This window comes from Rutilus rutilus (genome assembly GCF_951802725.1).
Source record: "Rutilus rutilus genome assembly, chromosome: 20".
Lineage (NCBI taxonomy): Eukaryota > Metazoa > Chordata > Actinopteri > Cypriniformes > Leuciscidae > Rutilus > Rutilus rutilus.
Genome location: NC_140225.1, coordinates 16,728,103 through 16,967,866, shown reverse-complemented (window position 1 = coordinate 16,967,866; position 239,764 = coordinate 16,728,103). Strand labels below are relative to the sequence as shown.

Here is a 239,764-nt window from a genome sequence, read left to right as displayed (position 1 = left end):
TTGTACCAACTTTCTCCTTGATGCGCTGGTTTCACCTTCCGAGCTTTTATTTGAGCTTTTTGGCGACCTATTCTATTACAATACAATCCCATGGGGCCAGTTGTTCAAAGGTAAACTGATCGGATATTGGTTATCGGATTGGATCAGATCTTGAAAATGGGTTGTTCAAAAGGGAAAGAAGGAATCTGAAATCAGATTAGATCACAGAATCCAATCCTAGTTTTAATCTGGATCAAACCTTCAGTTTGTGTCGTTCAAAACTTGTCTGTAGGATCTGGATAACTTTGATCCAAAAAAACAGGATTATCCTGATCCCAACTAGGATTTCAAGGTGGATTCTAGGAAGAAAATGTAGTAAAACTTCAGAATTGGTCAAAAATACAACATTTGTATATCACGTAATATACACACACACTCATATTTTTATTTTGCTTTTGAGTAGCGTAACTGTTAAAGTAATACATTAGAATGCTTTGAAAAACCGGCACAAAAGTAAGATGGATTACCTGATCCTGGATAGCAAAACATGGGATTTCCAAATCCAGATCATTCTGATCCAGATTAAACTTTTTGAACAACTGGCCCATGGCGTTTCATTTGATTACCTCACATCATTGTTTTATTGCTTGAGAAAAATGTTTTGCGGTTTCCTTCACATTCACAATGAGCGTTTCTTATTGTTCTTTGACCCTTGCACCAAGCCAGTTCCCACAAGCTATAAAAAGCTTATTCTATTGAGACTAACACATGAAGTCAGCGGCTTCTGGCTGGAGTGCCCATGTTACACAGTGGAACAAGGAACTTTACATTACTTAAGGTGGTTCCGATTTCCTGAACAAGTAGCACAAAGAGAAAAAAAATAAACTCTGCGTTTGTGTACACGTGTAGAGTCACATAGCATCATTTTATAGTATGATATTTTAGTTATGATTTGTAGATAATGATTTGAAATGTATTTGTATTTAAGAATGTGGTTTGTATTGACAACAGAAATGTAATGAAATGTAATTTTATATTCTTTATTTTTGAGTTCAGCATAGGAATATTTCTGGCTTTAGGAGTAGTAGCTATATAATGTCAAGTACACTTGACATTTGTTGTACATTGAATATTAATGCGCCTGCTGCCTATAGGTGCATGACACAGTCAATTCTACCAAAGAATTTGTTTTGCAAGCCCCTAAATATACACAGTAGTCTATATTAAATACACATTAACATCTGTGTGCATCAGTAATGCATTACAGTTATAATGTGTAGCAGCATGTATGTACATTTTAACCCTCTATGGGACATTGTCTAAATACATGATGCTTAGAAAACTGCATTTAAAATACAATAATAATGTAAAAAAAAACACTCTAGTATTATCATATAACATCCCCTTCAGCCAATAAAATTGTATTATATTTTCTATGTGCTTGACATGTTTGGCAACAATGAAGTCAAGTGAAGAAAACATTAGCATAGAGTTCATTTTAGACTAGAATATAGTATTCTTTATTTTTTATTATTATTTTTTTAATATCATTGTACATCCAAATGTGCTTTCTAAAGTTTTTGGTCATTTTTAATGCACATTTTGTGAAAACAATAACTCAAAGACCAAACAAATCTGAGTGTCATGCATAAATGACAAAGTCCGTTTAGGGGATACATATTTTCCGTGTAGCTTGCACTATTGTTCAGTACTGGCAGGCAGTATAATAGTCTTTTTGCCTGTGATGGAGGTTGATGTTAGTAAGTTTTATAGAAGACAGAGGAAAAGCTGTACCTTTTCCAGAAGTTTTGATAGTGATGGCAGTGCATCAGATAAAAAGGTTGTAGTAAGAAAGGAAGAAGATGAAGATCAAGGAGGATATTAGCAGTGAGGATGAGGGTATGAAGAATATAAGTCATAGATTGTTGTGGAACAATTTGGGTACATTATCCTATGCCAATTTAGAAGAAGTGATCCATACTAAACCAGAGGTCAGATGCTATTGTCTAGGCCTCGCTGCTAATATACACTGACAACTGACACGCAGGAATGCTCCACAAATGATGACTAAGTTCAAAATCGAGTTACGTTTGGAAAGTGTGGGGTACACAGAAAAAGAAGAGTCTTGTAAATTTTCACTTCACTTCAAGTTTATGACATTTTCACATGTGAGTTTCAAATGAAATGTAGCACAAGATGAAATGAAATGCTTAAAGCTTTTTAATAATTTTTGAAACACTAAGACCTTATACTAATTTTGAGAGAGTGAAAATTCATTTGAATGGGTTTCTAAAAAAATAAAAATAAAAAATTATATATATATATATATATATATATATATATATATATATATAGAAATCATAGCATAGCTAGAAAAAAAAGACTTATTATAATAAAAGTATTTTTCCTAGCTATATGCTATGATTTCATAATTAGTCTCAACTTTAACTATTAACTTCTTGCCTATTGTAATTTGTACTACACTAAGGAAATCTAGGACTATAGCCTTTTGTACGCCTTGTATAGATTAAACAACAATATTTTGTCTGTTGTTTATCCTTTGTAACTAGCTGGTTAGCTAACGAACTGTTGCCAACATTTCACATACGACAAACGTTTAGCGGCGTAAAATTAAGATTTTACTGCCCCCTCCTGGCCAAAAAATAAAAATAAACACTATTCATGAACGTTCTTCAAAAGAGAAAAGTAGAAATAGGGCTAAGGTTGTGCTCTAGTGGGACATAAGCACGCTCTCAAGAGATTTTGTTTTCATTAAAATATATATACATTTAAGTTTAAGACCTTTATTGACATTTAAATTTCTGTAAATATAAAAGTTGTAAGTAAATGAACACTTAAGCAACAAATCCTAATTAATAAAGCCCTAACAATCAATATTATTATTATAATCGAGAATATAAACTGTATAAACTAACCTTATTTAACAATAATTATGATTTTCCAAAGCATGATTTTTTTTTTTCTTATGTGGCGGAAATGCCCTTTCAAAATAATGTGTTTCTTTTTTATAGTTACAGAAACACACAGCGTTAGCATTCACCATGGTGAAATTAATGAATGAGTAAAAACAATAAATATGCATATTGTACAATACCGGTAATGCTTTTTAAGGGAAAATATGGAGACTTTAAAAATAACAAAAAAAGAAATTAACAATTTCTTTACCAATAATATATAACATATAAGTTATATATATATATATATATATATATATATATATATATATATATATATTTTTTTTTTTTTTTTTTTTTTTACAAAGTATCAAGTGTTTCACGGAAATGAATCACTTCCGGTCTATCGTATATCATTTTTGTTCTGTGCAAAAAAGGCGGCATTAAATTAGATTTGTTTGTAATAAAGTATCTAAAAGTAACTCTTGAACTATTCAGGGCCCTCAGATTTCTTTGAGATTCTGAGACAAGCGTAGGTGACGTTGTACTTGACGTGGGTCAAGTAGGGTTCACGTGAGTGGGGAGGGGCGTTGAGCAGTCAGAGGAGCACAACACAACACACTTCCTTGCAGTCGTCGAATAGTTAGTTCACTTTAAGCCCTACATCCATCAAGGTGTCGTCGTGCACAAACAGATTCAATGGCACTACGTTCAGCTCGTGATTCTCAAATATTTATAATTGGATGCGGCATCTCGGGAATTGGTGCTGCTCAGAAACTACTAAAACACGGTTTTCATAATGTTCACATCATAGAAGCAACTGCAAGAAGCGGTGGGAGAATACGAACGGGAAGACTGGGTATGTGCAGTAGTTATGCTTTCAAATTTGAGAAAATTATTTTTCTGCAATCACTGTTGAGGACATTTTGCTTTTTGTAATTTGTCATCATCCTTTATAGGATGACTCTCTTATCTACCGTCTCTTATTATTTCTTGACACAGGTACAGGAAACTGGGTTAGCATATTTTATTTATTAAACTTTGAATCTAATGATGTATAATTATTACGATATTTTGTCTTCACTATTCTGCAATTATGTACTTTGCAACTAACATGGAGCCACTGGATTCGTGGGAGGAGTTTAAAAAAAATATTTGTGTACTGTATGTACAGTGAAGCAGTTATTGGCAAAATCTCACCTGTTGTAAGTCAATGTCTTCGCTTTCGCTTCGTTGGCTAGTTGAGTAAAGTGAGAAATATATTCACAAGAATACCTGCTTCACTGTAAATTACACAAATATTTATAGAATCAAATTACATTAATTCACCAAAGGGATTATTTTACTATCCCAAGTAAATTTTTTGACAACTCCCTACTGTAGCCTACGTACAATTATCAAATATGTCTATGAAACGCTTACTGTAATTCACCTAAAGTGTTTTTCATGTTCCAAAGGTTGTAGTACTTTCCTAGTGAACAGACTGACTTACTACAGGTTAAATATTGCCAATGCCTGCCTTACTGTATACAGTACATACATTTTTATGAAAAAATTACTTTAATTCACCTTAAGTGTTTTTTTCATGTTCCAAATGTTATAGCATGTTCCTAGTGATCACTCTACTCAATTAATTTTGATAACTGTATTAGGTAAAAGTAGGTATTAGAACTGCTGTTCCTAGTACTACAAAACATTTTGTTCATTGATTAAAAAACTGTAAAAGATTTTAGCTCAATCATATTTTCAACGTTATAAATAAGCAACACCCTTATTGTAATATTCAAGTTAAGTTTTTGTCATGAAGTCCTGAAGGAGTGGATTCTGGAATCCACAGCTGCTTCAATGTATAGCCTATCTAATGAGTGATTATAATCAAGGTATTAATCAGTATTTTTCCTTCTAAATATCAAATGAGTTGAATGACTTCTCTTGGCTAATGAGATTTTACTTTGTTATAGAAATTACCAGTGTGATTAATATCGAAAATGTTATTTCATGTATTCTCTAATGTCTGTATTTGCTATCTGAGAGGTGACTGAAGGGTCTGGCCCATGCCAGGAATGCAGTAAGTTAACAGTGCTTGCTCATTTAGCCCGGCTTCCAGAAATTAAGTATGGACTTTTTAAACGTGTCACTACATCCATCTGCTTCTCTAGGGTCCCCTGACAGCTATGGTCACAGTGGTCTTTGAAATCTATAGTTTGAGTGACCATTTCTTTGTTAAAGTAAAGTCTTTACAGTTAGATTTAAAGTGTCCTCTCCTTGAGAGAAAGAACATCTTGATGTTTTGAGAAGACTCTCCTGTTTAGCGTTAAAGCCTGGCCAAATCCAACCTTGAAGAAGCTGTGTGTCTGTGTGTGTGTTAGTAATCTTGGTTACAGGTTGAAGAGTTGTTGTTCTGGACATGCTGGTGCCCAGCAACCCAGATCTGCGACCTGGAAGGTCACGGCGTGCCTAAATTCAAGGTCGGAGTGTCAGCTGCATAATCGATGAAGATATGATTCAGTCTATCTGTTTATGTGTGGAAAATGTGTGTTTATCTATTTATTAGCCAATCAGAATCATTGAACCTGAAGCAAGGACGTAGCTTAGACCTTGGTGAAGGGTAGAACTGCTGTGATCTTTGTAAGCGGGGCGGCCTATGAACTCCTTCTGAGTCTTGAAGCTGACTTCTGCCTGATTAAACTGCAAACTATCTTCAGTAAAATTTTCTTTCATTTATTATAATTCTGACTCTTCTCTTCAATTGACTGCACTTTTAACTCCTGGTCTTAATTAATCATATCTGGTCCTTGGGTCTTTAACTGTATTTTGTATTAGTCCCAAAATACAGATATACAGTGGTAATCTATATTGCAACAAGGACAATAAAGCAGAAGTTTCTGCAGATATTCTTTAATGACACAAAGTTTAGCCAACTTATCAAGTATTCTAATGTAAGACATTACAATTTTAAAAGTGGCGTTTGGTTCCACTGGTTTACACAGTGAGCACAACCATTGGGCTTCTTTTCCAGGTAGCTTGTCTGGTGATAGTCCAATGCTGGTATGGTACCATCTTTTGCATTGTTCACATTGGTAAACATGACAAGGACTAATTATGTAATAAACCATTAACAGTTATGTGTGTTAACCAAATACATTATGCAATGAATAAATATTAAATAATTTTAAATATGTTTGTTTACACAAAGTAGTCCTGACTGAAAACACTTGAAAAAAAACTGAAAAATATATTTTCATTCAAACACACACATTTGTTTTACTTTAATTTTTATTTTATCGCCACTTCAATAAAATAAAATAATATTGTTATATAACCAGCAGGACAGCAGTGATGTGTGATCTGAATTTGGCAACAATACAGATAATTACAGTGAAGTTTTTGAATATTTTGTAGTAACACTTTTCGGGTTTTGCAGACGGTCCCTTCGGATCTGTCTCTCAGCCGTCTGCGCATAGATATCAATGTATTTTGTCCACTGCGAAGGAAAGCTCGTTTTGAGGAAAATTAGGTTGTAGCTGCTTGTGTATGTTACTACGATTTGAAAAGACGTGTTATTTGTGTAGTAACAACGTTTAGTTCTCAAGTTATTGAACGCGTAAGTCTGAATAGGTTGAATTGTGTTCTTAACTTTTTTTTTTTTTCTCTAAATGTCAGTTTGGGGCAAGTTGTTACACGTGTTGTAAATGTTACAAATTTACACTATTTAATAACTACAATATTTCTTGGCCACAAATTAAAAAAAACTTTACCTTTAATGTTTTTGCTTGTTTCATGTGTTGTGTTGTTTCATATTATAATTGTTTTAATGTTTACATTATGCTGAAAAGACGGGCAGGTTTCATTGTGACAACTTTTGCTATATAATGTGACAAAATGTTTCTCTATTGAGGCACAAGAGGTGTATTCAATTCAGTCGATTTTTTGTTGCCAAGACTTGAATGTACCCTGAGAAAAATCTCCATTATGCAGATCACATTTATTTGTATCACATTTATTTCTTTTGTTCAAGGTGATAACGTTGTAGAGATTGGCGCCAACTGGATCCATGGCCCATCGAAGGAAAACCCAGTGTTTCGTTTGGCATGTGACTACCAGCTCCTTGACAAAGAATCAATGTCTGAAGAAAACCAGGCCATTGACATTGGTGGTCATCCATTGTTTGTTCCCAACTGGTTTACCAGTTCAGGTCGGAAACTGGGGCCTGAGACGATGATGCCAGTGGTGGAGTTTTTCATGAACTTGCTGGAAAGGAGCCAGCAGTTCCATGACAGTGGTGGAGAACCTCTGCCGAGTGTTGGGGAGTTTGTGAAGGCAGAGGCTGAACGGCTGGCCCCAGAGGAGTGGAAGGAGGACTCTGCGATAAGAATGGCCATGATAAGCACACTGCTCAAGCTGGAGTGCGGTGTCAGTGGAACACACACAATGGATGATGTTGGCTTGGGAGCCTTTGGCATGTATAAGACTCTTCCAGGACTGGATTGCACTTTCCCAGAGTGAGTGATCAGAGTCTCAGAGCCTTGTACATTGAATCAAGTGTCTCAATTTATCCAATTGCAACAATTATTTCCTAAATAATGTTCATGCACTCTTTTTCCACCTAGAGGTTATGAAGGTTTAACTGATCACATGATGAAGGAACTTCCCAATGACATAGTCTTGTACAACAAGCCAGTGAAGTGCATTCACTGGAACTACACCAAGAATGGACCAGACACTAAAGGAGCGTTCCCCATTATGATTGAATGTGTTAATGGAGAGACATTTGCAGCAGACCATGTAATTGTCACCATCCCACTGGGTACGTACAGTACATTCAGCTTCAGCATGACTTTTTGGTATAGTATTGTTATGTATGGTAAGTGTTAGTTAACCCAAAAATGAAAATGATCCCATAATTGATTCACCCTCAAACCATCCTAGGTGTATATGAATTTCTTCTTTCAGCCAAACACAATTGAAATACAATTTTTTTTTATATATATCCTGGCTCTTCCAATGGTGTGATTATATTTTATTAAGCTATACATATGGATGTTTTTCTTACAAAAATGAATCGCTTCACTTCAGAAGGCCTTAACACTGTTTTATTAACCCCTTGGAGCTGTATGGATTAATTTTATGATGGATGGATGCACTTTTTTGGGCTCCCAAATCTAAGTTACCATTCACTCCTATTATAAAGCTAGGAAGAGCCAGGATATTTTGGGTCATACACACCTAGGATGGCTTGAGGGTGAGTAAATTATGGGATTTCTGGGTGAACTAACCCTTTAACAATTTGCATCTAACACTCATTTGTATTCTACTAAAATAGCATAATCTATTTGTCTTAATCTAAACTGCTTTTGAAAGTAATCCTCTGAGAACAATTAAAAAATACTGCCCTTATTTCTGTGTGATTTACAAAGTCAGATTCTCACTGTCACTTGAAAACCTTGTTTTAATATAGGTTAATATAAATAATTGTCTTTTTATTATAAAGTTTTATTCTTTATATTATATGATTTTCATTTTATTATGAATAAAAATAAATAATTTTCATAATGTTTATAAATACTTTTAACTTATGGCAAGGCCTATAACAAATCTGATGTGCTGTTCCATTACAGGATACCTGAAGAAGCACCAGAACACTTTTTTAAGCCCTTCTCTTCCACTGCACAAATTGCATTCCATCCAGAGAATGGGCTTTGGGACCAACAACAAGATCTTTCTTGAGTTTGAGCAGCCTTTCTGGGATGAAGACTGTGAGTGGATCCATCTCGTATGGGAGGACGAGACCCATCTTACTGATGTTGTTTCAGATGTAAAGATGTCCTGGATTAGAAAATTGAGTGGGTTCACTGTGCTGAAGCCCAGAGAGAGGTAAACATAATCTTGGAATTTGCTTCTATACTGCCATTTAAACCATTATGAATATGGTTTTCTGATGTTGCGTTGTGCAGATATGGACACGTGCTCTGTGGATGGATTGCAGGGCTGGAATCTGAGTACATGGAAACTCTGTCTGAATTTGAAGTGCTGCACAGTGTCACACAGCTCCTTCGCTTATTTACTGGTAAGCAACTTTTTTTTTTTTTTTTACAGGTTGATAGGATATCGTTTGATGGAGTCCAAAAGTCTGAGACCACATGCAAAATGTTGAATTAAAAATTAAATGTAATTCTTGTAAATTTACTGATTTAAAAAAAAAAGAAAATAAGTACATTTGTGACATTTAACTGCATTAAAATAACTATAAATACAAAAACCAGCTTGTTAAGTCTTTTATAACACTTTTCAGGAAATCCAACTATTACACCAAGGAAGCTTTTAAGATCTCAGTGGTTCCATGACCCCTATTCCTGTGGATCTTACAGCTATGCGGCCAAAGGTTGCTCAGAATATGACATAGATAACCTTGCTGAACCCTTGCCGCTGAAAGGCTCAAATTCTAAGGTTTGTCAATGTTTAGCCAAGCAGCTATACTTCATTCTTCTGAGTTATATGCTGTAGGCAGATTTTTTTCCTTTACTCTTAAACTTGCTTTAAATTAGCCTACTTAATTGATAATATCTTATAACATGAATGACACTTTGTTTTTGCAGCCTTTGCAGGTGTTATTTGCAGGAGAAGCCACACACAGGTCTTTCTTCTCTACGGTGCATGGAGCGCTGCTAAGTGGCTGGAGAGAAGCAGAACGTCTTATATCTCACTACACTCCTGCCTCTGAGTCATTCTCATCTAAACTGTGAAAACTCCTCGAGTTCTGAATAGCTGGAGGGATTGACACAAGTCATTTTCATTAAAACCGAGGGATTATGTGCCTTAAATAGGGAATTGATTTAACTGAATTATTTAAAGCATCGTGAATGCACTGCATGACACATGTTAAGATTTTGTCAGCTCGTTCAACAAATGATGATTTGTGTGTGTCAAAATTACAAATAATTTCTATCTGAATTCCTTTACTTTGCACAAATGTTAATTGTTTTTTGTGATCTGAAAATATTTTTTATATTAAACAAATTTTCTAATACTTCACGAAGCGTGTGTTTGTTTTGTGTTTCATATTTAAAAAAATAACGAGGTTAAAAACAAACTAAGCTTACCTGGTTAAATTTCCCAAATGGTGCTATGGTCATGTTTATACTAATGTAAAATCATCAAAATTGTTCAGATCATATCTGGATTATTTCAGGGTTTATATTTTTCAAAACGGTCTCAAATGTTTTGTAAAATGTTAGATTTTATTCTGATTTCATCATGCCATTTGTAGTTTACTGTAATGTATTGAAGCATTCAAATACAGCCAGTATAGGTAAGTAAATCTAATCATTACAGTATAGTTGCCTGAACCCTGGACCACGGTAGAAGCTGTCCCTGAAATCATGATTATCATTGCTCAGATGAAAATTATTTTCCAGTGTTAAAGTTAAGCATAGACAGCATCGACACATTTTAGAGACGGCTGCTTTGCATTGTGAGGTACCCAAGCAATTATATTTAGTATATAAGTGTATCTCCAATCACGGTCAAAAACCTTCTTGAGATGGGCCTAGATAAAGTAAGAAAACTTCTTAACTAGTAGCCCTACTATTCAGTTAAAATATTTGGACATTACAAATATCACCATGTATTCATATATCTGTATTTCCATGAAATACAAACCACTGTAAGGCAAAGTAGAATCAAATCAAAATCAGCAGTAGCTGTGGAACTCTTGTGCACGAACAGGGGAGAATCCAGAGTGAACTACAGGCTTTGGGATGTGCTGATTTCATTTTTTTTTTTTTTGTTAAAGTTAAATGTCATACCAGGAGCCTGTAAAACAAAAAAAAATGTATTTTAAAACTGATCTTGTTTACCTAGAATGTATGTAATGTTCTTCTCAGACCCGTGCTGTAGGTGGCGGTATGCACATATGTAGTTGCTTCTCAACTCGTTACTAAAGCCACCGAAGAAAAAGATTCAGCGATGGAAATATGGTTTATCTTTCAGCAAGACAACAATAAAAGTAACTTTCCTTGAATGCCAGTAACTGGTGAGTGGACTGCCATACGCCTGCAACTGCAACATTTCTTTTTATTTGTTAACTTACCTAAACAAAACAGAACTAAATAGAAAAAAAAATGTCTGTTTTTGCGGTGATGTCACAAAATGTTTATTTACCACGGGTGCATTTTCTGGTTATTTTAGTTTAGAAAAGTATGAAATTGCTTGGTGATGTTAAGATTGCATTGTCATTCGAGTAGTCTTAATAAAAAAAACACAGCAAGTTCATCGTTCGACAGCGCACTTAATATCTGCCTTTTTTGTTTGTTTGTTATAGTTCTGGTTCAGCCATCGGAAGAATTCATGTCCAGTTTCAAGAACAATCACTACAGCTGAATGAGAGCTTTAAATCTGTTCATTAAAAGAATAAGACTTTATTGAAATGGAGCAAAGTTTGCCATCTGCAGAGGCAATCTCACAGCACTTCATGAGTGGATGCTTAAAAAGTGAAAATGGATTGCAAACAGACTTCATTCAGTCAGAAATAGAAGTTAAAGTGGAACCTGATCAATATGACTCCTCGTCGCTTGATGTGAATGAACTAGAAACATTTCCTCGTTCTCCTGGACATGTTAAGGAGGAGATTTTGGACCATGGCCTGCAAGTCTTACCAGATGGCCTAATGCCTCCAGTTGAGATGGATGAAGAGCTTGAAATCGCAACAAACTCACACGCTTCTCCAGATAAACCAAACAGAAGAACTGGTTCATCAAGGAAAAGAAAAAAACATACAGACAAGCAAGGGAAAAGAAAAGCAACTAATGCACCAAGCCATACAATACGATGTCCGACTAAGCAGAGTAAGAAAATGAATTCTGATGTGTCAAGTGAAGGAATCAAATGTTTTATAATGCAGGGAAATGCCACACAACATCCAGAGAAATCAGGTAAAGCCAGAACATCCATTAAACAGCACAAAGAAGACCGATTTATTTGTGAAACCTGTGGGAAAGAATTCCAGCGGTCAGATCTTCTCACGGATCACATGAAAATTCACAGGCGACAGAAGCCGTACACTTGTGATCAGTGCGAAATGAAGTTTGCCAAGCCCTCTTATTTGAAAATACACTTGCGTAGACATGCCGGTGACAGGCCTTTTCCATGTGACCAGTGTGAGAAGAGGTTTTTTGACATCTATGACTTAAGGGTGCACCAGAGAGATCACACTGGAGAGAGACCTTATATGTGCTCCGAGTGTGGGAAAGGTTTTAAACGCATTTACATACTTAACAAACATAAACGGACCCACTCAAAGGAGAAACCTTTCCAGTGCTCTGTGTGTGGTAAAGCATACAAATATGGGTACAGTTACAGGTTGCATATGAAAGACCATCTTGACTAGGATCCATAATGTGTGTCGTCGGCATATGTTAACAACAAAAGGGTCCACATTTTTTATTCCTTCCTCAAAGGAAGATTATTTCCCTATGTAAAGTGTAAAATGTACTTAAAATTTTATTGGATTTGAGCAGGTTTTTTTAATGTTCTTTTTTTTTTATGTGGATTGAATCATTGATGAGTTTGTTCCACTCTTGAATCCGGCTAATGAAGTTGTCCAGTGATTTATAGTAGATCATATTCTTGCTTATTACATATCTTTAATGTTTTAAAAGCAGGTTTCTGTGACCTTTCTGTTGCAAGCTTGCATTAAAAATTAGGGGATTACAGCCTAAGTCTCAATTCTCTTTCTGACAATTTGTGTTTGAAGAAATGTTTCAGCTAGTTCAAAAGAATCAAATGTGGCAAATCAGTATAGAATTAACTCCTTATTTGTCAATTATATAAAGAATCAACACTGTAAAAACAAACCTTCATTGAATGACGTATTGATAGAATGGTAATGGTTTGGAAATAAATGTAATTTCGCAATTTTCTGTATTTCTATGTACATTCAAGATTTTGGGGTCAGTAAAACCTTTTTTTAATGCTTTTCTTTGCATTTCTTATTCTCAATAAGGCTGTATTTATTTGATCAAAAATAGTAAAAACTGATTTTGTGATATATAATACATAAAAAAAACCTGTTTTCCAATTTTTAAATATCATATATCATGTCTTCAGTGTCACATGATTCTTCAGAAATCATTCTAATTATTATTATTATTATTATTATTATTAATATTAAATCAATGTTCAACTCTTGTTCTGCTTAGAATTTATGGGCAAAGAGTGTTACTTTGTTTTCAGGATTCTTTAAGGAATAGAAAGTTCAAAAGAACAGCATTTATTTCAATTCATTTAACAAACAATTTGTTTACAGACCTCAAACTTCCGAACAGTAGTGTGTATATATAAATTTTTTTTCTTCTTTTACTGGACATAATTTTATTTCAAACCTGTATGACTTCTGTGAAATTAAAAGAAGACTCCTCCCCCCCCATACAATGAAAGTCAATTCTGGACCCCACTGGCTTTCATTGTATGAAAAAAAGCAGTTGAAATATTCTTCAAATTGTCTCATGTCGTGTTCTGCAGAAGAAAGAAAATCATACTGGTTTGAAATGACATGAATTTGAGTAAATGAAAGAATCTTCATGTTGGAGTGAGCTATTATTTTAACATTTCTCCACCAGAGGGAGGCCAATGCTGCACATTATGACCTGAAGTTTTAAGTAAGCAAAGGCCCAATATGCAGCCAGTTACAATAGAACTGTTCATATCTAAATGTTGACTACAAAACGGTTATGTCTTTTTATATTAAAAGTTGCATCTTCTGAAAACAATTTTAAGTGTGAAGTAATATGTATAGTGTATTGGATCAGATTGGTTTATACTGTGCAAAAGGAAAGAGAAAGTTGTGAGTGTGTGTGTGTGTTTAAGGTGGAATCATGTAAGTTAAATACTGTTTGTGCTAAAAGCTTAATTCAAATCAATAATTACCATTGATACGTTGAATTTGCTTGTAAATGTAATGATTTCAATATAACTGTTTTTGCTTCTTGTGTTTATATTTTTACAGTTTTGTCCATGGTGCATCGAAAAGCTGAGGTTACAGCTTCACTAACAGAAGAATATGAATCCATTGCTGCCCCTGATTTAGAATCGGAGGTCTCTGATAGTGATGGCCCAGAAAGCAGCAGTGTCCCAGATGTGGCAGAGGGTCAGAAAACTGTCCTCACAGACTTCGAGTTCTCATCTGAGGAATCCTGTGATGAGGAGAGTGAAGATCACTCGAGTCGATGGAGCAAAGGAGACTCTTATTGGAGCAAATATCCTCCTCAAAGTGACACTAGGACCTTCTCACAGAGCTGTCAAGGGCCCGCACAAGGGTCTTTACTGGTGACACCTAAAGATGCCTGGGAACTTTTCATAAGCGAAAACATCATTGATGAAATCCTGCAATGCACCAACTTGGGTGGACTGAAAGCAACGTCAACAAAAGGCAAAGTGTGGCAAAAGGTCACTAAAGAAGAGCTAAATGCCTTTATTGGTCTAAGCCTTCTCATCGGTTTGGAGAGAAACAGTGATGTCCCAGTACGGGAACTGTTTATGGATCCGTTACAGAACCCACTTTATAGAGCGACCATGTCTGTTGGAAGATATCAAGACCTTCACGGATGCCTGCAATTTGATGATAAGAAAACCAGAGTGCAAAGAGAGGCATCAGACCACATGGCAGCCTTCCGAAATGTGTGGGACATGTTCCTGATCAACTGTAGGAAAAGGTTCATCCCCAGGGATTGTGTCACTGTGGGTGAACAGCTCATGCCATTCAGGGGAAGATGCAAGTTTCTGCAACACTTGCCAAGACTCCCCGCCAGGTATGGCATAAAAATCTTTTGGATTTGCGATGCCGAGGTTCCCTACGCCATTGATGCTGTGATCTACACAGGCAAGCAGCCAGGAGAAGAGAATGAAGAGAACCTTGCAGAGAACACCGTTCTGAGGTTGTCCAGTGGACTTCAGAAAAAAGGTACTGTTTTTTTCTCCACAGCTTTTTGTGATTTGTAAGCAATAATGTGTTTCCTGTTTCCAGTATTAAGGCTCAGTGAATGTGTTTTTTTAATTGATACATTTTATTCAGGAAAGGATGTATTAAATTGATCAAAAGTGACTGAAATCATAATATTGAAAAAATATATATATTTTAAATAAATGCGGTTCTTTTGGAATTTCGAATCATCTAAATCAGCGGTCCCCAACCTTTTTTGCGCCACGGACCGGTTTAATATCAGACAATATTTTCACGGACCGGCCTTTAAGGTGCGGCGGATAAATACAACAAAATATAAAAAAAATATAAAAAATATAATAATAAACGTGAATCCAATGTGTAGGCTTACTTGCAATTTTTTTAGCAGGGTACTCGTAATATTGCGTCAAAAGACAACTGAGAAAGCCTGAACACAAACAAAAAGCCCCCCAAAAGAAAAAAATCTCCATGTTTACGGTGCTGATGCGATGTAAGGGTGGCGCTGCCAATAAAGCACCTAAAAGCTGTCACAAAGAACCGATTTTAAGAACCAAAATTAATGATTATGAATATGTAAAATATAGCAGGAGAGATTTTAATTGTTTAATAATAAACAAGTGTTTTCTGTGCAAAGATGAAGTTGACAATGCTGACTCGATCTTCGCAGTATGCCTAGTGAACGCGCCAGAGAGAAATGCACATTTACGAATTACATAAGCAGAGAACAGTCAGTTTTCTTTTGTTTTGAATTGTTCTGTTTAAAATTAGACATTTCAAGCTTTCTATGTCTCAGGTCAGTGAGGCAAGTAGGCTACCTTATACGCTGAATTTCGGTTAATTTATGAGATCAGCTCCAGTTCACGCGCCCGCGCCTCCGTGTCCTGATTAAATATTTTCTATTATATTTACTTCTTATTAAATCCAGGCAATTGGGTGATGAAACATTGATTAAAATTAAGATACAATTAATACAAAACGAAATACAATTTAAAGACAGGCTTTTTGCTTTCTGTCTGAGGTCTCTGTGAAAGTTTTAAAGCAGTCTTTTTGTGCCGCTTTCAGAGCGCTCACGTCCGTAAGGGTGAACTGTCCCATCCGAACAATTATTATTATTATTATTTTTTTATTTTTTTTTGTGAAATAGGCTACATTTCTAAATTAATGCGACTTATAGTCCAGTGCGACTTAGGCTATATTATGTTTTTTCTTCTTCATGACGCATTTTTTTACTGATGCGACATATACTCCGGAGCGATTTATAGTCCGGAAAATACGTTAAGTTATATATTCTTTCTGTGAGGCCCGGTACCAAATGTCCCACGGACCGGTACCGGTCCGCGGCCCGGGGGTTGGGGACCTCTGATCTAAATCACAGTTTTCACTAAAATATTTTTTAAAGAAATGTTTCTGGAAATGTACTGGAGAAATGGCTAAAAATTCAGCTTTGCCGTGACATGGATAAATTGCCGTCACCTTTTTTATATAGCGCTTTTTACAATACAGATTGTTTCAAAGCAGCTTTACAGTGATAACAGGAAAATAATGCAACAAAGTTTGTTTCTAGAACAAAATAGTCATAGTTCAGCTTAAGTCAGTCAGTGATGGTTCATTTTTGTTGTAAAAAAGTTATTAATTTAGTTCATTTATATATACAGTGAGGAAAATAAGTATTTGAACACCCTGCTATTTTGCAAGTTCTCCCACTTAGAAATCATGGAGGGGTCTGAAATTGTCATCGTAGGTGCATGTCCACTGTGAGAGACATAATTTAAAAAAAAAAAAATTCAGAAATCACAATGTATGATTTTTTAATTATTTATTTGTATGATACAGCTGCAAATAAGTATTTGAACACCTGAGAAAATCAGTGTTAATATTTGGTACAGTAGCCTTTGTTTGCAATTACAGAGGTCAAACGTTTCCTGTAGTTTTTCACCAGGTTTGCACACACTGGGATTTTGGCCCACTCCTCCACACAGATCTTCTCTAGATCAGTCAGGTTTCTGGGCTGTCGCTGAGAAACACGGAGTTTGAGCTCCCTCCAAAGATTCTCTATTGGGTTTAGGTCTGGAGACTGGCTAGGCCACGCCAGAACCTTGATATGCTTCTTACAGAGCCACTCCTTGGTTATCCTGGCTGTGTGCTTCGGGTCGTTGTCATGTTGGAAGACCCAGCCTCGACCCATCTTCAATGCTCTAACTGAGGGAAGGAGGTTGTTCCCCAAAATCTCGCAATACATGGCCCCAGTCATCCTCTCCTTAATGCAGTGCAGTCGCCCTGTCCCATGTGCAGAAAAACACCCCCAAAGCATGATGCTACCACCCCCAGGCTTCACAGTAGGGATGGTGTTCTTGGGATGGTACTCATCATTCTTCTTCCTCCAAACACGTTTAGTGGAATTATGACCAAAAAGTTCTATTTTGGTCTCATCTGACCACATGACTTTCTCCCATGACTCCTCTGGATCATCCAAATGGTCACTGGCAAACTTAAGACCGGTCTTGACATGTGCTGGTTTAAGCAGGGGAACCTTCCGTGCCATGCATGATTTCAAACCATGACGTCTTAGTGTATTACCAACAGTAACCTTGGAAACGGTGGTCTCAGCTCTTTTCAGGTCATTGACCAGCTCCTCCCGTGTAGTTCTGGGCTGATTTCTCACCTTTCTTAGGATCATTGAGACCCCACGAGGTGAGATCTTGCATGGAGCCCCAGTCCCAGTTTAGCTTCTTCCATTTTCTAATGATTGCTCCAACAGTGGACCTTTTTTTACCAAGCTGCTTGGCAATTTCCCCGTAGCCCTTTCCAGCCTTGTGGAGGTGTACAATTTTGTCTCTAGTGTCTTTGGACAGCTCTTTGGTCTTGGCCATGTTAGTAGTTGGATTCTTACTGATTGTATGGGGTGGACAGGTGTCTTTATGCAGCTAACGACCTCAAACAGGTGCATCTAATTTAGGATAATAAATGGAGTGGAGGTGGACATTTTAAAGGCAGACTAACAGGTCTTTGAGGGTCAGAATTCTAGCTGATAGACAGGTGTTCAAATACTTATTTGCAGCTGTATCATACAAATAAATAGTTAAAAAATCATATATTGTGATTTCTGGATTTTATTTTTTTTGATTATGTCTCTCACAGTGGACATGCACCTACGATGACAATTTCAAACCCCTCCATGATTTCCAAGTGGGAGAACTTGCAAAATAGCAGGGAGTTCAAATACTTATTTTCCTCACTGTATAGCCACTCTGGAGAAAACAGTGATGTCATCATCCAGCTCAGTTCAGTTCTCATATAATGGTGTCAATGCAGGCAGATCAGTAATATTTTTAAATATATAAATGTCCCAAACTAAGCAAGCCAAAAGCCAAAGGCGACAAAGGTGACAGTGGCAAGGAACCAAAACTCCATCAGGTGACAGAATATAGAACAAAAAAAACCTTGGGAGAAACCAGTTCTCCTCTGGCCAACGAACGAACAGTGCATATTTAGAAAATTGTAATAGTTTTTCTAAATATTATATACTGTATGTGCACTTAAGATTCAGCAGTGGGGGAAACAATGGTACAAGAAGTAGCCATTTAGCAGGAGGTTTGATCCAAAGCCACTATCTTTGAAACACATTGGATTAACTGCCTTTCTCAAAAGCACATAGTTCATACTAGTTTACTTCTTGTCAGGATCAAACCAGCATCCTTCTAGATACCAGCCCTGAGCCTCAAATGCTGTGCCAGACCATCATTGTTTTTGTGTTACCTAACTATGTTGCTTTTTTATGTTTGTTTCTCATAATAGGTCTTAATATTACAATGGACAGCTACTTCACCAGTATCCCTCTGGCAGAGAATCTTTTTGAGAAAAACTTGACCATGGTTGGGACCATTCACCATAAGAATCCACACGTGCCACCGATTATGAAGCCATCCAAGTTACGAGCGCGACATACCTCTGAGTTTGGTTTTTGTGGCAATGTGTCCATGGCGAGCTATGTACCAAAAAGAAAAAAGGCAGAGATTATTTTAAGTACGTTGCATACCAGCGAAGCACTGAATGAAACAGGTGCTAAAAACAAGCCAGAGGTCTTTCAGTATTACAATCGCACCAAAGGAGGAGTCAGCAATGTTCAGCAAATGGCCAACAATTATGCCTGCAAGCGCCGTACGAAGAGATGGACCATGCTGCTGTGGTATAACATGTTGAATATTGCCATTGTAAACTCCTACTCCATTTTCAATGCTCAGCACCCTGGCTTCATGGGAGGTGGTCACAGCACCCAGCGGATGTTCATAAAAGAGCTGGTGAAAGAGCTTGTAGCGCCTCAGATTCATAGGCGCAGAGAAGAAAGCCATGGATTATCCAAGAACATCCTTGAGGCCATGGGGAGGTGTGGGGTACCCACATCACTGTCACCTGTCACTTCTGAAATCCAACAACAGAGCTGTCAGAACAGAAGAAGAAAGAGATGTTATTACTGTCGATCTGCAAGAGACAGAAAAGTGAGCAGCTTCTGTTGTGAATGCAGTAATCCTGTCTGCAGAGACCACAGTCACATAGTAGTGATTTGCTACCAGTGCATGCGTTAGCAGTTTCAATATGTCTATCTGTATTGATAATGAGTGGGTTTTTGACAAGTTATATTTCTAAAAGACTTTTGAAGTAATATTGTTTAAAAGATTCAATGTGTATCCTATGTAAATATGGGTTCTTTAACTATTTGAGTTTTAAATTAATTAATCTTTAATTGATTATCTTTAATTGCACAATGTAAATTTGACATTTGTCTTTTTATATACAATGTTGTATTAATTGATATTTAACAGTTTTATGGATTAAACTCCATTGAACATTGAATTATTTACCTAACATCTATTAGGCTACTGTTTGATGAATGCTATGCATGCTCTCTAAGGGGAATAAGAAATATATATTCTTATCTATATATAAATAGCTGTTCATTTTAGATCAGCTATGTGAATGAAGTGCTCTAAAGTGTGCAAAAGGACAAGTCGAGTGTATTAACAAACGCCACAAGGTGGAGCAAAAATCAGTTAGCGACTGTAACCAAGAGATACCTCAGGTGAGTTAATCAAATGTTGAAATAATCAGCCTGTTGTGTGAAAACACTCTAGTCCAGCAAAAAATACAACCTTTATGTTCTGGATTTCTTTCTTTCTTATTATATTAATTATATAATACTTCTGTCTGTGCTTCAATATGGTTGATTAAATTCGATACAACTGTTCATTGTTAAACTAATATTTGATTTATCTTTTTTTTTCTCCAGATGTTTTTAAGGCACATTTTCTCTTAGGTCTGTTTGTGGGTCATCATCACTTAAGAATCTCACCCCTGTTGTTAAATAAACAAAACCATTTGCTTACAGCAGCCTATTGGCTTCCTTAAGGTGTTTAGTTTCACATATACCACTAACCTGTTCCATGTGAACTGGTGTCAAATTGATTGTTTTGTGAAGGGGGATTTTCTAAAGTGTTTTAGTGGTTTTATTTACCTTAATATTAAGTATAGGAGTAAAACACTTACATATCATTAAACGGCCCTATTTAAATGCTTATGAAATAGTGCTTTGCCAAAACTGTAGGAATTGTATATATTTACAAATCCTCACGTTTAAAACAATATTAGGCTATATAAAACCACGAACTAAGCAATTTTTTGTAAGAAGTTGCATTTTTAAATACGTTCCGTGATCAATATGAATATTCTGTTCAAATTAGCAAGTAGCCAGTAGGCAACAGGTTGTCCCTATATACAAGCCCATATGTTAAACACCGGGTGTTGATTGGCTGTTTAAGACAATGACGCGCGCAGACTCCATATGCATATTCAATGAGTTCCTTGCTGGTACAGTGCAAATAAAGCGAGATAACGGGCCGTGGACAGCGGACTAAAACTTTTTATTCTGACATGTCAGAGCGATGACTTTAGTATAAAGATAAACCTGGGACACGGATCCCAGCGAAGGAATAGGGTCTGAGCTGGAAGAAGAGAGAGAAGCCCTGATTTTTTTTTTGGGTGTGGAAAACCGGACGCCGCATTCACTGTAGACTCTGAACAAGTTTGCCTTTTCCAAAAGCAACATTGGAAGAGTAAAAGTTATAGTAACAACATGAGCTTGTTGTCTGCTATAGACACCAGTACCTCAGTGTACCAGCCTGCACAGCTTCTTAACTGGGTTTACCTTTCTTTACAAGACACGCATCAGACGAGTGCTTTCGATGCCTTCCGACCCGAGCCCAACTCTTCCCATCCGGACCTGAACTACAGCAAAACTCCTGCCAATGACCTGAGCTCCTCTCTCAACTCCAACTATCTCAACAACTTCTTTCAGCTGCAGAGAAATGAGGTAACTTGTTATATGTCCTCCTACATTTCATTTATTTTGGAAATAAGTTCATGGAAATAACGGTCGACTGAAATAGGATTTATTATGTAAAGCGCAGTTGATGCATGTCTAATATAGCGCGCGACTAGTGTTGGTACCAACTTGGGTTACATTTGTACAATACACTGATGATGCTTTGGGTGATTTACCTTTTTTGTGAATTTTTTTTAACGTAATCTCGGTTTTGTCATGGGTAACTTGTAACAATTATATTGTAGGCTAATATAATTAGGCTATAATAGATGTAATTATTTAGCAAAACTATGCGAAAAGCGTCCTTGAATATTTGAAAGCACACTAAAACCGTGCCAGTTTGCAGCTTTGCACACTTAGTTGATTGTTTTGTAACAGCACGTGGACAGCCAAATGTGGCAGCCTTCCATGAAAGTATATTTTGATCATAAGACTACTTGCATTTAATTTGTTGCTTAATTTTGAACAAGTAGACTCAGAAAAATAAGAAGTCTCTGTTTAATTAATGCTTACTGATCTCTATAGGCCTAAAAATGTGGCCTGCCATAATTGAGGTCATTAATATGAAAGATGATGCTCGTTTTGATGTTGCTATAGTTGCTGAAGACATGACACTCGATCTGTATTATATTTTATAACGTAAAGGAAGTTGTTAATAAAATCAGTGATCCTCTCTGAATGACTAGATCTGATTGTATTATCAAAAGTGCCAGATTATGAGAAGAACATTTTAAGGAAAATTATGAACTAGGAAGTGTTTACATTTATAATAATAATAAAAAAAATATATATAAAGATTCGACTGAGATTAATGTAGGCTACGTTTGAAAAAAAAAAAAAGTATACATAAAAAACATTAAAAAAAATTCAGTGTATATATAAAGTCAGGAATATGGGTGTGGTTTTCAATTATCATTAAAATTAGGTTATGCTTTTCAAATTAAATATAACGGTTATGACAAGTCTGTTGAATCTTTTTGTTCTCTTCAGGTTATTTTTCTAAATAAGACAATTACTTCCAGAAGCTTGACCATGTAAACGCATTTTCTTTTTAATGATGTAATGACAGTGTTGTGGCTGAGGGAAACAAGGGAAAGTGTTGATGTTTAGTGGAAAGTTTGAGGAAGGGCAACACTTTCATTCGTAATCAGAGTTAATAAAAACAGTTCTTTCTCTCCCTTCCCCCTCTTTTTTCCCTCTCTTTTCTTTTTCTCACTTGTGGAGGGCATAGAATGCTTTCAAAATCCCCTTATTACACAAATTTCAATTTTATCCGAGTTATTTTTTCCATGTGAGGCCGAAAATCAATCTGTCTATTAAAATATTTTAAACTAAGGGAGAAGGTTGGAACTAGATTTTTGCATTATTTTTATTTGCATAACTTTTCAGAGAAAGTGTTAACTAGTATTGTGTGTGTGTGTGTGTGTGTGTGTGTGTGTGAATGGCAGCAGTACAGGCTAGTAGTAACCCCCTGACTGTCTCTCCAGCTGTGTGAAGGGGTAAGAAAGATGTCCTCCACTGGTGTAAATGTGTGTGAGTGAGGGCCATATCCTTCAGGAGAGACATAGCCAAATTCCTTTCTGACAGCTACAATCAGTATTGCGGATTCATTATTGTATAAAAGTCGATAATAATCCTATGAATGCATTCAGACGTAACTGCTGACCATCGTAATTATTGTATTTCCATGACGTTTAAAATCAGTTGTTGACATTTAAAACATGGCTGTGCAGTTTAGTTTAATGTTTACAGAGAACTCCATACATTTCATTTGCATTTTCAGAATTTCTTGTTGATGTTTACTGTCTGTTGGTCATAACTGGATGCTTATTTGTCATGACACAGCTTTTTATTGGCCAATTTATTTTGAACATAAACACGTCTAAATATTTCCAATTTCTTGTAACTCCTAATCTTTTGCAAGACACGCTCAGAATAAAGTTTAAAATTTAGGAGGAATTGGCCTGCATGTTTCTCATGGATTTCTCACAAAAAATTTATATGCAGTGGATTTGACCGGCCACAATGGAAAATTATTGCCACATGTACAGCTATATAAAAAAAAAAAATCTAATAAGGCATATTTGTTGTATCCAGAGTTGCTCTACCTGATGAAAAGAGACTAGGCTGAGAGATATATGCAAAAATTGTTTATTGTCCTGGCTTGCTGAGAACTAGATGACAGTTATCTGGATCTGCCACGTAAAGTTTCAGGACTGTCCAACATGAGACTTCAACAATAACATAACCTTCCAAACCGTAACCAGAGGAAGACATCACTCAAGCAACATCTTCCCATCCAAACATTTGTTTCAGTAGCGTGTGTTTGACTATCTCTCAGTGGTTATATAGCAATCTGATTTGCAAATCTTAGACTGATGTACTTATCACTGACTTCAGTGGATTATGCCGCCTCAATTTAGGAACTGATTCTGAATTAGGAATCTCATTAATTAGTTAATATGCCTAATAGAGTTCCACATCACTGAGGACATTGTTTTTGATTATATAATCATATTTAAATTTTTGCTTTAGCCTATAGGATGGATTTAATTGAGAGCAGCATATTATTAAAGGGTTAGTTCACCCAAAAATTACCCGTTCCATACCCGTAAGGCCTTTGTTCGTCTTCTGAACACAAATTAATATTTTTGTAATGAAATCAGAGAGCTTTCTGTCCCTCCACTGACGGTCTACGCAACTACCACTTTCAAGCTCCAGAAAGGTAGTAAAGACATCATTAAAGTAATCCATGTGACTCCAGTGGTTTAACCTCAATTTTATTAAGCGACACGAGTGCTTTGTTTGAGCAATAAAACACGTGCATTCACGACAGCACCACGACACATTCGTGTTGTGTTGACATGAGAGCTGACGTTGTTGCGTGAATGCACATTGGAGATTAATGTTTTTTAAATAATAAATTAATAGCCTAATAAATTATGTGTTTTTTTTGCACAAACAAAGTACTCGAGTTACATGGATTACTTTGATGATGTCTTTACTACCTTTCTGGGGCTTGAAAGTGGTAGTTGTGTTGCTGATAAGGAACAGAAAGCTCTCAGATTTCATTAATAAGATTTTCATTTGTGTTCCGAAGATGTACGGGTTTGGAACGATATGAGGGTGAGTAATTAATGACCGAATATCAATTTTGGGGTGAATTTACCCTTTAATTAAGTATATAGTTTCTTTCATTTTTTGCTTCTGTGTTCATATTGGGATAACTAATTTGTGGATTGTGGATGTCCTGTTATGTTCTGCAGGCCCTGAATAATGGTTTATACAAAAGCGTGTCCCCGTACGGCTCTCTTAACAACATAGTGGATGGGCTGAACTCTCTAACGGACCACTTCTCCGACCTCTCCCTGTCCTCTGAGCCACGCAAGCCCAGCAAGAGACCTCCACCAAACTACCTGTGCCATCTCTGCTTCAACAAGGGACACTATATCAAAGACTGCCCTCAGGTAAGCAGCCAGAGACACATGTTGCCTCATTGGCCTACTTGTCAAACAGGCATCTCTCTGTCTTTTTAGTCATGCGTATCTAGTTAATTCAGAGAGCTAGTGTGCTGAGCGTTGAGAGGTAACACAAGGCCACTGAGAAATGTTTTTTTCAAATATGGAAATCATCTGATTTTCTTTCTCGCATCCAACAGTGACATCAGTCGATAATAACAAAAAATGATAATCAGGGATATCACACATAAAATGTGTTCGGCAAGAAATGATGCGTGCAATCATTTTCAGATACGTTTCTTAGCCCCTTTTTGCAGGTGATATTAGCCGTTGTTGTTCTTGGAAATGTAACTTAAAGCTTCATAAAGCAGTGGTTATGTATAGATTCATGATGATATGTTTACAAGGCAACACATTTGTGTTCAAGTTAATGTGGTATGAATGTGAGACTAGAAATACTGCAAAATTTGAAAAGAATGTTTTGCCCTCAAGATAAACTGGGGACAAGTTTATGATTTAAATGTGCTTAAATCCACAGTTTTACTAGGAAATCTATGGGAAATCATGAGAAACCACTCCCTGACCTTTAATTGTCTTGTTTCGACTATTGCAAGAGCATTCTCAGAGCGATGTTTACCCTCAGGACAAGGGAGAAAAACAAAATATCCATGCTCCTTAAAAAAACTATTTTAGTTTCACTTTTTAAACACGAATGAGTAGTTTTAAATGTAGAGCACTGTTTGAAGGCATATCAGAGAACTGGAGTTTTTTCCTTGTCTTATCTTTCCTTTTCTTCATTCCAACACTGATTTCATGAATAAAAAATTGTTAAACTTGCAAACGTTCCAGAAACAAAGATAAAATGCAAGTGTTTGTAAAGGAGACAGTGTCATCTTTAATTTCAAGCCATTAGTGTTTTATAGTCTTTGGACACAGAGACAGGGTGAGGTTCTTGTTCAGGCCCTGAGCCCCAGACTCAAGTCAGAGCTGCATGGAATGGTAATGCAGACCAGATGTGGGATTAAAGTGGCAAACCTCCCTTTATGAAAGATGATGAGAGTTCCCTGCAGACTGCTAAAAGTCCTATCATGATAAAATATCTCCACTTCTTTGAGCTCGGCTCAGGTAATTTACAGACTTTTCCTCTGACGTTGTCAACATTGCGCACTGAAATACACTGATGTTTGTTTTTATAAGGGTGTTTGCTGTCCCTGACTGGTGATGGAAAATGTTGCTCATGTGCAATTAGGTTTATAACAGATTGAACCGTAGTTGTGTCAGTGTTATGATGTAATCGTGGATTCATTTACGAAAACATAGCAGTCATGGTCATGTTACGTTGACTGTAATATAATTGTTATTGCCAATAAGTTAGCTATTTCAAACATCTAATGCTAAGGACCCCAAAATATGAGGATTCCACTCCCTAAAATATACAAACTGTGCACATATAATGCACTTTATACATGAAATACAAATATTTTCATGTATAACAGACTTATTTATACTGTGTGTAAAAAAATAAGATGTTGATTACCAACATGATGTTTGCTAAATTAAATAATTGCCTTTATATTGTTACTGTACTGAAGCCGAAGCAAATTATTAAAATATTATCTTGACAATTATTATGTGGATATGTTTTCTATACACTATTAGAGTAATGCTAGATGTTTAAACCTGCAAATAGATATTTTCAATTCAATTCATTTTATATTGCGTGGTGTTCCAGAGCAGGATTACACTTTGACAGCCCTAAAATACATAATAAAAAGTATGAAATATATTTTTTTCCCTCTCACATTTTCTACAACCCCACTTTTAAAGTTTAAAAATCCCTGTTCTAAAGCAATGTACACAATGGTTAAGCTAAACAGCCTAGGAAAACAAATACTAAAAGAACAAATGTTAAGTTTTATTAGAACAAAACACAGCAGGCTATAAAACTAGCCTGAGACGGGTCTGTAAATCACCTTCAGAACTGTCGTGTTTTAAATTTCAGTTGCTTGTGTGAATGTCAGTGGAAACACTAGAAAAGTCCAGTCCCACGATAGTGTCCACACCTACTCAAGTCAACACTAATGCATTTTACCTCCCCCTGGAGTCTCACTTTCTGTGATTTACTTTCCATTTGTCATACGGCGCATCCACGTATTTACCCATCCAGATGCAATGATTCTCCCTCGATTCACGCCAGAAAGGACAGTTGAAAAATGATGAACATGGTGAATTTGATCTTTTCTCAAAGGAAATGAATTCCAGGGTAAGCTGGTCCCCACTAAGGGTTTGTCCTGTCCAGAGGACTACATACTCCCTGCCAACACAAACACTGAGGATTTGACTTCACAGGGCACAGCGGGACCTGTGATCTAAAGCCAGCGCTGAGAATCACATTCTCGTGCGTTCTCCCAGTGCACTGTCTAGGTCTCCATTTGTTTCCCAGCAGATGAGATATAGTGGGCCAAGCTCCCCAGTCAGAGCAGGGCCAGAGTATCAAAACACAGCCATCCCGGCCAGATAGGAATTAGGGAATGTCATGGCTCGGTTGGAGCAGAGCGTGGGGGCAGGAAGCGTGTTGGTTATGTCTTCTGGTGTGTGCGGTTCAGACTCACATGTGTCACCTAAGGGAAGTGGTTCTGGCCCTAGCAGAGCTCTACAGGGAGCACTAGTTAGAAAAGAACACCATTGAGCAGGCGGCTGTTTGACCAACTATGCTCTACCGAGGGCCAGCTAGTGAGAGTTATGTAAACAAGTTCGACTAATTGGGAACGTTTTTGCTCCGTCATTCGTTACCCAGTATTCATGTGACCTCAAAAAGCCGTGGCCCAACTCTTGTTTATGCTATGCCAGTCGAATATCTGATTGTTTCAGTCGATGAGGGTCAATCTACCCTGCATACAGAGGTGCAGTGGGATTTCCTCATGGAAAATGTGTGCGCTGGAATGCGGCTTGCAAAACCGTAAGAGTCCCTGCATGTAAGCTCAGCTCGTGAGTCATGTCCTCTGTAATGCATCCCTATTGCCAATGCCCTTTTTTGTGTCACAGTCTCATAGTGACAGTGGATGTCATTCACAGTAAGTATTCTGACTCCCACCCTGAAACGATCAATGTGAGTCTTGTTAGGAAATCGCCGAAACATGGTACAGGGTGCAGAAAAGAATGCCTTTTGTTGTATGAGAAATTACTACAGGGTAACAATCATGTTTCTGTCTTCTACTTACATTTTCCCTGCTTGATGTGTTGTGTTAGTGTGCAACACACGAGATGCTGGATGTTTTGTTTTGTTTACTCAATCCATGCTGGAAAACATTTTATAATCATACAGAACCAACTATTATAGTTTTTTTCAATAAGTATATTCTAAATGTAATCAATATTCATTTTCATCCAGTTTTACACAAAATGAACATCTTTAGTCGATGAAAATAACATTTTAGTTGCTGAAAAATGCTAAATTAAAGCATATTAAAACATTTGAAATATTGACTTGAACGTATCACACATTTAACAAAAACAGCTTAACCTGAACTGCTAAAATAACAAAAAGTACTCTAATATTGTGAATTCTTTGTTTTAATTGTTCATTGTCCATTTTAAGTGCCTTGTTGTGGAAAGGGTGTAATCACAACGTGACTTACACATTCTGACTAGCGTGTAAGCTTGTCTAGTTCACATTGACTGCGTTTGCTGTAACATGTTTTGATGTAATACATTTGATATAATATAATATTTAGTTTATGTTGTGTATGTATGTGATTAATCTCATTAGTATAGGGTGCAAACACTTTCCCGGTGTTCATTTACTTATCAGCTTCAGCTTACGCAGCCTTATCAGGGCAATCATTATTTACTATTACTGTAGTAGATTATTTGAAACAATCGGATTCTTTCTAGATTTTTCGTGTTAAAAAATAGTGGGGCTCTTTCACACAGAACGCATTTTTGCTTTGAAAAACGCAAGGTCTCGAGATGCGTTTTTTAAAAGTTGAACTAATTTTAACTTGAGCGTTTTTAGAACAGCGTGTCAACTTAAAACAATTTAAGTTGTTCAGGATGTGCACTTTTCATCTTCATTATCTTTTATAAAATAAAAAGCACAGTTTGTTAATGAAAATTATTGTCAGTAATTTTGTTGACAATATTTACACTGCATAGTATATTTGTAAGAATTTCAGCGAGGAGCCAGATACAGTAGATTATACTGAGCTAGGGTCTGATGTCTTCATATCCTTTGATGGAAAAATTGTAGATTCTTTTATGTTAATCAAAAACACATGAATGCCATTGGTTTCATACAGCACTCTCATTATTCTTTTGACATAATACATCTCTTGTTCAAATCGTAATCATGGCACTGGAATGTGTGTGTATATATATAGCCTGTTTCGTCTTTCTCCAGGGGCCGGTTTCACAAAGATAGACTTCGACTGTGGCTTAGATATAATAGATAGTCAGACTTCAGATAGACATCAAAATCAGACCGTTGCACAAAGCACTTAAGACTCTGACTATCTTAAGTAGGACTACACTGCAATGCATTCTGGGTAAAATAAGACACTTTTCAAAACAAAAAACACGGCGGATCGAGGAAGCGCATTCAACCGCTCAGTGCAGTTTACCCCAGCGGAAAATACGTGTTTGTTGGAGGAGTATAACAGTTACAAGGACATTTTACTTGGGAAATTTAGCGGAGAATGTTAGCCTGGCTAACTGGGAACCACATGTTCGTTTTCTCGTATTTGAGGCGTGGTTTACGAATACCCAGAGCCGTTTATTGGGCGCTACGAATGTCTATCAAATGCGCCTGTACGTAGCTCATAGCCAATCGTTTCAATTATACCAGATGACGTATGTAGAGCGACAGAAATTCGACGAGGAAGACGAAGACGAAATAAACTTGCGTTCTAAACTTAGAACACTATCTAAGGCTGCATCGAAAGGTAACTTCGCGTCTGATGCCATGTTGGATCCATAGATATAAACAAACTGCTTCGGTGTGACGCATAGACGTCGTCATCGTCTTGCTGCTCCCTCCCCGTTCTGTGATTGGTTCCCTTTTTGAGGGGAAAATCTGGTCCATGGTGTCCAGGCTGCCTAGCAGCGTGAATAAAATCGCGCTGCGCGCAAGGCAGCATAGGGAAACCCAGGCTAGGAGAATGTAGTAACAAGAAGAAAATGTTTAAATTATGAGCCATTTTCCCTTTTCTTTTGGCTGTTTGTAATGTAACTGATTGTTACTGCTGGTTGCCAAGGTAACAGAGTCTTAGACCTAAGTTAGCCTGGGGGTAAGGTGTCTAATTTTTTTGGTCTAAATTAAGTCTGTGAAACAGTCTAACTTGCATTAGACTAGTCTATGAGCAAATTATAGACTCGTCTAACACTATAGACCGGTCTAAAATAGCTTTGTGAAACTGGCCCACTGTGTCCTGATGTGCTGTTTTTGAGCAGCTTTTTACAGTCTGAAGCCAGTTTCAGTGTAAAAAGTGATCAGTTACTTAAAAAAAGTGAGTTAAATTATTAAGTAAATAAACTTCATGTGTAATTGAAATTTTTTTGTTATGTGAACTTAATTTTTTCAGTTACATATGAAGTTTATTTACTTCATAATTTTAAGGCAACGGGTTTCCTTGCTTTTTTAAGTTCAGTCAACTGATCACTTTTTACATATTTAATTTTATTGTAATACTGGAGGTCAGTATAGTTAGTTACAGTATAGTTCTTTTTTACTATATGGTTCCAGTCATTTTTTTAAACGAATCAGGGAATTTGCTGTTTGTGATGCAACTTTCATTCTTTTTTGTTTTCAACATAACACATATGTTGTCCTTATTTTGCATTGTTTAGTTCCTCCAGGATGTTTCGGGTGTCACTTAAGTCCATTGATTAAAGGTGGCAGATTCAACACTTTAGAGGCTATTTTGAACAAATGGGGCCCCATTATCATCAGCATGAGTGAAATCTACCTTAGCACTTCACAGTTTGACAACTTTCATTACTACCAAAGCGAACACCTTTTTGAACTTGCATGTTTATTTCACAGAGCAGTTTGTCTGCCGTTGGTCAGAGCGATAAAGCTTTTATGATTTGTTGTTGCTGTTATCATTATGTAAGATAGTGAAATCGTAAACATTAGACTGGGGTTGTGTAATTTCGTTTGACAAGAAACCTTTGTTTGAGACAAACTTCCATTACAACTGCTCCCGCCTGTGAAAGGAAAACACTCTGATGTAAGAGGCAATCACTGAGCTCTTAGGAGACAGTCACCTTCTCCTCAGTCTCTTGCTGAGATAATTACATAAACTTGCTTCTAATAGGGAGCCAAAATGACAATGCATTTCCTGCTTCTTGATAGAAACAAATAACCACGTACATAAGCAAGTTCATTTTCAATCAGAAACTATGTCAGGCCCAAGTAATGAGGTGTGAATATGTAGGCCTATAGTTAAAACGCTTTGTAATATATAGTGCGTACTTGGTCATTTGACAGTTCTGTTGCCCTGAGAGTGCTAGAAAATCTTTAATGATTGTTTCAAAAGCCACATATATTCTTTGGCATGGCATAAATCACAGGACTCTTGGTCAGATATATGGCCTCCGCTGACTCAAAGTGTGCATTTTGTTGTACACTATATATTAACTTTATCTGTTTTCAGGATAAATTTCAGGCAGTTGTTTAAATCAAGAGAGAATTATGATCTGAGTTAGAGTCAATTCCCTTCTGAACAAAAACATGCCGTCAAACATTGCTGGAAATGTTGTATTATGATGTGAAACTGCTTAAAAAATGTTTGTCTTTAAAGTCTTTTCAGTTTTGAAATCCAACTTAAACTGACTGTCAGTAATAAGTATTTAGATTTATTGAAACCTTTAACTTTCGACTTGTAAGAGTTTTATTTGGAATTTAGTGCCTTTCATAAAAAAAAAAAATCTCTTTACTGCACTGTTGAAAAACAGTTTGTCCCAATAGCGTGTGAATTTCCTACATGTGTTATTTAGATTCTGTGTTTGCATCAGACAGGGATCATATATTTCTGCCGAAAAAAGAAAGTATAGTTGACATTAACTGAGTTTACTGGCATTTATTATAAATAAACCCAGCTCCAAAGTTGTTCTACAGAAATTTATGTTATTGTACACAAACTGCACTAAGTAAATGAATTTGAGTGTGATGTTGCTTCATAACTCTGTTTGCATCCATGTTTGTCCAGACCAGCTGCTCAGTGTTTCTCACAGCCTGTCAATCTGCTGTCCTGGGAAACAACCAGTCTGATGTTGCAATGCTCGCATGCATGGTCCAAAACATGTGTTTTTATGTACGACATAATTATTTACAATATTAAAAAAGCCATTTTGAACTGCAATGATTCATCTGATTTGATACTGACTATTAATATAATTACTTTTAAAGTAGGTCAATTTAATTACTGTTCAAAAATGTGGGGTCAGAAAAAGTTTATTTTAAAGTAACACTATTGGACGGTAAAGGCATTTATAATGCTATTCTTTTGGACTTTCTTTTTGTATCATGGCTTCCACAATTAGGCACCACAACTGTTTTCAACATTGACAATAATAATAATAATTAATTTAACAAAAATCTTGAGCATTAAATCAGCATATTAGAAAGATTTTTGAAGGATCATGTAACACTTAAGGCTAGAGTAATGATGCTGAAAATACAGCTTTGCCATCACAAGAATTTTACATTTTAAATTAGATTTTAAAATATATGAACATAGAAAATAGTAATATTGCAATATTGTTATTTTTTTATATTTGTTTATGTATTTTTGATGTAATAAATGCTGAGTATAAGAGACTTCTAAAAAATCTTACTGACCCCAAACTTTTGGACAGCAGGGTATATTTATAAATTATAAATTATAAATGTAAGTGCACTTATAAGAAGTGCAATAGGCTGTGATTGGGTGTGGAACACCTTATATATATATATTTATCTATATCTTAATAAAGCAACAGTTTCACTGCTGGTACGATTAGAGAAGTCCTTGTCAGGAATTGGAAACAGTCAGCTGATGAAGGCCAGCACCAGGGAGAGCACACTTAGCACACTTCCTCAAAACGGAAATCAAAGTTAAAAGAATATGAAAAACGGGTTTCCTGCCAGCTGCTTTGTGTTCTGTACACAGAGAATTGCACTCTTCCTCTGACTTTTGCTGATACGACATTAAAAGCGCCTCCCTCTTTCTGCCCTGTAGATGTCCCTTTGCATGAGACTTCTATGTCAACAATCAGAGGCGGATAATGATAACATCTCTTCAAGTGAGAGTTGTGATCTGTTGTCATATTTAGAAATGAGAAAGCCACAAATGTGACTGCTGTTCTGCTTCAGAGTTGTTCTGTTTTTGTTTTTTTTTAAACATGCTTTTGTTGGAGAGATTGATGAGGACAAATTAAAGGGCACAATGGCGACAGTCTTAAAAAGACCCTCAAAACAATCACAGCGATTCCTGCTTTGTGCAGACGGGGTATATTGCTTGGATAAAGAGACTAAGACGTTCAGCCTTGTTTTGAGTGTAATTATTTAATAAATCCATCGTAATTATCTTTTCATTAACTTTAATTTGTCCAGAATCCTTCATAAATTTAAATCCTTCAATAATTTCTCAGTGAGAGGTTGTGGTCATGTCTGGTCTTGTGAGACCAAAAGTTAATGAAAGAAAACAAATATAAGCAGAGGATGTCAATGCTAATGTTATACAATCTACTGGTAAAAAAGGACATGATAAACTTTGATTTGTGGGCTTTTGGTTATGATTTGGAGACTGTTTTTAGTTGTGTTTGGTTCTCTGGGCTTTTTCTCTTTGAGACCAGCCTGATTTCTTAAAGGCATAGTTCACCCAAAAATGAATAACAAAAATGTACTCACCCTGATGTCATTCCAAACCTGTAAATCTTTTTTTATTTTTTATTCTGTGGAACATAAAATAATATATTTTGAGAAATACCTCTTTTTTCCCTATACAATGAAAGTCAAAGGTAACCAAAACTGTTTTAACGGCATTCTTCAAAATATATTCTTGTGTGTTCTGCAGAAGAAAGAAAGTCATTTTGGGTGAGCTATCCCTTTAACTTGATGTGAGCATTTAGGATTTCTCCAATGGTTAGTCACAGGAAGTCACCTTCTGAATTATTGTTCAAAGTCACTCTTGTGTGCCACCAGCTTTTAACCCATAGACAATGCCACCATAAACCTGCACAAGGTCATTAGTATTGTTACCAAGAGGTTGTTTGTTGTTACAAGACTATGAACGATCTACAAGTTCCTTTGATTACATTGTACCAACCTAATAACTTCAGTGAAATGGCCAGTTGTTTGTCCTTATCTAACATGGAAACACATCCTGCCCAGCTTAGGAGAACAGATAATGTACAACCATGTGCTCATCTGGTATCATAAACAGATAGCCCTGACTGATCCATCCCTCTCACCAGTGTCACTAGATTCCAGACTGAATGCCATCGCTCATATTTTGACCTCAGGATGTGAAAGGGTCGATGGCTCTCTCTCTCTCTCTTCTGTTTAAAATGAATATTACTGAGGCCTAACTGTCATACTGCAGTTCATACTGAGAAGCAGGGCTCACGAGCACAGTAGATGGTGTCAGAGGAATAACACAGCAAGCTTTGTGTTCAGGTCTGAATCGGGACCATCAGGAAGGGCCTAGTGCTGGGAATGGCCGATGTTAATTAAGGGTCCCATTGTTTGTTTTTAGGATCCCCAGACGAAGGGGTCAGGAAGTCAGCTCGTATTGTTCACCCAGTGGGATGCTGACTACAGCACAAGTGGGGACCACAGATCTTTTTTTCCTTTTTAATCACAGTACAGGCAATCTCCTGTTGGACAGATCTTCTACTAGCAGAAGAGTCTGTTTGTTATTATGGAGGATCAGGGAAAACAGCTGTGTTTGGGGTGGGAATATTTAGGCACCTCACAATCCGATCTGATTCAGATTCTTGATCTACTACTTTACTAACTCAGAATTATATATACACATTTACAAGCAATAAACAAAAAGTATCTGCTTTCGTTGTCTTTATATAATTTAAGCCTATAACATGGAAAGATATCATTCGTCACCCTGACAATTCATTGGACAGAACTGATTTGACTCTGAAGTGTTCATGCAAGGTACCCAAAAGCTGTTTTAAGTCTTTAGAGCCAAATAATCCTTACTTGAAACTGTTGTTTTTTATTACAGTGCTTGCAAGACCACCACTGTAATAATATTACTCCTTCTTCTTCCTCTTCTTCCTCTTTCTTCTTCTTCTTTTGCTTCTTCTTCACAACACATTTCTTGGAGGATTATAAATTGTATTTATTAATTTAGATTAAAGTTTTAAAAATCTCCTATTATCTTACATTAAAATGGTCAGCATTGATGATCATAATGATGATGTTATGATGTCATTGTAATGATTGATTTTTGAATTGGTCTTTTTTCTTGCATTTATTTGCATACTAAATTCTGAGTGGACTTTTCTTCCTTCCATCTATTTATTCAGCTGTAGGTGCAAAGACACTGCAAAGATGGTGTCCTGTTATATGTTAATTCCTGTATAGAGTCAACAGACCACAGGATGCATGCTTAGTGTCATGACAACGGGAACATTTAATACAGCATTTAATTAACAAAAAATTTGTTTTTTGGGGGGGGGGGGGGGGGGGTGACGTCATAATATCATAATCATTGGTCATTCAAGTGGCTGACCGTTTCTTGACGCATTACAAACATCATCTATGGTCAATGATCATCATCATCAATGAAGGCTATTGAAATTGATCTTTTATTTTCAGATATGTGGTAGAACAGATATGTTTGAATGTTTATTTTTATTTTGTTTAAATGCAGGAAATGACTTCTTGATGTTGTAAGAATGAGTTAAACCCATTCTGTGGTGGACTGGTTCTTGAGCCCGGCACAAAAGAGGCTCTTGTAGCGAGCGGGAAGGCCTGTGTTGAGTCACTGTGGCGGCTGGAAGGGCTCAGGGAAGTAGTGGGGGTGTGAGAGGGAGAAAGACTGAGGGGGGGAAGGGCAGTATGGGAATGTTTTTACAGTCTGACCTGTGATCTTCCTTCTATTCTGCTCCAGTCCTTCTCTGAAACGCTTTATCTGTCTGGTTCCTGGTCCTCCAGTGGCCCCCTAAAAATGTTTGCATACTTCAATTATAAATGTATTTGCATTGTCTGACAAAATATCACACCAAATGGAATATTTGTTAATGTGATGAACTATATCTATTCTGGGACCCCTCACACAAAAAAAAGAAGTTTATTCAAGTGTGCTATTATTATACTTCTTTTAAAAGTTCTATACTTTGTCTACTTTTCATGTACTTCTCAGAAATATAATGACACAAAAGTCTAAGTATATTTGGCCTATACTTGTTCTCAATCTTTTGATTGAGATATTGTTAAAAGTATAATTATTCTAAGTGTACTTGGCTTGTAGTTGTGTTAACACTTTTGATTGGTAGCCTATTAAATACTTACTCACATAGTTTTACATACTGTCTTATAAAATTACATTGTTTGAAAATATTGATTTATAAAGAAAACAGATATGTTCCTAGTTCTGAGTATGTGAATTTTTGTGTAGGCCACTGGTAGTGTACTTAGAAAAGTACTTCAATATATATATTATATATATAAAAGTATATTTATTGTAAAAAAAAAAAAAAAAGTGGTATACTTAAAGTGCAAAGTATGATTTTAAGTTCCCTTAAAGAAATTTACAAGTAAACTTGCAGTATAAACTATTAAACTAGTAGTTTACTGAGAGTATACTTCAAAGTGTACTTTCATAAACTAAAAAATGTGTAAATGTAATGCAAATGTAAACTATACTGTAAGAGCACTTGTAGTATAGTTGCAGTACAATGAAAAACGTAGTTGTAAACTAGTTGTGTACTCAAAGTTGATTACTGTTACACTTAAAGTATACATAAAAGTATTTTAGGGTCCAATTCTCACTATTAACTAGTTTCTTATTAGCATTCATATTACTAGGATTTTGGCTGTTTATTAGTACTTATAAAACACATATTAATGCCTTAATCTGCATGACCATATTCTACATCCCTTAATCCCACCCAATTAGGGTGACCACCATCAAACAAACCAAATGTTGGACGATTACTAAGTTTGTGTGGGGCAATGTGGGACATGTTACCAACATTAAAACATAACCTGAAACTGTTATATAATGTCTATCTAACTTAATAAAAGCAAATGTATTCTGCCTTTCAGCTGATAAAAAATACTTGGTTCTTTAGTCTCTTCCAGAAAACACCATTACATCACAATGTAACATAACATGTCTTTATTTTACATGTCATTGAAATTCAACATCACTGAGCCCAAAGGCAGCAGGCATCATGCAGATAACTATAGTATTTTTGAAACAGTTTTGACCAAGTCCAACTAAAATCCAACAAAATAAATAATGAACAAATAAAATATAAAACAACATGAAATTAGTTCATTGACAGTCTTATATATTAAGACTATATTAAACCAAAAACTTATTTTTTAGAAAGGATGTGAATTAAAACAACCACGGCAGTTGGTAAATTCTGTTAAATTAAAATGTTAATTTACCGAATTATCCATTTGTTTTCTGACAGTGAACACATGGAACGAATCACCGTTCCACATTTTGATTGACAGCCGTCACAACCTACTAGTGACTGTATTTACTCCTTTCTTTTCAACCATTGGATAGGATTTTAAAAAACAGCTGTTGTATTTGTAGCCTACTTCACACAAAGCACTGTTAAATGTGAAAAATGACGCTGCAAAAAGAATAAATAAAATGCTTTCTTAAAAAGGACGCATGCACGTTTTCTTAATATGATAATTAAAAACCAACAGACTGATGAAAATGCGGGACATTTTCTCAATATGCAACGTGCGCGACAGGGGGTGAAAATGCTGTGCGGTACAACGCAAAGCGGGACGGGTGGTCACCCTATACCCAATACCTAAACTGAACAACTACCTTACTAACTATTAATAAGCAGTAATTAGGAGTTTATTGAGGTAAAAGTCATAGTTAATAGTGAGAATCCAACCCTAAACTAAAGTGTGACCCTTTTGTAAACTAAAAATTGTGCCAATTTGGTCCCTAGTAGTATTGAAATAGTACACTCACAAGTATACTACTAGTACATTGATATTAGTATACTTACTATATAAAGTATAAAATATACTTGAACTTTACTTGTAAAGTTCACTTAATAAAATAAACTTGAAGTATACTTATTTTTTTGTAAGGACACCTGTGTGAACTTGACTTCACACATCCACTAAAAATCACTGCAACCGATTAGAATTTATTGCAAAAAATAGCTAGAAGGTTCTTCTCTAGAGTCATTTGTTTGCAGATGCCATTTGGTTTGATATAATATTTAATGCAGTGCAAGTAATACATGCCTAGGTGTCTAAAAGCGTCCAAATACTGCACTTGTACTGTACACCCCACTGTACATCTTTCTAGAGATTGTATATATAGTTTTTATGCTCGTGTGTGTGTGTGTGTGTGTGTGTGTGTGTGAGAGAGAGAGAAATTGGCAAGGCTATCTGAGAGAAGACAGTGAAACAGGCTGAAATGTAAACAGATAGAGCTTATCTCTGTGGCAGGAGACATAACAGACAGCCCTCTCCTCTGGACACGGCCGAGAGGAGCTCAGCCGAGGGATGACATGCATTTACATGGATATTTACTACACAATAAATCCCTCGCCGTTATCGTAGCCTAGTCAGATAAACAGATAGTATGATGATACAGCAACAAACCACACTGTAAAATGGCTCACATGTGCACAGCCACATCCAAAGTGCTCGAAAACAAACATTCTTTTCAGCTGAAGAGAAAATGTGTCTCGTATGAAAAAACAGTGGTGCAATATGTCCTCTTCACTATGTCAACCATGTGCTCTGAAATAAGATGGAAACATTTAGATACATTACCTCGATCTTTTTACACACAAGCCAATCAACCTGCTCATGTCATTCATTGCCACGGTAACTTAATCCCATTTTGCAGCTGTACAAGTCTTTAGGGTTAGCCAGGCTGGCACTGAGATCCTTGGGAATGGGGTTTTTCGACCGATGCAGATACCAAGGATCTTTTGCATGTGAAAGTTTTGAGAAATATTGTATGGTACGGACATTTTTAAGACACGATCACTATCGGGAATACGTTCAGGGTCTTGTGTCATTGGCTGTGGAAACAGATTTAGTTTGTGTAAAACTGTTGCTATGACACCATCAGATACAGTCCACAATTCCCATCTCATGTGTCATCCGTTTTCAAGGACCACACGCTGTATTAAGTTGATGAGTTTACATATGGCGAGAGACACAGAGAGAGGATTCCGCACCAGATCAGAACTGATTCATTGAAACGTCAGCATTATCTGCGAGAGATATTTTGCAAATGCCAGCGAGTGTTAATGTGAACCCATAGCATTTTTCCAGTGAAACCAAATACATAGAAAACATTTATCTACACATCGTGCCAAGAGAAAACCTCCTCCTGAGAAACCGAAGAACACAATGTGCTCATTCATAAATAAGACCCCCACCCATACACTTTTCAAGTACAACACCAATTTGAACCTGTTAGCCCCGATTCAGTTTTTATTAATAACACAGTTAAAATAATGTTTTGAAAGGTATTAAAGGGTAATCCAGGCAAAGCGATTTCAGACATGATTCATATTAGTTTGCTAAGATAAGTAAACATGCTCTGGTTTGTTTTAGGGGATGAGGGCTTACTGTACCTGTATTACAGCCATTCGGTTTCATCTTGAGAATGATGTTTTTGAAATGTATTCTGCTAGGACACTGTTTTCAGAACTGAATGAGACGCTGTAACACATAGCAATCATTATCCTTATTGGGAAATCGTTATCAGATATTTCATTAGTTGTTTGGCAGGGTGACCAACACCATTTCCTCTGGCTAAACCGCCTTAGTTCTGTGTGGACAGTATTTCATCACAATATCTTGTCAAAAAAAAGTACAGCAAAGTTTGGCGAGATGTCTTTTTTTTTTACTCCTTATCATCAAACAAAAGAGTCCTTGACAGCAAAAGCAGTTCCCATAACCTCTGGTTCATAAAATGTCAATTATAATTTGATTACACTCTTGACTGACAAGCCTCTGCGATAAGGAAGCGCATCATTTAAAACACTAGATCATCAGCAGCAGCACACAGCCAACAACACATTTATTTTCCTGTAAAACTAGAAAGAAATGATGTGGAATGAAGCTCACGATCCTTGAGAAGAGACTAAACAACTCTTACTGCGCAGGCCCTCTCAGAACAGTGTTTTCATCTCTCTTGATCTCTTCTCGATTACCAATAGCAGGTCGGTTTGAAGCAGCAATACGTGAGAAATGATGCTGTTGTAGGTGCAGCCAACATGAATGTTTTCTAGATAAATTGGATTATTTACATCGTATCCAGTTCCAGGAAATAGCAGAAATATGGTTCTGACCCAAACTGGTTCTTGTGGTCATTAATTTGATTATTAATCTTAGGTAAAACAATGCAAATATTTCTGCAGCAGAGGAATTATAGATGCAGAAAAGATAAAAGAGCAAAATTGAATTTTGTAAATATTGATGATTCTTCTAAAATATTTATATAATGTGAAAACGGTTTTGAGTTTATTGCCAGATTATTTAATCTAAAAAAAGATTTTAAAAAATATATACTTTTATTCAGTATGGATGCACTAAGTTGTAAAATCTTTTACATTGTTACAAAAAAATAATATTTCAAATAAATCGGAAAAAAAAAGGATCATGTGACATTGAAGACTGGAGTAATAGCTGCTGAAAATTACATTTTAAAATATTAAAATAACAGTTCATTTAAGGGTATACGTGTACATGACAACGATATGCTTAAAATGGAGAAGCTTTTCCTTTGAGTTTTCCGAGTACAGACTTTGAAACATTGTCGAATGTAACAAAGTACATTGTCGAAACGATCCCCATTCAGCATCTGAATGGGGATCGTTTCGACAACGTACTTTGTTACATTCGACAATGTTTCAAAGTCCGCGAAACCGACTAAAAACGCTGTATTCTGCTGCCAGGCCATTAGATGTCGATGAAACACTATAAAATTAACATGTAATACGCATGTGCATGACGTCATTGTCATTTTTTGTTGTTTACACGGAGACAGTTTTCAAAAACGTGCAATTTGAAACCCGTTTTCAAAAGTTTGCGTTTTCAGGCACCCAAAACACCGTTGTCGTGTAAATGAAAGGCCAAAACAGATAAAAAGTTGTACGTTTTAGTTGAAAGCGGTGTCTTGTAAACAGTCCCTAAATAGTAATATTTTTTCCACATTATTACTGTTTTAACTGTATTTTTGATCAAATAAATGCAGCCTTGGTAAGCATTAGAGACTTTTTTAAGAAACATTTGAAAAATGTTAACAACTACCTTTTGAATGCTGGACCTAGTGTAGATACATTCCTAGCTAGTTTGTCTATTTCTATATTATAAGGAGGATATACCAGTGTAGAGGTTGACAATAAAGATCCCAGAATGTTAAATCATGTCTGATTTAACACATAAACCTAGTTTGAGAGCAACAGAGGGTAGTGGCCTCACTGACACTCCTAATTAGAGGAGGAATGCCAAAACTGCCTGTCTAACAGGCACAGCGAACATCTTGCCTGATAGTAGAGCAGACACAGAGAGAAGGCCTTCATTAAAGCCCACATTTGTTCTGACTAAATTTAAATGGGAAATTTAGTGTTATTTCAAGATTAGGCTCCCTTGGGTTTTGGATTCAGGGTATGATCTACAGAACAGGCCCACTTAAGAGTGTTTACCCACATGATGGCTAACGCTTGTGTTTGATAAGCCCTCTTGAAAAATATCAGTGGTTTGCCAGCTATTTGCCTGTCACCAGTTGTAATAGAGTGCTGAGATGATTGCCTAACACTGGTTCGTAGATATGTTTGCGCCTTCAGCTTTGCCATCAGACTATTTGAACTTATTTAATCCTCCTTTATAGCTTTTTAACATTTACTTCCACTTGATCAGCATCAGTTAACAAGTTAGATGGCATAACTGCTCCTTTACTGATTCAGTGATGGTATTTCAGAAGTGGCTGTGTATTCGGATTAAATATTTTATACTGTATTAAATTGTAATTATTTCATTGTTGGTTCTATTTATTGTGATTTTGTAAGAAGTTGAACCTTGACAAAGTCTGCCGAAATGTCAGAAATAATAAAAATACTTAGCTGTTATACTCTATCTTTATAAAGTTCTCTTCTTTAACTTGCACCTAAAAAGTGTGCGTTTGCTTTATTGCTCAATTATTTCATTGTAGTCAGTGTTTTACCAGTGGAAGTTCTTTTTTTTTAGGGCTCTTAAAGAATGAAAAAAAGTATATTCTTCTTCAGGACTTGATTACTCATGAGCGAAGAAGTTAGATTTCAAATTGCCTACTTATCGGCGTCAGCCAAGAATCTGCCATTAAGATGAATGGAAATTCATAATGGATAGCTTTTTCCAGGTATTATAGACCTCCTTGAGTTTGACACAGAATTGTCAATGATACATTTCCACCTTGAATAAAGTGTCTGTCTGAGTAATGTTGTAGGAAAGCAAAGATTTCCAGCATCGTGTCCATTCGATTGTGCTTGTTGACCCAGTATTGTCGTAATTCATGTTGCTATGTTACATATCACTTCATGACATGCATGTGCAATTTTGGCTGGCCAGGTCTCTTGGAAATCCTCTTTGTTTTTGTTCTGAAATTGGGGCAGGGATGAACATAGCAAACACAGCGGTATGTTAATAGCTAGTTCATTTATTTGTGTGACTGAATGCAATTTTATTGCCTATAAATAAGAAATGATTTATTGAGTGTTATGTTTTTCAGCCTCCAGTGGAGGTTGCGATATTGAACTGTTTTTGCTATAAAATCCTTTGTTTTGAGGTTTTGGAGAAGTTTATAATATCATTATTTGTTCATGACTGTAAAGCTATTTGGAAATGTTGCACACTTTCTGAGGATGTTGCCCCATGAAGTATTTTCAGAAACCCTGGATAGTCCATTAACTTAGGCGGGTGTCACGTTCAGAGGCTGACTGATCCTCATTGACCTCTGGATGTCTGGTAAAACACCTACTTAATGAATCATTGTAGCAAAGCAGCTTTGATGGCCACAGCAGCTTATTTGCAATGGTTATTTAAACCATATTTATATATGTAAATGATAGTTCAAGACTATAAATTCTCACTTAATTGAGCTGCATTTAAAACAATCCTGTCAATATTAATATGCCAATTTGCTATGGTGCTTGGTAATGTTGTAGTACTCATTCATACCACATTCGTCCTCGGTCTTGCCTCTGTCTCAGACTAAGAGGACTCGGGATTTTATCTCATTGCCGCGGTCAAATGCAATCAATAACTTATTTCTAAAAGTTTTTTTTTTTTTTTTGTCACTGTTGTGGCGGGCTATAAATGAATGGCAAAAAAATGTTACCAAAAGGAATACAAATGGCCAAAAAATTCAAGAAATTCAAGCAAAAAAGTACTCGTATGAGAGCAGGAGAGCTGTTTTTGTAAATATGAGCACGATTGCACATGCGATATTGATTTTATACAAACGTAAGTGACTTTTTAGACATTTTTGCTAGTTTTGATAGTTCCAAACACATCCAGAGCAGATCTGTTGTAGAGTTTACGAGCAACACGCAACGGTTCAGTTTCGTTACTGACTGAATCAGCTGTTTGAACGAATCAGTTAAATGATTCTGTGACTCACTCATTAATACAGTGAGTTGTCTCCATCTACTGACGGTTTTACTTTCATATTAAAACGTTTAATAATAATAATTAAGTTTAATTTATTTTTAAAACATTAATCTAAACAGTATTTATGCGGTTGTAATTGTACCAATTCACCAATTCGCCTTTTATCACCCAATATAAACAATTTCATGTTTAAAGAGATTGAACACTAGTCTCTTTCTCTTTTTTTTTTAAATCACCAATGCAAAATATTTGAAATGCAGTGATTGTGTATGGCTACAGTAGCTTTTATATTTAGCACTGTAGAAGATAAGAATGCTTATCTCAGCAGTCATTGCTTGGAAGGAGCAGCTGCTAGTGGACAAATTCAGGGCCCAAGCAATGCCTGTCTTTGTGCAACTAACTCCTATTCATCTATATATAATGTTTGTACATAAGCATATATAATATTAGTGTCAAGCTAGATCTGTACATCTTTCACTGACCGAATGCCAGTGGTACTTAACTTACTGGAGTTTATAAATACATCTGTATAAATAAATAAGTGTATGTTCTGCGGCTCAATTTAGAATAAAGAGACTCTCTCACACTTAGTTTAGTGTTTAGAGGCCAAGTATGAGTGTTGCCTACCTCTGCATCCTCTGTTTCTTTCACACTAGTCAGTATATATGGGTTTGGTCAAGCTATATTAGTCTGGAATCTATGAAATGCCAACTCCCACTGCCAGCCATCTCAACATGTTCAAGCAAGTTAGCAGACTGTACCTAATGCAGGGGTGTAAAGCTCATTTTAGGTCACGGGCCTGATTGGACTAAGTGTCAGTTTATGCGGGCGGATTTTTTTTATGTTCAACCTTGCTGAACCCATGTATGTGCTTGCACAATACATACTCACAATTCCAAGATTAATTAATCAGTGGTGCAACACAATGTGGAATTTGTTAATTTCATAAACCAGAGGCCTTTAGATAACATGTATTGTACATAAACAAATCATAAATAACGGATATGAATGAAACAACTATATTGACAATAAGAAAACCACTTATTCTCTTTGCTAGGTATCTTAAGTTGTAATAATTCACCTGAAACTGAATGTTAACAGAATTGAAGTACTCGAGTGAAAATACAGCGATACCCTAATAAAATATTACTCCAGTAAAAGTTCAAGTACTTATTTTCAATTTTACTTGAGGGAAAGTACAAAAGTACTTGAATTTCGAATGTATTAATGTATTATTACCCAAGTGTTAAAAGTAGACCATAAAACGATGAACCATGTTTTTATTTATTCTAGCCAGCACTAATCAGACAAGTCAGTAGTCAGCACTAATAAGAAAGATTAGTGCAGACATTTAATTGTATTGATCTACAAATAAGCAAACTTTTTATTTTACTACCAAAATCTATTATACATTATCAAACATTAAAATTCAATACACTAAAATATAAATTTAAGTTTAATATAATTTGAAACTGCTGCAGCGGAGAAGATGCATGGACATTAATTCTGTTATTTTACCTAAAATTGTGGTGACACACAATGCGGGACATGTCCACATTCATGAGCATAAACAGCTCACCCTTTTACAGCAGATTTACTTCCAAAATAACTTACAGTCATGAACTAAATATGATTTCATTTACAATAATCAAAACAAAATTTCGCCATTAGTAACTTACTTTTCACTCCATCAGTTGCACGCACATTCAAGCTCTGACGATATCCCGGATCTTGCCTCATTTTGACCGGATCATTGAAAATCAGTGAGTTGTTGATTCAAGAACAGCTGCAATCGGATCAGTCAGATTTACAAATGAATCGTTCAGTGTGATTTCTGATCCAATTCAGCAGGTTCATTGGAATCGGATAAATCTGACATTGTTATCGTGTCTCAGGTGCTGGTTTCTTCAGTTTGGATTAACGAGGAACAGTATGTTTTTATGGAATTTTGTGGTGTAAAAGTACGATATTATGCTTTGGAAGGTCTGTTGCTGTAATGCAAATGAACAAATTCATCCATCCTGCTGTAAAATGTGAAATATTATAAATCTCTCATACAAATATAATAAATGTTTGGGAATGTTTTCAGCATAATTTAATTTTAAAAATTAGATTACTCTTTTCCACGGGCTGTATGTTCAGACCGTAGGCCATATGTTTGACACCCCTGCCCGAAAGGATTCTGTAAACCCATATATTTCAGAGCAAGTGTTAGATTGCTGTTCACTTTGGCCAAATGTCTGTTGTTTAGTGTAATCTATACCATATGTGTCTGTTCTACAAAATTGAGGTCAAGGGACACTGAGCACTACGATTGCATCACTGAACGCTTGGCAGAGGAATTGTCGTGTTTGTGTGAACAGTTTGAATCGTGCATGACTCATTTACAATGAACTGAACAATAGGAATCTTAATCAAAAGATTTGCAGCTAATTATCAGAGTAAACAGAGCAGTGAAGAGAATGTCCCTTCAGGAATGGCCAAGTTTGGTTTGTGTGCGTTTGGGTATCTATCAGCGAATCAATCTCTTCTGTATCCTGGCCAAACTAAACACAGATTAGTAGAAAGTTGAGTTTTCTTCCCCTCTTCTTCGATGTGGGGCAATTGAGCACGTTGTATCTGGTGGGACTGGTGTTCCTGTGCTATGCGGAGTGCAGTCCCATGGGAGCCGGGCAAGAGGCTCCAGCTCCGGGGCCTCCATTGTTTATACTGATGGATTCCAGATGCTGGCAGAGGGAGCAGCCAAACTCCAGGGGCCTACGCCAAAAAACCAGGAAGCAGTCCAGCGCTATCTGGAATACTTGGAAAACATTGCTTAGCTTCGTAATAACCTAGAAATAAGTGAAAGGTCCAAAACCTGCACTGAATTTTCAAACTGATTATTAGTGACCACTGGACATGTGTTGGTTTCACAATTCAAAATAGTTGCTTCAAGGAATATGTAAGGTCCAGGGGTATTTACCTCAGAGAATAGTGTTAGCGTCTAGTTGTTCTGCTAAATGTGTTTGAATTTCAGTATTGCTCTAGGTCTGATGTTGTGTTTTGGTGACATGATAATGCTTTACATGTCCAATTTGTTAAAGTTGCGATTAAATGGAAGTAGCTACAGATCTTTTCTTCCTTATTATACATGCGTGTGAAACCATTATTTAAAAAATTTAGGACAGGGACTTGGTTCTATGCATCGATTGAATGAAGGCAGATTTAAATGCAAGATTGGAGTTGATTGTAAGAATTGAAAGGGTTAGGCTTTAAGCGGACTGTCTCCTGTTTAGGTAAAAATTAAAAAAATGAAACATGCACAGATGAATCATTCACAGTAAGATCATTAACATGCAATCAAAAAAGAGATGTGGAGATTAGGTGGATTTTCATTTCATAGCTACTTTAATGTTACTACATTAGGTATCATGCACAAAAAATGCTACACAAGATTGATAAATTAGGTTAAAAATATTGTTCATTGTTTGTTCATGACATCTAATGCGTGAACTATTTGTAACAAATTGAACCTTATTGTAAAGTGTTACAGAGGTGTTAATGACTATTCTTGGTGGTTAGCAGCTTCCTTCCTTTTCACATTATGAACACAGATCCAGTGTCAGCTACTCTAGACTCTCCAACACTAATCATCAATAAAAAAAAACATCAAGGCTGACCCCAGGTCAGCAACTAAAGCTATAAAGTGTCAACATCAACTTTTCTTGCTTTCTAATTTCTCCCCAAATCCAGTCACTCTACGTGATTGGATTGTTTTTCCTAACACTGAGGCATTGTGAGCTGACAGATTTATCATTTAACAGCACACCTGTTCCCACTTGTCAGTCTCTGCGATGCTGTTCTTGCATTTCGGCTGTAAAAAGAGACAGCTGCACCCGCAAGAAAAGGACTCAGAGAGACCCAAGAAAACACTAGCTTCATTTAGCTGCCCTAGTGGGGATTAATAAATAACACCAGCGTGCACCTGACTGGAATGCTGCTCAATGCTGCTCAAGTCCGTCGTTTGCAGAGCACTCCGGAAATCGCGCACAGACGCAGCTGATGAGCTCGACACTATCATTCTTGTGTGTGGGTCTCTGGGAAAGGCCATCTGCAGGCTCTGTCTTGGCCTTGGCTGAATTTCCTCATCCAGGCCAGACAGAGCTCCACTTGATCCGTTCATACATTGTGATGCTAATGGCTTAGAGCTCTGTAACACGCGTTGGTACGTTCATGTCTGTTTACATGTACTTAGCGCTGAGATGACAGCTATTTATGTGCATAGGCATTTAAGTCACATTTAAAAATCGACATACAATTTTTTTATAAAATGATGCTAGACCTAAAGCTAACTTTTAACCATATGATGTTGTGGATATTTTTTTAGTGAATGTATGAAGTCAGGTCAAGTTCACACAGGTGGCCTCGCAGAATAACCACAGGTGTACAATAACCACAGTTCACATTAACTAATTATAGACATGGTCCACTAATGTTTGACAACCACAAAGTTTCAAATTACTTGTCTTAATTTTATATAATATTGGCCAGCTTCACAGACAAGATTTACACCTAGTCCCAGACTAAAATGCATGTTTGAGCTGTTTTAACTGAAAGCAACTTGCACTGACATATCTTAAAATATGTCAGTGCCGTTGTTTTGTCTCGAGATGCACACCAGTAATGTTATTTTTCTCTCAGGAATGTTAGTAAAAGCTAGGCTACTTAAATGTTCTAAATAAACTAAGGCCTAATCCTGGCTTAATCTAAGCCCTGTCTGTGCAACCAGGCCTTCATGTATATATATATAAAATCTATGTAAAAAAAAAAAGTATATTTATATTTCTAAACAGTTTTTATTATTATTTGAGGGGCACTTTACATGTGTTTGTGTGAATATAGGAAAATATTGTGTGTTAATGTTTAGTTCAATGAGTCCCTGTTTACTTAAATCAGACAGATTTTTGGATGATATTTGCAAGAAGGAAGCAGAATTGTAATGTTTGTGTGTTCGTGGAAGGCCAGCTATACAAGACATTGCGGTTTTCATGAATAGCCAAAAACATTATACACAACCTTTCTGTCCCGCATTTGTGAAGACTAAAAAATGTGTTTGGATTTTTGTAGTCTCCTGTTGATTTTCTGCCCCAAGAGTTGACATGCATTTCCTTGCAAAACCAAACTTCAGCAGCCTGGGCCAAAGATGTGGGTTTTTTCGATTACCTCCAAGAATTCTCTTAAACTGCAGTCACCCTTCCAAAAATTCCTCCATTTTGCACACAGAAAAATAACATATAAACAAGTTTAAAATGTGGTAAAAAGTTTGCTTAAATTTGTGGCTACTAGATCATCTGTTCTTTCTTGAATATATGGCAAGACTTTGTTTCAAAGAAATTTTTGTATTATTATTCTAACATGCACTAACCCTAAAAGCACTATTATGCCAATGATTTTATACAGAAAATTCTTCAGAGAATGTTTAGACGACTTTTATAATTGTAATACTTGAATTTTTAAAAGACAACTGAATTACAACATTTATAGAGATATGTAAATGTTCTGTAGGAAGGTTATTTGTTTGATTTATTCTGTTATTAATTTTAACCATATTTTTTGTTTGTTTATCGATTGATTTGCGCTGTAGCAGGCACTATACTGTGCTATTATTGTTGGAGCAAGCAGACCCAGTTGACAAAAAAGAACATTTTGCTTACATTCCCATTAAAATGTTATTTCACAATGTTCTCTGAATGTTCAAAACGTCCAGTTTTAAAAATGTTTTAAAGACATTTTTTCTTGATTATGGTAAGGGAACAATCCATTTTGCAAACATTATGGGAAGGAAAGTTACTTTTAAATGCATTACTGGAAGAACGTTTGTTCTTAACTTTGAAAGAACCTTGCCATAATGTTAGCCAGAGTTCTGAGAACATTTCCTGTTAGATGGGGAGGAGCAGCTTTATGTCTATTCTCTTGCTTAAAAACTGCATTTAAATGCATTTGATTGATTTTCAAATGTAGCCTACTGTTCTTATTTTGAACTCGCCCTGAACAGATCCATCATAACATTTCCCGCTCCTTTAAGTCTGATCTCACTCTGAGCACTGAATCGCTATTTCTCACTTTTCTCCTCTGGCACCCTTTTGTTAATCTATATAGTCTTAATTGAAAACAGAGGGCTGATCTGAAAGGGACTTTGCAAGTTTTTTCATGTTATACCAGTGTGGAACTCATCTGCTTCTGATTTCCATCCCCCTTCAGTCCTGTAGGGCCTGATTGGAGGAACGTCTCCAGCTGTGAGCGATGACTGCCGTGCTGTGGTATTTGTCCTGTTGCGGGGAGGTTGGCTCTGCTGCTAGGACAGCCAGAGTAAGCCCCCCCTTCCAACCCCCCCTTTCAGTCTCCATTGGGAACACAGCTGGAGGGATGGTGAGAGGAGACGCTCGATCTGATCTCCCTCTTCCCTGAACGTTTACAGTTTACTTCGATCTCTTCAATGTTCCAAATTTTCTGCTTAGGCCTCAGATGGTGACCCCACAGTTATTTAAGGTCACTAGGATTAACAATGTAAGGGTTTTGGGGTTTTACTCAATGTTGACAGGCAGTGTTGCGTGTATATTGCGAGTGAGTGTTTTTGTCCACTTTTGCTCTAAAAAATAACTTTATAACTCCCTCGAACAGCTGGATAGTGAGGGCTCTTCCTTCAAAACCCCTTTAAGGCTAATGCATAATGCCTCTGAAGTAAACATTGACTTACGGCAGGATGGGAGAGAAATATCAAACATCAGCTATTCATTCGGGTGTTGCTCTTATCGATTCCCTTTCCTGTCTTTAAGCTCTGTTTTCATTGGACAAATAGCCAGATTGATTTACACAAACCTGCTGTGTCCATTAAGCTCGGGTTGGGTTAAAATGGTCAAATTACTTCTAGAGCAATGCACTGGGTAGAACTGTGTAAACACAAATCTGCAACACACAGGCTTTGGTCAGGATTTGTTTAGACTGTGCTGTTACTGTCAGCAGCATTAGTTTGTCATTTCCTTGGTGGTGGCTGTAAGTGGAGCGTACTCTCCATTGCCTTGTTTCCTCGGAGATTGTTGCATTTGGAAAATAAAGAGTGTTTTTATTTTGCGCAATTGCTTATTTTACGAGAGCAATATTCTCAGAGCTAAAACAATAGGATAATAAATTTTGGCTTCTTGGGTTTGTGGATTTCAGATCCGGTGGTTAGAGCGAAACTGATGTGTTTCAAATAAGCAACAAATAGTTTATTTTCTCTGATTTATTTAAAGAAAAAAAAGTTCTTTCAATCATATTTAACAATACATCATTTATTTGTTTGTTTGTTCTTATTTTATTCCCTTTGCATGAGCTCCAGAATGTCTAAATGTCAAATTCGCCAGGTTTCCTTCACAATGCCAGTGTACCTCTAAAATCTTTTGGTCTAACATCTATTAAAAACACAGCCAAAATAGGTCAGACTGCTGTAAACAGAATATCATGTGTGTTTTCTGGCACTTGTCCAGGACCTCTGCAGTGCTGGATATATAGAGCCTTTTTCACAGAGTTGTGAATTCTTCAAGACTGCTGATCAAATCTGTCTCATAGAGATGCTGTAACTTGCAAATGCCTGTCCGGTCGTTTCCAGTTGCGACTCGAGGCGAACCATCCACTGTTTGCTTGATTGGTGGTATAATTTTGGTTTAGCGTGACCCAGGCTTATATTCTAGCCCTATACACTCTATATATATTTTTTTAAATGTATATTTAATAATGCATATTATTTGCATGGACTAGAGGCATAGGTCCCTTTTGATGTACAGAGATATGATATGAAGCTTTACTCCACTATTCATGAACTAATACTGTTCTCAAAAACAGGTCATCTGGCACACACCTGAGTTTCAGGCCATGGGGCAACCCTTGACACCAAGATCATACTCCATGCTGAGTTAATTACTAAATGTTTGACGGAAACCAGTGGTTCTGACATCAGATATCACTGATTGTTTTGCCTGTTCTCCGATTTAGGACCTCACCCATATACCAGACCACCAGCCTTATGATAGCATAGGGATTGGCACCATCATATGGGTGGCCTTGCGTCAGACTTTCTGTGAAGTTTGAAAGTATGGCCAAAACAACAGCCACAACCGTCATGGTTTCCAGCTGTTGTCGACAGTTCTGTTGACAGTGGTTGACTCATGGTGTTTAAGGTTGGGGAGGAGAGCCTTTTGCATGCAGTGTGTCAGTTGGCCAGTTGGCTCTGTGTGGATGGGAGCAGATGCTAATGAATGATATCACCTCTTTTTTTTTTTACTCATATGGGACCTGGAACTTAATTTCCAAATCCTATCACCAGTAAAGCAGCTTTAGGTCCGCCTATCCCTTTCACAGTGTGGAATAAACACTCCTGAAGCCATTGATTTGTTATGCGAGATTACAGATGGTTGGATGCATGGATGCACATCCTAAATCCTGTTTAGTGTCACAGCAATTTAGCAAAAAATCTCATAATGCACTGACTATACCATAGCCAGTTTTCTGTTCTCTTTTGGGAGAGTTGATTAAAAAAGGAAGCAGAGAGTATGTAACAATGACCAGAAAGTATATTGAGACCGCACCGCAATTATCTGTTGAGGTTTGAATTCACTTACATAATTAAAATCATTAGAATTCCCCATATACAGAGTTCTCAAATTTGTGTAGTGGTTTGGAGTCTGAACTCTCCAGCAGAAGTCTGCCATACCACACATAGCATGTACTTCAGTTTAGGAAGATGTAAAAAACTGGTGTCATATTTCAAGTCAGCAGCTCTCTGTAAAAGTTTTGTTTAGATGCTTTTTTCTGTGTTTTTGCAGCACAGCATTGGATGAGTTGTGACAGGGTTTGACCGACTTGAGTTTAAGCATTTTAAGTGTGCTTGGTTTGGACAAACTTTGACCAAAAAGATGTTTGTGATGCTCAAGGGAAAAACTTTTCTTTTTCTTTTACAGTTGTAGAGGCCTAGATATTGATGTCAGCATTGACTCACTTGTTGAAACTACTCCCATAATAAAGTCCTTATGAGAATATTTTCTCCTGTATAAGAATGAAAAGCAGCCCATTTCTCTTGCTTACCACCATAATTGTTACAGGATTTCACGTTTTATTATTTGAAAAATACTGCATGTTAAGACAGTGGAAATATGGACTGAGTGTATAGTGGAAGTGAACATGCAGTTCTGCTACAATATTTTGTTGTTTATTTTGTGCTAATATTGGTAATGTTTGCCATACAGTTTAGAATATTTTGATTGTATACCCCCCCCCCCCCCGCCAACATTATTTATTTTATATTTGACAATTGAGTTGCATGATTATTGTTGTCTCACCATTAATATCCAATTTCTCATACTGCACATTATAATGCTGTGATGTCCAAATTCGCTGTTATGTCTAATTTCAACAAAATTGTACAGAATTTTTTTTAGCAATTATTGTCCATAACATGAAAATATTTATTAGTTAACTGGTATCAACCAGAATTTAATCAAAATATCAGAGCTGCTTATTTCCATACAACAAAAATGCACAATGATCACCAGCTACCATTTCTGTTTTAAGAAGAACAGAAGAATATTCTCTAGTCCTCCAATAACATCATAGATCATGCACTGCGCAGTGCTTTACTTATTTGCATACATTTTGGTCTCACAAATTTATACAAATTTTCCACAATCCACAAAGCTTCAAATTGTTCACAAGCTACACTAAAATCGATCTACACTCGTTAATCAAACTTTGTCTCTGAAATGTCCTCTCAGGCAAGACCCAAAGGAGAAGGACTGACTCCATACCAAGGCAAGAAGAGGTGCTTTGGTGAATACAAGTGCCCTAAATGCAAGAGGAAGTGGATGAGTGGGAACTCCTGGGCCAACATGGGACAGGAATGCATCAAATGCCATATCAATGTTTATCCTCATAAACAGGTACAGTATCAGTCTTTTAACAGCTCATAAGTGATACTATATTACTAAAATACTGTGAGCGCAATCTTCTAAGAAGTTCTTATGGATGGGGCCCAGCAGGTACCCTTGAAACCTGAGACACAAACCCAAGACATCTGTCTAACCCAAATACCCCCTGAATTCAAGAAGGGGTCCTTTTTCAGGAAGTTACAAACTTATCTAAGGAGCTGCATTTAGATTGATTTGTTGAAGCTGATAATGTTTTTGACCTGAATAAAGTCAATTCATTTGGATATTTCCACATGAAGTATATCTTTAGGTAATTATTTAGCAGCATACATAATAAGGCAAGAAAAGAAAGCATAATTCGGCAGCCTCACTGGTTAACCTTGCTTTTAAAGAGTCACTACACAGTTCTAGGCAAGTAAGCATGCAAATGGATATGTTTTAGCAGCTCTCGGTAGGGAAGCATTCATTGAAATTACCTTCCCTGCAAGTAGTTTTGCATCCAAATGCATTTGCGGTCGTTGTGCCGAAGGAACCAGCTGTTGAGATGGCCAGCTCTTCCACAGGACAGAGTATTATGGCTAATTCCCTTCTGACAAGCAAATTCTTTAGCTTTTCAATCTCACCCACTTAACATGTTTCCTGCAGTAAGCGTGTGAGAAGTGCAGCTCGCTGCAATATATATCAAAATGCCTTTAAGGGTTTGCAGCTGGCCCTCTTTCCCAGTAACCCAAGCAAACATATGAAAAATCAGTTTTTATTGTTCTCTCACAATGGAAATCATTCTTCCATGTCGTGCTGTATGGAAATCGCTCAATACTTCAGAAGTATTTTATATCTCCAGTCATTCCCGATGGATGATTAAGTGAAAGTATCTTAGTAGTGCCAATGCCACACTGCTGTATAAAAAAGCCAGACCTGTGCCAGAATGTGCTCAAGAAGCAGGCGTCCGGAGATCCCTGCTTTTATCATTCTCATACTTAACGACATGCACAGGGAACACGGCTGACATCTTTACAGTATGAGAGCAGACATGGAACAGAGGTATTATATAAAGTCCTCCCAAGCTTCCTGCGCCTTTTCGGTTTTGGCAGGAATTCCTTCTGCTTATTAGGAGCATCAGGCCACTGTTGCCAAATTATTAATTCACAGAGGTATTAGACATTTCCTCTCATTATCATTCACTAAAGCCTTTGGCTCTCGAGCAAACACTCCCTCGGGTCACAGCGCTGTCTCCTCCCAATGGCCCGTCGCAACCTGGTTTTCCGTAATTCACGGAGCGCAACTGAGACGAACAGGAAAGAATAACAAAATTGTAAAACGATCTTCCAAAAGCAATGGGTGGGAAAACAAATAATTGCAGAAGTATTATTTGTGATCAACAGCCAAAAAGATTTGGCTCGCACACGTTCTCAGTGTCTTTTGCATCGCGTCCAAGACAAAGATTCACTATAGAGTCTTCTCTCCCTGGTTGTCGTCCTGAGCGATGGAATCCTGTAGGCATCTAAAATTACTTGGAATCTTCTTGTATAATAATCTACGCAAAATAATTGAGGGGAAAAAAATTCAATGAAGTATTAATAACAAAACATGTACTGCTGGCAAACATTAAAAACACAACAAGGACGAATTGGCTCTTGATAACGGTCCTAAACAAATTTCTGACACACCCCTGTGGTTGGTCCATTGTGGTTTTAGACTTGGACCTTCGAGATCCTGATACTTTCGTCTCCAAAACCATATCTCCAAAGAGTCTAGCCAAATGCTAAAAGAAATCTCCAGTTTCAACCTGACTGATGTTGTGGACAGAAATACACATGCGCTCAAAGTGTGATTCAAATGTTCTGCTCCTCTCAGCGTCCTTTAGAGAAACCCGATGGCCTGGATGTTTCCGACCAGAGTAAGGAGCACCCGCAGCATCTGTGCGAGAAGTGCAAAGTCCTGGGCTACTACTGCCGCCGTGTGCAATAAGGAGGATCCCGATATCGTCTCCCCCCTTTCCCAACACTTCTCCTACCAAGCGCTCCAGAAAAAGTGAAAAGTGCCAAAATATTAATGTAAATATCTCTAACGCTAGTAACGGCTTTGTGTATCAGCAGCATGCGACGCATTTATTGTGTATAATGGACAATTGAATATGTTTGGAACAGTATTTCTATCCGTACGGGATGCAGTGGATTACCTCACCATTGCGTCCCCTGATTGTGTGTTTACAGACTCCCTTCATTCTCCCTACCAAGTGAACTTTGAGGATGTGCCGAGCACTAAAGGGTTTGCGTTAGTCGAACAAGGGCCCAGAGTGCCTTTGCAGAGTTTTTGGGTCAATAGCACATCATGTTAACTGTGAATTAACAGAGGGATAATGGATTTTCCATCCCTAGCTTTTGTGTCACATATTTATTTATGTTTGTATATCGTATCGTAGTGCAATTGAATTAACTAAACTGGGATAATTTCATCTGTGTTTATATCTGGACAGGTATTGTTTAACCCCACCTCTTGCCATTAGAAACTACTGTAGAATAGAACTAATGCTTCGGTTTAGCGCATCAGGTAGTTTATATCTTTCACGTACATTTATGAATTGCCAAATGCGAGATATTTTTTATCAGGTTGGCTAAAAGCAGCCCTGGTGGCACCCAGAACATTTGAATCGAGTTTTTGGCAACTATGCAAAACCATTGCAGCTTATGCAGTCATCAGTTCCTTTACATTGTCGCAAAATCGAACGAAGTGTGTGGATGATCGACTTGCTGATCATCACGGTCCTTTGAAATGTGATCATGTATGTTGTCAGTTGTTGCCAGAGAACTGCTTCAAACGTCTTATAAAGTGTTTTGGTACAGGGGTCAAAATGTGAGCTTTTCAGTCCATGTGCAAGCATTCAAAAACATAACGCCTGTTCTTTCGCTGAGATATTTGCCTCAGGATAAAGAGTGTGTTTGGATGACACATCTCAGATGAAATAGATGTGTCTTATATGAACACTGCTCATGCATTTTTAAATTCCAAATTATTCATTGTTTCACTCTTAAAAATAAAGGTTCCAAAAGGGGGTTTGCATAGCAATGCCATAGAACAGTTCTTGAACAGTTCCTTTCATTGAACAGTTCTAAAAAGAACCTTTTATTTTTTCTTACTGTTTGTGCAGTAGAAAGGTTCAATGGATGTTAAAGGTTCTTCATGGAACCATCGGCACAAAAATAACCTTTATTTTTGAGAATGTTGAATTTGACCCTTGCACTAAAATGTTTCTTTAAAAAAACAATTCCGCTGTTTACACAATCATTCTGATCATATTTCAGAATGAAAACCTTAATTTTAAATGTCTTTTTTTGCGTAACCCCATATGTTTATGTTTATACATTAGCTGCAAACATAACTGATGAATTACACCCTGTTTAAACTGTGATTTTTGGGAAGCATTTTCTATCTGAGTGGACATATATAGTAGTTGTAAAGGGAAAAGAAGGACAAAGTAAGTAATGCTGAAGAGTTTTTTTGAGATGTAATGAGACTAAATTTTGGGTACATTGAGAAGACGTTTTGGACTGAGACGTATTACTGAGAGAATTATGAAGGGCTTGTTAATATTTGTATGGAAGTAAGTGTGTACAAGATCTCATCTATGTGCCGTTACCTCTTATTATGGCTCACACAATGTACTAATCAATCATATTTGAGTGTGACCCAGGATTATTGAACAATAAATGTAGCTTTACGTGTTCCGGTGGGAAGTTGCAGATGGATATTGTGAGAATTGACGTTGCGTTGTTGATCCTAGATGTACATATGAAGTTAAAACGCATTTACATGGTAAATACAATGTGTATAATTGTTTACTTATCTTTGGAGTCCACATATTTTGTGTTGAATATTAGTTCATGTTTCATTTATTAGAATAAACTCAGATCGATATGAATCTTCTCTGAAGGGAACGTCTAGTGCCTTGACGCAGTTTGGTTTTGAAAAAAATCTGGATTTATGCTAGAGGATGTCATGAATGTTGCTGAGGAATTAAAGAGCCGATTAGATGTCTGAAAATATAAACCAGCTAATTCTAGGAGCATTATACATTTAAGGAGTAAAAACTGCCTGGCAGTCAATCATTAGATCACTGTTAGATAAAAAGCAAGGCTGTTTGTTCAAGTCGCTACTTTCTTCTTTGTACGTCATCATTGTTTCTGAGACCCTTTATTTCTTGGTTACTGTGTTTTTGCCGGTGTTGCTAATGGCTTCACTGTGCGTACATTCTTACACGCCAAGGTTTACTCCAGGCCTCATTTAGGCTGGAATGAGTTACTCTGCTTTTTGATAAACACCGTAATGAAAAATAACCAGTGAAATAAACTATTAATGTGGATTCATCATAATCATTGCTGATCACCCATAGCTGGTAGTCTACACACAATGATTTCCTTGCAGTTTTGGGATCAATTCAATTTATTGTCAGTTCTGTATGCCTGAACAGATGACTGAATGCACCACTAGATCAAGGCCTAATTATTAAATTTGCTTTACTATTGCAAAATAGTTGCATTGCACTATATACATGACTAAAAAGAGAAAAGCCCTGAGTTTTGCGGATTTGTGTAAATGAGCTTCCCCTGTTGACTTCTGTTATATTGAATGAAAGACAGAGCTTGTGGTATTGATGGTGTCCACGCGTTTAAAACTATACAAAGTGCTTTTTTGCGCATGTGTTTTTGTCTTGAAATACATATACTTGACTTTTATAGCTCACTTTCAGTATAAACGTGTTATTTTCTATTAAAGGTATGTGTATTTTGGAAACAATATAGATAATGAAGATTTTGGAGCAATTTGATAGATCTTTTTTGTTCGGTTTCCCTTACAAAGATACTAGTATGTGTTTTATGTATATATTCGATTGCCATCATTATCAAGTTACCTGTTTCAAAATGTTATGATGCAATATTAAAACTTTGTATGTGAAAAAGGGCAAATTGCTGAGATGCAAAAGATCTGGGAGTTTTTTTTTTTTTGGATGTTTTACAATAATCTTTGGTTATATCCTACAGAAATATTTATGGAAGGATTTTGTTCTTTTTTAACAATTCAATTATTTTTTGTATAAAATATGCAACAGAAGCTACTCTATGAAGAAAATATTGATGACTACATAGAATATTATTCAAAGGTTGGTACATAATTATTATGCCCTTACAAGCCATTTTATTTGTTTTGTTATTCTAGATGTTATTGGTATATAGTAACCTTACCTGTTACGAGCATACATGTGCTTCAACGTTGTTTCGAATTGTTGTGTCTGCTATATAGCATGAATGGTTTGATTTGCATTTATAGGAAACCTATAACACTCGCTTTAACATCACCACAAACAGCTGTTTTTAACATAACTGAGACTGACTCACACACTGTAGGTCGTAGAGCCTTTTTACTGAGGGGTTTTATAGATGCAAAACAGTGGCAAAAAGACGTGACTAACCGAGTCATTGTTCGTAACACTGAATTGCACGTACAAACCTTTTACATGGTCGAAATGTGTTAGTGAATCAGGTCCATACTGTATGAAACTGAGCTCTAGTTAGCCGTCTCCAGTTACTGCCAAGTCCAGGAATGATGTCGAAATGCTTTTCTTCACATGGGAAAAAAAAATAAAAAATAGTGTGGGGCTGAAGTTTGCATGTGCATGTTTTTAAATGATTCAAGAAATATAATTTGTGCAATGTATTCTTATTTAATATTAATACATGTTTAATTCTTGCCAAGAAATCTTTTGTAGAATACACCTCTAATTGTTAGTCATTAATAAATGCCTCTATTCACTCCTAGGATTTCCAGTACCATTAATAGATTTACTGAATGTACTGATTTAACACTCATGTTTGTAATGTCTGTAATATATTTGTCATCATATTGGAGTGGACCGAGCTACAGAAAGCATTGATGATGGAATGTACTAGAATGTGAGACAAGATGAAATCTGTAGCTCAGCGTCCATGAAACGGCATTCCGATATGTGCCTTATTTGTTAGTTAGGAAAACTGAAGACTGTGCTTTTAGAAGTTTATTCAATTAAAACATTGACTAAATGAATCATGACTCTGTTTCATCTCTTGTAATAAATGCAAAAAGCAGTGATATATGCCCAAACATACATACAGCCTGTTTTTGTTTTTAACCTATTCTTTGGCCCGTCTCTGCGTGTTGGGAAATTGTGTCCATTTTGAATCAGGCAAAGGCAGTATGGACTGATTAATTATTTAGATACGGTCCTTGGGAATGGCGCTTGTGTAATGGAAAACCAAAGTCTGAAGCCGTGGGGGAACAGCTGTCATTCTGACATCACAATAATTTATCGAGGGGCGTTTCTTTAAGTTTAGCGTTCGCCTGGTCTCTGCAACAGCACAGGTTTGAAGACACAGATGTGTATTTTTTTCACTCAGCCTAATTACTTGTGATGATTGTAAACACATGAGCGCTGTATGTGAAGGTTAGGACTTGGCGATGGCGCTGGCTTTTACTCTTGAAGCCAACTTTAAGTAATTGGTCTACACATTCCAAATCCCTTAAACTTCACTAGAGGGTGGAGACCCAAATTATATCAAGTTTGTTACAACAATGCAGACTAAAACAGAGCGGGAATGAGAATGTCTCTATAGCAACAGTGCAATCGGAGAAGTCAAACAAATCAGTTGCGAGTTCAGACCCCATATGGTTTCATTTAGGAGAGAGCACTGGTCTCCACAAAGGTTCATAATTTACTTTCATAAGACATTACTGTGATAAGCTACACCTACACACCGTCTAAAACAAACTGCTCATTTTCATTTCAGGCTATGTGGATGTCAGCTGGCTGCAGTTATAATGGAATACATCTGACAGACTCAGTATTCCCAAGTGTCTCCACAACTATTGTATTAACATGTTCAGAAGATTCTTGCTGAAAGTTTAACGTTGAAGGTGGAGATGTTTCGTAGCCAAACAGGATGTCATATCCTGCTTTAGGGGGACAGGAAATCTTGTCGCTGGATAGAGTCTAAAAAAAGGTTTGAAGCATGCCACGCAACTAGATATACTGCTACAGTTGTAGTCGGCCCTCATCTGGAAAACAGCCTTGAGTCATTAAAAAAAAAAAAAAATGGGCACAGGATGCAAATATCCTGGAAGAAATTCCATATGTCAAAACCAGTTTCATGTGCATTTATTTACTTAAAATACCTCTTGGGGTTTCTCTGGCATAGCTTTTAGAAGATAAACAATCTCCATATAGCCTTTATAAAATGGCTTTAACAGTATAAATTTGCTCATGGCCCATGGTATTTGACCCATAAGCAAGATTTCTTGTCTAGGGGTAAGTAATAACCATACTTACTGAGTCTTTTGCTTACTTAGCAAGCATAAAACACCTTAATGAATCCACAGACTGACAAATAAAAATGGCAATAAGTAGGTAGGTAACATAAATGTAGAAAAAAAATATATAATTTCTTTTCAAAACACATGCATTAAGCAGTTTCAGTCATGAAAAAGTTTGATCATATTAAAATGAACAGATGTTTCCCGGGTTACTTGAGTTCTCCACAGTCTGTAATGACAATCTTTTTTACAGTTCCTCCATCATGTAAGCCATAGGACTCCATAAGAGAGACTGTGTCCATACCACCTTTGACCTGCCCGAACACAACATGCTTGCCATCGAGCCTAAAAGAGAACGTCAGGAACATCAATCCCCCAAAAAAATTAAAACACTTGGGATGGGAAATAATTAAATCACCCCTCCGCCGGCGTACCATTCTGTTTTTGCAGTGCAGATGAAAAACTGGGATCCATTTGTGTTGGGCCCAGAGTTTGCCATAGACAGAACACCTACACGAGAAAGAGAGAATCAGACCACCTACTGCATGCTTTATATAAGCAAATTTGTCACTTTAAATAATTTAATGATATAGAGATTGAGGGAAAATCTAACAATCAACAGTTCCACAATAAAAACCAAGGAATAAGAAAAAAAAGAGTTTGAAAAGCAGCAGGGGGTTCTGGATGAAAGACAACATCTGGGTTGGGTAAGTTACGGCTCTCTACTACAATTACATCCAGTCATGTATTACACAACCCAACACTATTTGCCCATATTAATCCCTCAAGATGGTGGTGCTGGTGTAGGATCCCCCTGGCACCAAAAATGCACTACAATATGCTGGCTTTGACCTGCTTAGAAAGTAGGTCATTTGTTTGAAGATTACAAAATCTGTTTCTGCAACTGAGGGATCCTTACCACCACCTCGTGGCTTTAAACAGATGTGCACATGCAGGTTTTTTTTTTTTGCACATTCTGACAGGCTCATAATGATGAAATTGTGCTGAATCAGATCCCAGAGGAACGAGATGCCATGTCTAGCGGAATAGACGTTGGATCCCCATAGATTTGGACTGTCCTCCATTCATAAAGTTTTCATTGCATTATCAAATATTCTGGGATCAGCTACCAATGTGACTATAGTAACCTCAGACCTGTTACCGCAAACACATTTTACATTTGATTATTTTTTTTTACAAATTCTTCAGCATCCCAATTATTATTTGAATGAATAATGCAAAATTATTAGATGCATGGGTATGATTGCATGTGTAGTCTAAACCTTGTCATATAAGCTTTAACCCTTTATTTTTGTGACAGTACAGTATAGTGACATCACCTGGTCCAGTGTGCTTCAGCTTGAAATTCTCATCGCTAAATTTCTTTCCATAAATAGACTTTCCACCAGTGCCATTATGATTTGTGAAATCTCCACCCTGTCAGCAAAACATCAATAATTAGATAGACTTATGATCAAAACATATAACTCATAACCAATAAAAAACACGTAGAGAGATATGACATTTTAAGATGATATAGGCCTATAAAATTAAAAAAAAATCAGACAAAGCAATGCTAAATGATCAGTAGCACTAATAGTTACCTGACACATGAACTCAGGGATGATTCTGTGGAAATCTGAACCCTTGTATCCAAAGCCATACTCTCCTGTACAGAGGGCCCGGAAGTTTGCTGAAAGACAAGAACCATGAGACCTGATCTATTATATAACATTGTGGAATTTTGCTTTTGATTAATCATCAACTATTGTACATTATATACTGTATATAGTTTACATTGTACATTTTCATTTGTATTTTGTGATGGGCCCTATACATTCTATATGATTTAGTTAAAATCATTCTTTTTATGAAACCCACGTTTGCTTACCAGCCGTTTTGGGTACAGCGTCAGCATATAGCTGCAAATACACATGAAAACCGGCATTTAGAATATTTAACAGCAACAATTATTATTATTGATGTTATGTTTAATAATAAGATCATTGTAACACTTTATTTTACAGTGTCCCTCTTACACGTTACATGTAGTTTATCTATTTGTAAATTGTGCATAATTACATGCAACTAACCCTAAACCGTAGTTAATTCTACACTGTAACACGGACATCTTCAAATAAAGTGTGCACGATTATAATGTGCCATATTAAAGACAGAAACAACTGCTGATAAAAACATATTCATTTAATTTTCCCTCACTCTTTTCATTGCACCATAAACTTTTATATTAATTTCGACTTCTCAGTCTCTGTTTCACGCATTTATGTTACATGACAAATAATCTTTATACGTACTATTCAGCTTCAATAAATCATGACTTGCCTCAATAATAATTCTTCCAATGGACTCGCCGTCAGCTGCAATGTCCATAAACACGATAGGGTTCTTCATCGGCCCTGAAACCAGTCGGTTTGCAGCGATTGCGACAGAGCAATATTTCAAACGATTTTTCAGTTGTAACATTCTTGCTGTGGTGTTGTAAACCCATCAACGAATAGATGCAATAATCAGCGTTCAAGGTTTAGCCACAGTCATGTGACAGTAACATGTTCTTCTATGGTCAAAGCAAAGGGAGCCATTATATTGTCAAGTTAAAATCAACAGCGACACCATGTGGTCTGACGAGTCGACAGAATCATTTTGATTCGATTAGCCTACTTTTTACGCTCTTTGGGGTCATCAATATTCAGATGTAAACTGTTCACATTGTTGTTACTATTTCGAGAAAAGCCATAGGCCTATTTAATCACGTTGGCACAGTGTTCTTTGTAGCCTATGTCTACCACTTGTCTTTTTAGTTTACTTAACGCTTAATGCATGATTCGACTTTGAGATCGCACTGCTCGTTAACGAATCATTGTTTTTGAATGAATCTTTTCAGTGAACGAATCGTTCTCGCTGATTTCCAAGCTCTCTAAACTCTCCTGTTAAATGTTTACCTGCCTTGCCTTAAGTGAATTGAATGAATTGAGCGGTTTAGTCCCATTTTTCTGAAGAGACACGATCGCTTTATAAGATGAACAGATTGAATTTAGGCTTTTATTCACATATAAACATTCATCAACTCACACATCAGTTGTGGTAAACAGAAGCTCAAGCATGCTTGCTTGACATGCGAGAACCAATGAGGTTCATTCGTGTTATGCAGCTCCGCAAGAGGTTTGTTCTTGGCAAGCAGTTTGGTTGAGCTTCTACTGTATGTTCACTGATCAATATTTATATTTGAATAAAAGCCTAAATTAAATCTGTTCATCATATAAAGAGATTGAGTCTCTTCAGAAAATACGGACTAAACCGCTCAACTTATGAATTAGTTTTACAACCTCTTTATTAACTTTCTGAAGTGTCAATGTGTCAGTTGTAGCTGTCAATGGAGGGACAGAAAGCTCTCAGATTTCATCAAAAAGATCTTCATTAGTGTTCCGATGATGAACGACATCTTGGAACGACACGAGGGTGAGTAATGACAGCATTTTCATTTTAATCCATTACACATGTATCATTTTATTTGATCAATTATTATATAAACACACTTTTAATAAATATATGAAGGTAATATGCTTTAGAATCAATAGATAAAGCTATAAAGGATCTCAGGATCAAAGCCTGAGTTGACAGAGAAAGTTGATGATCTTGGTACCAACATAGCCTGATTGGATTGGTTTGGTTTTGCAACTCGAAACTAATCCTGTACCCCTCAGTTTGTTCAACTACTATGATACGGGTATATTTTTTTATTTTATTATTATTATTATTATAAAGGGAACTATTCGGTTATCCGGACCACACCTATTTGGGTAGGGTTAGGGTTAGGTTAACCGTATAGTACATTTACGTGTGGTCCGGATAATCGTATAGTACCTTATAAATAATTGATTTAGTGAATGATTCAAAGAATAACTCCCCTGTAGCTATCTACTGGGATAACTGAGTGTAATCTGCATAACCGTCTCTGAACAGAACCTTTCTGGTGAACCTGCTTTAAAAGACTGAAGTCACTGAAGAAGCCTTTTAATCCATAGGAAACATTTGCCTCCCTGTGGTTACAAACTCTGCTTGCTTTGTTCTTTGTGGTTGTTTTCTTGCAGTAACTGTAAAGCCTGTGGTTTTCACAGCTATGAACGCACACCAAATGAAACCTCAGAAACACTGCAAGGTTGTTTCATCTGAATACATATTTATTAGATAAATATTAGGATGTCACAGCATCTAACTACATACAGTTTTGCAAGACTAAAAATCACAATTAGTTTTTTGTTGTTTTTTTTCCTCTGACCAGTTTAGAATATGAAATGATTGTACAACAGAATGTACAAGCAAAGACAACTGCAACATTTGGTGCCAATCACTTTAGATTGTACCTCATTTTTGTTTTGAATTTTCCTGATCATGATATCAAAATTTTACAAACTCTGGATTTTGGTTACAATCTTTTGGAACCGCTCCTGGACCCATGTTCCCTGTTGTCCAAATGATTTCCCCAGGACTTTCTTCATTATCTTCTCTAGCACCTTATTAAGTACACAAGAAATGGAGCAATACACATAAGCTAAATATTACACAAATGTAAAACAAATGTGTCTCTTTTTATCCCTTCCCCAAATTCCTCAGTCATGTGGGATGAATATTTTACAAAAAGTGAACAAATGCTTAGAGGTTCCACAGACGCTAACAAACACAGATTCATTTTACCCAATTTAGATTCTGATGGGAGGATGCAAGCTTTACAAATTCTAAATACACAATGCACATTCCCCTGGGGAAAATGAATACATTTCTGTTAACGTGTCTCTATTTATCATTTACATATGTACATGCATCCCTAATGTGCCCCTTCCCCCTTTTTTTTCCTTCGACTCTCTCTGAACCCTCACCTGTGGCCAAGTAGTGAACACAGTCTAATTCGTTCAACCCCTTCCGTTCGTGCCTCAGCGCCCATTGTCTCTCCGACGACTGTACATCGATAGCATGTGACAGCTCAGAGCCGACAACTTTAGGAGTCTTAAAGTTCAGTTTATGCCTATTTGTGTCTACAAAGTGGGAACGAATATGTGGCAGTGCATCTTTGAAAAAGGATATACAAGTGAACTACAGACAAACGCTATAGAACTTGAACCCACTTTTCCTGTTGGAGTTCAAAGTATTGTCAACGACAAACAGCTTCTTTTTTTTTTCTTCTTTTTTTTTTCTTTTTTACATAATTCTACACCAAGAAGAACAGAAACAAAACAAAAAAACCTAAAAACTAATATTGCAATTCATAAAAAAATAACTTAAAATGGAAACATGTTTCAAATGGTGATGTTTCAACAACAAAACACATCCCAAACAGTATTCAGATGCCAGCCTTCTTCAACAGTCTTTGAGTGACATCAGTATCATGGAAATGTCATTATTACAAATATCATAAATACTGACAATTATTTGAGTGGGCTGTTTTAATTTAAAAACAAACAAACAAAAAATTCATTTAAAAAAATCCATCTTGTATACATGGACATTGTTAGCCTTCACTGAGCTGCTGTTACAAAAGTTTTACTGAAATGTACAGTTGCTGTAATAATTGTATGCACTGGCTGATGCATTTATGGGTATTGAGATAATGTATAGCTTAATTATATAATTGAATTTAAAAAGTAAAATCTATAAATATAGAACATATTCTAAAAACACTTTCTTCATTGTTTGTTGTATAATAACTATGATTTTACATGTAAACAAAATGATAAAAGTGGGACAAATTACACATTAGATCAAATTCTATGGGTAACAATTTGAAAATGGGCAGGTCAAAAATAGGTTTGGGCCACCTTTTCAAATCAGGGTGCATAACTTTGGTATTCCATGGACATCTTGTGATAAATGTACATATTTTTGTACAGTTGTAACAACAGAAACAAATTATATGAACAATATATTGTGCATTATAAAATAAAACTTTAACATGACAGTTCATGAATAAAAGGCTAAGTAAAAACAAAACAGAACAGAAAAAAAAAAAAAAAAAAAATTCACTAAAATAAGGGGCGATTGGCAACAGTGAATGTTTCAACATTGTATGAGGTTTGTCAGAAAAGGTGTACAAACATCAAGGGCCTACGACGACCAAGCCTCATGCATGAAGAGAACTCACAGAGAAGACAGATGACACGAAACTGACTACCCTTTGAAATGTGAATTGCTTTCTTCTTGCACTGTGACCGCTAGAGTGGAAAATCCACAGGACGTTGCGGGAGGAGGAACAGTCTGTCGGAAGATGCACAATGATATGGTACAGTGCTGAAATGTTTGCTATTCTGTCTCGAGCAGGAAAAGAATGCATGCCGTGATGCCCTCAAGCATTTGTTTAGAACATGATGCATATGTCTGAAGGTGCTGGACATATGAATCACATTACAAAATGAGGTGCAAAGCTGCGCGGTGTACCAGAACAGGACACATTCTCGTGTCCCGTGGCGTGAGAGTTTGGGAGTGTTCGGAGGACTTTTGCAAAACTCCCATCGTTAGTCTCTGGGATGGGAGGGTTAGATCATTCTGGTGATTGCGAGATAAGCTTTCTTCCCTTTTGTTGTCTCCTTTACAGGCTTCCAGGTGCAGTTTGACGCATTCTCTTGTGCTTTTTCAAGGGAGATGGACAAAAAAAAAAAAAAACAGTGTGGACATCCAGCTGATGAGGATTTGGGAAGCCGTGGTGGTATAGCTTGGAAGAACAAACCTTCAAGAGATTGCGGACACACAGAGGCCGGTACAGGAAGAAATATATATATATATATATATATATTTTCTATTCAGGTCTTCTTTTCACAAAAGGAAAAAAATCTGAATTAAAAATGCTACAATACTTTCCTAGTGAGCACACACATAGTTCTGTGTGACGTATTCATATGAACTGATTATAGCTGCACATGTATTTCCATTAGTATTGAAAGATATCACTTTAGTGCCAACCAACATGGCTGCCTTATATGTGTGGAAAAGGTTGCTTGTAAAAGAGTGAGATATTTACACGAGGAAGAGGCAAAAGGATGGCTGTTTCCTGTTTGTAAAGTACAGAGTCAGTCTTCAGGTGCCTCTCGATTCCTGACAGCCAAACAAATTAGGCCCTCTCCAAAAGGCCGACTGAAAGAAGTCAGTTGTTCTCAAAGAGGGAAAGCAGATCGTCATTGCTGCTGCTTGGGAGGTCCGGAGGGTCTAGGTATGACAGCAGCTCGTCTGGGTTTGCCAGTTCTGGCAGGAGCTGCGAAGGGAGACGGACAGACACACATTTACGTTACAATCTTGCAAAAAGAACCTTAATGGAAATATACTGGGTTCAATACAAGTTAAGCTCAATCGACAGCACTGGTGGTATAACAAAAAAACACAAAAAATCTCATCCCTTGAAAAAAGTTCAAACCAAGGTTACAGTGAGGCATTGTAGAATGGTGAGGATTTACAAGCTGACAATTAGCAGATAATTTTAAGACAAATTATATCTGTTAAAAGTTGTGTATTATTTGAACTGTAAAGCTGTTTAAACCATTTATTATACAAAAAAGTTGGAAATTATATATATAACTGCAAAGAAAAAGGTTAACATTTTTAATCTATGGGTGTTTCACTGTAACCCAGATTTTTGAAAGAAAAGGAAAGACAAGTGGAAATTTATTTTTGCGGTTATCAACATTATGCCTCAAAATGCTGTAGTTTGAGCTTAAAGGCAGGGTAGGTGATTTGTTCCAGAAACATTTTTTTGTTATGCTGGTTGAAAGTCTCTTCACATCCTGATAACAATCGCTAAGTGGTCTAAATGTATATATGAAGAGTTCAGATGCAAAAGCCTCTAAGTGCCATCTGAAATTTACTTCTAGATTGATAATTTTCATCAAGCTCGTATATTTAAGTTGAATAATTTCACTTAAATGGCAATGCAAATTACCTATTGTCATTTAAGTGAAATTACTTAACTTAAATAAACAAGCTTTATAAAAAGATCATTCTAGAAGAAAATTTCAGATGGCACTTAGAGGCTTTTGCATCTGAACTCTTCATATATTGTCTGTGGAAGGCATAAGACCATCAAATGTTTGTCCAATCATTGCATTCAGTCCGCGCAGACATCACACGTCGTCAGCGCGTTTAATGCTTTGCACCGAGCACCACAACCGAAACAGCAGCCACCTTTTAAAGTTTAACTAGAACCAAAATAAAGTGCTTATGCTGCGTTCACGCCGTAACTACTGTCATTTGGAAGAGATGGAAACCTGTGACGTTACACTCGAAGCAGTTCGTCACTCGAATTTATGCGTTTCAATGACAGCACTGTCAACGCCGAAATGAATCTGCTGCAGTCAGGTGATACAGGCCAGTGCTCTTTAAGTTGTTTATGTTTATTATTATATTGTAACATTATGTGCTTTGAGACACGAGGTAGTTTAACGGCATCTCTCATGACGCTTTTGTTTGCTCTCTGCTGTACGTGTTTATTTGTTTTGGAGGAGGCGTGGCTTTGGAGATGCTCTGAAGGGAGGGTGGGATCTTATGCTTTCAAAGCTAGCTCGCTATTTCTAGCCTCTCTGAAAATTGCCTACGCTACCTTTAACTTATAATCTGAATCTGAATATTCCTTCAATCAGATCTTATTGGAAACGCGTGATGATAACATGATTGTGCGAGTAATGTTAGCAGCAGAAATGAAAGAAGCGTAAAATAAACAACCATTGGTGTGTATACTCACATCCAGAGAAGGCTCGGGCATGTCTGCAGGTCCCTGGCCACCTGGCTGCCCATCAGAGGCAGGGTTGAAGGTCATGTCGGCATGTGGGTGACTGTTTTGGCCTGGCTGCTGTGGGGGCGGGGGCTGGCGTGGGGGCTGGGAGGATGGGGGGCCGCTGTGATGCAATGGCTGAGCTGATTGGCTGTTGGGGTGGGGGGACGCATGCATGCCTGGCTGCATGGAAGCATGGGATTGATCAGCGCTCACAGGATGGGGCATCTGCAGAGGGAGGAAAGAGGAGCGATGAGACTGAGGGAGCTTGAGTGGCGGCCATAGACAGATCGAGAGCAAGACAAGTGCCATGCAGATGATTCCAGAGCGCATACACCTTCAATTAAACTCAGATGATTTGCAAAATGACATTTTCAGATGTTGGGTAAAAGTTAAACTATTTAAAGACATTTTATCACTCATAAGTTTTGGGGAGAAATAGCGTAGACACTAGATGAAACTTTCTACTGTGCATGTGCTGTTTGCGGTTCACACACTATCAAATGATGGTGCAGACTTTGAAATACTGTGTTTGACTGTGCAAAACCAAATTATATATATAGTTTAATACTAAGAGGAAATGGTTAATTTAAGTATTTTGGGGGGCTTTTTTTTCTTCGAGTTTGAAATCAACACAAAAAACAGAGACCTGCAGATTTATTAATCACAAGAACATTGCTCACAGTGTAACAAGACTGTTGTGATTAATCCCAAAATTAGTGTCATGCACAGTTTTGTATGTTTTCAGCTAAAGAAGGTTTGCACTATTTATGTTACGAATGTGGGACTTGCCTCATGTTAAAGGGACAGTTCACTCCAAAATAAAAATTCTGTCATCATTTACTCACCCTCAAGTTGTTCCAAACCTGTATACATTTTTTTGTTCTGCTGAACACAAAAGAAGATATTTTGAAGAACATGGGTAACCAAACAGTTGTGGGACAACACTGACTTTCATAGCATGGAAAAAAATATATATTATGGAAGTCAATGGTGCCCCACATCTGTCTGGTTACAAACATTCTTCAAAATAAATAGATGCCCATTCCTGATCCTTCTACTCCTTTTAATTAAGGCATCAGCCACTGTCATTTTTACTCTAGTATTGTTGGATGTGTGACTAATATCAAACTTTAAAAGAGACTGTGTGGGAGTCTTTAACTTTTGTCCCCAGGTTTAAATACCATGTCTCAAACATCAGTGCTTGTTGCTTGAAGTGATTTACCGAGTCGGGCATGCCGTGGGCGAGAGGCTTGTCAGGGGCCATGAGGCTGCTGGGCACGTCTGGTGGATGTGAGAGCTGGGGTCCATGCATGAAGTCATTCATGGGAGCTCCGCCACCAGAGTTACTGTGGGAGAAGTCAAAGTTTCCATGGCCCTGGTAACTATTGCCTGATGCACAAAACAGAGAAACAGCAATAAGGAGCGATGACCTCAGAAGCACAAAGAGTTAGAGAGATTTAGACAGCTTGGACAGCAAATCAGCCTGTTAAAAGTTTGCAGGCGTAAGTTCTTCTGACTGTTACGACTGAAGGAAAAAAATGAAGCGTACCTAAACAATGAAGCTTGTAAAACACTAAGGACTAGTTTATGAGATGGATAGAGTGGAAAGAGCAGAGAGTCTGATCGGATGCTGACCTCTACCTTGCCCCCCATATTCGCCATTGTTTCCTCCATGCTGAGGGTGTAGGGGGGTGTAGGGTGAAGGGCCGGGACCCAGCTGGGCGATCATATCCATCACATTAGGCATGATCATTTGACTGGGACTCATGGTTTTAAAACGCTTGGCCAGAGGCCCATCTGGGTCCTCCTTTATATGAATGTCTGACTTAATGGCCACCGGCCTCCAACTACACGTAGGGTCGATGGTGACCTCTTCAAACTCCGAACTGCAAGAATGGAACAACATTCATGACTGCAAGAATCAGGATGTTTATAATTTAACAATCATATCTCAAGTGCATTTAATAGGACTTATCTGAAAAATTGTGGGACCCAATGTGTAACTAATAAACTTACTTTTGAATCGCATTGAGAATTCCCCACATGTACTGATCCACTTCTAGCCCTTCCAATAATGCTGTTTTACTGGGGACAGACAGAAACATATAAAAAAATGCAGCCAAGAAGAACAGCGTATCACATTTATTTGGCTGCCTAAAACAATTACTGTAGTGATTTGCCACGTACTTGCATACAGGACATCTCCACGTTCCTCTCTCACAGTTCAGCTGCAGATAGGACTCTAAGTCAAAGCACTGCAACAGAAAATGACCTCAAATGTAAATTCAATCAATGCAAAAAAACAGTTATACATATATAAAGCTAGAATTTTATTCAGGGCCTGAATTGTAGTGGCATGGGATTGTGGGTATTTCATTTGATTTCACACAATTTCCACAAGTTTTGGATTGATAATGTGAGAAATCCCAACACACATTTATTTACACAAATATGGAAGGAAGAATTTGTAAAAATTATTGTCAGTATTTTTATCAGTTTATAGTAAAAATGCCTAAACATCCTTAAAACAAGAAAAATGTAGGCTACCTGAGAAGGAAAACATAAGATATTAATATATATTAAAAATATTCCTTTTGTATATTCCTATTGTAATACTTGCAATTATAAATTTCATTCAATATGAGGGAACTATAGGGGGTTTGTGAGTTAATGACAATCTATTAATCAATTCATAATAAAAAAAAACATACATATTGTAAATGAAAGCAAATCAAAATATTACTAAAAAAAATAATATTTTATTTGTTTAACTGCATGTCATGTGACCATTAACTGACATCAGAGAACCGTGTGAATGTGTTAAATTATTCAACTTAAAAAACATTAACTTAAAGTGCCCCTATTATGCTATTTTAAAGGTTTCTAATTCTCAGTCTAGGTCTCATACAATAGGTCTGCATGCATCATTAATGTAAAAATACATTTTAATATCACTAATTTCAGTATCGATTCCAGTGTGAGACTTCATCGTTTTTATGTGCATGCAAAGTGGATTTGCAGAAAACAGCTCTCGACATGACAACCAAACTCTTCCAGGCCTCGGCTACAACAACAGCGTTTGAGGACGGGTCAAAGTAGACGTCGTTCGCGGGCAACCAATGAAGACCATAGGCTGGCGTTATGCAAATTTGTTACATTAGCCCTATTCGGATGGGACGTTTTCATGGTGGATGTTGGAGAAATGTGTGTTTCACAGGTGTACTTTATGATTTTAATCCTGTCCGAATCTGCCGTGTCTGTGTTTTTCTCACACAACCTTAGTAAAAGTTATCTACTGTGTTTCAGCAAACTCAGCAGCCCTCTGACAAATCTAATTTAATTTCAATATGGATGGTATTCGACAAAAAAAATTAAATAATAAAAGTGTTGCCAGATCTTGCTATAAAAACAGCGAATACGAACAAGCAAGCAATAAACCTAAATACATCCAAATGCTTTATGCTGACAATAATACCAAAATATCACGACCTGCACCTGCTCACTTTAATAACTCCGTAAACTTGATCGGTTTATGAGCCAAACTTAAACTCAAAGCCCAAAAACGCTTAAGATGTAATGGCAACACTGCAAGAGCACGCTCTGTGAAGCAGCCTTTCCAATCATAAGCAAAACACTATTTCGTCTGAATAGCGGATACCAAACACGCGAGATGCCAGAACGTTGCTATGTTGTCAATCATTGCAGTTTTGGGAGTGAGTCATGTTCCGTACACACACGGAACAATAATTTAGGGGACTTACTCCTGCATTTAAATGTGGTTGTCACTCCTGAAACTTTACAGTGTGTACGTGGCTAAAAAGTAAATCTTTAATGTCAAAGGAGCTTGGCTGACAGAAATTTTTTGGAGTCTTATATCATTTGAATACAGGAAATGTATCTTTAAATTTCCCGATGTTGTTTTATTGAAAAAACAAGACAAAAAAAGAAGACTTAGGACATGATTAAGAACATGAAGAGAAACACTACCTGCACATGTTTACAGTCATGTCCCCTAGCAGGGAGCTGGATCCGTCGGAATGTGATTGGACACTTGAGGGACACTTTGATGGCTGTCTGCTCTACTCCATCTTCTCCATTTAGTGTGGCGTTCCCAGAGGACGCTGCTACACTACTGAAGTTTCTTTTAACTGCAGGAAAACAGACAAGAGACATTGCAAAGATTAGGGATTGATGAAGATGATAATACAGAGTGACAGACATCAGCGGATTCCAAAGAACGAAGCATCTACTCACTTTTGGTAATGCAGTGTTCGGCAGGAAGGAGCCTCTTCTTCAGGAGGCCCTGCAGGACCGATCTCACCGACGGCCTGTGGACCAGCTGCAGCACGAACAAGTGCGACTGCAACAAGACCCCGAACATGTAACAACCCGATAGCAAGCATCTTCACCTCACAATATCCTTCACGTGATACACTATCTGAACCGTTCAGCTTACAGACAGGGAAGCATAAAACTGATACCAGCAAATGTAGTGGGAGAACGAAGAGAACAGAAGCTGCTTCAAATCAGTGTTATCTGATTTCGTATCACATGCTGTATAACAGCTCTCCGACATGGCTGTTAAATGACAGACTATACATTACTGAAGGGCAGCGGAGGAATACTCACACAACAGCAGGCTGTGACCGTAATCTGTATGGTGTTTCTTCCTGGTTGACACACATGCTTTAGGTGCAGGGGTTTGTGGGATGTCTTATTGTCGCCCCTCTCAATAGTGAGGGGGGTGGCATTGACGCTGACTTGGACGGATGCGGGCCAATTGGTGTTCATTTGTCGGTCCTCGTGATGATAGCACTTAAACTGCAGCTCCAGATCAGATCTGAAGGACATGCAGAGAAGGTTCTACTGTTAATGGAATAGTTCTCCCAAAATGTCCTCATGGCGTTCCAATGCTATTATATTCCATTTAATGAAAGTGAATAGCGACCAGAAGCTGTCAAACTCTTAAACATGACAAAAAAACACCCAAAAAAGAACTTCACCAGTCGACCATGACTCAAATGCAATATTATATCTATATATATCAAAAATCATAGTTTAATATCATAGTTTCCACAAAAATATTAAAGGTATAGTGGAGGATTTTGCCGAATTTTAGAAAAGAGCCGCCCTCTCCACTTTTTGAAAAAATGCACATGCGCAACACTCTACCTGCTCTCGAGAGGGAACTACTATTAAACGTGTGCACGAGAGAGCATGCACGAGCCTAGTTCTCCTCGTGCACGCTATGTTTACAAGTTGCTGTCGGCATGGCTCATACAAGCCTACTTTTCCAAAAGAAGATTTGCACTTTTTCCACTATGTCAGACTTGCCACCGGACAAATTGAGATGTTTACCGTGTCTGTGCGGTGCGTGACTTGATTTTAAATGGATTTCTCCAAATAGCATGCCAAACTTTACCTGTCGAGTAGAAACTTCGCGACTGAGGCATCAGTGGGAAGCCCAACCTGTGCTTTTAGCGCACGCCAGCGTGTGAAATATTCTCCCAAAAACACTCTGGTCTTGTTTCTTTCTTCAGAGGCCTTTCTCTTCTTGTCATACAATTCATAGACACTTTTTCTCTTGCGACCCTCAGACATTTTGAAAAAACCCGGTGAGAACGGCGAGCTTCAATGAATGGCTGAAACCGTAGCTCACCACACACATACACCCGAAAGTGCGCATGCGCAGAAAGCGAAAACTACCTAGGGACGAGCACGTACGACGGCCTTACGTAAACATATCACCAGAATGATTGACAACTAGGAGGACCAATAGTCTTGATGATCCACCCGGAAAAAGAAAATCCTCCACTATACCTTTAAGCAGCACAAGAGCTTGCAACATTGATAAGAAATGTTTCTCGAGCATCACATCAGCATATTTGAATTATTTCTGAAGGAGCAGAAGTAATGACTGCTGAAAATTCAGCTTTGCATCACATGAATAAAAACATTTCAAAATATATTTAAATTGTAATGATATTTTAAGTTTTTACTGTATTTGTGATCAAATAAATGCAACTTTGGTAAGCATGAGACTTTTCAAAAACATACAAAAAAAATCTTTCCAACCCCAAACTTTTAATCAGCATTGGATGTTCTGAAGTTATACGATAGATTCGAGTAAACCAACATTTAAGTCTGTATTGTATCGAAAATATCTGATAAACTACTTTTGTGTTCCACGCAGAAAGAAAAATCATATGGGTTTGGAACAACATGAGGGTGTAATGAGAGACAGAAATATAAGAGCCTGCACGGTTTATGGTAGTAACATGCACCCATCACGTACCTCCACATGAGCGTCTGGTGGACGGAGGGGCGCAGATGGAAGACGTGGTTACTGACGGCCAGGTTGTGCTCTAACCTGAAGGGCTCCAGGACCACTCCGTCCCTCACGGGGAACGTTAGGCGAAGTTCCTCGTTGGGGTTGGCTATGGGAACAAATATTGAGATTAGATGGATTCATAGTCTTCCCATGTAGACTAGAGTATCAATGCTTTCAAGTTTGGCTTTCTCTTCACCTAGTTTCACCCTTTCCCACCAAAGCATATTTATTATGAATGAGCTCTGAGTGGATGTGAAAAATGCATGAATCTCAGACAAATGTGCAATGGGACTTTTTTCTCTACTCAGCTGCAGGTGGCGGATCAAAGGGTTCTCAGGGGTTTATTCTGATAGACTGTGACCGAGCTTGTAATACAGACAGAGCGGAGATCAATGCAATATAACGGTTGTGTGTGTGGTTTCTTTGCGAGACTCACTAGGAGGCGGAGGAAGAGACGTCAAGCTTGGCTTCATGTCTGGAGGAAACGGGGGCTTGACATCCTGATTAGGCGACAAGTATGGAGGGATACTACTTCCTGGAGTCATGGGTGGCGTGGGGTTCCCAGGAACCGGTGAGTGTGGATAGTTCACCACCTGCCGAGGAGGCTTTAGCCAAAGAGACATATGATTACTGAATACAATCGCTAAATATAGAGCAGATCTGTACATATTATATAGTACAAATGGAAGATGATTACACATATTTGTGTATGTAAACACAGACAATAGTTTCACCACCTACCCCATTTCCTTGATTATACCCATAACCACCTGCAGAGAAATTGGTGTTCTGACCATTGAACGGTTCTTGCTGAAATAGGAAAGAGCATAGAGTATTAAAAGCAAGAAAGCAAGACAACTGCTATTAATATAATATTTCTTTTCTCTTAACTAGCAAAAATAAATATGAACAGTGAGGTAAACAACAGTACTAAAACTGTTTTCCATGACTGTTTTAATGAAAATTTTCAGCTCAAAAACCAGACAAAATCTAATCAAAGATATTAACATTTAATCCTAGATAACATTTTTAAAGTATACCTTCGATAAAAACTCTGAAAGTCAGGATGAAATAAAAAATTCACCCTTATCTATTTTGTAAAGGCATGTTATAGATATTATTGTGAAAATTTGTAAAAAAAAATTGACCTCGTAATTTTTAACCAAAACAACAGACTCCTCTCTGAAGACGTATGCTGGACTTCTTCAATCATTTACCCCAGTTAAACTCTGCCCTTTCTTACAATCGAATGCAAACTCATAATCACTTGAGTGCAATGCCCACATCTGAAAATCGAATCAACAACTGGATGCACAGAACCAATTTCCCACACTACATTCTTTCTTTTTCAATAATCCATTACACTCAGATGTACATCACAATATGGAAGAAAGGTCTGTCGCTACTTTCTTTCACCACAAATTTGAATTGAATGTGGCTTTTTTTTTTTTTTTTAATCAGCTGAATTAAACAATTTCCTCAAGAAACTAAGTCCAAAAGTCTACTAAGACTGTAAAATCCAACCAATATGAATTCACCTTATAGTATTGGCCCATGGCTACCCCTGTTGGGGGGTACTGGCCAGAGCTCTGTTGTCCTGGCATCCTCTGCCCAGGGTAATTGGGTGACGCAAGAGGTCTAGAAGCGTTTGGGTTAGGGTACTGCCCTTGCTGGTTGGGAAACTGGCCATTGGGTCCAAACTGCTGGCCTCCATAAGTAGGCTGTGAAAAAATAAATAAATTAGTTCACCAACAGAAATAGTAAATACAGTATGTCTGCTGAAAGTAATAATGTCTTGCCTCTCCTGGATAGGGCCTCTTAGTGCCCTGCATGGGCATAGACTGTGGTCTGGGTCCAGGGTAACCCTGTTGGGGCATCCTTTGCCCGTGGCCACCGAAGGGTACCATCCCTGGGCCTCTGGGCTGGTTCATTCCCATAGGTGGGCCGCTCATGTTGGAGCTATTCATGCCACCTCCCATACCAGCTGGGTTCATGCCTCCTGCCATGGACGGGGGGCCGCGGGGCCCTGGCTGGTTCATGAACTGGCTGTTGTACCCTTGCGTTGGCCCCATCTGAAAAGAGGAGCAGACCTGTGGAGAAGGTCAGCGGAATTTCAGATGAGTAAGTGGACTCGTTAAAAATCCAGGGTAGGGTAAGGAGCCAAAACCAGAAAGAGACCAACCTGGTTGTACTGGTTCATGTCTTTGTTGGTCTCTTGCAGGGCAGCTACGGTTGCTGTGGCAGTGGCTGTTGCTGTGGCGGCAGCAGCAGCGACGGCAGCAGCGGCGGCGGCAGCAGCAGGTTGGGTGAAATCAGAAGGTGGTCGTGTATGAGGGGGCATGCCTATACCACCAGCAGCATTCGGCCCGCCCGGGTAACTGAGTAGAAGGAATACACATCACATAAACGTCTATAATCACAACTGACAGAGACAGAAATGTCAATTTATTGGAATAAAACTGTTGGAACGCCACATGTATCTTTCCTGGATTTGCACTTGGCACAGCAAGAAGGTGATATCATCTCTTTTCGAGAAAAACATCCTTGAACTGAATGTTGGCTTAAAAACCGTGTGTCAAGTATCACTAATGGGAGACTTCTATAGCTTATTGAATCTCCCAGAGTGATGCAAAGCAACTCTGTCAAACAGCTTCCCATCATCCTGTCTGGAACTCTCTAATGCTTGAAACGTCTTGAAACATTACCTTGCACCAAAGCCGCCTCCTCCCGGGTGCCCTGGACGACCATACATGCTTTGCTGCATGTAGGCCTGGTTGGATCCCGCTTTGGCTGAAAACTGTTGTTGTTGGCCAGGGAACTGAGGTGAGTTGATCCCTGGGTTGTTGGCTGACATACCCGACCCTAGTGCATTGCCTCCAGGGTTCATGGGATTGTTGGTATTGGCCATGGGGTTACCCAATACCTAGATCAAAAGCAACATTGGTTAAAAGATCAATGTTATCGCTATCAATGTTACTGTTTTCATACAGTGAGACTATATGTGTGAGTGTGACTCACCTGACTTTGTGAGGTATTGGTAACTCCCCACACCGTTGTAACCACTGACAGCGAGCCCGGGGCCTGGTTAGTGTTCTGTTGCCAGGGAACGCTGTCATATGGAAAGGACCCATCACTACAAAACAGTGTTCAAACAGTAATGTGAGATCAGTGGCATCAAAGACGCATTGAGAAAGAGTTGACTCCGACACAGCCTGATAGAGAAAACGCTCCCTCCTGACTACAGAACATTTGTCAAGAATCAAGCTGTAATGTTTGCGAGAGAGGCCAATCACCAGCCCTAGAGCACAAAATGTTCTATAAAACATCACTTAGCTAGTGAATTTCCTCAGCCTCACACCCTCTCCAGCACGGTAACGTTTTCTCTGGCAATCGATCAAACTCTAGCTGACGTACCTAGAGAGTAAAGTTACGTTATCATGTTTTATCTGTCGTTGTTTGGAATGTTACGATAACAAATTTCAACAGCACAGCTTTGTGGTGATGTCATCATGTTTACATGGCTGTTATTGAAAGCTTGGTCAATGGCTTCTTGGAAAAGCCTAGTCTTCAAGATCACATGCCACATAAAAACAAATAATTCTTTGCTGGATGAGTGCACTAGGACTTCATTTCAAGAGGAAATTCTGGGAAAGCAGAAGGGGTGAGACTACTGAGAGTTTTTAACAGTGCTTATAAAAGCATCAGTGAGCATCGGGTTATCTGTAGAGCAGAGTTTTGTCTGGGTACTGACCCATGTGAGAGCGAGGGCTTCATAGAGTTCATGGGCGGCTGCAAGGGTACTTTGCCCTGTGGTTCACTCTGACGATTCTTCTGATGTCGTAACAAAAGCAGCCGTCCCAGCTCCTCGCACCAGGACGACAGGAGTGCTGGAGAAAAAGAGACAAACAAAGAGAAAGAGAGATCAGGAAAGATCTTTGGCAGAGAGACAAATCACCTTTTAGCTTAACAGCAATCTTCCTTATTTTATCTTCAGATTGCTATTTAGCAGGAGCAAAACTCATCGCCATGATGCTAGATTGGATGCCATGGTGTTGCTATGTAGTTTCTGGCCACGTACACACTGCAGCAAAGTTCGGTACTTGGCCTCTGAATAGTTCTGACTGGCTTTTCAGTGTGTTGCATTGAAGTAGCTTGAGTGTTCTTGGTGATCCAAGTCGAACAAGCTCATTAATCCAAGTCTATGGAATTTTACACCAGTTTTAATGTAAATTATAATACTTTTCTAAGTGATCAGCCTTATCACATGCACATCTGTACTTAACGAGTAGCACAATTTGAAGTATCGTTAATGTTCAAATTTCCATATTTTTAAGGTTAGGGGGATTGTTCAAATGTCTAACCCCCAGTATAAGCAATGGTTATAATGGTGCCAAAAGTGTCTTAATCAGTTCATGTCTTTACCACTAGAGGACACTACAATCACAGTACAGGTACAAGCATGCTTGGGATCCTCTATAATAGCTTGTCAGTGTGCTTCTCATAGGATCATATGCTTTTCATCTGCAGTGCACATTAAGCAGTGATCCTACTACAGAAGACCTGTCTTCCACTCGCGTGAAGGTAGGATGATGAAGGCGGGGAGAGAAAGAGCGAGAAATGGGAGATGAGAATCAGTGCTGAGGTTGGTGAATCATGCCTGTGATGTGTCCTGGCAGCACTTTACTCCTGAGAGGGCTAACAAAACAAGCCTCTCACCATGGTGATGGAGTCGGTTTCGGGATGGCAGCAGCTGGCACGTAGCCAGATTCTAGTCTAACCGATTCTACATGCCGCATACGGCTGAAACACACTGCATTTAAGTGCTCTTCATACAAACGGTCCTCATACTTTCCAACTGACACTATTTAGATAGATATTCACTACTAGCTGAGTCATTCCATGACAAGAGTACCATTTGTGTCCACAACATCTGATCCAAGTGCACTAAACACAAACAACTGCAATGAAGTGTTTTATAAATGTAAGCATATTTGTTAAAAAAAAATATTTACAAATGTATTGTATTAAAATATATTTCATGTGATTATTTTGTATATTTTTGTAAATATTATAAGGAGGATATGCAGGGAGAAGTTTTTTCATTTGAAATGTTCCACCTCATCACATTCCCAATGTCACAACTCACAAGTTCAGAATATCTCAAAATAATATTTTAACTTGAGATGGTACAATGCAATTATCATCACTTGAAGACGTATTTTTTTGTCTGAAAGAATATTTAAAATCATACAATGTACTTAAAAAAAAAAAAAAAAAGGTGCCTGTTTCATAGAATGACTCAGAGCTGCACATAGAGAACAAGTAGGAAAAAAAATATTCTCTAAAAAACTGAATCACACGCCGAGAGAACAAGAACAAAAGCCAGGAACTGTTTCAGTGGTGCTGCACCTCTAGTCTTCCTTTGCCATCAAACAGATTCTACAAGGGACCTTATAAAATATTCTCTTCCCCCTAAGACGAGTTCATACATGGAACAATACCCCTCTTTCTTCTCTAAATCTACTTCACAGACAGTAGATGAGTAAAAAAAAAAACCTGCTACGGCTATTTGAACAGAGAGGGTGGTGTCAAGAGTCCAGAATGTCTCTCTCTCTCTCTCTCTCTCTCTCTCTCTCTCTCTCTCTGAGTCTGGTGCAGAGAGACAGACGTCTGTCTTGGCTCTTTCCTCTCTAAATCGATCAGCCAGTAATGACTATGAAGACTGCTCAGCTGTCTCCAGCGCCTTTATTGCTGGGGGAATGTAAACGGGCACACAAGCTCATGAAGAACACTACAACACACACTCAACACACAGTCTTATTTACCACAGATTGCACTTTAGGGATAGTTCAACTAAAAATCATTTATTTGCCCTCATGTCATTCCAAACCTGTATGATTTTATTTATTATGTGACACAAAAACAAAAAAGGAGTTGTTTAGTGCAGTGCTTCTCAACTGGTTTGGCCATGGGACCCAAAATTTCCCATGGTCATTAAGCTGCGACCCAATTTTTTTTTAAATTTGAACCACACTAATATATTTAAAAAAAATGGTTAACACACACACACACACACAATTTGCACACGCAATTGAAGAGCGCACACACTACAAACACACTATAAAGTCTAACAGTACTGTGAAGGTGGTGAGAGAGAGTTTATTTAGTAATAAGTTAGTAACGAAAATAATGTTGGAATAATGACACTAACACACAGACTGACAACATCTCATCTGACAGAAGATACTGAATCAGGCAATGCAGTTTTCTCAGGGACATTTTACTGTGTCTGACAGAGGAGTCAACAGCTTTCACGCACGTCTTTCAAAATGAAAGTATCACATCAGAAAAATATTTAGAAACCCACTCAAAAAAGGCGTTGCGACCAACTTTTGGGTCGTGCCTCACCAGTTGAGAAACACTGGTTTAGTAGAATGTACATATTTAAAACAAATGAGAAATGGGAGTTAAGGTGGAGGGAAATATTGACTGTAATGTAATGTCATTTTTTATGCTTTATGGTGATTTTGTTTGGTTGCTATTCACTTTTATTGTTTGGAAATGAAAAGTGTGAATATCCAGCCTAACATTTCCCTTTGTGGTCTAAGAAAGACAAAGTCAAGCAGGTTTAAAGCAGGTTTCAAAGTAATTGAGTAAATAACAGTTTTCGTTTGCATTAGTGTGACACAAGTCATTTAATGCATGCATTAATAACCATTTTAGAATAAAATTCAAGGACCCTTAATGCATTACTGAATCCTAACTGGAGTACTTCCAAGAAACTGCTTTAAGATGAGTCCAAGTTTCCCTTCCAAGTTCAAACACACAATTACAGTGAGAAAAACGCATTTGTGTAAATATATCAAAGGGGTCTGTTTCAAAGAGAACGCTTCTCACCTCTCTGCGACAGGCGTGAAAGCCGTCCCAGCAGGATTGGAGCAGGAGGCTGGAATCACCCACCTACTTCAATGAGAATTATTCTACCCTGCCATTACAGAGAGCTTATCGGCCAGCTAAATCACTACCTCTGCATGCTGGCAACTGCTATTTTCTCACAAAAGACCAACTTAGAGCTCATATGACAGGTTACAGCCAGACGCCGCCTGCCAATTTTCAACTGATGTTCCCCGCCTAGCATGCCTCCCACACGTAACAAAGACTAGAGCTCTCCTGCCTGCAATTCATCCAGTAAACTCATGGAAAAACAACCTAATCAACACGGCACCTTCCGGCAGCGTTACAATATCTCTCTCACCTAGCTGAATACAGCTACACGGTTTCTGCCGCAAACATCATCACCTCCACTGCTACCCACAGGGCTGTGCTGTCATATTAATGCTGTCATATCGGGATCTCTCTCATAAGAAGGGATGCACTGATTGTGATCCAATATTGAGCTCATATACTCATTAAAATGCTCCAGTAAGAAAAAAACCACAACAATATTGAGCATACACGCTATATACTCTGTATATTGAAACACTGGCAGCACAACAAATGTCTCAAGACTGGACAAATTCAGAGACTAACGGCAATTAATTTGCATCCGCGTGAAGTTCCTGTTGTGCAAGTAGAAAACTGCGCAAGCGCACATGCAGAAAAACGGAGGAGCTTTAGTCAAATTTTTACCGTTAAAGTGGTCATAATCATACATTTTATTATTTACATATTTTTTATTTATACTTTTATTTTTTCATTTTTCAATTATTCAATTATTTATATTTGTATGAAGTTTTTTTGTGAAACAGTCATGCTGTCCTTAAATCATACATCCCACTGTACATTACAACAATAACAAACAATAGCAGTGAGTACCAAAAAGTTTCTCTAACAAATGATATCATGCATCCCTACTCACCAGTAAATCAGCATTAATCACATTTCTCTCATTCCCTGTATTAAAACGCCTCTCTGTCTCCATTTTCCTTTCATCTGTCTACCTTCCCTCATTTAGATCTGCTCGCATTGCCAGACACCTGCTCCAGAAAGGGTTGTGTTGAGTGTTAAGTTGGCAGTATGCTACTGTAGCTCTTTGCTGGGTCTGTGGCAATGGCCATTTCGGTGGCATGGCTGTGTGTTGGGTCTATGTCAGCGGGCATTATGGTGGCAGGGCTGGCTCACGGCGGTGTGCACCAGGCAGTGATCCCGGCAGGAAGAGATGAGTACCGACAGAGCACAGCTCTCAGAAAGCCATGCCAGACACTAAAACTGAGGTTTGCTTACACCAGCCAGAATCTAATACAGTCTGAGACTTTGCATACTTTGTGTGCCATTTATCACCACAACACGGCAGCTGCAACAACTGTTGTTAAACACTGTGTAAAAAGTCATTTCAGAGTGAGAACAAAGACATTAACAGTGTTTACAAATTAATGGGTTACAGTGTCATATTGTGTCATCATAAAACACTTAAAAATGTTAATATAAATACATTTTCTGAAGAAAAGGTGGGCGGTTCTATATATATATATATACACACACACACACACACACGTACATATATATAGAATATATATACATAGAGAGAGCGAGAGAGAGAGATTATTAAAAAAAAGAAAAAAAAATTCACAAATATAACCTCTCTTTAAAATCCCAACATCCTAAGTACAACCAATAATAATTGTAATAGCTAGATAATTGTGTCACTCTTTTAAAAAGGCAGCACTCCAAGTGAGCAGACAGCCACATTTGCTAGAAATGTAAGATCTGTGACTCATACTAGCCATGTTATGCCGTTCATAAAGGTGCCAGACTGCAGCAGAAACCATCTTACTGAGGGGACAACAGCCTGTGGCTCTACAGACTTCTGGCAAAACAGAGGAGAGAGACAGACACTACACAAACCCACCCTCCTCCCTGTCTGCTCATTGTCTAGAGAAGAGGCTCTTCAAGCAGGTTTAGTGGGCTTTGAATAACTGACCAGGGTAAATCCCCAAATGATCCGGTGTGTAGGGAAGCCAGGTCACCCCCGGTAACACAAATCACCTCTGAGGCTGCCCCAAGAATGTTTGTCCATCGTTCCTTCTAAGGTTGGCTGCTTCATCTCTGCCAGAATCCAAACTCGACCAAACTCTCATTTCTCGCCCAGTTTTGAGGCTTAAATTATGAGCTTTTTTATTCAGATGTTGGATGTCAGTAAATGGAGGTTAGAACAAGGGAGTTGGGTCAAAATGGACAAAATCAAGCAGAAACTTTCCTGTTTAATCAAAGAGTCTGTTCCAAAAACCTAGTGAGCTGCCATGCTGTCCTACTACCTACACAGACAGCATCCTAATGGAAATGGAACCTCATAAGTGACTGATTTGGGCACTCTACATAGGCAGCACATCTATACAAATAGCACTCTGCACAAAGTCTTAGCTTGTTGTTTTGCGTTAGCATGTTGCTAAGCTAAAATCTAATGTGCAAAATCATGCACTGTACACACAATACTGTCTAATAATGTATTTTACATACTATTTTATCGATAAACTTCTGTTCTGAATGGAATATAAGCATATTTCATATTACTCTCATTCACCTTGTTGGAGTTTTTCCACTGAGCTTGTGGCAATTCATTTAATGATCATTTTTCCCATTAAGGATGCATACTTGAATTAATTTTGGGCAAAATTAGGTATCTTAGAAGGCTGAATAAGATGCTTTAAACCCATTATGCTCCAAAATGCTAGGTAGGACATGGAACTGAGCTAATGTTTGGTGACGTTAAATATCTGATATCCTGCCAAAGGCCAAACCTCACTAAAAGAATTACACAATCTATATCTTGCCCACTTCTTATTCACAGAATGCATTGGATATTAAACTAGTGCAGCTTTGGAAAGTGGGAAGATTTCAAACCCAATGAGTACGTCTAGAAAGTAAATGTGGCTGGAATACATCACACAAGCCATATTTTCAAACGTCCTCAGAGACATTTTCTTTCACCCTCTCCCTCAATCTGTGGGAGTATCAGACAGATGCCACAGTGAATTGGCAGACATGCCAACTGACCTTCCTGGAACACTCAGTGAAAATAAGCAACCCTGCCTTCCACATGACCATACTGTGTCTGCCCTTCATCATCACCTCACTGAGACTATCATATCACCTTACCTGACCTATAAAAGCAATAAAACAGAAACCCAACAGCAAAAACTGTCCAATGGAGAACACTATAGAGAAAGTTAAGAGATATTTTCACTGATAAGTAGAATGACAAGCTATCAGTTATGCAATAATTTAGTCTTTTATGCAACAAAACGAAAAAAGAACATGTTTATGAACTGTATAGCTTAAGTCGCATATAACCAGTTTATTTGAAAATACTGGATCCCTCAGCCAAATTTGTACAAATTCCTCCTCAATTCATCCATCCTAAATACTTCAATCTGTAAATGCAGGTCTTTCCCAGTGAGTGTAAGCAGCTTAAAGGAGAACTTCCCAACAGTCTTCATAGAGAGATTTGTGTAATACCGCCACACACAAGCCAGAAAAATGCACACTTGTTATGGGTACACAAGAAGAGACAAGAAAAACGCAAGGTGTATAACAAGGAAGCTGCATGCCAGAGCCAAAATTCTTAAAGCCAAGTTATTATTTTAAGAGTTTAATCTTTTTTAATTGACTATTTTAGCCATATCTACACTTTGCTGCCTAATTTAGACAGAATTCCACCATCCAAATCAATTCAACAAAATTTCCCCCCAGTGCCAAAAAAATTGAAAAAGAGGGCTGCTAAGAGGGACGTTGATCCACTGCTGATGTGATTGTTGCTTGGTGAGGTCTATAAAACAGTCTTCCCTTAGTGCTCAATGGCCGGCAGTACAGCAGGCATGTGCTCAAGCAGCGCACTACTATTAACTAATGACACAGGGCAGGTCCTCACGTACGAGAGGCTCACATATTAATTAAGGCCAGAGTGTGTGCAGTCTACACACACACACACACACACACACACACACACACACACACACACACACACAAGTAGGACTTATTAACCCCTAACTGAGGCTAACAGGCCACAAAGTGACCACAGCTCACACCGTATGACGTAACCACTCTGGACTCTCTCCAGCACAACAAACACACTTACACAAACAACCACAAAAGAGCTGCTCAAACAGATGAAACTGATATTTCTCATTTTCTCATATTTATGTTCTCATACATAAATAAACGATCACATGTCGGTGTCTGTTTCTGTCAGTGACAGACGTAATGCGCTTCCTACAGTGCAGTAACATCCGCACAATGCGTGCTTGCTGACTTTCTGCTGTGTGTTTGAGAGAATCAAAACAGCTTGATGCTCTTTTGAATTGGAAAGGATTTTGAAGCACACGGCACAGTGCATTGTCGCTACAGATTCGGCTAAAATGGAAATGAATGACAGCGATGAAACGGGGAAGAGCTGACAGAAAGACCGGCACACGACAAAGGGCAGCTCCAGAAGTGAGTGACATATGGATGAAGCCTGTGTTTTGAACATAAAATACCACAAAATGGGACGTCATTCCTGTTCAATGAGCTGCACAGTCTGGGAAAAAAAGCTGGAAACCAGTGCTGGAATCCTACAGTGCCTGCGCAATAGATGACGGGAGAAAATCCCGGGATAATCTGAGATGACAGTGCAGCCCATGCGTCTGTGAAACAGGTATGGATGCTCAGTCAGAAGCCGATGACCCCCCACATACACACACACCCCGCAACAAAGGAAGCACATCAAAAGCGTCTGCGTCACCGTGATTCATCTCCTGTGACTGCGTACAAATGAATAAAAAAAGAAAACAGAATGAATGCCCAGGGTGACGATGAAGAGAGAGAGAGAGAAAGAGAGAGAGAGAGAGAGCTCTCCACTAGATGTGTTTCACAAGCCAAACAATGCTAGAACACAGAAGAGTACCTGTGTCACTCTGACATCTCCTGCAGGTGGTGGTTTCTGTAGGGTTCAAATTCAACATTTTACTCAAGGGGGCAAAGCAATATTAAGACAAGATAGTATTAGTAAGCAGAGTTGACATCATCAATGGGTGAGCTGATGTCCTGGTTGAATTGATGGGACTTAACGGGACCCTGGTTCTGGTTTGGTCTGCTGTGCGATATACTGACTTCTCATCTTAGAGGAAGAAATGATCTAAAATCAATGCATTTGCTGAAATATTCCAGGTGCTTGCACATTTGTCAGAAATTTCAAGATGAGCAACTCAAAAGAATTTTATACGCATTTTGGTCCATCACAATAATATTCTCACTAATAAAATGATTACGCTGATACATTTTTAAAGTGTTAACAAACAGTATTTGATTCTTTTGAATTCTAAAACCCTAACACGACATTCCAACATCTACAAATCTAAATGTTAAAAATACACCACAGAATATATGACACATCATTTTAATTACAGTTATGATAAATATGCATAAATCTTGACGATGCTTCATATGACTAACAGACTTGTCACTGTATGAGGAAACATCTAAATATCAAATTAGTCATATTAACAAGCATTTCGCAACTCAGCCGTCTACATTTTTTCCTATAGGCTCTGACTACCCTATATTACTAATGGAACATTTCTGTTGTACTTTAAAACAGGTCCTTGTGACAAGACAATTCAGATGCAGATGGTTAAAACTGTTGTTTTGATGATTTAGATGATGACAATCCTATGTGCAGCAATCTTAGCTGTTAGTTTATATCCTTATTCACATTATTATTATTATTTTTTATAGAAAACTTATTTAACTTTTTTCTTTAAATATACTTTCAAATGTAATTTCTTCCTGTGATGGTAAAGCTGTTCATTACTCCAGTCTTCAGTGTCACATGATCCTTCAGAGATAATTATAATAGGCTGATTTGGTGCTCAAGAAACTTATCAATGGTGAAAACAGTTGTCTGCTTACTGTGGAAATATCATACTTTCCCAGGTTTCTTTGATGAATAGAAAGTTTTTTTGAAATGGCAATCTTGTCTTTACTGGTATCTTTAAAACAACTGAATGCCTTTTTGCTATTTACACTTGACCCATTAATAAAACACTTACTATTTTATATATATATACATCCATTTAATACATTTTAACTTGTAGTTTCATTTGTAGCCTATCCCAAAACATTAGCACAACATCTGCATGTTTAAATAAAGCAATTCCACCAAACACAAACGACACATGGGCAAAGAGCACCGAGCTATTAAAAGCTCCTCACCAGTGAGGAGGAAGTTTCACACATGAACAGCAGGATCCTCATTACAGCAAACTGCATTTTATTTCCCCATCAGCAGAGGCCGAGAGCTTTAACAAAACTTCACAGGAACCCGTAGACTTTGCTCCAGCAGTATATTATCCTCACGATGCTTTAACTGCCACCCTGTAGCAGTTACAAGAAACAACTACTTACTATAAATATCTAGGGATTGTGCCTAGACGCAGACAGTGCTCTAGAAACACAAGAGATGAAGCCAGCTTTCTAAATATACAAACAGCAGGGACACAGCAAGCACACATCCCCCCACTTTCAGAAATTCCCACGTTCATTCCCCTTTCAAATCGACCCCTAACGGCCCGTAGAACAAAACCTCGAATGCAATGCAAAAGACTTTTCTCCCATCCGATGATTTACAACATGCACTCGCCACCTACAGTAGCCGGTGAAGAGCAAGAGCTGCTCCATGTTACTGGCTGGAGCCAAGCTGTCGCCAGGCTCGCATTAAAACGCCAAAGGACTGACAAAAACACTGTGCCTCAAGTAGGTCAGCTCTCCTCCTGGAGATAATCAAGCCCACTCTGACCCTCTATGTGTGAGCATTTATGTAGGAGAGAGGGAACTAGGTCAAACGCAGTCAGTTGTTACGACTCGATCATGAGCAGGACTCTTTACGAGTTAGTTCCTGCGCGTACATACAGTACACCTGCCTTCAACTCATCCGCATGCACTCCGCTCGTCACGTGACTTACCAATGGTCGGGATCGGGCTCTCATCGCAGTCTTCTCATTGCACAGAAAAAAAAAAAGGGATTTTACCAGCAGGCAAAGACGAACCCGTGAGAAATCTACGAGCTTTCTGTCTATCTCGGTCTGATTGTCTGGGGCTCTCTCTCTGTTTTCCCTCTCTTCGCCTGTCCAGCGACTGCACAATGCACATCAATTATTCAGCGGCGGTCTCTGGGTTTCCAGTGCAAAGCCAATCACAGATGGAGTTCTGTGCTAATGGGCTCCTGCTATACCTGGCTCCTCTGCTCCAAGACGTAGCCAACTGGGAATCAGGTTAAGCTCTTCGAAAACTTCAGACACACACACACACACACACACACACACACACACAATGACAGCCTGTAAACTGTCTGCAGTGCAAAACCACAAAATGAACAGGAAGCACCGTTGTGTTTCAAAAGGGTTAAAAAAAAGAAGCGAGAGAGAGAGAGAGAGAGAGAGAGGGACGTGGGGTGGAGGAAAAAAAAAGGAAGAAAAAGCAGCAAATGTCCTCTCACCTCAGATTTATTGTGTTGAAAGTGACGTCCACATGCCTAAAACCCTCGCTCATTTGGAACTGATGGAAGCCACACATTCACACACACACACACACACACGCATACATGCGCACACTCACACACACACCCATGCAATACGATGGCCACTTTGCCAGAGGGCGGGGGGGGGGAAGCATGAGCGGCTCACATTTCAAACTTGCAAAGAGGGGGGCGGGGCCTATCACAGCAGATGGGCTGTATCTTGGCCCGTGACCAAATCATCCAGAGAAAGACTGAGAACAAACAACATGCTCGGATCAATTCAGTTAAAGCTGTGTTCGCGGCCCCACGATTACTGCTATCAAAGCGGGTGAATCCCGTCCATTGGAGAGCTAATCACATGACACCAATGTATAAATCCATCAGACCGTACACACACTAATTAAGCCCGGGGCTGGTGGGCGGCCCTCTTGAGTGTCATGTGAGGGTGAAATTAATGGAAACTGTTAGCTTTTAACGCTAAGTGCCTAACTTGACACTTGCTAACACTGTTAATTACACACATCTAAAAGTGTTGAATATCAGAAAGAGATCCAGCACTTCCCCAGGCTGTCAATAGTGTGCGTCCATTAATGAATTAATACATAGCTATTCTTCAGCTCTTGAATTAACGTTGCCTAATCTGCTAATAAAAATGCTGTATCAACCACAGGATTTTTCTTGACGCTGCAAAAAGAGCACTGTAATACATTCCACTGACATCAAATTAGCAATAATTCATTAAAAGCTCCAGCATACTAAAGACTTACAATGTAGCACGAAGCATCACACAGTCTCCCAGGCCGGCATTGAAGTGCTGCGTGTGACAGATACCTTTAATATCAAGCTACAAGGGGATGAAATAACTCAGAGAAAATGAGAGATGTCAAGGCTACGGGCTACATGAAAAAGGAGGTGAAGAGCTAAAGCTGGCTCAAACAGGAACTCAAGCTTCCTTTAACTTTTACTGCAAAGCAGTGAGTCATAACACTCCACCAACACAAACACATCACTCCAACAATTCTCTCTAGCTGTGAACTTAAGTACTTTACAAATGAGCAATCTTATGATAAATACCTAGATTTTTTTAATATAAAAAATCCACTATAATACAGCATTATCGCTGCAGATTATGAGCAACAATGAAAAAATCGGATTGGTTTCTGTAAGAACCAAAAATCTAGCAGATCTGGAGCATCTAGAAGTAACTGAACTGTTGCGGAGTGATTACATCAGAAGGAAAGAAAAGAATATATTGAGAAATGTATTTAAGCAGAGTCCAAAATGATCTTTTTGCCTCACCTGACAATGGTAGACTTTTTCACTGATCATAAATATTTCTTAACTGCCAAAAAACAAACAAACATAATAATCAACCATATATATAAAAGTAAAGTATAAAGTAAAAGCACACATTTTTTGGGAGTTTGTTAAAAAATTGTTACCATTCAACTGACAAATAACTATTTTACTTACATAGCCAAAGCCAACATTCATTCACATTCGTTGCTTGGCGATTGTTAATTCTGGACCTTGAATAAAAGCGCACATATATAAAGGCAACTGTGACCCACTAAGGATGTATCCTTTTGATGTTGCAAACTCAAAGAGACAGTGAATGTCTGAAGTATAAAGTGAGAACTGTATGCAGACAGAGGTAGGCAGGGTTTGCGGTATTATCCAACCAACGGGGAGGTCCCGGGCTTGAGTTTCTCGCGTATTTGCGCTCGCGTCTTCTCTGTAAACCATGTGTGTACATGACATGTGAATTACGGCTGGGTGCTGGAAAGCGATCCGTCACCCTCGACATGGCGGATTGGTTGCTCTCCTGACGTGCCTTCCAGCTGGGCTGATTTACAAGCTGCTGACAGACTTCCTATGTAGAGCAGGAACATTCCTCACCATTGCATTGAGAGATTCGTTTCACCCCACAGCGGCCAATATAATATTTTTACCCATCCGCTACTCAGAGAAGAGACGTGTGTCAGCTTTACTTTGATATATAGCTACATCAAACAACTGTATCTCTAAATAAAATGAAAAAAACAATACATAGGGCCAAAAACTTGAATATGGTATAAGGTCTTTTACTAAAATGTGATTAAAAATTGTCAAGTGCATAAACTTGCCAATTTATTTTAGTCACAAAACTATGTGACTAAACTTGTATGAATGAAAAAACACTACTGTTAAACAGTTTGGAGCCTGTAAAGTCTCTTATGCTCACCAAGGCTGCATTTATTTGGTCAAAAGTACAGTAAAATTGGTAATATTGTGAACATTTATTACAATTTAAAATAACTGATGATTTTAAAATGTAATGTATTCCTGTGATGACAAAACTAAAATTTTCAGCAGCCATTACTCCAGTCTTCAGAGTCACATGATCCTATCATATTAATATGCTGATTTGATGCTAAAGAGACATTTCTTATTATTATTATTATCGTGATTATTGAAAACAGTTGTGCTGAGCAATATTTCTGCGGAAAGCGTTATAGGTTTTTACTGGATTCTGATGAATAGAAAGTTTAAAAGAAATGCATATAATATTATATATACTGTATACAGTATTTTTGTCTTGTAATAAGTGATGCAAACTCATTCTTTTTCTGCACTTCGTGCCAAATCTGCTCAATAACAGACTTTAAAAACACTTAAATTAAGACACACCTTGCAATTATCTTGTCGCAACAACTCACTCTGAACAATGGCACACTATCTCTGCTTCTGTGTTCAGGCACAACGTGATGAGAAATCGACTTTTTTTTTTTCAGGGAAGTGTTTAAATAATAGCAGACTTTCTGAATAGGGGTATGCGAGTCAGAAACATGTCCTAATAGACAAACACATTAGCTGTCAGTCTCTCAACTAACCTGTTCTCGATTAAATATCAGCATGACACATATAAAGGGAAGAACTAGATTTTGATCTAAGCGAGGAGGCTGTTGTGACTGACAGCACCGTTGAAATACTATCAAAAGCAATTGTGATGCTGTGTATAATTAACATATGCTCAATAAAAGCGTCTCAGACAAGGTATTTAACGTTTCTTGGTACAGACACAACTGTGTGCTCTAAAGAGGGCGATTTTAGACTAAATTATCTTATTGGACTGGCAGTGGGGTGCCAAACAAAGCCTGGTTAAAAAGTCTGTCAGTAGCATGTAAGCAGAGAAGATCAGACTAAATAAGAGCGCACACACAAAAACAGAAGCAAACACACCGTGGACAGATAATTCCCATAATCACAGATTAATACGGCCAGATAATCCCGCAGACAGAGAGGTCAGGTCAGCACCCACAAACCAGCACGCACTGACAGGCTACACTTCATTCCCTCACAAACACCACATCTCTGACACATTCCTGTATCAGATGGTGATAATGCCAAACATGCGTCAGAGATATAATGCACTGATTATATCTGTCTTTTGTCAGTGCATCATTTGCAATCATTTCTCAAATAGAATGTTTGTATTGTTTTCCAGGATAAATACATTAAGAGTAAACATCTTTACGACAAGATACATTTACTTTACTACAAAACTGCATAAGCTATTAAGAGTCTTAAGCATTAATTATCAAAATTCAATGAGGTTTACACTTCAAACAAGAAACACATTTTCAATGGTGTAGTAATAATAATAATAATAAATAATAATATACACAATTATTTAAAATATATAACAGTATAATATATATTTATATTATATATTATACTATAATTACACTATTATCCTATATATAATAGTATATTATAATTTCTTACATATAAAATATATTTAATAAATAAATCAATTTATTTTATTTTATTTTATTAATTTACAATTTACATACCATTATATTTTGTAACTTTTTGTACATATTTAATTAATATTTATTAACATAAATATTCATATTTATTAATATGTAATTAAAAATATATTATACGTTTCTTATTTTTGCTTTTCAAGTAAATTCCTATTTTTACGGGGAAAGCAAGACCAATATGCCAATTAAGATTTGTTTTGCAGTGATTATAAATGTGTTCTCATTACTTTTGTCAGTTAAAAAATACACTCCAAGCATCTAATGAGGTTCAAAGTGTGTTTGATTTGCCAAAAATCACATATCGAAAAACAAAGGAATCCAATTGACCATTTTAAAGCACTACAACTGTTTAAATGTAACATTAAAAAGAACTCAAAGCATATATGAATTACATTTATTTTACAAGACATCTTCTAGCACATTCTTTTACGAGAGGCAAATAAAAGTGTAATTCTGAGTGCAAGTGGATGACTTTTGGCCATCCTCACAGGCAAGTGTCAGCTGCATTGTATATCACAGAGACAGCGAAACATGACGGATTCATCTTGCAGCCGGTGACTGCCTCTCCACGGCCGCCTGATGTGCATTGATCGTGTAATGTGGGAGTGTCTCGCTTCTCTCAGGCTCTGAGCGCGCCAGACACACTGAACTCCGGTGTGTGGTGTCGGGTGGCCGCCCCTCTGTCGCCATCCTGCCTGTCACTGGCTTTTCGCTGGGGCTGCACTTTCTCGACAAATCCATGAGCCGACGTGCATATCTCTTCTCTCTCTTTTCCCCCTTCGCTCTTTCTGTGTGTGTGTTTTGCGTAAAGGATGTAGAGCGATAAAGAGAGAAAGAGTAAACGAGAGGGACGGAGAGTGGGTTTATGATTCTGAGCTCTGCCACTGTCGTCTGCGTGTCTGGGGCGGTAGACGCCCTTATGATAGAGGTAAGATGGATGTCCCCATGATGCACTGAGAGGAAGTCTGAGTCATATCTGCTTCCAGCCATTTCTTTATCACCAGCTGCTCTGAATGCAACTATACAGTCTCTGCATGGATTGAAATATCTGAGATATCATGGAAATGATAAATATTTCAGCCATCACACAACTTTCTTATGCCACATGAGTGTTATTAACAGCAATACTGCCACGATCACAGCTGTTCACTGCAAAAATACATTTCTTAATCAGTATTTTTGTCTTGTTTTTAAGTACAAATGTCCAAAAGAAATAAATATAAATTAATAATATGATAAAAAAATTAAATAATAATAATAATAATGAATAAATAATTAAAAAAAAGTTTTCAGCATGTTGTTGTTGTTAACTAAAACTATTTAAAGTTTGAATTTTTGTTAATTGAAACAAAGCAAAAATAAAATAAAAAACTTAAAGTACTAAAATTACTAAAACAAATTAAAGCTAAATAGAGATTCACATAAAATTACTAAAACTTGAAATAAAATTCAAATGAAAACCAAAAATATAAGAATAAAAGCCAAATCAAAATGTTAATTAATAATGTATTGGTAAAAAACACTGTTTCCCAGGGAAAAATAAGACAAAAATATTGATTAATAAAATGATTGTGCAGTTATCTAAAAGGAGGAACAGGAAAACCAAACATCCAGAAACATTTGTTTTTGAAGGCCCAAAGTGTCCTACAGTAACCATGGTTCAAATGGACCGTTTATCTTCATTCTGAACAGCGAGCCGTGTCAGGCCTTTCTCAAATAAAGTACACTCACACACCTCAACCTCAGCATTTGCCGGCCATCTATCTCTGTTTGGCTGATGCCCGTCCGCAATTCACTTTGACAAATGTACAAGAACAGGACACTCAGCTTTGGCTGAGAAGGTCAGGATTTCAAACAGAGCTGATTACAAAGCGTTGCTGCTCTGCTGATGGATGATTGTTGGAAAGTGAACTCTGGCAGCTTATCAGTGAATTATTCGGGGGCGGTTCTGGCATGCCGAGAGCTCCACGTGTAAAATCGTCAGGAAAAAGACAACCTCTGGAAGTTAAATCGTCTTGAGGAGATGGGTGAGTGTTGGACAAAGGAAAGTGAAAGGATGCTAATGCATGGCCGTGCGCTGTGATTGCATAATGCCGCAATTAAAAGATTTCCTGTCACATCGCTAAATGAAGAATGTGGATTCATTACAGGCAGAGCGTCTCTGGGTTCTATTAGCAATGATGAGTGAGAAGAAACGGTGCAAGAGAGAAGAGGGTCTCACCTGCTGACTTTGGAGTGAACTTGTCGCGGTTTGCCGCACACACAGCCAGGAGCCGATAGCCGAGGTCCAAGTCGAAACCCTGCTGCGCTGCCACGCGGCTCACGACCTGTGAAAAGAGACCACATGAGCGTTAAAACGGGTCTTTGTGAACTCATGTGGGTTCATCTGCATGTGTGCGCCCATTATTTGCATTCACAAGAGAGGTGCAAACACATAGTTCTCCGCTTAAAGTCTGAAGGAAAATCAAGCTGAAATGTTCTAAACACACTCTTTAGCATTAAGGCTATTGAATTTTTCAATAGTCTACATGAGCTATGTGCAATTAAGCTTCCTTGAAATTCTACCCCAGACTCCCATGAGAGACACGAGAACCAGCGGTATACTCGCATCACCCAGCTACCACCCCCCCACTTCCATGTACACCAAATATCTCTCCAAAAACTACTCATAAAAGAGCAATTTCCCTTTTTTAGTGCAATCATATCAAATATTTATATATGTGCATGAATAATGTATTCAAAGATAAAACAGCCACCTCCACTGATGCAGACTAGTGTTAAGACTGTGTTGATATTTGCAGGGCACGATTGATGAGCTTTCCCCAGAGATCTTTGCGACTGGTGCGCAGACGTCTCTGTTTGTTCTCTGAATACCCTGATCCGCAGAGACCACAGCCCGCACTTGGCCCCTTGAACTCGCAACTCCAGCTTCTTTCAAAGCATCTCGTGATCTTTCGCGGAACAATTCAAAAGCGTGTAAATAAAACTCTAAAGCCGAATGTAAGATAGAGCTGGTAGGTGACAATGTTACCACACGGAATACAAAACCGAGGCTTTAACTGTGGACTCTCTTAAAGGGACTGTTCACCCAAAAATTTGCATTCTGTAATTTACTCACTATCACGTTGTACCAAACCTGCATGACTTACTTTCAACCACAGAACACAAAAAGAGAAGTTAGCCAGAATGTCCAACCTACTCTATTCCATACAATGAATGTGAATGGTGACAAGGTTGCCATCAAGCTTCAGAAATGACAAATATCCACCAAAAACTCTGTTTATTTATATAGTCTTCTCAAATAATACACTATTTTTTATAGTGTACTAGGACTATTCTCAGGGACCTGGTCAGACAGAGTGAAATAAAAATGATTATTCACTACCATTTCCGTACTGCCCTATATGAAGTTGAACACAAACAAGTTGTATTCAATCATGAATAATGGCAAAAACAAATTAAAGTGCCATGAATATGTTTTTTTTTTTTTTAAATAATGCCCCAGTCACCATTTGCTTTCCTTATTTAAAAAAATTACAGTGTGAACATTCTGCCAAAAATCTAATTTTTATGGTTTGAAGCAACACAAGGGAAAGTAAATAAGTCAATTATTTTGGGTAAACTACTCCTTTAAAATGATACAGCAGAGACACTTAAATACTTCAGACTGACAATGGGACTCCAAAAACACTGGTTAAGATGCCTATATTCAGTTAAGTTATGGATTTAAATATTGCTCTGAATAACATTCAATTTGAAGAATTTCACTTTGTCTCCCCTGTCATTCTCTATTATTCTATCCATCAAGAATGACACAACCAATATAGAATGAGAGGCATTCAACCTTTTGTAATATCTGCTGTAAAATCTGAACGAGGCAGCACATGATCTTTAATGACTCATGTATCACAGTGCTGCAGCTGTGCGCTGCATTTATCCACTTACTAACCTTCTCAATTCTTAACACTCAGCACTTGACGTGCGATTTATGTTCCACAACGGGTGCAAACGTGACTCTTCTTAATCATAAAATTGTCATACATCTGCTTCCAAGGTGGTGCAACAAAAATGACAAATCAAGCCTCCGCTGACAGATCCCTATTTGTGATTCAATGGTCAAATAACGGCTTAATGGGATTCTAGGACGGCATCTATGAAACTGAAAACCTAGAGACGTTTTTGTCCTCCAGTTTTTGGGGATTTTTGGACAGGCAGCGGCGCTGCACTCTTGCCAAACTTTAATTTCCTTTCTGCAGCTGCACTTGCCAAACGCAACAGCCAGGCGTTCTGCCATGAGGGCTGGTATAGATTCCACTGCCGTTTAGAAATGCATCCTCTCATAAGCCTTTTCCACATAATCTCTCTTCTCAGAATGCAGGCCTAAAACATTAAGTGATTCAACAGAAAAAAAAAAAAATTAGAATCACTGAGCCATGCAAATGTCCTCGGTTACAGTTTTGCTAAAGAGCCGAGTGCACACAAACAGTGACCCGCAATATAATACCCGAAAAAAAAAAAAAGGCTGTTTATTTCTTTTCAGAGCGAGCACTGCGCAGATATTCAGGGGTTGACAAGAAAAGACAGTGGAACAGCAGAGATAGTTGTCTTCGCTAAAGCTACTGACAGTTTGGAGATGTCATTTATCATTTGGCTGAGTGCTGATATTGTGCAGCTGGGAGACAATGGAAGAAACGCTCCATATGTAGGTCTGCGGAGAGCAGAGAGCTACCTGCTGCCTGAGGGGAAATGTGTAAGACATGTCCACATCTGTCAGCCAACATTCTTATCTCCCCAGTTCTTTCATCTCTCCACCATCCTCACCTGGGGAGAAGAACTTCTCCGCTGCTCTCCGAGGGACCGCACCGCTTCAGACAAATTAATTACAATATACAGAGCGCCAACATATACTGCACATCCTTTCGGAGTGAGCGCGTGTGGTGTGAAGACGGTGTCTGGGGACACATTGTCATGTACACACGTGACTAACTACAGAGAGGGAGGCTGAACCAAACTCAGCTGTCAGAGCTGTGCAACAGCATGGAGGTCTGGAATACCTGGAGAAAGCCGTCCATTAACATCCTCATTCATTTCAAGGGCAGTAGCCCAGCTGGCGCAGAAAACCCTGGATTTGTGATGCAGCCAGGTTGTTTTGATTGCTAATGCCATGTGACTGATCAAAAAGTGACGTCATAAAAATGCCAAACAAGTGTCTGTACTGAGCTGTGAAATAAAACCGCATGTACACTACCGGTCAAAAGTTTGCCAATCAAATATTTGATTGAAAATACAGTAAAACAGCAATATTGTGGAAATATTATTACAATTTAAAAGAATTGTTTTCTATTTTAATGTATTTTTAAAAATTAATTTATTCCTGTGATGGTAAAGCTGAATTTTCAGCAGCCATTACTCCAGTCTTCAGTGTCACATGATCCTTCAGAAAGCAGACATTTGTTATTATTACCAAACTTTTGACGGGTAGTGCACGTTCATTCATTAAAATTGGAAAAAGCTTTAAAGGGGTTCTTTTAATGGAATATTATGAGTAATTTAATGGAATATTAAATATGGGTTTTACATGTCAGGCTTGTATTTAAAGAATAATAATTACATTATTAAAGATAGCCCCTAAAAGATTGCTGTGGCCCCTTAGTGGGCCCCGGCCCCCTGGTTGAGAACCAGTGATCTAGGATATCTAATGGCAGCTATTGAAGAAAAAAATTAATCTCAGTAAAGATACCTGATGTAAGTCTAGCTAGATCAAACATATTCCGAGAGCCTCAGTAAATCATTATCTGAGGAATTCAGATCACAGAGTAGGAGTGGGACTGAAATAAGTCCAGTGGAAATCGATGTAAAATGTCTGTCTGCCCGTGAAAAGCACCTGGACTGGAGGCCTGAATCAGACTGAAGGTGCTAAACACTGGCAGTGTGCCATAATCAATGACTGTCATGGAGAATGTGGGACAGGGGACTACTTTTCAACCTACTGTATGCACCTGCACCACCAAACAGAATTAAATTTGAAAAGATTTGGAAAATTTGTGGAAATCAGCCTACTAGTGGCTTACTTTTAGCTTATTGAGATAGTGGAAATCTCTCTCTCTCTCTCTCTCTCTCTCTCTCTCTCTCTCTCTCTCTCTCTCTCTCTCTCTCTCTCTCTCTCTCTCTATATATATATATATATATATATATATATATATATATATATATATATATATAAGCAGAGGTTAAAGGAGGGAAGAAAAGAAACAGAGAGATGAGTGGGTGGGCAGAGGGACACGTGAAGCGTGACTGTTGCTTTAACCTTCGTCACTGGCCCCTGACATGAGGACAAGACTTGAGCAGCTGCTGGCTTACCGTCAAGCATCCCATAAGGCTTTGCTCAAAGGGCCGCTGGAAGGCTCGTGGGTCTCCGCACCAGTCCAGCAGCTCTGTGGCCGCCGTCTGGAAATTGGCCGGATTCTGTAAGTGCTGTTTGAAGAGAAGAAATCAAATAGTGCATGGTTAATATATTGAAGTTTTTAACCATAAAAGTTCAATACGACAGACATTAGCAATTAAATATCATAATATTCTGTTTACACAGAGAAAACTACACATGCAGGGATTCAAGGATGAGCATCAGTAAGTTCATTGCCCTACAAAAATATTTCCACAAAATGATAAAAAAAAATTCCTTAAATGGAATCCTCATTTCAATCTAAACCTGTACAATAGAAGTCAATAGTAACCAAAAATGACTGGTTAACATTTTCAAAATATTTTGTGCTCCACAGAAGAAAAAAATGATACAAAGATGAGGTGAGTAAATTATGACAGAATTGTCACGTTTGGGTTAATTATCCTTTTAATTTTCTTTTAATAAAATGATGAGCTTCAGATTTTAAATGTAGTATATATTCAGGGGTGCACATAACTTTTTTGGTCTGGTTCTCAAGGGAACACCTGGAGAAGCTGTCGTCATCACTTTCCTCCTGACTGCTCTCCTCACTATCTTCTTTTCTCTCGAACATGGTAGATGATGATGATGATGTTTTTTTTTTTAATTAACATTAATGACACAGACAACAACAGGAATATTAGGCTGCTGTCACTTTAAGACTGAATGCACGGACTGAATATACTGACACAAATCCGGTTTCTTTCTCAACTGTTCAACTTCTTTCTTAATTTATGACATAACCGAGAGAATACTTGCCGAGATCGGTATTTTGACATAATTTTGTGCATGTGTTTGTTCTCTCTCTTTCTCTCTCTGTCTCTCTGCGTGCGCACAATAACAGATAACAGCGTGCGAGTCCCAATTTTCGCCTCTTCTTCCGTGTTTAAAAACGTTTGAATCTGTAAACTGGCAAGACAAAACATGTCCAAATGATAAACTTTCACTTTATGATGGTTAAACTTAGCAGTTAATCCGGGAATCACATGCGTGCCGTACCGTGGGTCCTGGTCCGTACGGATCACTGATCAACTGCGATCCGTTGCACCCCTAATAATTAATGAACACACATATCATCATGACTGCCATCTTACCAGAGATGGAGAAAAATCCTACTCCAGTAAGTAAACGTCCCTGTCCCCAAAAATGTTGGTACTCAAAAGCGCTTCCCTCCACGTTTTCTGGTTCGCATCATTTATTTTGACCACGCATGCGCACCAGTTATGTGTACCCCTTCAGTCAGCCAAGTGCTCCAGCTCCCCCTGCCCTTTGACTTGGTGCATCTGCACAGCCCTGCAAGAACCCAGCCAGTAACCCAAGGCCTCCTGGTCTGAACGCAGCTGTGCATTCTGGGACAGATCCACTCTGCTGACAAAGAGCTCAGTGTGCTTCAGGGCCTCCTCACACACCGCAGTACGTCCTAATCCAGACTCTTCATCATCTTTTGTCCACTAAGATGTAATAGATCTGCACCTCTGAAAGCCATAGTCAAGCAGGCCGGCCAATAAGGCGAGCACAGGGGGGGGGGGGGGGCTTTGTGGCAGAATTGAATGAGAAAAGGCTTATTCTCTTTTCCCTACGATTTTTTTTATTTATTGAGCGCTGAGGTTGTTTATCCTCCCCTCAGGACTGCCCTCCCCCACCCAAACTCTCCAGCGACTGGTGGCGCACAAGACATGACAAGAAATTTAAATAAACGAGCAATCTGTACAACCTCTTCAGAGCCTTTGCACGTTTAATGCTCCGGCAATGTTTGGCCGCTCTGAGGAGGAGACTGCGCACTTTGAAGACCATTATACTACGACGGACACCTCCTCTTCCCCGGCTTGCAGCGAAGGAAGCGCCATTGTCTTCCAAGGGCGGCAGAGGTCGCCATTTGAATGAGAGGCTTTGGTGTGTGTGTGTGTTGACAAAGAGCTCATCTGACAAAGAGCCAATGTCTACTGCCGCAGAACCCTGCTGAGTAAATCCTGCACAGCATAAGGGATATGCGGGTAGCAAACGTTCCCCCTCTCATAGGAAAAAAAAAAAACTAAATTTTGAGGAAGGCAATTCTTTGTTTAAGCGAACATTCTGATGTCTGGGTCCAACCGCACGATTATCAGGAAAGAGAAGGGGGGGGATGAAAAGCTCGCCGTTGTGATGGTGGGCACTCAGAGCAGTGTGTCAGCAATGAAGGGTTTTTGGCATGATCGCAACACAGGTGTTAACGTAACCGTGGCCAAATCTCAGCACTCCACCTTTCCCCTGCCAAGCACACGGTGTCCAAACAGGACCTCTCCACCTCAGGGCAGCTCTGTGTGTTGTGAACAGTCACTCCAGAGGCATTAAGTCATGTTGCTTGACCTGGTCTGGACATCTACAAATCTGATCATTTATACTGCAAATCACTCTATATAAATATAAAGTGGCTGTATAATGGAAGTTTTTTCTTGCTGTTTTCCCAGTCCAGTTATAGTAACTGAGATTTAAAAAACACATCACTGAGAAGTAAGCGTTACATAAATGGAAAACATGGAAATATCAGGGTATTTTCCAAGACTGGAAAAGTAAAAATCAAACTAATAACATCTGATAACATAAAAAAAACAATCATAAATTTCTATTTTTTTATAAATATATTTTTTTTCTTCCAAGAAACACTTCACTAAAATATTTAAATCATAATAAAATTTCTAGGAAATTATTCTTTAATCCAGATTTACCAGTTTTCCGGTTTTGCAAAGAAAAAAAAAAACCTATATATATATAGATATAGATATAGATATATATATATAGAGAGAGAGAGAGAGAGAGAGAGATTTTTTTAAACTACATTCCTGTTTCTGGAGCAAGAAATCCAGACAAACATTATAAGTGGACTATTATAATATGTATATAATAAGTTGTACAGAATATGACTCTAAATTTACTAAATTGTATTTACTAAATTAAGTAAATAAAACTCTTCATTTTATGGAAATAAATCTTCAAATTATTCAACCACATTCAAGACTTCACTCAGACAAAAGGTCAGGATCTTGAAATCTTAAGGGGCAATTGCTCTCATCAACTAATCTGTCAGAGGAAATCCCTGAGCACGAGTTCATTTCTTCAGTCCTACACGGGACATGGACCATGAATAACTGCCTCCTCCAGCATCAGAATACTCCTCAGCAAATTTGTATTCATGTTCCATGTGAATGATAATTTCTTCTTGCTTAAGAAGAAAAGAGAAAAGAAAGACTCTAATTAAACTGAGTCGCTGTGGCATGTTTCACTTATTATTTCTAATCATTAAATTCCTCCTCATGTTCTTGATGGAGAATGAGCCAAGAGAATTGTTCTGATCATCCAAAAGTTCATCATGCATTCAAAGGTAAACAATGTGAATGATAAGAGTTTCAGTTTTAATTAGTTAGCAGAATAAACTGAAGCTGTACAAATAAGGAAAAGAAAACAGAGAAAATGGGGCCACTATTCACAGATGTATATTATATATATATATATATATATATATATATATATATATATATATATATATATATATATATATATATATATATACACACACACACACACACACACACACACACACACACACATAATATGTAGTCAAAATGATTTGGGTGAGTGTGAGATTCAGTTCAATGCAACAGTTCGCCTTGAGTTGATTGTGATGTCAGTCTGCCCCTCTCAGACAGAAGAGGATCTCATTTTGTGTGATTGACAGCTATTGGCTGCTGACTGCTCAGTGTGCGGGCTTTAACTGCTGGTGAGGAAGCCCGCAATGAGAAAACAGAAGGAATTCTGTAGGAAGGGCTTGAAAATGAAACTCAGATGGCAGTTTGAGAGACTGGTTGTATTAGAATAGAAAAAAAAAGTCAAAGTCAAGAGAGAAAATGGTCCATTTGATCGACATTACAATCACAACATGCTGATGGCTTCAAGTGGGTGTTAGTCATGAGATTGGACATAATGTTTTACACTTCTGTCATTATAACCAACTGAGTAAAGTTGAGGAAAGAATAGATTGTATGACAGGCAGGCGTATGATTGAGTGACAGGATGACAGAATGATGAAAGGAGGGAAATGGGACAGAGAGGAAAGGAAACACCCCTATTAGATTGAAAGAGTATCAGGTTTTTGACATACGGACATCACAAAAAAATGGAACATTTACTTATTGTCAACATATTGGCATTTACACATAGATGTAGAGGTCATTTACATATGGAAGTCTTAAAGGTACAGTAGCAAAAAGACAGTAGGCGTGTGTCCACCAAAGCGTTATAGCCAGCTCTTCTGAAAACACCTTGTTGCAAGCACTTTACGGTGCTAGGTTTTTTTTTTTTCAGTTGAGACGCTATATGATACAGAACATCAGCAGAAATGTTATTAGTATCTGATTTCGCAAATAGTTTGTTTCTGAATATAAAAATGTCGACACAATATAACGTTCTTGCTCTGGCACTAGTTTTGGATGCAGAGATGTGCTTGTTGCTGTCATTTGTTATCGTTGTACAAGCAGTTGGTCGTGTGCTATTTGTCTTGCCCCTACTCCACTGTGATTGGACGGCTGGGTAAAAAGTGATAATTATGAGCGCTGCGTTTTACCCAAAGTTGAACATTCTTGAACTCTCGGCGACCGGTAAAAAATGGCGAGCACCTCCTCAGCTGCTGCAGTTTTAAAAATGTGGCACTCCCATTGAAAACAATTGGAAAAACACACTGGCCTTTGGAAAAAAAACACTTTGGTGGACACACGACCTAAGGGACAGAAAAACAGTGTAAAACTACAGTATATTACTGATGTTGGTGCAAAAAAAAAAGAGATAAAGTATACTTCCAAATACAAATACTGTCTCTACTTAAATTGAGCTCACTGGGACGGACAACAGTCCTGGAGGCAAAACCGACAACTCTCACCACTCTAAATGTGCCATATCAATATGATTAACGAGCAGCAATCGATTGTGTTTTGTCTTTAGTTTTAATCAGGCTCAATCTGCTATGCAAAAAGGAGATAACAGTATCATTTGTAACCAATTAAATAGGCTCAGAAATTCAATGGATTCTTACATGCTGTAGACATGATCTTATTAACGCTAAGACTTGCCTAATATGCAGGGACAACAAAGCCTAGCAGAAAACTGTCGACATGAAAAATTCTGTCTGTAATATTCAAGTTGGCATGTCACATATTTCCATAAATCTGTCAAGAGAAGCAAAATGTCACACCTACACCGCACACTGCAATTATCAAAGTCTAGAATCAAAGATATTGGCTGTTTCTCAATTCCAAGAACGCAGAGAACGGACTTGTGTTCTCGTGGAGACCGGTCTTGCCAAGCTTCCTTGGAAGAACGAACTCGGAACCGGCCGCAATGACTTCTGGGACACCAGGCGAGTACTAGCTCAAGTCTGCATTCGATGCATCCTCGGTATCAAGAACACATCCGGGTTCTTTCATGCGTCCTCTGTACTTGCGTTCTTGAGAATTGGGTCTGAACTTCGACGGTTAATGATGACGTAAAATGAGAACACAAGGACGCAAGATCGCTGAAGAACGCATATTGAGAAACACCTATTGTCTTGGGTCATATCTACTCTCTCTCTGTGTGTGTGTGTGTGTGTGTGTGTGTGTGTGTGTGTGTGTGTGTGTGTGTGTTTATTTGACTAAAGTTGTGAATGCCACTTTTTTTTTTTTCAACCTCACTAGTATAGTGAAACGAGCACATTTGAAGAGGTTTTCACAAACTAAAGTGCTCTTAAATTATTCAAACCTTTGCTTTAAATGTACAGATTCTTACTGATATGTTTAGAAAATATAATATATAACTCTGAAAAAAAACATGCGTCTGTGATGTGTTTGTACATATATACATACATACATACATACATACATACATAATTTGTCCTCAGAAATGAGTTGATCAGACAAATCATTAGGAGAAAAATGCAAAAAGTATTTAGGTGTAGGGTTAAGCTTTGGGTTAATCTGTAGAGTCATTATAGTAAACTAGTTAAGTTTTTTATGCTTATGAAGTAAGTCTCACACTCACCAAGGCTGCATTTATTTGATCAACAATATAGTAATAGCAGTAATATTGTGAAATATTACTACAATTACAACAAATAACTTTTTTTCCTTAAAATATTATTTATTCCTGTGATAGAAAAGCTGAGTTGCTCCAGTCTTCAGAATATGCTGATTTGGTGCTCAAGAAACATTTTCTATTATTATCAATGTTGAAAACAATTGTGCTGCTTAATATTTTTGTAATAATAGATTTTTTTCCGGATTATTTGACAATAGACAATATTTATTTGAAATAGAAATATTTTGTATATATTACTTTCACCAATTCAATGCATCCTTGTTGAATAAAAGTATTCATTTCTTAAAAATGAAGTGTGCAATTAGCTTAATTTAAAAGTAGATATAATAGAAGTATATGGCATGTCTGCATGTGTGTGTGATGTGATGTGTGTGTTTGTGTACACAAGAACAAGCAATCAGCTGATAGGAGATGCTTGGAAAATAGAAGAGGAGGACAACAGTGTTTAGACTCCAACCATGTTCAGCAACCTGATATGAGCCAAGCTAATGAAGAACTACAGATCCCCATTTGAGAGACTGTGGAACAAATGAACAGACAGACAGACAGTCATTGCATCACTGTGGTTACTTTCTCCTCACCTGTTTGATGCACAGCAGCCTGTCATTGGTCTGCTGTATGTGCCTGTCCATCGAAGGAATCGAGTTCATCTTGACTGCTGCCTCTTTCTCTCTACCTGGAAGCCATTAAAGTTCTTCTCTCTGAAAAATGGACAGACAAAGAGAGGAGTGTGTCAGGCTGAGAGAAAAACGGGAGAGCACTTCAGCGCAAATCTGTGATCTCCTCACACGCTCAACAAGGCCCTGAAAGACACTGAGTGCTCAGATGACATTTCAGTAGTGGCTGAGGAGGAGCCGTCCCATCCATATTTCATGTTGACGTTGTAACTTTGACACTCCTCTCAGTTTCTTACAAGTAAAGCGCAACCGTGATCTTCATAAATCGCCAGTAACAGCACAACTCAGTAAGGATGGAGCAGAAGAAGTGTGAGTATGTGTGCTGAATGGAAGTGTGCGTACACTCCAATCAGACCTCTACAAATGCCTGAACCCCATCATTACACGCTGCTAAAGGTATCAGGCCTTACATTCAAGGTTATCAATTTAGCCGTGGCGGGCTGATTTACAGTTGCGTTTGCGTTCGCTGGCAAATAAACACGAGGCCCAGCGCTGTAACTCACCGCGCCGACACGCGGAAGGATTAATTGGTGAGGAACGGGAATGTCGGGACTTCATCTCTCATCTGACCACTTTACTGCCATCACTCTTAAAATTCCAAGGCACTAATGTGAAGGAGAAAAAAAACCCAGGCAGACAGCAAAATTCCCCCACCACCCACTGCAGCGGTCTGATAAAGCGCTCTTCAAATATCTCGGCTCTGTGCGTGACAGGACGGGGAGAATCTCCCGCTCTCAGGAGGGTTAGATGGTGCCCTATATATGTTAAAGCAGTCAGTGCATTTCAGGAAGTGATGTCGGGACAGGTATTAAGAGTGCTTTCTTAAGCCCACATGAAATGTATAAGCATGTAAGTCACGGATGAGACGGCATGCCTGGTACATGCATAACAGAAGTGTGCTGAACCCACAACGTCAGATTCAGACAACAGCACAGCATGCTCCAATTTTAGCCTAAATCACCACTAAATGTGCACCTGACTGCAATCACTTCAGAATAATAATAATAATAATAATAATTATAATTATTATTATTATTATTATTATTAATAATCAGTATTTTGTTTACCAGTAAAAAAAAAAAAATCACTCTCCTGAGAAGAAAAATGGTGTTCTCTGGGAACAATAAGACTTGTAAGCAAACCAATTTTTTTCAAAGCATAAACACTACATTTTGTTACAGTTCACTACCGTAGAAAAGGTTGGGGTCTGTAAGATGTGCATTTATTTGAAATTTGCATTATCATATTTGCATTTATCTAAATAGGCTAGTAGATAATGCTATGATATATAATAGATATATAATTATATTATATGACATAATAATAAAAGTAATAATAATAATAATATTAGTAGTAGTATTAATCTATATTTTATATATTATAATAATATTTTGATAAACTGAATGCATCCTTTCTGAATCTTACTGACCCAAACTGAATTATATATATATAGTTTTATTATACTTTATTATTATACTCTCTCTCTCTCTCTCTCTCTCTCTCTCTCTCTCTCTCTCTCTCTCTCTCTATATATATATATATATATATATATATATATTCTCTCTAGAAAAGTCATATATTATGAAATTCTTCTTCTAAATTAAATATAATTAAATTATATTTAGATTTTTTTTTTTTTTTTTGGAAAAATATGGATAAGAATTTTTCTTGTTTTGTTGTTTTTGTCACTTGAATGCAGTGTAAATTGCTCTGGATATAAGGGAGTATTCTTTTGGCAAAGAGTAAATGTAATGCTAATTTGCTCTGTAATGTAATGTAATGTAATGCTAAAAATGCTCTGACAGGATTTGGGTCGGTGTGTCTGCAGTGACATCAAAGGCCAGCAGGTGTCTCTCTCTCTCTCACACACACACACTGCAGCCCTGCCACCCTGACCATCAGCACCACCACAAATAACTGCTGAGTGTTCCTTTAAGCCTTTACAAGCGCTACAAATCCTCTGCTCCAACCCACTAACAGAGAACGCTCAAACCAGAGGCTCGCCTGTCTGACCTTGTGGCTATTGATTAACTATTTCCCTCCTTACCCCGCTGTCACTCTCACCTCCAGACACGAGCAGTGAGAGGAAGAATGCTCTCACTCTCCTCCTCCTCCTCTTTCGTGAGACGGCTTTTGTTTGGTGTGCAAACTCTAAGAGGCTTCAAGAGGGTGATGATGACATGAAAACATCATTACAGTGCGCTGCTGAACATCCTGATCTATGACGTCAGAGAGCCGTAAAGCAGAGCCTAGAGTCCAAAACTCCACACAGCTTGATCACGCATCCCTCTCTCTCTCTCTCTCTCTCTCTGTCACTCTCTCACCCCTCAGGCAATGAAGGCTGGAAAAACACCAGTTATATAACACACCAACTACCTCAATGAAAACAAACTCTTGTTCTCATTATTCAAAGAGAAGCAGAAGCTAGCCATGGACTCACTCCAAACAGAAAGTTTACAGTCAGATACTTGGCCATGATGGTAGCATTTCACAATATTTCACTCAAATCACATATCCTTTTATATAATATTATACTTTATACTTAAAATGCAGAACAAAAGAATGAAAATGTAATGTATTTTTTTTTTAATATTAAGGTTATTCATTAAAACATTACTTAAAAAAAAGAAGAAAAATGAATTAATTTGACCAGCATTAATAACATAGTAAAAAAAACTTGGTGAAACCAATAATTAACAAATATCGGTTTTATAAAATCACAATATTTTGTGGAATTCACACTGTCAAATCATTAGGAAGTAAAACAGCAGGGTAGAGACTGAGCCTAAATATCTAAAAACAGGATAAATCATATCGGATGAACGAGACTAGACAAAATTCTTACTGTCAGAACAAAAACAAAAGCAAGGAAGTGAAGTACAAAAAACACGTTGTTTTTAATCTTCAGAAAGGTGGGGTCAGACTCAGAAAGAGGGCTGAGAGAGAGAGAGAGAGAGACAGAGAAAGACAGAGAGAGAGGACTTATTTTGTGCAGGGAAAATTATCTCTTCATAATCAGACAAGCACCGCATGAGTGATTTTTGCATTTCCACTCATGCTTGACTCCCTTTTTCAAAAGGTAGCTCTCTATAAATACCATCAGTAACTCTCTTGGGTTAAGGACTGGGATTGAGAGACTGATACCAGCCCGGAACTCGATTCAAGAAAAAGGCCAAGCTTAAAAGACGGATCATAATTACAGCTCACGCTCTGATCCGACCAAGAGATCTTCTCAAAGCAACTCAACTCACTCACGTAGTGTAAACCTCTCATTCGCCACTTTAACGCACGCAGAACAATAGTTCTACATAACCAGAAATTAAACTCAATCAGCATCATTTCTTTTCAATCTTATTCTGGCCAAGTGCTGCCCACTTAGGCGGGAAAGATCAGTCTGACTGACAAGTAGAATGAACAATCATAACTGATCGTAATTTTACATGCCATTAATAAGGACAGTTCAACCAAAAGTACAATCTCTGCCATTTCCAAGTGTATATTTTGAAAAATATTGGTAAGCAAAGAAAGTTGGTGACCACTGATTTCCATTGTATAGACTTTTTTTTTTTTTTATATATATATATATATATATATATATATATATCTTATTTTATGTTCCATAGAAGAATATGGAATACATACTTCTGCAAACCAAGTTTACTTTTTTCTAAGCGACTCAAACACAACTTTTGGATTTTTGAATATTTCCCATTTGATTTCACTGACCTGTCAAACTAATCCAGTGATTAGTTCTCCATCAAAATGGTTTATAAACCTCATCTTCATTTGTGAACTGGTGAACTCTTGATTTCAGGGCATTGCATAGCACTAGCCAATCAGATTGGAACTGGTGCTTTCAGCCAGGTCTTGTGCACAGTACGCCTCAGACGGTCAAGTGCATGGGCAGTAATATATGAGACTGGCAGGACCGGTTTGCTTTCAGCTTGGCTGATCAGAGTGCAGTCATACTAAAGATCAGACCAGACCGCCTGCAGAGAAGAGACAGAGGGAAGTGTCTCAGCACCTGTTGGTGTGACCGCCGTAGCTGAGTAACAGAGAGGCATGGGTCCACGGCAGGGGGACCTGCGTTTGCTTCAATCCATCGCCACAAACTAACCTTAAGCCACAAATAGTGCTGCCAAAAAGTATTTGGACACTTACATTAATGTTTGGGGTCAGTCAGTGTGTTATTTTGTTTTCAAAAGAAGTCTCTTAAGCTCACCAACGCTGCATTTTTTTGATAAAAAATACAGTAAAAACTGAAATATTGTGAAAAATTGGTTACAATTCAAAGTAACTGTTTTCCATTTGAATACATTTTAAAATGTAATTTATTCCTCTGATGGCAAAGCTGAATTTTCAGCATAATTACTCCAGTATTCAGTGTCACATGATCCTTCAGAAAATATTTCTAATGTTGATTTGGTGTTCAAGAAACATTTCTTATTATCATCAATGTTGAAAACATCTAAACTTTTTTGTTGGTATTTTCAGGATTCTTTGATGAACAAAACAGCATTTATTTAAAATAGAAATCTTTTGTAACATTCTAAATGTCTATTTTATGTATTCTTGCTGAATAAATACATCAATTAAAATAAAAGTCTTACTGAACCCAAACTTTATTTTACGTTATTGCATGTTTGAATAACAAAATTTAAAACCAAATTGCATTGGCTCTTAACTAACACTATTCTCATAAACATAGGCAGCATCTTTTGGATTAAACCAATAAAATCTATTTTTAGCCAATTAACTATCATGAAAAGTGTGCTTGTGTTGCTTGTCTTCAAAATAAAATAATATTTTGTTTTCTAAAGCAATAATCTTAATATATTTTTTAAGTGTAACACAATTTTTAGGCCCACTGTGTATTCAAAAGTACACAAACTCAAACTTTCACATAATTGTTTTGCCAGTCGACTAATTGAAAAACCTTCTATGAAGACGGAACTCAAAAACTGTGTGAAATATGCAAATAGTGAAAGCTAAGCAAGCGCATGAGCGTACAGCTCTTGCACTGAAGCCGTTTTCGGCGTGTGTGGCGAGGAGCGGCGAGCCTGACAGTGGCCCCTGCAGACAGCACAAGGCAGCATTTGTTGTGTGAGTCCAGAAAGGCAGCGTAAAGGCTCTCCACTGCTCTCTATTGTCCTGACCTAAAATGTGCCGTAATCTCCCGAGCAGTCTCTCTAGCACCATATGTGTGTGTGTGTGCTGGCCTCCTCCTGCCCCCATCTCTCCTTTTTTCCCTCTCTTTCTCCCCCATTCTCTCCAGCCACTCAATCCACCCCTCCTCCCTCTCTCTCTCTCTCCAGAACCCGGGCAGCGCGCTCCTTTAACAGGCTGGGGAATGGATTCATTTCATCTAATGTGGTTTGGTCTGAAGCAGAGCCACTCACCCTGAGCAAGAGGCTCCCCACTGCAGTCATGTGTTTTCATACAAGCCAATCAACACGGCCGCACCGGCACACCATCTTCCCCCACCGCCGCCCTCCCTCCCTCTCTCTCTCTCTTCCTCTCACGCTCTCTATTTATTTCTTTCACTCACTCTACCTTCCTCTTACTCTCAAACTGACTCCCCCTTTCCGCTTTCCCCCCCTCCCTTTCTGCCACCCCCTCCTTTTCTTCTTTACTCTTTACATCTGCCTGAGGCTTTCTGTTTCATTCTGGTCACAAGGCACTTAGCTACTGACTCGAGTCTGCTTTTCTGTCCCTTCACCTCTCTCCTCACCTCATTCTCCACGATATCACCGTCCCCATCCTTCCTGCTCGCTTTAATTTGTCTTTTCTGTTCCTCTTTCTATACCTGTCTCTCTCTCTCTCTCTCTCTCTCTCTCTCTCTCTCTCTCTTATTTGTTCGGAGCTCAGATCTGGAACAGAGGGTTGGTGTGGCCCATCTGTGAGCTGATCAGAGAGGGGAGGGCATATGTACAGACAGACCGCCCCCATCACAAACTGCCCTGAACTAACTCTATAGTGGTCAACCATTAAGGGGGTTTCAATATAATGCTGATATACATGTGATGCTAGCCAATACAATCTATCTATTTATTTTATTTTATCAAAGCAAATTATATAAACATAAATGCAACAATTAAGCAAACAACTTTTTTAAAGTTATACAATATGCACATAAGTTATAAAAAATTACATAGCCTAGTTACTTCAAATTTGTGAATATTTAATTTCAAATTTATGGTTGATATGCAGCTAATATGTGACTTGCCATTTTATAAATATGTCTATTTTTTCTACGCGACAAGACAAAAATTATATATAAATTATAAAATTATAGCCTATATTATTGTACTTATATAAGTTAGTACTTTTTTTGCTGTAATGTTTAAATATGTCAATGACAAATAATAGTATTAATATAATATTAATATATTTTCACATATGCAACGCCACACAAATGCCAAATATATATAAATATATATAAAACATACACAAACACAAACACAGTGTTTAATATTTAGTACAAATTTTTCCCCATCATTTTTTGTCAAATTTAGTCCCGTAATTTTGTCAATGGGCAATACTATTTTTATTCAAAAGATGTTAAAAGTATAAAGCGGTGCAAAATATACATAGCTAAATATAATGTTAAAAGCATAAACAAAAACAAATCATTTTAAAATGATACAATTATTACATTAACACAATAGATATCAGCAACATTAAGACTTATAGGCTATACCTGTATATAAGCATGCTTGGAACATTGCTCAGTCAATCAAAATTGAGGACTAGAACTAACTGTTGCATAATCCGGGACATATCATTGTGCACTGTATACTTTTCTCCAAGAATGGAGAAAATGGAACTAACCGATATTATCTGTATAACCACTCGTATTATCATGAATGCTCGCATCTGAAAATGTTTAACACTGATTCTTCATGCGCTGTATTTCTTCACATCTCTGTAGAAGCGTAACGACCTCAGTCGGTTTGACCTTGCCCTTGAGTAGGTGAACGAAAAGCACATCACTAACAGAGGGCGAGTATTGCCTCCCTGAAAATAATGTCAACCCAGCGTTTCCTGTGTGAAGGGAGCAAAATGGATCCTGGCCTCATACTGAGCTGCTGCTGGGCCGCTGCACAGATAATATCCACTTTAATTTCTCACCTGAGGGGAAGTTCTCACGAGGGAGCTGCTGACGCCAGGTTAGGGATGTGACAGCCATTTTTCATCAGCTCACCGCATGATGCCAACACAAAATAACCTTTTTCTACAAATCCGGGGTCAGTTTTTATATTGTGTTTCAGTGTGATTTAATCACTAAACCTTCTTTCCACAGTGTTCATTTAGAACCTCACTACACAGAAACAATTACGACATGACTCTTTCAAGTCAATTAATTACCCAATATAGAGAGAGTGATGAAGAAAATAAACTCTTTTACACTGGCAACTATCCCTGCGGCTTGTGCACTTCCCAAAACGGGCAGCCAGTTTTGAAATTGTCCGCAGCTGTTTAACCATTTGATATTTGAGAGCGTTTGGCGTCTATAAATATTGAACAGCAGTACGGTGCCAGGGGTCTCTACAATGGCAGGTATGTGTCACCAGATACCCCAGGACAATCCCGTCATGCCATGAATACGTTGGGGGAAACAGAGACAGTGTTTCTAGGGCGATTTGTGAACTCACTCTCCCTTCTGCTCTCATTCCTCAGTGTCTGCTCACTTCAGCTCTGATTCACTGCGCAGGGCAAGACCAGAGCTGTGAAAAACTCCAGCTATCTCAGATAAGAGCTCCGTGGGTCTGTGTGGCGCTCGGCCCGTCCAACTCCAGACGGCAACAAATCACTGTGCGCGTAAATCACGATTTAACCCTTCGCTCTTATCAACAAACTGCCCAGGATTGCCAATCATGGCTGTTGGTGTGTGCATCTTTGTGAGGCTGAGCAAAAGCATGACCAGCATTCCAAACAATATTCTCTCACCCTCCTTTGGCTCATCCTGAGATTCTCTCATTTGTCAGAGTCCGGCAACTGCCAGACCTGGACAGCGCTGTGTAAATAAACCAGGAAGTGCCTCCATCTCACAGTGGGTTAGAGTGGCTGGAGCAGTAAACCCGCTCAAGTAGGACTGCTTCTGTTACGTTCCTTTGCTTCCTCTTGCATTATATGATGAATATAAAACAGTGGTTCTTAAACCTTTCAGGTAGTGGACTATGTCAGTAAAACAATAATTGTGGACCAACCAACTAACAAACCAAATGAGGGGAAATCACCAACTAACTCAAAACAACTTCCTAAACTTTTAACTAATGTACATCACAGGAAATGGTAGTCCATAATTTTGCCAAAATGCTGATTTGCTCTTATTTCACTGAAAATAACTTGACCGGTAAATCACAAATCAAAATCACAAGGTTATTTGAATAAACCTTCATACTCAGTTAATTCATTTTAATGATTATTTTTCTTTTTAGAAATGACTGCTATTTAGCAAGAATACATTAAATTGATCAAAGTAAAGAATAAAGATGACAGTAAATACTTTTATATTATTACAAAAAAAATCAAATACAACAGTACTTTAAAAAAAAACAACTTTGTATTAATCAAAGAACCCTGATGTTTAAAAAAAAAAAGGCATAAAAATATTAAGCAGCACAACTGTTTTCAACATTGATGATAATAAGAAATGTTTCTTGAGCATCAAATCAGCATATTAGAATGATTTCTGAAGGATCACGTGACGGACTGAAGTAATGATGCTAAAAACTTAGCTGTGAATTGTCTGTTTGATCAAATAAATGCAGCACTTATTGAGAATAGGATACTTTCAATAACTTAGTTCAGTGTTGGTGGGTTTTGTCTTCTAATTGTTATAAAAAATAAATAAAAAATAAATTGTAATTATAAAATAATTGACGAAAAGCACTAACATTGATTCAACTGAATTATTAATTTCCCATTAAATTTTTCTCAATAAACTAAAGGATAATAATAAAGGATCATATAAAGCAAATCGAAATACACTGTAGTTTTAGATTTGTTTCTGTTTATTTTCATTACCATTACTCCAGGCTCTGGTTATGAAAGGATGGTCAGGTCTTCAAAAATCAGGTCACAGTGAGACACATGATTGTGAATCTTATGTGCTGTTCCCATCTAAAAATAGCCCCTAATGCACATCAAGGCGAGGAAGCTACTGAGCATCTCTCAGAGCATAAAAGACGCCTTCACATGGATTCAGAAGTTGTGTGAGGTGAATGCCTGTCATGTGAGAGCTACAAAGATTTCATACGTTTACATATCATTTTACTTCTTTAAAAAGAGAGAATTTCAGACTTGGCTGTAATATGAAAACTTTAGAAGTTTACTACACCAATTTATTATTTCTGTGGTATCATTGAAAGAAAATGCAGTCTTTCATAAGGATGTATAAATTCTGAGATTTCTAATTTAGGGTGACAGCAGAAAGGAGGAATTCCAGGCCAGGCTTTTTAGAACAAGAAAAAAGAGAGAGTAATTTATGTTCCAGCACTGTTGGTAAAAGTGTATGGCTGTATTTCAGGCTGAGGGGAAGAGAGCTCTGGCTCTGTCAGAGCTCAGCAGAACAAAACATTGGGTTTGTGGACCATGAGTGAGGAGTAGAGCTGACAGGCCGGTGTAAACCGAACCCTACAGGCAGCAGACCAGCTTGGCTGTTGCTGGACACCTCAGGGATCCTACTGCTGAATAGGTAAGCTGAGAAATTCCACGGCTTTCTGTTTCAGGCCTGCCCTAAAAGTGCTGAAACATCAGCAACTGTAGTCTACCGCTGGGCTCTGAGCTCTATCACTCACTCACTGAAGGACAGGAGCTCTCTCTCCCATGTCAGAAGATCCAAAAACAATATAATTTGTACAAATTTCTAATGCCAATAGCTACAGGGAAGGGTGATCATTTTATTAATCTTACTTATGTTTCATTAATGTACAAACTCTGTCTTGTATATTTAAAAAAAAAAGAAGCAAATGAGACTACTGTTATTATCAATGTTGAAAACAATGTTGTGCTGCTGAATATTTTTGCGGAAACCGTGATGACTTTTTCAGCATATTTTAATCAATAGAAGAAGAAAAAAAACAGCATTTAAATAGAAATCTTTTGTAACATTTAAATGTCTTTACTGTCACTTTTGATCAATTTTATGCATCTTTAAAAGGGTTTTAAAAAATTTGTCGTCAGAAAATAACTATTAAAGCGTTAGTTCAACCAAAATTAAAATTATTTCATTAATTACTTTTGATGCCTTTACTATACCTTTCTGGAGCTTGAAAGTGGTAGTTGCATAGACTGTCAATGGAGGGACAGAAAGCACTCAGATTGCATTAAAAAGATCATAATTTATGTTCCAAAGTTGAACGAATGTCTTACGGGTTTTGGAACGACATGAGGGTGAGTAACTAATGACAGAATATTTATTTTTGGGTGAATTAACCATAATTTGATGAGGGTTGAACAGCGGTGCTATATCACTTATGTTAGTAAATTTGCATCCAAACGAAAAGTGATCACAAAAAAGCACATTATGTAAAAGATGTTGCCCTGATTTATACAGCAAGATAACGGATGCAAATAAATAAATAAAGTGATTAAAATACAGCCACACGCTTGCATACTGTTCACAACCGAGGCAAACATTTTTCAAAAATCTCCCAACATCCGACCTCCTGCTGTGCCAGAGTTTTCTTATGCTTTATAAGACAAATCTAATTAGTGTGAAACTCCAATTAAATGAAAAGAAATCTATTAGAGGCACACACAAAAAAAAAACCTTCAGGAATAGAACTTGTCAATAGTGTGTAACTCTGCAACTCGGTATTGGTTAAAAAATAATATATGGTGATGAACCTAGCTGAGTGAAAATACAGTGTTTTAATTATCTCACTCTCTAATTAAAGAGACTGATCAATAGCACAGCGTTTATAGCTCATAGCTGCTACACCTGTTTACAAGTGCTTTGTCTGGGGGCTACAGAACTGTACAGCAGGTTAGAAAAGAGGTTTTGCTGTTTGGAAAGCACTCAGATTGCACAGCTAAAAGGATCAATTTGAAATTGATTGACATCAAACTCACAATTAGCACATGATCTTCTGGCTAGGCTGTGTTTGTTTAAGTAGTGGCCAGGCATGTTGGAAAAAAAGCATAGTTGATCAGCAACATAGATCAACCACCCTCAACGAGAAGATCAGCATCATCAACAAATTTTTGAGAACATACTGTAGGACCTTTTAATCTTTTAATGAGGCATATATACACTCACCTAAAGGATTATTAGGAACACCTGTTCAATTTCTCATTAATGCAATTATCTAATCAACCAATCACATGGCAGTTGCTTCAATGCATTTAGGGGTGTGGTCCTGGTCAAGACAATCTCCTGAACTCCAAACTGAATGTCAGAATGGGAAAGAAAGGTGATTTAAGCAATTTTGAGTGTGGCATGGTTGTTGGTGCTAGACGAGCCAGTCTGAAAATGCCTTGTTGATGCTAGAGGTCAGAGGAGAATGGGCCGACTGATTCAAGCTGATAGAAGAGCAACTTTGACTGAAATAACCACTCGTTACAACCGAGGTATGCAGCAAAGCATTTGTGAAGCCACAACACGCACAACCTTGAGGCAGATGGGCTACAACAGCAGAAGACCCCACCGGGTACCACTCATCTCCACTACAAATAGGAAAAAGAGGCTACAATTTGCACGAGCTCACCAAAATTGGACAGTTGAAGACTGGAAAAATGTTGCCTGGTCTGATGAGTCTCGATTTCTGTTGAGACATTCAGATGGTAGAGTCAGAATTTGGCATAAACAGAATGAGAACATGGATCCATCATGCCTTGTTACCACTGTGCAGGCTGGTGGTGGTGGTGTAATGGTGTGGGGGATGTTTTCTTGGCACACTTTAGGCCCCTTAGTGCCAATTGGGCATCGTTTAAATGCCACGGCCTACCTGAGCATTGTTTCTGACCATGTCCATCCCTTTATGACCACCATGTACCCATCCTCTGATGGCTACTTCCAGCAGGATAATGCACCATGTCACAAAGCTCGAATCATTTCAAATTGGTTTCTTGAACATGACAATTGAGTTCACTGTACTAAAATGGCCCCCACAGTCACCAGATCTCAACCCAATAGAGCATCTTTGGGATGTGGTGGAACGGGAGCTTCGTGCCCTGGATGTGCATCCCACAAATCTCTATCAACTGCAAGATGCTATCCTATCAATATGGGCCAACATTTCTAAAGAATGCTTTCAGCACCTTGTTGAATCAATGCCACGTAGAATTAAGGCAGTTCTGAAGGCGAAAGGGGGTCAAACACAGTATTAGTATGGTGTTCCTAATAATCCTTTAGGTGAGTGTGTATATATATATATATATATATATATATATATATATATATATATATATATATATATTTATTTATTTATATTTTCTCTCTACTGCTAACTATTAACACTGCTAAATACATTAAAGATTAGTTCCAACAACAGGCCTCTTTTTCTTCAATTACAAAATGAATCTCCAGTGCTCATGTGGAAGTGGCTTCTGGCAAGGGAGAAATACATAAACAAAACAGGGCTAGAGCGCTTTTGTCATCTGTACATGCCACCGAAGACAGAAACGAGCACGCGGAGGGTGGCGGCAAAGTGTCAGACTTTCACAAAGAAAATCAACTTGTGCAGTGTCGCCTGGAGCACGCAGTCGCACACGCAGTAGGCTAGAATCAATCCGGCCGACTGCAACTCAGCCCCCGTGGATTAAGATTTAAATTGAGGCCCATCTACTCTGTCACTAAAATGGATATTGTATCCTTTATGCAGGAAGTAGGGAATTACGGCATCCTCCTATCCCCCCCTTCACTGCTCTTGACAGATAAGTGGTGCAAGCAAAGCTGCATTGCACAGCCGCCGCTTTTCAAAACCAGCGGTCGTTTTCATCTAAGCACGGGCAAATAAAGCATGGGATGGCCAAGTCTGTGAGGGACGTATGCTCCGCTGTTCCTTTTAAAACCTTGCATGCTGTGAACCGGCTCAAATAAATATCCCCAAAGGCATCCTTCATTCAAACACTCTCCTTCAAACAGCGGTGAGCCAAGAAATAGCGCCATCATGGCACTCAAACTCTGTTTCCGACACGCTCTCTCTCCCATCTTTTCTACTTTCTCCCTACCCCGGTTGCCTCTGTGTGGCCATGTGGTCGGTGTAGCTGAAAGGTCAGTGGTGGGTAATTTGTTTTTAGCTATGCAGACAAGCCTCACAACACACACGGCCAGGTAAACCAATTACACCCTGACATGAATTGCCATGACAAACAGCCTCCGCACACAAGCGCCACGGCCATTAGCGGTCAGGCCACTGTCCTCCCTCTTGGAGAAGAGCACCCGACCCACCTCGGTTAGCTCTTTTTCATTAGATGACCAGGAGATCATTAACCAACACCCACTGTAACCAACTAGACGGTTCATATTTGTTATACAGAGCCATTTAAAGACATCATGAAATCAAAATTTATAAATCTAATTTTCTAATTCTAATTCTCTTCTCTTCTCTGATGACGTGTTCACAGGCGCGAGGCAGGACAATCTATCACTCACATGAGTTCACAGCAATAGCAAACCACAACCATCCAACAATCAAATCAATTCCTGATGGACAAAGTCAAGTCCTGCCTTACATTTGTTCTTTTTTGTGATGCTGTTGCACTCAGGTATACGTCACGTCACGTCAGGGAAGAAACAGCTATCAAAACTTCCGTTTCATGCCGACTTTAAATGAAGCAAGCTGTGAGCTGATTGACACAAATGTTCATGCTAAAATAAACTGTTAAGCCCCGCCCATTTGGCAAGACCTTTATCATTTGGATTCCCAGAATTACAGCCAACAGCTTGAAAAGAACATCCTTTTGGTATTCAAAATATGTGACTAGATAAATACGAGCACAGGATGGATTTGGTCTGGATTTCATGGCATTAGTGATATGAACTGATGCTATTTTTCCTCGTATGATTTTTAATAAAGCTCTACAGCCTTTTTTTTTTTTCGGTCTGTGCATGTGTGTGTGTGTCCGTGTGTGCGCAATGTCTGGTACCACCTCGTGAAAAAAAACAACAGCTTTCTTGGCATTCGTTAAAAATCCTCCAGAGAAAAACTCAAGCTATGCCTGGCAGCCACAGCTTTATGGATGCGAGCAATTTCAGCCGCATGTTTGCAAAACAGCATGTCATCATCGCTGCTGTTAATCAAACACACTCCCTCATCTACCCCCACCGCACACCCGCATACTGTCCTTCTCTCTCATGCTCCGGGGCTGCCATTTGACTCGCGGCTCCTAAGTATCCATGTTAAATCTGTTACCTTGCATCCCGCCACCCCCCGCACACCAATCCTCCTTGAAATTAATTACATGAGTGAGCAGCACTTTTACACTCACTAACTGGCCATTTCTGTAGTCGGCTAGGGAGGGCTCTCCTGTACTCCATTCACTGGCCCTGAAGCAGCCCTCGGCCTCCCCTGCCAGTTACTATGGCAACAATGTTCTTTCAGCACTTGCAAAATAATGAAGACAATGTGTTTTCCATTTAGATTAGTTTTTGGCGCGGCGGTGATACAGAGTGTCCATCTTAGCACCTCTTTCATGGCTGATACGATGCAATAAAAATGGCTCTCCCGGCCTCAAACACAGGTTTACCTTTACTATCGGCCAGATAGCTGGTGTACGATACTGGTGGTTTTTTTCTTCACTTAACACAACTGTTTAATTACTTGCTGAGAGAGTGAAAGATCAAGTCAGTGTGAAGGGAACAAATGAGGAAGACTGTTCACTTCAGCTATTGCAGCTACAGTGATGGGAGAAATATCAAGATTTTTCAGTGAATGAAATGATATGATTAGAAAGAGTCACAAAATAAAACGGAAAAAAAGTATTATTTACTTTTAAAAGGTAAATTGTTAACATGTTAAAATACTTAATATGCAGAATAAACAACAAAGCAATGCTTCAAAAAGTTACACTAAGAAACAATACAATTATCCAATTGCAACTATAAACTATAGCAATCTCACATAAATGTACGTTTCACTTAGTATTTTTTATTTTTGGGCGTTTTTGCCTTTTATTAGGATAGGACAGTAGCTAGAAAGGAAGTGAGGTGGGAGGGAGAGAGAGAGGGTGGACGGGATCTGGAAAGGTCCACGAGCGGGGACTCGAACTCGGGTCTCCCAAAGCACAACGGCGCTACATATCGGCGCACTTGCCCACGAGGCTATTGGCGCCGACCACTTAGTATTTTGGAACTTTTGTTTGCATTTCTAAATAAAACGATACATCCATGAAGGTTTCATTTTCTAACATTTTTTGAGCAAAATATAACTCAGACTTCTCTTTGGTGGCGTATGCTGCTTGCTTAAACCCTGTCCCTTTCTTACAATCGATTGTAAGCTCACATTTAGATCTGCCACCATCCAATCAACAAATAATGGACAGAACCAAGACCCCGCTCTACATTTTTCTTTCGATAATCTGTTTCACTCGGATGTATGTCACAATATGGACTATCTATTGTAACTTCCGCTACATTACAACTTTAAATTAAGAAAAATTACTCTAAGTATTACTTTAAGTACATACAACACAGTTATTGGTTTATTTTGAGTCTGACTTGATTAAAGTAATGATTTGTTTCAGTTAAGAATCATTTAATCAATTCAGTCAGTGAGTGAGCCATTAGAATGATTCAAAACAAGTTTGAGACTGGTTTTTGACTGGTTCATTAAAAATAATCGGCTCATACTAATCATTCATTTGCTCAAAATCAGGTCAACAAATTCAATCGGTTGCAGTATTAAAAATAGAATAAATCCAGTTCTGAACAAGAACAGGTTCTCAGGACCAGACGCTTCAGAGGACACATTAACTCTACGCAACAGTTTGCATAAACATACACACCCTTGTAGGGATAGCAGTTAGCAATGCTGCTATAAAATCCAAACAAAGTTCTTCCCTGGAAAATCCTTCCCCAGAAAAGGGCCTTGGGCAGACCCAGCCGAAAGCCACTGCTGTGGATGGAAACAGCACAGTGTTTACAGTGGAAATAGTGAGTCTGGGACATATTCTTCAAGTCCCTTTTCCACTGTTTATAGAAAAAGGAGAGGAACAACACTTCCTGAGAGGAAAGCCAGCTTTCCGAGCCCAAATCAAAATCAAGCGTGTTGTCAAATCTGTAGACGGCACAAGTCTACACACAACAGTGATAGATTTGTATACTATATATACTTCATACTATATATACACACATCACTATATATATTTATACTTTTAAATGTAAGTGTTCAATTGCACTAATAGATTTGAGTTGTGCATTAGACAGGATTTATGAGGTAGCAGCAACAGTTTAACCGTAAAATGTGCTGTAATAGAGTTTCAGATCTCCTCTAGCGTGCAGTAATTGAGTCGCGTATGGCCCGTCTCTGTTTGTTTCTCACGGTATCTCTGGCATGATTGAAATAGAAATACACGGAAGGCCACTCTAGCCCTTAATTACATGGAGATAAGACGATTAACCAGCAAGCACTACTTCAAAAAGGCTTCTGCTAAAAAGAAACACGACTGCAGTAAACAAACCAATATCACCGCAACTGAACCTCGCTTGCAGATGTCGTCATCGCTAGCGAACACCATCTGACACTTCGTGTTTGATTGTACATGGTTAACGCAGGCCTGTTTGATCCTGGAAGAGTGAGGATGTATCTGTAAACACTATTTATTCAGCTTTGATGACGCAGTTTAGCATCAAAGCGCCAGTGCTGCTCCACTGATGTCTGAAACCCATGTTGCAACCCTCACGATAGAGATGACACGCACGCGCGGTCGACGCTGATGCACGGAGGCTGCTTCAACACAGATCACTTTGTATCATCTCAGCCTTCATCTACGAACCTGCTCTAAAACATGCGCGCACAGACGAGTGTGATAATGAAGTCAGGCTGCCACCTGCAGAACGAGGCAGCTTGCATTCCAGATCAACGTCTGTTTGAGATGCTGCCTTTTGAAAGAAGGAACGTGAAATCCCTGTAGTAAGGAGGTACGGACTAGTGGAAACGTTATTTAGTGATCACATTACCAAGGATACTTTCACACAGTCAGTTTTTGGAAGTGAAAATCTCATTTACTAACAAGTGTGACTCCAAAATTGTCCCATTCATGTAATAGTTTAGAGGAACAGATTGAATCAAATTAATTGAGTCAGTTCGGTCACACAATGTGGGAATGTGACTGCATTAAGAGCTCTAAAACGGGAATGACAACTGAATTTTGCTGCTGTGTGAATCTAGCCAAGCAATAAAGTCTCAAACAAGCAAATGAGAGGTGGAGTCTGGTGATATTGCAAACAGCAAGCAATTATTAGCGATCGAAAGAAAACCCGGCTAATTGGCTTGCTCAGCTCAATACACAGCATGTATATTTAATGAGGCCCGAGTGCTCATCTGATCCCCCCCAAAAACATCACAAGGGAAACAACGGTCAATTTCACATGCAGTAAATAATCATTTAGGATGAGTCGCTGCTTATGTTTTATTTCATAACGATTGAGCTTTTCATGTTGGCTTTGGAATTTCTTTCGATAATTACTGCTGTGGTGTTGTTCTGTTAGCTTCGTTTTTTCCATGTTATTCAAGAGAAAAAATGGCCTGGAGCCAGCGCTGCTTTGTCACTACATCATTTTTTTAGATAAAAAATATTTTTTATAGAATATCGTATATAAAACAAAATCAATGATTTCATATAAAATTATATACATGAAAATATATACAAGTAATCTTTTGTATTTTGTATTTAAATATTTTTCCGTAAATGTAAAATATAATTTGGAAATGTGTAAATAAGTATATGTAAATATTCATGTGCATGTTATATAACCTTTTATGTAAAATAGAGTATAATTTACTCTTTGCACATATTATGTAAAGAAATATGTTTCATTAGTTATATATACACATACATACACATACTGTACATATACATACACAAACAAATATTTACTCACATTAAATATTTTTATGAGATTACATAGCTAAAAATACATAATACATAAAAATAAAAATGTTAAAAAATAAATAAAAATGATTTTACATATTTGTCTTTCAGATATTTACAGTAGCAGAAAAATATATTTATTGCTGAAATGATCAAATCACTGAAATGGATCCAGGCTAAGCACCGGGCCCCACTAAGTACCCAATTATGTGTTCAGTGACCTCAAAAGGAGGTGTCACTAACTCTAGCATTAGAAAGCCAAAGCTGTTAAGACTTCAGAGCAGGGCAAAGGCCTACCAATATTAAGTGCTAAACTACCCTTAGTCTATTTTAGCTTTTATACATACTCCCAGGCTTGACAGCGGAGAAGAGCGTTTGCCTTGCCGTGCCGTAATAGCATTAAACACCTAGTACATGAATGTAAAAAGAGTCCAAGGTTTAGCTGTAAAATGGCCACTGTCAGACAGACTGGCCTTGCTCTGGCTCTGTTCAAAGACTCATTGTTCTGCACGACGAGTCTGAAGGAGAATGTGTAAAGAGACGAGCAGGGAGACAGAGCGAGGGAGACAGTGAAAAAGAGGCAGGTGGAGGGTTTGATTAATGTGGCCCTGGCTGCTGCCTCCTGCCACACGCTGCCTGGGACAAGCTGGTGGGAGACCCCCACAGCGCAGCCTGCCAGCCCTCACAGAGACCACCAGGTGAGCCCCATTCATCATCGCCCATCCAACACGGCCAGCCCCAGCCCGACGGCCCTAACCCAACCCAACCTGCTCTGGCTGAGCCCAATCCACCACCAGGGCCCAAAGCGTTCCAGATAGGGCATCTGCTCACAGAGGGATCAAGTCTCTGAGTGCGTTTGTGTGTCGTTCTACTGAGGAAAGTTACAGTGGGGAAAGATTGTCCCACTGGGTGGATTGCATGCGTCTGTGGTGGGGCTGCGAGTGGGGCAGGGTGGTTTCTGGAGGAGCACAGGCCGGCGTCCAAACCAAACCAGAGAGAGGCCGAGCCTGGCCAAGTCTGGCACAGCGAACGCTCATTAAGATGCTGGAGCCTCGAGACGAACAGCGCTGTCTGATGTCATGGGGTCTGCACTGCCATAAGGTCACACGGCGGCCCACGCCAGATCATTTACATGAGTGCAACAAACAATCCAGAGACTGAGAAATGAGGCACACATGACAGAAAGGTGAATATAGATTAACCGTTAGAGAAAACATGTTGTTTTGTTCTCAAGATCAAGTATTTTACATCCGCCATATTCTAATAAGCTCTCTCGTAAATCTAATCGATGAATTCGACAAATAGATATCGACAGCCAGGCCTCAACAACAATATAATATACAGGTGCATTTAGCCGCATTAATTGGTTTACAGAACAAATCAATCAGTTCTCTCGGTAGCATCAGAATAAAGACACTGAAGTTGCGCTAAAAGGATCAGAGGAGCATTTTTCGTGACATTAAACAATAGCTACTGATCAGCAGCAGGTGTGCGTTTGTTCATTGTCACCGATGATGCCGTGAACGCATGAGCAGTGGCTCTGTCGAGGTCTTCGGCACTCTGTGCAAACACAAAAGCTCACCCTGAGCTGCTAAAAGCTGTTGACTGCCGGCCAAATACCAGACACACAAACTGAGGAAAACCATCTGGATTACCTAAATGAATTCTATTTTCTGATGGTAGACAGACTGGGACAGTAACGCCAGACCTAATCTTTTTTATAATCTGTATCAAATGCTGAGCGAGAGGGGGGGGGAAAGGGAACAAATGGGAACACTTGCATAACAGAAAAAGATGCCTGATTTTATCCTCGGACTGGACTAAACTGGACAGCCTATTTAAAGTGATAGTTTACCCAAAAGGAGAACTCTGTCATCTTTTACTGACCCTGATGCAATTCCAAACCTGTATGACTTGTTTTCTTCTGTTGAACACTATTTTGAAGAACATTGGCCTCCAAGCTAAATTGGACCCGATTCACTTTCATTGTAGTATGTATGTACAGAAATACACATTTTCAAAATGATCATCTTTTGTGTGGACATGAAGTTACACAGGTTTGGAATGACATGAGTGAGTAAATGATGACAATTTTCATTTTTGGGTGAATTCTCTCTATAAACTAGCACTTTAGCACTTGCTTTTTACACAGACACCTCATTTCCACCCTTTAACATCATGCAGACTGAACATTATCACTGGACAAATGCATATTATATTGTGTTTTTCTTTCCATTCTCAAGTCTTTAAGCAGAAAGGTCATACAATGGAACAATGATGACATTCAAATCCCTATTACGCCACCCTAGCATTCATAAGTGTCACAGAATAAACAGTTAGAGATGTGAATCAGCTTCATTGCAAGTTGGAAAGGTAGTTTGACACACAGAGAGAGAAAAAGACAGAGAAAGAGAGCGAGAGAGGGGAAAAAATTGAACATTGATTTTGCACACTGCCCTCTCTCTATTACAAGAGGCTGATCAATATGCTTGACACTGTGCAGAGGCAAAATACTGCTAGGCCTGCATATCTGCAGCGAGCATGAGGCCTGTCTGGTAATCATTCTTCCCTTATTGCCTCTCTCCCCACCCTCAACTCTGTTTAAGTGCGACCACACACACACATGCAGAGGCAAACACTTACAATTGCGAGCACAAACAGACACAAAAATTCAGTGTGCAACATGGGGCTGGGCGATGCAGTTAAAACGTTTATGTTCAGCACTCTAATTATATTTGTTATTTACAATGTTACTAAGACTAAATGTAAGTAAATAAAAAAAGACCACATTTAAACCAAACAGACATTGAAAATGTAATGCAAAATACAGTAAATCTAGTAAACAAGGTAAACTTATTAGTAAAACTAAGTACATTTATGGCGCTTTTCCACTACACAGTACCGGCTCGGCTCGGCTCGAATCGCCTTTGTTTGGTTTTCCACTGTGTAAAAGTTGTACCTGTACCTGCTTCCAGGTACTTTTTTTCGTACCACCTCCGACGAGGTTCTGAGCGAGCTGAGGCGATACCAGAGAATGTCTAAATAGGAAGAGAATTGGCACTCTTTGCTTACTTCCGGTTTCTGGACTGGCTGCAGTAACACGTCTCTGTCCATGCGGGGGCGCTCGCAGGCGAGTGCAGAATGAATGGAGGTCTATGGCGAAAAACCCTCAAAATCCACTTTTCTCAGGATATAATTTTTTGTCTAGTAATTTGAATGTTGTATTCGAAAGGAGATGCAAAGAAATTACACATTGCTGGGTGTTAGCTTTTTTAGAGCCACTTATTTGGTTTAAAAAGTCTTTTAAAATGTCAATGACGTCAGAATGCTGACGTCATTAACAGAATGCTAGCGTGTTATGGGCAACAACAACTCATCCTGTAAGAAATCGAAAAGAAATAAGTATTCAACTTTCGACCTATAACCCATGTTGAACTTGCAAAACCTACAATAAAAATCTGAGATTTCTCAACGGCAATCGGGTGAAAGAGACACATTTAGCCGTCTAGCCCCATAGACTCCCATTCAGTCTGCACCAAGGTTATTATAGTTTTGCTTTTTTAAATTAGTTTTTATTTTAATATTGTTTTCAATTTTTATTTAAATTTAAGTTTAGTTTTAGTTAGTTTCATTAATGGTTTTGTTAGTTTTAGTTTAGTTTTTATTTTGCAAACACATTTCTATTTAGTTTTTATTTTATTTAGTTTCAGTTTTAGTTTTAGTAATTATAGTTTAGCAGAGCAAACAGAACACTTCCAGGGTAGACCAAAGCGAGACGCACAATTTCAGCAAAGTTTAATGTTTGCCGAGATTACAGTTAACTCTTGTACAGACATCTTAATAATAAAAATAAAAATAATGGTTTGAGATTGAACAAAGCACCAAATAAATGGAACTTAAAAGTATACAAGAAAAAAAACTATGAAAAATACAGACAAAGTAATTCATATTAAAGATGTAATGTGTGTGTGTGATAGGTATGTTTAGGGGTCGGGTTAGTGTGTGTGTGTGTGTGTGTGTGTGTGTGTGTGTGTGTGTGTGTGTGTGATGGGTCGGTTTAGGGGTCGGGTTAGTGTGTGTGAGTGTGTGTGTGTGTGTGTGTGTGTGTGTGTGTGTGTGTGTGTGTGTGATGGGTCGGTTTAGGGGTCGGGTTAGTGTGTGTGTGTGTGTGTGTGTGTGTGTGTGTGTGTGTGATGGGTCGGTTTAGGGGTCGGGTTAGTGTGTGTGTGTGTGCGTGTGTGTGTGATGGGTCGGTTTAGGGGTCGGGTTAGTGTGTGTGTGTGTGTGTGTGTGTGTGTGTGTGTGTGTGTGTGAGAGATGGGTATGTTTAGGGGTCGGTTTAGTGTAAGGAGACAGAATATACAGTTTAAATACAATATAATATTAATATACAATATTAATATACATTAATATACAATATAAAAGCCATACGTCTGAGGAGAATCCCAACAAAGATAGTGGACCAGAGAGAGAGAGTGTGTATGTGTATGTGTGTGTGTGTGTGCGTGTGTGTGTGTGTGTGTGTGTGTGTGTGTGTGTGTGTGTGTGTGTGTGTGTGTGTGTGTGTGTGTGTGTGTGTGTGTGTGTGTGTGTGTGTGTGTGTGTTGTAGTGTCCCGGGACATGTCTCCACATGCATAACAATATTATTAGCCGAGAATCTTTTGTAAAAACAAAGATAACAACAGCACCTTTCATCCTGTCAACCTTCATGAAAGCATGACATCACCACATAAAGATATTTTTGTGCTTGACGGACTTGTTTTGCTGTTGCACCCACGTCTCGCAAATGAAAGGACATTCTAAAAACGCTTCGCTCAAGTTAAAAGAAGTTAAACTTGCGTCTCATTACCTTTAAATTATTATTTCCCATTCCACTGCCACAGACGCATCCTTTATGAACAGCTGCTCAGGACTATAGCGATGTGTTCGCTGGTCCTTCATTGAGCGCGTCACTGGACAGCGGTTAATCGCCTCAGCAACTTCACGCGTGTGAAGCGCCATTTACAGGCATTTCCCTAAACAGCCACAGGTCAGACTTTCCACCAAAGTAAAGAGCTTATTAAATACGAAAACTATTATTTATTTTTGCTAATTATTATTTTATTTCAGTTAGTTTTTCAGTAACTGTTGTTAGTTTCGTTTAGTTTTAGTTTTTCATTTATTATGAATTTCTAATTTTATTTCAGTTTACGAAAATGTTTTTTGACCAATAGTTTTAGTCTTAGTTTCAGTTTTCGTTTACGAAAATAACCTTGGTCTGCACTCGCCCGCGATCACCTCCAGTGGAATTCTAATGGAACTGCAACCAAGATCGATACAATGGGGCTAATAGGAAGTGCCAAGGCTCTCCGTAGACGGGCTCTGGCGATACTAAATGTGACGTGAAAACACGGCAAACTGCTGATTGGTCAGAGAGAATCGTCACTATTCACTGCGTCATCATTGCACGCGCCAGACGGAGTATCCTGAATAAAAAAAAACAGCAAAAACAAAAACAAAACCATCCAAAAACAGCATACACTCGATTTCCTCCATTGTCCTGTGTGTGTGGGTAGCGGGTGTGTGTCGAGTAGAAGAAGTCACGGCAGTTTCCTGCGGCGTCGCTATGACGACCAGGTACTATTGTGGAGGTACTATCTGCAGTGGAAAATGGAGCGAAAAGCGAGCCGAGTCGAGTCGAGTCGAGCTGGTAATGGAAAAGCGCCATTAGTAAAATTAATGGCCAAATAAAAACCTTAAAGGGGACCAATTATGTAAAATTCACTTTGACATGGTGTTTGAACATAAATGTCTGTCAACAGTGTGTGTACACAACCAGCCTACAATGGTAAACATCCATCCACTTTTTTTTTTTTTATATTCCCCATAAATCATAAACAGTGTCAATGTAACAGGCCCTTCCCACGACTGGTGACAGAATTTGCCCTGTTAGCTTAGATCCTCCCTTGAGCTGTACACAGTCCGCCATGTTTATCTCCTCGCTAGGAGAATGTCTAAGCTACGTGATAATCTAAACACAGAAAAGCAAAAGCAAATTAGCACAGTGGACTGGAAAAACGCATTCTATGTAAAGAACGCGCTAGACGGACGTGTTTGACCGCTGCACTCGCGTCTCGCGCAGAAAACGGAATTCTAAAAGATGCAAAGACGCGTTGTGTGTGATGGACCCGAATGGGAGAAAAACACGCAATGTCCATCTAGAGCAGGGTTTCTCAAACTCGGTCCTGGAGGGCCACTGTCCTGCACAGTTTAGCTCCAACCCTGATCAAACACACCTAAGCTGTGAGTTTCTAGTGATCCTGAAGACATTGATTAGCTTGCTCAGGTGTGTTTGATCAGGGTTGGAGCTAAACTGTGCAGGACAGTGGCCCTCCAGGACCGAGTTTGAGAAACCCTGATCTAGAGAATGTTTACATAGAAAATAATAGAAAAGTATGGAATGCAAAACCGCGTTCTGTGGAAACAGCTCCATACTGTTTCTCCTGCTTTGTTGTTGCCAGAGTATCCGAGGCACAAGCTGTAAAGGCACAGCCCTCTTCTGGAAAGGGGACGGGGAACAACAGCTCATTTGCATTTAAAGATACACACATTAAAATGTGTTTTTGCTTCAACCCAAATTTTGGGCACGGTATTATAAATTACCTGGGGAGGTATTTTGAGCTGAAACATTCAGTGTTTATTGCCAGCAAATCAACAGAAAAAAACATATATGAAATATGCATATTGCATATTGTGAACTTAATATATTGCCCAGTCCTAACACATAATCATGTATAAATTAGATGAATGATGCCCCAATGCAATATGCATGAATAAAAATACACATTTCAACAAATCCATGCATGTCAGATGGAGGCACCAAAAAGTAATTTTCTCAGTGAGTAGTTATCTTGTTTTTCGAAGAACATCCAAATATCTATAAAACAAGATTTTCCTGAGAAACAAAATATATTGACTTGTTTTCAGAGAATAAATATCAAGTATTTTTCTTACCCCAGTGGCAAATATATATATATTTCGTTATATCGTTTTTTTGTTTATATGTTTCAACTGTAAATATAACAATATTTAGTGAGATTTAGTCCTAAAACAAGAGGGAACAAATTTGCCAATGGGAATATCTTAAAAGAAAAAGAAAATTAATCCAATATATATTAAGGCTTAATATAATAATTTTGCTTCAAGTAAATGTATCTTGGTTTAGCGGTGATTAGATTATTTTAAAAGAAAAAAATAAAGTTTTTAAAAAGATATTTAGTGCATATATCCTTGTGAACAGAGCAGGCATGTGCCGTCTCAATTTTTTTTTCTTTTTTTTTCCAAGCGGGTGAATGTGTGTGTGTGGATGTGAGTGGAGTGGGCTCACGCGGATCAATAGAGCATGAGCTGAGAATCCCGCATACTGGTCAGAACACGGAGGGTCAATGAGCCTGGAGCAGGGGTCTACAAAGAGCTCGCTCTCTCTCTCATTCACTCTGTCTTTTTAACCAGCAATAATCTGGACCTCTAACATGTACATCAACAGATCACAACCTCATAAAAATCACGCTCCACTGTCTATCACCTGGACAGAAACATGCATCACTAATCTGTTCTCTCTGCACCATCAATTAGTGTCTTGGACTTTTAACAGACATCGATCACATAGGTGTTCATTTGATGAATGAAACATCAACCTCAACTCAGGGATCAATTATGAAGCTTAAAGCGAACACAGAGTTCTACACCATGTTCTAGCTCCACCTACAGTGAAATCCCTTTGGTCTAAACTGCCTTTCCACATCAAATACATTCTGATTGGTTGTGATTGTGTTGTATTTCCGCATACAATGTGGACAGATACATTTCTTGTCGGTGGAAACATGTGTTGCTACTGGTTAGTTTGTCTCAGCACATGGATGTTAACGGACACATGGGTTCATATTGTTGATATGTTACTCTACAGTTACTAACTATGGCCTCTGGATATGGTGACACTTGAGGCTGTGCGTGTGTGTGTGTGTGTGTGTCTTTAGCACAGGAGTAAAATGGTGAGGGGAGTTCAGGAAATAAGGGAGTTCCTGTTAGCTGAGGAACGTTGGGTGAGGGAGAGGCCTCACGCCACTGAGACTCACATAACTGTAGCAGCGCATTACTGCTTAACCTAGATAAACTGTTTAAAAAGTCTTATAATACAGGAATGATGGATTTGATAGGCCCAAGTAAGAGCTAAATATAAGTGTTATACATTTATGTATAATTATTGGTATCTCGGGGCCTGTAAACTAACTTTAATAGGCTTAAAGCTGCAGTGTGTAATTTCTGTGCCACTAGCGGCACCAAACGGAATAAATAATGACTGCTTGACTGCTTCGAAACCATGTTTCCTGAACTTTCCCTCAGTCCTCCATTGTTCAGCCAAACAGGAAGTTCCATCCAAAACTCATGCCATCGGTTGAGCCAGAAGTTGGCATGGTCATCCACAGCCAGTGCTTCTCTTAAGGAAAACAACTTACAATTGGCTTACTTATAGATGTCTTTGCAAACTAACCAAGATGCGACAAAGCATCATGTAGGTATCATAACTTAAATCATAAAAATGCAGTAGCCAAAAATCTGGTTAAACATTTGTATGCTAAAAGGAGCACAAGAGCATACAATTAAAAGTGTGCATAGATGTATATATAAAACATTTATTTTTTAATGTATTTTTGATCAAATAAATACAACCTTAGTTATCAGAAGAGACTTATTTAAAAAAAAAAAAAAGATCTTGCACACCCCAAACTTCTGAACAGTAGTAGCCTATATAAAAATGTACATTTCTGAACAGTAGTATATAAAAATTCAAACTTCAAACAAATAAAAACTTCTAAAAACTGCCTTTCTAATGGTGTCATGAAAGAAAAAATGTATGCTGGTCAAAGGTAAGCATACTTACGACTGAATTCTTTAGAAGTCGACTGGAGGACTGTTGTCCTAGCCTGCCCAGAACATCAAAGGCAGTCATTACATAAAGTGTCTGAAAAGCAGTCTCTCTCTTATCTTAATGAAGCTCAGACTTCAGCAAGATGATGTTTCAGATATAACCTGATGCTGCAATCCCCACACATACTGCTGAATCTGAATGCAATGACAAAACTAATCATCCAAGTATATACAAGACCAGAAAACGTGTTTTATTTGGGCCTCTTAAAGGGATTTGATTCTTATAACAGAGCGAGTGAGGACGTCTGCCCTGTCTTGTTTAGGTGTTAATCATTTTTCTTACTGTTGGAGAGGTCTGAGCGCGCACCTCTCAAGCTCTGGTCGTGTCGTGTCTATGTCTGGCTGTTGAAACTTGCCTGTGTGCTTCGGTCACAGCCTGGAGCTTTCAATGAGGGTTTTATGCAGCGGTTTTAGCCGAAGCTTTACCTGGACTTGCTCCCAAAGCAGCCCTCCACCTTCGATCAAAATTCATACCCTCTTCATTATGATTTAATGCTCCTCGCCAGATTCTCTAAATGAATCCTACACAAATAACATGGCCATTAGGTCATTTAATATCCTGAGTCTAAACGTGTGGGGCCCCTGGGATTCCACTCTTGTCTAGACATATGGAAGCACTCACACATGCACGCACTAGCTCGCACACACATGTACACAGAATGCATGGGTCCCCCAGGAGCAGCAAAGGCAAAAGGACCTGAGGTAAAAAAAAAAAGGAAAGAAGCAGGAGCAAAATAATCAGGCATGCCTTGGACACCACGCATTTATCAAGGCAAACAGAGCATCCGCACATAACCCTAGGTTCTCGTACCGCTACCCGGGGCTCATCTCCCCTGGCAACATTTCCTTGGATACAGAGTGGGGACTTGAGCGGTTAAGAGGGGAGAAAACAAAGAGATTTGCTGACGGACATATTGTGTGAGGCTGGGGCCCCAAACTGAGTCCCCCCTTCCACACACATGCCTCACAAGTGTGACCTCTGAACCCTGGCAGGGGCCCAGCACACAGGGCCACGGCACAGGTTGAAACTTAAGCTCCCGTGTTGCCGATCAGCTGGATGCAGAAGACAACTGGCCAGGGTGCGCATCCCAGGAAAGACACATGCAAGCTTTTTTCTATTAGCACTTTTTTTAATTTGTAAAATAAGAATTGAAATGTAAAATATTGTAATACATACAAAAATGTATATATATGTGTATATATATATATATATATATATAATATATATATATATATATATATATATATATATATATATATATATATATATATATATATATATATATATATATAAAATATACAAATATACACACATTAATTAAATGTTTTTATTATATTATTATATTTATATTATATTTATTACATTTTCAAAATAAAATACTGATAATACTGTATTTGATACTGATATAAATATACTTACTAGATAAAATACTGATAATATATATCAAGAATATATATATATATATATATATATACATACATATATATATATATATATATATATATATATATATATATATATATATATATATATATATATATATATACACACATAAACACACACACACACACACACACACATTAATAAAAAAAAGTGTAATGCATGCAAAATGCATGATAAATCAAATGTTTTTTATTATTATATTTATACCTATGAGTAAAAAATAATTATATTAAAATATTTTACAAATAAAATAGTTATTTTATGCACACATACACACAAACAGATTAATAAAATAAAAAAATTGCAGTGTAATGCATGCAAAAGTGGATCGCAAAAGATCTGCGCTACTATTTATATGCTTTCACTGAAACTGGCTTTTTGACACAGTGTCTCAATGCAGGAATGTGGAGTGATTTTCTCTGCTTTTCACACCTTCATAATAAGCTGTCTGATGCTTTGTTAACAGATGAACAGATTTAAGATGACACAGTGGGGGGAGGAGGGAAAGACAAGCGGAGGAGTGACAGTCAGCTTGTCCTCTGCATGGCGCTACGTCAGGAGACGCGCTGTTTTGGTGGTTGGTTTTCACGTCGACAGAACGCCGCGTGTCAGCTCACCGCCAGAGCTGGCGAATGGGGGAACAAAGGCTCAGTGAAGGAGGCTGGTAATGATCTGAGAGCCTGCACAATGTCTGCAGAAATTCCCCTTGATGCAGACGGCAGCCACCCAGGGCAGGCCCCTGAGAGCCGGGTTAGAGCCAGTAATATGTCTCACACTCTCTCAGAGACAACCAGGCTGAGAAAGCGAGAGACAGAGAAGAGGGAAGGAAGAGACTCTTTCAGACAGATCCAATTGCAAGTGTAACCATCAGAAGGGTGATCGTTTATGTAGAACAGATGACATAGACCCTTTTAGAAAGCTTTTAACAGATTGGCAGTGAAGAAATGAATAAATATACAAAACAAGATCATTGGCCAGTTCGCTTTAACCAAACCAGTGAAGAGGGCAGTGTGTCTGCTCGCTGGAAGGGAAGTATAAGACTCAATATTGACATGACCTCATTAGAAAACAGCTAGTGGACTAACGCTAATTAAAAGGAGAATGCTGCACATATTGGGTTGCCACTCATTACCTCACAGGGAGTACATTTAACTAACAAACATTAGTGCACAGTCTTGGCACATTTAACAGCTCAAACAGTATGGGAATGAAGGGTGCATGTGGACTGATAATTGATAATGGAATATAAAGTGGCGTGAGAACGAACGAACGAACGAACGAACGAACGCACGCACACACAAATCTAATTTTAATGGAAATCTAATGAAAATCTAATTCTAACCTCCAAAAACAAAATAAAAGAGCCTAAAGCATTCTTTTTTTTTTGTAAAATCAATGCAAATATGTCAGATTATGCACTATTTCTAGGTCACTAATTAAATAAGCAAATGAATGACATTAGCCAGATTCCATCCATTTTGTATTTTAATGCAAATTTTCAAATAGCACCAAAAAAGGCTGGATGAACACAGAAGTTGTGTCGTTTGGATTTTCATTGGAGAAAAGCAGTTCTTTTCTATAAAAAAAAGGGTTTCAAATTTCATTTAGTAGGAAAACGTACATAATATACAAATGGAAACAATCCTCAAAAAAGTGTATGTGACATTCATTTGTGGCAGGTAATTTGCTACAATCTGATGCCGATTGCTAGCTAACATGTCAACATGTCATATTCAAATTAAATTAGCAAATTGGAAACTTAACTATAATTGAGCAATGGAAGCTGGAAACCTGCAGTTCACTTGAAGCACAAGATCCTCTTGGAACATCTCAAATAATCCTGGATAACACTTTAAATAGTGGGCTACTCCAAGTGGTGACGCTTTAAAGTCTAAAGCAAATATGAGGGGACAAATTGTAGCCTGACTCTTCTAAGCAGTGGTGGATGAACTACACTGTGTCCATATAAGTTCATTAAAGCAGCAGGACTAGGCCCTGAAGACCAGAAGAACCTGACTGAATAGATGTTTAGTCCTTTTTGTTGAGTTACTAATCCAAAGTCCGGTCTCTAAGCCCCATCTCCTCCCTGAAGGCTAGCACCCTCACTTCGACCCCCTATTCACACACAGACACACAACCTCCCCCCCCCCCCCCCCCCCAACAAGACCAATTTCTTGCTTTCTCCTCTTGTTCTATTTTTTCACTTTGGCACAGGCATCTCCGGTGTGATATTTTTGCCTAAAAATGATTAAAAACAGCAGAGAATGAAGGCATTTGTTGTAATGAGAGCACGTAAGCTGCGGTTTGTGGCCGCAGGAGTAATTAAACTCCCACACGGCATCTTGAGGGGCTGAGGAGGTGCGCTCTCCTGAGGCTGCCGCCCATTTTCTGTGGGCTGCTGGGAGCCGCGTCACACAGTGCTGCGTGGGGCCTGAGGGACACTAACAGATGAATCCCTGTCATTAAAAAGGATCACCCGCCTCACGGGAATCGGCTCCTTGCACTGAAAACATATCTCTTAAGAAGGAAAGGGCTATCGCAATCTCTAACCCAGACACAAACACACACGCACAAATACACCCGATTGCCCCGTGCTGTATTTATGTGCTCTGGTTTGTCATCTATTTTCAGGCTTTTATTCCCTGTCCACAAATAAAATGTAGGTTTACATTGGTTGGAACACAACTTCCCTAATCCAGCAATCCCAAACCATGGGTGTACGTATCCCTGGGGGTCTTTAAAGGGGTAGTTCACCCAAAATTTAAACAAACCCTCATTTACTCACTCATGTCATTCTAAACCCATTTGCATTTTTCTTCTTCTGTGGAATAGAATTGTGAAAAATGTCCATGAGGTTCAGTGTTGTTTTGGACCCCATTGGCTTTCACTGTATTTAACATTCTTCAAAACATCTTCTTTAATTGCATACTGGTATAGAACAGCATGACAGAATGACAGTTTTCTTTTTTCTTCTTTTTTGGATAGGTTAAGCATGCTCCAAAGCGTATTGGAAAGATGTAACCTTAAAAGCCAAAATTTTGACAGAAAAAAAGAGACCGAAATACTGAAAAAATATTATACATATTATTAATCAACTAATTATATAACAATTAATAAGAATAACACTAAAAATATCAAAATGAAATTATAAAATAACATACTGGAGTCTTCTTTCTTTCTATATGGAAATGAACATGTGGTAGGTCATACGCATTGTGCCCTTTCCAGCTGTCTATCTATACATAGATGAAACGTCCATCTGATTCATATTCAGCCAGCAGCTGTGCGTCTAATAATTAAGAACTATCAATGCAATGCAGATTGCGCTAACATTTATACAAATAACCTTTCCTGCTAAGCACTACCATGTTAACCGAACACAAGCCGATCGAGACAGATTGGCGTCACAGCTCAAAACATGGTGCATATTTAGAACATACTGAGGTGCAGAGATAAAAGAATGTGCTGTTCTCCATGGCTTTTCAGTGAGCGGGATAAAGCCCTCTTTAAAGGGGATTTGGCCTATCAGGAACGTCTATATCTGGAAGCTGATACAGCCACAGAGATTGTAGATCATTTTTCATGTACAAATCTGCTTTGGCTCAGAGAGGCAGGCAGGCAGGAGAACAGCAGAGGGCAGGGCGAATGCGAACGAGGATGCGGATGCATCCAGGGGGAGGGGAGGGTGACTAGGGCACTGTCCACCACCATCACCCCTCCTCACATCCACGACTCCGCCTTGGGCCTTCCTTCCCAGTTGCTCGGCCAGCTGAGCAATCAGGTCAGTCGGCTCTTCCTGCGTCCCCCCTGGTCAATTGTTCCCTCTCCACGCCTCGTGTGCGGCCCGCAGCTGTGGCCAAATGATGTCATATCTGATCCTAAGGCAGGCACAGTGTCTCGGCGTAAACACAGAGCGGGGGGTGGAGGGGCTCCGACCGGAGACAATGAGCCGGGTGAAGTTATGCCAATATTTCTGATGATCTCTGCACTTCTCACAGGAAACGAAAAAAAGTATGTTTTCCAAACCCACGTTTCCACGTTTGCTATTTCTTTTCTTTTTTTCGGATTCAGCATCAGGTGGGCTCAGCACAAGATGGCTTTGGGATAATTTTTTTTTTTAATTCAGCTTTTTATTCTTGTATTCATATCTTTATTCTATAGGAATAGGGCAATATTATTGCCACAATCAATACAGTCTCTCAAAGGACTGGTTATTGGGTTGGTGGGTATATCTGCTGCAGTGGGGCCATTGTGAAGCCATAATTTTCACTAAATCATTTCTCTAGGAGATAATCCAGGCATTAGCCATGGTTGGGAGCATTTAAACAAGCAGCAACCCGGCCATTTGTAGTCTGTCTCTCGGCGAATAACTAAGCACATACAGAGACAATATTGTTGTAATGCAATATCTACAAACTCTCAGCCAGCGCATTCAGGAAAGCCACACTCCAATAACGCAAGTATAACAGAGCGGAAAATGTAACTCAGCTCCCTCCACTTGTGGGGTGATTATGATGCCACCAGCTCTAAACAAATCAATCGCTGCTTCAGAACCTGAGAAGATTCCTAAAGCATGCGGAAAACAGTTTGAACATGTTACAGTGCGAGAGGATTTAGAGTCCACTAAGAAAGAGAAATCCAAATCCAGCAGCCGGCATTTGGGAGGAAAGCACAGATCGCCGGGCTTGTTATGGATATTGTTTGGAGGTCCTCTGTGGAAAACGGGCAGTATGAATGAAGCGTGGCTGCTTTTCTGATGCAGGAGTACCGAGCGTATAAACAAGCAGGTGATTTGATTAGGTGCGTAATCGAGTGAGTACAAGAGGCCGCACTGGTCCTACTCACACCAACACTTAACTGGCACACTGACAAGCTTCCTGTGCTCCTTATGAGAGGCTTTTGAATGTTGTGTGTACTTCAAACATACACATAGGCCTACACACACACCGCTGGGATTCTGTGAGTCTTTCTTTCATCCATTTGTTGTTCTCAGGTTTTCATGTTCTGGAGGTGCACAATATATAAAATATATAATGAAATTATTCTTGATACCAATAGTGAAATTGCAGCCAATAATGTGGAACAAAATATTTGCTCTCAACGTTTTCAAAAATGTGCCTCAGGTTGACTGCTTTTATTCAATTGAACTATTTATGCACCTTGCATATCAATAACATGCGTGTATTCTTCTAGTCGAGACCTTTACAACGATAAATAACACATGACCATTTAATTTGTATGATATCTTTACTGATTCCAACTATGATCCAATTCAATAATGAATGCATTTTATGCGGAATGCGGAATGGAGCACTCGGCAAAATAAAAAGCAGAATAGTTTCTCTAATTGCTTGGTTATCATTATCGGCACAGCATTTCGTTGTTATCCATAACTCACAGAAACAGATTTCATCTCAACCCAAGACACCGCCTCCTTATTTTCCTATAAAATGCCAGGATTACCATAGTGGATTCCATGGTGCATGAAGTATTCTCTGTAATGTTGAATGGTGCACATAATGCCGTTTCATCATTATCATCATGACTTGGATCCTCAAGTTGAATACTTTATCCATAACTGAAAGTTGTTCAACAGAAAAACATGTTGTTAATCATTGATTCCTTTACTTTTACAGCAGACTCTTCAATATGTATCTATTCCTAAAACGAACAGAGAAAAGCATCAAATGTAACACCTCGTCAGTCAGAGCAAACGCGTTAGTAGGAAGGAGTCCACAACAAAGACATTATACTGCAAGGATGATCTATTTCTGCACCTGCACTAAGCTCTACACACCCCTTTCATAAACAAGAGCTTCTCTTTTAACACTTTACCTTGGAGCGCTATTGTGCAGAGCGGTTTTGAAAAAACCTTTCAATGATATCTGCCATCTTTCATCTGTGTTGAAATCCAATCACCCGGAAATCACTGAAGAGGCAAATAAAGGTGCAATGATATGATAAACGCAAGAAAAGGCTTTCTAAATTGGCAACTGTTCCATAATTTAGATGTGCACAGAAGTTCAATTTGTCCAAGAAATTCAACAGGATCTCCACAGAATATCCTCTGCAAATAGAGGGAGGAAATAAGCTACACTGGCGGGTTTCTGCAGCTCGATAGGGCACACAGTAACCAGCGTGTTTCACCTCATTTCTCCAGGGCCCAAGGAAACACAGCTAATGATGTAATGAAGTAAACCGCGATTTACATCTGCGGAGCCTGTGCCTACACGCGATGCCCTGGCAGAAGCGAATGAGATCATGTCTCGGCCTGCTCCAAGAACATGAATATTTACAGTTTGGACTGTAACAGGGCTGTAAATAACGTAAAGGGCCAATTACATGTCTTACTGTCTAAGGGTCAGTTAAAGTGACAGTTCAGTGTTAAGACATAACAAAAGGTAGCGACGCTACTACCTTAATTTTTCAGTAGTGTGACAGTAGCTTCTTGTGTTTAAAACTTTTTCCAACAATTAGCAGTGTAGCATGACAACAACAAGCAAACTGACGGTAAAAATCAGTTGGTTCATGTAAATGAGCTGGTTCTTAAAAAGATTCACTGATTCATTGGAGTAGCTGGGCAACATATGTCTGTTAATTAGCTCAATATTCAGATAAAAGTGGTTAATCACTACATTAAAAATTTAAGCATTTTTCTAGTTTTATTAATTGATGTGTAAATGTATCTATTCAAGTTTTCACACTAATTGAGACATCGTTTTGTGCTATTAAAAAATAAATTGCTGCCTTAAATAGCTTCAAACGTAACTATTTACTTCAAAAAGCGTGGCTTAACTATGTTAAATTATGAGTATATTTCCAAGCTATAGTTTCAAAGCAGCTTCCTCAACATCTCTCAAATTATGATTTATTGCAAATGAGATCGGTCGGAATGTGTGGCTGTATCCAGAAAACGCAGCCTCCTCTGTTCTTCTTCTGCCCTCTAATGTTATTTGTCTCAGCTCTCTTCAATCCCCTTTGGATGGTCGATTCTAGTGCTCATCTGTCTGTACAAGCAAGGTTAAAAGTACACAGGCAGTGCCGTGGCAGGACCTTGCAATGGCCAAGCATTAAGCCAGAGAAATCAAGTATGTTATTTATGAACCATTCGGCCATTGATAATGCTCACCCGAGCAAAGGATGAAGCACACAAGGTGCCCGTAACACTGGTGGCCCTACCGGGAATTCATCTGTTGGTTGAGGTTGCTACAGTAGACTTTATTTTACCATTAACATGGTCATACCACTGTCACATCATCAACTTTGCCAGCGTGTTAGGCACAAATCAGAGACTAGGCTATTTTTTATGCTATGCTACTTAATGCAAATCGGGTAATGGCACAAGCACACCAAAAAATCTGTACTGAGGGCAATTTGCATTTCAGGATTCCCCATCTTGTACGTGGTTCTAGGTGACCCAACAGATTACCGCAATCTAATGGGACTATCACTCCTTCATTGTAATCCAGACACCTTAAACAGTTCTTTAAAATAAAATTAGGTTTGTCTACATGTATGAAATATAGACAGTTCCAATGCTCTGCATCATTTAATCATCATATAATGAATTTACTACTCAAAATGAATAGAAAATGCAAATAAAACAGAGTTTACCGCCTGCTTTGTGCGAGGACCAATGGCGCAACATTAAATCCGCTCGGCAAACAGCACTAGCTTAAGTGAACAATGTGCAAACTACAATGCAACAAAATCCTATTCTTAATTAGTATTTATCTAACTTTCACTTAAAATGTTATGTAACATTAATTCTTAAGTCAATTCATCTGGTTTTAAAAAGATAGTTCATCCAAAAGTGAAAATTCTGTCATCATTTTCTCATCATCGTCGTTCCATACCTCTACAACTTTCTTTCTTCTGCGGAACAAAAAGTTTGAGTCAAATCAAAATTTTACCCAATTGATTTCATTCAATTAATGGGCAAAATAAATCCTCTTTTGAATTTCACAGAAGAAAGCAAGCCTGGTAAATCTCGATTGCGGGTGGTGAGTGAATAATGCAGAGGTGAAATACTGCACATTGGTTGTGCGAATTCATGCCTAAATGAATTTATTCCACCTGTTTTGAGAATCAAAATCGAGAAGCATCAATAATAAATATTAAAGAAACAGCATAAATTGTTCTGATTAGAGTTACTTCAGATGCGTGGTCTCTAGAAGAAGTCTGGTCTGATATATTTGAAGTGTTAGAGTTGCTTACTGATGTCACTCATTGGCAGACCGGGGCTGAGTTTAAAGCCCTTCTTCTGTTTTCTCTGAGCTTTCAGCTATGTAGTGCACGAAGCAGTCAAATTAATCACAGAAATCATGAACCCATGTCAAACATGTGACTTAGTATGAAATCATTCTGATTATAACTCAAATAATCCTGACCGCATAGTCCAACTAAATGACCTTTTGAATCATTATTAAACAAACATCCTGACGGACAACCTGCAAGCTCTCTGGATCCGCCTGCCATGCATGCACATAGATTTGTGGGTTTGTGGTATGAATTGGAAATTTATTCCTGCACAAACGTCAAAAGGCTGCCACGTTTCAATATTAGATCAAAATCAAAACATGATTAACTTATTACAACTGGATGTTTTCCTAGCTACAGCAAAAAATCTCAAGGACTTCATGAAGATTTTTTTGATGCTCTTGGTCAAATGGCTAGTGTTCGGTGCGCAGTCTCAGCTTTGCTTCTGACATTCGAGGGTTGGAGCTATTTTAAGGAGACCCCAGTGCCTCTGGCAGGTCCACCACACGCCACTGTACAGCGGCTTCCATAGAGCTGAAGAATGGCTCCATTATTCCCCCACAAACTCATACTTTCACAGAGGTCCACCCACTTCTGACCTGATCTCGCTGAAACACACCACTATCGGAAATTCCCCCGTTTTGTGAAGGTGGGAACAAAACAGAACAGAATGAATCACTGAATAACAGGAATAAAGGTTGAAAATAGAATTTTTTTAAGAACATTTGAAAGAATTTAATCTTTTTATCTTAAAGTATTAAAGATTGTACCTTGTGTAAGGTTTTTATAATGCATGCAGCACTTAATTAGCCATGGAATTATTTGATATACAGTTTTGTGTGTGTGTGTGTGTGTGTGTGTGTGTGTGTGTGTGTGTGTGTGTGTGTGTGTGTGTGTGTGTGTGTGTGTGTGTGTGTGTGTGTGAGAGAGAAGATTGTGTACAATTGCTAAACTAAATGATTCATATTTCAGGTCAACAAAATAATTGCTTGTCACATCACATGCCAGAGCAGATGGTAAGGTTCCATACAATATTTCTGTAAATAATAAAAAATAAAGCACCCTTTATCTGAAAGGAAATTACTTATAAATAAGTAGACTTTTTTGTATATATTTTTGTATACTTTTTTGTATATACAAAAAAGTTTGGGGTCAGAATATTTGAAAGATATACACTCACCTAAAGGATTATTAGGAACACCTGTTCAATTTCTCATTAATGCAATTATCTAATCAACCAATCACATGGCAGTTGCTTCAATGCATTTAGGGGTGTGGTCCTGGTCAAGACAATCTCCTGAACTCCAAACTGAATGTCAGAATGGGAAAGAAAGGTGATTTAAGCAATTTTGAGCATGGCATGGTTGTTGGTGCCAGACGGGCCGGTCTGAGTATTTCACAATCTGCTCAGTTACTGGGATTTTCACGCACAACCATTTCTAGGGTTTACAAAGAATGGTGTGAAAAGGGAAAAACATCCAGTATGCGGCAGTCCTGTGGGCGAAAATGCCTTGTTGATGCTAGAGGTCAGAGGAGAATGGGCCGACTGATTCAAGCTGATAGAAGAGCAACTTTGACTGAAATAACCACTCGTTACAACCGAGGTATGCAGCAAAGCATTTGTGAAGCCACAACACGCACAACCTTGAGGCGGATGGGCTACAACAGCAGAAGACCCCACCGGGTACCACTCATCTCCACTACAAATAGGAAAAAGAGGCTACAATTTGCACGAGCTCACCAAAATTGGACAGTTGAAGACTGGAAAAATGTTGCCTGGTCTGATGAGTCTCGATTTCTGTTGAGACATTCAGATGGTAGAGTCAGAATTTGGCGTAAACAGAATGAGAACATGGATCCATCATGCTTTGTTACCACTGTGCAGGCTGGTGGTGGTGGTGTAATGGTGTGGGGGATGTTTTCTTGGCACACTTTAGGCCCCTTAGTGCCAATTGGGCATCGTTTAAATGCCACGGCCCACCTGAGCATTGTTTCTGACCATGTCCATCCCTTTATGACCACCATGTACCCATCCTCTGATGGCTACTTCCAGCAGGATAATGCACCATGTCACAAAGCTCGAATCATTTCAAATTGGTTTCTTGAACATGACAATGAGTTCACTGTACTAAAATGGCCCCCACAGTCACCAGATCTCAACCCAATAGAGCATCTTTGAGATGTGGTGGAACGGGAGCTTCGTGCCCTGGATGTGCATCCCACAAATCTCCATCAACTGCAAGATGCTATCCTATCAATATGGGCCAACATTTCTAAAGAATGCTTTCAGCACCTTGTTGAATCAATGCCACGTAGAATTAAGGCAGTTCTGAAGGCGAAAGGGGGTCAAACACAGTATTAGTATGGTGTTCCTAATAATCCTTTAGGTGAGTGTATATACACTTTTCAGAAAGGATGCATTAAATTGATCAAAAATGACAGTAAAGACATTTATAAAGTTACATAAGTTTTGCATTTCAATAAATGCTCTTCATCACAACGTCAAGCAGCACAACATTGATAATAATAAGAAAAACGAATAATAAATAGTAAGTAAATCAGCATATTAAAATTATTTCAGGATTCAAAGATCATGTGACACTGAAGACTGGAGTAATGGCTGTTACAGGATTGAATACTATTTTAAAAATTATAAAACCTTTATTTAAAATTATTATTTTAAATTGTAATAATATTTCACAATATTACTTTTTACCATATTTTTGATCAAATAAATGCAGCCCTGATCAAAATAAGAGACTTTCAAAAATTACAACAAAAAAAATCATTCTGATATAAAAACCTTGAAACAGAAGTGTATGCATTAAATAAACCCTTACAAAAAAACTAAAATCAGCTTATAAACCATATGGTAGCTTTGTAAAATCCCCTACAAAGCTAAGAAAACTAAAGCGAAATCTGTGTTTCGTCATTTAGACACTCACTTTGTCACCAAGTCAAACAAAAACCCATCCACAAATATATAGCCTGCCCTGTGTGTTTATGCGAGTGTGTGTGTTTGTGTACGTGTGTGTGTGTGTGAGCATCAGGAAATACCAGGCCAAGCATTCCAGCTAGTCAGCACCTCTGGCCCTCATGTGATTGGAGATACACAGCCCAGATTGTGTGTGCAAGTTTGCTCAAGAAGCATGATAAGAAAATTTTGTAAAAAGTGAGGGAGAAGGAGGGGTAAAGGAAGGATAATCTGATATGCATGACTTGTGGTTTCTCCTAGCGCCTCTCTTTTCTTTGCCCTGGCAGAAATGGCAGTTTGCATCCATAATTTACAGGCTTCTTCTCTTCTCCCTCTTCTCCTGGCAATCTGGTCTTTATGGCTCCACCCCCATCCCAAACTCATTAGCATAATGTAGATGCTACCAAAATAAAACAACACATTTTCACCTTCGAGCAGTTCCACGTCTCATCAGTACACAAGACCAGGCAGAAAGCAGCGAGTGTGTATTACAGGCTCAGGATGAAACACTTCATGCCACATGTTTAGACGAATGTCTCCGGCTGCCTGCTAAAACAGATTTTTTTCTCCCCAAAGAATCTCACATCTCAGTAATTGTGCCTGCCTTTAATAATCACATAAAAAAACTGACACTGACGTTGTAAGGGGGAACAACAAAGCAGCGAGTGATTTGAGAGGCCCCGCTGCTAATTATGACTCATGTTATACAGAACGTTCTGTTGCCGCTCAAAAACACTAAATAAATTCGTCGTTTGACTGCGCTCAAGAAATATGAGCGTCTGACACGACAGCGTGAATGCTTTCCCGTTTTTAGCACCAATTACGGCATTCGAGTTAATTTGGTAAAAGTTGTTTTGAAGATAACACCATGCGAGCGGCACATGTGTGTGCAAATCTGCGATTACATGAACAATCATTAGCAGAAATGAGCAGTGAAGGATCATCAGTCAAAGCGCTTACCGGAGGATGCAGTAGATTTCTTTGTTCAGTGTTTGGCAAATTCACTCACATATCTTCATCAATCATAGAAGTGATCTGGAATTTACAAAAAATAATAATAATAAAGCACATTATATTAATCCTTTGCCTAAGTAAATGATGTGCACGGTTACACATGTTCTTCTCAGTATTCATAATCCCCCGTTCTGTACCTTCCCTGCTTGATAATGTCACAGTGCTAAATAAAGGAAGCACACGGTTAGGCTTATTCTACACATGGGATCATGTACCATTATGATCTGTGGCATTTAGCAGCTAGTATGGGAGGCAATCTAACAGTTATAGTAACAGTACCGAGTTTTCATAAACAACAACCAAGTCAAATTACAAGGAAAAAAGCAGTCTTTAATAACTCAAAATATATCAAATTGCTGATCCAATCACTCATTCAAACAAAGAGAGATGTGCAGAATCCTAAATTATTGTGTAGTTTAGAATTTAGTTTTGCAATATGAGATATCAGATTAGTAGGCCTAATTCGCATTTTAAATTTTAAAAGTTTAATCTCTTCTAAATATTTAATACTGTTGTTTGTCGTAAGAGCAAAATAATTTGCTGTTTTATTCTGACAACTGTCTTTGACAATGTAATTAATGCTGAAAGTTCAATAAAAGCAACAAAACCTATGATATAATCCTGGCACTGACAGCATCAAATGTTGGAAGAACATTCATTTTGTACACTTAAAATGCCAAATCCCTTACAAATATCATGTTAAATTATTTGTGCATAACTTCAATGAATAACAAACTAGAGAAAACAGACTGTGCCTTCCCTTTTGCCAAATAGGTAGGAAAACTTCAACACCCATAATGCACTGGGGCATGTTGCCGTCCAAGGCCACTTCCACCAGTCTGATTGCCAGTCAAAAATCGCCTTGCTTTAGTGTGAAATACCTCTTAACAAACTTATAGTCATAATGGTGCCGACTTGTGCAATAATTCAAAGAGCAAACGTTTAGCGGGAGCAAGATATTTCCAATTTCCAGTGTCCAGCACGTTGTATGCAGTGGCTAAAAGGCTGCAACGAATTGGAAATCCAGAGAGAACACCACTACGGACTATCTGACTATCAGTCAACATTATGACCACAAACACAGTGTTTTATCCCAAAGGGACAGGGAAAACTGAAAGAAACTGCCATTCAGTCAGTATAACACGGAGAACCAGTAAACATTGCCCATTTACATATACTACCAAAAATACAAAGCGAGTTGAAAATCGATAAAGTTACACTTAAATATCCTTAAGAAGTCATGATGTCACAACCACCACTCCCCCACCACCAACATTAAACAGTGGAATAAGTTTTCTGTCAGGGTTTGCATTGCAATAAAAACAGACTGACTGCATACTATCCCTTATGTGCAGGGGGTGTGGTTTCAGTATCAACAATATAAACATGTATATCCTCTCTAGACCACAACACAAGGTATCTACTACAGAATAAACACAAAGAGATTTAACATATAATATCTTGTGAGTCTGAAGTCATTTTACACCTATTATCTATAACTATTCTGTTTGGAAACCAGGAAGCTTTTTTTAATTAATTTTTTTATAAAGAATTGCAAAAAGTTATACAGTCAACATTCTTAATTCCAGCTGAATTATGACCAATAAGCATAATTTTCCACCATGATTATGGTTTCAGAACATTTGCAATGGACACATCCTCGGCTAAAAAAGTCAGGGTTCAAAGAAAATCCAGGACTTCCCACTGGCATTTACGGCACATTCCCTTCTCGTAAATACGATAATTCTTACATGACTTGAAGGAAGCAATAATCTGTTCATATAAAACTTTGTCTTTATCTTTCTCATCAGCTTCTATGGTTCCACCATCCATATCCTGTCACGCAACTGTCACTGAGCCTGAATGAATGGTCTTATAATCTAAAGGGGAAAAAAAAAAAGTGACAATCTGTCTGATTCTCGGCCCTCCGCATGCGGCTGGAGTGCTGGGTCTATTAGTTGTGTTTATTGCTTGAAATCCTGCTATCACCACCTACGGACCCCTATAGCTGTAATTTCTTATGAATATTTCAAGACAGCTTTTGGAAACGCAAAACTACTGATATCCTAATGGGATCATGCTTTGACTATTAATGGACTTGTTTATCACGACAGTATTTATAATACCCACACACCACTTTTGATATTCTACCAGAATATTGTAATTGTGTCAATTCATTGTGAATACGGATACCATAATGATGATGATAATAATAATAATTTCAACACAGTATGCCATTAAATTACACTCAAATCTGGTTGGCTGCTGTGACCCTCTAATTTATTTTCTTATGTTTGAGCCTAATTAAATTGGACATATCCTTTTAATTAACAAAATGCTCTACAGTTCTTGCATTAAGCATTTGGAGAACAGACAAAATGAGAAGTGCATGTTAACGTCCTACTCAGAGAACATCCACCAGTGTTATTCCGGACAAGATGCCCAAGGACTTACTGAAATAAGGTTTAGACACGAGGATGTTACAGGTTATTCCTTAAGGACTGCTCCAGTTTTCAATGGGCTACTGCCATTTTAATTGGTACAATTAGGTTAATCGAAACCCACATCTGATGAAACATCCAGTAAAAATATCTAAAAATAATACATAATTAAAAAAATTATAAATTAATTAAAAGAAAATATTTGTATGTAAAATATTTATATAATATTTGTATAATTGATATACTTGAATTAATGAATTATAAGTATTAATAATGAATTAATACTTTTAAATAAAGAAAACTTGCATGTCTTTCTGAAACATACAAAAAAAAACTAATAATAATAATAATAAATTCCCAAAAATCCTTATTTTTGAGCCCTGCATAAACATGAAACCTTTGTGACACAGAGTATCATTTACTTATTAAGAAAATATGACCTTCGGGCTGGATGACTGATCTGGAGTCACTCAGCGTGAGAGAAACCCTTGAGATGGACTGATACTAACAATAAAGGAAAGACACAGTCGGGATACAGGAGGCCGAGACAGCAAAGGCTTGATTATCCACACTTTCACGGTCACGGAGCACAAACTGAGAGTGGTCTATGGCCGACCTCCTCCGGTTCTTGGACTGCAGTGGCGCTCAGATGGGCTGTTGGATTGGGGTGTATTGTCTACGCTCCACACTCATTAGCTGAGTCAAGGAGGGACTTACTGGGGTGTTTAGCTCGCCGGGTTTGTGTGGCAGCTCAACAAGCTCTCCCAGCTGGAGTACGGCTCTCACATCACAGCTGCACACTTACAATTAGTGCAGGTGCAGCTGAGGAAAGACCAGGCACAACACGCACAAACACACAAAGGTGTTGCACACCGCAGATGAGTGCTGCTACATGTAAAACAAAGCGCTGATGACTCAAAAATCAGTTCATTATAAAAACCAACAATGCAAGAAAACCACGTTCGCGTCAGATTTTGAATTGCGAGGTTTTTTCTGGTGTTGTGCACATTTAAAATCTGTTTTGCTTAAAGAAATTTACATCAACTTAAACTTCTGTTTACATGCACGTTCTCGCGCTGATTATTCTTAATGACGTGTATCAAATTTTAATATGAATTGTCTTTCATTTCATGTTAAAAATGCACTTCTGTTGTTCTTATCTGAACAAAAACTAGCATTCCATTATCAAGCTAAATTGTTCTGGATGAGATAATGCACCAACTGCATCATTTTCCAAATATTTGAAGAGAAAAATAGAAGCCAGGCTTGTGTTTCCCCCCTCAATCTCATATTGATCCAAAGAGCCTTGCTTGCAAAACATTATCACAAAACTGAGCATGGAAACAAATTACATGACAAAAGCAGCCATTGATTTGCGAATCGTTTATTAAGGGGAGGCTAAAAGTGAAATGAATTCCAGCATTTTAAGCTTTGTTTCTCGGCCACACAGTGAGGCAACGCAGAAAGCTGAAATGCCGAGGCTGTCTTGCATCTGGAGTCGTCTCTGATGCATGCCATAAAAGATGCCATTAAGCAGAATGGGCCGGCAAAACACACAACATGTAGATCTGAATAATTCATTTAGGGCTCAACCCGCTGGAGGGACATCTTTTTTTCCCCAATTGGTTTCCTGCATCAAAATCAAAGCATATATTTTCTCTGACCAAAAAAAAAAAAGCAGCACAACACGAGCATTCTGCGAACATAGAAATTAGCAAGCAGGTGTCTTTACATGTGGTGCAGACCTTTATTTTTCTCTGTACAGTTCAATAGAGACTGCAGACTGTTGTCTGCCTTATTAGGCTCTTTTCCAGGGGCAGTGGATAATGAGACTACACACAGACAATAAAAAACTCACAGCCAATCACATGAGAGTGATGTAAGACATCTGTCACCGTGTTTTCCGCAGCTCTAATTTACTCAGTAACTGTGGAAGGCAAGATAAACTCTAACAGGGTCATCAGTGGGGAAGAAAAAGCTCATTTCGGTGTACAGGGTAAAAGTCACACGCTTTTCCATGTTAAAGATTCCAGATTTAGGTTTTATTATAGACAGATATCATAGAGTTTGTTTGCACAAAAAAAGGACATTTTGCAGATGGAAATGAGTTTTAGCATAACGAAAACAAATTCATTGCATGATAATGTTTTAGTTTACGTATATAAATAGATATAAAAAGTGTATAATAATCATTATTATTATCATCACTATTCATTTTTAATAATATTATTAGTACTACAGTAGAATTCTTAGCATTCTAATTATAAATAGTTTATACACTTTTAAATATAGAAATATTGTCATGCTCTATATATAAGAGCTTCTAATAATAATAATAATAAAAATAATAATAATAATAATTAAAACGTTAATTAAAATTATAATTATATTTAAAAATTTTTTTTTTTTTTTTTTTTATCCTACAATAATATACTGTAGATGAGTTTCAAAGGAAAAATCTTTTTTTTTCTTCTCTCAATCAGAAGGCAGAGACAATAGGAAACAAGTGTAAAAAAAATGCATCAAACATTTAAAAAGCATAACTGGAAGCAAACAGACTGACTGAGTCAAAGATTTGGCGATGCAAAGCGCAAATGTGTGAACCATGAACAAAATCAAGTATAGAGAAAGGGGTAAAGATCAAGATTAATGCAGAATTCCTACAATATCTAATAACTAGTCTCACAAGGCATTTCCAGCAAACCGAGCACGTTTTAACTACACGTATCATGCAATATAGCTGAAGATTTTTAATTACTTCGCTCGGCAGCTGGAAAATGCCACAGTAGCCCAAAAGTTCACAAGGCCCCTTTCATTCAAACTCCAGTTATACAGGCAAGCGGCCAAGCCTGCCAACCACTAAGCATTCAGCTGGGCCTCCAGCACCGGGCCAAGTTGAGCAGACAACCACAGCCATGCGCACAAGAGCGAGGGACTTGCTGACACATCTACAACCCTGACGCAGGGCAGAAAAATGCACAGGCTCACTCCAGCCTTTTCTTTGCGGCCGAGCTTGAACGTACCCAACAATTACCAAGCTATTTTCTCTGGAAGGGCAATTCCCTGTTTATTGGTATCCGCCTGTCAAAGGCTCCCCCTGTCAATCCCCAGCAGGAGCCTTTCCAATGGTCAATGGGAGATGATTGAGTGTAACTCGACAAAAAGGAGTGGGATTCCAGTTCAGGATTCACCAGCGTTTGGAAGCGGTTTTCCAAAAGGATTAAAAACAAGATGGTGATTTGAACAGTAGCTTGTAATTTTCCAATACCGCCAGTTTAAAAAAAAATACAGTAAAGCAACGGAGTGTTAAATGGAGGGAATAGATGTGCTGATGTGGCATTCAGACTAGTGTTGTCACACTTTTTAGCATGTTCCCTGTGTGACATTTAGTCCAGGTCTCCAGTACTTGGTGGAATATTTGTGTCAGAATATAACTCAAGTAAATATGTCTTCAAGAAAAGAATCTTACGGCATGAAATGTTTCTGAACCAACCTTAATAGAGCTTCTGTGGAATTCGGCATCACCTGCTCCCACGGAAAAATACTTTTGGTGCTTTTGGAAAACAGCTTCCACCCTAGTTTCATCACCTCGCACTTTCTTTGTTAGAGCTCGGAAATGCCTGAAGTTAGGAATGAAAATACTGGCATGTCCCTGCAGCTCAGTGAGAGAGAACATTTCTGCAGCTGCGGAGTGAAGTCAGCTCATCAGAACAGAGCCAGCAGGCCAGGTTTCCTCCACAGATAACCATGTTAACCTAAAGAACATAAACACCCACCTCACGTTTCACCGCGAAAGTATGTGTGCCATGAGGTTACGACGCAATCTTTAGGAAGCGCTGAACAGTGTTTCAATTTCCGACAATACAAAAATCGTGTCATGTATGTGCCTTACGAATGATATCACATGTAATTTGAGATTTGGTTTGCGTGGTATCTGACCAGAAACTTCTCATCGAATTCGGCTCCCACAGTTCAGATATATCTGATACTTCAGCACATTGCATATTGAAGGTGGGACTGTAAACAAGATTTTTATATAAATATAAAAGCTAAATAATTTCATAGTCATAAGAATAAAATATAAATAGGTCTATACATATATTTAAAAAACAAAAGTATAATAATGATATTATTATTATTATTATTAAATTAAAACAAACACAAATATAAACATTTATAACAGGCCTTTACAAACATTAATTATTAAATATAATAAGTAAAAACCATTATTATTATCATCATCATCATAATCATCCTTTTGGTGCCTTAATGTGAGGAAGAGTTTGAGAAATAAACTTTGTAGGCATAGTAGATATAAATATATGATGTTAAAGACGTACATGTCACAACCTATGATTCGATTTGCTCACGCCACTTAAATTAGCGAGGGTCAGACTCTTCTTACAATTCAATTTACCACATATTAATCCGCCCAACTGGCGAGTGACTTTATGTACTCACTAGGGGTGTAACGGTACACAGAAGTCACAGTTTCGGTTTTGGGGTTTTCACGATTCGATGCGAGTTCGGCACAACAATAAAAAGCAACAAATCCCCAATGCTAGGTTTCTTTTCATTTATTTTAAACAGACAGTAGTGCAAATTACAGTTTGTTCCAGCTAGCGGCATTCAGTCCTCCCTGAGGTAGTTGGTATGCAGTACAGCCTCCTTTAGTGTATGAAGCACTTAGCAGTAAACAGAATGCATTTTTGCATTTTTTGACAAAAAGGTATTTGGTCACAATCAGCTAAATAACTGAAAAAGCATCTCATGTTATAAAAACACAGAATAAATAGAATAATGAAAAAGAAACAGTGGACACAACTTAAAATATTCTGTCATTTATGGTAATCATTCAAAACATGTGAAGGGTCTATTTTTATTTGTGTACACTCACAATAAAAACACAACATTGTGCTTTTGTAAAATAAGGAAAACAAACAGGATGCTGTTTCCTTTTGTGAACCGCGTCACAAATTAATTGAAACTCAGCGTATATAGGCTACTAGCAACTTCTTGCGTGCCACCTGAACTCTTTTTTTGGGGTTGGTGCATAGATCGTCTCTTCCTCTTCTGCTTTTTCCTGTTGTGGAGGTTAGTAAACAGCGCTGCATTACCGCGGGCGCCCCCTTCTGGATTGGAGGATCACACACAGGATCACCTGTGACTGACTGTTTTCGTCGTCTGAACAGTGATGATTCAGGACAAACACATTTACCCCAGTCCTCACCAAAGCCAATTTTTACTTGCAATTGGCACAAGTGTTATTTTTGGACCCTTGACTGTATCTATAAGACAGGGCTCATTCTGAACGCCATGTGACCGCCTATTATCGCGTATACGATTATCATGGGGAGCTCCTAAAATATAACTACTGCAAGCCTGGAATGTGATCGTTGCCATTGGATGTGGTGGTATCATGATCTTATTGTCATTCCTCTCTGCTTTCCTATTAAGCGCACTGCTCCCAGTAATTTTCGATGAGTCAAGCTGCCTGACTGACGCACTCCAATTAGGCCTGGGCTAGCAGAGCCCTTAACTCCAGCACATGCTGTTCTTCAGGAACGCACGCAGCCAGGCCTTTTTAGCCAATGACAGCAGGGTGACGGTGATGACATCGAGATGGCCTGCTTGGCAGCCTGCGGGCCACACTAAGGAGACAGAAATATCTTGCTTTGACAGACATGGATACATGGCGCTACGCGTGCAGCTGTCTAAATGTTGCCTCTTTTTGTCTCTCACTCGCTCTGCGCTATCCTTCTCTCTTGATCCCGCGCTCACTCTCTTGCTCTCTCTCATTCAATCAACTTAAGCACACTGACTTTTTGTCTGCGGCTGAGGCGAGGGGTCAGCGTTCGGAGGCCAACCTTTAGACACAAGCATTTGAGATGGATGAGGTTAGGGCGGCGACTGGAGCCTGAACACAACCCACAGACAACCTCAGACGTTCTCAATTAATCAGGTCACGGTGCAGGGAATAACTCACTCTCTGGTATCTGGGTCTGGACGGTACAACAATCTTCTGCAGCTCACGCAGTCATGCAGCTATTTGCCTCTCAAAACAGTTGAAACTGTGCTTGCGCCATTGGGAAATATCTGAGAATGTCAACAGATAGCTTGTGACATATAACCTTTATAGCTAAACGTAACGTAATTAAACTTCGCTTCAAAACTCCAAATGGTCATATCAATCTTACAAAAAAGTATCCAAGTCATGTTTCACCCCAAAAAGAAAATGAAGCCTATTTTTAGGACCATAAAGTGATTTTACGATAATTAGGCAAATGTTACCATTAACATAATGCATTGAGAATTTTCTTTGCTAAATGAAAAGGCATAACATAAAACACTACAATTAAGTATAAATATTTTACTAATTAAAAAATGTTATTCTGTTTTCACATTACAGAAATGAATTAGTAGATAAAATGTGCTTAATTGTAATGAAAATAATGTCACAAAGTAGAACATATAACAATTATTATGAATATAACTGCATTTATAAAGAATTAACAATATAAAAATATACAATATTAATATACAAAATGAGTATATCCAATAACATAATATAAAATGTATAAATATAGAACCATGAACCAGTAAGCAACCTACTTGAACAATTGTCCTATTCCTGGCATTATTTCAATTTCCAAGAGTTCTTGAACTCCTTAATTTAAGTGAAATTTCACACTGTAATCAGGAGTTTAATAGTCAGTTAGACCCTCTGCTAATTAAACACATACCAGAGGCCCCTTCCCTCCCTTCTCTGTGCTTCATTACCAGAAGCACACAGGCCTTAAAACTCAGTCTGGATGTCTTTCAAGCTCTCCTCCTCTGGAAAGCGTGGGCCTACAGGAGGTCTCGCTAGAGATGGGAGCATTTTCATTCAGATCTTGAATGGCTTGCTGCTTTAAATGCTTACCACATTCCTCCTTCTGACATCCTTCTGATACTATAAAATGTCCCCATCACCGCAGCTCTTTAATTGCTTTGTTACGGCAGATCTGTACGTCGCCCCACCTCTGCAGGTCCTTCTGGGGGCCTTGAACAAAAGGTGTCACCGAGACCCAACCTGGGGAGTCTGGGGTGGGGGAAACCAAGAAACCTGAAACATCTGTCATTCTTTATGGAGTCTATAAAGATCACAGAGTTGGAAGGAGAGAATGAAAATATATGATTGGAGGAGCCGTATGCGTACGCTGGATGTAATGCATTGAGATGACTGCTGTCAGATTCAAGCAAAATGGAGGTTTGTCAAATGAGAGCATCCAATCTGGGGCAAGCCGCCTGCTTCGGATCACACATAAAAACTGGAAGTGCAATAAATACACTTTTTAATGTTGGTCTGGGCAGAATCATAATGGCCTCAGATTTTCTATCCAACAGACTGTATCCGTAAATCAACTCCAGATAGTCTTGTAAGAGAGCAACACCAACATTGTGAACGCCCTATATCACCAGCAAATAAATGAGAGGAATTCATATAATCAGTGCAGCTGGATGAGACAGTATGTTCTGATAACTCAAGGCTTTGTTTGAGTTCAGTCTCCACCCCAATAGCTCTCAAGCTCTTCCAGGGCTCCACAACCAAAACTACTATGAAGCCACTGCCTCCAAAAATGAAACATTTAAGAGCCAGATTACTTTTTTTAGATTTCTGAAGGAAAACAAATCGAAGGATCACTTCAAATGGTAGATTGTTGAATATTTATACCTGATTATAATTTTTTTTATTAAAATACATAAATGCTACACTGATTACAGTTCCAATACATGAATACAGTACACGTACAAAGTACAACAGAACCAAAAAATTATTCAGCGAGTGGGTCAGAATGATTCAGAGTAAATGAGTCTTATTCAAACCAATAGCTCTTTTGTGAATCTTCTTGAATTTTTTTTTTTTTAAAGATTTTATACTGTAATATTATAATTCGACAATATATAATATGAAGCTAATCTCTGACAATCTTTATATTAAAATAACCAGCCAGATTCCTCTTTTGCATTTGCACAACGATTTGCTTCAAGAACCTATATCTCATACATCTCAATCTGTGCAACACTGTGCGCTAGTGATAATATCTGGAGACGCATTCAGATAAGTAATTCGCATATCCTGTGCAGATGAATAGTACGCAGGTTTGTAATTGTGTAAGCAATGCAGTGATTTGTTTTTGTTCACTCAGACCCCGAGGGCTGGCACTCTTCACACTGCACAGCCCGGGACTGCCAGGAACTACACAATTTGTGATATTATTCAAATGAGCACATTGTTTTCCTGTTTATTGACACGAACGGGCGGGAGACAACTCAACAAGATTAAATCATTCAGAAACAATCAGCCCCTGAGTGCAAGTAGCATTTGAAATGTATTGCTCAAATTATTGAGAGCCATTAATGCATGTGTCCACTCTTGATGCACTGTATATTACACTCATTCATCATGGCTGCATGGCCTGGCAGGCCAACAGAAAACATCTTTTGTAATCATATAGCTTCCTGTCAAGGGCAGCATACACGTCTGTACATTTAATGATTCAAATGTTAGTTTTTACTGGTGAGTAGCTGACAAAGGAAAAGTTTGTATCTCACTGCTATGACAACATATGTGTGAAACAATTGGGGTTTAATGTCCACAGTGGAACATAAAAAGAGAACTGATTAATAATGCACTAGTCGTTCTTTTCCACCTAAATCACAATGAAACTTTCGAGTTCCAAAAAATACACAAAAACTTAAAAAAGTCTCTAAAATCAATAGGTTACAAGGCTACTGACTCGCTCAAATGTATGCTACACTGAAACTGTGTATCAGTTTTGGCATGGTGTCAAACTCTGAGCCCTATCAGGATGCTAGCTGTCATTGGCATAAACGCAACACAGATGCACGATTCTCAGCCTCTTCACCTCCAGAAGTGAGATGAAGAACATCCCAGCCTAAGCTTTAATTTCCCCTTCCACACAAAAGACATATTTCAAGAGGAATCCCCACATCTGTCCCGCATTGCACAGTCAGTGCTCTTCATGAATGCACTTTTGGCATGGGTAGAAGGGATATTTCAGCTTGTTTCAACACCTTCCATCCAAAAGGGGTGTTGAACTTAATCTGAGCCAACAATGGGGGGAAAAAAAAGTAAAGTAACTTGATGGCAAACCTCCATTAACAACAACAAAGTGCCAGTATATAGGCAATTCTTGACAAAGCTGTATTACTTGACTGAAGGCTGATTTATACTTCTGCGTCGGACCTACGCCGGAGCTGTAGGCAACGCGTTGTTTTTAATTTATACTTCTGCGTCGTTGTTCCGCGTTGACGCGCAATTACTCACGAAGAGGGAACATGTGAAACCAGAGGGAGTGGTTCTAGCAGACCAATCACAGCGCTTGCGTCCGCGTAGAATTGACGCGTTGTTACATTTTTGGAGAGGTGCACGTCAGGGTACGCGTGCTACACACAACCTATGACGTAGCTACGGCGGGAGTTCGACGCAGAAGTATAAATTGGGCTTCAGAGTGAGGCTGATGTATTGTAGCAGCAGTAGCTTTGTTTCGTACCTTTAAATCAGTATATTAGAATGATTTCTGAAGGATCATGTGACACGGAAGACTGAAATAATTATGCTGAAAATTCAGCTTTGTCATCAACTACATTAATAAAGAAAACACTTTTTTTAAATTGTAATAATATTTCACAATATTACTGTTTATACTGTATTCAGTAAATGTAGCTTTGATGAGCATAAGATAAATATAAAATAAATATAATATTTCTTACCAACCCCAAACTTCTGAATTATATTTAAAGATACTGCCCCCTGTGGTTATTTTTTCTTAGTAACTTGTAGAGTAGCGAACTACATTTTAAATTGATAGCTTTACTGTAGTTTAAATACTAAAAGTATTAGTAGATTTTAGCCTGAAAAAATACAGTTTCAGAGCACTGCTACTTCTGGCTGAGGCTGTGCTATTATCAACAGAGAAAACAGTAATTTACAAAAGGTAAAGACTACCTTCCCACAGATCGAAAAGAGAAACATAGAATCGGGAGTATTCCTCCTCTCAGATGCGTTTTCCTCCCGTAACTGCGCAGGCTAGATATCAAAGAGAAGTGAAATCCTGGGTGCTACAGGAGCTGGGATGTTAATTCCTGTGGTGTGAGCTAATCCTGCGAGTGCTGACATCCTTTTTCTTTATCAAACACACCATGTGGCTTGTACACATGCCCGGAGAAAACTTCACCGTCAAAGTAAATTATTACTGTGCTTATATTATGTGGTATGGGAGACAATGAAGACATAAATATCTTTGGAATGCAAAACATCTTCAAGTCTAGATGAAAAAGAGATAGCTACAATTGACAGCTACAATTTGTCATTTCCGCCCCAAAACAATGATGGTTAACAAACACTAGTCAGTCAAAAGGACAGCTTAAACTCAAACTCACAAAATTGGCTCAAGTTTGGGGGCAGTTTCAGGTTGCTCAAACAGAGCAACGTATAAAACTGAGAAAACCAAAAATGCTCACTATTGCTTTAAATTAAACTCTAAAACATATAAATACATCAATTGTTGTCAAAAAAAGTAAATCACCAAGGAGACACTTAGCCTTGTTTGAGGAGCCACACAATATAAGAGGCCATTCACAACATTGTTGAAAAATGAGGGCGGAAAACCAAGTCAACCTCACACAGAGCATCGCTGCCTTCACCACGGCTGGGGACACTAGAACTTGGATGTCAAGATTAAAGGGAGAAATAAAAAAGGAAGAGAGGGAAATAGAAAGGGAAGGCAAAGAGTAGAACAAGAGAAGAGAAGAGAAGAGAAGAGAAGAGAAGAGAAGAGAAGAGAAGAGAAGAGAAGAGAAGAGAAGAGAAGAGAAGAGAAGAGAAGAGAAGAGAAGAGAAGAGAAGAGAAGAGAAGAGAAGAGAAGAGAAGTCTCAATATCTTAAATATCATTATCGTGCTTTAAAAATTGTACTGGGAAAGAAAAATGCAGATTAATAACATTTAGAAGAGATATTAAGTGAAAAAGAGAAAAAGTGAAAGAAAGCTGTCGAGACCCCTTTCAGGAAGTATCGCCCCTCCTTTGCTTTAATGAGGTTAACTGTAAAAGCATGTGCAGGATACAGTCTCCCTTTACACACAGCAACGGAAAGGTCAGCCGTTATCACACCGAGGCCCCCGTCTCGGTACAAAGCAAGTGTAAAATTACAATTACACCTTAATGAATAGCATATTTCATTACATATATGCTAATTAAGAAGTTTCAGATACAACTCTGGCTGTGATAAGCATCTGCTTTAGTACCACGACAGATTGCTCAATCCTCTGAGCTACATGTTGCATTGTTCTGAGAGAGAGTAAAAAGAAAGAGGAGCATATGCGTATTAGAAAAGTTAGCGGTTTGTGAAGCCGGTCCTTGCGCTGCAGTGTCAGTGTTCCAGGTGGAGTGTGGGAGGAAAGGCTGGTGTTCTGGCTTTTGTAACAAGCGCCCGTCTCCACAGGCTGACGTGAGCGCGCTAATCGCTTTAGCTGATCCCGCTCGGCTGTGTGTGAGGCAGATGTTTGTCAGGCCACAGCACTGCTCAGCGTTCACACTGCACTAAGCGAGATTAACCACCACCTTTATTTATTTATTTATTTATTTATTTATTTATTTATTTATTTATTTATTTATTTATTTCCCTCCTTGCCCCCGCCTCCCCAAATCCCTGACTAAAAAGCTGGGAGAAAGGAAAAAAACACAGCTATATTAAATCATTGTGTAAGGCACCCTGCGATCGTTTCAGAGAAATGTGTTTTTCCTCCATGAATTTCCAAGAGTGGCTTTTGGGGAGAACAGCCAAACACGCAATAAGACAAATGTTTACGAAACGGCGACAAGGCCGCTCCATCATATCGACGCGCAACTCTCTGAGGTCGTTGAAATATTTTCATGGTGCAAGTCAAAAAATAAGAAACATTTGAAGTGAGAAACCCAAGCCCTTGTCATTTGATCTCTTTCCCCTCTCTTTCTTCTCTGTTGTTCCATTATGCAGGTGCTGGAGGCCTGAGGGTACGAGGCATTCTGTGTGCAGATGCAGCTACCCTGCGCATAAACACTACCAGACGTCCATCCAGCACGGGTCTGTTCTGCCGAATATTACTCACAGGCTTCCAATTTGGCCAAATCAACCCAGCATGTTCCCGATGCTCACGACGCTCTCATGAAAGGCATAATCGTACAGGATATGTAAACATCTCTCAGCTTATGGCAGAAGACGGGAATGACCCGCTGCCGGTACAGAGGACAGTGTGCAAAGGTCGAACGTTAGCCAGATGTTACGTATTTTGTTCTAAGCCGCTTGAAATGCTGTTACTGTTTGGTGATTTGTCATGCTTTTTGAGACAATGGGAGTCATATTTACATACACTTGCAGTGACCACTTGAAAATCTCATCAACAGTTTTGCGTCAATATAGGCGTCAACCAGTATTTCTTTTTAACAGACGCTGACATGTAGAACGACGTACATAAACTGCAGAAATCATCAGGGCTGTGGCACAGAAAGTAGTGTGTTGCAAAAGACATAGAAAGTGCAGTTGTCCTTATGCCTACCCTCTGTCAAAGCTCCAACATAAAGCAACAATTGTGACTTAAAATAAATGTAGACAAATTAATAATTAAATAATAATCAAGTAATCTCATGATTTTTCCACTTAACGCCAGAGTTAAAAGGAACGCATGTCAGGTTTGGTGTCAAAGAAGGGGTATTTGAGCCTTATTAACGGGGTTGTCGGTATGAAAGATAAAAATAAAAAAAGGCACAGTAAACAACACTGCCTTCAAGTCAAAATGCAAAAAGGTACAACATGCAAGCCATTAAATGATCTATACTGAAAGAACAACAACTAAATTTACACCCACTAAAAGTGAACAACAATAAACTTCATGACATTGTAAAAACAACATGTCAGATTTAAAAGGCATGCCAACCTGTGTGTTCTTCAAGCTGGGAGTAATGTCAGCATCCCCCCCTCCCCCTCCCCTCCCGTCCCTTCATATAGTCCGTGGGGAAGGTCCCTCTGCGAGCTCCCGTCCAAACTAGGGTCCACTGCACCTGGGAAGAAATAAAAGACATGTTACACCTTCAGCTTGAAATTAGAGTATCCTCCCAGGGACACTCACCAAACCAGAGTAATTCACTTCACACGCACACCCCTGACGATATGACATTTCCCGCTCTACTGATGTATCCGCACAGGTCTGGTACGGCATGTTTTGTTTGTGTTGCGCTGGGGAGTTTTCAGCTAGAGTGACATCAAACGCAGCCACCCTGGGGTGTCTGGGAGTAGACTCCTGCTATAACCCGTTTCCCTCTGCTTACAAACTGCATCCTTCCCGAAAGGTTATCATAGAGCCGCTTTGTTACTCCTAATCCAAAATTCATTACATATAGCAGTTACCACAATTTAAAATGATACGTTTCCTGAACGGCTGGGTGAGCTCCTTCACAGTTCGCTGAGAGGTAAGGACGTAGAGAAACAGAGGGTAAAAACGGACACCAATGCTTTGTGTAACTGCGAGAGCAGAGCACCATAAACATGTAGAGTGGTATGTGTCAGCACCTAATCTAATTTACCGACCTCACAAGCGATTGCACGTTGCCAGGTAAGCCAATTAAGCGGCTATTAACCTTGTATAAGTGATAGGGGTGGAGAATCTTTGGTTTCTTGGCATGTGACAGGGTACTGAGGCCGCTTTTTGAGTGACAGCGATGTGAAGGTCAGACGGTAATGTGTGGCATGAATGTGCAAGTGATAATGACTGGGCCCTCTCATCGTACCCGGCTCGGATAGCTGCTAACTGGATTGGATGGCCGACCACCACATCTCTCAGAGCATGATACACATACGTCCTAAGCTGCTGAGAACAGGATCAGCAAATGGCGATGTGCAGCAATGCCCGCGATGGAGCGAACACAGGAACACCGAGTCTCTGTTGTGCTGGTCAGATTGCAAAAGTGAAGACATACTGAGAAGAGCCAAGTTTCTAAGCAGCTGCTTCCAAGCAGTTTTTAGGACCTCATATTAACCAAAACGGATCCACATCACCACTTGACATGCTTATCATTTGGACATTTCTAAATGATCAGACTAACTAAAAATCCCAAACGTACGCCGAAGAAGCGTTTGAGTCATAATTAGAGACCAGTCCAGAATATCATAGAGACTTTTGAGTGGGCTCTTTTCACTTGGGCCAATAGAGTTTTTTAGGCCAGCCCGCAATTTAGCATCACCTTTGTTCCCTCAACAAAAAACCAATAGGTTTTTTTCTACTGGCTTTTGGATTATTGCAGAAAATAAGCTCTGTATCAAACAAAAGTTTGAGTCTTAGGCCTACATGTTTCGTTCATCATGATTATCTTCAATGAACACAACCTTTTTGAATCTTGATGCCTAAATACAATCGGCAAAAGAAAAAGCTAAATGAACTACACCATGGCACATGATTTCTGACTCTTTCAGTCATAATAATAAATAAAAAAATGATTTGGTCACACTTTATTTTAAGGGTCCAATTCTTTTGCCTCATACTTCTAATTACTGCTTATTATTAGTTAGTAAGGTAGTTGTTAAGTTTAGGTATAGTCATGCAGAATAAGGCATTAATAAGTGATTTGTAAGTACTAATAAACAGCCAATATATTAATAATATGCATTATATAAACAACTAATAAGAAACTAGTTAATAGTGAGAATTGAACCCTAAACTAAAGTGTTACCAAACATTTTCCCTGAAAGTTTGAGTTAGAATAGTTTGCAAGAGTGTAATTATAAAGGCAATGAAAAGCAGACTGAGTAGATGAGTTCACCTGATTGGTGTGATGATGTTTAAAGTCCTCAACAACCCCTGTAGTACTATTTAGCCATCAACTTTATCAAGACATGTCACAGCTTTAAAAACGTAAAGGTATTTTATTTCGTATTTTATGCTGTAGAACAAAGCGTGAAAATATCTTGAAGTTGTTAACCACAGACCTTATTTCAGGCATTGACCAAAAACCCATTCAGAAAACCCATTGACTTTCGATGATGAAGTGCTGAAAACTTCGAGTTTCGGCCTACAAAAACTACAAATCACTTCAGCACTCTATAAGCAACCACCTACAAATCCCCAACAGACCCTAGCAACCACATAGCAACACTCAGAGCACATCAGCAAACATAAAGCAACACCATGGCAACAAAGCAACAACTTTAGGACAGGTCAGTGATCAAATTCAGGTAGTCATTTCAATAAACTTAAGTAATTCTGTTTTACCTGTATGAGTGAACTTGCATCATATACCGATATGAATGATCAGAGCAAGGATTCCACTTTAGCATCTACTTTAGTCTTTGCGCAAGTGGAACAATTGACCATTTTACAGAAAAGCAATTAGAGGCTGTGAAATGAGTACATGCTTCATTCCAGAAGAGGAAGATTGCCATTTCTACATATTTGAATCCACTAGAAGGCAATCACTGAAATATGCAAACATTCATGAGAAAATAAATGTAGTGGAAAATTTGGTGCATATCTGCAATCAAGTTTCATGTGCAGATCTAGGAAGAAAGAACAGAGCTAAGGCAAATCGACCTGATATTGAGTATCAACTGTTTCTCAATGAGGTTTCAAATAACCTTTAAAATATTCCAGAGTAATAGCATGCGTTTCAAAATGAGAGATTATTGGAAGTGTCAATACTGTTACTGATACAGAGCAAACATCGGTATGCTTTTCAAATGTGTCGATCCTCTGTGATAACTCTTTATGGAGTGCTAGAAGCAAGTCCTTTTCACAAACACTGTACAAAATGTCTCTCAACTGCTTGCATGCCTGTTCTGACAAAGTCATGGACAGCAATGAGGAAAAAACAAATGCATTTAATAAAATTCAGTTTTATATGGCTTAAACCAATACAATTTTGGCCCAGTATTATATGGATTTATCAAATAATTAAATATGTATGCATGCACGTGTGTATGTATACAGTCATATTAAAATATTATATCATTTTGAAATTATTCAGGTTTTTCATTTAGATGATATGACATCCCTATACTTTTTTTAAAACATCTGTGCTCTAGTGTGCATGTCTGTCAACTCTGCACAATTCCACTGATCTGCTTCAACCCTTCAAAACCATGACCCTTCTCCATCCTCTAAATGCTGTGAACTGCACTAGACGACACGCTCCTGCACGCACGGAATTCTCTGCATCCGAAAATTCAGGCATAATTCTGAAAGAACCAGCCGTTTTCACATAACACACCCTCAATTCAATTTAAACAGACTAATAAATGTTGAGTCATGACATGCAGAAAGAAAGAAAGAAAAATCAATGTAGCCAGCAGTGCAAACAGTTGATAATTACGAATGGAAGTGGGGGGTGGGAGTGCAAACATCATTTGTTAGGGTGAAACATACAGTTCCTCACTACAGACAAGAGTCGGGTGGCAGAACCCTGCCAAAAGCAATAATTGATCATTTACATGCAAATAGAGAACGAATTTCAAAAAAATGTGTTTAAAAAAAATAAAAATAAAGAATGAGCATTTTGAGGTGCCGCAAAAACAGTGAGCATTTTGAAGTGCCGCATCGCATGGGCATCCAGCAAAATCAATTCACACTCTGAAGAAACCATTTTCCTCAGCCGGAGATAATGTGCCACACTATGGGTTGTCAGATACTTATCAGAGGGAAATTAGCTGAGGAAAACTATTCCCACCCAAAAACAAACAGGTCAAGCGTTACACCTCGCTCCCAAATCAGTGATATCATCAACTGGAGCTCCAGAGTAAATGTCAACAATTGAAACAATTTGGGCACAGTTCCCTCTAATTGGTCATTTCTAAAATGTCCTGAGGATATAACAGAAAGCAAACACTGCAGTCCTTCTGTCGTGTAGCCACTTCTGCAGCTCACTGTAATAGCATTTAGTGCTGTAGAACGTCAGATATTCAGGCATGATCTGATTAAAACATTTCATTTACTTTGGTTTAGAGATCCATTTAAAACACCAAATGTCAAAAAAAAAAAAATTCTATCTGACAAGTTTAATAAAAATGTGCCATTAGCTTTTTTAGACTTCACTTAAAGCTGAAGAGTGTTATTTTTTTCAGTGTTAAATACTTTCCCAGCTTAATATGCAGAGACAACTATAAACAAGACATTTGCAGGATGAATCCCGTGCGGCACTATCAAACATTGCTCTGTTTGTTTGATTGTGAATCCCTACCAGACCAAAACAGCAACGCTGGCTCAGCCAATCAGGTGACTTTGGGAGCGGAACTATCTGTTCATCAACCAATAAAAGACAGAGTTCAGGAAACTTGTTTGAAAACAGTCATTATTAATGCTAAGTGGTGCGGACATAACACACTTTGCCTTTAATGATGCAGTCTTCTCCCCGTAAAAACCATTTGGTTAAAATATCTGCGCACAAACAGACTTCAAGTGAAATAGTACTGGTTGCAATAAAAGCATAACTGTTCAGAAATGCATACAATACCAAGGCCAGATGTTCATGCCAGTCAGAAAAAGGCCCATTCAGATGCTAGGTAGCTCTTGCAGTAACCACCAGTCAAAGACAAGCAAGCATTGCTTTTTTTGTTAAGAGTTTTAACATTCTCAACTACTGTAATATTAAACAACTGGATAATTTCCTCAGACACAAATATGATTTTCTAAAATATTCAGGAGATGAAATTGTAAGCTAAAAAGATAAATGCTAAATTTAATCATATTACTTTGAAATATCTGTCAGGGTCCAAGTTCACATATCATGTCTTTTTGTTTTGGTCTTGATAGTAACTCACGTTCATGTTTAAGTGACCTATATCTGTCAACAGTGTGAAAAGACCGTCGCTCTGAAAGGAGCTGCACAATAACGTCACGCCCATTACCCACACATAATCACACAAAAAACTACCATGGTAATCATATGTAATAAATACCATAATAACTCCAGTTATTCTTACAACCAAAATAATATGAAATATCCTGCAAACAATAAAACAACCATTTCAGAATCCTTCTGTCATTATGTTTACATTTCTTTTTTTGAACGACAGTGGCGGCTAATAGCAAGTTACCACATATTTACCACATGGTAATTTAGTGGAAACTGTGGTTGCAATGATAGATGTTTGTAAGGACGTGCATTTATAAACATCAAACCCTATATTTGTGGGACAGTCCATCATGTAAAATGAAGACAATATCTACAAATCAATGCTCTTTTAAATTTCCTTCAAATTTTGCTTGAACCAAAACATCTTACAGAAAAGCACATCCATCAAATAAATGGACAAACAGCATCCTAAATCCTCCATCAAATGGCTTAAGACGACTTGGAAAAACACCCATATAAATTACATTTATGAAATTGTTTTTGTTGCTCTGTCGTCATTGTGTAGTTTGACAGTCCTAAGTATTCACTGACTTTGATTGTATGAAAAAAAAAAAGAAAAAAAAAAAAGATAAAAGCAAAAAAGATATTCTTCAAAAAATGATACCTTTTGTGTCCCACTGAAGAAAAAGTCAAATAAAGATGGAACAGCATGAGTGCAAGTAAATGGTATTTTTGTTTTAAATGGTAAAACTTCTGGGTGAACTATCACTATAAATACAGAAATATTCATATTGAAAAAAAAATAAAACAAATTGTATTTTGACTGTGGCTCACGGGCCTTAAATTTGCACTCAGAGAGATTTCAATTTGTTCAAAGCTGAGAGAAAAATAACACAGAAAATTGGTGGTATTTAGATGTGATTTGATCAAAGGTGGTTCTTGGCCTGAAAAGTTAGAGAACCATTTGATCCTCTGTTATCTTGATGACTACGTACGTATCGCATCCATTTAGACATCATGCACACTGAGTCAAATGTCAGAGTTAAAGTTTCAAACAGCAAATTCAAAACAAACATGACGGGAATATAAAAATCCGACTCCATTTTAGCTTCTCCATTCTCTCAGCTCCATTTAGCCCTGTCACATTCACATTCTGTTTACCGCTACTGTAATTAACAGAGGCATCTCTCTCTCACTGAGACTCCACATCGTGGTAAAGGTACATTATGCAGCGTTTTGCTATGCTAATCCAGGTAATTTGCTTCATGCTGAGCACACTTCCCCAGTGTCTTGATTAACGATTCATTTTCCTGCATTAGTAACCTGATCAAGATACGTCACACAGCATCTCATATAGTGGTTATTAGAAAGAAGGCTTTTCTTGAAATCATTCATTTGCTTGTAGATTGTTCAGTTTCCTGCAAATCTGCCCATTCGGGAAGCCATTCAGCAAAGCCCGTATAAGCTTCTTTGAAGCAGATTGGAATGAATGACTGGGAAAGTACTCCAAACTGTCTTTAGCCTGTTTTGGGGGATAACAGTCGGATACACACAGCCTAGATATAAACCAAAACACGATCAGACAAAACAAAACTAGTCTACGAATATATCCATACTCCAGTGTTCAAATAGCAGTGCTCGATTATGACGATCTACATAGCTCAGTGTTGATAATAATATAGCGGTTGAACAATACCTGGATGACATACTGCATTTACTGAAGTGTGAAACCAGTGGACAGTTTTCAAATATGATGGATCCTCAGCTCGTAAACCATCATATTTGAAAAGACAAAAAAAAAAAAGGTGGAAAACCGTCAGAAGAATACTACCGTTCAAAAGTATGAGGTCGAAACAGTACCAGTAAAAACAGCAATAGTGTGAAATTAACTATATTCTATTTGGATATATTTTAAAATGTAATTTATCCCTGATGGCAAAGCTGAATTTTTAGTACCCCAGTTTTCAGTGTCACATGATCCTTCAGAACTTCCTCTAATATGCTAATTTGGTGCTCAAGAAGATTTTCTTATTATCATCATCATCATCATCAATGTTGAAAACAGTTGTGCTGCTAAATATTTTTGTGGAAACCTTTAAGAATCCTTTGCATTTATTAATTGGAAATATACTTTTTTTGTAACAATATAAATGTCTTTACTGTCACTTTTGATCAATTTAATGCATCCTTGTTCAACATATTAACTGCTTTAAAGAAAATCCTACTGACCCCAAACTTTTGAACGATATTGAATGTCCAGGAGTGTATTAACAACACACCTGCATACTACAGCGCATACTTCTTCAATACTCGAAATCAAAATCAGAACATACTCTGAAATGTAGTACAGGAATCCGGACGTATCCTTGAGCCATGTGCTCATTCACGCGCGAGTCTTTATGAACAACACTCAAGGGGGATGTCGGAGGTCTAATCAAGGGCAGAGTGACTGATGATAGCAGCAGCCCCTCAACTGACAATATAAAGACATAAAGCACATTGAGCTATTATATGGAATAACTAAAGCAATAGTTCACCCTACACTCACATGGAGAGGAACAAAAAAAAGAGAAAAAACAAATTCTCCCAAGAAATCTTTAAAGTGGAATTTTCACATACTCCATGAAGCTTGATGATCTCTTGCTCACAATGCCAGAATACTGATCCGTCTAAGTGGAATCACGCTGTTTGATTCGTTCATTTGTATGCCTGTCAAAGGGAACGCTGGAAATATCTCATTTTCCTTTGAGCCAATACCTCATCCGTCAATGGGAACAAAAGGTCAGACACATTACAGTGGTCTGACTGAGTGTGTTCAAACCCAACCGCTGCTTGTCTGAGATGAACAATAACATCCTTTCCTTCAAACAGTAAATATAATTCATTTCAGGGTCTAAATGGAAGCATGTTGCCACAGGGGAAGAACAGAGCACTAGAAAAAATTAAACGCTCTATAAAACACTCTAGAACACTTACAATTAAGCTTATTTCAACAATCAGCAAAAAAAAATGCTCACTAACGCCACCAAAAAGACAACGTGGCAACTCGATTTTGTGTGCTAGGTCACATTTCACATTACAAAATGAAATCTAGGATCAAGATTTGGGAAAGGCACTTTCACACTAAAAAATATTCCCTCTGTTTCCTGTTGTTTACAATGAAACAATGTGATACTTCAACCCATTTGTAAAAAAAAAAAAAAAACACTACTTTGAAAAATCTGTCAGACTGTGAAGAAATGCAGTTAGGATATTTTGCTAGTTGTGCTAGGATTGCTTTTAAACAAAACTAAAAATATAGGGAATGAAATGCTCTATTTTCCTGGTTGACGGACAGAGCCGAATCCCTTGTGTGCTCTTGACAGCCCAGCGGATTCCAGTGATGATGCAAGTCCAGACCTCAGGCCCAGCTACAGTGAGTCACAGAGCAGAGCAGGCTGTTTGGATCACAAAAACTCATCTATTATTACACCACACATGTCACAACTCCCAGTGGCCCCCAAGAGCCTGACACACACACCAAAACAGCTGCAGACACTTATACATAAACACATCACCCACTGAGACAAGCCAGAGATAATAAAGAGCACACTTATATGGATACATAGACAACTCAATAAAGCACTTCTGTATAACACTTCTCATTGTGCACACACTTATTTACTATAAAAAGACGCAACTGAAGACAGTGTTTTCACTGTTTTCTCAACAAAATGTGATAATTTGCTACATTGGATGATCCAGGTCCAACAATGTAGTGCAAATCCAATCGCTTTTTACTTCAAGAAGGTTAAAGCACAGTGTGTAAGTTTCACCGCTAGAGGTCGCTTATTCAAAATAATAAAGGCGTTAAGTATTAAAGTTTTTTTTATGTTACTGTGGTATGAAGCAGGGCGCAGCTGACAGCCTGGGACGTTTTACGTAGCTTTTTTTAAATCGCTGCCGGTCCTTTTGTTTTGTGTTTAATTAAAGTTACAATTAAAAGTTAGGTTTAACGTCCACCTCCTTCCCTGAACTTTGTTACAGTTATGTTTGGTCACTTAAATTCACATTATTTTAATTTCATTCTAATGAAACAGCCGCAAGTACTGAATTACTACTCATACAAGTCTCTTTATTTGACTAATTAAAATTGTAGAGTAATGCGACGTTGTTTTACTTTGTCAAAACGATGCTAAAATGCATCTGAGTGTGTGAAAGTTATGTTAACAGTACTCTGTGAGCTCGCTCGGTGGCTGGTATGAGACACGTATTGCACAATGCACTATGCTGGATCGATAATTAGAATATCATTAATAAAAGCTGGATGACTTGTGTTGCTAAATGGCATGCAATTCATTTTAAAACACTTTAAGCTGGGGCCACACTAAAAGATTTTCAAAATGTGACAGATATGAGACATTATCTCATGACATACTTTTAAGAATCTAATAGTCTTTTCAATACAATAGCAGTTCATACTTACCAAGCCTGTTATGCTCCAAAATAAAGAAACGTCCCCCCAAAAAAAGCTTTGTGTAAGGCAAAGAACAAAATTCTGATTTGCTCCTTAACTTAAGAACTGCTAAAACCCGATCATTAAATGAGTGAGTTGAACTCTGATTCATGAATGAATCAGTTCAATATGTGAAGCGGATCAACCGGTTTACTGAAAAGAAGCAATTCAAAAGATCCTGAAACTGATCCGTTTTTTCTTCTTCTTTGAGTTCAACTAACTGACTCGATTCAGTCGCAGCAATTAACGGCTCACTGGAGGGTAAAATGATCAGTGAATAATGACTTTTTACTATGGTTGTATGAAAAAGAGCCATGTTAATTTTCTTGAACCTTTACCTTTTGTGTCACGCAGAAAAGGAACGACACGAGGGCGAGTAAATAATGACAGCACCATTCCTTCAATACAAACACGGCTGTGTTTCTCCCTAAGAGACACGCAAAGAGCAAAAGGTGCAGACCACACGCAGGTGCTCAGCAGCAGAAGTGAAGGTGACTGGACGAGAGTGAGCGGGCGGGCAGGGCGGCTCTGACTGCTGAAAAATGAATGCAGCAAGCGGGCGGTGCTTCAGGGCCACTTTCCAGCACTAAAGACCAACAAGATCAATTACCGAGTGGAGATGTTTCTCAGCGCCACAGTGAGCGGCACCTTAATGAGAGAGGTTTCCATTACCTCCATAAATGGCCTAAGAGAGACGCACTGATGAAGCAAGAGCCGTAATAGCCTTTCTCTCTTTTCCTCCCTAATGACACTGCAAGTGGATTACGCTGCCAATCCAGCCATCCGCCGTGTTTATCATTTATGTAAATAACGTCAGAGTCACTGACACAATGTGGGGAGGCGGCTGAAAGCGAGGCACGGAGGAGCAAGGGTGTGGCTTCTACGGCTTTTCGTGAGGTGCGAGAATATTATCTGGTCGTTTTTTTTTTTAAACATGCAACGTTACGTAAAATCTGTCTACATTTCAAGTGTGCAGCTGCTTTAAGCGACAGTGTGTGTGTGAATATGTGAGGAAGAAGTTTGCAGGTTTCTGTGTTCTCACTTTATATTCAGGTGAGAGTAAACGCCCTCCACTTCTGCATCAGACAGGTTTTTCGAATATGCGCCATCTGACTGAAGTGGGATTGAAAAAAACATCAGCAGAAATATACACAAGTGGCAATAATCCTCTGCCCCCAATACTTGTGCTGTGCAATAAGCAAACTGAGCTTATCAGGAGCAACCACCACTCCTTTTAATAGCCACCGTGATGCAGTCCTTTCAGGCTGGTTTCTGTTCCTGCTTTTTCAAGAGCTTTACTGAGTGTGTGTGTCCTAGTCCTCTCTTATTGAACAGTGCATGTTAGGGCTGGGGGGGGGGAAAACTCTCAATATGTTATTGTTTTAGCAATAAAACAGCCATCACAGTTAATTAGATTCAAAATGGTAATTGCAGTAAAAAAAATAAAAAAAATAACCATTTTCCCAAAAGATTATTATGAGAAATTTGCAAACCTTTTTAAAGATAACTCAAATCAAATCATTAAATCAGTTTTAAATGAATACGTTGAAATTTCCAATTCAAACTGATTAATGAGTTTGTGAAAGATGTTTATGTATCAAACATTCCAGCTTACCATATTACCATACACACACACACACACACACATACATACATATATATATATATATATATACATATACATATATATATATATATATATATATATATATATATATATATATATATATATATATATATATATATATATATATATACATATATATATATATATACACACACACACACACACACTATATACACTTTCGTCCAAAAGTTTGGGATCGGGTGGAAATAAAATAAATCAATACTTTTATTCAGCAAGGATGCATTAAGTTGATCAAAAGTTACAGTAAAGACATTTATAATGTTAGAAAATATTCTATTTCAAATAAATGAAATATAAGTTTCTATTCAAAGAATCCTGAAAAACAATTGTCCACAACTGTGTTCAACACTGATAATAACATCAAATTTTAACAATTTTTTTTGCATCAAATTAGCATATTAGAATGATTTCTGAAGGATCATGTGACACAGAAGACAGGAGTAATGATTAAAGACTGGAAAATTCAGCTTGCATCACAGGAATAAATTATATTTTATAATATATTCAAATAGAAAACAGTTATTTTAAATTGTCAGAATATTTAACTATATATATATATATATATATATATATATATATATATATATAATTTTATTTTTTTTATCAAATAAATGCAGCCTTGGTGAGCATCAGAGACTTCTTTTAAAAACATTAAAAATCTTACTGATCCCAAAATTTTGAAACAGCAGTATATATACATACACACACAATCCATACATCAACCAGTCTTATTACAGGTGATGGCTATGTATCTATCCAGGTATTTAGACCGTTTCATTATTTGGTCACACAAGTGCATTAATGCACTTCCTCTTGTCTGTTTTTACAGGCTCCACTGAATTACTTCTGCAGTGGTTCGATTTGTGAGGTTGTTTATCAGGCAAAACACAATGTGCTCTGTGAGCAACTGCGCCAGGAGACTCAGAATGTCAATGACGCAGGGCTGCATTACCAATTCAAAAAACAAAACCTAATAAACTTCGCTGCTGCCAGATGCAACTTCTTGACATACTGAGCAGCATGCAGACTACAGGCTATATGATTCAACTGACCTTATGCAATCATGACCCATAGGAAGCATCGCAGATGAGTGAATCACAGCACAGAGAACATAACCATGCTGCATTTGCTGCATGTCACAGAAACCTCAAGCACAAGCAGAGGAAGTTTACATACAAGCAGTCTGGAGAATAAGCTCTGCAGTTACACGGTTGACACCATGCTAAACACAAAGTGGGTTTGCACTTTGCACACAAATTAAATTTTCATTTTGTCATGTTTTACATATGCACACTTCCCAGACTTCATTAGCAGGCTACATGAGCTCTTCTCAAAAGGCCAAACATCCCATTTCAGGATTTTAACGATGAGCCTCTGGTGTTAAAAATGAATCGCCATCTTCTAATCTAAACACTGGCCATTCAGATGAGCATGTTACCAAAGCGGGAGGAAAGGGATTATGTAAATATTAGCTGTTGACATAAGAGTGCGACTATATTTCAGCAAACTGACAAGCTGAGCTGATGAGGAACAGGCGATAACAAAATCAGCCATGGACGCTAATGTCAACTGATGTAAATTGTCCCTCTCCTCCTCCTACTGCCAAAAGCTAGCTCAACCCATCAACAACAGGCCCGTCATAATCTGTAAGACATATTTGTCAAACAACACGCATACACAGTGTTACAACACAAACACTGAATATAGTGTTTTCCTTTTTTATTCCTATTATAATCTATTTTACAAATGATAAAGACTTGTTTCATTAAAGGTAATGAACAAAGGTAACTTGTTTCAATCTTCTACTGGCAACAAACAAAACGGATTTTTTTCAAAACAAGTTTCAAACTCAAGTTTAACTCAATGTTTCACAGACAGTTCAGTACCAAACTGGCGACATTGGTTGGGCCAGTGTTGTTTGTCTTACCACCCACTTAAACAAACCAATTGCAATTCTGTTTGGTGCCACTTTTGATGCAGAAACTACACGTCAATATGGGTTTTTCAATATTATTTAGAAAATACATCTCCCTTTAAGTTCCTAAAGGGATGTTCTACATATTGCATGGCACAAAAAAGTAATTCGAGCCACATTATAGTGAGTAGAATGCTCTTACTGGGTGAACTATGCCTTTAACAGCAGCACAAAACAATTCAAGTGGGATGTTCAATCATGGTGTTTAATCAGGGTTAAAGCATGGACGAGGGAGGATGCTTCTTCTGCTTACCATTCCTTCTCTTAAAGCTAATGCGGAAGTCCCTAAGGCATTGGAAATCAGCATCCGTGCCACAGTCACTCTGGCTCTTCCTGACAGACACGCATGGCACTGCGCATCCAGACAGCTTTGACGTGAAATTCAAGCTTGTTAGTATACATCAGCCAGCCACTACGCTCACTGCGGCTCAATATCCAGGGCGCAAGTCTCACTGCCATTTCACGCTAAAGGCCAAACAGAAGCAGACCTCACTGCGCTCTTCAACGGAATGTTCTAGACTCTGCCCCAAGGCCAATCAGGACATTATCATGAGAACTCACAGGAAAGGCCATTGTGTTTACAAGAGGTAATTTCCTCCTTCAAATCCTTTTGTGTTTCCCAGTTAATGCAAATGGACCGGACGCTACGCGTCTCTGCGAATAGATGAGAGCAAAGACGACTCCGACTTTTAACACCAAGGATCCGAGCGGTGCAGAAAGCACTTACACGATAGCGGAGAGTGATTTATCTTTGAAAATGTAAAAGCCCTCTTGGTCTTGCAGGAGATCTTAGTAGCTCCACGTGGATACGAAAGCAAACAAATGGAAACATCAGCATGCACCACAACCAGCTCCTCAACCTCTGGTGAAGTAAAGGTCAAACCGTCATTCTAGCGCCTCAGGAAAATAAAGGCATGTTGAACACAGGCTGATAGTGCCCTACAGTAAATCATGTGTAAGGTAGGAGTGCTGCTTAGTCATATCATGAGCACATTTCAAACATTGATTACATGCTCTCTGAAATGCTTGATTCTGATTAGACAATCATGGCATTCACAATGAATTTCTTTTTCTGTAATGACCACACTCTGTACTCTGACCGTTGGCCACCAATTTATTTTGTTGCTGTACTAGTTTGCTTCTCTCCATGTACTCTCTGGCCTCACATAATAAACTAATTTTACATTAAATCAATATGTCATGGTTGTAATCGCAAAACCAACCAGTTTCACATGGGGATACTGATAACCCTGTCACAACAACAACCGACTCATTGTACACAAGTATCGTATGCACATTGTACGCGCGATATATATCGTTTTAGCATTGATATCACAATAGTCACATCGGGATGTGTGATGTCAAGTATAGGGATCGTAGTAGACACGGTTCATTCCGATGCCTAGTAAACACAGTTCGTAACGCACATGATTCTCAGATTGATTGCAAAGTTTAACCGCGTGAAAGCATGTGTTTTAGGTCCAGTCAGTTTAAACATTCAAGAGACCATTCTAGCGCAAGAAGACGCGAAAGAGAACTCAATCCGGACATCAGGTCCCGTTTTCTTTTCAGAGTCTATTTGTGAGTAGTGTCCTTTAACAAAGATTCATTAGATTTCATTTATACAGTGAAGACTATGCAGTGTTGTTTTACATTTGATTATTCAATTTCTGCACCTGAATACTGTTAGACTTACCTGAAAAACAAAGCACTGTTTATTTAATTTGTATATTATTTTCTATGCAGATTCACTCCCCCCAAAAAATCACCACAATCGTTCTGGAATGATTCATTCTTTCCAAATAGAGCTATTCAAGTCATCTGGTGAAATTGTTTACATATATATATATGGTTTTTCCAATGCTATCTCACGACCAATTCGTACAAATTTGTACAAGTGAGTAAAAGGTGGCTAATTCGAACGAATTTGTACGACCTCACTCGGACGAATTCGTACGATTTGTCTAAACCCCAGTGATGGGCAGGTTTAGGGGCGGGGTCAGGGGTAGGTCATTCATACGAATTCATATGAATTGGGCAACTCGTACATTTTTTACGATTTAGCAAAAAAAAGTGAGGTTGTATGAATTCGTGCGAATTAGCCACCTCGTAAAATTCGTACAAATTGCCGTGAGATCAGGTTGTTTTTTTCCAATATCGTGCAGCCCTATTATACATTCTCCCTCTACATTACTTGTCTTTCAGACATCAAATGGTCGACTTTAACCAAAGAATGTGATCTTGTGTCTAGTTCCCAACAGACATTTCTTTCTAACAGCTGCCTAATTATTAATCAACACTTTACGCTTGTAACATGAAACACTACTAATGAGAAAACTAAGACAAGTGAGATCACTCCCAGCATGGGCAAAATTAACTCATTTAAATGAAGAGAATCATGACAAACCACTAATGTATTTGACAGACATAAATCAAATTGAGAATTCAAGCCGGTGACTGATATTTAATGTGCCACCAAAATACAGAAAGTGCTTTGAATTATTGATTAGCAGGGAGCAAGACGATTTTAAACAGCTCTGCTCCTGCTATCAATCATTCATGCACTTCCCAGCGAAAACACTTCACTCCTTCAAGTGTCGGATCTCACCTAAAGTTAGAGGGCCTACGCTCTGATACCTCACTTCAATTGAAGGATTAAATAAAGCAGACAATTAAGATTTACCACCCCCAAACAAAGTCTGTATTGCATTTGATAAAATAGGCCCCTAGGTCAAGGATTTTAACAAATACATTCGGTGTGGACAAACAAACAACTCCCATTTCTTTGACAATCAGACATTTACAGCTGCACTGGGAATCATTTTCCAGTATGTCTAATTGCAGACTGACTAAATTAAAATTAGAGCCAGGAAAATATATTCTATTAGGTCATGCCTACGCTAAGCATAATCAAACTCGCACCCACTCTGACTAATGGAATACAGAGTATCTGTGTGCAAAGTTCTTTGGTGCCAATCGCCCAATTAGTGTCCGCATGCAAGTGCTTTCTGCCCAGGCATCATAACATCAAAGGCTGGCAGCCCATTCATGATGGAGTGTACCTGCCAACATCAGAGCTGGTTATTGTCTTCAGGAGTCACTGAAACCTCCTACAAACATCTGGAGTTTCCTCTATCAGCAAAAACAAGAAGTGCAATGATCTGAAGGAAAGGCATGGCTGATAATGCCATAATCTATCTTGGGGATCTTGAGGACACTGGTTACAATTTTAGCAACAACTTGGCTTCATTTTGGCTATACCGGTACTCTAATTGCAAAGTACCACCAACAGCATGAATGAATAATAATACTTTTATTATAAGGATGTATTAAATTGAACATATTGTGACGTGACAGTAAAGACAATTTCAATTTCTTTTGAACTTTCTATTAAATCCTGAAAAAAAAAAAAAAAGTTCTGAATATACTGTGATAATAATAATAAGAAGAAAAGTTTCTTGAGCACCAAATCTGTTTCTTGAGCACCAGTCTCCAAGACTGGAGCAATGGCTGCTGAAAATGTAGCTTTGCCCTTGTGTTTTCTTTTAGTGGAAAAAGTTATGTTTTCAGGGTGGAACACATCAATGATTTGGGGAATCCCTTCTGAGGTCAAGGCTTTCCTTAGACGTCAACAGTAATCCTGGGTTCCAAGACTGTGACTAAGCTCCTATACTTTCCCTGCCAGTACAACCCTTTCCTTCTCTCCATCCATCGATTTCGTCTACGGTCTGCAATGACATTCAGCAAGATTTCTGTCAATGCTTCTGATTTTTCTCTACAACAACCAAATGACCTTTGATTGAGTATAATAGCTAAAAGCACTCTTTTGTGCAGTGTCAGTGTCAGCTTTGCTGAGATCATATCATACTGTTCTGTACATAAAATACTGTAGAGAGTTGAAGTGGGTCTGAAATAGGGATGGGGAAATAAATCGATTCACACATGAAATGCGATTCTCTCTTTTAATCACATCTGTTTTGTATGGGGGGGCATATCGGTCATGGCAATAATGAAAATATAATAATTTAAACAATGTTATGAAAATTAATGTTGACAAATAAAAATATGACATGAAAATATGTCTATGAAAATATGCCTAGAAAAATAACACTGCTAGATTATCAATAATATCAATGTTTTCGAAAAGAAACATTCAAAACTAATAGCTACATGTTGTGAAGCTGAAAAATGAACGAACAGCAGTAAACTGAGGCCCATTCTATGACAGATTATCTGAGATTAATCAGAAATCATATACACACAACATAAATGTAACATTACAACTTGTATCTGCACAAAAGGAAGCAAAATCAAGTGAACTTACCCTAAGTTACGTGCTAGTCAGAAAGTTTTACTCTAGTTGTGGATGCGCTCTTGCCGTAACAATTAATGCGCTACAATACGGGCAAAGGCTACGTTCACACTGCCAGTCCAAATCCGATTATTTGTGTATCGGATTGGAATCTGATCTAAAATTAATGAGTCCACACTGTGTATAACAATTAACTGTTCAGATCCGATTTGTGTGTCCCATGGCGCTCTATACGCCAAAACAACAACAACAACAAACGCAACATGAGGGGTTTGCAATACAGGTCTTATTTACAACATGACAATATGTAGCCGCCGTGCTGGACTACTACATCTTCTGATGCAGTGGCAGAACCGTAGGCCTATAGGAGGCTGGTATGTGCAGCTTTATTCCATGTTGTCGACTCAGCCAGTTTTCAGAACATGTGTCCTTTATATTAGCATTTTCTGGTTGTCTGGCACTTTGCAACAACACAACCTTGTTTCTGAAGCGACTTTCAGCATGTTTCCTATAACAACGTTTGACGTTTACGTAGTGTGAGTCACAAACCACACAAAATCCAATCAGAGAAGTCAGACTGAAACTTAGCATTTCATGTGATTTTTTGTCGTTCACACTTGCTATTTCTGATCGGATTCATTTCAATCAAAATAAGATTTAAACTGACAGTCTGAACGAACATAGCCTAAAGCACAAAGTTCTCATTATAACGTTATGTAGGCTATATGGCAAATTGGCGCTGCACATCTTGCAACTGTATTTTCATCTACTTTATAAAGTGATTCCAGACATCCCTACGCATTTTCAAAGCCATGAAGAGAAATGGTTTTAACTCAACTGAAAATGCTCACTCTACTCAGCGCCAGTAGGCTACGAATTAGTGGCAATTGCTTGAATGGTGGGTTCATTATTATTCCTAATGAAAAACACAACAACTAGAAAAACAAAACCTTTGCAGGTTCCCTATTAGCATTTGGTTTAAAGCCAAATAGGCGCTATTACATTTCGCTTTAAAACCAAATCTTCAATAAATGAAATCTGACTCCTGCTGCTGATCTGTGCCGCGATTCTTGTTCGGCTCACGCTGCAACAGACGCGTTCAGTTTTTAATTGTTGTGTCTGTTCTCTAACTGAACTAAATAATATTGATTACTATAAATAAATTAAAATGATGGTGGCAGTGCTGCAGTGGGAAAGTGATGTACTGGTGTTGAGGGGCTTGCGGCTGAACACCGTGTAACACTGGCAGCGGCGGCCTTAAAGGAGAACTCCGGTCAATTTTAACATTGAGCTAATTTTTTTGTACATTTGGAGTGCTGTCAGTACAGAGAACAACGACAAAAATCAGTGTTGCCTACAACGTGTTATCCTCTTTTTAAAATTTGCACCCTGTTGACTTCATTGGGGCAAGGTTTAAACCTGCTTTTAGCCTCTTAACATCCTTGATGTGTCATTACAAGTGCACAGGTCATGTGAGTGATTCCTTCGGAGTGAACGCGGGTGAATCTGACTGCAGTAGATGTGAAAGATATGAATAAAAATTATGTTTATTCAGCCAGCGCACATACCTGTATTTACATCCTGTTTTCGGTCGAAGTCCACAGTAGTCGATTGTCGAGTTCACGCGCGTGATCATAGGTACTAAACCTATGCGCGTGAACTCGACAATCGATTACTGTGGATTACAATCGTTGTTCTCTGTACTGACAGCACTCCAAATGTACAAAAAAATGAGCTCAATGTTAAAATTGACCGGAGTTCTCCTTTAAGCATCTGGGGGCCTGTTTCAATAACTAATATGGGGCCCTACCCATATAAAACATAGACATAATAGAGCAGAAAAAGCAAGGATTCCTGTTGGTTTGCACCACTGGCATATGTACATTTCATTTCCTCTTAAAATTATTTTCCTGCTCAAAATAACATTTTAACCTAACGGCAAAAAAGGCAAAGGTATAAACACATAAACTACAGATATTATACTTCAGATCGCTTAAGCCGTTCACGTGGCGGGGGCGGTAAACGTTGCCATGGTAACCGCGGCGCGAGTTCGACCAATCAGAGACGTCAGTGTTTTGCTTAGAATTGTGGGTAGTGTAGTATTTCTCCAGAAGATCGCAAATAACAAGGTTGATTTCATACCTTGTGGCTTTTATAGGAGCAGAAACTTTCGTTTCACAACCTCGTAGCTCGTGGTCAATCTACCGTGGATGGTTTAGACATTATGGCTGGAAATCAATATCCTACGGAGAAAATGAATGGGAGTTTGCTGGTCTGTTGGGGCCCCCCTTGGAGGGCAGGGCCTGTTTCAATTGAAACGGGTGAAACATAGGTAAGGCCGCGTCTGAACACTGGCCATCACAGCTAGCTTAACGCAAAAGCACACGTGAACTTTACCGTGCTTGTCTGAATGTAACTCCCTTTGTGGATGTGCTCTTCCCGCTGAAACATGAGCAACTAAACCAACCAACTAGCCTGGTAATACCAAACTCTGCTACTTCACTTTGCTTCCTAGACAGAGTTTGGAAGGGCATAATTGAAAAGCATTTTCTTTCTTGCGGTGGGCGCTTGTCTTAAGTTTAAAATCATTGGTTACCCGTAAGCCAATCACATAACGTTTGGTTATGCGTGTGTTATGCGCCGGCTCAGCCGCATCGAACTTCCACTGTAAACAAATGTATGATGCGAAAACAAAACCATCGAGCGAAATACCAGAGTGAATGGCTGTGAACAACTTTTGCAGATTATGTGAAGTAAATCTACGCATCCACGGTACAATCAGCGTCTACGTCACGGCTCTCAGCCCGCCCTCTGTTTGTTGATTTGGCTGGCTGTTTTGAGGCCGGAGGAAATCTGGGAGATAGGTCGCTATCTCAGACTGAGTACAGAAGCGAACTGAAATTGAGCGGAAGTACGAAGTCTGACGTAGTCAGGCTACCAACCAACAACTAAAGCACAAAGAACTAACAACATTCTATTACAACAGTGTTCTCATTATAAAGTTGTAATTGGTGCTGCACATCTTGCACTAAACTGTGGATTTGAAGGCACACAGAAAACACAGTTTCACTATTTCGCCAGTCTGGACGGTACATGTATGCTGTCCTAATGCTAACCAATCAGACATCAGGTACCGCCCTAAAATGCTGTAATAACCAATCAGAAAAAAAAAAAAATAGGCTATTTATCATAAAATATATTTTTTAAAGTCACAGCTTTCATGATCGATCGTCGCTATCACGTCAGAGTACTCATGCACATCCCTACAAAATTCGTGCACATTCGGGCTAGAGTAAAATAATAACGCAATATACAAGGTGTGCATAATTTAAACTAGCTACTTTATTAAATAACTCCCAACCAATCAACACTAACAGTAGCTGCTGTTCAGTTTGCTTACTGCTGCTCTCCGTCTACACATTTCTGAACTCTTCATTCCTCTCTTCATTAAAGCTCCAGGTGAAGGGTTGCCAGATAACATAAAAAAAGAAAAACAAGCCCTTAAAAACACAATATATTAAGCAGACATGGCCAATCTATACCAGGGGAACAAATATAAACAATATAAATGGTATTACCAATATCCTACAAAAAGGTAGGAAATGTAATTTACCAATATGCTAAAGGCAGGAAATGTAATTTATTATGAATAAAATAGTTCTATATAATCTATTTCGTGACACTCCAAAAGATTCTCATCCCTAGTCAAAAAGACAGCTTTGGCTAACTGAGGAATCACATCAGACAGGAAATATCCTGGAATTATTGACAAGTGCACAACACCTGCCGGCTATTCATGGCCGAATGACTATAAACTTCTGAATTGGACAACAAGTAGGACTAGCCTATTTGAACACGAACCAACCACTTCCATAAGGTCACAGCCAGTCCTTAAAAAGGTAAATAATCAGTGGGTGTTCTGCTATGTATCACTCCGATTGTGGTGACAGTATATAATCTGACTCATTATTAGCAAATAATATGTTATTATTGAGTAAATTACAGGAAACTGATATTTATCTTAGCAATAAAGTCACAATAAGTTATAACACGCCCTCCAGACTTAACAGGGCTGGGCATCGTGTGCATGAATGTGGCTTTAAGAAGCGAAATCGGCAGTGATAGAGCACAGCTAATTATCCTCTGAGATGTTTTTGACAGCAATCCCTGAGCCAGTAATGTGCCTTGGCTCTCATCCAGTCAATCTTGTTTATTTGATTTCAGTCACAGTCGACCTAGTGTACAACGAGTACAAGCACAAGTCACTCAGTAAAAACTGAAAACAACACCCCATAAAAAACAACAAACCATTCACAATTTCATATATTTGACAGTGTCAGTCATTATTAGCAGTCACCAATTTATCAAATTGTTTATGAAAGTAGAAGGTACAGGCTTTGTAAAGGGGCGAAACAATTGTGCTCAAATTTTTGTGGCCCTATGCAAACAAATAATGTCACGACATGCCACAAGTTGACCATGATTAATGAGCACAAATATTTGAATGCAAATTTAGATTTGTAAAACAGATGCAACATAATTTAAAATGCAAAAATCAAGTAAACAATGGCTCTATGAACATCCATGATGCTACATTGAATAATTCAAAGCCCAGAATAAAGTCCTAGACAACTTCTACATTTACCAGAGAAACACCATAAACGATTAAGCATTTGTTTACTTCGAATTAGACTGATAAACTGTATATTTCTTTATAATGCATTTAATTTTACATTTATTATTGTGCTAGCAAATTAGCAACAAGAGCGTAAGAGGCCTACCACGTTAACCACAACAGAAATGTCTCCTGCGTTTGAAGTCTTTAGTAATGAGCTTATGCAAACATGCAATATTGATCTTTCTGCTCCTCTATTCTGAATGCCTTCTATAATAATTTCATAATCCATTGGGACGTGGGCATCTTGCCAAACATGTGTCACGACTTAATTAGCTATCAGAGAAGGAAAAGACTGCACCTGTGACTGACAGGCCCGAATGCAATCTGTCTGCACTGTCTTTCACTGAACAATACTTTGTGGGAAAACTGAATAAACAAAATGTCAGATTCACTTCTGAGATAATTCACGGAAGCCTAAGCGAATGATCAAATCCGCGCTCCTTTGAGAGCTGCATCTATCCAGGAGGCAGTTTTAGGGCGTCTATTGCAGTAATGGGATATAATTCTCCTCAAATTGTCATGACCAATTTGTAGAACAGATAAACTGTTGAAACTACCAAAATACAGACTGATACTATAGCTATCGAAATGAACTGAATTCTGATTAGGAAACAAACAGGATGAGATCGGGACGATATCCATATGCTTAACTAAAAGTCCAAGAGCACTGGAGATGTTTTGCCAAGGACACATTCATCACCATGCACATAAAGTCTTCCACACTTGTGACAGCCTACTGACTTCCTCCAACATCAATATTTTCCAGAAGAGTTTTCAGCTTGAGTTGTTACTCTGTCAGACAGGCAACTGTGAGAAATTTTCAGCAGTTTCTCCTCCCTCATATACTACAAAAGTGGATCTGCCCATCAGAGTACATACTTCCAGGAACCTCGAGCCCTCCCGGAGTACAAACATATTAAAGTACATAAAAGCAACTTTCTCTTTGGTGAAGTCAACTTGGGATCAAAACTGACCCAATTTACGATCAGTCTTTTAAGACAGTTCAGAGAGCAAACACACAAGTATTGATGCACATATCAAACATCATCAGTGCTACAAGTCAACATTTTGAGCTTTGCTAAAAAAATATTTAGCAGTGTCATTACATTTTTTGTGTTTTAAAAGAATACCAAGTTAGATGATAACATGAACATGCAGATTTCCAATAGAGATCAACTAAAAATAAATCAATGAAAAATTTCCCAATTCATCTTACATTTCTAATTGAAATTAAACCTGGTGCATACATTTCTAAAAGAACATTCCTTTTAGTTCATGAATCCCTCTTACTTTTCAATCCTTTTTGTAACAGCAACTTTTCACAAGCTGATCAATTGCAATAAACACAATCCTGCCCTACATTTTTTTTTTCTCAACAATATCCCGTTTCACTCACAAATACATCACATTACAGAAGTGAAATAGGTTACGGACAGCATTTTACAGTAACTTCGAGCCGGACACTCTTTTGACGTCAGCAGCTGCACCCAACAGTTGACATTAGCTGTTTGAGACCTTCAGTGTATCAACATACAACTGACACTTAAAGACATTCATTCATTCCTTCATTCAAATCTAAATCCATGTTCATAACACCCCTATCTCTAACAACAACAAGAAACATCATTTCAGCTGACAATTCCGTCTTTATGGAAACGATAAGACATCTTTGTCAAAAAAACATGCCTTCCTTGCTGCCTCTGCGAACAAGTAACAGAATAAAGAAGATCCGTAGTTCTCTTATCCTGTTTAGCGTGTTTGTACTGACAGTACATCAGCTCAGAGTGACAAATGCCTGCCGCCACGCATGATGCCAGCCACCAGTGGCAGAGGGGAGCGCAGAGGAGCACGGAGATGTGTATCAGACAACAAGTCAAGCTGATCTTGCTGATCTTCAGGACATGATGCACTCCGTCATGTTTCTGTCAGCCGAAACCAGTTTTGCTAGTAAGTGACACTTTGAGTTTGACAATCCTCATCTAATGATTTTAACCCTGTCTGACCCAAAGCCAAAACAGTTTGCAAGTTTTAAAATATACTTCGATCTTGCAGTAGCATCTGGAACGCCTCATACAAATCTATCTGCAATGTAATGATGACAGAACGTTTTTAGCATATTATTCCGCTCTGATTCATTATCAGATCTTGAAAATCTTGTTTAATGTCTTTTAAAACATAAGAACACAAGCGCAAAGCCAACTTTCCCTTTTTAACAAACAATTCTAACAAAAGCACACAAAAACTGAATGATATCTTTACTCAAGATTAGCGTGGGGCAAACAAAAAAAAAAAAAACCATCTTACATTTGCTCAGGAGAACAACTCCCCCTTCCTTAATTCAATAAAAAGGCTTTTAGCCATCATAATGATTTACAAAGTGACGAGTCAAACAGATTTACAGCGACAGCCTGAAAGGAACCCAACACAAATACAATTACTATTCACGTGACTGCCACCGCCAACCCCCTCCACTCGTGGGAGGCCAAGAACGGGAAACACGCTAGTACAGACGCAGACCTTGAGCGCTCTCAATTCACCCCTTTAAAAGAAGCCACCACCAAACAGGGTGGAGAGAAAGGCTGCCATTGTGGAAGTCACTTAAAGTGACAGACACTTGGAATGGTGGTTTGCTACAAGCCAGCCGCGATCATTATTCAATATCAGATGAGCTGGCGAACCATAGCCAGAGGGCAGTGACGTGTGGTAATTCTTTAGACACCAGCTGCAGCTAACAACACGGGGTACACCGCCTCATTATTAGGGTCAATTCTAGACAAAACACTGTTGTTCTTCTTTCTAAATAAACCACTTTTATTTTAATATAGAGACAAAAAGGACAATCGACCTTGATGACATGACACAAATTGTGTTTGGGACTACGCTGCTCTTTATAAAAACACACTGAAATCACAGAACACATATTTGGCCATTTCATAACAACAGACTATCAGAGAAAAATATTCATTTCTAACAAATAGCCACAACAGACCATTTCCGATCATTGCAATGTGATAAAAGGATATTTTAAGAATACATTTTTCACGTAGCAACACAATAAAAAGCAAGCAGCCCGTTGACAAATATAATGTATTTTTTGTCATTTTTAGATTCACACTTCTTTGGTGTGACAAATTAATTTAATAAAAAATTTTTTTTGCAAATGTAGAAAAATCTAGTTACAATACAATCGATTTAGATAGCGTATAGCATGTCACATTGCAAGGCACTGCTTTAAATGTCAATGAGCCAAATATAATGTACACCTAGTAATAGCTAAATCGTTGGATGTACACTTAAAAAATACTAATAACAAATCAATAACATAACATTTAAATTGAATTAATTTATATTTAATTAAAGGCACAGTATGCAAGTTTCGCCGCAAGAGGCGAATTCAAAACAATAACAAAGGCGTAGCTTGATGATGCCGTGAATGAGCGTGGAATCATGGGTGATGTCGTCTTCACCTCCACAGCCGATGGAAAGCAATCCGATGGGACTCGGGCAGAAATCGTGTTCATGGATGAGGTGATGAAATTATGAAGCAGATGAAGGCCAAGACCTGCAGTCGGCCGCTGCCGCTCCTTTCATTTATTTTGTTTATGCATATTTCACGAGTTATGATTAAAGTAATGTTGTTGAAATTTACAAAAATGTGACGATACCAGCATTTACCTCTAGCATTTTGAGTGCTGTTTTAGGGATTAGGGATCCGCCGATAGATGCCAGCTTTGTGTGTATCTGTGCAAGCGCTCAGTGAAGAAGACAACATGTTTTTGAAGCGTTGATCATTGTAGTTAATCAGAGACATATATGCTGAGCGTGGGAACGCAATGGCCAATCAGAGTTGTTTATGAATCCATTCAATAGCGCTCAAAACGCTAGAAGGAAATGCCGGTATCGTCAATTTGTAACATTCCGAAGTCGGTTTTGATTCAAACAGCAAGACTAAGCATGTAACAGTGATTAGTAAATGTTTTGATACCTTTATCGACAGAAAACAATGATTAGTTTTCTGTCGATAAAGGTATCAAAACATTTACTGACCTGTCTAATAAAACAAAATATATTAAAGCATCTTTGGTGTTTCCATGGTTTCTATGGAAGTAAACCTCGAGGGTAAAGCGGATATGACATCATTGGCAGGCAACACAATGACGTGGGACGTTACACTGGTTAAAATAGCTGAGTTCTCTGGATTTAAACATTGTTGGAAACATTTGGGATAAAGTCAACAAAATATAAAACGCACTTCTAGTGGTTTTTGGATATTTTATCCCAAAATCGTACATATTTAAATAAAATTACATATTTATTTAAATAAACTAAATAAATGATCAGTCTCAGACACAGTATTTCCTTCCATTTTTCAATAAAGAATGAAGAGTGAAATACAAAATGGGCCAACCTGTTAAATAAATAAGCATGTACATTGCGGCTCTTTGTTAGTACAACTTGTGATCTAATTAATGATACTGCGGCACATAAGCAGTGGCCCCTGTGCACATGTTCAACTGCCATTACACTTCCCACCTGCCCACTAATAAACAAGCTGCTTCGCCTTCTGCGGTTGTCGACGGCTGTGGTGTGACGCAGGTTTGAGGTTTGCGCTCTCTTCCTTGAAAACAAACCTATATAAATGTTTGTGTGGGTGTTGGCAACTATCTGGGTGGGAATTCTCTTGCAGAGGAACCCCTCAGGGCACTCCAGATTGAGTTTCCTCTGTTCCTGTGTCCCAGAGTCAAAAGAATTCCAGAGAAAATTAGACAGCCATGTGCACAAAGGCTGCTTTCGAGAGCTAGAACAGGGTAAGTCACAGCAAGCCAACCTCAATAACACTCAGTGATATTGATTAGATGCTCAAGATGTCCTGAAAAAGGTACTTTGCTTTCCTATATCTGTGATGGTGACGGTGGGGGGAAAAAAGATCTGCATGTTATTCCCGGTCTGCTGTTTCTCGTCTGAGGGCCGCCATGAAAATTTGAGCTGGCATGTGCCATCCGTCCCTGGTGACTACTTACTGCAGATGCGGAGCTCTCAGAGGCGTCCTCGGAGGACACGCACCCAACGTGCATCGCGCCACCGGCTCAATCTAGCTAATAAAACAACAATTCACTCTGAAGCTCAACGTCTCACTCAGGGCCACGGCGGCGGAGAAAACTATGGGGGAATGTAACGGATGCCGTGCCGTCTTTAAGGCATGCCAGATTAATATGCCAGCAGTGGGTTAATGTGCAATTAAAACATTTCATGTGAACACTGTTTGCTTATGCATCAGCAACAAGCTCAATACTGAAAGAGCAGATTAACGATCTCAGCAGCCACTAATGAAACATTGAACGCGTTTAAGAAAACCACTTACTCAGAAGCTCTGTTTCAAAAACTAGCTAGCTGTTTTACTGCCTACATAGGAAGCTGCATTCTATGGGAGCATTGTAACCATCATGAAGCTTTAGAAGTAGTGTTGTTATTGGTAACTGAACAAAAACTTAAATTATTAAATTATTTTTGGTAACTGAAATAAATCTAAAATAATATATAAGAATTAGATGAAATAATTAAACATAAAACATGGAAATTTTGCCTTTGGCAACTAACTGAAATAAGTCTAAGTTGAAGTACTAAAATGGAAACTAAAGCTAAATGGAAATGTTAAAAAGCTAATAAATATGATAAGAGCATAAATTTACTTACAATTTTAATTGGAAACATGAAAAGCACTTCAAAATATTAATAAATACTATAATAGTATATATTTAATAAATAACAGCTCATTTATATAGGCAGCAACTTAACACAAATACAACTGCAAGTTTAGTAACAGTGCTTTAAAACACCTTTGCGCCTAGGCTAAAAATGAAAATTGTTTCATCATTTACTCACCCTCATGTCGTTCCAAACTGAATGGCTTTCTTCTGTGGAACACAAAATTACATATTTTGAAGAAAGTGTCCTTTTTTTTGGTCCATACAAAGCATTAACTTTCTTTGTGTGGACAAAAAATACACAGCACTTTTCAAAATATCATTTGTGTTCCACATGAAATGACATGAGGATGAGTAAATAAAGAATTTTATGTGAACTATCCCTTCAAGGTTACAGTTACTCTCCAAAGTCAGCTCACTAGATTTTGGAGCAAGACATTACAAAGCCCTTGCCTAATAGATAGCAAAACATATTTGTTTCTTTCTAGCTTTTGTCTTTAAAGAAACCATATTTTAGGACGCACTGAAATGGGACTGCTTTTAAATCATAACACCCAAAAGGCTTACGCTGTTTGTCAACAGTTAATTAAAAAGCACTGAGAGACAATGACAAATACTGTTTGAAGATGATCCCTGGCAAGCCCCACACAGTGTATCATTGCTGTCTCTGGAATACACGATTAGTTTAATCTCATTACAGCAATGATAAACGATCAGTGCAACAATGGCTTCTGTTTTCTCCGAAGATGCGCGCAAGAATGAGGTATGAAATATCAAGGTTTAGTTTGCAATATCGCTTACTCTTATCTCTGACAACTTTATTGTGGTGGTATTCAGACGACACAAAACTTGTAGTTTCAATTTGTTACAGCGTAAATAAACGTCGGACGACTTGGCGTGAAAAAACACCTAATTGCCTTGGAGTTCTAAAACACTAGCCACCATTAAATCAACTCGACTTTTTCCTCCATGACAAAGGCTCAGCGAAAACCACTACACCAGACCTGCCATTTTACAATATTTGCACTCTGGGGTTTCTAATATGGCTCTTTATCTGAACAGCCCAGGTAGAGATATTAAAAGACATGAGCTCATAAGAGTGTGAAGCAGTCTGGTTCAGGACCGCAGGGGTGAACGAGAGGGGAGGGCACATAGTGGCCACCAAGAGTGTGGCTTATGAAACAGTCATTAAGGGCCAGGGCACACAGCACTTACCTGGGAAGAGGTGCTTGCCATTGCATGCCAATTTGAGCCTGGACATACACGTGCAGACAAACACACTTACACGGCTCTGGATTTATCATGCTCTATCTGGCGCAGAGTCTGCACTAGCACTCCATGAACGTCTCTCTGTTGCCTACAGCTGTCACCTCATGAGCTCTGCACGGAGGCTGTGATGCATGAAGTGTATTTGTGGAGCAAGAGGTGTGTTCTCAGATGGAATACATTTTCATTGTGAGATCTGCCTTGAACGGTTAATAGGTGCTATAGTAGAATCCAGATAATAAAAACATGGAATATCAGAATGATATCTATATGATATGACAAAAAGATAATAGAAAACGGCTTAATGCAAAGAAAATTAGCTGTTTTAACAGCGTACTACGCAAGATTAATATGATATTACACCATACCAGTGTAGTGGTGCTCTGCTGCTGCTGAATATATAGGCCCAGATTTACTAAACAGCGCAAATTAGCGTGAGAGCACAATCCCATAAAAGCACCGAAGGAAGTGGAAAGTTCTGCGCCTGATCGACTGAAGAGATAGAACCTACCAAGAGAAGCGCAAATTAGCATCTGGTTTAAGACATGCTTTTTTGTGTGGTAAATAATGGCGCAAATACGAGTAAATTGACTAGAGCAAACCTTAGTAAATCACACACCTTGTCCACACTTTTTCAGCGCAAATTTTTCACTGCGTGTCTTTAGTAAATCCTGACTGAAGTCTTTTTTAACACCAAAAGAGTGTTAGTAAATCTGGCCCATGGTGTCAAAAAAATACTTTTACCAGAGTTATAAACTTGCAATCTGAATGTAATGACTGAAAGTGTTGGGTATCATAAAATAAAACAAAGACAATGCATATTTATTTTATTATTTTCTATTACATACAGTATGACCACTGTCACCTGATTCTCAAATCAGTCAAACAGACCCGTGACCTCAGTCTGAATCAAACTCGTGAATCGGTCACTAAATCTGTCGGAGTGGTTACCGAGTTAAATTTGACTCTCTTACTAAAACAAAAGCCATACAAAATATCAGAACTGTGTGTACATGCTAAATTATGAAATTTGCAAGACTGAATCAGTATAATTATTGACTGGTCGATCATATTGTGTGCCTAGTTAAAGTTACATATTCAAGCATGGAGATTAAATTAAAAACACTGAAATATATTTCAAAAACAGTAATATTTATATGCTGTATGCATGTTAAATGAATAGACCTTGCCAACAGAAATCATCTTGTCTACTATTAAAAACTGGAAAACAAATCAAATGCATTTTTACTGTTTAATATAAATTCACATTTTTCCTGCGACACTAAGGGATTTGACGGATCTACTATGAATTTAATTCGCCACCGTCCATTTGTCATGTTCTCCTGACATCTCGAAGTTGCCTTTCATTTAGTCTCACCTTGTGCAAATGTCTAAGCCAAGGTTATGTGTGCGTGTCATTTGGCGCGCGCAGACGCAAATCCTCCTTCCCATAAAAGGCGAATTTGGGTGAGAAATAATATTTATCTTTCCTAAGAAAACCTAATTAATTTACTTTGTCGGAAAACATGTATGAATCCCCCAGGCCATGTTGAAAGTAATTGCACGTCCCTCTCAGAAACACAGCGATCACTCGCAGGGACGGAGGGAAATCTCCCACTCGCAGACTGAGAGAGACAGCTCAGATGCGTTGACATGGTCCAAGGTTTCCACATGATGGAATACATGGCAGTATTTCAATACATAAAATGAACGCAGGTGCATTGGCGTTGTGCAAAGCCTGAATAAATGCATGCATACAGATATGCACTGCTAAAAAAAAACTAAAACATGTAGAAATATCTATTAACAACTTTTTTACAACCAGTTGCATCACTCTAATATTTTTAATGACATGAAACCGAGCCTTGACTCTCTAGACCTTTATAGACCTATAGAATCAGTGTACTTAACAACGCAGATATTTGTTTCTCAAAGAGAGATGGATCTCTTTAAAAGAGTAGTGGGACTTAACAGTTTAGCATGGAGAACATGGCTCACTGAATGTACACTAATTTGCCTCAGTCAAAAGAAAACAGGTTGAGGACAATATGTTTGTTTTGCTTAAGCTGGATTTGCACAGCACACAGCGGCAGTCAGACTTCAAAGCACTGCGAGCTTTTATTGGCAGCAAAAAACGAAGGTAATTGCTTGTGATCATGCAAAATTGTCAGTGTGGTGGGGACATTTTGTCCTATAGGTTTGGGGGAAAAAAGTAGTTGGGTGTCATTTTTGGTTCAAAGTACTTGCTCTCGCCGACAGAAACGGGATACAGTCATTGTGACATCTTCTGCGTTCATTTTTCAAAGAGCGTCAAATCAAACATGCATGAGCCTGTGACAGTGTGGGCCTGACAGTCCCTATCTGAGGGGTAAAGCACTTAGAATGGCACCAGCTAGCTAATGCTTTACACATCGCATCCCAGTGCATCCATGGTCACATTGTCAGCTCAAGAGTCAGAGGCAGCCTTCAACAAGCTTTCAACTTATGCAGCCTGGAAGCAGATTCAGTCCCACGCCACGCTCTTTGCAGATGCATGCAATTAAAATCAAAAGTCTCTCTCCCTCTGCTTCACCGAGGTCACGAACCGCAAGATGAAACGGACCAACGTACCCGTAAGTCTGCAAGGAAATAAGAAGTCATGCACTCCTATTGTCTGAATAATCTGTGGTTCGGAGGCTACATTTCACGTAAAGGTATTAACCCCGATAACCACAGAAACTAAAGTGCATACACAAGTCGAGCAGGCGGTTATGCAGACGTAATGTGAACTGTTCAAAAAGGCCATCAGCGTATTAAGAGTAATAAATGATCCACAGTGCAGCATGTGGAGTCAAACAAAGCCTGATTCAGGTTCAAGAGTGGGTGTGTGCGGGTGGTGGCTAGACGACTGTTCAGCTTTATGATGAATGAACGTGGGCCTACTATTTCACAATTTCACCACAATAGTGTGCTAAGTTAAATGTCAAACTGTCAAAACACTGATTGGTATTTTTACCTGTTAAAAAAAAACCCATATTGTCTTATTCTGGCCATACGCAAGGAGAGGAAATAAAGAAATGAAGTATGAAACGCTATTAAAGGGATATTCCACCCAAAAATTCAAATTCTGTCATCATTTACTTACCCTCAGGTTGTTACAAACTTCTATGAGTTTCTTTCTTCTGTTGAACATAAAGGAAGATATTTTGAAGAATGTCAGTAACCAAACAGTTGACTGAAGCCATTGACTTCCGAATTATTTTTTTCAATACTATGGAAGTCAATGCAGCCTTCAACTGTTTGGTTACCCACGTTCTTCAAAATATCTTCTTTTATGTTTAACAGAAGAAATAAACTCATAGAAGTTTGTAACAACCTGAGGGTGAGTAAGTGATGACAGAATTTTAATTTTTGGGTGAAATATCTCTTTAATGAAAACTACCAATGTCATTTTAACTCAAATTAGTTGTCTAGAAGTCGGGGAAACAAATATAGTATAGTGTCATGAAATATATGATCAAAATATTGACATTTTAGAGGATTTTTTTTAGTTAAGAAAATGTCTGTTTTTCCTTCTATCGTTTGGGGAAAAAAGTTTCATGGTGAACTAATGATGCTGCCACTAAATTTAAAAAAAAAGGTTCACAAGTCCACAATACTTGGCGTATTGCAACTTATAAACAGAACTCTTTCTGTATAGTATTGTGATTTGTGACCCAAGTATCATGATAATATTGTATAGCTGGATCACTCACGATTCCCACCCTTAAATCGCCCAGTGAATTAGGCAAGCTTTTGTCACACATGCCAAGAATTTGAATGTGAAAAGAGATCATCTAGACTACGCTCCTAAACTGGACAACCTTGAACACATTTGTTAGGCTAGACACAATAGAGACACAAATGTGCATAAATGCGCAGCGATGTGAGCAATAATAACTAATAAACCTGTTACTGAATAATTTGCGTGTAAAATCTGATACATTTTTGACAATGTTAATTTGTTCAAATGACATTTCTTGTGATTCTCTCTATTTTGGCATTTTGAAAACAACTTTTCAACGATTTTATGGAAGTTTAATCCCACATTAAGCTCAATTAAGCCCTCCGCAATTCCTCTTTAGCCCCGTTGACAGAATGACTTGAGCTCTGTCTGTGTCTTTACATGACTATGGCTAAAACCTCTGCCCTTGGTAATGATGATCCTCAACCTGGGGCCCCTGTCTGAAGAAGGGAGGAAAATAAACTCAACTCCTCTCCTCTTCAAGACAAATTCTCCATTCCTGACTCATACAAGTTAAGCCACTCATACAGAGGATGTCACACTGGTGGGTAAATCTACTGTGTTTTAAAATACACCCCCAGCGGACTCATCAAATTAGACTCCAGTCTTCATTTTTAAACATTTGCAAACAATAATTGGCCTTTACAATATGCCTCCTCCAATAATGTTAACATGAACCAACACCACAAATCAAAACGAGTGAGCTGAGAGCTAGGTACTTTCACCTTTGTTCCAGATGCAATCCAACCTGAAGTAAGGGGGAAGTTTTTAACATTATCAGCACTCACACAGCCATGTAAACATTGACTGTGATTACAGTACTAAAGAGGTGACCAAGAAATTGTCATTAAATGACAACTTTGACTAAAAAAAACTGTCTGCTTCCAACAACCGTGTCCACTAAAAAGAGAAACTCCAGTGTTAAAACTTAGTTTAGAGGAAACAAAACCTATTTTCATAAAAACAATGACAATTTACTGTAAACTCAAATTGTTGCTAGAAAGAATTTTGGCTATGTGTTTAGGCTTCTTGTAGTACTAGTGGCAGAAGACTCTCCTACAGTAATAAAATATGTATTTCTAGAATCAAAAGCATTAACATGATCATGCATAAAGCATGGGCCATGCTAGATCAAAAACCATCAATAAATAACTTGATTCAACATCATGTAGGAAAATAAAAACTTATTAACCAAAGCTGACAGTTGTAATAATCTCTTAAATAAAATATTCACTTACTAAGCACACAAAATAGCCCATGGATCACCAAGAGAACACTTGGTGGACACTTGGCATGCGTGAACTGTATTGTACCTTGCAACCAGTCTTTGGTAGATTACTTCTAAACGTAATCTGGCAACTATTACAAATTGCATGGCTAAAATTGTAATCAGTGGCCATTTTCAGATGAACTAATCAGATCACCTCTGGATTTTGATAAAAACACAAACATGAGCAAAGAGAAACATACTCCTAAACATCACCTTTGTCAACTTATTCTTACTTACATCTTGCACTTATTTGTGATTCAGTTTTCAGCATCAAGTACTATTCTGTACTATTGTGAATGTACTAATATGAGTGATGTGCAAAACTTTGTATTACAAGCACTTCTCCTGTTTGACTTAAGATAAATCGCTTTTTGTATTCCTCATTTGTAAGTCACTTTGAATAAATGAATATGCACAAATTAAGAATCCTTAGATTAAACAATAGTAAAATAGTTAGACTAGTAACTAGTATGTTTTTTAAACATTTTTAAATCATTTATTTTTGCGTGTATATTTTACATTTTAGGGGCACAGTCTGTAAACTACTGATCATTTAAACATTATTGCGTTTCCTGGTGGGCAATGTAACCCATATGCAATTATAAAATCCATAAGTCAACTGTCATCTAATTATGTGTATATATAAAACGAAATGGTTTCTAATTGCAAAACACTTGATTTTTCTAATCGGATTACGACATCCAGATCACATATAGTCAGTTGGCACCCAACACTGCTCGTGTCCTCAAAGTCTGTTCCATTCAAGCATTCACCGGATCCAAGATTCGAACGAAATGTTACAATATCAGCGGTCACAATGTATCAACGCGGTTGTCCTGTTACTACACAACGGCATGAAACATCACATTTCAGCACATGGTTGAAAGCCTCGTTTCCTATTGCTTATCAAGGAGCTACAATATAATTTCCCCTAATCAAAAAGACCCGGCGAATTTAAATTACATTTGCGCAACGAAGCCATCCAATTGTGCCCATCTACGTGCCAACCAACCGTCCACCGCATGACAGTGCCCTCTTCATCTGAACAATGCAACACACCAAAACGACATGCTGAACGGTATGTAAACGGTGGGCTTCTCCAGTTCAGCCAAATTCCGCGTTCCTCTGAACGCCACTGTCCAGGGGAAAAAAAAGCGCTCAATAGTGCTTTGCTTCGAAAACACAAAGCCAACATATCGCCAACGCTTCAGTAAGTGCGATTGTTTCCTGCGCAGAAATACATGTGTACACATCTCAGCGATACTTTAAGTGACTCTATTGTTAGCTGAGGTTGGAGCTAGCGCGGAGGCTACGGATTCATTTCAATGCAATGCATAAAAACCTTTCCAGCGAGCAAGGTGTGAAAATGATAGGAAAACACAACCACAACTTACTTTTAGGTCCAATCACAGCACGGCGCCTAAAACCTCCTGGATTTGAAGTTACGATCTGTTTTCTCCCCTCACACTTCACAAACACTGAGAGAAAAGCGCACGGCGTTTCGTTAGTGTGACTGTCTGAATCAACTAACGTAGTGCACGGCAAGTTGAAGTGTCAAATTACACGGGCTATTCTATTACCACAGAGCCATGCTTGCTGGTTGCTGACAAAATGTGTCCCAGAGTCGCGTAAAGCGCTCGCGCCTTTGGAAGACACCAGGCGGCGTTTGCAGATGAACGGACTGGATTCACACGCGAGTGCCAGGTCGTTTGCTGTTTGTAATACTACAGTATATCGTTTGGCTTTATTTGATTGTCTTTCCAGGATATTGATGAAAACGTGCTTAGGTAAGACTTATTGTTATAATTTACAATTTATAAAAGGAAGAGGGCTTTTGTACTTAGTTTTATTAATATCTTGTATTTTAAGTAGTAGATAAGAATTACAACAAAACGTGACCATTCTAATTATCAGTCAACATCATATACACAATTGTATACAAATATATATGAAATAACAAATATCGTTTTTTGTATATAATTGTGTGTGTGTGTGTGTTATATGTGTTCTAGTTATGTATATACATATATATATGCAATTATTTGTTTTTGTATATTGAGTTTTAAGTTGTGATATCATACTCTTGTTTTAAGTTTTTGTTTCTTTCTACATAAAACAAATTTTTATTTAAAATTAAATTATATTATATTATGGCTTATTGTGTTTGACAAAACTCAAATAATAATATGTATTATAAAATTACATGTTTTTTTATATTTTATTTCAGATATTAATATAAACAGAAGTTATTCTCAAAGAAATCTCGTCCCCAAACACAAACAAACGTGCGTCCATGTGAGTCCTCTTACTTCCCGCTAATACAAGGAACAGCTCATTCCGTATTTTGCGATTCGCCGATGGAAAGCTCTGAATAACAAAGACATGTTTGAGAGCAGCAGCGCCAGGCTTGGCTGAGTGGTGACGTCAAGGAACAATGACTCTTCCAACAGTGCCGAGACACCGCGCGCATCTACTGGCTCCTCAGCCAATGCTGCACGACTCAACTGACCAGGGGGAGGCCGCGCGACGCGAGCGAGCGTCTAGTAGTGCATCAGAGAGAATCACTCACTGCACACGCTGCGCTGCCTCACACCACCAGAACGAAATTCCAGCATGCCTGTCTGTATGACTTATGTCCTAAAATATGGAGATATGCAAATGCCCTGCATGGGATTTTACAGCTTGTAATTTCTTTCCTCCTGACAGGAGCAAAGCAAAACACTCAATACATGACAAGAGGTATTATTATTTTCAACACATATGTAATATTCCCATTTGTCTGCTACTGAAATATTTTATAAATCTGCAATGAATCCCTGAAGTGTGTAAATTGGTGTCAAGTACAAAGAGTGATGTTGACACAATCTGCATCACTGTTGTAGAAAACATTAACATTTTAAAATGAATTTAATCAAATTTACTATAATTATTATGCCGTCCCCCATGACACCACTATTTCATTTTAAACATTTAAATTCAATATGGTTAAATTATAGTAATAATTTGAATTCAAAACAAAAGAAATATTGAATTTTACAAAACATAATTTACATTATGTGCAATTTGTTTGTTTTTGTTTGTTTGTTTGCATGTAGATTGCAACTCGTGTAAATGTTTCAAACCAAATTAAGAGAGATTTAGATGATCCCAGTCCTGTCATCCATTAACATGATTACAAATCAAATTATAAACCAGATGTGGAAATTTAAATCCTTCCTTTTTTGTTCTATAAATCTTTTATATTTTTGCATTCTTCCGCTGTCACCTCAGGATGATGGTGCTCACAGCCCAACATGCCTGCCATTGCATGCCTTACATTTTTAAGTACAATCAACTTGGATGTTAAAGTCATTTCAACTTAAATTACATTAAACTAACTTTACAAAAAAAAAATGAGTTGAATCTTGTATAACATAAAACGTTGAAAGTTGCTTAATTTATTATGATGCGTTAAAGCAATGTAAAATCATATGTTGTCATAATTTATTGCTCATAATTTTTTTTTACAGTGCATGTATGATTTAACACTTATAGCTCATGAATAACTAAACCAATGGTGTTACAACACTCCCTGTCAATTCAAAGAACTCATTGTTTTGATTACACTGTGACATACAGTATTTCTCAATAGAGCGTTAGATTTATTTTTCTGGCATCTGTCAATTATTTCCCAACAATCTTTAGCCAGTGCTTTCACAGAAAGTGTTTTGGAAGTGTCTTTTGACATCCTTAGCATCTCCACTGCACCACTGTCGACATTAATTCACGGGACCCATTCTCTGAGCACTTTGTCTCAAGGACACTTGCTCCTGTACAGTTATCTAAGTTGGCAGGGATAAATCTAGCAGATGACATCACCGGTCACAGGCAGTCATTCATATTTATTTCTGTCCTGTTCTTAGAAGGAGAGTTCATGATCCGCCAAATGACAATTTAAGTGCTGCAGACAATGTCACAGCACCCTTTTCCTCAATTTCAAATATTGTCCATTAGTTTTCCAGTTTCTGTTTTAAACACACTTCCTTTTCGATCTTGACTAGCTTGAATGAATGTGTTGTTGTTGTTTTTTTTTTTAAATGCTCTTATTCCTTAAGGTCTCGACTCGAGACACTTCATCCAGGTCTGACTTTCAAAGTGATTTAACAGATGCCGTTGAATTTGTCGATAGGATGACTGGTGCCTCAGATGGCTTTTGCAAAGATGGATATCCCTGTGTAACATCAGTATCAAAGCATGGCGTTAGTAATGCTGAGTACCTCAGTGTCTATTGTGTTATACCTTTTAAGCTGCTTGTAATATCCTGTGTTCTGGGCCATTAATCATGTTTTTGTGAAGTCCTTCAAAGATGCCACGGTTCATGCGTACAAAATCACGAGCAGTCAATGAACAGCACACTTCAGTTCAAAGCTGGTTGTTGCAGGAGCTCTTAGTGTTGGTGGATAAGCCCTCCACTCTTACATTCTGAGACAATATGACCAGATGGCTGCCAAGAAGATGGATGGACTTTAGGTGGAGTGACTTTAGCTTGACTGAACCTCAGTATAATTTCATACACACACAGATGCAAGAAATCACAATAGAATTTAGAAGGTCTGAGAACGTGTTATGCAAAAATTCCAAAATTGAAAATCTGACTCTGTTTCAATTTGTGTCAATTCACACCCCCTACAGAAACTTGAATTGGAATGACAGGAAGAGAAATTTACTGAATTACAAATTACAATTCAAAGAAATTAATTTCCAGAGAAATCAAAATGTTAAATATGTTTTTACACAATTACATTATATTACATAAAGTGAATTATATCAAAAGTTTGGAATATATATTTGAAATATATATCAATAGTTTGGAGAATACTATTTACAATATTTTTTATGTTTTTGAAAGAAGTCTCTTATGCTTATCAAGCCTGCATTTATTTGATCAAAAATACAGAAAAAAAAACAATATTGTGAAATATTATTACAATTTAAAATAATGACTTTCTATTTTAACATACTTTCAAATATAATTGATTTATGATGCTGAATTTTTCATTTTTGATCCTTCAGAAATTATTATAATATGCTGATCTATCTATCTATCTATCTTAGAGTTCTCAAAACTTTTAAACATTCAAAGGTCAACATTAAAAGTTTGTCAATTTACTGAATTTCAATTTATTCCAATCAAATTGTAATCATATTATTTCAAATAATATTGAATAAATAAAAGCATGCTCAATTCAATTCTGAATGGCGCTAAACCCTGTTGTTGTGTCAGATAATGTCCTAAATGACCTTGCAGGTGTCAATATAGTACATTAATTGCTACTTTCAAATGAAATAACAAAAAACGAGACACGTATTTTGCTGCACTTTTCGACCCAAGCTGACGTGAACCGGTTCGCCACTGAGCGCCACAGCTCAGCTAATTCCCTGACAATCACCGGGGAAATGATTGATGCTGCTGGGACTTCATAGCTACATGATGGAAAGAGAGTTTCAGTTCTGCTGACATAAGCTTTCACACACAGACTGAGCGTTCACAGATTATTTACAGCTCCTTTACACAGCGCTCTATCGCCCTCACATACCTCCTTAGAGGAAACACAAGCGACTGTGCCAAAGCACCATTAACTGGGTAGGTGTAAAGGATATTACAGAAGTGTAAAACAGACAAAGAGCGGAAATGCAGATCAAGGGCATATAAATGAGCGCTGCTGAGACGTTACCGCAGCGCACAAAGATCAGCCCACACGGAGAAAGGCAGAGGTGCACAACGTATTTGACAACAAGACACAAGAGAAATCCGTTTAAGTACACTATTGATTCCCTTTAGAGTACAGCCACTGAGAGGAGAGGCGGGAGAGGGAGAAAAAGAGAGGGAGAGGGGGGAGTAAAACAGATGCATCTGGTTCTCTGTTTGCAGGAGTGGAGGAGGAACTCACTCCGAGGCTCTCTCTCCCCCTCTTTTATTTCTCAGAAAAATGTGAGCCATGGTGGATAAAGCAGACAGCCTGTACCCCATGCTGACTGGCCCGACTGGCTTTGGAGAGGGTAGAGGCAATCAATGTGAGCTCACAATAGAGCGAGAGCATTCAGAGATCTAACTGCTCCCTCAGGCCATGTAGGAAGGAAGAGAAAGGAGGAGAAAGAGGATTGAGAGGAGAGGTAGGGGATGGACATAAAGACTAAGTTAAGGTTTATTTGGAGCCTAATGAAGAGCCAATGGTTTATTTTCCCCTCTTCTGCGAACAAGACATACGATGTTTGGACAGGGCAGGCCTTGGTTCGATCGCTGGAATGCTTACAGTATTTTCAACCCTGAAAGTTTATAGCCGCACGCAATGTTCATTTTTAATTTAGCCAGTTTATAATAGACCATACTATGAGTGGAGCTGTGTGTTTGAATTGCAAATCCACAAAAAATGAAATTATGACACTCCCTAGAGGCTAATTTTAGCATTTGAACTTGGAACGGCAGACGGGCAGCAGTGAGAGTAAAGTTCACTGTCATATTCGGTTTGATTGTTAATTATGCCCATTAGATGACATGAGACAAGTTGCTTTAGAATCAACGTACTCAGTGGCTCTCAGAGTAAATTAAGAGGCAGCGAAATTCCCTCTTGATTCAATGCTGGACATACAAAATGCAAAATGTATCCGACCAGATTTGCCCAGCCTCACTCCCTGACCTCCAAACAAAAATATATAAAAAAATGATAAAAATGCAATGTCTGCTCAAACTGCACAGTTAAGGAACATTATTGTTCACCTTTAACAGAAGATGTTTTCTGTTCTTCAAGATGGCAATAATCAAATGATATCGCTGGCGAACTAAACAATTTTACATTGATCCACATAACCTTTTTAAGCCTATTGATTGTCGGTCCTTAAATAAGACATTCTCTAATCTCTCAGATACACCACATCTATGAGCGGCTTTTTGATATTGAAAGCTTTTCTAACAGCCTTTGACATACGCTTCAAATCTGTCAGGATTTCAGAATCAGTTCCAGTTGCATCAGAAGATAACATACAGATATTAAAAACATATTGCCAACCGTTTTTACATAAAATGAGGAAAATATTTCATAATGTTAAATAACAGAGAAGTAAAAATAGAAAAAGGGAGTTAGTGTTTAATTATGTTCTTTGCATGTTGCATAAACACAGCATCACTTACATCATGCAATCATAATATGAGTGCATAAGGACTTTCATTTGCTGCATAAAACGCACCGCAGGCTGCATTGCGGGAAAATGAGCCTCCTTCTTGGGAAATAAATGAAGCCCTTGTCTAAGAATGACCAGCATTTTCTCAGAGCCTTTAGATGTGTATCGTATTACTGGAGAACTGGCATGAGCAGACAGGTTGAGACTGAGAAATACCTTCCTGTACATGACATCATGTAGAGAACTTAAGAGGGCAAGGGCTTTAGTTTAAGCATGCAGTATCTGTATTTGTGATTCATAAGGGAAATGAGAGGAGGGCCACAGGCTATGTATACATGCTACTTTGATTTTGGATTTCCATCTCTCTCTCTCTCTGTGGTCACTGAGGCAGGGTGACACTTCTCTCTGTTTGGCTGGATAAAACGAATGTTTGAAGCAATAGATCTCACTCCGTTTCTCACTGTTTTATTCTCTCTTAAACATTTGAATAAAATGGCCATGAATATTTGAATAAATTGAACTGTGATACTTTCAAAGAACTGCTAAAGTGCTTTTCCCTTTCATCATATTATATCTTGCCTAGGACACCAAGTGAGCCAGTCTGCCACTGATTCATAAAAGAGTGCCTGATGTCCCTGATCACAATTAATTGTAAAAAAAAAGAAAAAAAAAAAGAAAAAAAAAGGATTGAGCAAAATGTACAACTGAAGAATTGGCTACCTTTTAATGCATGAGTTTGTATTTGAATTAATTTGCCCTCACCACTAATTCAAAGATGACAAATTAAGTGTTCTTACAAAAGTTAATTTATTAAATATAGATAGATAGATAGATAGATAGATAGATAGATAGATAGATAGATAGACAGACAGACAGACAGACAGACAGACAGACAGACAGACAGATAGATAGATAGATAGATAGATAGATAGATAGATAGATAATAAAAAGGATCAATGATCCATATCCTTATTATGATCGATAAGTTATGACATGTTTTTGCATTGCTTTAACTCATCAGAATATGTTTTTTATAAGTTATACAGATTCAACTAATTTATTAAAGCAGTTTAATCTAATTTAATTAATTTACTTGAGCATCCAAGTTGATTTACTTAAAAATTTAAAGTAGCAACTTTTTTGTACAGTGTAGATAGATAGATAGATAGATAGATAGATAGATAGATAGATAGATAGATAGATAGATAGATAGATAGATAGATAGATAGATAGATAGATAGATAGATAGATAGATAGATAGATATGGCTGTTTTACGATGATAAAACAAAAGTGATAACCTTCAGACAGAAGTCCCGGACATGGTCTTGTGAGTCCAGGCATGTTTCACAAGCACAACAAGTGGGCGCTTCAATTGGGCAATTAGAAGACGAGTGGCATGAAAACATGCTAATGAAGTTAATCCTTCAAAGGAGTGATGGCTCTCAGGCACTGATGACAGGGATGCTAATGCCTCCCACTGACTAGGTTGGGGGAGAGAAGCTGCACAAAAGACTGTTCTGCAGTCTTCGAGATTGTGTCATTGTGTGGGTTGAAATTAACTTGCACTCAATTCCCAATGAGGGTGGTCTTCCCTCAGTACACGGCTCAACATAAAAAAGGGAACTGCCTAACGGATCCCACGCAAGCCGTAATAGATAAGTTGTGTAAGGCGCAAGAGATATGACATGGTTTAAATATATTAGCTCCGTACCATTGTTCCATTTTGATTTTCTCCTGAAGAATACGTCTGGGTGCTAATTCATTCGTTATGACTGACCTGGAATTTCTAGGATGAGCCATTATATCATCATGTACTCTTAAGTGTTATTCCTAAAGCACTAGTTATCAAGCCAAATGGTAGGCTTGTGATTGCTTTATAAAGTATCTGTGACTCTTTCCGTAGCTAAACATGATGCTGCGGTTACACATTGATTAAACTGATTGCTCATACATGTAAATGAAATGATTAGGCCTCAAGTGCTGTTTAAATTGAATAATGTTATCATTAATAGTTAAAGCTTGCATCTAATGCTGAGTCAATGGTGCTGAGAGCTTGCCATTCTCATTAAGTCCATCCTAATTAACATTTTCTCTTTACCATTACATGTTCTCCTGACAGTTTCACCCCTGTAGTCTTTAAATCTGCCTCCAGGGCAATGCCATTTGGAATGTGCCATTGATACTACAGAAAAGACTGACATCTGCTGGTTAAGTGTCAGTAAAATAAGCAGGTTGAGGGTTAGAAGAGAAAACACCGCTCTTAGTTACAGATTTATGGTTGTGAGATTCAGTTGATGTTCAGTGTTTTTAAAGGAAGGTCATGTACCTGGAGAAAGCTCTCTGTTAACAGTCCCATTCATCTTAATGGTAGCTGTTTGGCTGGTGCAGGACCTGGAGGAGTAAGTTCACAATTGGAAATCTGTCATCTTTGCTCATGGGATCACATAACTGTTTGAGCCAATAACCTGAGCCTTAGATGACATGAGACTCATCACTCTGGAGATGCATGACAATTATGTCATGACATTACCTATTGGCTGATTGAACCAAAAGAATGTGCACAGAATTATCTTCACTAGCGATTATCACGGCTGTGACACAAAAGGCAGAAGACAGTCAAACATTGTTCACAATTGAAATATGTCTATTACACACTTGTAAGAGCCCTCAAATCGGGTGCTGGTAAAACATTTACCAATCTGTTAGTAAATATAAAAAATAAATGCGGCTTGCAAAAAAAAACATTTAGTCAGTCAATTGAGAAATTAGAAGAAGTTAGTTATAAACAGCTGAATAGTCGTCAATAAAGAAGTGGCAGTTAAAGGGATAGTTCACCCAAAAATACCCTCAAGTTGTTCCAAACCTGTATGAGTTTCTTTCTTCTGTTGAACACAAAAGAAGATATTTTCAAGAATGTTGGTAACCAGAGAGTTGACGGCACCCACTGACTTCCATAGTAAAAAAATACTGGATGGCCAATGGGTTCCATTTGGATTTTTGCGTGAACTATCCCTTTAAGTATCATCTACCAGAAAATATCACCTAATGTTTGCTTTTATTCTTATAGCATAATTGTGTTTAGGAGACATTACATTTAATATAGGCAAAATTATGTCTAGTAGGAGGTAATTTTAAAGCAACTGCTTTTTCCACTATATTCCCATGACCAAAAAGTTAGTTATTCTATTTATAGCAACGTGTCAGATGCATGTAAAAACATCTACAATGTAAATTATTAACTCTCTTTGCTTCTCTAGCCAACAACATTAAGAATAAATAAACACTCTTTGTCAAATGGGTCAATAGAAAGAGCATATGTGGTAAGCCATGTTTATTCCTCAGTCATCGTTGTGAATTTAAATGCGGCTCTCATTAATACTGTGAACAAATCTGTTGAACACTTAATTCAATGACTCAATCACAAATACATAGGTGTGTTTGACTTGAAGTGGCGATGCACAGACCAATCGGTGTATGACGTCAAAGTACCGCGAGAGCGATTTGAAAGCATACGGAGCTTTGCAGTAGATCCACAGATCACTGTGCAGCGCCACGTCAAGTCAAATACACCTATTCCCTTGTTTAGTTCCTGAATGAATCAAAGGTTTTAAAGAATTGGTTACATATACATGTTTAGTCCCGCCTTACCTCTTTCAGATGACTATCTGCACAATTAACACTTTGATTTGCATCATTGCCAATGAAGAGTGTGGCTTTTTGTCCTCTTCCTCACTATCCTTCTCTCACAAGCCTATCAATTTATTGTTATTGTTGGCAGTTGAGCTGAAGCTTCTGTATTGATTTCTCACGCCGAGAGAAGATAAGGTGGGGAATCGAGATGGATTCCATATCTATTATCTAATGGAATTCCTCCTCTTAGAGAGGCTATGGATTTTCTGCCATTGAACCTCTGCAAAAAGAAAGAGAGGGACGGAGTGGCCCCCACAGCCCAGAATAAGTCCCTCCTGGATGGATTAATGTGTTCGCCACAATGCAGCTGAGAAAAGCAGGGCCAGATACCGGGACTGTAAAATAAGGTTTTCTGAAAGGGGACTGCTCTTATCATAAATGTTTATTGACCTGGAGAAGGTTTAATAGCCCAGCTAGTTCATGTACTTGAACAATTGTCAGGCAAGGCCTCAGCACGAACATACTTTATTTTGCTATGGCTCACGTTGGTTTAGGCTCATCAAAGTGGAGAGTGATTTCTCCATGCAAGCAATTGTGGATGCCATCCATGCAGAAAATTCTACATTTACAGTGCTAAAATATAGGTCAGTTTCAGTTAAGCTATTCCTGATAACCACAGTATATTTTGAGAGTAATATATCCCTAGTCTACTGCTTTTCCTCATTGGATTTTGTCAAGAGTTATTTTCTGTCTTTGTACTATGAAAATATCATTGTATCCAAAAGCTTACAAAAAGTATTAGGAAACAAAGTGGATTCTTCTAGCCACAGAGTCAGCCAGCGAGAAAGAAGGAAAGGAGCACAGATTTTCCAAATGGAACTTTGTAAGAGAGATCCATCAAAGCCAAAACCTGTAAGCTTAAAAGCAGTGCCTGATGCTTTAGGGTTCAGAGAGTTCTCACACATTTAGATGGAAGATCATTAAGGTTTGGCCGAAACTCACTACTACTGTCCACATGGCCATGGCTGGAATCAGACTTATGACATGATGCCTTATCATGGCAACAGGAAAGCCTCTAAGCTCCTTGTTTTTAATCAAAAACAGATCAGTTTAGGCTGACCCTGTGCGGCAAATGACTCTGTATTTCATTTTTAATATCCTCAAGGCAGCAGGTAGTATTTCGTCACCTCATAAGAGGTACTTCAAGAAGCAACCGGTGCCATCGTTTTATGTCCTGTCTTTCTCCAGTTTGAGTTTAATGGAGAACCTCCCATAAGAGCTGTAAGTCCTTATTAAAAGTTGTTAGTCTGATAAAGAATTGATTTGGTTCTTTGAGGATGTCGATCAGGTTCACACTTTAGCTTATTATGAAAGAAAGACTTTAATATCTCACATATTTTGACTGCATTCAACCTTTATTTTCAATATTGGTTGTGAGAACTTTAAACCTGAGAGTTATGCTTAAAGGATGCGGAGGCAAATGTAATTTGGAGGCAAATATAATGTAATTTATATTATTACATAATAATAATTATTATGTTATATTATTATATATTTTGTTATCAAGCAATTTGTTTTACATGTTCTATTTGTGTTGTGCATGTTCATTCAGTTTTATCACTTAAAACAGTCTAAAAAAGTCTAATAAAGAATTGAAGAGTTCTAAAAAGTCAACAAAAAAAATCTATAAGAAAGTATCAGCAAGAATATACACTAATAATGAATGAATCCCTTCAAAAATGTTGGGGTCAGCAAGATTCTTTAATATTTTAGAAAAAAGTATCTAATGCTTAGCAAGGCTGTATTTATTTGATCAAAAATACAGTAAAAACAGTAAAACATTATCACAATTTATAACAACTGTTTCAATTTATAATAACTGTAAAATCTAATTTCTAATCTAATTTTAAATGTATTTTAAAATTAAAATTTAAATTTATCCCAGTGACAGCAAAGCTGAATTTTCAGCAGCCATTTGTCACGATTAGGTTTTGTGCGTTGTTCATGTCCTTTTGTATGTGACCATATCATGTTCTTCCTTTGTTCTTTGTGTTATGTTATCTTATGGGTCCTTTGTCACATTTTGATTGGTTCAGGTGTTTCTTATTAGTCATTAGTCTTTGTGTTTATATAGCCCTCATGTTCCCCTTTTTTCTTGCTTTTTTTGTGTAACCTCTTTTGGTTAGTTTTGTCAGGCATATGTTCAAGTGTTTTCAAATGTTATGTTTTCTGTTTATGTTCTGTTCAAGCGCAAGTCTAAGTTAAGTGCTCTAGTTCATGTCATGGTTTTGTTTAGGTTGTTTTGTATTCTGTATCAATAAACTGCACATGGGATCGCATTCAACTTGCCTTCAGTAGAATATCTTTACAGAAAGCTAGACCTCACCATGAACCCAGCAACCAGGCCATTGTGGACTATGTTGAGGAGTTCTGTGCACTTTTCCACCAGGTGGGTTTTAATGACATTGCACTGTAAGGCATTTTTCATAAAGGACTTACACCAGCAGATGCGGAGCTTGGGCCAGCACTAGAATTATATATGCCATAGCCATTGTGGTTCCATGTCTGGTGGTCTCTGTGCTTCAAAGTTTGGTGATCTGAGCGTTTCCAAGTCCAGTGGTCTCAACGCTCCCAAGTCTGGTGGTCCCAGAGTTCCTGCCACTTTCATCTGTGCTGCCTGTGATGGCAACCACCATATTGTGTGTTTGGGCCACACACACTTCCCCAGCTCCTCCTGGGGAAGCGACAACCGCTACAGCTCCTCCCAAGGTGCCAGCATCTTTTCCTGAACTCATTGTGCACCATGCTACAGCCACGGAGGCTGTCCATAAACTCACTGTGCCCCATGCTTTGGCCATGAAGTCTGTTAACGGACTTGCCACACTCCATTTCAAGACCAGAAGAACTGCCCAGGCCTGTGTTCCACCATGGCCCCCTTATTCCCCGGGGTCATCTGTGCTGCTTTGGTGGTCCTCACATCTGCCAGCTCCACCCTGGTGGCCCCCATCACTGCTGACTCACTCTGCCATGGCCACCTGATCCTCCATGGTCTCATCCAGTGTTCCATGGCCAAGGACTGCCACTGCACCACTACCCTTTGCTCCATGATCCAGGTCTGCCACTGCACCACTGCCCAGGTCCACCACTGCACCACTACCCTCTGCTCCATGATCCAGGTCTGCCACTGCACCACTGCCCAGGTACACCACGGCACCACTACCCTTTGCTCCAAGATCCAGGCCCTCGTCCTCTTCACGGGCCTGGCCCTCCATTCCTCCCCTTGAACCTCCTTGATCCGCCACCCTCCTGAATTTTGTGCTTTGCATGAGTGTTTAGCTCATGCCTATGACGTAATTTTCCGCAATTTAGCATTTTCCCAAAAACCTACTTTTTCGAATTCCTCCAAGGCCATTGTTCCGACTTTTATGAAAAATTAACCAGATCATCTTCAGACCATGCCGACAAAAAGTTATGGAATTCAAGTTGATTCGTCAAAACGTCCTCTAATAACGCATGAAGGAATTCAACGAAGAACAGGCCAAAATGGACGTGAGACAATATCTCTGCAACACTTCAGCGTATTCTGAACAAACTTGGTGTGTGTTATGACAGCCATGACTTGAGGTTACCTTCACAGTTTCGGCACAGTGCCACCTAGTGGTCAGGAGATATTAAAAAAATTGCTCTTTTTGCTTAACTTCTGAACTGTTTGGCCAAAAATCACAAAACTTTTTTATGAATGCATTGGCATATCATTTAGAAACTTGGTCTGTGTCTTCAGCATAAAAACCTACTTTTTCGAACTCCTCCTAGATCGTTTATCCGATTTTCACCAAAATTGTATCTTATCTTCACACCATGCCGGCAAAAAGTTATGGATTTCGTGTCGATAGACAACACTGTTTTCATATACTGCATATACCATTTCATATACCGTTTTCATATACCGCAGCAATAAATTTTATGGCATGATGCCAAAACCACTGAGGCTGTATCTCTGCAAAGCTTTGGCATATTGACACCAAACTTTGCATTTCATTGTCACCTTACTCTGACCACACCACATCAATTTGGTGGTCACAGCGCCACCTGTTGGTAAAAAGTGATAATCCATTAAATCATATCATTAGTGACTATATTTATGATTTTTCAGCAATTTTGCCTAAAATCCTGTCTTTAATTGCTCATTGTTGCCATTATTCTGATGCTCCCAGCTAAGCTGGCAAGACTTATTGTGCCTTCTTTGAGCTTGGCCCCTTAATTGCGGTTTGCAGAAATTGCGGCTTGCACAATTTTTTTGTATTTACTGTCACCTTTGATCAGTTTAATGTGTCCATGCTAAAAAGTATTAATTTCTTTTGAGGAAAAAAAATCGTATTGACCTCAAACATTTGAACAAAACCACAAGTAGATATGGACTTGAGACAATTAGAATACACTTACAGTCAGCCAAAGCTGTCTGCTTGTGAGCAGAAAATATTTGCTGTCTTGCCGAGAGTGACCTTTGACCCTTGTAGATTGCAGTGATAAACACAACAATGAAACCAGGCCCCATTCCAGGCTAAATCCATCCACATACAAGAACTGAGACAGCAAATACTTTAATGGTGAACAAGATACCCTTACTTGGTAAACGAACGTCTTGAGCAATTAAAGATTCCAAGTAATAATGGTGCGCAGACGAAGGAATGCGAGGCAGGTCACGGGTAGCACATGCATCACCCGAATTACAGCTGCAGAGGCCCGACAGAGCAGGCAAGGACATCCTCAGGGCAAAGGAAGAACGCTCTCCTCAGAGAAACACATGGGAGAGGCCCACACCGCTCAGATGTTGGAATCTAGTATCAATAGTACATTCACCACTTTGATTTTAAAACAGGTTGAATAGACTGAGCACGCTGCTATGACATTTGGTTTCTAGATTGGTTTAGCTGAGTCCCTCTAGAAACAACCAGATGCCCTAATGGTATGAAATGCTCCTGCCCTTTTGATAAATGTCAGCCGCTCTATCCACTTTGAAAGTGGTCTTCAGGAAGTGACCTGGTCTCCTACCAGTTAATAATATCCATATTCACAGGCACGTTTAAGATGCAGAAAGTTCAAAACTGTTGTAAGTGTTAAGTATTTAAGTATTTTAATAAGTATTTTAAGTGAGTTTTATAAGTACTTTAAGTATTTGATTAAGTATAGGCCTACTTATTTTTTCTAAGTATTCTGGAATATTTATTATAAGCAATAATACACTTTAATTATGTATTCATGCATGACTAACAGAACTTCATCAGGAGCATTAAGAGCCTCTGATACCCTCTATAATAGTGTTGCCATACATGACACAACAATTTCTGTCACTTTTCATTTGCTCATAAATTGACAATAAATCGTAATAAAGGCCAGTCTTTAATGTAACCAATAATATGCTGTCTTTAAGCCACATGACATTTCATTTTCTCTCTAAGGACTCTTTCCTGCGCAAGACACTTGCTGCTGTGCTATTCAAATTGAGCTATTATACACATTTCTTCTACATCTGGATTTTTTTGCTGCATCTTTGAAAAGTAAATAGATGATGTTCATAGATCTACTTTTTCTAACACAGTTTTACAGAAAAGTAGGGACATTGCCATATGGACACTGTAAAAATAGTCATGTTACCATATGGCAATCTGTAGTGGAAAAACTGTAATTGCATTTCCTCACTGGAAATTGTTCTAAATAGTGGACGTGTTTACAATAATATAATTGTATTTATGCATTAGTAGCACAATAATGATATGTTTCATGTGTTCAGAATAAATGAACAGCTATGTTTGACTCTATCAGTAAGAATGAGCTTGGATTTTTAAGAACATTTTATTATTGTCGCTGGAGCAATTCAAAGTCAAAAGATCTATTGGGAAATAACAATCCTTAGAACATAATGCATTGACTATTTCTACACAGGGTGAATCAGAGCAATCTGTGAATTTTTTCTGCGCTACCAACGTTTGTGATTTACTGTGATACTCACTCTACAATACTTCATTACATGACAAATCAGCTAGAATACAGTTATTTTAACATAAAAATAAAGCTTGTGAAGTTTATATCTCCCACATTACCCAGATTACTGTATTTCACAGTACTGTTTTTTTTCTTTTTGAGTGCGATCATCTGTCCTTGATAAAATGTTTGCGAAAAACTGCGTTCTCAGCATAATGTACCCCCCTAAAAAATGCTTTCAATGTAGCTCTGTGTCTAAGAGTGAATTAGTTAACCACGCTGATATTCCAACGGTTATCAATCTACTTAGTAGTAATCAAATTCAGGGAGGACTTAAATTAGTCCTAAAGAGGGCAAACACACTTCTGTGTACATCTGCGCTTCATCATTTGTAACTCCTTTATTTTGCATCCTGGAAAGAAAAGCATGGCAGAGACTAATTTGCAGGCAGTCTTAACGGGACAGTGACGGATACGAAACCTCTGTGGCTAAGGAACAAAACCATGTTAGCACAGCAACCTCTTACACACAAACACAGCGAATCAATCAGGCCAGTCCAATGGTGAGTTTTTCTTTTCTGAGTAAAAGAATATGTCTATGTTATATGCTAATACATCGAAGGGTGAGTGTATGTGCAGAGCTGAAGTTTTAAATCAGGTGTCTGTCTATACGGCTCTTTCCTCTGGTTGCTGCTCGGAGGCAGAGGAGCCTGTGTTGGCACGTATTGAACGGTTTGATTCAGGCAGAGGTCTCCTGGGCCCCGGTCTGATCCATTACCCGCTCTTCTAGCGCGCAGCAGAGGACAGGCGCTCGGAGTGAACTGATGCCTTGTAACACGCTCCTGCCTGGTTTCCTTAACAACAAATCACCCTCAGGGCTCTGCGAGTCTTTCAGTTCCTTTACCATAACTTCAAGGGTCTGAAACAGAGAGGCTTTCAAGAGAAAGAAATACATTAGCAAAATAGAAACACACAACCTAGAGTTTCTGGTTCATCCTTATGTGATGTCTGTTTTGGCTGTAAAATGCTATAGCTTACAGTAAGAGGAATGTTACCTAATGTGTGAACTTGACTTAAAGATCACTGCAAAATTGTCAGTTTTTTTTTTTTTTTAAGCTATTATTGTTGGTTAATGTTAATATATCTATATATTAATCCATTTTTAGATTTAAATTTGTTTATATATGTATATTGTTACACTAAATACAAAAGAACACTACAATGCAAAAGTTATATGACATAAGTGACAGTAAAGGCATTAAAAGATTTTTCTATTTATAAAATAATAAGCAACACAATTTGCATTGCAATTATAAGAAATGTTTCTTGAGCAGCAAATCAGCATATTAGAATGATTTCCGAATGTTCATGTGACTCTGAAGACTAAAAAAAAATCAGCTTTGCCAACACAGAAATACATTTTTAAAAAGTTTTAAAATATATTAAAGAGTTATTTTTAATTGTAAGAATGTTTCACAATATTATTGTATTTACTGTATTTTTTTTATCAAATAAATGCAGCCTTGTTGAACATAAGAGACATTTTTTTTTACATTTTAACCTCAACAATTTAAATTATGTACATTATGAACATTAAAAATATATATATTAAAAAAAAAAAAAAAAAAAACACGGCAGTGTATTTATTAATAATAAAACTAAAATGTGTATTTCTAAATGTCCAAAAGTGATCAAATAGTTTGTAAAGTATATTTCCCTCAAAATAACACAGTGATGTTGAATTATTTGGCAATAAGTAATAATTCATGAGATGGTGTTTTTTTAATACATGCATTTGTAAAACATATTGTTTTATTAATGCTTTGCCAGCGGCCATGTATCGTCCGGTCTGGTCTCGTCCTCATTGTTCATTCACAAACATGCCTCAGCTCTGAATGACATTGAGATTAGTTAGACATAATGATCACACAACTTGGCTTTTCTCTAAATAAGGACTGTGGAGTTGTATTAGCTGTTGCCCGCCACTGGTGAAAGGTATGCTATGAATGACAATGTTAATGTTTAAACATTTTCAGGATTTTAAAAAAAGAACTGTGAATAAGTTTAAAGAATTACTAAATTATGAATTACTAAAATGAAACTGGAATGAAAAGCATCATTAAAGAGAGCACATGGGTCCAAAAAAGCGCACAGGGCGCCCTTCCCAAACACACGTTTCCACAGCAACAGTGTGTCATGTGGCGGTATTAGAATGAAGTAGTCAGAACTCCTCCTTGCAGTCTGTTCAGGTTTGGAGCCCTTAAACAGCACTCAGCCTTTGGGGAACCAGTGGGAATAGATTCAAGGAGGGTCTTCACAGCTCAACCTGTTACATCACATATCTTTGGCAAGGTCTCAGGTGAACATCTGCTTTTACTAAGCTCAGAAAGGCTCTGGTTGTTAAAGGACACACGCTCAGTATCTCACACATTCAGTTCTCTCCTTGGCAACGGGTTAATAATAATATTCCTGCCACAATTTTTTCATCTGTTTTCTATTACTGCACACTGATTGATGTCTGAACATAAATAAAGGTATTTCTAACAGTTTTACGTGCATGTTTTATTTCAAATTCTAAATGGAGATCACAATTTATCATGTCATCATCAGCAAGCCAATGCGTTGAAGCAGACAGGAAGCAATGCAAAAATCTTTCAGCACAATGCACAACTACAGCCTGTAGCATTAAGGTAGAATCATTTGAGTTTTAAGTGTAAATTCAGTGATGTACTTAAAGGCATAAGTTCACCCAAAAATGACTTTATTTCTTCTTCTTCAAAAAAAAAAAAAGAATGTCGAGAACCGAACAGTTGTGGGGTCCCATTGACTTCGAAAGCAGGAAAAAAAATACTATGGAAGTCAATGGGGCCCATTAACTGTTCGGTTCCCGACATTCTTCAAATTATCTTATTTTCTGTTAAGCAGAAGTAAGAAATTCAAACGGGTTTGGAACAACGTGAGGGTGACTAAATGATGACAGAATTTATGGGTGAACTGTTCCTTTAAGGGTTTTTTATTTATTTTTTATCTTGCATACAATGAAAGTAAATGGTGTTTAATGTTGTATGATCAGGACTTGCCTGTTGTACTGATGAGAGTAATGTTTATGCCCATCGAGAAAATGAGAAAACACTAACAGCCTAATCAAAACCTGTTTTTATAGAACTAAAACAAGTTACTAGCAGCTAAATAACAATAACCATCCTAAAAATTACTTCTATGGAGTTTAAACCCATTTTAGTTTGATAGTTTGGGTTTTAAAAGGCAAAAAAAAAAAAAAAAAAAAGGTGTGGGGGGGGGGGGGGGGGGTTGGGGGGGTAAAAGCAAAGATTTTTATAGTATGCTACTTGGACAATAACCCTTTATCTGACAGATAGGCTATCACTGAATTAGGTGTCCTGAAATATCTTGAAATAAATAAATTGCAAAAACAAATGTGACAGGCTGCGGTCAGATTCTTTGTTTAGCTAGTGAGAAGACTTTGATGCATTTTCTTTCTGTCAGTCATTTTGGATGCTCACCAAGCAGAACAGGAAAGTGGTTGTTGAAACGAATCATTCAAGTTGGTGCCATGTTTCAGCTTCATAAGCAGTTGTCAGTTTGTCATGCAAGAACGCTATTGTTGCTTTTGTCAACTTTGACAACACTCAGATGGGGTGCTGATTTTCACCAGTTTATCAAATTCTGTTAACTAATTTAGTATAATTCCAATTAAATAATATTGTAATTAATATAATAAATATAAAATATTAATATACAATTAAATATCTGCTATTTAAAGTCCCTCTGTAGTCTATAATTGTATCCCTTAAAACTTAAAACTTGATCACCAAAATACATATTTACACGTTTTTCCTTAAAAAGCAATTTCTTCATGCCTTAAAATAGCTTGAATGTAACTATACACCCTTGCCTCATTTAGTATACGCGGTTCTATGAATATGCAAATTAGCCACGCCTCCACTCCCTTACACCAGGGGCACATTCAATCTCAAACCGGTGCGCAACGTTTTGCTACGGTTTCCGGGTTGAACTACATGTTTGCAACGGGGTTTGAGATACGTTGGCCGTTTCTCAATATGCGTTCTTGTCTGTACTTGTGTTCTTGTGGACTTGTGAAACGTCATCAGTCGCTGCCCTATGGCAAGCCATTTTAGCTTAAATTGTACCCAGCGTTACTTGTCTTAATTGCATTTTTACTAGTAAGAATTCAATTAGAGAGCTCTACAATTCAATTCTTATTAGTAGCAATTACAATTAGAGAGCTCTCTAATTCAATTATTACTAGTAAGAATTACAATTACAGAGCTCTCTAATTCAATTCTTACTAGTAACAATTACAATTAGAGAGCTCTACAAATGAATTTTTACTAGTCATATGTCTCCATTGACTTCCATTCATTTTTAATTACGGAGCTCTACAATTGAATTGTTACTAGTAAGAATTACAATTAGAGAGCTCTACAATTCAATTCTTACTATAGTAACAATTTAAATAGAGAGCTCTCTAATCCAGTTATTATTAGTAACAATTCAAATTGGAGAGCTCTCTAATTCAGTTGTTACTAGTAAGAATGCAATCGCAGAGCTCTTTAATTCATTTACAGAGCTCTGCAATTATACATATCTTTAATTCGTTTTTTTACTAGTAAAAATTCAATTAGAGAGCTGTGTAATTGCATTCTTACTAGTAATAATTTAATTGTAGAGCTCTCTAATTGGAATTGTTACTAATAATAATTGAATTAGAGAGCTCTCTAATTGTAATTCTTACTAGTAACAATTCAGTTGTAGAGCTCCGTAATTAAAAATGAATGGAAGTCAATGGAGACATATGACTAGTAAAAATTCATTTGTAGAGCTCTCTAATTGGAATTGTTACTAGTAAGAATTGAATTAGAGAGCTCTCTAATTGAATTCTTACTAGTAAAAAATGCAATTACGACGAGTAACGCTGGGTACAATTTAAGCTAAAACGGCTTGCCATACTGCCCAAGTACTGTCCCAATACACAAGTTTGCATTTTGGCAAGAACGGTTAAAAATCCCGGAAGTGTTCTTGACACGCCCATTTTACCGAGGATGCATCGGTTGGTAACTTGGACGGCAGAAATATCCCAGCATTCATTTCGGCATTCGAGGAAGGAGAGGCAGGTCAATACACTGTAAAAAATTTGTAACACTGCCCAATCAAAAATTTCAATTGACCGATAACATCTAAATTTTTCAATTGGCCCAAGTGAAATTCTGTAAATTCTAAAATTAAATGTACAGATTTTCACTTGGGCCAATTGAAAAATTTAGATGTTATCGGTCAATTGAAATTTTTGATTGGGCAGTGTTACAAATTTTTTACAGTGTACAGTAAGTCGTTTTTCTACAATTTCGTACGCTATTTCATCACTAAATTCACTTCTGAGAACATTTGATGCGAGAAATCAACTGTGTAGATTTCAAATATTGGCATTTTTACGAAAATTTATGGCGAATCGAAAATGTGCTCAAACGTTTTCGGAAGTGAGAATCTCCATAAGCGTTGCTTTATTGTTATGAATATACATTACATTGTAGTGTACAGTTGTAGAGTAATCCCTTGAGCTGAGGGTTGGCTTGGGCGATAAAGTCGCTGTTATCGTCAATAATTCTCGTTATGTTTGGGTACTGCAGACGGTGTCTGTGTGGGGGTATTATTGCACAATACCAGCAAGAACACATCGTCTCAAACTGTCAGCAGCGTTCTGTGTGCTCGTCACCTTGTGAGTTCATTCTTCCAAGAACAACTAGCAAGAGCATTCTCCTCAAGAACACAAGTCCATTCTTTGCATTCTTGGTTTTGAGAAACACCCGTTTTCTCTTGTTTGGTGGGTGTGTCAAAAATGTCAGCCCAATCAGCAGCAACATGTATATAAACCACGCGGGGTTAAAGAGACAGCTCGCACAATGGGTCCAAGTAAAATCGTTTACAATGTGTCCGCTGCAGCTTGGTATACGCAACAATTGAAGATATTAGAAGACATGTTTGTCTTTTCATCCTGAAATGCGAGGCAAATGTTGGATCACAATAATTAGGAACCACAGTTTCCACAAATCCCTTCACTCGATTGGGATGATCTCTTTTATTCTGGACGGCAAGGGCAGTGACTGTAACATCGAGCATATTTTGCAGTATTAAACATGTATTTATACCGATTTCATCAGGCTCCGAAAGTTCTTCAAAAAGAACCCAAAGAATGGCCTTCTCAGCTGCCATAGTTGCAACTCTTAAAGGTATAGTGGAGGATTTTCCCGAATTTTAGAAAAGAGCCGCCCTCTCCACTTTTTGAAAAAATGCACATGCGCAACACTCTACCTGCTCCCGAGAGGGAACGCCTATTAAATGTGTGCATGAGAGAGCATGCACGAGCTAATCATAGCTTAAATTAACTTTTACTAGCAGTGATTTTAAATGGATTTCTCCAAATAGCTTGCCAAACTTTACCTGTCAAGTAGAAACTTCGCGACTGAGGCATCAGTGGGAAGCCCAACCTGTGTTTTGAGCGCACGCCATCGTGTGAATCGTGTGCACGAGCACGTACGATGGCCTTACGTAAACGTATCACCAGAATGATTGACACTTAGGAGGACCAATAGTCTTGATGATCCACCCGGAAAAAGAAAATCCTCCGCTATACCTTTAAGTCATCAGAACAGGGTGTTCAACGCACCACCGTTTCCGTAAAAAAAAAAAACGTTTTGCAACTTTTTGTCGGGGCTGAACGTAGTCGAGCTCAGAGATCCACTCACTGACGATCACACATTGACGCACCAGTGATCATGCGAAACACCAGCGATTTCAAACCGCGTTTTTAAGACTGTATTTGGTTCACTTCAGTTTTAAGGAGAAAATACTCAGCAATGGTGTTGACTTATGCATTTGTCTTAAAGCACATTCAAAATAACACACAGACATATAAACAACATTAAAAGCATTTATTTTCACCACAGTGGGACTTTAAATGTTGCCTGCTGAACATTTGTTTGCCTACAACTTCTGCCAGCAGGGGCTTATGAGGTCATGGTGCCATCAGATAATCAGATAGGGTTACTACTTGTCCGCTTCAGTGGCTAAGTTTGGTTCCAGAGCATCAGACATCGCTTACAGCAACTTTAATAACTTTTAAACACTAGCAACTTCTACTTCTGCTCGAGAAGTCGATAATGCCTGATCCCTGGTGTAATCACTGTAAACATTTTCTACTGCATAGAAACCCTTTCTTGAAAGTAGCCTTACAGTAGGCACACAGAGAATCATGATATTGAAGCAGCAGGGAAAAACACACCATTTCAGCCTCTGCAGTCCCGATGGCTATGAAGCCTGCGCCAACGTGAGCCTACGGGCTCATGATGCAGGACTTATTAAATTGAGATTTTCTCACTTTCTCTTTCATAACACAAATTAGACCTTAGTCAGCTTGTGTTTGCTGACTGATACAGCCTTAGTCAGGGTCCTGAGGAGCTGGGAGTGCACTTTTTTTTTACTGGAGGAGACAAGAAACTGGAGGATTCTGAGCGGTAGAGCCATGCTGAGGTTCTCCATCGGGGCAAAGCTGTTCTGCTTATATCGAATTGTATTCCACGCCCAAGTTATGATTGTGAAAGGGGAACAAGCTGTTTTAGGGAACATCTGCATTAGGTAGCCTCGATGATCCACAGCATATGTGTGTGCTGAAAGAAATAAACCAGCCTTAAATGAAACTGAATCTTTTTGTCATTGCTGTAAGCACAAAATCACATAACAGTTGTTAAAGATTAATTTAGAACAAAAGGTACATCATCACAACAATAAATCTGACCGGATAGTGAGAAATAAAAGAGAAAAAAAGAGAAAAAATGTGCAGTGCGATCCATGGATTTAACCTTTCCACACGTTCCCTGAAAACCACTCAGTGTGTGATTTTCCTGCTTTCAGACACTTTCACACCCTTAAAAATGGAGTAATCCATCAGGCGATAGGTTTCCATTTTTACCTGCTGCTGATAAAGAGAAGCACTGAATCGCAGGGTGCGTAACTGCTTCAATCTACGGGGCCAACAGATGTGAATGCAAATGGCCCCTGTGTACTCCCAGTCCGGTGATCAATCCTGGCAGGTAGAGCTCCAACAGGAGCATAATGTATTCAAACTAATTAAAACGAGCCAGCGGGAAACTCCAGAACCCTGCTATTAAAACAGATACTTTTAAATGCAGCGCAATTAAATTTCCCATTGGCACACACATGGCCCCGAGACCATCTGCACCGGTGCCGAAGCGCTCACCCTCACAAGAGTCATTTCAGATCGCGTTCTCTGAAAACAAGGCGAGCGCCGCACCACATTGCAGTCGCGGCGGACCTACAAACACCGCTCTAATTATTTTGTGACACTTTGCCTCTGTTTAAAGAAACGTCTGCGTGGGTTTTCTTTATTGTACTGGCAGCGAGCTCCCCCTCGAATGCATCATCTGGATATCATTAATCTAATAAGGTAATGCTCAAAGATGCACACCGGCCAGAAAGCTAGCGACTGGCAAGCTTCTCTTGAACCTCTCGGAATTATTCGCTGTGTCAAATGTTAGCATTTTTGAACACAGGGGGATAAAAAGAAAACTGACTAATTCCTGCTTCTGTTTTGCCCAGTTTTGTTTTGCTGGTGATCCAAATGAAGGCACTGTAAGCCATGCTGCAAAAAGGAGATAAGAATGGCTTGAAGCTTATGACAGCAGCACTCTGATCAACACTACAATGCACTCCTCTAATTCAGACCCAACTGCAAACACATTTGGAGTCAAAGGCAAAACCCACATGCATTCAGATAGTATGTGACTTCTTTGAAGACACTGACATAAGCACAGAGCTGCATCCCTGGTGTACATTGTATCGGTGGGGCTGAACATCTCAAGGAATAGTCTATTCCTCAACGGTGGCAGAACAATCATATTGAGGTAATGAATATAATAATTAACTATTTGCCTTGTGCAGGTAGAAGTAATAAAAATGATAATCTTGGTTGTTTTACAACAGAATACCTGGGGAAGGTAACATAATACATAATACATGTGCAGAATGATTTCAGATTTGACGAAAGGTGTCTTTACACAGACTGCCTAATGCTGATCTGGCGTAAATGCACTTATAATTGTATACTTTGAAAATAGGGGCTGAGATGGGTCAAAGCAGGCATAAATTAGTTTGGCTTTTTTTGCGGTTGTGTAAGACGATTGTGATTCAGATTTAACCATTATCATAGACGTTATCATCTTGACTATAAGCAATCAGATCAAAACGATGCATAATTTATTATAAAATGGATAGTTTTGGTCCTCAATGTTGATCATTGTCTAACAGCCAGGTCTGATTTTTGGATGAATCATTCTTTTGAGTCTGATCTTTTGAATGAACTGTTGAATGAACACAAAACTGGTTTGAATGATTCATTCTTGAAGTTCGACTCAGTTTAATATAGCTGAATGATTTGTTTATAAATCGGACGGATCTACTTCTCAAGTTCAACTCACAAATTCAATGATATTTCCAGTGGTTAAGTCACTGGTAAGTTTGGAATAATTACAATTTTTTAAATGTTTTTGAAAGCATGTAAACAGTAATATTGTGAAATATTATTACAATTTTAAAGAACTGTTTTCTATTTTAACACATTTCAAAATGTAATTTATTCTTGTGATAGCATAGCTGAATTTTCTGCAGCCATTACTCCAGTCTTCAGTGACACATGATCTATAAATCTATACATTTATTACTGGAATTACCATATTTTGAAACATTTGTATATAAGTTCCAAAATATGCTTATTCCAATAAACACGTTGTGTTTTCCTTTTTTATGGGGACTTTCCATAGTCATAATGATTTTTATACTGTACAAACTGTATGTTCTATCCCCTTACACTAACCCTACCTACCCATCACAGAAAACTTTCTAAACATCACTTAGTATGATTTAAAAAGCTGTTTTCCTCATGGGGACCATAAAATGTCCCAACAAGGACAAGGATTTCGGATGTTGCCATCTTTGTTAGGGCATTTTGGGACACACACACACACACACACAAATAATGTAATTCTTAAGCTGGATCCAAAGACACACAAAAAACCCATTGTAGATTCATCAATTTACAATGAATGCAAATGAATGGTGATTTAAAATCAGAAGGTGCTGGTCTATCCAAATGTACTATTACAGGAGACTCTGATAGTAGAGTCTTATCCGACTGTTTATGCCGTGCAGTTGCCCAGCAGTGGTCTCACAACAGATCGCTTCTGACCCGTGAGCTCCTGCCAGCCGATTTACATAAATCACACTCCAGATCTGACCGTTACTAGGCAGCACAGGCAAACAGAGAATCATCCTGAAATGGAAATCAGGCCACCAACCCGGAGAGCATCATACATGCTACTGTGACAAATGTGGCAAGGACTGAGTGAGTTTAACTACTTCCTGTCCACCCGTGTCTATGTTAATATTCATGACAACGACAACTGCAAGTACATGCATAGGAGGAGACGTTCTTGCGACCTTGCACAACGTTTCCTAAAAGTTCTCTAAAGGTGACAAAAACCCCGAACCTTTACAGAACATTAGGGACGTTCCTAAAACATCCTCTTTTGGTTATGAAAGTGCTGCAGTTCAAGGTTCCCGATATGACTTTAGGCGGACGTTCCATTTTGGTTATTTTATGGTCACATAAGAACATTACAAAGAGGACTTTTGGAACATTAACGGAAAGTTCCCATATGGTTCACTGTTTGTCAGATAGGGACGTTTCATTCAGACTGCGCTGCAACATATCTTTCTGACCTATTTGGAAACGTTGGCTAAGAATCACCCATTTATAGGTAAAATGCTATGTTCTCATAAAAAAAAAAACACAATTTCTCTCTCTCTCACCCACCCTTCCTATGCATGACCACATTTAATATTCATTTATAATCTGTTTTTGTTCACAATATAAATTATAAATGACAGATTCCTGCTTTGTATTTTATCTTTGAGTATGTTAAGCGTGAACACACAGTGCTTATGCCTGATTAAGGTTCTGTAGATCAAGAACCGTGAAAGAAATGCTGCATTAACATACTAGTTTGGTCCCCTAAAGGTTCCTGTAATGTTACTAAAGTTTCTGAAAACATTCAATAAACGTGATGGAAGGACCTAAATAGGACCAAAAAATAACATTCTAGGTTGGTCCCCTAAAGGTCCTGCAAACGTTATGGGTTAGGGTTAGGCTTATGGTTAGGGTTAGGGTTAGGGTTAGGGCTAGGGCTAGGGTTAGGGTTAGGGTTAGTGAAAATCCTATTGTAATGGTCCCTTAAACATTCCCAGAATGTCCTGAATGTTTCCTGAAGGTCCGCCAAATAACGTCCCCCAACCCTTAAACTAACTCCACATCATGACCGTCTCGGAATGCTCTGGGAACGTTACCAGGCGATGTCCTTGACACCATCAGCGAGAACATTCTGAGAACGTTCTGGGAACATCAAATTTCCTAATAAATATTGTCCCCTAAACATTCCAAGAACGTCCTGAATGTTCCGTGAAGGTCCGCCAAATAACGTCCCCAATCCTTTAAAGAACTCCACATCATGATTGTTTAGAACGTTCTGGGAACGTTACTAAGTAACATCCTTGACACCTGCTGGGATGTTGTGAGAAGGTTCTGGAAACGTAAGATTTCTAGCAGGGACATACACTCACCTAAAGGATTATTAGGAACACCATACTAATACTGTGTTTGACCCCCTTTCGCCTTCAGAACTGCCTAAATTCTACGTGGCATTGATTCAACAAGGTGCTGAAAGCATTCTTTAGAAATGTTGGCCCATATTGATAGGATAGCATCTTGCAGTTGATGGAGATTTGTGGGATGCACATCCAGGGCACAAAGCTCCCGTTCCACCACATCCCAAAGATGCTCTATTGGGTTGAGATCTGGTGACTGTGGGGGCCATTTTAGTACAGTGAACTCATTGTCATGTTCAAGAAACCAATTTGAAATGATTCGAGCTTTGTGACATGGTGCATTATCCTGCTGGAAGTAGCCATCAGAGGATGGGTACATGGTGGTCATAAAGGGATGGACATGGTCAGAAACAATGCTCAGGTAGGCCGTGGCATTTAAACGATGCCCAATTGGCACTAAGGGGCCTAAAGTGTGCCAAGAAAACATCCTCCACACCATTACACCACCACCACCAGCCTGCACAGTGGTAACAAGGCATGATGAATCCATGTTCTCATTCTGTTTATGCCAAATTCTGACTCTACCATCTGAATGTCTCAACAGAAATCGAGACTCATCAGACCAGGCAACATTTTTCCAGTCTTCAACTGTCCAATTTTGGTGAGCTTGTGCAAATTGTAGCCTCTTTTTCCTATTTGTAGTGGAGATGAGTGGTACCCGGTGGGGTCTTCTGCTGTTGTAGCCCATCCGCCTCAAGGTTGTGCGTGTTGTGGCTTCACAAATGCTTTGCTGCATACCTCGGTTGTAACGAGTGGTTATTTCAGTCAAAGTTGCTCTTCTATCAGCTTGAATCAGTCGGCCCATTCTCCTCTGACCTCTAGCATCAACAAGGCATTTTCGGCCACAGGACTGCCGCATACTGGATGTTTTTCCCTTTTCACACCATTCTTTGTAAACCCTAGAAATGTTTGTGCGTGAAAATCCCAGTAACTGAGCAGATTGTGAAATACTCAGACCGGCCCGTCTGGCACCAACAACCATGCCACGCTCAAAATTGCTTAAATCACCTTTCTTTCCCATTCTGACATTCAGTTTGGAGTTCAGGAGATTGTCTTGACCAGGACCACACCCCTAAATGCATTGAAGCAACTGCCATGTGATTGGTTGATTAGATAATTGCATTAATGAGAAATTGAACAGGTGTTCCTAATAATCCTTTAGGTGAGTGTACTTCACATCTACTGTAGAATTGATATAAAAACAGCCTTGCCAGAAAAGTTTGCATTTAATTATCATGTCCTTACCACATCAATTTAAATAAAGTGACATTCAACTTGAAACAGAGTACTGGACATATTAAATGAACTCACCGTTGCATTACCATACATATGATGAAGAGCCTAAATAGAGACGTGCTGTGACATAATAATCCTTTAAGCGAGAGAATGTTAATCGGCGAAGCAGCGATGTTGATATAAAAGCTCTGAACAGTGGCTGAAAGGTATGGCTGAGAATCTCAATATACTCAGTCTCTTCAGTGTTGTGACCCAAGGAAGCGGAGGTCACATTATTCCTCAGCTTCTTTAATTGCTATTTTAAGGATATCTCACTCCTACACCAGCCTTCCTGTCAGAGTCTTTGAAGTGGAACATTGCAATTACACAGGAGAAGATTTTACCCAGCTAAAAGTGGTCGCAAGCATTTTCTTGCTACCTGCACTTTACAGCTGTAATACAGTGACTAAAGGGTGGGTGGTTCTGTTTACAGTCCTGTGGGACACATATAGAAGATTGATTGGAGAAAAACACCTAAAACTGCCCATTTTAGCCATTTATTCTTAAAGGAAACTGATGGATTAATAGCACAGAGGAGAAAAGATGTGATTTATTCAGCCAGCTACACACAAATACAGCTTTTTTTGCGTTAACATTTATTCAATCAGGTTCCCTCTGTTAGCCAAAGGAAATTGGTCATATTCAATGGTTATTCTGTACATTGTGTATGGAACAGGTACAGAAAGTGTACTGTTAAATGGATGTATTGTTTATTATAATTCACACAAAATTGTTAATTTGCCTGAAGAACGAGTGTTTTCCCCTTTAATTGCTGTGCTGTCATAATGAGTCTTCTACAACGCCACACAACGCAGACAAGTCATCTAACTGGGGTCGCTGGCCACGCATCACGCACAGCATCGCGAGCCACCGGTTACACGTACTCCTTACTGATTAAAAAATACTGTACAGACCACAAGCACAGTCACCCTAGCAATGGCGACTTTTTGGTAATACACATATTTTCAAAGGTACCACAGGTTAAAGAGTCTTGTTTTGCCCTTAAAAACTAAACAATACACTTGTTCTTTATTGGCATATGGTTCCTTTGCACAAAAGGTTCTTTATAGTGGAAAAAAGTTGTTATTTTTATAAAATAATTTTTTATTTATTTCTGTTCACTGTAAGGTTTTTTGGGGAGTCCAAAATGGTTCTTCTATTTTTAAGAGAGGAACAAAATGATGCAGTTTCATGCTCAGAATGCGTTTGGCTGTGTGTTTTGTTGTATTTTTTTCCTGCAACATCACCGAAATAAACCAAGGATAGACTGACATAGTCGCCCAGACTGGAATGAACTTGGATTGACATTGTAGCACGTGTGACTCTGTGTAAGATCTGGTCGGTTTGTTGTTGTTCACACAGGAAAGCCACATGCACACATCCCTGACACAAGGGCCCCACACTGATACCACATCTGTTTACACACCTACACCTCATCCTACTGCTTACAGTGTGTGTGTGTGTGTGTGTGTGCGTGGATGTTAAAAACAACCAAGTACAGCCTAATTATTTGTTATTGGTGGTTTTGTCTGTATTGAACTGTAGCCTACAACAATTGTGAATTATTTCAGATATGCTTTAACTGAGGAGCTATATAAATTATTCACAATTCAGTGCAGGAGAAATAATGGACAACTGATCTGTTAAAAGTTAAAAGTATTTAACTGAAATAAAAAATTACAGAATAAAATAAAATAAAAAATTACAGAATAATATAAAATAAAAAATTACAGATTTTTTTTAAAATAATAATAATAATAAAAAAAATAAAAAATAAAAATAAAAAAAAATAAAAAAAAAATAATAAAATAAAGCCTCTGTCTTTTTTGGGGGTCAGTATTTAGTAGTGTTTTAGTCCATTAACTAAAAACAATAGCATCAAGCTTCATCATGCAACACAATGTTACTCAACAATTTCAAATGGAACCACTTAGCTGTAGTCTAACAACCTCATGCTCCAAAAATACATGTTTTCCATTTTAGGCCCTCCTGAAAAAACATGAAAACTGAGACAATATTAGAAGCCATTTCCTCAGGCTGTTCTGAAACGCTTGAGCACTGATAGCGTGCAGCTTTGTCCCTGGCACTGAGGACAAGTAATGGTATATTCAGTCTCTGGTAGATCTTTCATCTTGCCAATTCCTCCAACACTTTGCATGTCTTTTCATTCCATGTCTTACTTACACATTTGTTTGATTAAATAATTCAGATTGCAAAAGATGAAAGTTGGTCCTGTGAATTCTCTATATTTTGCAAAAGCATTTATCGGTTTAGAGCGTTTATTCGGTCAAAACAAATGTTATTAATTGTGTGCGGCCCAACAAATAGGAAAGCAATTTTGATGCAGGATACTTTGAACCGCCATGGCCCTCAGGGAACAGTAATGTGGAGGGAGAAAAGGACAGCCCCAGTTAATTCTGGGAGATTTCACAGTCAGCAGCCTCTATGCTTTCTGCTGCCTGCGAGGACACACTGCTCTGATAAATATGTCATTTCCTGGCTGATAGGGCCACAGATGGAATAAGGTTTGTATTGGGAACACATGCGCTGCATTTTGTCACCCACTGCACTAGCTGATAGAGGAGACCCCGGGGGAAGCAACCTGCCAATTCATTTTCTCTCTGCAGATTTTTCATCTCAAAGAGGACAGGTATTTTCTCAGGAAAGACAGGGCAATATAGCTTAAAATGAAAAGGGTTTTAATAACTTCTTCCTGTGGAATGTGTAAATCGCCATATCAGCATAAAGGCAGTTCAATCACCGCCAGTGCAGACAACATGAGAGACTATCACTAGGAGTGGAACACATGCTAATTTTGCACAATCCACGATAGAAGCATATCTTACAAAACAATGGTTTTCCAAGAAAATATAATGTCACGACGGAGGCATTTCATCTTTGTTTTACGCTGGAGGCTGTCTAGAAACAGCACAGCCTTGCACCGGCGGTCTGACACAGCGTGGCATTGTGTGAACCTCTGCTGTAAGTCTCTGTGTGGCTAATAAACAACGAGGGCTGTTAGGAACCGGAATGGGAGCTGTCCACTCCTCTGTCACATGTACTCGCGTTCGCAGGCCCACTCATGGGTGAGACAGGGGTAAAAGAGCCCACTTGCAGCTGTACGAAAAGGCCAGAGGGAGGTTAAGCACAGCTGTCTGGGTAACATGGCATGATGGGAATATGTGGTAGTGTGGGAAGCGGTCTGAAGAAGCTCCCTGAAAGTGTTATCTTTAAGATCTGCTGAATCAAACTCTCCAGACACCATTAAACCCTAAGCCATGGAATGACCACAGAAAAGTAGAGTCAAGACACATACAAATCCAGGAAGCTCACTAAAATATAATACATTAAATACAAAAAATCTAGTCTTAAATCTAAATAAATGTATCTAAATAAATATAAGAACAAATCTAATACATATACATAAAATAAAAATATATAGTGCAAAATCTAAATATCATAAGTGAACAGTTATCTCTGGATATCCACTGCTGCATTATGTTTAATCACTGTGACACTATTTGTCACACTATTATTGTTTTAGGTTGATCTGCCTTTTGCAGATTTTTTTCATCAGAACACTTTTTAAATAGAGGCATGAAATATAAGAACTGCAATCAAACAAACAATCAGCATAAATAAATAAATACTACGCAATAAAAAAGTCTAGTAAATCACTTAACATCTTTAAAATTAGATCATTTATTTGGGCAGCAATATTAAGATAACATTAAGCAATAAGACAATTATAATTATATCTTGAACTTTCATTTTCTTACATCAAGATCTTTCAGATCTACTCTGAAAACAAGCCATTTTGCTTCTCACATGGATCTTGTTTTAAGGATATTTATATATTTAGATGGGGGGAAAGGATACAAATACTGAATATTAATTAACAATATTAAAAAAAAAGTTTTTTTTTTTTTTACAGTCAGATTGTTTTGTTATGGCAGATATGTCAAAGCAAGACATTTTCATCAAATCCTGTTTTTTAAAAGTCTGTTTATTATTAGTGTTTTGGCTCCGGCTATAAATAACTTGTCATCCAAAATATCTGAACCAGTGTGAGATCTACCAGTGATCAACGTGCTAATTGTTTGTATCCTCTCTTTCTTCACCAGCCACCAACAGATCAGCTGCAAAAAAAAAAGCACTACAAAAGACTGCATTTATTACACACACGCGTTACACTGCCTGTCCATCTCAAGCTCACCCCACTCCCCCACCCCCCTCCTCTTCCTATCTGCCTGTGCAGAGCATCTGCCGCCCAGAGAAGAGAGGGAACATGGGAGCACATTAGTCACCAGATGTCACCTTTTGCTGCCAGCCCTATCGAACAGGCAAGCAGACAATGCAGCATGCATAGTGAACATCTGACTGGGGCCCACTTCAGCAAGACAGAGCTCACTGACTCGGAATGACAGCTCCTACTGAACGGCCTCAGCCCCCATTCCATGTCAGGAGTGACACCTACAGTTCTCTCTGGCGACTGTCACACCGCTCGCATGATAATACCACTAATTGTTGAACACTGGTTTTGGTTGATCTGATTTCTGCAAAGGCCCAAGAAGTTTTTCTTTTTTTTTCTTTTCCGGAAGAATCTCATGCAGGATGAACAGGCTCTCCACAGGGAGTCTAAGCGTCAGTTGTTGTGCCTGAAATAGTAATGCCTGCAGTCACTAAATCATGCATACATTTCAGATCCATTAAGAATGTACAAGGTGCACTTTTGTCACAATTCAGTTCCGTTGGACTTCTTTCGAAACTCAGACAAGTTAAAGATTTCTCTCAGATGTTTTTTGTATAGCAATTAGCAACCTTACAGTGGCCAATTAAAGGGACAGTTCACTCAAAATTTCACATTCTTTTATCATTTACTAACTCTTATTTTGTTTAAAACTGTATTACTTTTTTGCTCTGTGGATATTTTGAGAAAGGGAAGAATATCCTGGTTAGTTTTTTTCATATGGTGAAAGTGAATGAGGAACAGCCAGGGGTGTCAAGCTCCAAAATAAAGCCCAATAAAAGTGGTCCAGAAGATTTGTGTGATACACATTACCTTTCAAAAGTTTGGGGTCAGTACATTTTTATTTCTTTTATTTATGTTTATTGAAAGAAAGGAATTGTATTAAACAAGGATGGAATAAATTGATCAAAAGTGACAGAATATTTCTAATGTTACAAAACTTAAAATAAATGGTGTTTCTTTGAACTTTCTATTCATCAAAGTACCCTGAAAAAAACATATCACGGTTTCAACAAAAATATTAAGCAGCACAACAGTTTCCAATATTGATAATAATAAGAAATGTTTCTTGAGCATCAAATCAGCATATTATTGCATTTTGTTCTCTGTGTTTGTCCCTGGACTTTTATTATACCTGTTATTATTCCTGTTTCCTGTTCTGTCTGCCATCTTTGTAGTCCTTTTGAATTTTTTTATGTTGAGCAGTTCCCTGATTGTTCCCAGGTGTGTCTTGTAACCATTGTTAGCACTTGTGTATAAATAGCCCTTGTGTTTCCTTTGTTCTTTGGTGTTTCATGTGGATTTCTGTGCTCCCCGTGTTCTTGGTTGTTGTTTTGTTTCTAATAAACACATGCACTTATAGATCAGTTTTTTCGCATGCATTCCTTGCTCCTCGTGTTACAATTATAATGATTTCTGAAGGATAATGTGACACTGACGACTGGAGGGATGACTGCTGAAAATTCAGGTTTGTTATAAATTACATTTTAAAATATAAAACAGTTATTTAAAGGTATAGCGGAGGATTTTCCCGAATTTTAGAAAAGAACCGCCCTCTCCACTTTTTGAAAAAATGCACATGCGCAACACTCTACCTGCTCCCGAAAGGGAACGCCTATTAAACGTGTGCACGAGAGAGCATGCACGAGCTAATCATAGCTTACGTTAACTTTTACTAGCAGTGATTTTAAATGGATTTCTCCAAATAGCATGCCAAACTTTACCTGTCAAGTAGAAACTTCGCGACTGAGGCATCAGTGGGAAGCCCAACCTGTGTTTTGAGCGCACGCCATCGTGTGAATCGTGTGCACGAGCACGCACGACGGCCTTATGTAAACATATCACCAGAATGATTGACACTTAGGAGGACCAATAGTCTTGATGATCCACCCGGAAAAAGAAAATCCTCCGCTATACCTTTAAAGTCTGCATGAACCGGAAGTTGCAAACGACTTTTCTCCAGTGTTGTGACGTATTTCCCAGTGAAAAGGAATATTGAACAGAGGGCAGGGTTTTACTTCAGCGCTCCTCCTCTCCATCTCTCGCTCATTACAGACTAACGGTTTGAGGGGAGTGGTTAAGCGTTTCCCAAACCAAGCCGTCAAACCTACGTCATCAGAGAAGGAACGCCATTCCAGACCGGAAGCAACTTTTCAGACTTTGATTAAAGATTACGACGGCAAACAATTTTTTTCTGTGTATTAACTTGCACGGATTAATTGTTCACCACAAGACTAGTAATATGCGCTAACAAAGTAAATAGTGTCAATTTTGGTTTCAGTTGGACTTTAAAATCCCCAAATCACAGAGTTGAATTTTAACTGGATCATTCTGATTTGTAAACTAATCATTCAAAAAAGATTCAGTCACAAACCAGACATCATAGCAACTGTTGATGAACGGAGAGAAAATATTGATGTCAAGATCATTTTTTCCTCACACAAAGCTATCTCAAAAGGTGGTGGTTCAGTAGACTTGGAAAAACACTTTTACTTTCATTTATCTTTCTTTCTTTTTTTTCTTTTTTTTTGTTGTTATTTTTGAGGTTGACAGCTATTTTCATGTTCTTTCATTATAGATATGAATGGCCAGGATATTCTTCACAAATTCACCTGTAACATTCCATAGAAAACAGAAAGTCATATCATGTTTCTTTTTTGGGTTAATCTATAAATATCAACGTGGGTTCAAAATGATGCAGATAATGTGAGGCCTCTAGACTCACAACGTGAAGACGTCACGCTCCTCTGATGCTTTTCAAGAAACAAGAGTGACCTATGTGGTTGCCAGCTCATAAATCAGAACCTCATAAATGTTGAATATTGCAATGCTTATGGCAGAGAGTTATGAGACCAGGGTCTCCAGTTCAAATCCCTAAAGCGTTTCATTCACAGCACTGTCCACAGCTGATGCTCTCGTCCCAGAATTTGTGGACAGTGTTCACGGACACTACCTAATCCAAGTGCAGGTAAACATGGGCGGTGATGTATTTTAACATTTTGTCATTAATAATTGAATGGTAAGTAGTTAAGAGTTTGACCCACCACCATCGATCTATCTCCACATCACATGCATATTTAAACAGTGCTTTTCACCATTTAATTCATTTATAACTACTCTGATGTGAACCTCACTGTGGCACAATGCACATCACTGACCTCCACTCGTTAAGGATTAATCATGTTACAAACATGTTTCATGAGTGTACATTTGAGTGCACATTATTTGGATAAAATAAACCCTTTTAATTCCCTATTTTGATTAATAAATGGTGATTCCCTGTTGTGAGTTTTTTTGTGTTTTCTGTTGTGAGAAGCGTAACTATATTAAACACAAGGGCAGTTACAGAACAGCTTATGCTGTTCTGTGGTCAGTCACTTCAGCAAAAAGGGAACCGTTAGGTCAATGGCCATTGATTTGCTTCCCCCACCCAGCTTGTAAGCTGCAGCTGTGTCTGTTACTAAGCATCACTGGCCTCTAATGCTGAACCAGTAGCATCACTCTGTGGTGATAACAATCACCAAACACACGGGGGAGACCGGGGCTAGTTGTCACATGGGGAGATTGTTAATTCAATTGCACAAATGTGTAACAAAAACATGGGTGTTTTTCATAAAGGTCCAGTTATCATGTTTAAATTGTTATAAATTTACACAATTATAGGAATTTGTAAAATAAATGCACAACTATTCAGAAGTTTAGGGTTGGTAAGATTTAATTATGTTCTCTTATGCTCTCCAAGGCTGCATTTATTTGATTAAAAAGGTGTGTAAAAATATAATATTGTGAAACATAACAATTTTAAATAACTTTTAAATTTCATGTAGTTTGTAATTTAGTCATCCGTCAGCAATTCATCAATGTCAAATGATCCTACAGAAATCATTATATGCTGATTTGCTACTCAAGAAACTTCATCAATGTTTAAAAAAGTTGTTCTGCTAAAAAACATTTGTGGAAACCATAATACATTTTTTCAGGATTCTTTGATGAACAGAAAGTTCAAAAGAACAGCTATTTGAAATGTATAATGTAACATTATATGTCTTTACTGTCACTTTTGTCACTTTTCAACTTAAAGGGGTCATATAATGCCATTTTTGTACAAGCTAATATGATTCTTTAGGGTCTAAATTAAAAGTTTGTAATATACTTTAATTAAAAATTCTCATTAGTATTGTAAGAAAACACTAATTTTACCTGGCAAAAACAGCTCTGTTTTCAGCACGCCGTTTAAGTGCATGTGTCTTTAAATGATAATGAGCTTTGCTCACCCCGCCCCTCTGTTCTGTGCATACTGCGTACACCGTTTTAATAACACAATAACCATAACGCGTTGTTCATTATAAATGTGGGATTATGAATTATATTGAGAACGTCGTACATAGAAAACATGCCGTAATGTACCCTGAGTGTAAACAGCCGCATTCATCGTGAAGCGTGCAGCAAGCGATTTGCAAAGATTAATATAAAGATTAATATAAAGGTTAATAAAACGTTACACTCACTTTGTCTGGAGGTGCAGCAGGAACACGAATAGTTTGTACCGATCCTTTTTTCAGGAGCAGCTTCTTAGCAAAACCAGCTATATAACGTTACTGACCTTCGTTTGTAAAGCAGTCTGGTGTGTGAAATGATTCACGCAAACATGAAAGCATTGACGTTGATCGTGGGGAATATTCCTTCGAAAACAAACTCAGCCACTGCGTCTTCAGCGGTTCAGATTTAGGAACATCAAAAAGACTGCTGTGTTCATTATTACACCCAAGAACAGAACACCACAATCGCTTAGACGCCATTCTGCTCATAGACAGTGCTCCAGCGTATCAACAATGACCGCGCCTGTCCGCGTGGACTATGATTGACAGCTCGCTCACGAGAGAGGGCGGGTCTGTGTTGAAACGCTGCTGTCAATCAACAATCGTGGGAGGGGCGTCGATTTTGTGACGTCACAAAATCGAACGGCATGATTTGAGATGGGGGAAAACATAAGAAGATTAAAAAAAAAACACTGGATGGATTTTTATCATTTTATGATGGTTGTGTACAGGCACTGCCAACACACATTTCAGTACAATCAACTTGTAAAAGTGCATGTACCATTATATGACCCCTTTAATGCATCCTTGCTGAATAAAATATTTTTAAAAATACTGACGAACCATGGACAACAACGGTGGTGTTCAACAGCTTTTTTGTTGTTGTCTTAGAGTATGTCCCAAAATGACTTTTGACTTACTTTCAAAAATAAACCTACCCTAAGAAATATTCACAAAGGTGTGAAAACTAGCCCCGGTAAATCCTATAATATGAGACAATGGAATCACTGATGATGTGTATTGTAAGATTCCTTCACATTTAATTGCACATTCAAGTGATGGTACCACATCTTACTACTCTGCACTAAGTCTCCATTGTTCCTAATAACTAAAAGAAAAAAAATTGCAATAAAAAAGAGAGATATTATTTTCCATAAACATTCTCTAATCCAGTGGATGTGAGGTTTTCCAGCACTAAAATCAACACGTTAGTGCAAGAATCTGCCACTGCTCTTGGCAATCGATAGTAAAATTCCTCATTCTGTGCTCGGGTAAGTAAATGGAATTGAAAGTGGGGCAGAGGGTATTAATGCAGATGGTGGAATATCCATTTTATCACGTCCTCCCAGCAGGCCCTGATGATAAAAATGACAGCGGGAGCGCATTACTAATTCCACCACTGTCACAGCCCATAGTCACTTACCTTGCAAATGAAGTGCAGTAATAACACCTGCCTGACGGTCAGAACACAGGCTTTACTCTCCGTAATACAGCCTAATGTTGAAATGGATCCAGGAACGCAGGGACCTAGACCTGCAAAGTCAGCCATGTACAGTAACACACATCAGTGCCATTTGCAAGAGTCTTTTTTGTACATAACATAGACAGAGAAAACTACAAATGTAAATGCATACTCTCTCACATGTCATATATATGACTGAATCGAAGATATGATTCAAGCTTATTCAGTTACTCTAAAATGACCATATTGTTTTTGATGTTCAAATGAAAAGTAGCAACCCATTTGTTTTACTGGCGCCCCCTCTTGTTAGTTTCCTGTAAGTTGTTGGTAAGAGCAGAAATGCATCACTTGACAAATAAATCATTTATGAGCCAGTGATTTATTGCCCAGCAAAAATAATGGCACCCATTACTGATAAATAATATTTGCTAACATATATTAATGTGCTAAAATTACTAAGTGAAAGGTCCATTACTGAATTTGCATGAACATGCACCTCATATCATGCATGCGAAATTTATGACCAAAAGGGCTACTGACATATGACTTGAATTTTGCAAATTATAGTTTACCATGCAACAAAGAAGCAACCCCCACACCTATGAATTAAACATGGCACGAAAAGCGAAACATTTAATTGGATCTGAAAGCCAATTCTGAAGCCCTTTTATCTCCAAATTTAATGAATTAGATTTTGTTCACACATTAATGGAATTATTTCATCTATATTTGATTAAAAATCAGTTGGCATACAAATACAGAAGCTCTTCAAAAATAAAACACTTGGTTTTTGTTTGAGGTGAGGCACTTTCACATTCTGAATTCACTAAAATGCATTAAAGAAAGCTTCAAGGAAAACTTAAAAGGAACAATACTCTCTCAAATATGGAAATTTTGTCATTATTTGAATCTGAATCATTTGAATAACACAATAACAGATTGAACAATGACAGAATTTAAATTGTTCAAACCATATATTATGTGATTTTTATGTGATGTTAAATTACATGCAGACTCCTCCATAAAAGCCATTATTAACAGATTATTGCATCTTCCTGAGCTGATAAGCAGAAACCGCAGAGCGAGAGACCCAGCCATTACCCGCCATGGACATGGAGCCTGAGCCAAAGCCCTCAACGGAGCCAGTTGCCAAGTCCGTCCCAAAAGCAAAGCCTGAGGTCTCGGCTGACCAGGTGTGTGAGCTGGCCATGACATCCGTGACAGTAGGGGTTTTTATGGACCTGGACTCTAAGGAATGGCTGATAGACATGGAGAAGGAGGTAGTGCTTCCCACCCTACCCACCCACGAACCTTCTCTGTCACTGGTCCCCACCTGCACTAATGAATGTTCATCACCTCTTTCTTCATCATTGCCGCTGCTCCTGTCCAGCCCTGTCCTTCACATAGTGTTCTCCATCGCCACCAGCCCAGTCCATCACCAAGCCTGCTTCATTACAGTCTACCTCTCCTACATACTCAACTGAAGCCAGCCATTCCATTCCCTTGCCTCCGCCTCTACTTGCTACCTTCAACTCCTCAGCTCCACCATCAACCCTGCCATGCAGCCTTAATCCACCTTCGGGCTTCCGGTCCCCAGAGATGCCCTGGCATGAGGAGTCCCGAGCTCCGCCTTGTCCCTCTGATCCCTCAGTTCCACCTCGCCCCATCAGCTACACCCGGGACCGCCGTCCCTCCAGCTTCGCCGGGCTCCCACGTCTCCTTCTTGGTCAGTTGTCGCTGCACCATCACCAGACTTCTGAGCTGTCTGCTGTGCTCCATCCATCCATCTCTACGACTCCGTCAGGCTCCTTCATCCCTCAGGCTCCACCGGGGTCCTCACTCACACCGACGTCGCCTTAATCCTTCAGCCCCTTGGATCCACCTCGGCCACTCGTCGCCGGGACTCCGCCCTGGTCTCCCAGTCTGTCGATGTTTACAGAGTCTCTCAGTCCATCGGATGTCGCCTGGGCTTCAATATCTCCCTACGTTACCTCAGTCGGTCGGGCTCAAAGGACCACCCTGGCTACTCCCTCCATCACTACCGCCATGGGTCGCCTCCATCATGGCGTCTCCTCGGTTGCTCTGGGATCTCATCGGCCATCCACTCCTCCATGAGCCCTTCCACCATCATCTTCTCCATGGCTCCTCCCACTGTCAACAACTCCATAGTTCCTCCCATCAGCTCCTCCATGGGTTCTTCCGCCATCTTCTCCACCCCGGTTCCTCCCATCTACCACCCTATGGGTTTTTAGTGCTTCACCAGTCACTCGTCCACCTCCTGAACATCCACCCTTCTTCCATTTGAGTCATCCATCATGGCGTTAGGCCGCGCCTTCCAGAAAGGGGGCGTTCTGTCACAATCTGTATATTTA

The 239,764-nt window shown here is 38.4% G+C and overlaps 5 protein-coding genes across 14 annotated transcripts; 3 read left to right on the top strand and 2 right to left on the bottom strand.

Annotated features, from left to right (window-relative positions):
• The first annotated feature begins 3,469 nt into the window (after positions 1–3,469).
• Positions 3,470–9,926, top strand: paox (polyamine oxidase). The gene is made up of 7 exons (XM_084390714.1): positions 3,470–3,753; positions 6,913–7,396; positions 7,505–7,701; positions 8,513–8,768; positions 8,849–8,961; positions 9,187–9,341; positions 9,491–9,926. Exons 1-7 carry the CDS (start codon positions 3,594–3,596, stop codon positions 9,635–9,637), a joined length of 1,512 nt encoding a protein of 503 aa, XP_084246840.1. The 5' UTR covers positions 3,470–3,593; the 3' UTR covers positions 9,638–9,926.
• Positions 9,927–10,789: 863 nt separating this feature from the next.
• LOC311279258 (piggyBac transposable element-derived protein 4) lies at positions 10,790–19,723 on the top strand. Its single transcript, XM_084390628.1, has 4 exons — positions 10,790–10,926; positions 11,215–11,737; positions 13,897–14,850; positions 18,646–19,723. Exons 2-4 carry the CDS (start codon positions 11,320–11,322, stop codon positions 19,431–19,433), a joined length of 2,160 nt encoding a protein of 719 aa, XP_084246754.1. The 5' UTR covers positions 10,790–10,926; positions 11,215–11,319; the 3' UTR covers positions 19,434–19,723.
• A 922-nt stretch (positions 19,724–20,645) lies between these two features.
• Positions 20,646–59,526, top strand: zcchc24 (zinc finger, CCHC domain containing 24). Its single transcript, XM_084392109.1, has 4 exons — positions 20,646–21,214; positions 24,493–24,693; positions 53,296–53,460; positions 55,303–59,526. The coding sequence occupies exons 1-4, from the start codon at positions 20,978–20,980 to the stop codon at positions 55,414–55,416; spliced, it is 717 nt and encodes a 238-aa protein (XP_084248235.1). The 5' UTR covers positions 20,646–20,977; the 3' UTR covers positions 55,417–59,526.
• Positions 59,527–60,618: 1,092 nt separating this feature from the next.
• On the bottom strand, positions 60,619–63,377 carry ppifa (peptidylprolyl isomerase Fa). Its single transcript, XM_084392110.1, has 6 exons — positions 63,133–63,377; positions 62,681–62,711; positions 62,394–62,482; positions 62,130–62,226; positions 61,224–61,299; positions 60,619–61,134 (listed from the first exon to the last, which is right to left on the bottom strand). Exons 1-6 carry the CDS (start codon positions 63,271–63,273, stop codon positions 60,999–61,001), a joined length of 570 nt encoding a protein of 189 aa, XP_084248236.1. The 5' UTR covers positions 63,274–63,377; the 3' UTR covers positions 60,619–60,998.
• Positions 63,378–67,790: 4,413 nt separating this feature from the next.
• zmiz1a (zinc finger, MIZ-type containing 1a) lies at positions 67,791–199,160 on the bottom strand. 10 transcript variants are annotated; one of them, XM_084392262.1, is made up of 24 exons: positions 198,940–199,077; positions 163,531–163,654; positions 148,059–148,133; positions 107,316–107,435; positions 100,551–100,664; positions 96,412–96,517; positions 79,642–79,777; positions 78,909–79,023; positions 78,596–78,813; positions 78,073–78,268; positions 77,690–77,980; positions 77,429–77,611; positions 76,632–76,700; positions 76,327–76,495; positions 75,855–75,996; positions 74,189–74,399; positions 73,814–73,919; positions 73,547–73,707; positions 71,747–71,814; positions 71,576–71,644; positions 71,195–71,445; positions 70,782–70,948; positions 69,527–69,784; positions 67,791–68,047 (listed from the first exon to the last, which is right to left on the bottom strand). In XM_084392262.1, the coding sequence occupies exons 4-24, from the start codon at positions 107,382–107,384 to the stop codon at positions 67,940–67,942; spliced, it is 3,207 nt and encodes a 1,068-aa protein (XP_084248388.1). In that variant the 5' UTR covers positions 107,385–107,435; positions 148,059–148,133; positions 163,531–163,654; positions 198,940–199,077; the 3' UTR covers positions 67,791–67,939. The 10 variants fall into 10 exon arrangements, with proteins under 10 accessions (XP_084248388.1, XP_084248385.1, XP_084248387.1 ...); XM_084392259.1 differs by lacking the exon at positions 148,059–148,133 and adding an exon at positions 87,772–87,807; XM_084392261.1 differs by lacking the exon at positions 148,059–148,133 and having other exon boundaries at positions 198,940–199,160.
• Positions 199,161–239,764: the final 40,604 nt, after the last annotated feature.

Bases quoted from the DNA above. Each gene is read 5' to 3' on its own strand.
- paox (XM_084390714.1), top strand. From the start codon at position 3,594: ATGGCACTACGTTCAGCTCGTGATTCTCAAATATTTATAATTGGATGC. The intron at 7,397-7,504 runs GTGAGTGATCAG...TTTTCCACCTAG, and splicing joins CTGGATTGCACTTTCCCAGA to AGGTTATGAAGGTTTAACTG. The intron at 8,962-9,186 runs GTAAGCAACTTT...AACACTTTTCAG, and splicing joins GCTCCTTCGCTTATTTACTG to GAAATCCAACTATTACACCA.
- LOC311279258 (XM_084390628.1), top strand. From the start codon at position 11,320: ATGGAGCAAAGTTTGCCATCTGCAGAGGCAATCTCACAGCACTTCATG. The intron at 11,738-13,896 runs GTAAGAAAATGA...ATATTTTTACAG, and splicing joins ACGATGTCCGACTAAGCAGA to TTTTGTCCATGGTGCATCGA. The intron at 14,851-18,645 runs GTACTGTTTTTT...TTCTCATAATAG, and splicing joins CAGTGGACTTCAGAAAAAAG to GTCTTAATATTACAATGGAC.
- zcchc24 (XM_084392109.1), top strand. From the start codon at position 20,978: ATGAGCTTGTTGTCTGCTATAGACACCAGTACCTCAGTGTACCAGCCT. The intron at 21,215-24,492 runs GTAACTTGTTAT...TATGTTCTGCAG, and splicing joins TTCAGCTGCAGAGAAATGAG to GCCCTGAATAATGGTTTATA. The intron at 24,694-53,295 runs GTAAGCAGCCAG...ATGTCCTCTCAG, and splicing joins ATATCAAAGACTGCCCTCAG to GCAAGACCCAAAGGAGAAGG.
- ppifa (XM_084392110.1), bottom strand. From the start codon at position 63,273: ATGTTACAACTGAAAAATCGTTTGAAATATTGCTCTGTCGCAATCGCT. The intron at 62,712-63,132 runs GCAAGTCATGAT...GTGTATTTGCAG, and splicing joins TTGGAAGAATTATTATTGAG to CTATATGCTGACGCTGTACC. The intron at 61,300-62,129 runs GTGATGTCACTA...TTTCTCGTGTAG, and splicing joins GCTGAAGCACACTGGACCAG to GTGTTCTGTCTATGGCAAAC.
- zmiz1a (XM_084392259.1), bottom strand. From the start codon at position 107,384: ATGAACTCGATTCCTTCGATGGACAGGCACATACAGCAGACCAATGAC. The intron at 78,269-78,595 runs GTAATGTTTCAA...CCTTCTACTCAG, and splicing joins GGAGGCGGCTTTGGTGCAAG to TTACCCGGGCGGGCCGAATG. The intron at 73,920-74,188 runs GTGAGTATTCCT...GTCTTGTTGCAG, and splicing joins CGGTCACAGCCTGCTGTTGT to TCGCACTTGTTCGTGCTGCA.